At 55.8% G+C, this 239,238-nt stretch overlaps 23 protein-coding genes and 1 long non-coding RNA gene across 45 annotated transcripts; 12 read left to right on the forward strand and 12 right to left on the reverse strand.

The window, feature by feature from the left end:
* Positions 1 to 402: 402 nt before the first annotated feature.
* Positions 403 to 7,891, forward strand: ANGPTL4 (angiopoietin like 4; the record flags this gene model as incomplete). The annotated part of the gene is made up of 7 exons (XM_080634160.1): positions 403 to 909; positions 1,312 to 1,422; positions 1,848 to 1,977; positions 6,323 to 6,436; positions 6,521 to 6,616; positions 6,898 to 7,173; positions 7,710 to 7,891. The coding sequence occupies 7 exons, from the start codon at positions 403 to 405 to the stop codon at positions 7,889 to 7,891; spliced, it is 1,416 nt and encodes a 471-aa protein (XP_080490286.1).
* Positions 7,892 to 12,489: 4,598 nt separating this feature from the next.
* On the forward strand, positions 12,490 to 24,394 carry RAB11B (RAB11B, member RAS oncogene family). Its single transcript, XM_080634189.1, has 5 exons — positions 12,490 to 12,625; positions 17,813 to 18,008; positions 19,530 to 19,723; positions 20,761 to 20,841; positions 23,302 to 24,394. The coding sequence occupies exons 1-5, from the start codon at positions 12,586 to 12,588 to the stop codon at positions 23,445 to 23,447; spliced, it is 657 nt and encodes a 218-aa protein (XP_080490315.1). The 5' UTR covers positions 12,490 to 12,585; the 3' UTR covers positions 23,448 to 24,394.
* On the reverse strand, positions 20,755 to 27,412 carry LOC308229873. 2 transcript variants are annotated; one of them, XR_013958476.1, is made up of 4 exons: positions 27,153 to 27,412; positions 26,512 to 26,711; positions 23,149 to 23,361; positions 20,755 to 20,910 (listed from the first exon to the last, which is right to left on the reverse strand). It is a non-coding gene; the product is annotated as an uncharacterized lncRNA (long non-coding RNA). The 2 variants fall into 2 exon arrangements; XR_013958477.1 differs by lacking the exon at positions 27,153 to 27,412 and having other exon boundaries at positions 26,512 to 27,143.
* A 166-nt stretch (positions 27,413 to 27,578) lies between these two features.
* On the forward strand, positions 27,579 to 45,346 carry MARCHF2 (membrane associated ring-CH-type finger 2). Of its 6 annotated transcripts, none has more exons than XM_080634238.1 (5): positions 27,579 to 27,676; positions 33,935 to 34,152; positions 37,130 to 37,325; positions 41,128 to 41,337; positions 45,084 to 45,346. In XM_080634238.1, the coding sequence occupies exons 2-5, from the start codon at positions 33,977 to 33,979 to the stop codon at positions 45,342 to 45,344; spliced, it is 843 nt and encodes a 280-aa protein (XP_080490364.1). In that variant the 5' UTR covers positions 27,579 to 27,676; positions 33,935 to 33,976; the 3' UTR covers positions 45,345 to 45,346. The 6 variants fall into 6 exon arrangements, with proteins under 6 accessions (XP_080490364.1, XP_080490368.1, XP_080490365.1 ...); XM_080634242.1 differs by lacking the exon at positions 45,084 to 45,346 and adding an exon at positions 43,421 to 43,917; XM_080634239.1 differs by lacking the exon at positions 27,579 to 27,676 and adding an exon at positions 27,863 to 32,971.
* A 13-nt stretch (positions 45,347 to 45,359) lies between these two features.
* On the reverse strand, positions 45,360 to 47,626 carry LOC308229908 (E3 ubiquitin-protein ligase TRIM7-like; the record flags this gene model as incomplete). 2 transcript variants are annotated; one of them, XM_080634244.1, is made up of 3 exons in its annotated part: positions 47,353 to 47,626; positions 47,148 to 47,257; positions 45,360 to 46,547 (listed from the first exon to the last, which is right to left on the reverse strand). In XM_080634244.1, exons 2-3 carry the CDS (start codon positions 47,218 to 47,220, stop codon positions 46,027 to 46,029), a joined length of 594 nt encoding a protein of 197 aa, XP_080490370.1. In that variant the 5' UTR covers positions 47,221 to 47,257; positions 47,353 to 47,626. The 2 variants fall into 2 exon arrangements, with proteins under 2 accessions (XP_080490370.1, XP_080490371.1); XM_080634245.1 differs by having other exon boundaries at positions 46,027 to 46,547; positions 47,148 to 47,222.
* A 135-nt stretch (positions 47,627 to 47,761) lies between these two features.
* On the forward strand, positions 47,762 to 51,427 carry GP1BA (glycoprotein Ib platelet subunit alpha). 3 transcript variants are annotated; one of them, XM_080633989.1, is made up of 2 exons: positions 47,762 to 48,187; positions 48,742 to 51,427. In XM_080633989.1, the coding sequence occupies exons 1-2, from the start codon at positions 47,849 to 47,851 to the stop codon at positions 50,725 to 50,727; spliced, it is 2,325 nt and encodes a 774-aa protein (XP_080490115.1). In that variant the 5' UTR covers positions 47,762 to 47,848; the 3' UTR covers positions 50,728 to 51,427. The 3 variants fall into 3 exon arrangements, with proteins under 3 accessions (XP_080490115.1, XP_080490117.1, XP_080490116.1); XM_080633991.1 differs by having other exon boundaries at positions 47,951 to 48,050; XM_080633990.1 differs by having other exon boundaries at positions 48,051 to 48,459.
* Positions 51,428 to 52,109: 682 nt separating this feature from the next.
* On the reverse strand, positions 52,110 to 57,786 carry KLHL33 (kelch like family member 33). 4 transcript variants are annotated; one of them, XM_080634004.1, is made up of 5 exons: positions 57,454 to 57,786; positions 55,048 to 55,575; positions 53,966 to 54,899; positions 53,446 to 53,616; positions 52,110 to 52,938 (listed from the first exon to the last, which is right to left on the reverse strand). In XM_080634004.1, exons 1-5 carry the CDS (start codon positions 57,521 to 57,523, stop codon positions 52,362 to 52,364), a joined length of 2,280 nt encoding a protein of 759 aa, XP_080490130.1. In that variant the 5' UTR covers positions 57,524 to 57,786; the 3' UTR covers positions 52,110 to 52,361. The 4 variants fall into 4 exon arrangements, with proteins under 4 accessions (XP_080490130.1, XP_080490132.1, XP_080490131.1 ...); XM_080634006.1 differs by lacking the exon at positions 57,454 to 57,786 and adding an exon at positions 56,553 to 57,143; XM_080634005.1 differs by lacking the exon at positions 57,454 to 57,786 and adding an exon at positions 55,825 to 55,889.
* Positions 57,787 to 57,920: 134 nt separating this feature from the next.
* On the reverse strand, positions 57,921 to 59,861 carry NDUFA11 (NADH:ubiquinone oxidoreductase subunit A11). The gene is made up of 4 exons (XM_080634007.1): positions 59,733 to 59,861; positions 59,565 to 59,657; positions 58,936 to 59,058; positions 57,921 to 58,124 (listed from the first exon to the last, which is right to left on the reverse strand). The coding sequence occupies exons 1-4, from the start codon at positions 59,812 to 59,814 to the stop codon at positions 58,012 to 58,014; spliced, it is 411 nt and encodes a 136-aa protein (XP_080490133.1). The 5' UTR covers positions 59,815 to 59,861; the 3' UTR covers positions 57,921 to 58,011.
* A 3,812-nt stretch (positions 59,862 to 63,673) lies between these two features.
* Positions 63,674 to 83,737, reverse strand: RANBP3 (RAN binding protein 3). Of its 4 annotated transcripts, XM_080634039.1 has the most exons (17): positions 83,654 to 83,735; positions 78,770 to 78,825; positions 76,615 to 76,651; positions 76,442 to 76,528; positions 75,024 to 75,095; positions 73,790 to 73,855; positions 73,050 to 73,142; positions 72,314 to 72,417; positions 71,424 to 71,543; positions 70,716 to 70,819; positions 69,593 to 69,671; positions 68,598 to 68,700; positions 67,640 to 67,764; positions 66,899 to 67,019; positions 66,117 to 66,259; positions 65,581 to 65,761; positions 63,674 to 65,091 (listed from the first exon to the last, which is right to left on the reverse strand). In XM_080634039.1, exons 1-17 carry the CDS (start codon positions 83,673 to 83,675, stop codon positions 65,048 to 65,050), a joined length of 1,557 nt encoding a protein of 518 aa, XP_080490165.1. In that variant the 5' UTR covers positions 83,676 to 83,735; the 3' UTR covers positions 63,674 to 65,047. The 4 variants fall into 4 exon arrangements, with proteins under 4 accessions (XP_080490165.1, XP_080490166.1, XP_080490167.1 ...); XM_080634040.1 differs by lacking the exon at positions 73,790 to 73,855 and having other exon boundaries at positions 83,654 to 83,737; XM_080634041.1 differs by lacking the exon at positions 71,424 to 71,543 and having other exon boundaries at positions 83,654 to 83,736.
* Positions 83,738 to 97,546: 13,809 nt separating this feature from the next.
* Positions 97,547 to 108,657, forward strand: SLC1A6 (solute carrier family 1 member 6; the record flags this gene model as incomplete). The annotated part of the gene is made up of 10 exons (XM_080633902.1): positions 97,547 to 97,760; positions 98,472 to 98,609; positions 99,118 to 99,322; positions 99,919 to 99,961; positions 100,493 to 100,833; positions 102,906 to 103,139; positions 104,135 to 104,329; positions 104,692 to 104,826; positions 105,630 to 105,733; positions 108,626 to 108,657. 10 exons carry the CDS (start codon positions 97,547 to 97,549, stop codon positions 108,655 to 108,657), a joined length of 1,641 nt encoding a protein of 546 aa, XP_080490028.1.
* A 2,189-nt stretch (positions 108,658 to 110,846) lies between these two features.
* Positions 110,847 to 124,933, forward strand: LONP1 (lon peptidase 1, mitochondrial). 2 transcript variants are annotated; one of them, XM_080634069.1, is made up of 18 exons: positions 110,847 to 111,248; positions 112,850 to 112,938; positions 113,409 to 113,528; positions 113,982 to 114,207; positions 114,861 to 114,922; positions 115,337 to 115,466; positions 115,843 to 115,926; positions 116,745 to 116,965; positions 117,641 to 117,779; positions 118,535 to 118,713; positions 119,999 to 120,086; positions 121,388 to 121,510; positions 121,732 to 121,848; positions 122,121 to 122,261; positions 122,348 to 122,513; positions 123,346 to 123,554; positions 124,021 to 124,185; positions 124,558 to 124,933. In XM_080634069.1, exons 1-18 carry the CDS (start codon positions 110,877 to 110,879, stop codon positions 124,717 to 124,719), a joined length of 2,793 nt encoding a protein of 930 aa, XP_080490195.1. In that variant the 5' UTR covers positions 110,847 to 110,876; the 3' UTR covers positions 124,720 to 124,933. The 2 variants fall into 2 exon arrangements, with proteins under 2 accessions (XP_080490195.1, XP_080490196.1); XM_080634070.1 differs by lacking the exon at positions 121,388 to 121,510.
* Positions 124,934 to 125,683: 750 nt separating this feature from the next.
* On the reverse strand, positions 125,684 to 127,561 carry RPL36 (ribosomal protein L36). Its single transcript, XM_080634085.1, has 3 exons — positions 127,361 to 127,561; positions 126,411 to 126,545; positions 125,684 to 125,815 (listed from the first exon to the last, which is right to left on the reverse strand). The coding sequence occupies exons 1-3, from the start codon at positions 127,451 to 127,453 to the stop codon at positions 125,726 to 125,728; spliced, it is 318 nt and encodes a 105-aa protein (XP_080490211.1). The 5' UTR covers positions 127,454 to 127,561; the 3' UTR covers positions 125,684 to 125,725.
* Positions 127,562 to 128,166: 605 nt separating this feature from the next.
* YJU2 (YJU2 splicing factor homolog) lies at positions 128,167 to 133,627 on the forward strand. Of its 2 annotated transcripts, XM_080634145.1 has the most exons (8): positions 128,167 to 128,231; positions 128,578 to 128,678; positions 128,966 to 129,110; positions 129,539 to 129,673; positions 130,005 to 130,186; positions 130,543 to 130,663; positions 131,844 to 132,009; positions 132,836 to 133,627. In XM_080634145.1, the coding sequence occupies exons 1-8, from the start codon at positions 128,208 to 128,210 to the stop codon at positions 132,910 to 132,912; spliced, it is 951 nt and encodes a 316-aa protein (XP_080490271.1). In that variant the 5' UTR covers positions 128,167 to 128,207; the 3' UTR covers positions 132,913 to 133,627. The 2 variants fall into 2 exon arrangements, with proteins under 2 accessions (XP_080490271.1, XP_080490270.1); XM_080634144.1 differs by having other exon boundaries at positions 131,844 to 133,627.
* A 615-nt stretch (positions 133,628 to 134,242) lies between these two features.
* On the forward strand, positions 134,243 to 137,441 carry SHD (Src homology 2 domain containing transforming protein D; the record flags this gene model as incomplete). Its single annotated transcript, XM_080634161.1, is given in 6 exon segments — positions 134,243 to 134,428; positions 134,805 to 134,978; positions 134,981 to 135,170; positions 135,680 to 135,812; positions 136,113 to 136,232; positions 137,255 to 137,441. Coding segments are annotated over 6 exon segments (990 nt in total).
* Positions 137,442 to 140,123: 2,682 nt separating this feature from the next.
* On the forward strand, positions 140,124 to 144,247 carry FSD1 (fibronectin type III and SPRY domain containing 1). The gene is made up of 12 exons (XM_080634230.1): positions 140,124 to 140,203; positions 140,282 to 140,413; positions 140,484 to 140,585; positions 141,156 to 141,178; positions 141,330 to 141,451; positions 141,790 to 141,999; positions 142,152 to 142,250; positions 142,349 to 142,508; positions 143,071 to 143,150; positions 143,260 to 143,511; positions 143,852 to 143,940; positions 144,025 to 144,247. Exons 1-12 carry the CDS (start codon positions 140,186 to 140,188, stop codon positions 144,133 to 144,135), a joined length of 1,398 nt encoding a protein of 465 aa, XP_080490356.1. The 5' UTR covers positions 140,124 to 140,185; the 3' UTR covers positions 144,136 to 144,247.
* Positions 144,248 to 146,020: 1,773 nt separating this feature from the next.
* On the forward strand, positions 146,021 to 148,650 carry MPND (MPN domain containing; the record flags this gene model as incomplete). The annotated part of the gene is made up of 12 exons (XM_080634162.1): positions 146,021 to 146,311; positions 146,492 to 146,722; positions 146,802 to 146,964; positions 147,033 to 147,117; positions 147,199 to 147,295; positions 147,514 to 147,586; positions 147,657 to 147,733; positions 147,812 to 147,980; positions 148,063 to 148,133; positions 148,223 to 148,312; positions 148,396 to 148,488; positions 148,564 to 148,650. The coding sequence occupies 12 exons, from the start codon at positions 146,021 to 146,023 to the stop codon at positions 148,648 to 148,650; spliced, it is 1,527 nt and encodes a 508-aa protein (XP_080490288.1).
* Positions 148,651 to 149,036: 386 nt separating this feature from the next.
* Positions 149,037 to 171,733, reverse strand: SH3GL1 (SH3 domain containing GRB2 like 1, endophilin A2). The gene is made up of 10 exons (XM_080634270.1): positions 171,589 to 171,733; positions 157,424 to 157,492; positions 157,238 to 157,310; positions 156,605 to 156,748; positions 156,231 to 156,364; positions 154,924 to 155,082; positions 154,351 to 154,454; positions 152,740 to 152,864; positions 152,243 to 152,296; positions 149,037 to 150,661 (listed from the first exon to the last, which is right to left on the reverse strand). Exons 1-10 carry the CDS (start codon positions 171,631 to 171,633, stop codon positions 150,465 to 150,467), a joined length of 1,104 nt encoding a protein of 367 aa, XP_080490396.1. The 5' UTR covers positions 171,634 to 171,733; the 3' UTR covers positions 149,037 to 150,464.
* CHAF1A (chromatin assembly factor 1 subunit A) lies at positions 171,711 to 186,968 on the forward strand. 2 transcript variants are annotated; one of them, XM_080634263.1, is made up of 15 exons: positions 171,711 to 172,444; positions 172,698 to 172,748; positions 173,050 to 173,852; positions 176,093 to 176,149; positions 178,666 to 178,907; positions 179,493 to 179,553; positions 179,977 to 180,045; positions 180,416 to 180,639; positions 181,002 to 181,170; positions 181,367 to 181,447; positions 181,533 to 181,622; positions 181,818 to 182,079; positions 182,650 to 183,137; positions 184,944 to 185,037; positions 186,830 to 186,968. In XM_080634263.1, the coding sequence occupies exons 1-15, from the start codon at positions 171,811 to 171,813 to the stop codon at positions 186,913 to 186,915; spliced, it is 3,411 nt and encodes a 1,136-aa protein (XP_080490389.1). In that variant the 5' UTR covers positions 171,711 to 171,810; the 3' UTR covers positions 186,916 to 186,968. The 2 variants fall into 2 exon arrangements, with proteins under 2 accessions (XP_080490389.1, XP_080490390.1); XM_080634264.1 differs by having other exon boundaries at positions 171,711 to 172,162.
* Positions 186,649 to 193,094, reverse strand: UBXN6 (UBX domain protein 6). Of its 3 annotated transcripts, none has more exons than XM_080634265.1 (11): positions 192,236 to 193,088; positions 191,965 to 192,122; positions 191,816 to 191,877; positions 191,453 to 191,584; positions 190,884 to 190,981; positions 190,483 to 190,558; positions 190,312 to 190,396; positions 189,920 to 190,139; positions 189,719 to 189,849; positions 188,992 to 189,137; positions 186,649 to 188,326 (listed from the first exon to the last, which is right to left on the reverse strand). In XM_080634265.1, the coding sequence occupies exons 1-11, from the start codon at positions 192,559 to 192,561 to the stop codon at positions 188,198 to 188,200; spliced, it is 1,563 nt and encodes a 520-aa protein (XP_080490391.1). In that variant the 5' UTR covers positions 192,562 to 193,088; the 3' UTR covers positions 186,649 to 188,197. The 3 variants fall into 3 exon arrangements, 2 of the variants coding, with proteins under 2 accessions (XP_080490391.1, XP_080490392.1); XM_080634266.1 differs by having other exon boundaries at positions 192,243 to 193,083; XR_013958484.1 differs by having other exon boundaries at positions 188,188 to 188,326; positions 189,719 to 189,844; positions 192,236 to 193,094.
* Positions 193,095 to 193,391: 297 nt separating this feature from the next.
* On the forward strand, positions 193,392 to 202,495 carry HDGFL2 (HDGF like 2). 2 transcript variants are annotated; one of them, XM_080634086.1, is made up of 16 exons: positions 193,392 to 193,529; positions 195,377 to 195,453; positions 195,533 to 195,671; positions 197,263 to 197,442; positions 197,784 to 197,900; positions 198,020 to 198,091; positions 198,268 to 198,415; positions 198,612 to 198,687; positions 198,784 to 199,069; positions 199,698 to 199,792; positions 200,247 to 200,317; positions 200,634 to 200,704; positions 200,873 to 200,974; positions 201,067 to 201,280; positions 201,866 to 201,989; positions 202,140 to 202,495. In XM_080634086.1, exons 1-16 carry the CDS (start codon positions 193,458 to 193,460, stop codon positions 202,207 to 202,209), a joined length of 1,914 nt encoding a protein of 637 aa, XP_080490212.1. In that variant the 5' UTR covers positions 193,392 to 193,457; the 3' UTR covers positions 202,210 to 202,495. The 2 variants fall into 2 exon arrangements, with proteins under 2 accessions (XP_080490212.1, XP_080490213.1); XM_080634087.1 differs by having other exon boundaries at positions 202,143 to 202,495.
* A 2,048-nt stretch (positions 202,496 to 204,543) lies between these two features.
* LOC308229807 (perilipin-3-like) lies at positions 204,544 to 206,723 on the reverse strand (the record flags this gene model as incomplete). Its single annotated transcript, XM_080634103.1, has 7 exons — positions 204,544 to 204,888; positions 204,969 to 205,091; positions 205,174 to 205,364; positions 205,459 to 205,756; positions 205,833 to 205,915; positions 206,315 to 206,510; positions 206,673 to 206,723. 7 exons carry the CDS (start codon positions 206,721 to 206,723, stop codon positions 204,544 to 204,546), a joined length of 1,287 nt encoding a protein of 428 aa, XP_080490229.1.
* Positions 206,724 to 207,872: 1,149 nt separating this feature from the next.
* Positions 207,873 to 211,889, reverse strand: LOC308229850 (perilipin-3-like; the record flags this gene model as incomplete). The annotated part of the gene is made up of 10 exons (XM_080634163.1): positions 207,873 to 208,292; positions 208,597 to 208,710; positions 208,796 to 208,980; positions 209,513 to 209,720; positions 209,805 to 209,887; positions 210,286 to 210,481; positions 210,559 to 210,617; positions 211,344 to 211,396; positions 211,460 to 211,542; positions 211,596 to 211,889. 10 exons carry the CDS (start codon positions 211,887 to 211,889, stop codon positions 207,873 to 207,875), a joined length of 1,695 nt encoding a protein of 564 aa, XP_080490289.1.
* A 499-nt stretch (positions 211,890 to 212,388) lies between these two features.
* On the reverse strand, positions 212,389 to 213,721 carry LRG1 (leucine rich alpha-2-glycoprotein 1). The gene is made up of 2 exons (XM_080634146.1): positions 213,649 to 213,721; positions 212,389 to 213,506 (listed from the first exon to the last, which is right to left on the reverse strand). The coding sequence occupies exons 1-2, from the start codon at positions 213,658 to 213,660 to the stop codon at positions 212,493 to 212,495; spliced, it is 1,026 nt and encodes a 341-aa protein (XP_080490272.1). The 5' UTR covers positions 213,661 to 213,721; the 3' UTR covers positions 212,389 to 212,492.
* A 1,387-nt stretch (positions 213,722 to 215,108) lies between these two features.
* On the reverse strand, positions 215,109 to 221,577 carry SEMA6B (semaphorin 6B; the record flags this gene model as incomplete). Its single annotated transcript, XM_080634164.1, has 16 exons — positions 215,109 to 216,082; positions 216,180 to 216,238; positions 216,422 to 216,499; positions 216,715 to 216,855; positions 217,533 to 217,727; positions 218,255 to 218,404; positions 218,783 to 218,914; positions 219,020 to 219,237; positions 219,673 to 219,761; positions 219,850 to 219,969; positions 220,044 to 220,134; positions 220,247 to 220,348; positions 220,630 to 220,692; positions 220,791 to 220,851; positions 221,130 to 221,259; positions 221,460 to 221,577. 16 exons carry the CDS (start codon positions 221,575 to 221,577, stop codon positions 215,109 to 215,111), a joined length of 2,721 nt encoding a protein of 906 aa, XP_080490290.1.
* Positions 221,578 to 239,238: the final 17,661 nt, after the last annotated feature.

The raw sequence follows: 239,238 nt of genomic DNA on the forward strand, positions 1-239,238 counted from the left end.
GCTGCTCATGCTTAAATGTGGTTTCTTTGCTGCCAACAGGAGACAACCTGGGATGAGGGGCCTTGCTCCAGGGATAGGGATGGCGATAGAGAAGTGAAAGGGGATGGGAAGGTATGGGGAACGAATGAGGGTGGGGAAAGGATAGGGATGAGGACAGGGATGGGGATGGTGATGGGCGGGGATGGAGACCGAGGGGCGCGGGGGGGGTCTTGGGCCGATCTCTGAGCCCCGGGGCTGCCGCGGACAGGGTTTGAGGAGCGGCCCCTGCCCGGGGGAGGGCGAACAAAGCGGCGGGGCCGGGCGGGCGGGGAGGGGCCGGTGGCGGGTCCCTCCCCATCGCGGTGCGCGGGCGGCGATAAAAGCGGGGCCGCGGCGGCGGAGCGCGCACCGGAGCGGACGGGCATGGAGCGTACCGGGATGTTCGTGCTGCTGCTCTTGCTGCTGGGCGCCGCCGCGGCGCCGACGGGAGCGGGCCCCGGGGCCGAGCGGCGGGCGGCGGGCAAAGAGCGGCGGGCGCAGTTCGCGTCCTGGGACGAGGTGAACGTGATCGCCCACGGGCTGCTGCAGCTCGGGCACGGCCTCAAGGAGCACGTGGACCGCACCAAGGGGCAGATGCGGGAGCTCGGCAGTCGCCTGAGCGCCCATAACAGCTCCCTAGGGCGGCTGCTGCGGCAGGCGCGGGATGCGCAGGAGCAGGGCGAGCGCCTGCGGGACAGCGTGCGGGAGCTGGAGGGCCGCGGCCGGCAGCTCCTCAACCTCTCCGAGGCTTTGCGACAGCGCCTGGAGGAGGTGGCGGCTGATAAAGCCGAGATCCAGGGGCGGCTGGAGCAGATCGAGGGGCGCCTTCGGCTGGCGCTGCAGGCGAGGCCGGCCGGGAATCAGAGCGCCAGGGACCTGGGAGCACTGCAGGTGAGCAGCGCCCACAGAACCGAGGGATCAGCCCCCCGGTATCGGCACCGGAGACCCGACCCGCCCAGGGCAGCGGCAGCGACCTGATGGGCAAGCGGGGAGGGGTCCCTGGCTTCCAGCCGGGAAAGCTGTGCGGAAACGGACCCTTCCCTGGGCGATGGGGGCGGCTGGAAGGAGGCTGCACCCCCGGGACATGGAGGGGACCCGATTCTCCTGGGGCACTGGGAGCTGGGCTTAGGGGTCTGGCTGAGGGGCACTGGGAGACCCACAGACAAGTGGGAGTCCCATCGAGGCGCATCGGGAGACCCCTCCCCACGGGGGTTCCTGCTGAAGGGTCCCTGGGAGCCCCAGGCTCTCCCCAGAGCTGTGGGGTTCACCTGGCTCTTCCCCCACCTCCTGCAGTCCCTGATGGATGCTCAGAACTTGCGGATCGAGGAGCTCCTGCAGAAGATCAAGCAGCAGCAGTACAAGCTGGACAAGCAGAATCTGCAGATTAAGAGCCTGCAGAGCAAGGTGAGCTCCTGGGCTGGTCCCACACGCTGCTGGGATCCCGTGGGAGGAGAGGCGGCTCTGATGCTGCTCCCCAGCTTTGGGGACTTTACAAGGGCCATGGCCCTGGTCCTTGTGCCACAGCAGCAAACAAGCAGCTTCCAGAGCATTTGTGTAGAGGAGATGGGGTGTGGGAACGGAGCCTCCCTGAGCTCTTCCTTTGGGTTTATCTGCAGAACAAATTCCTTAGCATGGGTGTGAAAGCCCACGGTAATTCCCGGCTTTGCCCAGCTGCTGGTATCTCCTATTCCTTGAGGTTTCTGGGCAAGTTCAGCCCCAGCTCTGGTCACAGGGGAGAGGCTGGTGTCTGGGCTGAGGAGCTCCCCTGAGCACCAGTATTGAAAATGAGCTGGGATTGAACTGTCCTGACTTGCGCATTGCTTTCTTAGGTCAATCTCCTGATCCCCTTTCACCTGAAGGACAACAAAACACAGGCTCCAAAGTGGAAGATAAACCTGAAGAGCTTCAGCCTCATGAACCAGAGCCACAACACCAGCAGGGAGCCCGTGCTGCTGCACAGTGAGTATCTGCTCTGCACTGGAGCAAACCTGCTGCTCCAGAACAAAAGGTTCAGTTGTCCTGAGTCAGGATGTGAGATTTGCTCCCAAATCCAGAGCTTGGGAGTTGGGCCAGATGGGGGGGATCTGGAGCATGGGCAGGATCGTAGCCTTCTGGATAGGTATTAGTCCAGCAGGAATTTAAGGATTTAAGAGGAATTTTTCTGCCTGATGTTAAGAATGCAGCAGGGAGAGGACAAACACGGCTGGCAGGTATCTGTTGAAGAGGATTGAGAGGCCGGGAGTGTGGATGCAGGGAGGAAAGGAGGATCTCTGCTCCTTGGAGCTAACTTTGTTCACCTGCACAAACTGTACCAGGCAGGGCCGGCTGCTCAATTTGTCTGCAGATGGAGGGAGCCAAGAGAGGATCATGAGAGGAAAGAGATCACAGAATCCCAACTTGGTCTGGGCTGGAAGGGACATTAAAGCTCATCCAGTTCCAACCGCTGCCATGGTCAGGGACACCTTCCACTATCATAGCTACTGGAATCCTTGTGCGTTGTATTGGCTCATATTTAGGGCCCATCCATGAAAGCTGAGTGCCTCAGCTCACGGTGTCCTTAGCAGAAAGTGCTGAGCCGCAGGGAGGGCTCGGGGCACTCCCGGCACTGAGCAGGCGAGTGGATGCTGCATCTGGAGCATCTCCTGTGCCAGCGAGGGGCTGGAGCGGCTCCCGCAGGGCATCGGAGTGGGTGTCCCCAGCTGTGCCGTGCCCTGCAGCCTCCTCCCAGACAGGAGCCGGTGTCCCCGCAGGGTTTGCTGGCCAGAGCAGCTGCTCTGGTGCTAAGTCAGCTAAATGAGGGTGCTGGCTGCATGTGCAGCTGTCCGGGGATGTCCGGCACAAGCCAAACACAAACCAGGCAGGCTGAGGAGATGCGTGGGGAAATGCTGCCCCAGGCAGGGACAGCGATGGGAAAACACGTGGTTGGTTGTATGAGGAGCTGGGAGCTGTCACTGCTGCGCCTGGGAGCTGGGTGAGCAGAACAAAAGAGCTGCAGAACTGCTGCAGGCAAGGAAAGAGGTGGGACATGGGGCTCCAAACGCCTGGTGCTCAGCTCGGAGGGGTTGGCCAGCCTGTGGTGGGCCCATGTAAAGTCTCCCATGGTGACAGCAGCATCTCAAAACCTCTTTCCCTCTGTGTTTTTCACCCAGCTCTGCTTTCTGGCTTGCCCTCAGTAGTGTGCCAGAGAATCCTGGCATCATTTGGCTTTAAAAGTCCTCTAGTCCAGCCACTTAGTCCAAGCCCCCTGCTCAGCTCTCGGATTAGGCTGAAAGTGGGATGCAGGGAGATGGGTTTGGGTCTTTGTCACTCAATGGTGGCAGATGTAGGCTATGCTGTTGGTGCTGATGGATGCTGGGTGCAGCACGGAGAGGACCCACAGCCCCTGGGGGCGCTATGAGGGCTCAGCACCTCCTTGTGCATGATTCTGATGGGAAGACCCTGAGCATCCCTAGTGCCCAGGCATCCCTCTTCCCTGCCATGAGCGAGCTCACCCTTCTCTTGCCTAATCCCTGATGTTGCTGTTGCTCAGAGCAAACAAATTGGCTCCCTCTCATCAGCAAACCAAGGGGCTTTGCTGGCAAACCCTGAAGCCCTCAGTGTGTGGTGGGCCAGCGTCGTGCCCTCTTCCCAGGCAGGCTTGTGGCTGCTCTGTGCTATGGTGAGGCAAAGCCACGACGCTGGTGAACAGGACTGAGCTCCATCAGCAGCCCTTTGAGAAAGAGCCTTTTATTTACATCCAAGTGAGCTGAAGTTTTTTTTTGAGGCCAGAAATGACTCAGGGCCAAGCATGTGAAAGTTGAAGGCTCGGAGCAGCCTGGAGAGTGAAAGGTTTAATCGCTTGCAGAAAGAGGATCATGTCTTCAGGCAGAGCCTGTGCTGCCTGGCAGCGGGCCCAGTAGGGGAAAGGCAGAGCCCAGCAAAGCCTTCCCCCCGTGGCTCTGGAGCTCCAAAATAAATGGGTTGGGTGAGGGGGAGGCGATGAAAAACCCGCTCCTGCCATCCGCCAGGCAGGGTGTTTATCCCGGGTTGGTGACCTCCTGGCGTGCCTGGAGAGCCTGTTGGGTAATAAGGGTGCTGTGCCTGCGGCAGCTCCGGGAGCCTTGTTGATTCTTGTGTCTTGTTTGGCTAAATAAAAGGGGAGGGAAAGGTAAACGTCCCGAGCAGCCAGGAGGGCTTGTCCTGCTCCTGCCATAGGGATGTGCAACACGAACTGGGGCTAACAAGTGTGTTCCTCAAACAAAGATTGTGCTGAGGCTGGTCAAGCAGCTGCACCTCATTCAGCTGCTTAAAGTCCCTGGTTCTCCAGTGGAAGGGATGGGAGAGTGGCCAAGGCTCAGGAGAAACATCACAGACAGGGATGGGGCTGCTTTGTGGAGCATTCTCCTGGGCACCGTCCCACTGATGCTGGAGATGCAATGGGAGAGGAGGTGAGGAGCTCAGCAGGCTCCAGCACCCCCCTGCTGCCACGCTCCTGGCTGCTGCCATGGGTATGGGGTCGGGTTGTGGGTTTCCTCTGCCCAGGCTTCGTTTGGCTTCCCCTTCCCTACAAAGTGGGGTGGTCGGGGATGCACTTGGCCTCCCCGTGGTGCTGGCTGCTAGGGAGAAAATGAGTCCCGTGGGTGCATGGGTGGGTTCTGTGGCACCGGTCCCACGCTGGCATCGTGCAGGGATGCTGCTGGCTCCGCTGTGCTGGTGGCTGCGGTGGTGGGAGAGGGCCTGGTGCCAAGGAGAGGAAAGTTCACTGGGGTGGTCGGGGGGGAGAAGGGGGGGAAATGGGTGAAAGGTGGTGGCGGGTGTCACATTGCTGTCCCCTGGTACCCCCCGTGCTGACCTTTCCTAGAATCCCGGCCTGGTTTGGGTTGGAAGGGACCTTAAGGGAAGCTCATCCAGATCCAACCCCTGCCACGGGCAGGGACCCCTTCCACTGGAGCAGCTTGCTCCAAGCCCCTGTGTCCAACCTGGCCTTGAACACTGCCAGGGATGGGGCAGCCACAGCTTCTCTGGGCACCCTGTGAAGATCTAAGTGGCTCCACTCTTCACCCCAGCAAAACACTGGGGCCCTGCAGGTGCTCAGTGAAGCCCGGGCAAGGGGCAGTGATCCACAGGGGTGCATCTGGCTCCTGCCCTCCACAGCTCAGAGCCCCCATTTCCTCCCTTCTGCCAATGTGAAGTCCCACAGCAGTGGGGGAGCTCCTCTCCAAGCTGCTGCTCCCCAGTCCTGATGCCAGCCCTGACCCGGGGGCAGACACAGCAAAGGGGGGACCCCATGGTGGGGCTTGAGGGGGCAGCAGCTCCCCAGCACAGCCGGGGCTTGTCCCTGGGTTTCCTCACCCGTCTGTCCTGGGGTCGTAGTGGCAGCAGCTGTGGAGCCACCCAAATCCATTCCACCCTCGCATGGGGAGAACAGGGCCCCTTTGTCTGGGGGTGAGGGGGGCACCTGTCCCGGCTGACAAAGAGCCCCTTGACTGCGCCGCAGCCTCGGGGCTGGAGCTCTGCTCATCCTCCCGTGACCTTTTGACTCCGGTTTTGTAACAGGTTTCACCCCCCCTTCCCCATCCCTTCCCCAATTCCTGGACGGACTTTATCAGCACTGTTGAAACGGTGCTGTGCTGGCGGCTCTGGGCAAAGTCCCGTGGGGCAGGGGCAGGGGGAGAGGTGGGAGCCCGCCTGCTGTGTGCGGATGGAGGGGGACGAGCTCGGGGGGTGGCCTCACCCTCGGCAGTGCACTGGGTGCAATGGGCTGGAGCTCGCCGAGGTCCCCTCAACCCATCTCTGCCCCGGTCGAGGTGCCTTGGACAGCCGAGGGTCAGCCCAGCCTGGCTCCATGCCTGCCGGTGGCAGCTTGCCTGGGGGGACGGCTGCTGGGGCCACCCTGGTCGCTGGGTGCTGCGTGCGCCTGCACCTTCCCGAGCCAGGGCTCAGCTGCTGCTGCCCTTGGGGACAGCTCACCCCGAAGGGGATGCTCCCGCCTGCTGCAGAGGGAGCTGGGAGGTTGCTTGGGTTTCTCCTCAGCTGGAAGCTGCGCTCTCCAGCCTGGGTCACTCCAGCCTGGCCCGGTGCCTGGCTTCTTCCTTGGGCCGCAGCCCGAGGAGCTGTGTTTGGATGAATGAATGGGCAGATGCAGGGTCACGGGGTTGGAAGATGCTGCAGCCGGCGGCGCGTGTCCAGAGCCGCGGCCACCGCTGTGCACAGCTCCCGGGCTGGGGGCCAGGGCTGCAAGTGCCGGGGCCGTGGTAGGAGCAACCTGCTGAGGAAGTGGGACTCGGGGCCACCCTCTCCTCAATGGCTGTTTCCTTCCCTGCAGAGCTCCCCCAGGATTGCCACCAGCTCTTCCTGGCTGGGCAGCAGAGCAGCGGCGTTTTCCAAGTGCAGCCCGCAGGGTCCCAGCCCTTCAAGGTCTACTGTGACATGACCACAGGTAAAGCAGGGCACGTGCCCCGCAGCCCTTCCCGTGGTGGCCTCGTAAAGGTAACCCCCAGTGACCGTGTTTTCCCTGCTGCAGAAGGCGGCTGGACCGTGATCCAGAGGCGCAGAGATGGCTCTGTGGACTTTGACCAGCTTTGGGATGCCTACAAGAATGGCTTTGGAGACCTTCGTGGTAGGTGGATGATGGTGTCTATCTTAGTGTGGGATAAGTGATATCTTGGCATGAATTATCCCCTGGTGATGGCCCCTGAAGATCTCTGTGTGCCAGAACACAGTACTGAAGAAGGGGGGACTCTGCTTGCAGATCAAGAGTCTTTGGTCTTCCTGACTTGTTCTGCAGGGGCCAGACAGTGATTCAAGTGGTGCCTTGTCCCTCTTTGTGTCTGGAGCCTGTTCCCGGGTCTGCATGGCATGTTTGTGTCCCCATACCCACTGCAGCGCGCCTCGTTTTAGGTGACTTCTGGCTGGGCCTGGAGAAGATGCATCGCCTCATCCAAGAGGGAAGATTCAATCTCCTGATTGAGCTGGAAGACTGGGAGGGAAATTCCCAGGTGATTCAGTTTGTGTTCAGCCTCAGCGGCGAGAGCACAGCCTACACGCTCAGCCTGCTGGGACCTCTCTCTGGAGAGCTGGAAAACGCCATCGGGGACTTCAGGCAGCTGCCGTTCTCCACTCGGGATCGGGACCATGACCTCAAGGCTGACACAAACTGCGCCAAGCACCTCTCAGGTCAGTGCGAGCTCTTCCTTCCCCGTGGTGGGCACCTTCCCTTCAACCTTCCACTGCCCAGTGGTGGCCAGGAGAGGGACAGGGCCCAGCAGATCCAGACCCCTTTGGTGTTGACCCTGGGAAAGCTGCATCCTTGGAGCTGTGCAGGGAGCCGGGAGGGAGGCTGAAGCCAGGAGGGGTTCAGGATCCGGTTCCTGGCCCAAGCACCTCTCTCTGTAGCAGTTTTCCTGGTTGTCACCTTGCTTGGAAACCTTTCAAGCAAAGAGGAGCCAGTCCCAGGCCTGAGATGGGGCTGCCAAAGGGCTTGAGGGGGTTCTGCATGTGGGAAAGAGCTGCAGGGGTTTCCAGACGCATCCTGAAGTCCTATGGGACCTGTGCAAAGGTTTCCCAATGCATGGGACTCCTCAAGTGTGGTCTTGTAAGGTCCCAAAGACCTGGAAAACTGTGAAAAATAGGGACAGCAGCTGCCTTGAGCCTGGGTTTGTTCCTGCCTGGAACTGCTGTGGGTTAAACCTGCCTGTGCCTTGCCTTGCTAGGGGGCTGGTGGTTCAGCACATGTGGCCATGCCAACCTCAATGGGAAGTATTTCCGCTCCATCCCGCGCCAGAGGCATGAGCGCAAGCAGGGAATCTTCTGGAAGACGTGGAAGGGCCGGTACTACCCGCTCAAGTCAACCACCATGAAAATCCAACCTGCGGCACTGGAAGCAGAGCCCTGAAGCTGCCACTTGAGACTTTTGACCTTCTCTGCAGAGCAGACCTGAGCTCCATCACTTGGTGTTTACAGCAAACAGCCCCATCCTCCCCAGGGAAGGCCCCTGAGGAGGGTTTCTCTTGGTTAACAGCCCTTCAGTGGCACAACCCAGCTCCTGGCTAGAAGTGAAACAGCTCCATGTGGCTGAAACCCTGGGATGGGAGCTCCCAAACCAGAAGAGGAGGCACCAGCAGGGAGATCGACCTCCAGAGCATGCACAAGGGTCTTCCAACCTGCTGCGGGGAGCTGCCTGGTGCTGTCTGCCCTGTCTGAACACTTCTGTGTGGGTTTCATGAGCTGGGGCTGGGGGGAAAGGGGAGCACATGAAGTGAGTCACTACCCTGGACCCAAGCACTGGGTATGGAGCCTTGCTGTTTCTTGTCATTGTTGCTCCCAAGTGATGTCCTGTGCACCCTCCTGTGAAAGCGCCCAGAGCCTCCATCCCTCTCTGGTCCATGGGGCAGGGAGCCTTGGGCAGCTCCATTTGTGCAGCCCCTGCTCTGGTGACTCCAGCCCCCTGCGAAGGTGGGGTTTGGTGGGAGGGCTGTAGGACACGCTGTGCAGAACGGGACCGCAGGCTTCCCTGGTCCCCACAGCCTGGAAACCCTACAATTCTGGCTGCGCTGGAATTAGCTGGGAGCTGGGAATCTGCTTCCAGCTCCATGAGGGGGCGGGTGGGATCCTACAGTGACCTGCACAAGGGCCTGATCCTGCACGGCTGAGTCTTAAGCTCTGCCTGGAGCCTACCTTATCGCTGGAGGGGGTTAGGACAAGCGCTAGGACAGCACAGGTACGAAGCAGCGATGGTCCCTGGGCAGAACCAGCCTTGCTGTGGGCTGTAACCCCGCTGAAGCCTGGGGAGCTGCCTCCCCGTACTTTGCAGTATCTCACATGCATGCCCCAAAACTTGCTCTAAAAGGCCAGAGGAGAACAGGGTTTCTCTGCAAAAGCTGCACCACCTTGTTGGGTACGTACCCTGCTGGCACCTCTGCCTTTGGGGTGGGTGTCTGGGGACAAGTGGGCAACAAGATGTTGTCTTGGGGCTTCCCAAGCATCTCACCCTATTGAAGTCATATTGACTATGATGCTAGAGCTCCTAGCTGCTAAATATTGTAAATAGGCATTTGTAGGATGTTGGATCTTGTCGATGGTTTTCCTGTTCTCTAATTTGTTTCCATATTTAAATGCAGTGTTAATAGTAACGTGGCGTAATTTATGAGTGTTCATGCTGGAACAACCCAACCGAGTAGTTTGTGTATTTTAAACTTGTTTCTTTTTGTACTTAAAATATCCTTTCTGAAGGTGTCTTTTAATAAAAACAAGCCTGTACCTGTCCTGCCTGCGTTAGTTCCTCCCCATGAGGGTGCTGAGGCGCTGGCCCAGGGTGCCCAGAGAAGCTGTGGCTGCCCCATCCCTGGCAGTGTTCAAGGCCAGGTTGGACACAGGGGCTTGGAGCAAGCTGCTCCAGTGGAAGGGGTCCTGCCTGTGGCAGGGGTTGGAGCTGGAGGAGCTTTGAGGTCCCTCCCAACCCAACCCATTCCACGGTTCTGTTCTGTGATTTACCACTAGCAGATGGGTGGGAGCTGTGTGAGGAAACTCCACTTGCTGGGAGTTCAGCCTGAGCTGTGCTTCCTTCTGGCCTCAGCTTCCAACTGCAGCCTTATGGAACTCCCCAGAGATAAATCCCTGCTGTCGCCCCCAGCAGCAGGTTTCATTCTGGTTGAAATGTGTGGACTTCCCAAGGGAATATAAGTTCAGAAACCAGGCCCTGGGGCAGCAAGTTCACCATGTCAGTGTGCTGCTCTCCCTGAGGACAGACCTTTGCCCCAGGGCTGTTCTTGTAGCTGGCTGGAAAACTGCGAACCCCCTGGACAAGAGCAGAGGCTGCTGTTTAAAGTCAGAGCTGATCAGGACAAGCCCCCAAAAGCAGTGGTCTTGAACCTGTTCATACACATGCACCGTCAGCTCCAAAAGCACTTGCTGCAACTTCTGGAGGATGGTTACAGAGGTAGGAATGAAATGAGCTGGGGATGGAGTAGGAGCCTTGCAGATGATGGAGGTAAGCTCCAGCTGCGCTCATGATCCCAGACATGGTGCTGAAGCTGAAGAAAATAGCAAGGAAGGCAGACAGAAATTGCTTATTGTAGAAAGAAGAGACACGAGGCCGCTCTAGACCCCTACAGCAGCTGTACAAATACCTCAAGGTGGCCTCAGCTCCTGTGCCTCTCTTCCTCCCCTGGGCCCAAACCTGGGGTTAATGATAGCCCCAAGCCCAATTGCACAAACAGCCCATTATACCCAGCCCTGTGCTATCTGTCTCTTTACTCTTGGCTTCAGGAATACATTTTTAATGTTCCATTTGCTTAATTCAAAGCTTGTTTGGTCCCTGGATGCAGGAGCCCATAGGAGAGTACTGTGGTTTAGTCTTAATGCCGAAGTGATGAGACTAACGTGGGGTTTATGCATCAGGTGGAATCTGGGGAGGGAGCTGTGCTGTGTTTATTCATGAGCAGAGGTTTTTGGTGCTCCCCAGGTTTTGGGGAGGAGAAGGCTCAGGGGGATCTTATGACTTTCTACACCGACCTGAAAGGAGGATGGGGCCAGGAGGAGCCTGCTCTCTGCTCCCAAGGACGACAGGAAACCTTAAAGCTCCTCCAGTTCCAACCCCTGCCATGGGCAGGGACCCCTTCCACTGGAGCAGCTTGCTCCAAGCCCCTGTGTCCAACCTGGCCTTGAAGACGCCGGTTCTGGGCCCCTGTTTTCAGCTGGAATCCTCCAGCTCCTCCATCAACTCCAACTGCAGCCTGGATCAAGGAGCTCCATGGAGGATGTGGCAGCGCCCTCCAGTGACAGCGACAGGAACGGCACCGAGCGCTGCCCAAGGCGTTCCCACCCTTCCTTGGGTTACCAAGCGCTGCTGCTCCCCAAAACAGGCTGTGTCTCACAGCACCCGGCCCTAACGGTCCACGCAGGGATCCGAGCCCTCCCTCCTAAACCTCGCCTCAGCCGCTGCTCATTCCAGGGCTGTGTCGATGCCAGCTGAGGGCTCCGGGGTCTGGCCATGCTGGAACAGGGCTTTTTGGGACCTGCAGGACAGCCTGAGGCTGTGCTCTGATGGGGTGATACAGGACTGGTGCCTGCGGAACTCAGACTCATCAGCAGAAGATTCAACTGCAGCTGATTTGGACCTGGGGTTCTCTCTGAGTGTCGTTAAATCAAGATCAAGGTCATTGAGTCAGCATCTCTGCTCCCAAGGAACAAGGGATGGGACAAGAGGAACCGGCCTCAAGCTGCACCAGGGCAGGTTTAGATGGAGCTGAGGAACAATTCCTTCCCCAGAGGGTGCTCAGGTATTGGAACAGGCTGCCCAGGGCAGGGCTGGAGTCATCGTCCCTGCAGGTGTTCACACCGCTTGTAGCCAAGGCCCTCAGTGCCATGGGTTAGTGGTGGCTTTGGCAGTGATGGGTAATGGTTGGCTTGGATGAGCTCAAAGATCTTGTCCAACCTTCTTGATTCCATGATTCAAAGAGGGTATTGCACATCAGGAAACAATGTCCAGACCCAGCTGTGTCTGAGGCCCAGCAAAGCCGGGAGGGCCCTGAGCTGCTGCCTGGAGTCCCCTCCACATCCAGCCTGCATCCAAATGGCGGAAACAAGCACCAGGAGATCCAGCAGTGGGGCCTCCAGCCCTTTCCTATACAGCAGCAGAACCCAAACCCCTCTGGAATCTGAAACATGATGCAAAGCCAAGAAACAGCAAATTAATAACACAAAACAAGCTCTCCACCCACCAATACTTCCCATACCCTGATACCCCCTCCCAGTGACTTCAGCTGTTCTGCAGGAGCTCAGCAGCATGGAGCACACTGTCCTGCCTGTGTTAGCTCTTCCCTGTGAGGGTGCTGAGGCGCTGGCACAGGGTGCCCAGGGAAACTGTGGCTGCCCCATCCCTGGCAGTGTTCAAGGCCAGGTTGGACACAGGGGCTTGGAGCAAGCTGCTCCAGTGGAAGGGGTCCCTGCCCGTGGCAGGGGTTGGACCTGGAGGAGCTGTAAGGTCCCTTCATCCCAAATCATTCCATGATGATTCTGTGATATCTTTCCTTGCACGTCAGAGCAATAATTGCAGCAGCTGCTGTTGCAGGAGGGAGCTGTTGTCTTCCATGCGAGCGTGTGCTGCAACCCCACATCACACCCATTAGACCAGAAGGTTGGGAGGGAGGTCACGGAGCAGCATCCCGGGGACATCCCTCGGGATGCAGGGGCATTCCCGGGCTCTCCCTGGGGCTGGTCCAGCTCGGGGCTGACCCCACCCCCGGCTGTGCACCCGCCGAGGCCCCGCCCCTCCGCCAAGCCACGCCCTCCCCGTTAAACCACGCCTCTCCCAGCCAGGCCCCGCCTCCCCGACCCCGCCTCGGCTCAGGCACCCCAAACCCCGCCCTCCCCCTTTGCTGCCCTTCTGCGATTGGACAGCGCCTCCAGCCACTCAGAGGCTCAGCCGTTGCCTATTGGCCACCGCTGATGGGTCTGGCGCGGCGCCCGCCTCCTGCGGGCTCTGGCGGGCGCTGATAGGCGGTGGCGGGCGCGGTGCCCCGTTCTCCTCCCCCTCCCGGCTGGGCCGCGGTCGGTGCCTGGCAGCAGAGGGTCGGCGCGGCCATCGCCATGGGCACCCGGGACGACGAGTACGACTACCTCTTCAAAGGTACCGCTGCCCCGGCCCGGCCCGGCCCGCCAGGCCCCGCCGCTCCGGGCTCGGGGCGGCCGCCGCGGCCTTTGTGCGCGGGGCGGCCCTGCCCGGCCTCGGCGGGGCCTGCCGGGGCCTGGCGTCGGGCCCACCTCCGAGCTGTGGCGGGGGAGCCCCGCGGGCGTGCCCCGCGGCGGGGCTGCGCGCTGGCAGCGGGCGGTGGGGATCCGAGGGGGCCTGGGGCGGGGCCTGGGCCAGGGGTGCCGCAGCGGGGGTGGCCCCAGGATCGCCCCCGGTGCGAGACGGGCGGGGGAAACTTGGGTTCCGATGGAGAGCTGCTCGCAGGTGTCCGCGGAGCGCCGGTAACGGGCCGGGGAGCGGAACAGCATTGATTGGGCTTTGCATGGGGTTTTGTTGATGCTTCTGTCCCCGTACATGAGAGTTTGGGTTGCCCAGCACCTGCATGCAGCGGCTGGGTGGGGACATGGGTGGCTGCTGGTGCGCTCAGCGCTGCTCTGGCGCTGGCTCAGGTGGGTTTAGTGTCATTGGTGGGTAAGGGCTGACGCAGGTCAGTGTCCTGCGTGTGTGAAGGTGCCTGGGTTCAGCTGTTCCCTGCAGTGTCCCACATCTCTGCCTTTGAGGCCTGAGCAATGGTGTGGATGGGTCTCAAGTATTTGCCTCCATGTTTGCTTCGTGTTCATCTGCTGGAAATCCTGGCTGGATGTGTTTGCCTGTTCTGTGTATTTGCTTCGCAGCCTTCAGGATAGGGTGGAAAACACCTCTGATTTCTTCTCTGTCTGTAAAGCAGAAGATTAACCTCCAAAAATATGCTCAGCTCTCTGGGGCTAAACTAGTTTCCTTCAGAAGTCAATCCACCACCTATTTCCCAAGTGGTTTAAGAGCCAGGAACTTGAAAGGCTAAACATTTTACTGCTTTTCTTTCCTTCTGTGAATAGTAAATGAGACAAAACTGCATTCACCTTGGAAATGCATTTTGAATTCTATCTGGAGTGAAACTTCACCTAAAGCTATTTGCCAGGACCCATCCTGCTGTGTTGCTGCTGCAGAGGAGTTTGTAGCACTTAATGAAAAATGGGGAGTGGCAGAATTGTCCTTTTCTGCATGTCTTTTGGGTAGGGGTTGTGGTGTGGGTTTGTTTTGGGAAATGAACAAACCTTCCTCATCTTTGCCTTCCTTCCTTCTTGGCTTTTTGGGACTAGGCAAGAATTGATGCATATAAATGGGACCAAGTGGGATGACATCTCTGCTGTAGGACTGTCCCCCCCTTCTTTTTGTCCTGCCCCAGCCAGTAATGGAATTAAATATCAAGGGGAATTGATGTCATGAAGAAAAATCATGCCCGGGGGTTTGATTGCCTTCTGGTTTAGCCCCTTCTTAGCAATGTACATGGCTTCTGAACTGTCTTATATCTGGTTTGTGTAGTGTCAGAGGTAGAAATAGCAATGGAGAAGTCTCGGAAAGATTACTTTTATTAAATTTAAGATTTGACTACTTCCCCCTGTTTCCAAAGGAAATCTGGTTGGGACCCTGATTTTTGGCTTTTACAGTTGCATTTGTGTTGGAAGTTTGTATCCTTGTGTTGTGATATTATTTTGGATGCTCCAGTTCAATGCAGTGTTGCTTTAAAGTCACAATTTTTACTTTGATTTTAATATAGTGGGAGATCTGGAATTGCTTGTGCAGGAACTTCTGTGATTTAGCATTGATTGAGCAACGTGCTCTAGTAGAAGGTGTCCTTGCCCATGGCAGGGGCTGAAGCTCAGTGAGCTTTAAGGTCCCTTCAGCCCAAACCATTCCATGATTCTATTAATCAGCTTTATGCAAAGGTTAAAAGGCAAGGGGCCCCATTTATTGTTAGTCTCTTTCATGTGAAATAGTGCCTATAAAACAGTTGGCTAGGGGTGAAAATGGCCAAGGGGTTTGTAGCAACAGTCTCTGTGTGAGCTGGCTCACTGCTACTGGTGTTCCATCATTCATGGTGTCCATCAGCTTCTGCTTCAGGACAAGCCATTTCCACAGGGAGAGCCTAGCATCGGTTGGCTTATTGGGTCTGGCACACAGTAGGCAAAAACTAACTTAAGGTTTGGTGGCCCTCTGGGGATGTGAGTGTGGTCATGGTCAAAGCTGCTCTGCTAAGCTAGGGCATGTTTATCTTTATTTCTAATTTCCCTTTCTTCTGCCTGCATCCCGATAGTCAGAACTGCTCCTTGTATTGATCACCACGAAGTGACTGAGCCAGCCTTTGGGAGAAGAAGCTGGGTTTTGTCTGTGGAGCTGTGAGGATCTTGGGGATGTGTTTTGGTGATGGAGTCCAAGCAAAGCCAGTGACTCCGGGCTCTGCTCCAACTGGGTTTGTAGCTGGGATGGTTAAAAAATGCAGGAACTTCTCCAGATGAGTTTTGAATGGGTTTGATCTGAAACAGAATTCATGACCTTTTAATTGGAGTTAAAATATTGGAAGCCTTGTAGCTACTCAGATGTGATGTGCACATGAATGTCCCTTTCCAGCAGAGGAGCTGTTATCAGGGTTTATTTTCAATCTGATGCTGGCTCATGAGAAAGGAAGGAAAAACACCCAGAGAAAAAGGGAGTTTGCTTTTACCTTTGTGGGATTTTAGAGTGTTCTGATGGGAGCTTAAGCCTAACAAAGCTTGTGCTTATGACAAATGTCAGATCCATCAGATCCTTTAGGCGACCTAAAGGACTTAATGTTTCTGATGAGCTTTTCTACTCTGTCAAGACTTGTGCATTTGAGCAGGCAGTGCTGTCTGGTGGCCTGTTCCCAAATGTAGGAACTTTATCAAGGTCTAATCACTTGGACCAGAATCTGGAAGGTATCTTCTTGCTTGATTCCTGTAGAAAACAAAAGTGTGTGGGTTCTGTCTTCCTGTGCACTTTCTGTCTTTGTCTCTTTCTCCTGACAGTGAAAATGCCTGTTTGATGCTCAAGGTTGAGTATTAAGGATGCGCTACTATAAGGCAGAGGGAACATTACTTACTGAGTTGGGATCTGACTGCCTTCCTTTGCTACTTCTGCATCCAGTAACTCCTCAAAAATGCTCTCACAAGCTCTGCTAGGACCCGGAGCAACCTGGGAAAGGGGGAGCCTGGTGCTTTGCTGCAGCTTTGCCTGGTGATTGCAGCCAAGGCAAGAAACCAGCTAAAGTAGCTCAGGGCCCCCTGAATTTCTTCCTGTGACAGATGGAGTTAATGACCTGAGAGCCATTGGCATGGTTGATGCACAAAGCTGATGGCTCTAAAGTGCCAGAGGATAGGAGGTGGCCAGAACCTGGAGAGGAGACTGTGCTTTCTCCAGCTGCAGATTGATGAGAAGGTAATTCCTTTGGAAACAGCTGAAGCTTCAGGGTTTTTCCAAGCTGGTCTGGCTTGTATGGTGGATGTTCTTACCTTTTCCTCATCATGGTCAGGACTTTGAAGCAGGCTACAGCCTCCCCTGAGGCAGCAGATCACTGTGTAAGATGGGTGAGCTTTAGAACACCCAGAGGAATTAGTGATGAAAAACTGTTGGTCTGGAAAATAAAGCTAACAAATCCTAGAGTTAGAACTCCCAAAATCTTTTTGTAGTGTTCAAGGCCAGGTTGGATGAGGCTTGGAGCAAGCTGCTCTAGTGAAAGGTGTCCCTGCCTGTGGCAGGGGGTTGGGACTGGTGGAGCTTTAAAGTCCATTCCAACACAAACCAGGCTGGGATTCTATGATTTTACCCTATAAACTGGATTCTGCTGTTTGCCAGTGAGACAGAGCAGTGTGAGGAGCTGCTTTAAGCTATCCCAGGTAGGACATTGTCGCTGCCTGTTCTGCCTGTGGCTGTGGGACCCACCAGCTGCCTGTTCCTGCCTCTGTTGTGCTGTGACTGTTCAGCTGTGCCAGTACAATTATCTGTCTGTGCCCTCAGCCAGATGAGGCGAGGGGGGAGTCTGGAGCATTTCAGCCGTCTCCGGGCTACAGCAGGAGTTTGGGAATGTGCTGGCAGTGTGCTGCCAGGGCTGTGTCCTGAAACAACAGCCTGAGCAGCAAAAAAGTTATAACAACACTGACAGATGAGTATGATCCTTAACCCTGGCAGAATGCTGGTGAGCTCATACTGGAAGTGTGGAATGACAAGAGTCATCTGTAATCTGCTGTGGAGGGATCAGGAACGTTTTCTGCCCATGTCTCCTTTTCTGTAGGAAAACCAGATTGTTAAATGAGGAAGATCAACAGATTGGAACTGGAGTAGGACATATTCCCAAGGTTGAAGAAACTTCCTGACAGTAACTGCCTTTGCTCAAACCAGGGTGCTGTTAGTTTGAATCCCAAAGGCATACGTGACACAGGATTTGCTGTGACTAAGGGAGGGTGGCTTAATTGTTTTTAGTCTGTTTCCCTTTTGTTATTTCTTGCTCTGGTCAGTAATACAGGGATTTAAGAAAATGGAGCTAATGCACCTACACAAAGAATGTGGAATGCCAAATCCTGGCTCTGCAGCTGTTGAGGATGAGGTCTCGTGGAGAGCCTGGTACAGTGTGGCTGGGTGTGAAGCAGCAGGATGGCAGAGCTGCAGCCCTGAAGGAGGGGGAAACTCCTACTACAAGATGTACCTTTTATCTTTTCCTTCCAGTAAAGCTGGGGTTTGTGTGCTAAAGATCTCCTTGCAATACCATTCCTCTGTTAACATGGCAACACCTCATGTGGAGGCAGAGATTTTGAGCTCATCTTTTCCTTTTCCTGCAACCTCCGAGAACTTGTTTTCCTGGCGCAGGTTCTGCTTTGCTTTGTATCCTATTTGTAGGATCAAATGTCTCCTATTTTCCCCTTTCTGTGGTGAACATATTTATGAATTATTGAAATAAAACACCCTGTATGGCCCCAAAAAGGTCTGCAAAGAATTGTTTCATTCCACTTACTGTGGCTTTTAATTTTTTTTAACTAGAGTAGGTTTATACTGTACACAGGCTTTTGTCAGCCTGTTGCCGTGTTCTTGCCTTAGTGTTAACATGTGACTTTGGGGGCTTGGGAAGCAAGCTGTGAGTACTAAAAGGTGGCCTCAGTGTAACTTTCTCCTATGTTTATCTAGCTTGCAACTCCTCTGGGTCCTGCATGGCAACATAGTGGCCAAGTACCTTCACTGCAGTGTGTAAATGCTGGGATGAAGAATTACTATGTAAAATACTGTCTTTTCTTTCAGTTGTTTTGATTGGAGACTCTGGAGTTGGGAAGAGTAATCTCCTGTCCCGTTTCACACGCAATGAGTTCAACCTGGAGAGTAAGAGCACCATTGGAGTGGAATTTGCCACCAGGAGCATCCAGGTGGATGGGAAGACGATAAAAGCCCAGATCTGGGATACTGCAGGACAGGAGCGATACCGTGCCATTACTTCAGCGTGAGTACCAGGGCTTTGCTCAGGCTGAGAGCAGAGTTCTAGCAGAGCTGGTGCAGAGAAACTTATGGGTAGAGAATTAATGAAACCCATTTGGGACACATGACAAAATCATTATGACAGACTTTGATGTAGATCCAAGTCATAAGATAGGAAATACTTTTGTGTTCTTTGATTAATATAATGAAAGTAATTTTTAGATTCTAGTGGTATATTATAGAAAAAAATGACTGCTTAAATCAAAAGGGTGGGATGGTCTGTTGTGAGCCTTGTGATGTGAGCTTTTTACCTGACCTGGATGTGTTGTCTTCCATCAGAAATGGCACTCATTCCCCATGCTGAAGCTGGATATTGTTTGGCATCAAGCTGTAGTGTAGGCATGGTGGCTTCTGGTCTCCATTGCCCCCTCGGTCTTGAGACTGAGGGCATTTTTAGAACAGTCTGGAGCCACAAACTCCCCTGAAACCTCAATGACTGAATTAGTTACAGCCCTGAAAATTAGGTCCAAGAGTGCAGGCTGAATAACCAGTAAGAAAGGGAACTGTGGTACTATTGACTGTAGCATTAGGCACATCCCTGTTTAGAACAGTGGTGCTGAAAAGCTTTTATGCACAGCACCTTGTTAATCTAGCCACTGTCTTAAGATGTAACCTCTGGGTATAGCTGTTTTATGCAAGTAGTAGGCAGAAGTATACCTGGGGGAACAGGGGGAGAGAACCCTGTTGGCAAGCCTGGTTATCCAGAGCATGTTCTAATCATTGAATTGATATCTAGTGTTACAGATGTATATTAGTTTTTAAAGGGACTGACTTGTTTCTGAATCATGCACAGACTGAGACATTTGTGTTAACCTCAAGGTAAGTGGAACTTTCTCATTGGGATGAAATAGGGTAATGCAGAATAGATCGGAGAACAATAGAAGAGCATGGAGCCCAAAGGGCTCCACTAGGGAAGGAATGCAAAACAAAGGAATGCAGAAGCAGATGTAAGTGGTGATTTCAAACTGGATCTTGTTAGTGTGTTTTTCAAGTGTATTTTCTGGTTTCTGACCCTAAACCTTTTCTTACTGCTGGAAAGGCACAAAAACTGCTGCCAAGATTGGTTCCATAACAAACTGTGGCTAATGAGAAGCAGTTCATCTTTAGTCCTGTGTTCCTGCCTCTCTTCTATGCTGGCACAAGCTCTTGCTTGACATATGACTGGACCAGTTGAGCTTGCTGAGCCAGCACAACACCAACCAGCAGTAGAAAGGGAATGTTTTCTGCTGACTTGGTGTCCCAGATCGGTTCAGTGACGTGGTAGCCAGATGCTGGTGGAGCAGGGAAGTGGTGGGATTGTGTGGAAGAGAGATGTGGCTGTTAGAGGATTGCTGGTACTGACTGGCTTGTGCTGTCCTGAGTCCTTGGCTTGAGTTGAAATGCACCCAACCTGTCGTCACCAGGATAAAAGCGCCAGAAAACAAACCACCAGGTTTGTTGGTGGAACACAGGCAGAACTCTAAAGTGTTGTACCTTATGGTTTCAGGTATTACCGTGGTGCTGTTGGGGCTCTTCTTGTCTATGACATTGCCAAACATCTCACCTATGAGAATGTGGAGCGCTGGCTAAAGGAGCTTAGAGATCATGCGGACAACAACATTGTCATCATGCTGGTGGGGAACAAGAGTGACCTCCGCCACCTGAGAGCTGTGCCCACCGATGAGGCCCGGGCTTTTGCAGGTTTGTTGACAGTGTTGCTGGGTTTGTGCTTTCTGAAGGTGATGGTGTTGGTGCAAGCTGTTGGCTAGGACTGATCTTTCACCGCAAGTTTATTTTTGACCCTAAAAAAGGCTTTTAAGATTGCCTTTAAAGTGAAAATTTCTTGGTTTACGAAATGGTGGTTGGTTGGGTTTGTGGGTTTGGTTTTTGTTTTGTTTTTCAATCTAGTGGTAGTACATGTGATTGAAACTGTCCTTGAGCTGCCTGATAGCTGAAGATGAAACACTTCCTCTAGCAGGGCTGGACACAGTGAGCAACATTGAGAAGGGAAAATGTCACAACAGAAATACAAATATCACAACCTAAAATGTCCTTCCTTCCTTCCTTCCTAGAGGGCTGGTTCTGCTGAGGTACAGATCAGTGTGGACAGCAGCAAATGAATACTGAACCTTCTTGTAGGTGGTGGAGTTTCTGCTCCAGAGCACTGATGTCATCAGAGCATAGTGTCAACTAGTTTAATTTATCAGACTTGGGACTGGTAATCTTCAAGATTCCAGATTCCCAAGTCTTTCTTGGGAGAAATCAAGTGGGTTTTGTGAGCTGCTGCCACTGCATTACTTTACTCTCTTCTTTACGCTGCAGAGCCTGTACAGGCCATGCATGGGACATTCAGCTTAATTTTGTGTGGCTGTCAAGCTTGGAGGTGGAATTTAAATGTACAGCCTTTAAAATCCTTCTAGGAATATTGCCAGAGTTTGCTTAAACGTGTGTTCTGAGGTTGGAACTAGCTGATCTTAAGGCCCTTTCCAACCCTAACTATACTATAATTCTATGAACAAGGGCTGTGGTGAGAACAATGTTCTCATAAGTGGTCAAAGGGACACTGCTGAAACACCAGCAGCTAAATAATGGGTGCACCAAGTTCCTAATGGAACAGGAAAACAAAAAAGACTGTGCCCCATCTGGTTTGGCCTAAAAATTAAGGTGAAAACCTCAAAGTAAATGTGAAATGAAGTGATAGTACAATTCTTAATTGAACCACTTGTTATCTATTACAGAGAAAAACAACTTATCTTTTATTGAAACTTCTGCTCTGGATTCAACAAATGTAGAAGAAGCCTTCAAGAACATCCTTACAGGTATGGTTTTGATTTTTGGAGGACCTTGTGAGGTAGTGGATCTTCTTCATGGGCATGTTTTGTAGTTACCTAGAATATTTGGGAAGTAAGTGTTAGGAATGATGGTTAGTTTGCAAGCCTTCCAAGCTTTTTGTTCTGCCTCCCACCACACACACTGCTTTCTGCTCAAGAACCTGGAGGTTTCTAGTCTCCTGATAGAGAGCTGTGAAGATGCTGTGAGGGGTGGAGCAGCTCTGCTCTGGAGCCAGACTGAGAGAGCTGGGCTGGGGCAGCCTGCAGAAGAGAAGGCTCCTGAAGGGGAGACCTTAGAGCAGCTCCAGTGTCTAAAGGGGCTACAAGAAACCTGGAGAGGGGCTTCGGACAAGGGCCTGTAGGGACAGGCCAAGGGGAATGGCTTTAACCTGCCAGAGGGGAGACTGAGATGAGCTCTTAGGCAGAAGCTCTTCCCTGTGAGGGTGCTGAGGCACTGGAACAGGGTGCCCAGAGCAGCTGTGGCTGCCCCATCCCTGGCAGTGTTCAAGGCCAGGTTGGACACAGGGGCTTAGAGCAAGCTGCTCTAGTGGAAGGTGTCCCTGCCCATGGCAGGGTGTTGGAACTGGAGGAGATTTAAGGTCCTTTCCAGCCCAAACCAGTCTGGAATTCTGAGAGGGAAAAGTGCTGTGTAATTTGTCAGTATGTTTGTTCTGGTTTTTGAAAAGCTCTTTAAGATCCATACTGTGAACATGAGCAGTTGGCAAGATCCAATTCCTGTCTATTCCTTACCATAGCTGAATTCTAGGCCAGTAAAATAAATGAATAAACTGTCTCTTGGGCTCCCAAAAGTGTTGAGATTGACCAGTTCAGGTACAGTGGGGATGTGGCTAGTGAGACTATGTAGTCCTGAGAAGGCCATTCCTAAAGTGATTACCTGGGGGAGAATCATCCTTCTAACTGAGGAGAAGAAACCTGCGAAAATGTGCTGTGTAAAGCAGTGAGCTGGAAGCAACCATGGAGGGAGTTGGAGGAGGGAAGAGGGTGAGAGCAGCAGGACAGGAGTTTCCTTACGGGCCACCAGTCTGAGGGATCACTAAAGGCTGGGGTGGGAACCCAAACAACCCACCAAAACTAACGAAACCCCAAACCAGGAAAAAAAGCTGCAGGTAGTAGCCAAGGGAATGAGATCAACTTTGGTTAAAGGCTTCTATTTTAAAACTGTAAAAATGTCTACTTCTTAATAAACACATCAGCAAACCCCACAGAGTTCCCCATGATTTTGAATCCTCACTAAAGACTTTGGGTGTTGCTGTTTTGAGGCTGTGGCTGCATGAATGTGACCATAATATTTACCACAGATTTCCAGGGAGGTCCTTGCCCTTTTCCTGTTTCACAATAGAGGGAAGTTGGAGCAAGGACTGTAGTCAGTGAAATACATATATTAAAAAGTTTTCAACTGAAGTTATTTCTACTACATGCACTTGAAATGGTTTGTTTCTGAAGGCCTTGACCCTGGCAGTCTCTCTTTGGTGGTTACAGCTTTGTGCTTTCAGGCATAGATTAATTTGAGTCAAATTCATCTCTCAGGAGAAGCATTTTTGGATCGGTACGGAGCTTTACGGGACCATGTGGCTTTTTACTGTCATAGGTGGGAGAACGGATTTGTTGCAGGGAGGCACTGCTGTCATTTGGTAGTAGCAGCAGCTTGCCAGAAGCTAAAGTGTGAAATGGAGCCCTCTTACCACTGCTGCACAATGACGTTCTGCATCCTGTTGATTGGGGTGTCTTAATTGTGCTGCCTTGTTTTTGAATTAAAAATGATTCCCTGTTTTAGAAATGAGAATTTTCCCTGTAATCCAGAGAACCCCCCCCGTATGCTGAGCTCATCCCCAGAGCTTGAGCAGCAGGTTGAGGGAGGGGATTCTTCCCCTCTGCTGTGCCCTGAGGAGACACAGACACACACACACACCCCCCCCCACACACCCCCGCAGTCCTGATCCAGCTCTGGGGCAACAGCACAAGAGGGACGTGGAGCTGTTGGACTGGGCTTGGAGTAACCTGCTCCAGTGGAAGGTGTTCCTGCCTGTGGAAGGGGTTGGAGCTGGATGAGCTTTAAGGTCCCTTCCAACCCAAAGCATTCCATGATTCTATGATTCCTGCTCCTTTCTCATTTAAAAAGCTTTTTAATAATACCCACGTTCATGGAGTCATTGAACAAGAATATGATACAAAGCACTGTGGTGCAAGGCAGTAAGGAATCTCGTCTTAATAACTTTTCCAGACAGAGCTGATGTGTCCATTACAAAGCTGGAAAGCCAGCCAGATGTTACATACCACAGCTGCTGAGACTAGCTTCCCTTTCACAGCTCTCAAGTTAAAATCTTCCTTGTTCATGGGTTCTTGCATCACCTCTGACAGCTTGCTCTGACGTGTGCTGTGTTGGAGGCCACGTCCTTCTGTGCTCTGAGCAGTGTGTTCTCATTGCAGAGATCTACCGCATTGTTTCACAGAAGCAGATTGCGGACCGCTCTGCACACGACGAGTCTCCTGGCAACAACGTTGTGGACATCAGTGTCCCACCAACCACCGACGGACAGAAATCCAACAAACTCCAGTGCTGTCAGAACCTGTGACCTCCTGTAGATGACTCCTGTGCCCTCCAAATTCGTCTGTGCTTCATTTAGAAACTTGTGTGCACTTCTTATCTCCTGTGATTCAGTGACTCCCTTTTCCCTCCTTTATCCCATTCCCAAGTCCCATCCCCTCCCTTTCGTCTTAGAGCTTTAATTGTAGGGCTAACATCCCCCTGCCTCTGAACTCCCCTTCCATGTGGTGACTTTTGGGCTTGAAAAGTAGGCACTGATCTGATAGACATATTTGTGTTGGAACATCTGCTGCTGGATATTATCCCATGAAACACTCTCCTCAAAGGTTTTTGAGGTTTTCTGGGGAGAGAAACCATGGGGACTTGACTATAACAGTTGAAGAAATAACTACATGTAGGTGACAAGGTTTTTCCCTCCCAGTCTTGTGTTTCTGTAAACATGGGGGAGAAATTAAAAGAAAATAGCTGTCCTACCTACCAAATGCTCTGTTTCTGTCCTGATCAAGTCTCACAGTGAGGTTTTTAGTGGCTGCACACACATAAGAACTCTGAAAATAACATTACTTTATATGTAATTACCCTTAATACAGTTTGTCTGGCTGTGGAGCTTACAGTTTCCTGCTTGGGGAATCTTCCTCTCTTCTTGTTTTATTTGGGAACAATGAAGTATGTCTGCATTGCTTTCTCTGCCACCCTGAATGCCTGTGCTGTGTGTGCAGGCTGCCTGATGTGGCTTAATATTTATTCATGGCTTCTGTTTATCAGTTCACATTATTGTACAGTAAGTGCCAGCATCTTGATTTCAGAAACCTCTTGCAACCTGTACAAGTAGCTTATTTTGTACTGTAGGTCAGTGTTGGAAAGCAGGAGCTTCTGTAGTTCCAGGGTTGTTTTTTGTTTGTTTCTTTTGCATGCTGCTTTTTCTCTAGATCTCTCCTACACTGTTTGAGTGAGTGAAGCAATATGTTCATGTCACCTATAGACCTGCACTTGTAGGGGTTTGGTTGTTGTAGAGGAACACGATAATACGTTTTGTAAAACTTCTGCAGAACCATCTTGAACTTTCTCTTTGTGATCTTTCACTATTGACCTTGCGCATAATATTCTTGACCTCTACTAAAATATGTAATATTAAGACTTCACATAATAACTACTAAGCTGTTGTTTTCCTCTCACTCAGTTTTACTGGCTGTAACTCTCAAATGATTGTACTTCACCTGATGGAAGGGATTTGTCATCAGCAGGGCTAACTACTACAATACTTTGTTTTGCTGAATGGGAAGAATGTTACCACAACTTGGTGTAGTCAGTCTCTTGCTAGCTTGTGAACATCTTCTGTGATGGCTTTTCATCCTTCACTAGCTCTTACACACTTGGCATCCCCTCTGGTACATGCTGAATGTTATGATGAGGCAAATATTGGGTGAAACTATCTAAAGGAAGAGTTGAAGACCATCTGCTGCTCTCTGAAGCAATTTGCAGTGAATTTTTGCTTTGTATTCTGAGACTGTACCTCACTTGATGCCTATTAGTGAGTTGATTTTTGATTTCTGATACAAAGCAAATAGGAAACTGAATTGTTCTTCAAGGGGAAATCTGACATTCCAGTCTCAACTGTTCTGTCTGGTTGTGTAATAAAATTAAGGGCGGTTAACACTGCTGATTTTTCTTTTCTAAGACTTCCAGACCAATGCCTTTAATTTTGTACTGTGTGCATCCAGAGGGCTGTAGCCCATAGCGAAGGGTGCACATGGTGCCTAAGCACTTCCACTTTTCACCTTTGTTCATAGAGGATACATTCAAGCTGAAGGGGTTCCTGCTTGCAGCCTTTTCCCATTGAATGAGGATAAGAATTCCTCTTTAGGCTCTGTCCTAAAAGGGTTCCAGTTCAGGATGCACCTTTTAACACTTTAATAGCCTCCTGCTGAGAGAAGATGCAGCCAGTGGGAACTGGGGCATCTTCTTTTCGGTGGTCCTAGACCAAAATGAGATGTGCAGGGCTGACAGATGAGCACCCCATCAGAGTGGAAAATTCAGAGATACTGAAAATACTTCATTCAAGAGCAGGTGGACACTAATGGAGCTGAGCTCCTTAATTTTTGAACAATACTCTTTATTAAATGAGTTGAAATAGTGTGAGGAAGAATCATGCTGTTAAAGACAACTTATTTGAGGGTGTGTATGAATGGGTTTACTCTGCAAATCCTATTCTTAACATGAAGCTTCTAAATCAACCTGGTGTGCTATAAGAAGCTGAGAAGCTGTTTAGTCACTTCCTTGTCTCATAAGGATTTTCTTTAGTCTTTGGCTTTGTGGAAGACTCTAAACTCTGCCTGAGAGTCCAAGCAAAAGGTCCATGTCTAGGGCTCAAGTGCCATTAAATTATACAGGTGTTGAAGAGCCCTTGTACAACTTTATTGTGCGCTGACCAAACCCCTCTCAGAGCAGGTGGATTTGAGGCCTGTGCTGTTCATGCTAGGGGGGCTGGGTGGTTTTGAGCTCTGCTATGTGTTGTGGAAAGCCTTTTGCTGCAGGGCTGTTTGGGGTACCTGAGGTTTACCAACTGCTAACTACCCTGTTACTTAGGGAAAGGCCAAATTCACCCACAAAGGTGGTTTGGTGCTGAGCACACAAACAGGTAACTGGTAAAATTAAGTTCATTGGGTAGACTTGCCTCAACCTAAATTCTTATTTCCTCTTGAGACAGATGTTTACAGGCTTAAGTGAGTTAAAGTCTCCACCAAGAGTTTGTCTGTAGCCTGTACAGGCCAATAAAGCTTGGTTCATAGGAAGGTTTGGAGCTCTACACTTCCATCAGTGTAGAAATCCTGTTGATGAGTACCTGTTTGCTACTTTTTGTTTGTGCTCTGGAGACCATCAAGGCACTATGATCCCTTCTCAACATCTCTAGCAGGTTAGAAGCACTGCTGCATCCTAAACATCCCCCTTGTTTGGGTTTGTTTACAGGCTGTTGTGTTAGATCACCTGCAATAACCCCACAGTATGTGGAAAGGCTGATAACAGGGTATTTGTGTGTGAACAGGATGCAGCGGGGGGGGAAGGATGTACAGAAGGTATTTTTGTTTACTTACGCTTTGATTCCTGCATGCTGTACTGTTCCAGAAGTTATGGATGTGCTCTGTCTTGTGGACTGACAGTGGATGAGTCTTACCTGTGCTTGGTGAGTGTTTCCTTTCCAAGCATAAAGGAAGACCTTGGTTAGAGGTTCTAGACTCTGTAGCAGAAAGAAGATCCTTATGAAGTGACTCGGTCACTTAGGGAGGCCTTTTTCCTTCAGAAAACAAATAGAACAAACCCCAGTATTAAAGGTAGGTCCTGAAATTGAAGTACGAAGAGAAAAATCAGTCAATTACAGGTGAAGACTGACTGTCCTTAAGGTAAAACACAGTGAATCTGGGCTGAAGCTGCATTCTTTTGACTTGGAGACTGTTGATAATGAATGGTGATTAACGGAGTATTTCCAGGGCTTCACTCTTTGAATAGATAACAGTTAACTTTACACAGGTCAGATACCGAACAGTAGTGTTGTCCATCAGGCTTTGCAGGCTATAACCAGCACTGGGCCTTCATGCAACCCGGAAGAGAAGTTCCTTTCCTTTACTTTTCCCCCCGGTTCCTGTGTTAAGTGCAATTTCACTTTGTAAATACCGCCTCACTCGGTTTTTGTGCATGGTTACGCTGTACTGTGGATATAAAGATTGCCAAATCATACCGTGTGTGCGACGTTCTGTTCCAAACGCCGGTCTAGAACGAGGTGGGGACGGAGCTTTGGGCCTGGTCCCTCGCCGGCTCCGCTCCTGCCTCAGCTGGGGGGGGGGCGCTGGGCTGAGGGGAGCGGCGGGCGGGAGCTCGCTACTGCCGGTACCCAGCACCGGGCGCGGCGGGGAGGGAGCCTGCGGCCGGGTCAGGCCCTCCCGAAGTAGCGACCGCGGCCACCTCAGGAAGCCACGGGGGAAACCGGAGCTGAGGAGACCCGGGGTGGGCGGGGCGCAGTGCGTTGCAGTGCTCCTATTGGCCAGCTGCTGTTGCCAGCGAGGTCGCGTAGCGACGCCGGCCGGGTTCCCTGCAGGCCCATTGGCCACGCCGGAGCGGGCGTCAACGCAGTGAGGTGCGGTGATTGGCGGAGGTCGCGGTTGAGGGGCGGGCGGCCGCGGGTGGGCGGTGCCTGGCGGCTGCGGGAGCCGGTGATGGGGCGGTGCGCGCCGCGCTGAGGGGCCGCGGGCTCCGGGACCGCAGGTACCGGGCGGGGCGGGGCGGGGCGGGGCGGTACCGGCAGCGCCCGGGGGTGGGCCTATGGGCCGGGCCCCGCTCCCGTGCGGGTCCGCGGCGGCTGGGCCGCCGTCCGACCGTGCCGGGGGTGGGGACCTGAGAGCCCTGACAGCCCTCCCTGTCCCCCGGCACCCCTCGAGCGGGGGTTGGATCCTCCCGCGGGGGTGTCCTCAGGCGTCCCGGGGCCTGGCAGCGCCCCGCGGGGTCCCGGGGAGGGCACCCCAGACCCTTGCCAGGCCAGAGGGTGGGTTTAGCGAGGGCAGCGCTGCGGCCCGGGCCTGTGGGTGTTGCGTGGAAACAGAACCTGGAAGAGAAGCGCTGCGGGCCCGGGGCTCTGGGCAGGCGGGTTTGATGTCTGTTCATCAGACTGCATGTCCATGGGTGTACGTGGTTGTTGGAAGAGATTTCATTACAGGTGGACTCCTCTGCCTGGATTTATTTCCTCTTTTGGGGTGTTACTGTCTTTTCTGAGATGATGCTGCAAGGGCTGAAGCAATTCCATGATTGATTCCAATCATGGAATGGTTTGTATTGAAAGGACCTTAAAACTTCCAGCTCCAACCCCTGCCACGGGCAGGGACACCTTCCACTTGAGCAGGGTGCTCCAAGCCCCTGTGTCCAACCTGGCCTTGACACTGCCAGGGATGGGGCAGCCACAGCTTCTCTGGGCACCCTGGGCCAGCGCCTCAGCACCCTCACAGGGAAGAGCTTCTGCCTAAGAGCTCATCTCAGTCTCCCCTCTGGCAGGTTCAAGCCATTCCCCTTGGCCTGTCCCTACAGGCCCTTGTCCCAAGCCCCTCTCCAGGTTTCCTGCAGCCCCTTTAGGCACTGGAGCTGCTCTCAGGTCTCCCCTTCAGGAGCCTTCTCTTCTCCAGGCTGCCCCAGCCCAGCTCTCTCAGCCTGGTTCCAGAGCAGAGCTGCTCCAGCCTTTGGAGCATCTTCGTGGCCTCCTTTGGACCCACTCCATGTCCTTAAGTTTGAGCAGATGCTGCATCTCTTGAAAGAGGAGATTTCTGAAGCAATGTGTGTAGGAAGCAGAAGTATTCTTGCATTGCTGGTGCTGCTACTTTGGTAGAGGACACGGGTGAAAAGAGAAAGAAGAGCACACATGGCTCTGGTGCCTTCAGGAGGCAGCACTGCTGAGCAGGAGCAGGGCAGGGATGTGCTTGCTGGTGGTCGGGGTGGTTGGTTTCATGCTTTGTGAGCATAATAACTGCTTTCTTTCACCTTGGTTCTTTATTTCAATCAAGCTTTCAAGTATTCCTAGTGTAGCTCTTCCCCTGCAGAGAGAGAGTAGTGAAATGATGAGGGAGGTGGCACAGGGTTTCTGTAGTTGCATTATGTTGTGAATTGTGCGGATGTCTTTAGAGGAGCAGCACGTGTTTCTCGTGTCCCAGCTGGTTTTCTGATGTTTCCTTATGAAACTTGTCCTTAAAATGGCTGATTTTGGGGTTGGAGATACTCTTTGCAAAGAATTTTCTCCTAGTGTTGCAATTCGTTTCTCCAGATGTTGGTAATTAAAGGGCAGTAAAACTTCCCTTTCATACGGTCTGGTGGCAGATAAAAGTCTCAGAAAATCAGAGATAACTTTGTTCATTTTGGCATTCCAGATGTAACACGTGGCCTGCTCTGTCCCAGGAGAGGAGCTGCTCTAAGGTCTCCCCTTAAGGAGCCTTCTCTTCTTCAGGCTGAACCTGCCCAGCTCTCTCAGCCTGGCTCCAGTGCATCCTATAGGAAGGGGTCCCCTGCCTGGAGCGCGGGGCTGCCAGGTCTACCTGTTAGACACTGCAGCTGCCTGCAGCAGGCAGAGCTCAAAGACGTGTTGCAGGCCAGGGATTGGACTTGGGCCATGGCAAGATGTGTGTTAGCTGGATGAGACAGGCTGTGTGGGAGCAGGTGCTTTGATGTGGTAAAGGAAGTAATTCTTTGTACTTGTCTCCCTCAAGATGTTTGTGTTCAGGCCCTGGAGCCCCAGGATTTGGGAAATCCTTGAGTTTTTGGTGGTGGAAAGGGAATCATTGATGTTTGGAAATGCCCTTTAGCAACTGAAAACCTTCAGTTCCCCAGTGACGTTTGTAGGATCATATGATCAGAAAACTCCGTGTGTGCATACAAGTGTTGGCTAAAACGGGTTTGGGAACTTCTGTGCAGATGGGTGCATTACGTTGGCTGCAAAACTTGGTTATCTCCTGGTGGCACCATAGTGAAGTTCCAGGTCTTGGTTATGGTAATCAGGGAAGTTCTCAGTGAGAGGAAGAGACTTGGCTCGTGGCACCCTTGCCAAGAGGTTGTTTGTCTTTTCTGGAGATATCCTGGAGAAGCTAATCCATACAGAAGCTGGTGCATACAAAGAGGTGGAGCTGCTTCTGATTTCAATTTGCTCTGGATCCTATCAAAGCCTCAGAATTGCCGAAGGGTTTACGCTGGTTGAGATAGTCATCCTGTAGACAGGCCACCAGCAGTCCAGAGGAGCACCTAACAATTCCCCTTTACCATGCTCATTTGGCCTTAGCTTTTCCTGTTGTCTTTCTCATCTTGACTGTGGTTTTTCTCTTTGTGGCTTTGATCAAGGTGTCCATCTGGCCTGCTATGGTTTCCCTGTCTCAGGGAGTAACTGTCTTATCTGGCTGCAAAGTCTGTGCAGAACAGAACTGGGGAACCCTTTAGCTCCTTGTCTTCTGCTTTTTCCTTCTGGGCATGTCTTCTGGATGAAGAGCACTGGCCCAGCCTGATCTCTGCAGCCTTAAGCTGCTCAGTCATTTGAGGAGATTCTGACCCCCCTGTTGCCCTTTGGATGATACCAGCTGGATCACATACCTCATGGCAATTCCTGAAGACTGACAGGTAGAGGATCTTGGCATACCAGCACTGTGGTCTCTGCCTTGGAGTAGCAAAGCTGCTTTTCAAGGAACCAGCTCATCTTCCTGCATGTGTTTGAGTTTTGGAGTCCTTGTGCATAACTCGCTTTTCTGAGCCAACTTTCCACACAAACACAGTTTGTTTTTCTTCAATTTGGGTAATCTCCACAAACTCAGCCCTTTATATCCTGGATCTGCTCAGAAGCTGAGGATACAACATGTTACTGAGAAGAGACTTCTGATTTATTTGTCCATGTCTAACTGTGTCAGCAGAAGGGATATCAATAATAACCTGAATGTCTTGCAGGCTTTTTCTTTTTAAATGAGGACAAGAAATGTATCCCCAAGGAATGGGCTCAGAAATGACAACTGCCCAGAAGCATGTTGGAACAGCCTGCCCAGAGAAGCTGTGGCTGCCCCATCCCTGGCAGTGTTCAAGGCCAGGTTGGACACAGGGGCTTGGAGCAAGCTGCTCTAGTGGAAGGTGTCCCTGCCTGTGGGTTGGAACTGGGGGAGATTTAAGGTCCCTTCCAGCCCAAACCAGTCTGAGATTCTATGGAAAAAGTGGTTAAAGTTCTTGGTGTTTCTGCTATAAATGAAGCTGGTGAAGGATCTAGAGAACAAGATTTATGAGGAACGGCTGAGGGAACTGGGAGTGTTTAGCCTGGATAAAAGGAGGCTCAGGAGGAGCCTGCAGGTACGTGGAAGGAGGTTGTAGTGAGGTGGTGTTGGTCTCTTCTCCCAAGTAACAAGCGATAGGACAATACGAAAGCAGCCTCAAGCAGCACCAGAGGAGGTTTAGGCTGGAGGTTAGAAATAATTTCTTCACCGAAAGGTGCTCAGGCATTGGAATAGGCTGCCCAGGGCAGTGCTGGAGCCACCGTCCCTGCAGGTGTTTAAGGGATGTGCAGATGTGGTGCTAGGGGACATGGGTTAGTGGTGGCCTTGGCAGTGCTGAAGGAGTGGTTGGACTTGATGATCTTGAAGGTCTTTTCCAACCTCATTGATTCCATGACTCTATGAGCATTGGGTTTGGGTTCCATGAGCTGTTGACAGTTGTGAGGAAAGGCAGCATGTTGATGAGCTGAGCTTTAGGGAGCCAGGAAAGGGACTGGCTTGGCTGAAAACTGTGGTTCATGTTTAGCTGGTATGAAATTGGAACCAGAGCACGCTGCAGATGTTATCTGTGGATTTCAGTTACTTCCTTGCTAAGTGTATCCATGAAAACCTTTACTGCTTTTCCTTTGTGTTTGCTGAATGGCATGAGTCAGATATTAAAGCCCTGGCTTCAGGTTCCACCCTGGGATGGACCCCAACGAGGAAACGCCAAATAACTTGTAAGAGAAAGCCATGTGTTTCCTGATGGATACGGGTGGCCATTCCCTTCCAGCCCCAAATAGGGCTGTGGGGACAAGGCCATGGTGTTGCCTCTGTCTGTCAGATGTGGAGCACAAAGAACCTTAGTCTAAATCCTCCCAAGGACATAGGGAACGAGGGCAGCTTTATTCCAATGCGCAGAATGGACCTTTTTCCTCTGGACTTAAAAACAAACAACATTTTGGCTGAACAAATGGAACTGACCTTTTTTATTAAAAACTTGTATCTTCTGCCTGCTTCAGCAAGAGGCTTTTCAAGCTGAAAAAACTCCTTAACTTCAAACCAATGACTTAAGTCATTCCAACAGCATTTATCATCTTACTTTTTGCCCCTTAAATGTGGAGAGCTCGTAACCTTTATTTTATCAAAGGAGAGCAAGAAGAGAAGTGACTCTAACCCCGTGTGCTCTTTGCACAGGTGGGGAGAGGCTGAGTCAGGGCAGTGCTGAGTCTGCTCAGTTCCTGTCTAAGTTGATAGGAAGGTTCCCATTTGTTTCAATAGGCATTGACCTGCCCACAAGCTCACTCTTATGCCTGTTCAGATCCAGAGGAAGGATTGAAGGTGATGAGACACCAGTGAAGTGCAATCATCTTCTTTTTGCACGTGTGCACCACGACGGGAGCCGTCCTCACAGGTTGTGTAAGAGTTGCTTCATTTCCAGGACATGAAAGAACACTTGTGCTTCCCCAGCTCGGTGTTTTCAGGCCTCCAGCGAGCACGTCCTCATACTGGCTTTTTGTTTTCTTCCCCTGTAGTCTGGCCCAGCTTCCAACCAGGACCAAGCCCTTATTTTCTTTAGCTATTTTAGTTTGATTTAGGCTTAGCTGAACCTGGCGGAACTGCAGCTCCGTGGGAATGTTTGTCTGCTGTCGTGCACAGAGACCTTGAAATAAACCCCCCACGTTTCCTTAGATGGGATGGCAAAGGTTTCTTTGCCTGCCTCTACCTCCAGGAGATGGAGAGTGAAGATTTCCCCCCTCTACTCCCTAATTGAAACAAATGTAATTCTTCTCATATTTCTTCTTTGGTGAGTTTTGGAGTTATTTTTATTTGGTGTTTCGCCTCCCCCAGCTTTTTAGCCTTTTCAGTTTCTTTAGTTATCTTTTATGGGTTTGTTTCAGTCTTGAAACCCAGCCACCGGGATGAGACACCGTTCCAGCTATGATCCCAGAGTCCTGCTGCACAGGGATTACCGTGCGTGCCTTACATAAGGCAGCCCTGTTGACAGACACAAGGATTTTGGTGTTCACTAGCAGTACAGTGTTGTTGGCTTGTGTTCAGCTTGTGACTAATTGTAACCCCAGCTCTTTATTTCTGCACAGCTGCCTCATAGGGACCAGGCTGAAGGAGATGGGAGAAAACAGGATTTTTCTGAATTGCTAAAGCATGCCTGCCTTTGGGATTGTGAGAATCCCTACCAGGGAGAAGCCTGGCTGTTGCTGGCAGCTTGGGAAGGTGCTACCTTCCCTCCGTGTGTGCTTGAGCCCAGAAGCACCCCGCGTGCTGGGCTGCACCCCCAGAGTGTGAGCAGCAGCTCAGGGAAGGGATCCTGCCCCTCTGCTGCGCTCTGGGGAGATCCCCCCTGCAGCCCTGACTGAGCCACGTGAAGTGGTTGAAGTGCTGTGTTCACGTGAGACTTTGCAACTTCCATAGAGGGTATGAGCATCAGTTTTCAGAATGGCTGTAGCCAGCATGACACGGGCTTGTGGTTGCCTTCCCCATCTCTGTGTCATTGGCACCTTCACTTTGAGAGGCTTCATCAGGTTAAAGGTACCAGGAATCCTCTCTGAGAAAGGCAAACGTGCAATTCCAATGCTAAGTTATGTAAGTAGGACACTTGGAGCATTAATTTTATGGTAAGACAGCCTCACAAAGCCTATTATAGGGGACAGAAGGGGAGCAAAACCAGCGGTTGCTGGTGCTGGCAGCCAAGGCTGGTGGTGGAGGGGGTCCCGGTCATTGGCTCTCACCAGGTGCCCTGTTCCCGCAGGTCTCTGTGCCGCCGGTGCCGGTCCCCAGGTCCAGAGCTGCAATGACGACTGGTGACTGCTGCCACCTCCCCGGCTCCCTCTGCGACTGCCCGGGAAGCGCCGCCCTCTCCAAGTCGGTGGAGGACTCGGACATCGGCCGCCCGCAGTACGTCACGCAGGTCACCGCCAAGGATGGCCGGCTCCTCTCCACCGTCATCAAGGCACTGGGTGCACAGAGGTAGGGCTGCTGCAGGGAAGGGGTTTGGCCTGACTCCATCTGGGCTTTTTTGCTCCTGTTCCTGTGGCTCTAGGGGTAGAGGGATGCAACGGAGTCCTGTGGAGTTCTCCAGAGCACTAATGTTGGGAGTGAATCCTCGTTAGCCAGGGGCTTCTCAGGCTTGTGCTGTCTCTGTGGGAGCCCACACCCATTCCATGTCCTGGTGGACTGGGACTTGCACGTTCATCAACCCCCTCCAGGCCTGTGGCTGCTCCAGCTGAGATGGGATAGCCTCTGCCTGTGTGCCTCTGCCAAGTCCTTGCTGAGCAGCAGTGAAGGTGGGATGCTACAGTAGCAAGAGCAGTGTGCTGTCTGTGGAGATGATCTCTCATGAGACCCCCCTGCAGTCCTGCATTCAGCTCTTGGGCAACAACACAGGAGGGATGTGGAGCTGCTGGAGCAAGTCCAGAGGAGGCCACCGAGATGCTGTGAGGGCTGGAGCAGCTCTGCTCTGGAGACAGTGTTCAAGGCCAGGTTGGATGAGGCTTGGAGCAACCTGCTCTAGTGGAAGGTGTCCTTTCCCCCAGCAGGGGGTTGGAACTGGATGAGCTTTAAGGTCCCTTCCAATCCAAACCAGTCTGGGATTCTGTGATTTAAGAGCTGAAAATGAAGCACAGCCCCTGTTCCAGGATGGTCATGCCATAAAAGTGTGGTGTTAATTTGCAGTCCCAGGGAAGGAGGGTGTTTATGTTTCAGGAACCACAGTGCCTATTTATTGCCGGAGGGGACATGTGGCAGCTTCACTTGCTCAGACTCTTCTTGATGTGACTTCTCATCACTTATTTTGAGCAGCTTCCAGAGCAGAGGACCCTTGGCAGCGTGGGGCAGTCCAGCCGCTGAGACCAGGCACATTTTGTCTTCAGATCCTCTTTTAACAGCTGTTATTTTGTTTTCAATGAATTTGGCCAAACGTTGATGAGGTGTGAAAGTGGTGACTGCAAACGTGGGGGAGGAGAGCAGGAACACTAGAGGAGCACGTCATTGCTATATCTAAACCTGGAGCTGGTTGATAAGCACATGAGGGGAGCTGAGCTTCCTCTCTGACACCAGATAGGCTGAGTGAGAAGTTGTGCAACCCCTTAAAGCTTGTGGAGGTGTAATAATTGTGTGGGGAGCCTGCCTGGTTAAAAAAATCCCACCAGGCTTCCTTGTGTCTTGGTGGGACACCAGTTTGTTCATTTTGGTGGGGGTAGGTCTCAGTCTCTTATCCCTTAACAGAATGAAGGCAGAAGCAGTGTGAGTATACTGGAATGTTGAATTACTGATAGTCTCTACAGCCTGCTGGAAAACTGTGTCTGAGGGTGTTGGGATTGTGACCAGAACCTTCCCCCTCTGGATAGGAAGGAAGGAAAATGGAGGCTGATAAGAAATTGTTTCTTGCAAGGTCAGCAAATTTTTTCCTTCTGGATTTGTTTCTTGGTAGCCACGGTTATATTAATGCACTGGAAATATGAAACTTCTCAAACAGGAAGAGAAGGGATGAAATATCTTACAGATGCTTTTCTAGGGAAATAGCAGATGCATGAGAGCACTGGAGGCTTGGGGGCTCTTTTAGTCTGTCCCTGTCACTGGGGCTGTGTGAGAGGGCTGTCATTTTGTCACCGATCCAGCACTGAGCTTTATGGCAGCAGAGGGTACAGAATCATCAAATGACTCCAAGCTGGAAGGGAATTCTGGAGGTCCAACCTCCTGTCAGAGCAAGGCCAACTTCAAAGAAGGGTCAGGCTGCTCAGAGGCTTGGCTGAGGCACTTTTCAGTGTCTCTGAGGATGGGGTTTCCACCTCCTCTCCGGACTCCCATTGCAGGGGTTGTACTGGCTGAAGAAGTCCCCTATATAAAAGGCACATGTCAACAAGGAGAGACCAAGGGCCAGTGGTTCACCAGGGATGTTTGGTAGGGAGAAGGGCATGGTGCCTCACAGCCCTAAATATGATTAACAAGCCCAACTGGAATGAAACCTGCTAAACATTGAATTGAAAGGGTAGAGATCTGCTGTGATGCACATGAGCCCAGTAAAGGAGAAGCAAGATCCCTCTCCTGGGGTATTTTCTTGCTGGCTCTTCTCTTCACTTCATGTCCCAGCAGCATTTTTCCTCAGTCCACTCCTTTTCTTTGCCCTGTTTTTCTGTGTCTGGCTCTTGCTTTGCCTGGTTGTGCAAACTGATGGAGATAGTGCTACTGCTTGCAGATTGCTTGTTCTGACCAGTGTGTTGCAATCCCACAAAGCTCTTTTGCTGTCAGATGTGTTTTTAAAGCCAGTGGAGGATGAACTGTGAGATGTGGGGCTTTTGTACTGTCAGCAGTGTTTAGGAAAAGGTGACAGCAGACATAGCTCACCTGGATTTCAAGAGGACATGCAATAGGGTGTTTGAAATACAGATGTCCCCTTCTCACCCTCCTTCCCACCCTGAATCTGTGCAACTATGGATGTAAAACAATGGTTGTATGAAAGAAATGGCTGGTTGAAAGGTGGGAAGTGAAATAGAATCATAGACTCACAGCCTCGTTTGGGATGGAATGGACCTTAAAGCTCATACAGTCCCAACCCCCTGCCATGAGCAGGGACACCTTCCACTAGACCAGGTGGGCTGGGGCATGCTGTGACCATTGTGGATCACTCAGCTTTGCTTTGGGCTTCTGGATTGCATCAGTGCTCCAGGGTTGGTTTCAGGTCAGTGTCTGTGAGCTGAGCTGGCCAGGCTGATGTGCCAGCTTCTCTTGGGTGCTGTGGTGCTCATCAGCACCATCCAGATTTTACTGACCTAAAATATCTCCATGCTCCCTTGACACGGGTTTCTTGCCTGGCACACTCTGCCATGTGCTGCCTGCTGCGCATGTGCCCTTCTTGGACTTGGTGGGCTCAGACGCATTCTCTGACGTGGCTCTATGGTTCTGCCTGCTCTGACAGTGATATCATTCTCTTTGTCTGCCTCTTTAGTGATGGTCCCATCTGTCGAATCTGTCATGAAGGTGGAAGTGGGGAGGGACTGCTTTCCCCGTGTGACTGCACAGGAACACTGGGCACCGTACACAAGAGCTGCCTGGAAAAATGGTTATCCTCCTCCAACACAAGTTACTGTGAGCTCTGCCACACAGAATTTGTTGTAGAGAGAAGACCGAGACCTTTGACAGAGGTACTGCTTTCTCCCTGCTTCACTTTGAGTTCCTTACCACTTGAGAGAACATGATTTGCCCTGCTGTCCTTGTGGTTCTTGCTGTCTCCTCCTCCTCCTTAGCATTCACTCAGAACAATTTGTGTAGAGACATCAAGAGCTGCCTGTGGACTGGAGGAGACATTTTTGTGGGAGCTGTGGGCAGTGACATGGTTGAGTGCAAATGCTTCTGCAGAGCTGCAGAAAGTTCTTGGAAGTCAGAATTGCCTTAGTTTTTACTTCAGTCCTTTTGTATATCTGCATTACAGTGTGGTCTTTACATGTTCACAGGTTGGGGTGAAAGATGCCCACTGGCTAATGTGGTTTATCATGTGTGGCTGTTGTGTATTCCTGTACCCCTGCTCACAAGACCAAGGTATTCATTTCCCCATGAGCTTTTCTGGGGCACCTCTCACTGTGATATCCTACAGCCTCCTTTAGGGAGGGAAGGCAGCCCCCTTGTTCAGCATGGATTAAAGAGAATTTTTTAGTAGAATTGGATTTTATGTTCTTTAAGCAGCCATTTATTTCTGTTGTGGTTTGTTCAATGTAAAAATAGTAACAGTGTTCTCTGCCAGCATCCTTGATCTCTGAACCAGGAGCTGAGGACTTGTCCGAGCCTGGAGCCAGCTCTGGGCTGGCCTATGCTGTGGGGAGGATCTCTCCTGCAGTTCAGTTGGTTTTTTAGCTCAGAAGCTGGTTGAAAGCTGGAAGAAAAACCCCACAGAAGGCTTTGGTTCCCTGTCAGGCTGCGACGTGGGTTTTTGGGGCATGTTTTGAACCACTGCAGGTGGAGATGGAGAGTGGAACTGCAGCCACCGGTGCCCGGGCAGGGTCTGTAGCCAGCTCACTGTGCTGTGAAAGGACAGAGTGGCTGGCATAGTCTTTTTGACTAACAAATACATTTCTGTGTTACCTGGAAGACTTCAGCAGTAGATATGCAGATGAAATGTTCAAGCCATAAGTTGCAGTGCATTCACAGTGCAGTGGGTTATTATTTTGTGGGAGATGCTGCTGTATACAAGCAATTGGAACTTTGCAGGAAGCAACAGTGGTGATATTGCCATTCCTGCTTATGTTATTAGGAGCAGAAATGTTGCCCCTGGGTGCAGAACTGGGTGCCCCCCCTCCAATTCAGAGAACTGAGCTGTGGTGGCAGCTCTCCCCCACCCTTCCTCCAGCCTTATCTTCTTTCCAGGCAGACTCTTTTCTAGGCTTTCCTTGAACTCTGCTGCTGAACTCCCTGCACCATCCTCTGCCTGGGCTGTGCTCCTCTACCCCATTCCCCAGCTTGGGTCTCTCTTTCATCAGTGCAAGTTTGATTTCTCTGTCCAGTGAAAACCAAATCCCTCTGGGCTCCAGCTGAGTTCCATTCCTCTCGTCTTTTCATAGAACCACAGACTGGTTTGTAGTAGTTTTGTGTAGTCCCTGGCACTGCTCTGCAAATCTGGAACGGCCTCTTTGGAGTCAACACTGGAAATAATTCATCCCTGCACTCTTGGCAGTTGTCAGCACCAGTCTCTTCCTTCCATGCCTATCGTCACCACTCTGTCTGGCCCTGTCTGTGCTCTGAGGATCTAGAAGACCTCCTGCTGGCCAGGTCTCTCTGAGGTGCAGCTCCTGGCAATGCCTTGATCTTATGATCTTACATTTGGGCATGTCATGGCATTTCCTGTGGTGACATCAACCACAGAAGCACTTGCTGCTGTGTAGAAAAGCGTCCTGGTGACCTGCAGCGCTGCTTGTGTCAGTTCCTCTCCTGTCCACCGTTCCTAGCACTCCTGCAGCTCTGCTGTCCTTGGGCAGCAAGCAGCCAGCTCTTTCCCTGTAGTCTCACACATGACTGCAGCATGGAAGCAGTTGTTATGTGGATTTGGCCTGGGAGAAGACCAAGTTGTACTTTTGTTGCTTTTCCATGTTTACTTGATAGTTTTCCCCACACAAATTGTTTAAGCTGACAAACCACTTTATGGATTGTTTGGAAGGTTTGTTTTAATCCTGTATGCAGTGATGTGCTGCTGTGCCAGGAGCCCCGCGCCCTCTGGGTGCCTGATTGTGTTCTGGTTGTTAGTGTCTCAGTGCATACTGACGAAGTAAATCAACTACTTCAAAAGGAAATTAATTTGCTTCCTGCCTTTACATGTTTGGCTCCCATCTTGGGGAGGAAGAAGGAGTTTCAAAGTTCACAAGGAATATAAATAGAATAACATGCAGTGAAATACCTTTCTGCCTTCAGTCCCTGAGATTCTTCCGGAGGAGGCCACGAGGATGTGAAGGGGCCTGGAGATGAAGACAGACTGAGAGAATTTGGTTTGTTCAGCAGAGGGGACTCTTCATCAGGGACTGTAGTGATAGGACAAGGGGTGATGGGTTCAAACTTTAACAGGGGAAGTTCAGGTTAGATATGAGGTAGAAGCTCTTCCCTGTGAGGGTGCTGAGGCGCTGGCCCAGGGTGCCCAGAGAAGCTGTGGCTGCCCCATCCCTGGCAGTGTTCAAGGCCAGTGACCCTGTGTCTCGTACATCCCTCACTTTAGTTTGCTCTAACTTGTGTGCACCCTCCACCCTCCCCTTGGGTCAACACTTTCTGCTTGTCTTTCTGGCCAGCCATGTCCTCAGCTTACCTGTGCTCCATTTTGACCTGTGTGGCCTCACAAATTGCTTACATACCTGCCACCACCCCTTGTGTATTGCTGTTGAAACTCTGGTTTCCCCTGTCGAGAAGGAGCTTTGTGTGCATAGTTCTCAGGTGGGTCCTTTTTCATCCTGCCTGTTCAAAAGTGGGCGCCAGAGCTGGCGGGAAGACGTGCCTGGCTGCCACGGGGATATTCCCTGCCCTGCTCTGACTGTGCCTCTTCAATCATGTTCTCCAATTAGTTTTATTTATTTGATTAGTTTTAAATCTTAATTGAGACCAGTCATCCTTGTGCAGGAAAGAAGGAAGGATTCAGCAGCCCATCCAATGTAAAGAACTCCCACTAAGAATGTGCTGTAACAACCCTGAGTATTGGTAGGAACCACAGAAAGCACTGTTCTAAAAAAAGGAAAGGAAAGGCTAAAAATAGCAGAATCCCAGGAAAACTAGGACAATTTCTGCTATTAAAGTCAAATAGCTAAAATGAATCCACACTGGAAGCAAGTCGGGACTCCTAAAAGTAGTTGAACATTTAGAGGTTGCAGGTTGAGGGAAACCTTCCTGCAACAGAGCTTCCTAAGTTCTGCAGCCTGCTGATTTTTGAGAGCTGCAAAGCTTCTTGGTAGCACGGAGCAAAGTGCTGCAGATCATTTTGTGCCTGGGAGGCAAGAAAGCAAGCCTGAAAATAGGAAGGAATATACCAGAATGGGCTTTCCTACAGCTTGGCCTGGCCACAGACCCCAGTGCCCTGGTTTCCCATAGTCCCTACACCAGTTGCAGAGTCCTGGATGTGTTTCTTTTGAAGCTCAGTCCAAGACCTGTCAGAGGCCAGGTTGGACGGGGCTTGGAGCAAGCTGCTCTCGTGGAAGGTGTCCCTGCCCGTGGCAGTGGGGTGGAGCTGGAGGAGCTTTGAGGTCCTTTCCAACTCAAACCATTCTATAATTCTATGATGTTCTTCAGCTGTCTCTTCCCTTTCCCTCGCTGGTTGTTACAAATACCCTTGATGCTCTCTATTTTTGTTAAGGTTTATATGAGTCCATACAGACTGCAGAGTGCACATCAGAGCTCACCACCATAGCAATCCTCTTCCGCTTGCACGCTACATGCTCCGAGTGCTGCTGCCTAATGCCCTGTTCCCCTTCCCTCCTGCAGTGGCTGAAGGATCCCGGTCCCCGCAATGAGAAGAGGACGCTCTTCTGTGACATGGTGTGTTTCCTGTTCATTACTCCCCTGGCTGCCATCTCAGGCTGGCTGTGTCTGCGTGGAGCCCAGGATCATTTGCAGTTCAACAGCCGGCTGGAGGCCATCGGACTCATAGCACTAACGATAGCACTTTTCACAATCTACGTCCTTTGGACGCTGGTAAGTGACTGCTGCCCAGGGCCTTGTGTCTGTTCAGAAGGGAGATGGAAGTCCTGGCTCACCCCATGTTCCTGCCTCCCCCTGGGAGGAAACCTTGGGCTCTTTCCTTTGAAGGTCCATTTAATTTACTTCAAATGGGAGCTGCTTGCTGAGAATGAGAAACCACTTCCTAATCATCTGCTTTCCAGAGTGACACAGGAACAGTGTTCCCCGGGGTGTCGTGTACCAGGGTGCAGAGTTGGGTGGGAAGGTCTGGCGCTGGGGGCAGGCAGTGCTCCAGTGGTGGTGCCTGTTCATATTTTCAAGAAGAAACACAGAATTGGTACCCATCTGGAAAATGTTTAACCCCCTAAATAATAGATCCCTAAATAGTAGACCCCCTCTACCCTGCTCTTGTGAGACCCCCCCTGCAGTCCTGATCCTGCTCTGGGGCAACAGCACAAGAGGGATGTGGAGCTGTTGGGGCGAATCCAGAGGAGGCCACGGAGATGCTGCGAGGGCTGGAGCAGCTCTGCTCTGGAGCCAGGCTGAGAGAGCTGGGCTGGGGCAGCCTGGAGAAGAGAAGGCTCCTGAAGGGGAGACCTTAGAGCAGCTCCAGTGCCTAAAGGGGCTACAAGAACCCTGTCTAACCCTTTTCCAGCTGCTTACTGGGAAGCATGATTTTGAGAAGGGAAGGGAAGAAGTGCAGCTCCTGGAGGAGGAGGAGTGGGACCCCAAAAAGCTGGCAGGAGAAATGCCACATCCCATTTCCCTGCCATCTCATGCTCTGATTTCTAGGAGTAACACCTTCCCCTGGGGCTGAGATGGTCCTTGGAGCTCTCCTACACAGACTTGGGTGCCAGGAGAGGGTGAGCTGGTGCTGCAGCCTTCACTGGGGGGGTGGTGGTTTCAATGGGTGTCTGAGTGCTGCTGTCAAAACACACAGTAACTGCAGTGCACAGGGAACTGGTAAGGGAAGTCTCACGTATGTGCTGCAGGAGGTTCATTTCTGTGATAGCTAAGCTAAAACTGAAAACCTTCAGAGGAAGTGCTTCTGTATCCCAGGACTGGTCTGGAGGAGCTGGAAATCTGGCTGAAATGGAAAAATTGGAGGGCTTTATAAAAGAGCAAGTCCTGACTAAAACAGCTCTAGTTCTGCTGAGCTTCACATTTCCCTGAACAGAGAAGGACATGAAGTGAAGCCCCTTTATTCACATTTACCACGGACTGCAGCTCTTGCTGTGTGTAATAGGAATACTGACTTTTCCTTGTCAGATACACTTCCTACTTGCTAGGCAAATGTTTCCTGTACTCTTACAAAGGCTGAAAGCTTGGGTTTAACAAGTTGCTGACTAGATTCAGTATTTAATTCTCTTGCTCATAATTTGTAGGGAAATAAATAGGAGGGAAACACATATTCGCTTTGTTCCTTCCTCCAGAAACTCTAGGATTGTTTAATTTCAAAGCTAAGGATTCAGCAGGAGCTGTGAGACAGTCGGCAGTGGTGGTAAGGATGCTGAAGGACAGAGGGAGGAGCCCAGCCTGCTGGGGAAGCATAGCTCGAAGCTCCCCCTTGCAGGGCTGCTCTAAAACTGCAGCCTCTCGTTCAGGTCCCTTGAGTCTTTGCATTCTCTCCTGGCCAAGCGAGTCCAACCGCTGCCCTGTTGTTATGGATCAAGGAGAGACGGTTGCAAAGGGCAGAGAAGATCCAGCAGGATCTGTGAGATGGGAGGCGGCTGTTTGGATGCAGACACGTGAGGCTGGCCCTATTGAGAACCCCTTGTTTTACCCAGAGAAGGTGCTCACTTCAGCCCCTGGCCAGGGTGAAGTTGTGATTCCTCCCTGCCACTCTCACCAGCCTGGTACCCAAACTCTGTCCCTCTGTCCTGGTGCTGCCCAGGGGGTTGGAACTGGATGAGCTGTAAGGGCCCTTCCCACCCGAATTCCACAATTCTATGAAAACCCTTTCAGTGCTGTCTCCCTTGGCGGGGGATGCTGGTGGATTGGCAGGGAATACACAGCGAGTGGATGGGTGACCGTGTCTCTCGAGCTGCAGCCGCGGGGCCGGGGTTTGGTGACCCTCCTGCCGCGTTGTCCCCCCCAGGTCTCGTTCCGGTACCACTGTCAGCTGTACTCGGAGTGGCGGAGGACCAACCAGAAAGTCCGTTTGATGCTCCCACCCTCGCGGAGCCCTCACCCCGTGCCCCACTCCCTCCTCTCCGCCAAGCTCATGAAGAAGAGCGCGGATGAAACCACCGTGTGAGCCCGTCCTGCCTGGCTGCTGGGGCCGGGGCAGCCCTTCAGGGCTGGCACAGGCGAGGAGGGTCAGGTGTCCCCACGTGCACACAGGAAACGTGGCAACTGTGGAGGCCCTCGGGAACAATCATCCCTCCCAAAGGACTTTGCAGTCAGCGTGTACTTTATACTGTGGCAAACAGACAGAGAATTGATCACTGTCATGTGAAATGGCCCAAAAAGAGCCGGATGGTAGAACGTGCCTGTCTGCAGGGACACTTTCCTATAACTCGATACCATACGTGGAAAATATCTCCCTCTCTATATATATCTCTATATATAATATTATTTTTTAATGGCCATGCATATTGTGTTTCAGTCCTTTTGTGTTGATGTTCTAAGCTTCAGTTCTAGAAGCTGGCAGCCTGATCTCATTCAGAGGTTAAATCTATGCCTTTTCTCCAAATGAGCTTACAAAGAACACTTGGAAGAACATTGATGAAAAGTCCCCTTCTCCTTTGCACTAAGTTGGTTTTGATAATCCTGCAGCAGCCTTTCCCCTTCCTCTGGTCTCTGTCGTGCTGTTTCTGCCCTTTCTAGAAAGTTGTGTGTTTTTAAGAGTTATTATAATCCCAGAAGGAGTAAAATGACGCAATTCCGAGCAGAGCCATTTTGTATTGGAAACTATTGGAATTCTGAGGATTTCACAACACGTTTCAAAGTGAGAAAAGCTCTTCCTGTGCAGACGTGATCTCACAGAACACTTTCCTTGCGGACCCTGGCTCATCCCCAGGTCTCGAATGCACTCAGCTCTTGCTGTGTCTGGCAAAGGTAGATGGAGGGTCTGAGGGTGGGAAATGATGGCTTGTACATGTTAAACCCATCATTGCCTTCTGCTTTTAAGATTCCAAAAGGAGCTTTCCTGAGCCCAAAAGGGGCAAGCTGGAGTCTCTGTTTGCTGATGTCTTTTCGCCACCTTGAGGCTGGACCTCTCGTAGTGGTAGAGGTAGAGGTAGTAGTGGTAGAGGTAGTAGGACCTCTCGTAGTACACCCTCCCCTCACAGGACAGGCCCTCGCTCGGCAGGATGCGGGTGGGCTCTGCTGTCTGTGCTTCATTTGCACGTTCCTCAGCAGCAGCTGGAGGAGCTGCTGTCATTGGGATCGTCCCTGGAAGTGCTCTGCCTGTTACGTGTCCTCCAGTGAAACACCCCGAGAGCAGGGAGGAGGCAGGCTCCAAGGTGCCCATGTCCTTCAGTGGGTGGTGGCAGTCACACACTGCGTCCCTCTGCTCCTTTGCTGGACACAAGCAGCCCAGCTGCAGTTGCGGTCCCTGTACAGCAGCAGCATCATGCTTCGAACTGGCTTGTGCAGTGCAGCTCTCACCTCCACACGCACCACTCTTTGGCAGTGGAGCTGCACCACTGCTCTGTGCCTTGTCCTGGCTGCTCCTTCCTTCAGCAACTCCCCAACAACCCCATGGCACCAGGACATTCCCAGTGAAGAGGGATGTGAGGGTTTCGTTTCCTCCCCAGCCCCGCTGTTCCCAGGAGCTTGGTCTTGCACCGTGTCTGGTTCTGGCAGACGATGAAGGATGCGCAGTCCCAGAGCACGTTCCCTTCGTAAGGACTCTCCGAAGCCAGTGTTTCTCCCTGTGGATCACTGTGATCCAGTCACTGTGGATCCAGGTATGCAACTGTGAAAGGCAGAAGTCCATGGCTGGGGGCAGCAGGGGCCTGGCCCAGTGCTGCTGCATGGCCATGGCTTCACTCGCAGCTTCGTCCTCTTTCTCGTAGTTGCCAGTAACTGGAGTTGTTGCTTGTGCCCCTGCAGAACTCAACAGTGGCTCCTGGGGACTTCTCCTCCTTCCCAGAGGAGATGCTCAGCTCCTGGGTGTGGGAATGCCATGGTCCAGTGTCATGGGGAAACGGGCTGTGCAATTGAGTCAATAAAAGTGAGACAGAGCTTGGGCTCTTGTGTTGTTACTGGGGATGGAGGGGCCTTTACCAGCGTTCTGCTGTGAGGAACGTGCCTATTGCATGTGTTCGAACTGGAAGTAAGGAGAGGCTCTGGATGTACGGAGGAGATAACGGTTATCAGCAGCTCGAGCGCCAGCTGGGTTTGGGCTCTTTTAATTTAATGATTAAGCTGAGTTGGAAAGGGCCAGAGGCAGAGCCCAACACCTGCAGGGGAGCCTGGACCTGCTCATGGCCTTGTACAGACCCCTCGATGCCACTTCTCTGTCCTGGGCTGCCTGGCACCAAGCTCAGCCTTCATCGAGTCGTGGTGCTCCGGGTTGGCTCTGCAGTCCCAGCTGTGGGCTGGAAGGGGGATTGGTGCCCATGTCCAGGACCTGCCCGTCCTCCCGGAGGAGCCACGTGAGGAGGAGCTGGCAGGACATGGGGGGCTCCAGTGCCCAGCACCAAGCCGCAGATGATGGGGTTCTCCTCTCCAGGCCTCCACGTGCGCTCGTCTGCATCAGGGCCACAGCTGGAGCCACGAGTCCCTCCCCACCCAGAGCCAGGGGCGCAGCCTCTCCCCAGGACACGAATCCAGGCAGAAAGCAAAGATCGGGGCCTTGTTCTCGGCATTGGCAAACGCCACCTGCCCGTCCGTGAAGTCCAGGCAGACCTGGATGGCCCGGGGCAGGCAGGGGAGGTGCAGGGGGGTCCAGTCAGGTTCAGTGAAAGCAAAGTATTGTCCGAACCACTGCCCCACGGCCCAGATCCCCTCCTGCGGGGTAAAGCTGAGGACCCCTTTCCTCCTGACGGACTCCTGCGCCACCCCCAGGGCCCACCACTGGCCGCCCTCGGCCACCTCCACGGCCCAGCAGTGCCTCCCCGTAGCGAAGCCCTGGGTGCCCAGCACGCACGGCTCCGTGTCGAACCGCTCGGCCGTGTCGGGCACAGAGCTCCACTCGTCCCCGCGGCCCACGCCCCGGCCGTCGGCAGCCAGGAGGAGGAAGGGGTTGGCGCTGTCCGGGTCCAGGGTCACGGTGCCTGGGGGCAGAGGAGGAGAAGATGCTCAGGAGCGGCAGCCCCGGGGGCTGCATCCACCCCAGCAGGAGCAGGGACGCGGCGATTTCCTCTCTCCCTGCCAGGGGTGTCCAGCGTGGGGTGGGAAGCTCACAAATGCCGGCCTGCCCCAGCCCCAGTGGTGCCCTGAGCCTGATCCAGGAGCTTCCAGGCAATCCCTGGCCAAGGAGACCTCGGTGTCCTGGAGTGGGGTGCACGTGGGTGGATGGGTGCACATCTGCCCTGTGGATACCTGCACCTGAGCTTGGGTGTCTCTAGGGCTGTGCACCTGGGCACAAACCAGTGCAGGTTGTGGACAGCGTTACCCCAAACCCCACAGCCCCACATTCCCATTTCTTCCCGTAGGACATGGAGAGAGCCAAAGGTGCAGCTCAGGTGTCTTTGGTGCTGGTGGTGGGTCTTAAGCATGAGGGATTCAGCTGGGGTTTATTGCCCCAGGGCAAACCCAGGCTGGGACAAGCCCCGGCTGCTCTGATCCTAAACAGCTCTTCCAAGGAAAAGCAGGATGTGTTTTTCTCCTCAACAGAGGACAGTTCCCCCTCCTTTTCCCTTCTGAAAACTCACCTCTCCCGCTCATCTCCTCCACCTCACCGGGCAGGGGCTCACTGTCTTCTCTCTCCATCCCAGCTTCAAGCATGTCTGTAGAAAAGCACCAGGAGGGGAGGCAGGATTCCCTGTTGCCAGTGGGAATTGCAGGACTCAGAGACTGCTTAAAGGTGATAACGAAGCAGAAGGAATGATGGGGAAACCACAGCATCCAGGCACTTACCTGTAGGCAGACACCAGGAAAGGAGGGTTTGGATGCGTCTGAAGGCTTCAGTCTGCTCTGCACAGCCCCGATCCCCTCATGGCTGGGCTGGGCGCACCCGGCTTGTTCGATGGAGCTGCTCTGAGCCCAGAGGGGCCGGGGCCTGGGGAGCGCCGCTGGGGGCTGGCGCCTTCTCCTCTCCGGGGGGGGCAGAGCTTCCACCTCCCCTCCTCTTGGTGACCTCTTCCCATGCCCTGAGGCCGCCGGTGGCGCTGGACCTCATCCGGCTTTTGGGTGCGGGAGTCCCGGCAAGGCCCGGACCTGTTTGCATCACGGGAGCTGCTGCAGCCCCCCCTCGGCAGCTGCTGCCGGGTGATAAGAGCTGGGAAGAAGCCGCATCTCCCTGCAGCAGGGAGCTCAATGGCACCACGTGCACCTCCAGCCCCTGGGATGTCCCGTGGGGACACCAGGCGCAGAGCAGGGGCCATGCTCTGGGGTCCGGATGTGATGAGGGAGGATGCTCTGCAGTGACCTCCGGGCCAGGGCAGTGGAGTCGAGCTGCAGGAACAGCAAAACCGAGCTCCTTCCGCTGCCTTTAATCTCCGTGCCTGGCCTGTGCTGTGGCTTCCCCGCAAGTGTCCAAGCTGCCTCTGAGCCACCCCTGCTCCTCCTGGCAAGCCCGGCGGGTCCCTCACCTACACCTCAGGCGAGCAGCGGAGGTAACGGGCAGGAGCAGTTTCCCAAGGGTGAACCAGCGAGGCCGTGTCCCCAGGCTGAGCTGCCTCAAGAACCAAAGCCCAGAGCGTGCCGAGGAAGAGCTGCCTCGAAGCAGGGGAAGGGGACACGTTCCCTGGAGGTCAGAAGGGAGCGGGTGAGGTGCAGGGGCTCCTCCTGGGGCGCAACCTCCCCCTTCACTGCGCGCAAGCAAGAAACGAGGGAGCTGGTTATGGCGGAGACTTCTCCCAGCAGACAGGGATGGCAGGAGATGGGCTGTGCTGCTCAGGAAGCCGCAGGTTCCTGCCCAAGGCTGTGCGTGCTGATAGAGGCCAGGGCAGCCCCTGCCACCAGAGCAGAGCCTGACCCTCGGGAGGCAAAGCAGCAGCAGCACAAGTGCTGGAGGGTCCGTGGGTGAGTGCTGGGGCAGGCACTTGGCGTAGCCACGTCTGTGTCAGGGCCAGGGGAAGCTGCTGCCTTGGGGGCCCGGATCTAGCAAGGGGCTCAGCCAGAGCTGGGGAAAAGGAGCTCGAGGGAGGCTCCTCCGGCACAGAGCTCTCTGGGATGGGCTGGGTGCGGGGATGCGGGGATGTGAACACCACAGAGCCACTGGCCCTGCAGCGATGCTTGTGCGGGAAGAGGGGTGGCACAGGGCAGGTTCCTGCTGTGCCCATGCCTCGCGGCTCTCCCCTCCAGGCCATGCAGCTCCCTGCCCTGCTCCTGCTCCTGCTCCCAGCCCTGCTGTCCCCAGCCGGCACCTCCGACCCGGGCCAGCCCTGCCCGGTGGAGATGAACAAGGTCAAGGACCTGCTGGAGGTGAACTGCACCGGGCAGGCTCTCAGCGCGGTGCCCCCGGGGCTGCCTGCGGACACGGGCATCCTGCTCCTCAGCGCCAACCGCCTGGCGGCCGTCTCCATCGCCTCCTTCCTGCCGCTGCCGCAGCTGCAGGACCTCGACCTGTCCGACAACGGGCTGGTGGCTCTGCGCCCCGGGCCCCCGCTGCCGGCCCTCAGGGAGCTCCTCCTGTCCCGCAACGCGCTGGAGGCGCTGCCCGCGCTGCAGGGGCTGCCCGCGCTCTCCCGCCTGGCCCTGGCTCACAACCGCGTGGCCGCGCTGCCGCCGGGGGCTTTCCGGGCCGTGCCGCGCCTGCAGGACCTGGACCTGCGCGGGAACCGGCTGCGGACCCTGCCCCCGGACGCCTTCGCGGGGCTGAGGGAGCTCAAGGACTTGGACATCTCAGACAATGCCCTGGAGGAGCTCCCCAGGGAGCTGCTGCAGGACCTGCAGGGCCTGGAGACCCTCTGGCTCTCGGGGAACCGCCTGCGGAGCCTCCCCAGCGGCTTCTTCCCCGAGGGGCAGGTCTTCATGTACGTCTTCCTCACCGAGAACCCCTGGCGCTGCGACTGCGACCTGCACTACCTGCGGGGCTGGATCCGGCGCAACGAGGGCAGCGTCTACCAGCCCGAGCGGGGCCTGGAGAAGACAAAGGTGGAGGTGGCCCCCGAGCGGGTGCTGTGCCACAGCCCCCCCGCGCAGCAGGGGAAGCCCATCATCCACTTCAAGCCCAGCTGCGGCAACGTGGGGGACGAAGAGGAGGAGGAGGAGGATTACGGTGATGGGGAAGAAACGGCAGAGAAAGCTGCCAAGGCCGCCGTGTCCCCCCCGCACCCACCCATCCCCAGAGAGCGCAGCACCGTGCCCCGTGCTGTTACCTGGCCTCCCCCCAGCACCCCGAGCACTGCACCCACAGACCCCAGCGCTCCCAGCACCACCAGTCCTGCCCCAGCCAGCACCACTCTCACCCCCACGCCGGCCCCCAGCACCGCCACCACTGCCCCCACTGCTCCTGCCAGCACCTCGCATAGAGCCACCACCTCACCACCAACCCCCATGGCGGCCACTGGAACATTTCCCACCACCTCCATGGCTCTGCCTTCTCCTGCCGTGCCAGAGGCCTCTGCCATTGCCGGATCTCCATCTCCTCCTCTGGTGTCAACCACACCGGTGGTCACCACCACTCACGCCCCGGACACCACAGGCTTCACGCAGCCTGCACCTTCCCCTCCGGCTGCCCCCCTGCCCCTGTGTCCCTGCCCCACACCCGGGCTGGAGGCACCGGTGCTGCGCTCGTGGGCAGCTGGGGATGCTCTGCAGGGCGGGCACTGGGTGCTGGATCACTGCTGTCTCTTGCACTGGGTGCTCTACCTCGCCTGCTTGGCTCTGCTGGTGCTGACCGTGCTGGCCCTGGCAGCCTGGCTGGTGTGGATGTGCCTGGTGGGGTGGCCCTCCTGGCACAAGTCCCTGCAGAGCCGAGAGGTTCCATATCTGCTGCTGAGGTGGAGGGAGTCAGCAGGAGGCCCCGTGATGCAGCTCAGCAGCTCCAAAAGCCCCCTGCAGCGCACCAGGTTCTGCACCATCAAAGAAGTAGAGTTGTACCCCCAGGTCACCTACTGCACGATCAAAGACCTGGGCACACAGGGCGGTCCTGCGGCAAGTTCTTTCTGCACCACGAAGGAGCTCTGGATCCACCAGAGTCCTCTGAACGCTTCATTCAAGTCTCTCTCCAGGAAGCTGATGGCCACAAACCTCGGCTCCCTGAGGACCCCTTCTGCTTACAGCCTGGACAGGGGCCTGAAGGCCACTGGTGATGTGAGAGTCAAATACGTTGGCAACACCTTGTAAACGCTTCCGTCCGCTCAGCACAAGAGATAGAGGGTCACGGCTCTGCTTCATGTGCCCCTCTTCACAAGGGCAAGCTCTGCCTGCCCCGGGGGAAGGCATCCAGCTCTTCCCGCCAGTGTCACTCTCACACCCCCGAGGTTTGTAGAGCTCAAACCATCACTTAGGTACTTGCCCTGGGGAGGAGATGTCCTGAACGGGTCAGGGATTGTCTGGGGCTGCCTCTGCCTGGGGAGTGTGGGAAAGCAGAGCTTCCTTTGTCCTCTGCGTCCCCGCTGCTCCTGCTCAACCAGGGCACGTGAAAGCTGCGGGATGCTTCCGACTTGGTGCCAGGCTGTTGATCACAGAATAAATATTCCCTCTGCCTCCGTTTCACACGGATGCTGGCTCCGTTTGTCACAGTCCTGCCAGGGCCCAGGGAATGACAAAATTGGCTTCAATAGCAAAGATAGAGGAAAAGTTCACTTACACCCAGCTTCCTACAAGGGCCAACAAGAAACCTGGAGAGGGGCTTTGGACAAGGGGAAATGGCTTTAACCTGCCACGGATGAGCTCTCCTGCTCCAAAGGGCTGGAGAACAGGACAGGTATAAAGTGGTGTGAAGGTCAGGTTGTCAATGGATCATAACTCTTCTTGGATGGTGTTAACATGGAACACAACACATGGGGCCGTGCTGGAAACTCTTCTATTTAAAGTCCTTATCAGTGCCATGGAGGAGGTGACTGAGTGTGTTTTTCTGGCGCTGGCGGATGACAGCAGGTTGGGAGGGATCTGAGCGTGCTTCCAACGGGAATGCCCTTAAGGGAGCACCACTCACCCTGGAGAAAGGGGCTGCGGGGAACCTGGGGAAAGCCAGCAGGGACAAAGTCCTGCACCCTGGAAGGAAGAGCACAGCGGGGCAGTGGAGGACAGGCTGCGTGGGGAGCAGAGCCAGGGACAAAGAGCTCCAGGTCTTGGTTGGCAGGAAGGTGGAGAAGATCCAGGAGTGCGCCCTGGCCCCAACGAGGGAGGAACAGGAGCCTGGGCTGAGGGAACAGCGGCACGGGCAGGGGCCTGAGGAAAGTGATCGTCCCCCTCTGCTCGGCGCTCACTTTAGACCACATCTAAAACACTGTTCTGGGGAGCCGTGAGCTCAGGACCCCCCACGCATCCCAAGGTGCCTCTCACTGCCAAGACACATGCACGGAACAGTGAACACAGGCACCCCAGGGCCCTCACCCCCCTCCCGGTCCCCACCTGCACCCATCCAGGGCACTCAGGGCTCCTGTGCTCCTCCTGTTCCTTGTGAGAAGCACCCGGATGTGGGGGTTCCCAGCAGAAACAAGACCCAGAGGGGCGGTTCCAGAGCCACTTTTATTCCACCCAAGTATGGGGGGGAACTGGGGGATCCCCATCTCCCAGTGAAGGGCTCAGAGCAGAGTGAGTATCCCCGCAGGCACAGGGTTGCGGGGGGGGTCCTTCTGTCCCATGGGGTCCCCGCAGTCTACGGCACCTACCCTGGGGTGCGGCATTGCTGGAAACCACAGGAAGAACCCATTGTGAAGGAGGGATCTGGGGGTGACTTTGTCCCACAGAGGTGCCCATGGATGCTGCCTGGGGATGCCAGGATACCTGGGCTGCAGAGCTTTGAAGACCTCCTAAGTACTATTGGGGGTTTCAGGTGATCTCGAGGGGTCCTCAAGGCAGCTGGGGCCACGCAAGGCAGGGGGGACAGTGAGGACACAGGCCTGGAGCTCAGTGTAGGCATGGGGCAAGGTGCCCCGGGTGATCCAGCGCCGGGCACCGGGCTGGTAGGCATGGATCAGGTGGGTGTCCTGGTAGGTCTCATGGCTGTACCCGCCCAGGACGAGCAGCTCCCCCCCCACCACAGCCGCACCCCCAACTACGTGGGCACGGGGCAGGGGGCTGAGCAGGACCCAGGCATCCACCTTGGGGCTGTAGACCTCAAAGGCCAGCTGGTCCCTGTAGCCCGTCTGCCCCGCGCGCTGGCACAGCCCCCCGGCCACATAGAGCTGCCCGCCCGCCTCCTCCATGATGTGCCCGGCCCGGGGGCCATTCATGGGGGCCAGGAGCTTGGCAGCAGCACCCGGGACGTAGCGCAGGAGGGACGCCTGGCACTGGGACGCCTCGTCACAGCCCCCTGACACGTAGAGGGCACCATCCAGGGCACAGGCCGCGTGCCCACACAGAGCCATCGGCAGGGGCTGGCACCGCCTGGGCGAGGAGAGAGGGAGGGGGTGAAGGGAGGTCAGGCAGGGCTGCCCCATGGTGAGAACCTGCCAGGAGCTCACCGCACGCTCCGCGGCGTGCCCAGCAGGCAGCCTGGCCAGCACCAAGGAGCCCAGCGGGCAGCATCAGCTCTCACACAATGGATCCCCAAGGGACATCACTTCAACACTTCATAGACTCCAGAACACACCATTGGTCAACCCACAGTGGGCTCCCTCAATGGACAGTATTGGCCAACACCCAATGAACACAGCTCGAAATGATTTGTCTTGGCCAAAACTCATTCATCACCCAATAGGTGACACGGGCCAAGACCCAATGACCCCCAAGGGACATGAGTGCCCAACAGCCAGGAGACCTCTCCCAAAGGCCACTGTGGGCCATTTCTCCATTGAGGGCTCAGTGGCCCAAAGACCACTCAATGGCCACCACTGCCAATGCAAGGGGTTCCTAGGGCCGAGAAAAGCAAGTGCCTGCGTGGAGCGGTCTCACCTCCAGGTGTCGTTGGCCAGGTCATAGCACTCCACCGTGTCCGTGCAGTAGAGCTCTCCCGAGCTGCCCCCCAGCGCGTAGATGAAATCCCCAAGGGCCACGGCAGGGAAGTAGCTCCGGCCGCAGCTCATGCTGGCCAAGCGCTCCCAGGAGTCGTCCATGGGCTGGTACCTGAGGGGGCAAGAGGTGACCCGTTACCTGCAATGCCAGGAGGGGATGCTGGCACCGCCGAGGGCAACAGCCCGCCTACAACCAGCCAATTCCATCATGCCCTGGAGCCACGCGGGCACCTTGCATGGGAACATCCCCTCCTCTTGAGCAACACCAAACCCATTGCATGCCCTGGGGCATCTCCAGATAGGATCCTCCCTGCCCTACCCCAGAAAGCTACAACATCCACTCGACCAACTGCAGTGCCACAACGCTGGGGCCATGGGGCAGCTCCAGCTCCACCGACGCCTCCTCTGCTCCCACAGCACACGGTGCCACACAGCACCTTGCGGCCCTCAGCGGCTCTCACCTGTAGACACTGGCCAGGGTGTCATGGACCCCGTAGTAGTGCTTCCCGCCCAGGATGTAGAGCGTGTTGCCCACCACCGCTATGGCATGGCGGAAGCGCGGGCCATCAGGGAAGTGTCCCAGCGCCCTCCACTCCACCTTCTTCACCAGCCCCACGGCGCTCAGGTAGCGGTGGGCGAACCAGAGGTGTCTGCTGGGCTTGCGGGCGGCCAGGTTGGACGCCAGCTTTTCCCCACCGCAAACCACCACCACCTCCTGCAGGGATCGCACCCGACACGGCAGCTGGGCTGCGGGGGCCAAGCTCGCCACTATGAGCTCCCGGATGACCTTCGGGTCCGCTACCCCTGCCGTCACCGACGGCACCTTCTTCAGCTCCCAGGTGGACATGAGGGCGAAGCGAACAGAGGACAGGACTTCCTTGGCCACATCCTCTTGGCCATCTCCATTGGCCGTAAGCCACCGGGATGCTGCTTCCAAAGCCTCCAGCTCATGGAGGACGTTGAGACCGTCGGAACGGAGCAGGCGGATGAGGACGTGCGCAGGAAGATCCAGGAAGGCTGGCGTGGCCACCACGCTGGGGAAGGTGGCCAAGATGTAGTCCTCTGCTACGCGGCTCAGCTGGGCCAGCCCGTAATCCACCGCGAAGGCCAGGACATCAGGGCCAGTGTCTGGGGTCAGGCCACGGGTGAAGACATCCATGCAGAGCGTGAGGAGCCCCCAGGCCTGGTAGCGCAGGGAGGTCTCAGCTGCCTCCAGCACCGCGGCCCACGGCCCGGCCACAGCCCCGGTGTAGGCAAAGGCGAGGAGCAGGCGCAGCTCGGCGGGGGCCAGCCCCGTGGCCAGCGGGGCGGCGGGGTCATGGGTGGCCTCTCGCATGGGGCAAGTGAAGAGGGCGCGGAAGAAGTCGCAGGAGCAGCTCAGGGCCAGGCGCTGAACTGGGGGAAGAGGAACAGCGGGGGGGGGAGCAGAGGACACCCCCCCAGCCCCACCAAGAGCGGAGCAGCCGCGTGGGCTCCTCGCCCCTGCCAGGGACCCGCCTGTCCCCGGCCCCCTCCTCAGCCCCTCCTGGGGGCCCCAGCTCACCTGCGATGACCTCGTCCCCTGCCTGGAGCTGGAGGTCGCAGCCCAGGCCCCTGGCATGGAGCTGCCCCATGGCTCTGAGCGTCTCCCACTGCTCCTCCAGGGGCTCGGGACCCCCCTCCTGGGAGTCCCCATCCAGGCACAGGGCGCAGGCAGCCACCACCCGTGGGGCCCCCAGCACCCGGGCAGCCTCCTCCACCTCCTTCCTGTGGCCACGGGGCACGGTTCCCCCATAGGCGAAGGCGAGCAGGGCCCTCCAGCCCCACAGCGTGGCCCCGGGGGGCAGGGGGACGTGGGGCGGGGGGCCTTGGAGCTGCTCCCTGGTCCTGCCCTCCAGGAAGCGAAGGAAGAAGGAGCTGACGGAGGCCAGGACCACAGCGTGGGCCATGTCACCCTCTGGGCCCACGCACACGTCCACGAGCTGCCCTGTGGCGCGGAGGTCGTCAGCCGTGGCCAGGACGTGTCGGGCATGGGCCCTGTCCCGCAGGTTCCACTGGGCCGGGGCTGGCCCCTCTGCAACCCACATCTTGCCTGCGGGAACACATGGAGCGGGGTCAGTGCTGAACCCATCTCATAGCCAGAGCCTCTGGCTGGGGACATGGCACCGCCCTGTAGTGAGAGCCACTGGGTCCATTGCCAGCGCCTCCACCCCATAGCTCAGGCCACCAGGCTTTGCTACTGCCCCACAACTGAAGTTGATGCCTCTTGGCAAAACCGCAGCCCCATAGGCGAGAGCAGAGGCCACGCTGCTGCCTTGTACCTGAGACTGATGGTGCTCACCTGCCTCACGGCTGAACCCTTGGGACGAAGCCACCGACCCAAAGGGCACCCTGCAGCACCACATCCCCATCACGCACCCCGCTGCCCCCATCGAACCCTGCAGCACCACATCCCCATCACGCACCCCGCTGCCCCCATCGAACCCTGCAGCACCACATCCCCGTCACGCACCCCGCTGCCCCCATCGAACCCTGCAGCACCACATCCCCGTCACGCACCCCGCTGCCCCCATCGAACCCTGCAGCACCACATCCCCATCACGCACCCCGCTGCCCCCATCGAACCCTGCAGCACCACATCCCCATCACGCACCCTGCTGCCCCCATCGAACCCTGCAGCACCACATCCCCATCACGCACCCCGCTGCCCCCATTGAACCCTGCAGCACCACATCCCCATCACGCACCCCGCTGCCCCCATCGAACCCTGCAGCACCACATCCCCATCACGCACCCCGCTGCCCCCATTGAACCCTGCAGCACCACATCCCCATCACGCACCCCGCTGCCCCCATCGAACCCTGCAGCACCACATCCCCATCACGCACCCCGCTGCCCCCATCGAACCCTGCAGCACCACATCCCCATCACGCACCCCGCTGCCCCCATCGAACCCTGCAGCAGAAGCCGCCAACCCCTTCTCCAGCCCTTGCCCAAGCACCGGTGCCCCAGGAGCAGCGGAGCCACCGGCCCCGGCCCAGCTCCCGCCGCCCCCCGCCCGGGCGCCACCTCACGTGTCACGTGTCACGTGTCACTTGCTGGGTGTGGGCGCTGCCGCCGCGTGTCCTTGCCCGCGCCTCGGCGGGCGCCGCGCTCGCTCCGTGCCTCGTCCTCACCCGCCCGGCAGCGCCGCGGGAAGCGCCCGTGACCCCCCGGGAATGCGGCCGGGTATTTATAGCGCGGGCAGGACACGTGGGCGCGGCAGGAGCCGGGACCGGCTCGGCAGAGGGAGGGCCCCGGGTCCCGGCCGGGGCGGACACGCGGTGCCCTGAGGACAGGGGTGGGAGCTGCGGAGGCCTCCCCCGTCCCGGCAGCGGGAAGGTGGTGGCAGAGCTGCAGACCCCGGCTCCCCCCGGGCAGCCTCATCAGAGCCCCCCGGGCCTTGCTCACGTCCAGGTTGGGGCTCAGAAGCCCTTGGCTGGGAGCGAAGCAGCCCCGGCTCCCCCAGCCCCGCGGAGGGCGATGCCTCCACCGCCACTTGTGCTCCTGCGCCGGGCACACTTCATCCCGGGGAGCTGCCGGGCTCCAGGCCCGGTGCCAGGCAGCCCCTTTGCCCGGCCCCCAAGCACTCCCAGGACCATCCTGCACCCACCCGGGCACCCCCACCCCCGACCAGAGCAGCCCAGCCTTCCATGGCAACTGCGTCCCCCTGGGACACCCCGGGCCCTCCTCTGCTGTCCTTGGCTGTCTCCTGTCCCCTCCCCTCACACCTCTGTGTTCCCCTGCCCCACACCCCTGCTTCCCCTAGGGCACATATTCCCTATTAGCGCACATCCCCACCCCCAGATCTCCCATCCCTGTACCGTTGTATTCCCACGTGTCTGGCTGCATCCTGTGTGCCCAGGGATGATTTCCCAGCCTCCCCGAGTCCATTTTCCAGCACTTTCTACCCTGTGAGATCTTTTATTACCTTTCTGTAACTTGTATCTGTTATTTCTCATCCTCTGCTGTGCTCCTGAGCCTGCCTCTTCTGTAACCATGAAGATGTTTCCCTCATTGTGTCCCTCAAGCCTGTGTGTGCAACGTGGACACAGAGGCAAGGGGACTTGTGCACAGAAATCACAGAACCACAGAATCCCAGCCTGGTTTGGGTTGAAGGGACCTTAAAGCTCATCCAGCTCCACACCCCTGCCACAGGCCCTTGTCCAAAGCCCCTCTCCAGGTTTCCTGCAGCCCCTTTAGGCACTGGAGCTGCTCTCAGGCCTCCCCTTCAGGAGCCTTCTCTTCTCCAGGCTGCCCCAGCCCAGCTCTCTCAGCCTGGCTCCAGAGCAGAGCTGCTCCAGCCCTCGCAGCAGCTCCATGGCCTCCTCTGGCCTGGCTCAGCAGCAGCAGCAGATGAAGCTTCCTCTCCAGCAGCTGGACAGCACCAGATTTCGGTGATTTCAGCTGTTGATTTGCCAGCATCTTTATTCCACAGAGCCTCATTCCACAGAGCATTCCCAGGACAGCCTGCAGGGCAAGGCTACAGTCACAGCTTGGGAGGTCCCGTCAGCCTCCAGCCCTCCTTGCTACCGATCTTCATGAGGGCAGCAGTGATCCCAAACCCCAAACAGGACATGGTACCGGTGAAGTAATTGTGAGCTGGAAACAACACAGCAGAGCAGAAAAGACCTCTTAGTGCACAAGTTCCATACAGGAGATTGTGACAGACTCATTCTTCTATCAGCTACTCACAGCCCCTTGACCCTCAGGAACGTCATTTGCCAAGAGAAACCAGCAAAGTGACTTGGATTTATGTTTTCTCATGCTTTTAGCTTCCAATTGGAAATACCAATTCCTCCAATCCACCACCCCATCTCCTTCCACAGCAACCTCACATCGTGCACCTCAGTGACGCAACCAACAATGGCTGCTTCCATCTCCCATCAGCTCAGCAACCAGGAAAAGTAAGGATCAATTTCATCCCAGTGAATGCCTCCCACCTTTAACACAGTCTGAACGCTAGAGAAAGCAGAGCTGGTCAAGCACTGCAGGGGCTGATCTAGCCTGACAGCAGCAAGACACAGCTTGTCCCTCAGAGCAGGGGAAGGATTCACAAGGCAGATGTCAGAACGTATCTTCCAGGTAAAATAAAGCACGTTTGTTCCCAAGAACACATGGGTTTCCACAGCTCCTTCTTCCATACCCTGCAGTTTCAAGGTAGAGCTGACAGTTACAACCAGCAGGACTGGGCCAGCTCTGGTCTCATTCTGTAAACCAGTTTGATGTTACCTGTGGTGCCACTCGCAGCAGTATTTACTTTAGCTGATGTGTACAATGCAGCATCAACCAAACTGGCACGGAATGAACCCAGAGGAGGAGGTGACATCAGGAAAATGGACATTTTTCCCCTCTAGAACTGCTTCTAAAACCAGAGAGGGCCCATTTCATCACAGGCATTACCCACACTTACTTCTTGCCCCGATGATAGCTCCTGAGGCACAGCCTCCTATGAAGTAGTTCAGGGGATCCTCCGGCTTCTCCCGGATCTCGGCACTGAGGCAGGTCGTCACACCAAACACCGCCCCGAGCGTGGCTGCGAACGAGACGTAAAACCCCACGACTGAAGCCAACAAAAGCCCTCAAGGAACCGAGAGCACACGAACACCTCTGTGATGGGCACGGTGCGGCACAAGGGGAGAAAAGAGGGAAACAAAGCAAGATCTGCTTTCGGTTACCCGCGGGCATCATATTCTGGCTGCTATGGTGAGACTGAGCATCAGACAAGGCCCCTCTGGTCCCTCAGCTGGATCATGGAATGGTTTGGGTTGGGAGGGACCTTAAAGCTCCTCCAGCTCCAACCCCTGCCACAGGCAGGGACCCCTTCCGCTGGAGCAGCTTGCTCCAAGCCCCTGTGTCCAACCTGGCCTTGAACACTGCCAGGGATGGGGCAGCCACAGCTTCTCTGGGCACCCTGGGCCAGCGCCTCAGCACCCTCACAGGGAAGAGCTTCTGCCTAAGAGCTCATCTCAGTCTCCCCTCAGGCAGGTTAAAGCCATTCCCTTTGCCCTGTCCCTGCAGGCCGTTGTCAGAGGCCCTCACCCATGGTGACCGTGTCCACCGCCGCCATCTGCACGGCGGCCAGAGCCGTGCCGGGCTGCAGCAGGATGATGCGGTACGCGGCGCCGACCAAGCCTGCAACACAGGACGGGGTCAGTGAGCGCGGCGCGGCCCCGCCCGCACCCCCCGGTCCCGGCCCGCGGCGCTCACCGGCGGCGGCGCCCACCCTCGTGGTGAGCCAGGTGCGGCGCGGGCACTGCTCGCCCTCGGGCCCATCCCAGTACCCCGCCATGGCGCCGCAAGGGCACGGCAGCGGCGCCGCGAGCTCTCGCGAGAGGAGAGGACGTGCCCGCCCCGCCCCGCCAGCACCGCCCGCCGAGCCGAGCCGAGCCGAGCCGAGCCGAGCCGAGCCGAGCCGAGCCGAGCCGAGCCGGGCGCTGCCCGCGGCTCTCGGGGGCTGAGGTTCGAATCCCGGCGGCTCTGACCGGGGTTCCGCCACCCGAGCGCTCCCCTGGAACTGCTGTAGGGAGCTATCCGCGGCCGGCAGCGGACCCGCGGGTCCCCGGTGCTCTCGGGTGTGTGAGCTCCGTGTCTGACCCGAAGGAACGCCCCGATGTGCGGGCTCTGGGCCCCGCGGTGAGTGATGCGGGGTGCGTTTGACTGTGGAGAGCGCTGGGGTTGTTCAGCCCGAAGAGGAGGCTCCGGAGAGACCTGGGGGTGGTCATGGAATGGTTTGGGTTGTGAGAGACCTTAAAGCCCATCCAGCTCCAACCCCTACCACAGGCAGGGACCCCTTCCACTGGAGCAGCTTGCTCCAAGCCCCTGTGTCCAACCTGGCCTTGAACACTGCCAGGGATGGGGCAGCCACAGCTTCTCTGGGCACCCTGTGCCAGCGCCTCAGCACCCTCACAGGGAAGAGCTTCTGCCTAAGAGCTCAGCTCAGTCTCCCCTCGGGCAGGTTCAAGCCATTCCCCTTGGCCTGTCCCTACAGGCCCTTGTCCAAAGCCCCTCTCCAGGTGTCCTGGAGCCCCTTTGGGCACTGGAGCTGCTCTGAAGTCTCCATGGACAGTTCTCAGGCAACTCCTGCCCATTAGAGAATTGCTCCAGACTCTTCAGAAGATGAATTTTATGTTGTCTGCGCAATGGAATACAACCAGGGAGCTGCAACCAGTGTCAAAAGCACTTCCCATGTGTACAGCTGGCTGGAAGCACAGGGACTTGCAGCCATTGGCCTCCAGCTGGGGCCTGACCAGTCCCTTGACCATCAAATACAACATCACTACTTCACCTTTCCATGGTCCCATTAGAAGCTGAAGGGAAGCTATCAGAATTTCATCAGGAATTACACATTTAACATATCCCCCCCTTCAATTCATAGATAGAAGGCAGATAGGAATTAAGACTGCCTTCAAGGCTCAACCTGAGCAAGACTCTAGAGGTCAGTTTCAGCAAGTCAGTGCACAGCAAACCCAAAGAACAAGGGGAGCAAAGCACCCAGTGAAAAGTCAGTTTAACGCAATCTTGCTTGACAAATGGTGGCAAGTACCGGAACTGGAATTCCTGAAGCTAGGCAGGTTACAGGGAATCATGATCCCTTTTTAAACGTGTAACAGGGCTGTAGGGAGGAAATAAACCATTGCCTACACTCACTGGGAGAACAAGAGGCCACTCAGCCTGCAGGATGGCAGCAGTACCAGGCAATGGAATCCATACCTCAGCGGCTGGGAATGGGGGAGTGAGGACAAAGTTGGGGGGGGGGGGTGTTATTCCTGCAGGCTTCTAACAGCTTGGACCTCTGTTTCCAGCCAAGGAGAGCTGAGGACTATTTATGTGGCTCATTCCCTGCCCTCCTCTGACTCGGTGCATCACGCACTAGGAACAGGGCTAGAGAAAGATGCTGCAACTGCACATTTTGCACCTTAACGTCTGCATTTCCTGTAGGTGCAATTTAATTGTATGGGTAAGTTTTTCTGTGCTGTTCTACCACCACCCTTCTTGCACCATTTTCCCTATCAGGTGATGTGCTCACTTGTATTACACTCTTCACTATTCCCCCTTGCCCCCAGGAAATGGGGAAGGCTGTGCTCACATCAGACAGCAGCCAGAACATACAACACAGTAACTGCTGACAACAGACCTAAGAGCAGAGATGGAGCAGGAGGGTGCTGCAGGCTGTTGTCAGGAGGCAAAACAGCTCATGCCCAACCTCCCTTCCAAGCCTCTGTCCTGGGTTCAGTAGCAGTAGTCAGTTTTTCTCCTTCTTAGTAGCTTTTGCAGCACTGTGTTTTTGACTTTCGGCCTGGGAATGGAGCTGATAACAGTGATGTTTATCCTGACCAAGGACTTTGTGAGTCTCATGCTCTGCCAGGGAGGAGGAGAAGCTGGGAGGAAGCAGGGACAGGACACCTGACCCAAACTAGCCAAAGAGGTATTCCATACCATAGCACGTCATGCCCAGGATGTAGAAGGGAGAGTCCCTGGAAGGGCTGGATCATGGCAGGGTGGGGGTGAGGTACCGGTTGGTGAGCGGTTGTATTCTCTTGCTTGTTATTTCCTTTATAATTATTACTATTAGTGGTAGCAGCAGTGGTTTGTGTTATACCTTAGTTATTAAACTGTTCTTATCTCAACCCGGGGGAGCTGCATTCTTTTGATTCTCCTCCCCGTCCCTCCAGGAGTGAGGGGAAGAAAGGTGGGGGGGGAAGTAGACTGCGTGGCTCTGATTTACGGCCTGGGCTTAAACCACGACAGCCTCCCACTCCCCCAGCACAGGGAATACAGCACCAGGCTTGGGGTGGTTTGTTTGCTCAATCTCTGATCCATGTTTTAATGCAGTTTGATAGGGCAGGGTTACATCAACCTCTTAAAACACAGGGGCAGGATCTGGTTTTACCTGTAACCAGTTTACTGAGAGCCTTAAGGTAGAGATTGAAAGAAGAGTTTTGTTTTGGCCTGACTCCATCTTGAACAAAATCCATGGCCGGTTCTGGCTGTGGTTCACAGTACTATTTCCCTCTTCACTATATGCATAGCATAAACACGCTGTAAGTGACTGTGTACCACCGCCAAACCCCAGCAGGCAGGTGGGCTTACTGCCGCCTTCTGAGTCTTCATGCACCATCACTTTTGGTTTACGTAGAGCACCTCAAAGTGAGACTCTGCATAGACCCCACGGGGTTTGAGATCAGGAAATAACACCCATTCCTCCACAAACAGGCTCTGCTAACCAAAACCCCTTCTCATTTTCTTTATGCTGCCACCAAGCAGCTGTATGGTGTCAGGTTGTTTAAAGAGAGTAGTTTAAAGCTGAGTACCAGAGTGGAAAAAGATCCAAGATCCAATGTGCAGATCTCTTACCTGAAAATACAGAAGTTCCCCAGCTCTTGTGATACAGACACAATTGTGTGGGTATTAAAAACCATGCTCTGCTTCTGGTGTGAGCTGCAGGAGATGGGCGCATCAACGGCTTTGTGCATGGTTAACAAACCCCATCACTCGAAGGAGGGAACAAACTAATTACACCAAAAGGCATGAGCAGACAATGCAGAGAACCCCAATGCTGTGACACAGCTCCTCATTAGCCCTTTTCACAGTAATCCAAGATGTTCCTTCAATCAGGAAGGACAAAGTACTCCCCTGCCCCAACAGCTTAAGTCTCCAGCAATGGTTAACAACAGGTAACAGGCAGAAACATGATCTTGACTCCCAGTGAACAAAAAGGTGTTGCATTAAGACAGAGGCAGTAAGGACTGCCTTCCTTGCTGGAGAATTTCAGTTGCTTTTCTGCTACAACCTGGGCCTTCTCTTTCAAGGCATGCTACATTAAATGCTCCTTCCTCTTTCATGTTCTTCAAACTGGTGCATTTTAGATCTCCTCAGCCTATGGGAGAAGGAGCAAGCGAGAAATTATCTCCCAGTAAACTATTTATAATGGAAATAACCTATAAATTGCCCAAATTGGTCTAAGTGACCTGGTCACTGGGTTTAGTGAGGCCCAAGTTCCAACTTTGCTGGATAAGAATATACCTTATGTTTTAATAACAAAATAACTTTCACTTTCAACTTTCGCACAAAAGGCCCAACTGATGAGAAAACATCCAAAGCAAAAAGCTACGGTTACAGTAGGAGTACTTCACAGTTACACACAGGAAAACACATTCTTGCTTTTATTTTGGTGGAACAGAATACAATATCCTTCAGCCCAAACTATTCAAAGCTGGCAATATTACCTTTTTCTTCATGCTGCAAGACTTCAGGAAACAGAACAGGGGACAGGAAGGGTTAGAAGTTTCTATTTAAGGCCGTTAATCCAGCAAGGTATTGAAAAATGTACTCAACTTTAAGCGTGAATAGTTGCATTGACTTCAGGAAGATTATTCACATGTAGGTAAATCAGGCAAGTGCTTCCATGGCTTGTTGAATCAAGCCACTAAATGAGAGCTGCTTCAGAGTACAGGTTTACTTGAATGGCTGGCAGAGCTCATTACATGAGCCTGGTTGATTCTTCCAAGGGCTAAACTGCTGTTTCCTCCTCAGCCTTCCTGAAGGTGTAATCTGTTTGCCTCCTCCACTTCACTGTAGCCACAGAAACATATTATTTCCTAAGAAAAAACTGTATGCAACATCTATTATATATAGTGGCTTAGCTCTCCCTTAAATAGGAACAGAAAAGAACAGTACAAAACAATAGTTTCACTTTCTCAACACACAAGAGCATCTTATTGAAAAAACTAAAATAAAAAAAAAAAGGTATCACCACAATATAAACCCCCAAATAATAATAATAATGAAATGGGAAGAAAGAAAAGGAATTAGCAGAATCCTGCAGACTCTGAAGTCTCTTGTTGCTGCATTGAAAAACAACCTTTCTTGGTGAAGCACAATGTTTTGTTTCTCTCTGTTTACCAACCCACTAGACAGGGAACAACAGTGCCCACAACCTACGCTGGAATTAAAAGGGAAAACACCATCATCTGCCTCATCTGCAGTCCAAAAAGAGAATGAACCCAAAAGGGCAGTCAGTGAACTGGTGAGGACACAGTTTCCCTGCAGGTGGCAGAAACTTCTAAGGGGAAGGAGGGGCTCCAAAAGCAGAATTCGAGTTGGAACCGCGTCGGAAAGTTCTATCTCGGAGGCCTGCAAGACATGAACTACTGAAGAAACAGTCAAAAGGTCCCACTGAAAAGCTGTGACAAGCTGTAATGTGCCATTTCAATTACAAGGAAGAGGGGAAATGGTTGGGGTTTTGTTGGGTTTTGTGTTTTTTATTTTGCGTTTTCTTTTTGGCTCATCAATATGATGAGCTTTCACATCCCAAACCACATTCAGGTAGTTTCCAAGTCTGCTTTTTTCTGTGTGGAATCTACTGATCCAGACCAAAAAACCAAACAAACAGAACAGGGATGCACAGTTCTTAAGTCCTGGAGCCTTCAACACTGCCTGAAAGAACAGCTGGCCTGGGGGATCCAGAGGTGCCTGCAAGATGGTGTTCATAGCAGCCTTGCAAGCAGAGGGGCTCACGTCTGCTATGTGCTGCCAACATTCTGCCCATCACCTTCATCATTAGGACCTGAAACAAAGAAAGTTCTTTGTCATAAGAAATATCTTTTGTTTTTTGCTTTACAACAAGAGACCCTACCTGAGAAGCCCACAGTAGTCTCAGATTTAGGATTTCAAGGACAGATAAGAACTGCAGAGGTCCCCTTCTGCCTGCCTTACATCTTCCTTCTCCAGATCGAGTTCTGTCCACTACAGAATTCTGTGTTCTTGACTAATCCGATTTATCTCATTTGGGGCTCCCAGTAGCACCCCAGAGCCTAAAAGCTCAAGTTTCCAGCCTCTTTAATCCACCCACTGCTTTTGTTTATATTCATTCCTTCTTTTTTCCCCCCCCGCAGCGAATCAGGATGGAGGACTGGTCTCTGTCAAAGGCTGGATGTTCTAAGCCATAGGAAAGCAAAGCACAGTAACAAGCCAGAAGCACATCTCTAATACAGTTACGGAGAGGGCAGAAAAAAAAGTATGGAAACCAGGAAGCTCGGTTATCTTTCCTGCTTACCACTTCCAACTGATCCTGAAGGTGCAATGACATCATCATCACTGTCTTCCTCGTTTGATTGCGTGACCTCTGGCTCAGGTGCTACATTCTTCACTTCTTGCTCTTGTTCCACTCTACTCCGCAAGGCCAAGATCCGATGGTGCAATGCAGCATACAGCTGCCCTGTGTCTTTAGAGCTTGCCTACATGGGTTTAGAAGCAAGGAAAAGGTGCAAGGAATTATAAAAGAATAAACCATTGCTTATGGAATCCACACCTGTTGTGCCCAATTTCACCATCTACTCAGTTTTCTAATGGAGGGTTTCCCACACTAGGTCAGAATGGGTTGTGGTAGACATAGGAAGGTGCTTGATGGACTGAACTGTGATGGTGAGGGTCTACTCCTCTCTGCTCAGCACCAGATCTGGCTCACATATGCAGCTGACTGCAGAGAAGCTCTTTACCAGGAGTCACACAGCTTTTCTGACACCTCCAAAGCTTATGCTAACGAGTTCTTGAATTACAAAGTTTGTCTTGTAAAGAAAAAACAATACTCACTGATATAAGAAAAACTTTAACTCCCTGGTCCTCTGTATCCATGGCAGTGATCCGGATGCTCTTCTCGCTGGCTTTATCGATCTGCATCTGAGCCCAGAGCTTGGTATTTAAGATTAACCTGAGACTCCCCTGAGTCCTCATCACTAAAGCCAATGAACAAGATCAGTTAGGTGGAAAAAGACACAACATGAAGCTCAGAACAGCCAAGATGGCTTTTTATTGTGGGACCATTTAAGTGTCTTTGCAAAGAATATCAAGGGAAAGCCCTTAAAACACGAATCTTGTCACAACTGTTAATCAGAAGAACATAGGCTATTAAAAATTAGCAGTCATGTCTAAAGATACTGAGCCCAAAGCCTTACATGTTAATACAATGTTCAGTGGTTGAATCTGAGCTGATCTCAGGCTAATGCACATTCCTGCCAGTCTGAACCGTAGTGCTCTATTCAAAGAGACTTCCCCTACCACAAGCACCCCATCCCAAAGGGCAGAGAGCCCAGATCTGAAGAACATTACCATAAATTTCTAGGCAAATATTGTAGTTGCTAAATGGAGCTTGCTTTTATAGAGGAAAAAAAAGCAACTGGCACATTTGCTACATTAGGAGAAATACTCCCTTTGGAAGAAAGTGTCAAATTGAAACAAGAGAAAAGGTCCAAACTGCTTCTGAGTTTCAGTAGCTAAGACATAACTAAAGTAGATGCTGCAGCACGCCATGGAAACATCCTATGAAAACAGCAGTGACTGTCATCCAGTACCTCATTTCCCCTGGTTCCTCTTACCCAGCCGAGACTGTAATGTTCCATCATCTGTTGAGGCCATATCATTGAGTCTCAGAAGTCCTCGACCTCTTTCCACCCAAGACTGAGAGTTTTTATCAAACACAAACAGCTTGCATTGAATCTGTAACAGGAAATCTCTCTGTAGCATAGTGGTCAATTGAAATAATACAATTCCTATTTAGTCACCTACAGCTGGTTAAAAAGATTCAGGTTTCATATTGGAATTTTAGCTGTCTATAAGCTGTGTAAAGCAAGGCAGTCATCCTCTCTCTTGCAATCAATTCCTCAAAAAAGGCTGACTGGTTTCATAAATTTTTATTAACAGAAGCTATAGACTCTTAAAGAATACCTGCATTCAAGAGCAAGCAACAAGAACAATTTCAGGTAAGGAACAAACTTTCACAGAGGAAACTTATTGTGATATGAGACTGGTGAAGGTCAGTAGGCTTACATCAGTCAGTTGTTTTCTAACCCAAAGTATTCTATGATAGAAGTTATGATGGATTCAGGAGAGTATGCTTAAGATTTGGATAGCCCAAACACTAACATTTCTTCAGAAAGAGGAAACCAAGAAACAACAAAGTAAGGCTCTGATTAATAAAAATCAAAAGGTTGCATTTTAACCCAAGAAAATCCATTAGACATATAGGGGGTGGCTGAGCTGCAGGGAATCAGGTGGTGTGCATCCATCCAGATGAATCCCCCTAAACTCAAAGCTCCACAACCTTACCATTTGCTTACCTGTAACACATTGCTTTCAGCTTCCTCCCCGGTGATCACTTCGACCTTTGCTAACAAACACTTCCTTGCTGTTGCTTTAGTGTAGGCTGCTGCAGACTCTGCCAGGGACTCGGAAATATTATTTGCTGAACAACATTTGAAAGTTGGAGAAGGATTAGCACGTTTGTGAGGTGGGTAAAGATCTCACACAAGTACACCAGAATTTGAAGCAATAAAGCACAGAAGACACACATGAACAAAATAATAGAGACAGGACTGAAATTTACAGCAGAAATTAAAGCTTGGCTTTTAAGCACAAGGCACAAGGGACAGGAGAGGAAAGTTAGTGACAGATCTTGTCCCTGCAGACAGTGTTTCAAAACCTTTCCTATCACACAGATATCTGTAGGTGCTCCAGCAGTCCCAACATTGCCACCAGCTCTGCAGCTGGGCCCACCCATGTCCAGCACCATTCATTCTCCACTTTCAGTCTGGCTTGGAAGCAGTTTCCTGGAGAAAACCCAAGCTTTCCAGAAAATCTTGCCAATCTGAACAGTTCGAACAGTCTGAAATCCAGCAAACAGCTCTTGGTTTAAGCAACCCATTTGGTGCACCAAATCAGTCTAATGTACATTGAACTCAGACGTTCAGACACTGGAAGCTGGAAAGAAGTTTGCCACATTTCTTCCACACTCTGTAGGTCCAAGTACCTGCTCTGTAACTCCCTCTACTTTCATTCTGCTGAAGTTAGTCCCAGTACTGCAGAACAACCATGAAAGAGACAGTGCAGCCTGTACATGTTTAACATTAAAACCAAAAGGACAAGAGAATCTGTAGCATCCAGCACATCACCTCCCACCCTGAGGATATGTCTTTGCTTACAGGACACAGTAAAGGCAACATAAAAATGTTTTATAAACTAACAGGACATTTAAACAAGGATTAACTACCATTCCTAAAATCATATTCCGTTTTTCACCTTTCTCTGGTGTGGCTTCCTGAGAAGAGGATTCAGACCCAGACTCTGTAGCAGCATTCTCCTTATTACTCTCTGTACTACCTTCATTTGATTTTGGTGGACTCTGTTGCAAAAAGAGAAGGGGGTAAACAGCAGGTAGAAAGCACACACTGATTCTGCAGAACAAAGCTAGTGATCAGTCACTGAGGGAAGCCCTAGTGTTCATCACCCATATGGCACAAGAACCACCCCACAGATGACATGCTCCCACAGTAACAGCTATCCCGCTTCCCCAGCCAAGGAACTGAATGGAGCCTGACCTGAACACAGTTCAGATTATTCTTCCTTGAACTGAAACCAAATTTCAACCCTCATTGTGAAGTTATGTTCAATAAAGCAAACAAATTTCAGCTATAGTTCAACCTGGTGCATCCCTGACTGAACTCCCTGCTCCGGGATTAGGTGGGGATGAGTACACAGCATTCAATGTTTCCCTTTTAGACCAGCATAGCAATAAAACCAACAGTAGGAAACAGTGAGGCACTGGAAGCTGTACCTTTGGATAGTACACCATGAACAGTTTTCTGAATCACACCTCAGTACTGAGGCTGCTGGCCTTGGAATCCCATCACTGAGGGATCACGGAACTGAACTTTTCTCAATTTGGAGGACAGAAAACATAGAACACTCAAACAGTTATGCTGAAGAAGCCATTTAAAGCAAACTGTGCCATAAAGTGCTTGAGAACCTCATGGACTACTAGAAGGCACTCAAGCTCCTTACACCAGTAGAGGTCAGCAGGGAAATCCCGGAGAACACTGCTGCTACAGCCAGTACTCATAATGAAATCCCCACACTGCAATCAGAAAAGGCAATTACCTACAAGCGAAACCCACTGAAAGAAAAGCCATGCTCCAGTGACAAGTATAATTAAAGGTTCTCAAAATCCCTGAGTGAGAATCCAGAACACAGACTCCTCACAGAGCTAGAGCACTCCATTCACTTTGGATACTCACTAGGACTCGCTCACTCATGTTCTGGCCAAAGACAAACTTGTTGCTAGATGCATCTGCACTGTTTGTAGAGTTCTCTACACTGGAGGAAAACAAAAAAACAACAGCAAACAAACCCACCCCCCCAACAAAATAGGTTTTAGAAGTCAGGAAAATATCCATTTATCTTCTGATAGAATTTGTCAGTAAGTGAGAGACTGTCGTTGGTTTTAAGTACTGGTTGGCACAGAAACAGCAGCAAAAATGAATTCCAACTTAGTAACACAAGACCATGTCCTGGTTTTACAGAATGAGAATCCTCTCAGAATGATGGCAAATGGTTTTGTCACTGTAAATATCTTCCCTTTAGATATCTAGCTCCACATTAAGACGCTCAATGCTAAGTGAGGGCTTACTGTTTGATCATACAACGTACTTTTAAACAGTATTTACATGCACAAATGTGAATTACTACAGGGTTTTAGGTCAATTGTCTCAGAAAGAAAAAGAATTAAAACTTAAAGAGAGGCTAACAAGAGGCATTATTTATCCCTCCTATCTCCAATACTATGCTCACCTAGAAGTTTCACAACCATATCTCAGCCCTCACATCTTCCTTATAGAATAAGCATCCTCCTCCAGTTTGGCATTTTTATGAACAGAGTTTAAATCCCATTTAGGAAGGACAACAGTGTTTTTTTTATTTTACAGACTGAGAAAACTTAAGTTACTGTTCACAGAATCACGGAATGGTTTGGGTTGGAAGGGACCTCAAAGCTCACCCAGTTCAACCCCCCTGGCACGGGCAGGGACACCTTCCACTACAGCAGGTTGAAGTACAGATCTGTACAGGATTCTACTGGTAGCTTCAATTAATTCCATCACTGTTTCTTTCTATTCATTCATGAGAAAACTTATCTTATCTTATGCTTGTTAGTTTTCTGAAGAGGCTCTGGTGAGGCTGTGGTCAAGCAAGCAGTGTCACATGCATCTCCCTTGAGGGTTCCCTCACATCTGAAGTTTGCCACCTCATTCTCCAGAATCCTGGGATCCCACTGACCCAGTATAAGCCCTGCATCCTAACAGCACAATCACAAATCATCCTGAACACAGAAAAGGTGTCCTCCAGCTTTCCCTGGAATCTTACCTGGAACTGATGTACTGTAGAAAATAATTTGTTGCAGAAGGTGTGTCTGTCGCGTGCAGGCCGGCATTGGGCACATCAGCAGCTTCATCGCTTTCATCTCCCAGCTAGGAACAGAAGGAGGAGACACTGACAGTCTGAACTGACCACAAACTTCCCAGCTTGTACTTCCCCAAGACAAAGTTCCAGCCACAAGCACTGTCTACAATAAAGCAATATAAGCCTATGACCTGGCATAGCTCTTGTTATGCCAGGAAACCTGTGCAACCCTGTCTTCAACAAGAGGTGCTAAAAATACAACTCCATGCACAGGTTTGAGCCCAGGCTGCCCTGTTTTTCTTTTCTCACCTTTAATGTGAACTCTTTAGTTCCATGGGAGCAACTTAGGAACACACTTCAACTTAATTCTGACCCAAAAGGTAAGAGAAAACAATAGATTGCACAGAGCTTGTTACCTATGAGCTTCTTATGCTAATAAACATTATTAATTCGTTTATTACATGCCTGGAAAGCCAGTTTTACTGAACAGCCAAACCAAACTGTGTTCACAGCTTCTCATTTTGTTTAAATACATGGAGGTTTTAACCCTTCTATATAGGGTGGCTGCAAAGTACTTCAGAACAGCTCATGCCATCAAATGATCCGTTCCACTGCTGCTCATCCTCGCTCAAAGACATCAACTCTTAGTCAAGATAACAAACACACATGTACCTTAACTCTATCTCTTAAGTTTTGCCCAAATACAAACGCTTGCTGTGCATTTAGTTCTGCCTTCTCACAGCTGTCATCATCTGAAGTGTTGTTAGACTCTTTTTTCTGACATTCTCCTGCCTAAAGAAAAGAAATGCAAAGCTTTAGCCTCGAGTTTCTTCCAACAAAAGCCACACTATGACATTGTGAGTCACACAGTCATTTCCCATGACAAACCTCTCCAGAGCTACAAGGCGATTTTTGCTTTCAAAATCCTGTTGTTTAAAATCATCTTCCTTAATGAACCACAGGATAGCTGAAGTTCCAGGGGATCTCTAACAATCCCTTGGTCCAAACTGTGCTCAAAGCAGCATCGGTGCTAGGCTACCTGAGACCTCCTACAGTCAAGTCTTAAAAAAAAATCCAAGGATATTACCAAGCTTTCCAGTTTGGTAGCCTGGTTCAATGCTCGACTGCAGTAAATGACAGAATGGTTTGGGCTGGAAGCAACCTTAAGGCTCCTCCAGTTCCAACCTCCTGCCAGAGGCAGCAACACCTTCCACTAGAGTAGATTGCTCTCAAGCAGCAGTAACATCATACAGCAAGATTAGACAAAGTTAGGACTACAAGGAAACAATGACAACAGAAGCAGAAATGGGCAAAAATAGGTATGAAAAAACATCCTAGACTGGATTCAGTAAATCTCTGTTGCATTTAGTAAAGATAAAAATAGTATACTATTAGTACAAAATCTAATACTACACCTAGAATGCACTCCCATGGTAAGGATAGAGAAGGAGGCTATCACTGCTGTAACTGCACTCATATTCCTAAGCAAATAGACTTTGTTCAGAGAATACTATTTTGAAGCCTGTCATCTTGAGTGTCCTTCCTGTGCTCCTGCAACTCACCTTGTCTTCAGAGTCAGAACTCTTCAGTGTGGCATTACTTAGCGATTCTGATGTGGCTGCGGAATCTGGTGGGATATTCACACCATTGGTGCCACTGCTGAGAACTGGAATAAGGAATGGGAAAATTCTGTTAAGTTCCCTACATACTTACATTGTCCTACAAGTTTTCTGTAGCCAACAGCATGCTGTTTTCTTAAGGCCATGAAACACTGCAATGTAAAATACAGAGTTCCCATAGTATTTACAAGGACCATGATTCAGTAATTCTTATCTGAATCAGAAGTCCACATGCAGAAACCCAGGTCAGCAAGAAGTCACTTCATCTTGAGAGCCCACTCTTCCAGCCTGTCCAGGTCACCTTGCGGCATGCCTCTACCTTCCAAAGTGTCCGCTTCCCCACTCAGTTTGGCATCATTGGTGAACTTCATCAGGGTACATTTGATCCCATCATCCAGATCGCTTATGAAGACATTGAACAGCATTGGGCCCAATATCAGTCCCTGGGGGACCCCACTGGTGACACATTCTCAGTTGAAGAAGCTGTTCACCACCACCCACTGGGTGCAGCCTGTCAGCCATTACCCCACCTACCTTACATCTAGGATGTTGCTCTTCTGAAAGGAGAAACCCAGCACAACAGAGACAGATGCTGAGTAAAACAAACTGCTGCACTAAGGAGATTTGAGGGTTTTTGTTCTCTCTTTGAGGTATTTTAGAAAGCAAAAGTGTTATTTACCCATCTGTGAGAAAGCTTTTGGCTGTGGTGCCTGTAATACTGCTGGACGTAGCACACTGCGCTGCTGCTCCTTCGGCTTGTGGCTGGGGAGACCTGCAAGTACAAAGGTTTTTCAAGAGCTATAAAGCTTTAAAGTTGAAAAACTCAGCTTCAGCTCATCTCTTCTGTAACTGCTTCCAACAGAGCATACAGTGGAAAAGCAGACATTTAAGAAGCTTCCACCTCCTCCTTTCCCATCTCTCACTCAGAATTAGTCCCAAGTAGAGAAGACAACTTCCTAGCCTTAAAAAACCCACTTCAATATATATTCTCTACCTTATCCAGGAAAGCACAGAAGAGAGTTTATGACTAACTCAGAAATACAAGCCAAAATGTAAGACAAATGAACAGCACACAAGCAATCCTATTTATGCACTGACACATTATTCAACTACACATTCCAAGTCTCCTTCTCTCTTCCTAATGAAGAGATTTCCAGGTACTCGTGCAGGGAGCCCAGCACTACTCTAAGGATTGAATCAAAGCACACTAAGCTCTGACACGTTTCAGAAGCGCAGTCCTGACTCAAGCCAAAGTCTGGCTGTGTCTGTGCACATTACACAGTGGATATGGGCATAACCACTGTGGAGAACGGAAAACTTTTCTGCCTTCCACTTACAGCAGCAGTCTGAGGAAACTCCTAAATACACGAAATGCTTGAACTGGTTTCTTTGTACTGCTGCAGAACAGACTGAACTCACCTGCACTGGGGGCCTGACCATGGATAAGGATTGGGGGCTTCAGTCGGAATCCACTGCTCTTTTCCTCTGGAAGCAAAATACAAACCCAAGAGGCCATAGCTGTAACACACTATGTACACTACAAGTCACAATTCTGCATGTTTTCCCCACTCTAATAACCTACAAGTTTTATAAATACTCAAAGTCATTAGGAGACTTCCAAAGAACAAATTCCTGTCTTCCAAAAAAAGTCTGGATTTCCAGGAATCATCACAGCAAATGCTCAAAGACAGAAACATAAGCTGCTGCAACAAAACCCCCTCCAAACTGGTTTTTCAGTAGAAACCTGAAACAGATCCTTTTCCCAAGAGAAATGGAGCTCTTTGTGTGAAGGCACTAATGGAGGTAATAGAGGTTCTAGGTGAGAATCAAACTGAAGAAAGAACCAACACTATGACTGAACATGACAGCTGCTAATAAGCACCCAACTGCTAATTATCATCAATTCAGTTACACTTTATTGGTAATATTAATTTCTCATCATCCCATTCGATTTTACAGTAGGAAGGGAAATGAAATTCCTTTGTTTGCATTCACTACACTTGAAGCTTTTAGGTAAAAAACCCAAAATCTCAAGAAATAATATTCATAAACCCACAGCTATTACAAAATGAGTTCCCAAGAATTTACAAGGTGTAATTATAAATGTTTTCTCTTATGGGCATAATGGCTGTGCTCAGCACCTTCCCATCTTACTTATTCTCCTGCCATTTAAGCATAAGATAACAATGTGCTAAACAGGACAACAAGAAGCCTAGGGAGGAGCTTTAGACAAGGGCCTGTAGGGACAGGCCAAGGGGAATGGCTTTAACCTGCCTGAGGGGAGACTGAGATGAGCTCTTAGGCAGAAGCTCTTCCCTGTGAGGGTGCTGAGGCGCTGGCACAGAGAAGCTGTGGCTGCCCCATCCCTGGCAGTGTTCAAGGCCAGGTCGGACACAGGGGCTTGGAGCAAACTGCTCTAGTGGAAGGGGTCCCTGCCCATGGCAGGGGCTGGAGCTGGAGGAGCTTTAAGGTCCCTTCCAACCCAAACCAGGCTGGGATTCTATACAGCAAAACCAAGTTACAGAACAGGAGGGATTAACAAAAGAAGCGGTTCACAAATCACGGCTGAACATCACCACAGATTATGGTACTTTGGCTCGTGACAGACTGACAGCAGTTTGCTGAGCAGAAGCAGAGAAATGGGGAAGCTCACCTGGTTCCGAGTCAGAGTTGCCTGTAGAGGGTTCACAGAAGCTTGATGGCATAAAAACGTTGTTCTTTGTTACTGCAGTCAAGGAAAAAGAAAGAGGAGTTGTGTATTTTATCTGAATTTTTACTCTGGTCCCAGACACATCAAAACTGGAAACTGAGAACAGTTTTTCTAGTCATTTGTCTTGTTCACTTTGGTTTTTTCTTTCTTCTGAACTAAACCAGCATTACAGGCACATTATTCTTCCCCACTCATGTCAGCAGTCTTATCACTGCTGTGGCTTAAGCCCCCAGCAGCCATCCATGTACTCTGACTTCTGTGGTCTGTGTTACCAAATTCAGGAAAGCCCAAAGGAGTTGACAGATATGTTTTATAAAATAATTCCTATCTGTAAGGTTTCAGATTTTTGTAGTTTCAGCTTTTAATCTTCTGCTGTGAAATTGAAGAATTCAACAGAAGTCTTTTAGATTTGCTGTCATCAGGTCACTTCCCAACAACTTCATGTGAAAAAAGCTACCTTTTTCTTAGTTCCTCTGCTGCCAGGGCAAAATCTCAGGTCATGTGTAAGTTGTTTTAGTCTTTTCCTTTTCTCCCGTTCCTTTTAAAGGAGAGAGGATTCAATACATTTCCTACCTGGCAGATGCAAGAGAGAATGATCACTGCCTGTGGTGTGTACAGGCAGCAGCACAATTGCTGGGAAGGCCAGGGGTGAATTCTTGCAGTTCACACACTGGGAATGGGAATGGTAATGCTTGACATTTGTATTCACTCACAGGAATGCTCTCTAGAATTTATGCTTCTCTCTTCACAGACACTTCCAGCTTTGGGCAAGAATTGTTTTAGCTAAGAGATGTCAGTGCTAGGGGCACATCTGGAGAATTCACTACTTTGTTTCCATCATCTTAGTTGAAATCATGGGTTGGAAAGGACTTTAAAGTTCATCCAGTTCCAACTCCTTGCCACAGGCAGGGACATCTTTCCACAAAACTTCCGTAAAGGTTCCTTTGAATATTGCTGTCAGCATTCAATGGCCATTGTTTGCAGAAAATCTTTCACTGTCCAAACCTCTTCAATTTTTGGTGGGGGTTAATAGTTCTCACAAGGGTAGGGAAATTTTTCTTACGTGAACCTGCATTATGTTTGAGGTTAAGGCAGACCATAATGAAAAGAGGGAAGATGGAATTAAAGGGAGAAGCAAATAAGAAAAAATAATCTAGAACTAAATACAAAAGGCAAGTGCTGCATCTTCTGGTATAACAGCGTTCAGAGATGACTTTCCTTTCTCATCTCATCATGCTTAAGCTTCTTCCACAGCCTCATAAAAATCAAAAGAGCTGATAAATCCTGTCATACTTCATGCAAGATGATCTGTTGGAGACAAAACCCCCCAGTGATATATATGGGAAGGAAGCAACATTTACCTGACTGAGAAGGAGGGAACTGAGTTAAGGACGACGTTCTCTCCCGCTTTACAGGTGGACAGTAGCTCCCATCCTCTCGATCAGATTCTGCAGGATAAGGGCAATTAGAGGAAAATGCACAAAATCCTGGAGAATCATTTTGTGAGATATAATCTTACAAACAAGTCTCTTACCATCCCCATCTTCTGGACTTGATCCATCTGCTGATCTCTGAAACCAGACGACAGTGACAAAACAAAATCACATACTGAACATCTCAATCTCTTTGGATCCATCTGAATGTTTTAATCATCACTTTGAAGGGGTTTTCATTCCTGGCAATGCATTGTTTCCAACTTACACAGAAGCATCTTGAGTTTCAGCCAAAAGACTATTAAATAAGATTCCACTTATTTCATTTACAAATAAGATACCTGAAAATCTATACCCAAGCACTACCATCTCCAGGGACTATTGCAACCATTATTACAGTCACAGCTTCCAGATATTGAAAACCTCAAAGTAACAATGCCCGAATTCAGGTCAAGTTTAAAAACATCACAGAAGTCCCAAGCTCCTCATGAACGTGCCTTTTAGTTGGAAGTGCATTCCAAAGCACTTTCTGATCAATGTAACTGGCTTGCGTCCCTTCACACAAAGGAAGAAGCTCTTTCCCAGTGCACTCTATAAACCAACACTATGGCAGTTTTACAGGAAGGAGTCTCCCAGCACATTCCACAGTGCCAGAAACAAACCAAGAACCATCACCAACTATCACAACATTCAACAAGTCTTTGAGTACAGGTTTCACATCTTTTCTGATGGCCCTGATCTTTTCTGCTTCCCCTGATACAATTTCCCTTGTTCCCACAACATATAATCCCCTGATGGATTCCTTTCACTATGGGAAGTGACCAGGGCACCATCAGCACCTTCATCTCGTTGTGAAACCTCCTGACCCAACTGGGCCCTCTCCCTAGTCCAACACTACCCCATTACTCCAACACGACACGTGCTAGTAGAATAGAAGAGTACAGAGAACTCACCAGCATCCTACCTTTGAAACTTAGCACAGGGAATGAAAAGCTCTGGAACAGGGAATGACAGTTCTGGAACACAGCCCCCTCCACACATATCTATGAGCCCAATCCCATTAATACTGTATTTGATGTTCCAGGCTCTATCCTGATCACTGTACTGTCCCATACATTTAAGTGAATGGAGTGAACTTGAAGGACGCTCTTGTGTAGCCAGGAATCCCTGTATGTATTCTCCAACAGCATTTCTGGTTCTTACATTTCTTTCAGTCCTGGGTTAACTGCTTTGAAAGGGCTTCTGCTCTTTAGGAACAAGTCTAAGATAATGCCCACATGTGACAGGCTCCTGAAATCCTCACAAACACAGTTCTCTTGGCCAGCCCTCGTAACAGACAAGGACAGAAAACTGACCTAAGCGCATGGCTACCTTCACCAGCTGTATTTTAAACACATTAACCTTTGCAAACTTTAACCTTCAAAACAAAAAAGGGGAAATAGGAAAATGTCTGCAGCAGGTCACTGAGCGAGAGTCGGGCACCTTCAGCTGTTTGTACCTTGTGAGGATGATCCATTCGCCACTGGGTTTAGTTGAAATAGCCCATTTCTGGTGGGGGGAGAGGGGGAAGCTAGTGCAAAAAAACAGTGCAGGGATTGTGCAGAACAGCCCTAGCAACCAAAGAGAACATGCCATGTATAGATGTCACAATCACAGTTCCAACCCCCTGCTATGGGCAGGGACCCCTTCCACCACCAACCAGGCCTTGAACACTGCCAGGGATGGGGCAGCCACAGCTGCTCTGGGCACCCTGTGCCAGCACCTCAGCACCCTCACAGGGAAGAGCTTCTGCCTAAGAGCTCATCTCAGTCTCCCCTCTGGCAGGTTAAAGCCATTCCCCTTGGCCTGTCCCTATAGGCTCTTGTGGGAAACCCCTCTCCAGCATCCTGCTATACACCCACTTCCTCACTCAGAGGAGCTCTTAACCTCAGTGAACACACAGCTTACCCCTAAAGTTTAAAATTACACTTGCTGTGTCTCCTGCCATGACATCCCCTGGGGAGTCACAAACAAACTGCATTTCTACTAACTGGAATGACAGCTACCTTAACAGCAGACCCAAAGGTGGGAGACAGGAATCCATCACACATCTTCCCACTTCTAGCTCTCCTTTACCTCTTCACCTTAAGACCATTTAAACTGTGAATGATTTATTATCCATGTTCAGCTTCAAAACAAGACAAACGGCTGCTCACCACGGAAAATGTCAGGGCTACAGAACAAATCAAAGAGAAATCCGTATCAACATCTCCTTACCTTCTGTGCTTTATCCTTCTGAAATACAAAGACAGGTGGAGCAATGGCAGGTTTTTCTGTAAAAAGAGAAATCAATGGTTTTTTTCCAACCACATTCATTACTGACCAACATGAAAACATTCTGTTCCAAGATGTTTTTACCAGCAATGAATCCCTCAAGCAGTTACATCTCAGTTACCCAAATTGTTTCCACCAGTCCCTGGTAACATATAATTAAAGGACTTGTTCTTCAAACGCTCCTTTTTCCTTCTGAAGATCAATACAAGTGATACCCAAAAGCTCTTTGTCTTTTGCCTCCAGATTTCTGTTTCAAACCAGTACACTTTTACCAAACTAGGCCACACTGGGAGGAAAAGCCCTTTGCAGCATTAATTACCGAGCACATGTCAACTTTGTAGGCAAAGGTTTTCTCCTTCCCTGCCACAAAGCATTAATGCAAAGGGAGTTTTGCTGTACACACCCACATAACCCTTTCTTAAAGGTCACCTAAATCTGACACTTGATTCCATTTGCATTTTATTACCATTGAAACCTTTAGAAAAGTCCTAAATCTTCAACATTTGCACATCTAAAATTTAAACCAAATATCCCATGCATATTATTACAGAAGAACCAGTCTTTTCTACATCATTTAAGTTCATGTCTGCTTCCCCCTTGAAGTATCAATTCAAACGTTGGCAGGACACTAAGTAAACACACCAACATTTAGTCTTCAAGAACAGAAAGAATTTCTAGAATCACAGAATCAACCAGTTTGGAAAAGACCTTCAAGATCATCCCCAGCACTGCCAAGGCCACCCCTAACCCAGGGCACTGAGGGCATGGTCTACACAGTGTGTGAACACTTGCAGGGACGGTGACTCCAGCCCTTCCCTGGGCAGCCTGTTCCAATGCTTAAGCACCCTTTGGAGAAGGAATTGTTCCTCTTCTCCATCTAAACCTCCCCTGGCACAGCTTGAGGCCATTTCTTCTTGTCCTATCACTTGTTCCTTGGAAGAAACCAACCCCACATCACTACAAACAACAAGTTTTTGTTTTCTGTTTCCGACCTCAGAACAAGACAAGCTTCTTTACAGAAGTTCCACTTTTGCAGCGATTCAGTCTTACAAACTGGGAATTTCAGAAAATTAACATTTTAAAAGCTTTCAGAACTTGAAAAGCCACCAGAAAAAGGAAAGCATCAAGTTTTAGCCCTGAGGAAAAACCTGTACCTTTTCAATGCCTGAACAGTGACATACTAACTCATTCTCACACAAGGAGATTCTACCATCTAAGGCAGCTTCAGCAGCACGATCTATATGAACAAGTTGTGTATTAACAGCAAGTGAGTGAACAAAGCATTCGGGTTTATGTGATGGAAGCTGTCTGGTTCTCCATGGTATTCCATACACGAAGTGGCAGTTTTAACACATGATGAGCAGGAATACCAAAGAACATCCCACCAAAGACTTCAGAGCCAGTTTCTGATACAGTTCAGTAACTGCTTTATAAAATAGCAACAACAACTGTGCCTAACATTAACAAAACCCTGGATTTCAATAATCAGACTTCTCACAACGCCTTTATCACCCTGTCGTGAAGTCTTTGTGACAAAGCCAATCAAGCTTCACACAGCTGGGGAGAAGGCACTGTCTCCTCCTCATTAGCTCCACACTTACCAGCCCATCTCTCATGATTAGGGGCAAGGTCAAGAGCAGGACCAGAAACTTCACAGTACAAACTTCTTTGGAAAGTGGTATTTGGACCATCTTATCCTTCACCCCCCTTCTCTGGGATCCCCTTACTCCAACAACCTTCTTCTGCCAAGGTACAGTTTGCCATCAACCCACTACAAAGAGGCACACGTACAGTTTCACCAACTCACTGGAGAAAAAGACAGGCAAGTGAATTGGAAAAGTATCAAGGCATGATCAGCATGAAGAAAATTAAGCAGTTATGGGAATATCAGAGGGAATGCTGGTAGCTTTGAAGAAATGCATCACAAAAAAGATCATCCATTAAAATAGCTGGAGGCTTAAAGGATACTACAGACTGGTTACTTGGAGGCAGTACTGACATCTCAGACCTTTAAGGCAGACAATAGACTAAGAGAGGTATCATAATTTAAAAGGTAAAGATAACATACTGTTGGAAAAGGAAAGAACAATGAAAGAATTGAAACAAAAGGGTGCCATGGTAAAAATGACAGGTTCCAAGAGCTTTGCATTAGTAAGGTGAAAGGACACAGGCCAAACAAACCCAGTTTCCAAGGCCAGGTTTGTTGCAGTAATCAGACAGGTAAGAGCCTAAGCAAGTCTCACTTGCATGAGCAAACCATAAGAGCCAATGTTGAAATGTGCTCAGCAAAACCAACCTGCACAAATTACTGAAACCTCTTTCTAGATACTCGTGCCAAAGAATAATGAGCTTCACACCTCACAACAAAATAGGACTGAGGCAGCACTGGTGTACAAAGCAATCAAGATTAAGGAATACCAAGAGCTTCAACCAGGCTTGGTTTGTGAATATGCCCATTTAGCTATCAAACACTTCAAACAAAAGATCAGTATGAAGTAGAAGATCAAAGAATCACCAGTACCAGAACAGTCACTTCACAGATCTGAATGAAAATACCTGGGCACAAGGACATAAAACATTCACCTCAGTACTGGAAAAATAGGTTGATGTGTTTAAGAATGAGGAGAAAACAATCCAAGTCACCTGAGAATATCACTGCTTCAGAGAGGTGAGGAGAAAAACTATGGAGTCCACTGACTTTTAGGGGAGTGATGCCAGGAAATACGTGTACCTGCACCGGTATACAAAGAACAGACACCTCCAAAATTGAACTGGAGGAAAGAAACTCAACACAAGACACGACAGCCAGTACTATCAGGATGGGCAGAAGAGGCAATAGTTCAGAAGCAAGCTGATCTTGCTTGATCCTACGAAAGCTTGTATCACCTTATTGGAAGAAGGAAGGGAACAGTGAAGGATGAAGATGACAACTGGAAGGAGATGTGAGCACAAACTAAAGAGATTAGCAGGTGAGGGAAGTCATTGGGGTCAGAAAAGGATCTGAACAGAAAAAAAGAAAGAGAAAAAGGAAGATTAGCTGAAAGAGTAAAGTTCCCCCCTGCAGCCTACGCAAGGCTGCAGCAGTACAGAGACACGGGAAGGAACACACAACAAGTCAGCAGCAAAAGATGCAATAAACATTGCTAACTTGGAATTCACTGATGAGCTTAATGTTTCCCACTAGAACGGGGAGGTTAAGCAAGAGGCTTGCACAACTTAAGACAGCCATTCCCAAACTTGTGGATCTGAAAGAACACAGTAAACCCTGAAAGCTTACTGTAAGATTATAACAACAGTACGGAAATACTGCCCTTAAGTTTCTCACAAGCAGTCATTACACATTTGACTATTTACTACCATTCCTGACACCACTTATCATGCCTCTTTGGGCACTGTCAGCTCATCTTGAGTTTGGGAGCCCAAGACATGCTGCAGCACAGGATTTGTGAAGTAACTTCAGTCTAATTATGTGCCAGCTGCTCATAGACATCATAGAGTCACAGAATAGTTAGGGTTGGAAAGGACCTTGAGATCATCTAGTTCCAACCCCCCTGCCATGGGCAGGGACACCCCACACTAAACCATACCACCCAAGGCCTCATCCAACCTGGCCTTGAACACCACCAGGGATGGAGCATTCACAACCTCCCTGGGCAACCCATTCCAGTGCCTCACCACCCTCTCAGTAAAGAATTTCTTCCTTATATCCAATCTAAACTTCCCCTGTTTCAGTTTGAACCCGTTACCCCTTGTCCTGGCACTACAGTCCCTGATGAAGAGTCCATCCCCAGCATCCTTGTAGGCCTCCTTCAGATACTGGAAGGCTGCTATGAGGTCTCCACGCAGCCTTCTCATCTTCAAACGCTACACCTATAACAGACACTTGCTTCCTGCTGTTTAATGTTAATATCAGAACTGCAATTGCTACTGTTATAGAGCTCAAATGGAAGAAGCAGTCTTAAAGAAGGGGCCTCACACACTTGCATTCGCCTCCTTCCAGCATTTCCTCTCCTCTTTCAGTAGCTGAGAAAAGGGATGAGAAACAGACAGCTGCAGACTTGGTTTTGCAGAGACTTTGAAGGAAGTTCATTCTCAAAGGCAAACTGTTGATGCCTACTGTCACCTACACAACATTCTATACACCTAGGAGAACACCCAAGCCTTACAACAGCACAGCCCATGTGTTCCTAACCCTCTTCAGAGAGAGGTTAAACCATTATTTCTTTACTTCGGAGATTTTCAGCTTAAACACATATATATATAAATATACCTCACTTAGTTTTATGTAACCACCTCTATTATCCCCTTAGCCAAAAGGAGGATTAACACGAGTGGAAGTTAAGGAAATAGTTACAACAGGCCTAAAACCGTGGCAATGATCCCAAAACGCAAGTGGACGAACCGGGACACAAAGCGGCTCGGGACTGCCCCAGGGCCAGAAGCGAGGCGCTCGCTGCCCCGCTCCGCGGCGTCCGGGGCACGCTCGGTGCGCGCAGGGACCCGCCGCCAGCTGCCGCCCCCGGGAGCCGCCACTAGGCGGGAGGCACCCGCAGCGCGGCCCCGGGCCGCCGCCACCCCTGACCCCCGCAGCGCGGCCCGGCCGGGAGCGCGTCGGCCCGGCCGGCAACTCCCTTTGTCCGGCCGCTCGCCCCACAGGGGCCGGGGCACGAAGAGGCCGCAGGGAGGGAACGCTTCCGAGGGCGGGCGCACGCCCGGCCGCGCCTCACAGAGCGGGTCGCAGGGTCGGGCTGCAGCGGGGAGCGGCGGCAGAGCCGGGCCGGAGCGACCCCACGGCGGCCCCGCTGCGCAGCACCAGTGCCCGCCTACCTTCGTTCGCCAGGTCCGCCATTTTACTTCCTCAATCCCGCCCACAATGCACCGCGCGGCCGGACGCTTCCACTCACCGCGGGCCGGGCCGCGCCGCGCAGGCGTCGATTTGTGGCCGCTCTGAGGGGGCGTCGCGCATGCGCGGGGGCCCTGCCTGGCCTCTGGGTGGGACAAGGAGAGCGGGGCTGGCCCAGCCCGGAGGCGGGGAGGCTCCTCAAGCACCAGAGAAGCGTGAGCAGCGGTGCCGTTGTCCCCTATGGCTCCTGCTGCCCTTTCCTGGCTCAAACAAACTTGCCGCTATTCATCATGGGGCATGGTCCGAGCAAGTCATGCCCAGGGTCTCTGAGGGCAGGGTCTGCCCACGGTGCACAGATGCCTGGCATACTGTACACATACACATACATACAGGACACATAGCAAGGCTTCAGAAATGGTTGGGTTAGGTGTGAGCAGGAACCTGCCTTGTCTGAAGCGAAGAATGGGAAAGGGGTTTGGAAAGTTGTTGTTTGTCTAAAACAAGTGCCAACTCCTCCAGGCTGCTGAACACATTGACTTCCATGGAGATAAGGCATCTACAGTTTGGAGTGGATCCAAGACTTAAAGGGACACAGCAGAGAAAAACACGCAAGGCAATTAATAATGATTAATATTAATTGGTGTTTGGTGCAGAGTCTGAATACAGAGTACTTGCAGGCAGAGGCAGACACATCATCTGTGAGGAGGCTGGGCACGAGCTCTTTGGTGAGCACCACTGCATCCTGAAGAGGATTCTGGTCTCTGGTTTCTGTCTGCCAAACACCCATTCACAAGGCAGCCCTTGCCCTGCAGTGGTGAGCAGTGATCCGCTCTGCAGGAGCAGGGGGTATCGTGGTGGGAAAGCCAGAGCTGCGCCCGGAGACCAAATACAGCTTTGCAGAGACTACCTACAACTTCTGACACCACCACCAAGAACACACCCAGCGAGCACCTAAGAGAGGAGGAGCTCTGGGGTCTCAGCAGAGGTACTGGAGGCTGAGAGCAGGCAGGGCAGAAGGTGAGGAGGAAGGAGCTGGTGGACGCAGTGAGCTGATGGAGAGCACCAACGCTGCTCCGTCAGAAGTAGCCCCAGGCAGCACTGCTGGAGCTGGGGTCATTGGGCTGCAGCATCGCTGCTTTTATCCCAGCTGACTTCAAGCTGATTTTATCGTCTCCTCCAGTCATGGCCAATTGAGCGGCTCTGTCAGATGTTTTCACTTTGAGCATGGCCACCGGTGCTCACAGCGCTGGGCACCAGTGCTGGCAGCTGGGTGCTGTCCAGATGGCAGCCTGAGTCCATGTGTGGGTTTGGACCTTGTCAGTGCCTCTTCCCTGGAGACCTGGGTCACATTTGGTGCAGAGAATTGCACGGCAAACATTGTCCCTAGTCACAGGAGAACCATCATTTGCGGGCATAGACATCGTGGCTGACTTAGCTCCAGTTCTGATGGAATTAAGTTCCTGTCCTGAAGTAGCCATGTCCTACAAACCGAGCCAAACACTGCTGTTGAAAAGGTGTGAGAGTAATTACCCATTATGTGAGTACCTAAAAAACAATAATTACATTTTTAATTGAAGCCCTTGTTCTGCTGCGGATATCCACTATGGAAAATTTCCCTTCTGAGCATTAAAGCCTGTTAAACCTCTGAGAAACTGTGAACATGCTTTTGTCATGGGAATGGTAGGCAACATAGGAATTCCTGGACTGTGCTTCTCCCATGAATACGTGGTCCTGCCGTGGTGGCGGAGTGACCAAGGGAAGGGATTTAGCAAGGGCATACCTGAGCAAGTTGCACTCATTAGACCTGCAGAGCCAGCAGGTCACAGTGTGTTCTCTATTCATGTTCTAATTAGAGCCCATTCTTCTCCAGGATCATTAACATAAGAGAGAAAAATGAACAGCTTTGGAGGCCACATTCTGGTTTCATTTACCTTCAAGTAAGTCTGTAACAATGCCAGGGTAAATGTGATTCATCACTTTATTATTACAAGAAAAAGTAAACTCCACCCACACCAACTTTACAGTTCCTGTGACTTCCAGCAATTAATTAACAAGAGTTTTCTGTACCCTGTGAGCTTGTCAACTTGCTGATATAACGAGAATCTATTTTGGGCATGTGCCATTAAGATACTATAAATGCCATACTTTCTGATTAGTACTATTGTTAGGTCAGCATTTCTAAAGGGACATGGCCTAAAAGTCTCCGTGACTTTGACAAATTCAGTATTTTTTCCATGGCTGAGCTCTTAGAACCACACAAAAACCCCACCCGTTGGAACGCTTCCTGCTCTGGAGACCTTGCAGTTCGGATGAGCTCGGACCGTGATGGATTTACGCAGTGTCGTGGTCCAGAACGTGGCAGTGGTAACGTCACCTGACATTTTGACCCCTAGCTGGGAGCATTCATCAGCAGGGTAACAAACAGAGGCTCTAGAGCGAGGACAGCACCACAGGTAATGGATCTCATTTCCAACGCTATCACGTTGATGTAACAAGCTGCCCAGCTGAGAAACTCTGGAATTTGAATGACTTCCTGCTGGCAAACGGCCCTGCTTGTCCAGGGAGCGCTTATGGGTCAGCGCAGAAGAGCAGCTCCTGCGTAGCCGCCGCTGGCAGCTGCGGTGTGGTCACCAGCACCCACTAGATGGGGGTCTAGGATCACAAGAAAGAGCACAAGAAAGAGGCTGCCGAGGTCCGGGTATTGCTTTCCGTGGGGGGCCGAAGGCCTGTGCTAAAACACAGGACCTGAGGCACAGTCCTAAACGTGCTGGGGTGGGGATCGCTGAAGCTGCTTTCCTTGTGACCTGCCAGAGGGGAGATGGAGATGAGCTCTTAGGCAGTGTTTTCTTCTGCTGGGTGCCACCTTGGATTAAAGCAAGGTCAGTGACTACCACGCACTCACACTAGTGCCAGGGGGGATGACACGAGTTTTCAGTTCATGTGGAGAAGGCAACTTTCTCTGTACAACAAAAAGAGTTTCCTGAAAGATGGAAGCATGGACTTTGATGGAAACAAACCCAAAGAGAACACACTTTTGCTGTTCTTTTTTAAACAAACCCAAACCCAAACCCAAAACCAAAACCAAACAACTTTAAGAGCTTTTAAAACTCAATATAAACCTGGTCAAAGCTTTGCGAGTCACTGGGTTTCACAGCAATACTCTACAAATCCAGTATCAGTCTCCAGCAGTCACACATTTCCTGTTTTAAATAAAGTGAGCATCTTTCACAAAGGGCATTTTGGTCGTTGTTGCCATCCTGCTGATGGGAACAGTGAGTGGGGCTTTCACCCCACAGGTCTGTGGAAACTGGTTGCTGCGAATGAGCTGTGATTCTGTGATCTATAAGCACCACACAATGTAGCATCGCCCGAGTGGTCTGAGAGTGCATCTGTAGGGTGCCATCCAGCACCCTGCAAGAGCAGGCCCATGCTGAGCAGCTCTGCAGCTGGATCAGCTTGGGCCAGCAGACACAGCAGCAAGCACATATCCTCACCATCCCTGTGCTGCAGGTCACAACTGTAGTGATCAGTGCTCGGCTGCTGAGCCTTTCCCAGGAGCCCCAGTGCATGACTTTGTGCTCTGAGAGCGTCCTCCTGTATTTTGACTTTGCAGCCGGTTCATTATGAATAGCAGACACTATTACTCTCAGTTAGAGTCATTTTTATCCCCAGGACAAGCTCTGTCTCCCTCAGCTCTCGCCATTGCAATATCTGGCTCCATTCAGCTTCTCCCCGCCATCAGCCTGCCATTCATAGAGCCACAGACTGGGTTGGGTTGGAAGGATCTTAAAGATTACCCAGTTCCAATCCCCTGCCATTGCCCAACATCTCCCAGCAGGCAGTGAGCGGGGCTGAGCCCTGCCAGCCTCTGAATCCTGCTCTGCTGCTATCTGTGCAGCAGAGATACCCACGCAGCACCACAGCTTGTCCTGGCCCTGGCTTGTGGCTGACTGCTCCTCTCCAAGGATTTCTTTTCCTTCTTCCTAAGCTTGGTGCTTGGCTTTCCTCTGCAGTTGAGGGAGTTTGCAGATGCTGGTGTTCCACCTGAGCAGGCAGAGGTTGGTTCCTGAACCAGCCTGGGCTTCCCCTGCCTCCAGAACCCTCCACAGGCTTTGCTCCACGTCTACAGTGTGAAGGTACGGAGAGAACCCTGTAAAGGTAATACTCAGATTGCTGCTCAGTTTTGCATGAAGACTTGATTATTCACACAGAAGATCCCAAATGCAGGCAGAACTCCTGATCTGGAGGAGCATTAAAGCTGCTGAGGGACTTGCAAAGACCAGGAAATGCTCTTTCTTATTTCTGGTTTTCAGAGATTTTGTGCCATTTCCCACTGCTGATGTTGGAATAGGTGATGAGGGCATGGGGTAGATCTAATGTAATTTGTTCTTACAAAGTTGGTACAAATACAGGGTTTGTGAGCAGAAGCTCCCACAGTCGTGACCTTCAAGAAGCAGTTTTGCCTTTGGGTTTCATGTAAATGAAGGCAGGATCTGGACTGTGTCCCGTCACTCCATGCAGTCCCTCACATTTCGTACACAGCTCTCAAGATACCCATTTTAACCACAACTCAGGAGCTCATTTTTGTGCTGGACGCCTGGAAACGTTGGTGAGACTGAGCAAGATTCATTTCTTGAAGTATCAGTGTCTCTTCTGTGGTTTAGATGATCTGACCTGGAAAGTGCAAACACACCTCCCCTAGCAGCTCTTTTCTGAGGTTTAAATATGTGGATGAAACTGATGGATGCATCTAAAAACCTGTCTGAGGGGAAGCACATCATGGAATTGAAGCCTTATTAAATAGGCTGTTTACTGAATTCCTAAGGAAAACCCTTCAGAGAGTGCCTGTTGTCAGCACCAAGAGCATGTTACTGCTGCCAGGTGAACGTTTGGTCCCTTGGCTGATTGCGGAGCTGCTCACTTTGCATTTCCATGTACCTTCCATGCCAAGGAGAAGCAGGATGCCTTGTGGCCATGAGCAAGTGAGACACTCCACGTTTCAAGAGTGTTAGGGGGAAAGGTCTGAATGATGATCTTTTTGCTGCTTAAATCCAACGTTTTCTGCATTATTTCATTGCAAGGAAACCAGCAATAGAACATCCCAAGTGTGAAGCTGAGTTTCCAGGGTTTACAGCTGTGTAATTCCCATGGGATTTACACACACAGTTGTCTGCTGGTGACCCGAGTGACATTGCAGCAGGAGCCTTTCTGCCCATGCAGACACCCAGCAGCTTTCCTCGCCCCCTAACAGGGGATTAAACAAACCCCCAGTGAGCACTGCCGCAAAGTCAGAAGCAAAGAGCATGTGCATGGGTGGGAATGAGGAACAAATGTGCAAAGATAAAGCAGAGGGAGAGCTGGGGGCTGGGATCAAAGCTTTCAGCTCCTCAGCCAGTGGGAATTCCATCAGTACTGAAATACCATTATTTCAGTGTTACCTTATCATTCGTGCTTTGATAGTCTTGAAGTAACAGAGGACACATTCCTGTGTGACCTTACCTAGGTGTTCCTGCTCTGGCAGGGGGATTGGACTAGATGATCTTTTGAGGTCCCTTCCAATCTCTAACATACTGTGATACTGTGTGTGATACTGTGAGCTCTAAGTTGTGGGACCAATTTCACACAAGCGAGCACGTTTGGAGCTAATCTGGGGTAAGGAGAGGATCTGTAGAGCTGATCACTTAACAGTGACAGCACCAGAGGAACAGGTTTCTTGTGTTGTCTTGGCCAGAACTGGGGGAGAGACCAATTCTGCTGGTCCCCATTGTGGACCCTCGCCCTTCGGTTCACTCTACTGCCTGCCAGCAGCCCTAAAATAACCATGGAGCAGAGCAGAGGAGGCCGGATGCTGTTCCAGAGCTGCGCCTTATCGCAGTGCTAAAAGGGGGCTGAGCAGATAGTGCAGCTTTCCTGGCAAACGTGCCCCAATTCACAGAGCAGCAGCGTGGCGAGCAGATGAACTCCCCTCTGACAAGGTTCGCTTCCCGAGTGCTTCAGCAGAGTCCGCGGCGAGGAAGAGGAGTGGAATTTTCCAGCTGCTGAAGTCAGACTGTGGGAGCCGCGCTCCCGCCTGCCCGCCCCGGCTGCTTGTGGATGCCCGCGTAGCTGCAGGCTATGAACTGTGTGAGATTTCTCAGGGGCTTCTCCTAGGTCAGGAACAATCACTGCAAAAGTAGATCAGAGCTCACAGAGGAGGTGGCCTGATAAGCTGGGAACGTGCCTTCCCTTCGGCTCAGTTTCTGTAATGAGCTGTGAGACAGTTTGCGTTGCCTCTGTTGACAGCACACAGCCAGCACCACTCCAAGCTGCTCTGTGCAAGGACTTGGGCCCCATGTGCCTGTGTGAGCTCAGCTCAACACCCACAGGCATCTGGGGCCACGGCTTCAGCTGCCTGCTGTATGATCCATGGTAGGGGATGGGGAGAAGTCTCCCTGTCCAGGACCTCAGCAAGGGGCAGAAGGGATCCTGCGCAGTGTGACTGCCCTTCCCTGGCCGTGCTGGCAGGTGACACTGAGCTCGAAGCACCCTCCACACATCAAATCCCAGCCTGGTTTGGGTTGGAAGGGACCTTAAAGCTCCTCCAGCTCCAACCCCTGCCACAGGCAGGGACCCCTTCCACTGGAGCAGCTTGCTCCAAGCCCCTGTGTCCAACCTGGCCTTGAACACTGCCAGGGATGGGGCAGCCACAGCTTCTCTGGGCACCCTGGGCCAGCGCCTCAGCACCCTCACAGGGAAGAGCTTCTGCCTAAGAGCTCATCTCAGTCTCACCTCTGGCAGTGATTTGAGAGGACATCTGGAAGAAACATGGAGGTGCTGCTGTCCCAGTGACTGCTGCAGGATCTCATCGGCATTTTTAGCCTTTAAGGCAGTGTCTGCAGGTGCTGCATGCATGAGTGTTTGCATATTTGTCAGTTATTGCCATTAACATCAATCAGTTCAGTCCGGCTCCTCTAGAGCAGAAGCTGACTGCTGCTTCCTAATCATCATGCAGAATTGCCAGGGTCAGGTAGAGCCAGGCTTATATAATTTGCCTGGAATGGTGGTGAATTCATCACCATCAGAAGAGAGTGATGCAGGTCCAAAGAGTTTTCTAAATAGTATATTCTACTTTAAAGAGAATTAATTAACACAGGACTATTCCTGTCCTGGAAAAGGAGGTCAATCTAGATGATCACAATTGGTCCCTTTTGTCCTTGTAATACATATACACATATACATTGTTGGGACCTGCTGGAGAAGAGCACAATGCTGATGGTAACACCATGTGGAGAACGCCAAAGGAAATGGGCCGAGTTAAATTTGGAAAAATATATCATGAGAGCAGCAGAAGTAAAGCATTCCCGTCATGTTTTCCCAGCGCAGAGAAGGCAGACTTAGCCCACAGGAGTATCAGAGCAAGCTACTTGAAACAATAAGGCTTTTGGCAGTGTCCAGTTTGGACCACACACTAATCCAGAGTGCCCAAAGGGAGGCCACATGCTGTTGTTGGGAAACTGTGCAAGCCGTTCCCCTGGGTAACGAGCTCATACATTTCAGGTTATGAATATGGTACCTTCAGGTACCTTTGGGGTGTACCTGCAGGTCCTCTACCACAGAAACAAACCACACTCAGAACAAGTAATCATTTGTTCTCCACATATCGAACCCAGACTGGTTTGTGTTGAGGAGACCTTAAAGAAGGCAGAATTGCTCTGGCCTAAGAGCTCATCTCAGTCTCCCCTCTGGCAGGTTAAAGCTATTCCCCTTGTCTAAATGTCCAAATGTCCAAATACAATAAGGCAAGTAAAAAAAAAGGGCCTTTAGAAAGAACTTGGTTATGGCATAAAACCTAAATTAAGCTTCTTTCAAATACATCAGACGGAAGAATTGCCAGTAGGAAAGCATGGGACTGGAAGGAAGAGTCAGAGGTACAGGAAAGGAAAGCTAAATGACTCCTTGCACCCCTTGTCATGCTGGAGGAATGGCGGGGGGGGCGTGTTCCACCAGAAAACCTTTCAGGAGGGTGTAGGGGATTCATTCTCCAGTGGAAGTTCAATAGAGTTTGACAAAATGAGACTTGAGCATCAGCAGAGCAAACCCTTGGGGCATCTTCAGCTCACACAGGCTGGGCCTGTAGAGTGGTGTACAGAGATTTCTGCTTGAAAAATAGCACAAAACAAATCACACAAGCTCCTGAAGCAGAAGTCCCCATAGATATGTGCAGCACAAGGTCCCTGTGCACCTGGGGGAAGCAGGGAGCATGAGCTGGGATTCAAAATAGCCAAAACGTCTCAATCACGCACACTCTCAGCAGAACCAAGGAGAAAACCAGGGCACTTCTGAATGATGGAACCTTCAGGAGCTCAAAGTTTGTCTCACCCATCGGTTGAAACTGCCCAGTCAAAACCTTGAGATAACATTATTTGCCATGGGATGTATGTGCTGAGATACATGGGCTATACAGGCTGAGAGCTGGGCTGGGGCAGGCTGGAGAAGAGAAGGCTCCTTAAGGGGAGACCTTAGAGCAGCTCCAGTGCCTCTTTGTAGCCCCTTGGCTACAAGAAACCTGGAGAGGGGCTTTGGACAAGGGCCTGTAGGGACAGGCCAAGGGGAATGGCTTTAACCTGCCAGAGGGGAGATTGGCAGGGGTTGGAACTGGATGAGCTTTAAGGTCCCTTCAACACAAACCAGGCTGTGAGTCCGTGATTCTAAAACAAACCATTTCTTTATATTTCTGATTTTTCCTGAACTTCGTGTGTTGCAAGAGTTGAAATTTTGACTTTTTGTTCCAAAATAGGGCAAAAATAAATGTTGAAATATTGGCATTTCCCATAGGAAGGAAATTCCATTATTTGAGCAGCTCTGTGAAATACAAAGGAGATTCATTTGCAGAAACTCTGCTAACTTGGAATGAAGGTCACAGCTGCATAATTGGAATCTGCTCCCTGAGCCATGTGAGCAGTGCAGGATACAAAATTAATCCCAACCCCCAAATTAAGGTTACTATAACAAGGAGAACAAGACTCAGAATTGCAAAATCCAGGGAAGGAAGGGCTGAAGGATTGCTTCACACCAGAAACCACATCTTTCACCATGACAATTAGCAACTGGGAATATCTCAGTGGCTTTCTGCATGCCAGTAGAAAGCATCCATGTCCCTATGGCATGTCAAGATGAGCATGGTTCATGTGCCTCTCAGTCATGTTCAAGTGATGGGGCTGTCCACACTCACACCTTTGGTTCATTGCAGCATCCTCCACAATGGGATTTGGTTTTACCGAGTCAGACCAATTGAGCCCTTTAAAGGCTGATGCAGTAGGTGCTTACTGGGACAGTGGACACAGCCATCCGCTTGGGTTCTTCTCACCCAGCCCTGCAGCACCAGTGTCTCATTCTGCGTGTGCATAGCAACCTGGATTTGCCATAACTGCTTGCTAACAGAGATTCACACGCCTGGTTTTTCCTTATCACTGAATTATGAACCGACACTCAGCCCATCTAGAGGGGTTCTGCTTTTTAACCGAGCCGACAGTCGGTCAATATATTTCTTTAAAAATAAAGAGATGATAAAGAAGTAGCTTTTCTACTGAACCTGCAAACCTCTATCGGTTGAAGGCATTTGTTACTGTGAGTTTATGGCTAAAAAAGGCCCAGGGATTAACCTGGGGATTAAAACAATGGCTAAGAACTAGCACAGATTCTAGGAGCCAAACTGAACTCGAAGCACAGGAAGTGGGAAAGGACAATCATCATCCAGGCGTTATGCCTGGGGTAGATTCAGGGATGGCCACGTGCGTGGCAGCTCTGCCCCTCTCTGGGGAGCGTCAGAAATGCACTTGTCCAGGCGGGGAACGGGCAGCAGGGAGCAGGTCAGCAGCCTCCAGCAGTGAATTGGGTACCTTCTGTAAGGACAGCGGCTGCTGAGGCCCTGGGGCTTCCAGATCCCTGGGCAGAAGAGGCTGAGCTTTGTCTGCCCACGGAGTCTGTTGGGGACATAGTTCTCAGGGGGGGATTTCAGTCCCAGGAGTCTCTGTCAGATGAGCCTCACACTTTGGCTTTGACCTGCCCCTTGCTGGACAAGTTCAGACTCTGGGGCAAGTTGTAGGTGCAGACACAACGCATCACAGCAGGAGTCAATGCGTGAGAGATCAGTGAGTAAAGACAGTGGAAGTTCTCTGGGCTTCCTTGGCAGCAGGGTCTGGCTGCCTGACAGACTGCGCTGCCGACTTCGCACGCCCAGTGAATGGGCTCCTCCTTGACGCATGTCCATGCCCTCAGTGTGCCTGGATCTCGGAGGTCCAGCCTACAACAGAGTGGGCCGGTGAAGACCTGCCTGTCCAGGGTACCCGGCTGCTGTGGATGGATGGATTTCTGCACACAGCCACCCACATGGCAGCAGGAGAGGGGCAGGAAAGGGATGGGATGGGATCAGGGTCTGATTTAGCGGCTCGCCCTGCTCTCTGTTGCTGCTAACCCTCTTTGCAGCTGGTGTGAGGAGGCAGAGGCGAGTGCAGGACCACTGCTGGTGGTGAAGGAGCACGGGCAGTGTGTCACATCCTGGTGACAGGTACCTTCTGTCCTCTGGGCTCCTGCAATCATCAAAGGTTTTTACAGTCTCCTCCTCCATGCCACTCCCCCACCCCCTGCTGCCATGTATCCTGAGCATATTACAGTCTTCCTTTCCTCTCTCAGGAGGTACAGCTCCGAGCTGCCTGCTAACACCGCACCTTTCCGAGGAGAAAATCCTGCATCCTGCCTTCCAGCTTAAAGACTCCAAGAGCGAACACTCAGAGTAACCCCCCAAGATACAAGAGACCTTCGTGCTCTACAAGCAGCACTTCTTCCAGGTGAGTGGTTCTGTCAGCAAACCTGAATGCATGAATGAGAGCGGGGCCGGGGTCAGGGCCAGGGGATGAAGCAGGAAGGAGGATGGCAGGAGATTGCCTTGGGTATGTGCCTGAGAGAGCAGCAGGGGCAGCTCTCACCCTGCTTAGGACAGGGAACTGCCCAGAGGCGAGTGATTGCAAAGTGGGACTGTGTTTTGGGCTGGGGGCCCAGAACAGAAGAGCCTGATGGGCAGTTAGAGGGAGACAACCTTACCACAGGACCTGAGCATGAGTGGGGAGCGATGGGGAGAGCTGTGCTTGTCCTCCCAGCATCACACTTAGGCCCCAGGGTAGCGGCTCTGCTGACGATCACTTTGTTGCTGTAGAGCTTACCTGGGCTGGAATTCCTGCCCATTGCGGGTTCCTCTCTCCTAAGCTTGTCTCTGTCACAGAGGTGGGTCAGTGCCTGGACATGGGGCAGATCTGTTCTCCTCCTGGGGCCATTGTCATGGTGGGAGTTGGCTGGGAGGAAGCTGGCTGCCAGGTACCGAGCGGGAAATGGAGGTGCCCTCGCACTTCACTGAGCAGGAAGCCCTGCCAGGGGCTGCTATAGCAACACAAAGATGGCTGAGTTCACCCCATTTGGGCTTGTGAATGGAAATGTTCAGCACAGGCACATTGGCTTTGTTGCTTTCAGCTCGTATTCCGCTTCCCAAGAGCAAGCAATGGGCCGGGCTGCAAAGGATCCAACAGCATGAGGGATGAGGATGCCTCCAGCCAGGGGGTCTGTGGGCCTTCTCTATCCTGGTCCTCAGGACTGAACAAACCCAGCTGATAGCACAGTTATGGATTCAATGCTCCTGACAGGCACTGATGGGGGAAACGGAGGCAAGAGCGGAGACATCCACTGCTCCTTTGCCATCCTTGCAAAGACAGTCCCTGGAAAGCACCTATTCTGTTCAGCTGGTAGTGGAGGGACTGTAGCTTCCTACTGTGCCGTGCCAGTGATCCTCCCTAAAGCAGGCAGGACTTGAGAGCTGTCCAGAAGCTGCTTTGGAAGGAGTAATGCAGCTTTCTCAGTGACCCCTTGCCTCCTCCTCACTTGTGCAAAGCTTCTCCCCTGCAGAGATTCCTCCCTCTCCTCCCCTTTAGGGTGCTTCCCTGCTGCTACCTGTGGAGAATTCCCTCCTTGAAAAGCCTCCCGGCTTTGATGTTGAACACAACAGCAGAGTTTCCTTGGAGACAAGAGAGGCAGTGGGCTCCGACTGCTGATTATTTCACAGTCTCTGGCTGGCTTTCAGCAACGAATAAATAAAAACCAGAGAGAATTGTGTTGCAGGGGCCTGGGGCAGCTGCTGTTATGGGGAAGGACTTGACTCTCCTGTGCTTGTCCAGTGTCTTTCCTTTAGCAGCAATGGGCAGGACAGGCTGTACTGATTGCATTGCCATTCTTCCCTCAGTCCCTGGAGGCTGGTGAACCTGGGAGAGACTTTGCAATGGACATTTCTAATTTGGCTGAATCCTGTCAGTCCCAGGAGGAATCCTGACTAATTAGATTAACCCCTCCTGTGCTGCCCTGCACAGACACCAGCGATAGTGGGACAAGCATGGAAAGCACCAGCATTTCTATCGTTGTCTCTCATCCATTTGCTCTGAGCAGTGACAACTGGGTTTGTCCCAGCGGGGAGCCTGAACCCGCTGGGGACCAGAGCTCTCCTCTGCTGGGTTGGCCACGCAGCTTCTTGGCTTCCTTGGGGCTGGTGCTGTGCCCATCAGCTGCTATCTCTTGGACATGGTAACGACCAGAAAGCCGTGTCAGTGCAGAGGGCGCAGGGCACGGGCTGGCTGCTGATGCTCTGTCCATCAGAGAGTGAAGTGCAGGGCAAGGAGCAGATCAGGGCTTCACCTGAACATTTCATTTTGTTTCTGCTGCCCCACACACCCTGCAGTGCCATTCCCTGCCATGGCCAGGACATCTTCTCCCAGGGTAGATGAGAAGATCACCCCACAGAAATCTGCAAAGAGCAGGGCAACAAGAAATTGTAGTGCAAGAGCCTTCCTTCCCCATCTTTTACATTCACCATGATGTCCCTGAAATAGCCCAAATTCCACTGTTCCTATGAAACCTCATTGCCCGGAACTAGGCATTAGTTTTGCAACACTCAACTTTCTTGCCAAATATCCTGTGCTTCCTGGTCCAGCCTTGCTGTTACCTCCACAAGTGCTCTCTCAAGTATCACAGCGCTGCTGGCAGGCTGGAGCCCGGCGAAGTGGCCATGAATAAGAGAAAAAAACACCTTCTTCCTCTCAAAAAGGGAAATACAAGCCATTGCCAGAGCATTCATCTGCAGGAGTACTTCTGATAACGCTGCAGCAGACTGGGAACTTCCAGCTGATGCAATAGGGAACACTTACACAATTTCAGGCCAGAGATGCAGAGGGAATGTGCTTTGGAGGGGGCCACTGCATTGCAAAATATGCAGATGAGAAAGGGAGCAAGTCAGCAAGAGGGTGGGGAGAGCACAGGAGCTGCTGCTGAGTTCCTTCTGTGGGCTAAGTTTTGTTCTGAGAAGGCTGCCGAGCATTCGGTGGAACATGGGATCCAATGCCTCATCCTGAGCTCTTCCATCTCCAAAGAGAAATTTCCTCTTGTTTGCACAAAAATACATTTTCCAGTGCACGTGGATGGAGAAACATCTGGAATAAAGAGCAGGTGAGTCCCTTTGTGTGGGTTCTGCCCCTACCTGCCCTGTGAAGGGATTTGTGCCTTTGCTGGGCTGCCCAGGCCACCACAAACCCCTTCTCAGTACAGGCTGGGTGCTACAGAGGCCAGAGCTTCTCCAGAGACACCAGAGCAGCCATGACAAGACCCTGGAGCCCTTCAGATGCCTTGCCCCAGGGTCTGCTCCTTGCAGAGGGGCAGAGGAGACCTAAATAAACCCGCTCAGGGTGCCAGGGGAATGACCCCCAGAGGAGGCAAGCTGGGTGCTGCACCCTACGCTTTCCCAACTGTGCTGCTTCTGCCCCGCATAGGCAGAGCCGTGCCGTGGGGACGGAGCAGCCGCGCGGACCATGAGCGAGCAGAGTCACGTCAACAGCCTCTTCCTCAACGAGGATGCAGCCAAGCGGCTCAGCGCCGAGAGCCGGGTGCAGCGCCTGCGGCAGGCGGTGCAGAAGCGCGCGGCGCGGGCCAAGAAGCGGATGCACAGCATCACTGCGGACAGTGCCAAGAGCTTCCTCAGGAGAAACGCCTTCGTCCTCTTCACCATTGCTGCGGTCCTGCTGGGTATGGAGCTGGTGGGGAAGGAAGGAACGGTCACTATTGGGCTGCTGAGGCGCTGGCACAGGGTGCCCAGAGAAGCTGTGGCTGCCCCATCGCTGGCAGTGTTCAAGGCCAGGTTGGACACAGGGGCTTGGAGCAAGCTGCTCCAGTGGAAGGACTTCTTGTGAGCACAGCTACAGGCACAAGGGCTCTGCAGGTTCATCCCAATAGCTTCAGCCTGACAGGACCAGAAGGGGGAACTGATGCAAAGGGCTGTGATTCAATACAAACTAAATCTGCCCAGCAGATTGCCCCTAGCTTTTAATCCAGGCTGTATGTCTCCAACTCACTGGCTGAACTCAGCTTTAAGAGGTGAGTGGACAAAGTCTCTAAACTGTGCAGTGACACTTAGGTTAGGTTGGGAGATCATACCTCTGGTCACAGCATCTTTGTGTTCATGAGCTTCCTGGGAACAGAACCCAGAGGAAAGCAGACAGAGCAACAAGGAGACCTTTAGCATGAGGCTCCTGTACATGTAAGCATGGCACAGGGAGAGAGTGAGCATACGGTAAAAACTGGATCACAGCCTTTTAGACAAAGAAAGAGCATTTACTTCTTTGGGAAGAGGAGGAGCTGAAAGGAGACAAGAAAGAGCAGAGCCATGCTGTAGGACTGAGAGACAGACCACTGGATCACACTGTCCCATTTCCATTCTCATCCTGTGTTGATCCACAGGGATCATCCTGGCGTTTTCTCTCCGGCCTTACCAGCTGACCTATCGCCAGATCAAGTACTTCTCCTTCCCCGGCGAGCTGCTGATGCGCATGCTCCAGATGCTGGTTCTTCCTCTCATTGTCTCCAGCTTGATCACAGGTGAGCATTGGCTTCTGCTCCTTTCAGCCAAGGCAGTGAGCAGCAAAGAGGGGGGTGCTTGCTGGTGTTGGAGTACCCCAGCTGGTGGTGCCTGGATTGGCTTGGCTGACCAAGCCTGAACCCACAGCTGTAGTGAACATTGTTCACACTCACACCCTGCTGGCTCAGTAGTGGGGAGGAGAAGCAGAAGGCCTTGTGCTTTCTCAGAAGATGGGGGAGGACACAATGCTGTGCTTCTAACACCCAACACTTGAGCATTAACAAGGATTTCATCCTATGTAACCTCAAAAATCAACAAGTTTGTTGCCCAAAGTCAGCCTCAGGTTTCCTCCAGCTTAGGAAAGGTTCATTTGTGTCAGTCCAAAAGAGCTGGAGTTGATCACTGGCTGGAGACCCCAGCTCCCTGTTCTGCTCATGCATGTGCCCTGCACGCTTTGGATCTTCCTTGGGCTTCCCTCTTCCCTCTAAGACCACAGACCTCACCTTGTGTCTCTGTGTGACTCCCCAGGAATGGCCTCACTGGATGGCAGAGCTTCAGGGAAGATGGGGATGCGGGCTGTGGTTTACTACATGGTGACCACGATCATAGCAGTCTTCATTGGCATCCTCATGGTGATCATCATCCACCCAGGGAAAGGATCCAAGGACAAGCTTCACCGAGAAGGCAGGATTGAGCAGGTGCAGACCACAGATGCCTTCATGGACTTGGTGAGGTAGGTGAACAAGATGGCCTCGTGTTGAGACCATACCACTGAGATTACATTGCTGCATGGAATATCCTTTTGAAGTGTCACAGCTTTAGGCATTCTCTCGTAGGGAAAGAGGTTTACTGCTGAGTCTTGCCCAGCCTGCTACTTCTAGCTCAGTCTGGTTAACTGGCTTTGCCACTCTGAGGTTGAATGCTTGGCCTAGAGCCCTTCTGTTAGGGGTATTAATGCAAAAGGTCAAAGCGTGCCCAGCAGAAGTGATGAAAGCTATCAATGACTGCATGTCCTTCCGAAGTTCACCCAGCAAAGGCTACTCTGAATATCCATCTTCACTGACCCAAGGAAATTGAGGACGTGATGATTCCCAGGACAGAATTCTTTGGAATTCTCCCAGGATTCTGGAGTCTGCAAAGATGCAGGAGGGTGCCTGGCTCCAGACTGGCATAGTCCCATCTTCTGTCAGACAAAAAGGGCCCATCTGAGCTGGCACCATGGGAGCTGTGACCTGAGACTGCTCCAGGCCAGAGGCATTGCCCAGGAAGCCCCTGTTTTCTTGCTAATCAAACAGGACAATAACTCTTCCCTTGTCTTATCTCCTGCAGGAACATGTTCCCACCCAACCTGGTAGAAGCCTGCTTCAAACAGGTATGAAATCCCACCTGGCCTCTCACTTCCCTTTGAGCCCTGTGCCCTAGACCACAGCCCAGCTTTGTTCTCTGAGGGATGGAGTAGCAACTCCCTCATACTACCTTCACACTTCCCAAAGTGTGACTGCTCTAGAAGCAGCCATTAGGCTGTATTACAGCATCCCCACACAAGCTTTTCAAGCTTCTGTGATCCCATGTAGCAGTCTTGGACTGGCAGTGAAATGGGAGCAGATTCTCCATGGATTTGTCTGTAGTGCTAGTGCCCTTGGAAGCAGCCCAAAGGGTTATCAGAGAAGCCAGAATAGAAGTCAGTCCTAGCGACTTGAGATGCTCCAATGGTCTCTTTTGACCTTCAGGTCTGTGAACCTGACAAAAGCCATATGGGGAGCTTGAGAACAGAGCAGGGAAGTTCCCCACACAGGTCAGCAGGAACTTGCAGTGCTCTCTTTAGGAAGAGATGCAAGACCCTGTTGTCCTGAGCTCCTGAACCAGGACCTGTGAGCCCAGCTGATAACCTGTGTCTTTGCAGTACAAGACGCAGTACAGCACCAGGGTGTTCACCAGAACCGTCCTCCACAGCAGCAATGTCACCGCAGGGGTGACAAGCACTCCGATCCCTGCACCTGAGAACTTCACTGGCATCCTGGAGAACGTCACTCATGCCCTGGGGACCATCTCCGAGGTGCTGACCTTTGAAGAAGTCATTCCCATCCCGGGCTCAGCCAATGGGGTGAACGCTCTGGGGCTGGTAGTGTTCTCCATGTGCTTCGGTTTGGTGATCGGCAGCATGAAGCAGAAGGGACGGGCCCTGCGGGAGTTCTTTAACTGCCTCAACGAAGCCATCATGAGGCTGGTGGCCATTATCATCTGGTGAGGAGCACGGCCGGTTGGAGCAGGAGGTCTGCAGGTGCAGTTTCCACTGACCTGATGAGAAGTGGGGTTGCTTTAAGGATGCCATGCACAGGGAAAGCAGATGGGCACAGCTCTCCTTTGGCTCCATCAGGCTGGAGGGAAAAGTCTGGATGGGATATTTGTTCACATTTCATTTCCTGTTTTGTTTTGGTTTTACCTTAGAAATAGCAGGTTTACCAGGACTTGCTTTCCTTGAGGCTGCTGGAAACATCCTTGGAAGAGCAGAGAGCTGGAGTGGAAGATCTCTTAGCCTTACCAACATGGATAGGGTGTGAGGATTTCCCACCAAAAGCTTTCATTCCAGCTGTGTTCCAGGAGCCTTAGCTGTGAATCACAAGAACCTCTTGCCACTTTCCTGCTACTCAGGGTGCCTCCTGCTTGCATCAGCACTGAGAGCAGAGCTGCGTTGACAGAGTCAGCTCCAAGTTCCTGCCCTTCAATCTGAGGTCTCCCAGATTCTGACTCCTCTAGAGCTCAGCTGCTTGCTGCTCTCTGTGTAAGGCTGCACATGCTACGTGGTGCTGAGCTGAGTCTTCTCTAGAAGGCAGCATTTTACCAAATCTTGTTATTATAAGTTCTTTACCTACCTGGGGCTCAAGGTCTAGATAGGAGTTTGTGGTAGGTACTACCATTAGATAGGAGAGATGTGGAGCTGGCAGAATACATGCAAATGTCTGACAGGGGAGGGATCTGTCACCTGGCACCCTCTCCCATTGCAGATCACTCCAGCTTCCTTTCCATAGTCTTCTAGTCACAGTCCCAGAGCAACATCCTGAGCATGTGGGGCCAGGCCTTACATGGGAAGACACAAGGGGGAAGAACAACCCTGAGCTTATAGCAGAGCACTGGGGACCTTTTCCTCCATGGATGAGCCAGAACTTGGGGTCTGGCTTTCCTAGGAAGAGATAAGAGATAGAAGGGAGAACACGAGCGCGCTGAAACCTGCACACTGCTCCCAGACATGATTTCAAGGTGCCTTCAACACCCCCTCCTTTAGCACCCTCTTCCAGTGAGGAAAGGCAGGTTGTGGATGTATAGAACCTTGGTTACACTCAGGAGGCTGCCTGTGCCACACAGCAGGTGGTGCCTGGAGAGATTCCTGCTGGTACAGGAGGCAGGCTCCTTCCTGAAGCCCCAGCCTGCAGACTGGCTCCCTGGTTTGCCTGGGCAGAGCTGGTCTGCACCTGCAGCCGAGGAGGAGGAAGGTCAGAGGAAATGAAATCTTTGTGAAATCCTGTCGTGAGACTTTTCCAAAGGCTAAGGTGGAGTTTGGCATGTGGGCCTCTGAGCCTTGTGCATGAACTGCATGTGAGCTCCTGAGCTGTAGAGGCCCAGCCCTCAGAGGTGAGGCCGTGGAGCTGGGATTTTCTTCGGTCCAGTGATTTGCCCATGTTTAGTGTAGTGCCCATGACATTCTCCATGCCTGTTATGGCTTCCCTTCGGTGAAGCCTCACTGCTGCTCATGAGATGCATTGTTACAGAAGGGGGAAAAAAGCCATAAGGAATGGGAAGGATGGCTGCTTTCACAGGGGTTGGTGTGCCCAGTCCCTGCTGCACCCGATATGGATTCTCTATATGTTCCTATTCCCTAAATGTGATTACCGAGAGCCTATAGGACAGTATCACATTTATCCCCCAATTCCCTGTTTCTCCTGTACTTCCCTGTGCTCTGTTTCAACATTCTCATCCCAAGCTCAGTTAGGAAAGGAAAGGACTGAACACTCCTCTACATAACTTCCCTTATCAATTCCACAAGGAGTGTTGTGGAAGAAGGAGGAGGAAACCTCCTCCTGTGCCCAAGCTGTGCTCACAACAGAGTATGGGGTCCCTGCCAGTGCAACAGGAGCTGGGGTTGGGTTTGACCATGTGGTGACCAAGTCCCAGCTCTCTCCAGGTTTCCAGAAAGCAGCAGTATCATCCAGTGATGAGGCTCAGAGAGCACTTGTGGTGTGCTGGCTTATTGGGATATGAAAGCTGGTGTGGAAGGGTGGGTGCCAGTTCTGAGCATCGGCCCTGTTTCTGTGCCACAGGTATGCTCCGGTTGGGATCATGTTTTTAATCGCTGGCAAAATTCTGGAGATGGATGACCTGGCAGTGATGGGCGGCCAGCTGGGGATGTACACGCTCACCGTCATCGTCGGACTTCTCATTCACGCCCTCTGCATCCTGCCACTGCTCTACTTCATCGTCACTCACAGGAACCCCTGGGTATTCATTGCAGGGCTGCTGCAGGCCCTCATCACAGCCCTGGGCACCTCCTCCAGGTATGACGGCTACAGAGGAGCAGGGTTGGGGCTGGTGGGGATACTGTGGGGCTGCCCTCAGTCCAGCACAATTGTGGTCTCACAGTTTCTAGCGCTAGCAGCTTTTTGCGCTGCTCCAGCCAAGCTGATGTGAGAGTGGAAAGATTCCCAGTTCCCAGCTCAGGGTTAGCCACCTCTAACCATTAATGCATGGCCCATATTCCTCCTTCCCAAACATGATGGCACTGAAATGCTGAGCTCAGCATTTCAAATCTCAAATCCCACTGACGTGCAGCATTATTCCACACACACATACACATATCTCACACATGCATTCACATACAGGAGCACATTTCTCTCTCCCAGGCTCACATACTGTATGCAGCTGCATTAAACTCATCAGAGGCCCTGGCAAAGGCACAAACACCAATATATTCAGTGACACAGTGCCATGCAATACAAGAGCAAGGGATTGCAGGTAGCTGCTGTGTCACTAAGTCTGTGTTTCTTGCTGTATTCACTTCCTGGCAAGTAACAGTCTCTCCCATGTCTTCTCCCGCTGAAACACACAGCATTTTTCCCGCTCATGTTCTCTTTCAGAGACAATTACCTGCTTTCTCTGCAAGATGTATTCGCACACACGGGTCATTCTTGTTTTATGCACTGAGGGGGGTGAGAAGGGGCTCAAAGGAGTTTTGGTCTTGAGGCTCTGTTCCACGTACCATGTACTCGAGCATCACCTTCTTTTGGTGTGATCCCAGCACCACTAGCCTCAGGGTCACACAGCCCCTGTCCCAGCCCCCTGAGGAAAGCCATGTCTGAACGTGCAACTGCAGCGTGCACCCTATCTGAGGAAGCCTTGCTTAGACTGTTCTTTCTCCTAGCAGCTTCTGGCCTCTGGCTCACATGGCAGGGTGAAAACACAGGTGGGTAAGGTCTTAAACCAGGCAGAGGCTTAGTCCCTCCTCTGAAGTCAGCATATACCCAATTCATGCTGTTGTGTAAATTCCTTTCAGCTCAGCGACTCTGCCCATCACCTTCAGGTGCCTGGAAGAAAACAACGGTGTGGACAGGCGCATCACGAGGTTTGTCCTGCCTGTGGGAGCTACAATTAACATGGATGGCACTGCTCTCTACGAGGCCCTTGCAGCCATCTTCATTGCACAAGTCAACAACTATGAACTTGACTTCGGGCAGATCATCACAATAAGGTGACTTTAAAAAGAGTCTGGGAAGTGCTTCAGTTTTGTTGCCTTATCTGAGGTATGGTTGGGTTCCTCTTGTGCTCAGAAGATACAATGAGGTACTACACCTCCTCTTGAGCCCTTATTGTATTCGCAGGTCTGGGCCATCCCTTAGCTAGAGCTGCAGCATGCAGTCTGTTATGGATGGGTGCCTGGCAGGAGGAGCTTGGCTGCTGTGTTCATGTCCCATGTGTCACCATCCTGCTCGGTGACACAGAAAGGCTGCCAAAGCGTTTTGTAGATGATGACTTTGAGCTAGTTCTTGACACTTTTGCAACTGTGACCACCTCTTCCCTTTGCTGATAGCTGTACTCTCCTGTTCCCTCCAGCATCACTGCTACAGCAGCCAGCATTGGAGCCGCAGGTATTCCCCAGGCAGGACTGGTGACAATGGTGATAGTGTTGACATCAGTGGGGCTGCCTACTGAAGACATTACGCTGATCATCGCTGTGGACTGGTTTCTGTAAGTTCTCTGCTCAGCACCACACGCTGCTATGTGCCCCCTGCCAGTGCTTATGGAGTCCCTCCGTATTCCCAGGGTCTCTGCTAAAAGCAGGTTCAATAACTGGTATCATTAAGCTTAAACCACACTTGTGTACATGGGACCCTTGCTGGAGTCTTCACCATGTATTTCAGTGACCCAAGGCATCAGCCTGGTCACCCAGTACGATGTCCTTAGTTTGCTTTAGCCTTAAAAGCCACCCAGAAACTGTCCAGACAGCAGGAACAGATCGTGCCAATAATAAGGAAATTCACACTGCGGAGTGGTGGTTCTGTGGCATCAAACATGGGAAGTGTGACGAGACAAAGCTGAGGAGTGCTTAGATGGGCGCAGCTCCTCAGCTACTCTGCTCCATCCCAGCTTCCTTGCCCATTTAAACCTTGGGACAATGCTTTCAAAGGACTGCCCTTAGATCGAGATTGAAGAAGCCATTTGTGCAGTCCTCGCTGTCTCAAACACAAAACCCTGACTCTGGGGTACACTGTCAGTGTTTCCTCTGTTCTCTACCTTGTATTGCTGGTTTGTAGCCAATAGAGCAGGAAGGAATATTGCATTGGGAATGCAATAGAGCAGGAAGGAATGTGCAGCCTGTGCTCAGGGCTGTCAATCAGGGAAGGCTCTTTGGGAGTCAGTTTCCTGTCCATGTTGAAGTGTCAGGTGTTAGAGTGACTTGAGAGTCTCACTGAAGGTGGTTCTTGGACCAGGCCTCACCCCCGTGGCTCTTCCTCAGCAGCTCTGTTGTGTTTTTCTCTCTGGTTTCTCAGGGACCGCCTCAGAACCACCACCAACGTCCTGGGGGACTCCCTGGGGGCCGGCATCGTGGAGCACCTCTCCCGGCATGAGCTGGATGCGCAGGACTGCGAACTTGGTAATTGTGAGCCAGGGAAAGAGCAGCTCTTCCACCTGGTCTGTCCACAGCACAACACCCACAGGCACCCCAGGAGGGAGACTGTGCTGTGAAGCTGGGCAGCAGGGTGCAGATTAGTGCTCTAGAAAGCCAAGACTTGAAAGGGGGGCCCATAGTGGAGGACAGAGAAAGATCCAAGATGCACACTTTTCTGCCACACGCAGTCTTCCCTGATCCTGTTTCTCCCCCATCTCTTTCTGACTGGCATTAAAGGGGAGAAAATTAAACTGCAAAGAAAATTTTATTCCACAAAAGCCTGATTCAGTCATTCTTATGCGGTCCAAGAGTTAGCCCTGAGTCAAGAAGACCCAGTGAATGAGTTGGACTGGGAGCTCCTTTATTTTCTGAGCTAAAGCCTGAGCACAGCAAACTGGCAAGGTGGGTTGGGGACACCACCACATGTGGACTGGCACCAAAACATTGCCATGATGACTCCATCTTTCAGGATACAGTGGCAAAGCCTTCACTTGGTCAGTGCCTTCTCCCAAGCACATTAGAGCATTTAGCATTGACCATCAGGAGGTGTCTGCAGAGCCCCAGCACTTCTGTTCAGCTCTTCACTGGCAAGAGTGTTTATGGGAAACACGGTGTTCTCCTTGCTCACAGGCCTGATGTTTGCACAGATTATGCTTCCTGAGAGCTTCTCACTCCTCTGGCAACCCTTCTGGCTGCAGATCCTAGCCACCCAGCTGCTGAAGGAATATACAGCAGGGACAGGGCTTCCTGTGTTGGCTGGTAGGCAAAAATAGAGGTCCATAGGCTTTTCAGTAGTGGAAGCTGCTGAAGGCCTGTGAAAGCAGCAAACCATTAAAGAATTCATTATACCCATTATCCAGCCTCTGAAACAGCTCTCCCTTCTCCCAAACACCAGTTAACTTCATTTCTCTTTAGGAAGCTGCTCTCCTCTTGGTGAAACTGGAAGGAGAAATGCAAAGTTTAGGAAGAGTTTGCCCACCTGAGTGGCTGGGTGGTACCTCCATGCCTGCCAGCTCCAGATTTGCTCAGCAGTTTCACTCCTCATCGTAAGACTCTTGAGGAAACTGTTCGTTTGCTCATCTTTGGCTATTGCCAGAAGTGAATTCCCTTCAGTCACATTGCTCCAGAATGTGCTTCCAAATCCCTCTTTCTACAGCTCCTCATCTTTAATAGGCAGGACCCAGCCACTTCTCAGCACCTGTACAAGTTTGCCAGACCCAAAATATATAAATTCAGGATAAATTTCTCATTTCCTACCAAATGGAGCTCAGCTTCAGTTTAACCCACTTGGAAATAACCCCACAATACGACTGAAACATCTCAGAGGCTCAAGCAAGAAGTAGGGACCTGCTTCATCCATGCTCTGTCCCCCTTGCCTGGCGTGGCCAGGATCACAGCCTGGATGTCTCACTCCAGTGAACAGGACCAGCAGGGCTTGCTCCATGAACATCCAGAAGATGCATGTCTAGGCACAACCACGAAGATGTAAAAGAGCCAGTTTTGGGGTTACTACAGTGTAGCTGTCCTGCTTTAGAAATGGCTGAGCTCACAAACAGCAGCGAGCAGCCTCCTGCTGCACAGCTGAACTATCTGAACTGGGCAGCTTTTACTTGAGCTTTTTACTTGAGCTTTTACTGCTCATTATTCCAAAGCCAGCATCTCGCTTAAACCCCTCTACCCTGACTTTCCACACTGATCCTTTTCATCCAGAAGACCTATCCATACCCTCAGAGGAGCACCTAAGTGGGCCTCACCTAGGAAGGAAGACCTGAGAGGTAAGAGCTGGAGTCAACTTTGCCAACCACAACCACACAAAATGGCACCAACAAAACTTCCTAAAACACATTTCTTGAGATGTCCAAAGCCAGATCCTGAGGCTCTTTCTGGTCCTTCAGGATTCTATATTGGTGCTGCCACATTCCCCATCTATTTTGATGGGCAGGATGACTGCTGTGAGGTAAATGCACAAGTGCATCTCTTTCACGTGAATGTCAAGCAAAGAGAAGTGTGTTGTAGCTCCGTGTAGCAGGAGTTGGCCTAAGGTAGGAGGCTGCTTCCTGACTGTGGGAGGTAGGTTGCTTGTTCTGACAGGAGCTCTGCTCTAGCAGGGGGCAAGTGTGCAGGATAACGAATCATTACCCTCCTCTGTGCAGCATTTTTTATCTTGTATGAATACTATTATAATGTCTGCTCTTCTCCTTTCTAGACTAAACAGAGCCCATATACCCTCACAGGTAATAACATTCCTCTCCTTTGGACTTTTTCCTTGCTGTTCCACATCTTTTTTAAAGTGGAGTAACCAAACTTTGACACAAGAATCCAACTAAAGATTTCTTAGTGCTGAGAATATTTCATGTACCTGTAGATTTAGCTCTTAGACTCAAGTTCCCATAGTTCAATAGCATGCTATGCATCAGCTGCTCAGGATAACTGTCCGTGATGCATACTTACAGCAAATCCAAGTCTGTTCATCTTGCCTTAAACCTTAGTGAGGTTAGACTCTTCCTTTGATGAGATAGCTGTATCTAAAGACTGGATCTTAATCAAAGAGATTGAAGATACATTGCACTAGCTTGTATCTGCAGTGGGCTCAGACAGCACTAGCTTATCATTAACACAGCTCAGCTGACGTGAGTCTAAACCTTCTTAACGAACAGACTTGCTTATGAAACCCAACAAAGTGCTTTCCTTTTCCACAACAGCATGATGACATTGACTGCACTCCAGTGGTAATACATGACGATCCCTACATCATTTTAAGCAGAACTGCTGCCTAGCCAGCAACTTCCCAGCCTGTGCTTGTGCAGTTGGTTACTGTTAGGAATCCAGATTGATCCACATTGAACCGCATTTTGGTTTTCTTTTCTTTCTTTCCAGACTATTTGTCCAACTTTTCAAGGAAGCATTGAATTCTGATCCCGAAGAGACTTCCTGTGTGTAAAGGGCAAACTGATGAATCGGAAGAAAAGATTGTTGGATTGGACTCTAGCTCAAATGGAATGGACTCTGGGAAGTCCTATGGCTTGGGTTACACAGACAGCTGAACCATAAGGGTCCCTTCTGGCTTTATAATATATGCACGTGCTTTCTGGTTTAGAGATATTGCAAAGGGTCCTTCCACCAGATCATGTTTAGGAGCTACCTGGAAGGATCCTAATGATACTTTAAGAAAACTCAGCAGGAGTCTAAGCTGTGTTCAGTTGCTGTTAGCAGACATGTAAGCATATGACAAAAGGGGCTCTCCATCCCATGCTGCATCACCGTGTTCCCACAAAGTAGCACCCTCCCAGCCTTGCCATTGGTGATTTCCTGCTTTCAGCACAAGATTAGGGGAGCACAACCAAGTAGAGGCCTCATTTTCAAGTACTGCAAACCACTGTCCCACGGGGAATTTCAGAACTCAGCCAATAGTTTTTAGCTCTGGTGCTTGCCCATGTTGTTAACCCCTTTCTGACTGGGATTGTCTACCTGTTTACAGTACCCCAACAGTAAAGTGTTGACAGGAATTTGCATATATATATATACACCCCTCTTTATATATATATATAAAAGGGACACGTGCACAGACATATGTACACACAGAGCTAATTGTTTTGTGGCTAATCCAAGAAGGAAAGGCAATAGTGAACTCTCAGGCTGTAAAGCTGCATATTTCACTTCAATGCCCACCTTGGTTCACCCAATTAATCCCCTCCTTAAAGCAACAGAGGCAATTTTACTGCATCCCAGTAATGAGTCTTCCAAAGCTGACAGCGCATGCTGGTTTTCAGTTGTATTTGCTGCTGACACAAGGACTTCTCCATGTACAGAGAAATGTCTCCGCTTTGACTTCTGTGTATGTATTCCAAGGACCTTCATGCTCCCTGTATCAGACTTGGCACGGAGGCAGGCTTGCAGAGCTCTATACGAGTACGTTTGTGCTCCTTCCAAACCCGGTGCTGGCCTTGTTCTAACTCAGCCTTCAAAACTGGGTAACTGAAAGTATTAAATCATTTTATTAACCTTTTACATGATCAGATAGGTGAGAGTTCATGCATCTTTCCTGCTGTTTCCACTTGTAGAAACTTTCTGAGTTTGCAAATGGATTTATCCCTAATGATTAGATGGGCAACACTTGGGATGAAACACCTGACTCAGTGCATACATACATGAGGAGCTCTTGGATTAGGACCCATCTCTTCCAAATCAGCTTTGAGAGAGACAGCCCATGGAGAAGATGGGTTTCCATGTGATGGGCTGTGTGTCCCCTTACAGCTTGGGGTGTGCACATTGCTTGGGGAGGCAGATTTGCCCCTGAAAACTGCCCTGAAATGGGATGTCCCCTCCTGCCCTGCCCAAGGAAGGCAGTGGGGATGGAGATGGGCGCCGCAGTGTTCACAGCTCCCGGGCACTTGGCTGTGTAATTCCCGAGGGCTTTTTCTGTCTGCTCCGAGTGTCGGTGTTCATAAAGATCATTTGTGTATTTGAACAATAAAGGGAATTCTTTTCCACAGTGCTTTTCCATGCTGTTTTTTTCCTATTGCTTTCCCTGGAGACCATGACCTTACACAGTGAGGAATGGCACTTGCAGCATGATGTATGGCGCTTCCTTATCTCCATGGGCTGTGCCATGGGGTAGACACTAAATTCTGATTCTTACAAGGCCCTTCCCTAAAGCTTTTATCTGCTGTCATCTTCGCGTAAGTCAATAACCAGAGGCCATGGCACCGACTGCACCACAGGAGGCTTCCCCTGATCACAAGGAAACGCTCTTGGTGAACGTGACCGAGCCGGCTGCCAAGGGCGGGAGTGGAGCTCCCGTTCATGGAGATGACCCAACGCTGCCCGGTCGCAGCCCTTTGCAGCCACCCCCAGGTGACCGCCGGGGCCTCGCTGTGCTGAGGCTGCGGCAGCGGCCAAGGACGGAACCGCGGGATCCCCTCAGCGGGGCCAACCCCGTTCTCCGGACGCAGCCGCTTCCCCCGCCCCAGCCGGGCCCAGCTCCGCGCTGAGGGGCGGGGCCTGAGGACAGCGCCCCTCAGCGGCCGCCCCGCGGGGTCCGGGACGTGCGCGCAGCCACGCACCCCCCCCGCCCTGCGCCTGCGCGCTGCAGCGGGACGGAAGTGGCGGCGGGGCGCGGGACGGCAGCATGGCGGCCGCCCGCTGCTTGCGGCTGTGCGGGCGCTGGCGGCCGGCGCTGCTCGGCCCCGAGCGGCGCCGTCTCTTGACGGCTGCTGCCTCCGCCGCGCCCGCGCCGGCCCCGCTGGGCCCCGCGCCGCCTGCCCGTGCCGCCTTCAGCACCGCTCCGCCATGGCAGCAGCGCAGCCCCGGCGGACTGGCGGGGGGGGACGCGATGGAAGGAGGCGGCGGGGAGGAGGGCGGCGGCGGGGGGGAGGCTGGCGGCACCGGGCCGGTCATGACGGCGCTGACGCCCTTGATGGTCCCGGAGCACTTCCCCAACGTTCCGCTGATCGCCGTGACGCGCAACCCCGTGTTCCCGCGCTTCATCAAGATCATTGAGGTGAGGGCCCGGGGCTCCCGCCGGCTCCGCGGCCTCCAGTCGCCGCTGGTGGCCGAAGGAGGCTTTGCCTGGCCTCGGCCGGGAGCCTCTGAAGGGGGGGAGCCGATCGGTGAAGAGCGGTGGGACTGTCCTTGAGGATGAAGCGCAGGGCAGGAGCTGTGTCCCGGCTCTGGGCTTTGCGGGGTGCGCTGCTCCCCACAGCCCTGCCCTTTGTAGGCTTCTCGTAATCGCAGAGCACTGGGGAGGGGCTGGAACGCCCTGCGGCCCTTTGCTGCTTCGCGTTCGTGTCTCTGTAGCCCGACCACGGCGGGGTAGCGGGTGCTCTGGGCTCCAGGTTTCACGAGTGTTGCATCAGAGCCCGTAACGCCGCTTCCGGCGGGGAAGGTCAGCAGCGCTTCACACACACGGTCAGGGTCTGCAGCCTTCTCGTGCTGAAGGCTGAGCAGATGTGTCCTTGGTTTAGCCTCGAGGGCTTGGGTCACGGCTCCGGCAATGACATTTGTGAACGGAGAGAGCCTGACGTTGGTGTGGAGCAGCACTGCCGCGTGGGCGGTGGGGATGGAGATCTCGGAGCGTGATCTTCCCCCTGCACCACGCTGTGGCTTTTTAAGAGCCACACATTTATGTTCTCTGTCAATTACCTTTGCTGAGTGACCTGAACTCCCAGGCCCCAGACACCTTCTCCTCCTGCAATGCAGCTGTTTAGCAACAGGTACTTGTTTTACACCTCAGTTGCATTCCACCGAGCTGATTTGGAGTCGATGGGACAAGAACTGAAGCAGGATTTTCCCAGTCCTGCACTGTTATTTATCGTGATGTTACTTCTCCTGACGGTATTTTTCTGCATGTCCAGATCTAATTTGTGCAACTTTTAGTGTCTTTATAGATATGTTGGGGGAAGGAGAATATTATATATATGATTATATATTATGATGATCTTCAGGCACATCCTCATATGACACTTTCGTGCATAAGTCATTGATTTTAAATGTGTCTTACATTGAGATAATTGTTAAGTGTTTTCTCCTACCCTGCAAATTCACTGTGCTGCCATTTAATACTTTATTTCCTGAAAATATGAAGTCTCTCCAGTGAACGTGGAATTCTTTTCTCCTTTCTCTTAGCGCCTCTGACACGCACAAGCACAGTGCTTTTAGACGTTATGCAGAATTAAGGCAGGTGTGCCAAGATGAGGACAGGCCAACAGCAGTGGTACCGCTCCTGCTGCTCTGTCAGGATCATCCTGTTCATTGTCAAAAGATGCTGCGAGGGCTGGAGCAGCTCTGCTCTGGAGCCAGGCTGAGAGAGCTGGGCTGGGGCAGCCTGGAGAAGAGAAGGCTCCTTAAGGGGAGACCTTAGAGCAGCTCCAGTGCCTAAAGGGGCTGCAGGAAACCTGGAGAGGGGCTTTGGACAAGGGCCAGTAGGGACAGGACAAGGGGAATGGCTTGAACCTGTCAGGGGGCAGACTGAGATGAGCTCTTAGGCAGAAGCTTTTCCCTGTGATTCATTCGGTCAGGGCTTCCCCATGCCAGGCCTTACACACTGAGGGCACAAAGCTTAAGGAAAATGGATCCCTGATTTCATACCTGTTGTTGTCCCAGGTGAAAAATAAGAAGCTGGTTGAGCTGCTGAGGAGGAAGGTTCGTCTCGCCCAGCCGTATGCTGGTGTTTTTCTTAAAAAGGATGACAAGTAAGTAGTTCCTCTTGATCTTGTTAAAAAAGGAGCTGTTTCCATGGCTAGGCTGCATTTACACAAAAAGCCATGATCTGAATTTCCCTGCCTTGGGTAGGATTACAGGAATTGTGGTGGGCTTGGACCAGCCCATCTCTTACTATGACAGTTTTCATTGCCACCACCAGCACTGCAGGAGCGTGAGTCTTGCTTTAGAAAAGGCTGTTTTCTGGGGGGGGAATTGAACCTGTGGCAGGGGAGGTTGGAACTTGGTGATCTTTAAGGTTCCTTCCAACCCAACCCAGTTGTGATTCTGTGGCTGTCCAGGCTGGTGGGTGGTTTGGAAAGAGGCCGCATGGTGGTGACAGTGAGGATAAAGCACAGTGTCCATGTTCCTGGGGCCACCTTAGAATTCTCCAACCAGTGAATGTTTCTTACCTGCTTACTCAGGATTCTGAATATCTCCTCCAATTTCTTTTCCTCAATAGTAATGAATCTGACGTGGTTGAGGATCTGAACGAAATCTACCAGATGGGAACATTTGTACAGATTCATGAAATGCAGGACCTTGGCGACAAGCTGCGTATGATAGTCATGGGACACCGAAGGTAAGTGCTTGTTCTGCCACTGCATCTCACCAGCCTCCCAGTACCTAAAGGTGTATTCTTTTAATCATTAGAAATCTGGTTTTGTGGTTCTGCACCTGGTTTAAGCCAGCAGCTTATGATAAAGGTGCAGTCAGGTGCCCTTGGCCTCTCATTCACCCCCCAACAGGCTAAATCAGTGCTCAGTTAACTTTTCTTGTATGGCAACTTACTCACTGTAAATTCTCTTTGTAAATCCTATCAGGATCTACCACTTGATTACTACTTGTTTACTAAATCAAGCCTTATTTTGAATAAAAGACCAGCAGCTCCATCTTGTCCAAAACTGGACAGTGTCACCTTTGTCAAAAGTTGAAATTTGACTTCAAATACAACTTAGGCTCTTTTCATGCTGAAGAGCTGAAATCGCACATAACAGAGGGGAATTCATTGTACCTGGTTTCTTTTGGGTTTCAGGATTCGTATAAACAAGCAGCTAGAGGTTGAGCCTGAGGAGCCTGAGAACAAACAAAAAAGAAGGAAACAGAAGCGCTCCAAGAAAGAGGCTGAAGAGGAGCCTGGAGCAAAGGACCAAGCTGTGGAATTGGTACTAGATCCTGTAGCTGTTCCCTCGCAGGAAGTTCTCATGGTAGAAGTAGAGAATGTGGTTCATGAAGATTTTCAGATCACAGAAGAGGTTAAAGTGAGTGAATTAATCCTACAAGCCTGAGCTTGGCCTGTACAGCTGCACCTACATTTCTTGCTTAAAAGGAAAAGTTCTAAAATCAGGCTCTAATTTCACACTTCAGAAACCTTTCCTTTCTCTTAGGGTCACTGCCTGAGGGGCTTACGTGAAAATAATGATTTTTTCATGACAACAACTCAGTTGCTTAGAGCTGATCACATCCAAAAGTTGCTGGATGAAGAGGCTGGGCTGGGCTTTAGGCTGTGTCATCTCCTTTGTCAAACTGAGTCTTTGCTCCAAGGTGACCTGAGTGGTCAACCTGAACATATCTTCTGGCTAGGAACCAGTTGAGTTTTGTGCATGCAGAAAATCACCTTCTAGGATCATAGAATCAGCTGGGTTGGAAAAGACCTTTGAGATCATCAAGGCCAACCATTACCCTAGAACTGCCAACACCACCACTAAACCCTTATATAGCCCTTCTTGCCTTTCCTTGCCTCCCAGGAGGAATAACTGCCCCCATACCAGGTACCATCACAGCACACATTGCAGGGGCTGTATTTCTGTGCTGCTGCACTGGCGAGTTTGGGGAATGTCAGTCATATTTGCACTGAGGCATTGTTTGTCCTTTTCCAGGCTTTTTGCTGATGAAATTTGTGTTGTGTTTACAGGCTCTTACCGCAGAAATTGTCAAAACCATCCGGGACATCATTGCCCTGAACCCCCTGTACAGGTACGTGTTTCCTCTGCTGCCTACTTTGGGTACGGCACAGGATAGGTCCTATGGCAGGTGACTGGGATCCAAGTGAAGCTCACTGCAACAAGTATCATGGCCTGATCCATGTAATAGGGGCATAGGAAGAGTCTTGGCATGCTGGAACCCAGAATTTTTACATGACTCTCATAAGAGCATTTCTTATGTTTGGGTTTATGTATCAGAGATCATTCCTTTTATCGAGTGATTTATGCATGTGTTACTGAGTTTGTTACTGAGTGCTGGCTTAGCCAAGTTTTTAAGGAAACAGTTCTTTGCTATGAAACTGAGCTGTGTTTCGTTTCTTTACCCTGTCATAAGAAGTAAATAACTCTGTAAAGATACTCCCTTATGAGTTTAACAGCACTTTGGGGTTTATTACCGTTTTTTCAGAGAGTCTGTACTTCAGATGATGCAGGCTGGACAGCGTGTGGTAGATAACCCTATCTATCTGAGTGACATGGGTGCAGCACTGACAGGAGCAGAGTCACAAGAACTTCAAGACATCCTGGAAGAAACGAGTGTAAGATGAAGCTTTTAACTAAAGCTGTGCTAGCTGAATCGGAAGTGTGGCTGTTATATGTTATGGTTTCTTTACCAGGCCTCTGTACAGAGGAGACTCCAGTGCTATGTTTGATGATTTGTTAATATCAGTGACTAGGTTTGTGTTGAAGGCTATAGTAAGTCATCAATAAGTTGCCTTTAGGGAAAGGTAGTTCTGCATCGTTGATGGCATTGCTTGCATGGTGTGTAACTGCTGCATGCTTCATCTTTCCTCATCTGCAGGTGCTGGAGATTTCTTCCAGGAAACCTGTTGGAGCTTTTTATTCTCTGTTTCTCCCTGGGAGTTGACAGCAGTTTTGTGTCTGAATGCTCATTTTGTGTTTTATCTTGCCCAGATTCCCAAAAGGCTTTACAAAGCCCTTTCCCTCCTGAAGAAGGAATATGAGCTGAGCAAACTTCAGCAGCGTCTTGGAAGGGAGGTAAGGTTTTCAAGTAACATACGCCTTGTATGTGTTTCTATCATATCCACCACTGATGCTTAGTGCAGCCAGTAAAGAATTTTAAAGCAAAGCAATGGTCCATCCTAAATAGCAATGACCATTTTATACTGACATTAGCAAGGTCTTTATTATGGGCAGCCATAGTATTCTTGTGACCAAATTGAGATGTTACAGGCTGGAAGGATGCAGTACAAGGTGGGTGAAAAAACATTAGCTAGTTTACTGGGCAGAAAAGGTTGTGCTCAACACTGTAAAGCCTAATTGCATGTAGCTGCTAGTGGTGTCCCTTAGGGAGTCAGTAAGAACCTCCTCAAGTTTGCAAAGAGAAACTGATAGTCCCACAGCTGGGTTGGAATAATCCTGTGCCACAGGACAGGCTGGGTACCACTGGGTAGGAAATAGCTTTGCTGGAAAGAACTTTGAGGAAGCTGGCCATTAGCTTCTGGGGCAAGAAAGGTCAAGTGCATACTGGGCTCTGTTTGCAGTTGTATAGACGACAAGTTGAGAGAAGTGGTCATTCCCTTTTATTTGGCACTAAGGAGATCACATCTGGCTTACTCTGCCCAGGTTTTTGTCTCCCCAGCATAAACAAACTCAAAGTACTGAATCATAGCCAGTGGAGGGAGCTGGAGTATGTCATAGAGTCACTTTTTGTATTAAAAAGTGCTGCAAATGATCTCCAAGTAGTATTTTCAGTTGCTGCAAAGGTTGTAACAGAAGTATTTGGAAGCATTTGATTGACGTTTGATGGGTTGTACGAGGAACAGAACAGTTACTGTGGTTGTTGCTTTGTCCAGGTTGAGGAGAAGATCAAGCAAACCCATCGCAAATACCTTCTCCAAGAACAACTGAAGATCATTAAGAAAGAGCTGGGTCTGGAAAAGGAGGACAAGGATGCTATAGAAGAGAAATTCCGAGAGCGACTAAAGGATTTGGTAGTGCCGAAACACGTCATGGATGTGATTGATGAAGAGTTGAACAAGTTGGGTTTGCTGGATAATCACTCTTCAGAATTCAAGTGAGTGCATGGCTGTGTCCTCTCCTGTCGGGGTGTTTGGGAGAATGAGAGAAAACAATACTATTCTGGGAAGCTCATACCTTCAGAGTTCCTATTGTTTTTTTGTCATAGTTGTTATCCCTGAATTTAGCACATGATCCCATCCGAGCTATGGGATTGTTCCCCACATCTCCTTTGTTTCAGTGTAGTTTATCTGTTGATCATTTTAGGTCTTCTGTGGCAGCTTAATGCTGTGGATAAGAACTGTGCTGTTTGTTCCCCTTCCTGAAACATGTCGTGATTCCTTCAGCCCTTCATTCTGGCTCCTTTCTCTTGTAGTTAGGTGTTTTCATTAGATGGGAGAGAAGAGAAACCTCAGACAGGAATCAGCCCCACACCACAAAATCCTGCAGGGAATGTGTGTTTGGAAGTCTTGGTCTTTGGATTTATGTTGGAGGTTCTTTGTCTCAGGAAAGCAAAAGCTTCCTGAAAAAAAAGCTTTGATTTTGGGGAAGGGAGTGAAGACCAGAATGAAAGGTTAGCAATGACTGCCGAGATATTGATGTTCTTTTCCTAGGCTCCCTTCCATGAGTAGCTTATATCCCACTTGTTCTGGCTGAGGTTATCTTGGAAGGCAGAGGAGGAAAGCATGAGCTGATTGTTGTCAAATCACTGTCACTTGTGTGTTTCCATCAGTGTTACACGGAACTACTTGGATTGGCTGACTTCCATTCCATGGGGAAAGTGTAGTGAGGAGAACCTGGAGCTGACCAGAGCCCGAGCAGTTCTGGAGGAGGATCATTATGGAATGGATGACGTCAAGAAGCGAATTCTGGTAAGGCAGGAATAGGCAGTGTGGCCCATTTGACACTCTGCTTAGCACCAGGCAGTTTGGATGTGTTTCAGGTTACAGCTTTCCTTTGAATTTGTGTTAAATCATGGATCAAACAAGGCTGTGTGCAAGAATACAGTGTTCTGTAAGCAGTTCATGGGTTTAATTGTTCATAGCAGTAAAGGTCATATTCTGATTTCAAACTGCAATATACTCCCAGTTTATTTGCTTTGCTGCTGAGTGCTGAGCAAGTGGGTGAATGTCCAAGAGAAGCAGTCTCTGTTTTAATCCATTTGTTCAATGAGTATTGCAGTGGTTCTGCTTGCCTGGCAAAGCTGCTGCCTTTCAAAACACACAGGACTGCAAGATGAAGAGGGTAGAAGTTAGCAAAGGACACGTTTGCCTCCCAGCCTTTACCTATCCCTAGAGTTGTGTTGGATGCTGAAGGGTTTATAGTCTGAAATACAGCCCTCACAAGAACAAGATAGGCTGGGTTTCAGGGTTGCCTTGTTCCCCAGTTTCTGTCACTTTTTGCTTGCTGTGGTTAGAGAAGCTGAGACATCTAAACTGTGTAAATAACCAGAGGGAGAAGAGGTGCACCAGCATCCTTACTTAGCTTCTCCCCTTGCCTTCCCCAACTCCTTTGAGGACCAGTTTTGTGTGATGCTCATTCTGTAATCTGTGCTTGGCCTGGTAAGTGTGTTTTAGTGTTGGGGCAGTTGCCTTCTGTTCACTCTGGTTCTTCATCTGCTCTGCAGGAGTTCATAGCAGTCAGCCAGCTGCGAGGGTCCACCCAGGGGAAGATCCTGTGTTTCTATGGCCCTCCTGGTGTTGGCAAAACCAGCATTGCCCGTTCCATTGCCAGAGCCCTGAACAGAGAGTATTTCCGCTTCAGTGTTGGAGGGATGACGGATGTAGCAGAAATAAAAGGACACAGGTCAGTATAACTTGAGCAGTTTCTCTGTCCAGCACTTGTTACTAATGTGGTCAGCATAGGAACCCAGCTGAAGCTGATGTAATTTGCATCTCTGTTCTGCCAACCCTTGCTGACGGGAGTTGGGATATAGGAAAAAAAGGAGAGCTAAACGTGGAATTTGGAATATAAATCCTATTTGTGTCTCTTAAGTACAGTTGCTCGCTGTTTCTTGTGTATGCTTATGGAAGACCCTTGAAAAGCTGTGTGAGCTACCTAAAAGTGTTGGACTAATGTCAAATGCTAATTCACGTCTGTCTATAGATGCCAGCACTGGATAATAGTGACAGATTGAACAAGATCATTCACGTGTTCAGATGTGATTGACTCTTGGTTTCTGCATAATCAGGTGGGAGGTGGTGCATGAGGAAAACTTGGGAAGAAGAACATTCATGGGGAGAATAAGAAGAAATGAATACAAACTTGACAGACCCGACCCTGCCTGGGTGGTTTTTAACTTCCACATACACCTGAAAACAAAATTAGCAGTGCCTTCAACTGGGAAGAGTAGCTGTTCCTCAGTGTGAATTGAACCTGTGAGGTTCTGCCTTATATGGTAGAGAAGCAGAGATTAATGTTTACAAGGGCCTGTAGGGACAGGCCAAGGGGAATGGCTTTAACCTGCCAGAGAGGAGACTGAGATGAGCTCTTAGGCAGAAGCTCTTCTCTGTGAGGGTGCTGAGGCGCTGGCACAGGGTGCCCAGAGAAGCTGTGGCTGCCCCATCCCTGGCAGTGTTCAAGGCCAGGTTGGACACAGGGGCTTGGAGCAAGCTGCTCCAGTGGAAGGGGTCCCTGCCTGTGGCAGGGGGTTGGAACTGGAGGAGCTTTAAGCTCCCTTCCAACACAAACCAAGCTGAGAACCAGCATGTTCTCTGCTCTGCGCCTCTTGGCATCTACTCTGTTATTACCCTCTTGCTTTGCTTCTGCACGTTCCTGGATGCCAGTTCCATCTAGCAGAATGATTTACATTTCTTTACCCACAAAACCAAGAAGTCACTGTTCAAACAGCTGTATTCTCAGCATTGCCTCTTTTCTTCCCTCTAATTTAAAAGTGGTTAAAACTAAAGATAAAAACTGCCAAAATTCATGTCTGATCTCTACTAGAAACAGACTCGATGGGCCTTGGTGCTTAGTATGGTGATGGGTAGACTTGTTTCCCAGCAGGATATACCTGTTCCATCAGCTGCATTCTGTGTTGTGTGATGTGTACTCTACAATGGTTCCCTAAATACAGTCTCTGATAAAACAGGAGAACATATGTTGGAGCTATGCCTGGAAAAATCATCCAGTGTCTGAAGAAGACCAAGACAGAGAATCCACTTATCCTGATCGATGAGGTAATATATCTGATCTTTCTGCTAGTTTTCTCTCATGTATCAACTCTTGACCTAAATAGGAAAAGTGAAGCAGCAACTCTCCCCAGAATCCCGGCTCTAGGGCTGTAATTTACATGTTGCTGGGCTCTCATGTTCTTTGGGTGACAGTGACACAAAGACCCTTTGTTTTCTCTTCCCTGCCTCGGTGTGGGTACATCAGTGTGCACAAAACTGAAGATTATCAGAGAGAGTCATTCTCTCAGCAGGTCTAAAGCAAGACTCTAAGGAATAAGATGCTTACAGACAGCTGTGGTCTGATTTGAGAATAAATGAGTTAGGGCTACCAGCCTGTGGAAAATCAAATCAGGACAGGACATAATAGCAGGTGTTTGGGATAGACTAAAGTTATCTTCCTTGTGTGCCATGGTTGGAAAAGACCAACAGCAAATGGGAATGGTATGGGGGGACCAAGACATTGGGTAATGAGTTGCAGTGTAATGTAACCAATGAGTATCCTAATTTGAAAGGCAATGAAACCTTTAGGTCATGGCACTTTTAAGGTGGTGGTGGTGAAGAGCCTTGTGTTGGCTGCAGTAGCAAACTGTGTTACATCCATTTAGTTAATACTTCAGGAGAAAAAGCAAGGGACAGCAGCCCTGGTTTGGCCTCTCCTTCTGAGGACATGAAGAATCCTGAAAGAGGCAACAACCTTGGACATGGTCCTGGGCAGCTGCCTCTGGGTGCTCACATCCAGAGCAGTGGGGTTGGACAAGATCATGGAACCACAGCGTGGTTTGGGTTGGAAGGGACCTTAAAGCTCCTCCAGATCCAACCTGGCCTTGAACACTGCCAGGGATGGGGCAGCCACAGCTCCTCTGGGCACCCTGTGCCAGCGCCTCAGCACCCTCACACAGCTTCTCTGGGCAGATAACTTTGAGAAGTCCCTACCAGCCTCTGTAGTTCTGTGAAAGCAGCAAAGTCACTACCAGAGCTGTATTAAGTGCCTGTGTGTGGGCACTTTGCACCTTGGCAGAGTAAGAAGGGTTTCTGGGCTCACATATTAGGGAACTGATACAAGCCAGCACCTTGTAGTCCTCATAGTGCTTCTCTACAACACTTAAAGTCTGTCTCCTCAGGTGTGTTGTGCTCACACAGTGGCCTACTGGGGACTTGGGTGAATTCCCCAAAAATGGCAGACTGATAGTGGCTGTTTCTGAACAAGCACATGAAGGTTTTCAGATGGAGCCATGAAAAAGAATCTTTGCATGAGAATTTATTGTGGTCTAAAACTTCCTGGAGCTTTTAAGGTTTTTCTCCCATAGGTGGATAAAATAGGAAGAGGGTATCAGGGGGATCCATCCTCAGCCCTCCTAGAGCTCTTGGACCCAGAACAGAACTCGAACTTCCTGGATCATTATCTTGATGTTCCTGTGGATTTATCCAAGGTATTTCTCTCTTGTGCAAAGGTTGTGGAGCTGGAATGTATGAATGTGAATCGCTGCAGAGCTCTCCTGTCCATGAAAAGATGCTGATGGTTTAGTTACATGGGATTGAGACATGAGTGCTCCAGCCTTTCAGCCAGAAAAACACACAACTGAAGGACTGCTGCTTGGAGTAAAGCAGCAGGTTAATGAAAATGCTTAATAGGATCTTGTAATCCTTCCAGGTACTTTTCATTTGTACTGCCAATGTAACAGAAACCATTCCAGAGCCCCTGCGGGATAGAATGGAAGTGATCAACGTATCAGGATACGTAGCAGAAGAGAAACTTGCAATTGCAGAGGTAAGAAGCCACTGATGCACTGTTTAATCACATCTGATAATTCAGATTCAGGCTTCAACAGGTACATCCAGCTTTGTCCAGAAAAGCCCAGACATGCGGCATTTTGGACAGGGTTCCTCTGATTTGAACACCCAGTTAAAGGAACTCCAGTGTTCCATGTGTTCCATGTGGATTCCAGCAAATGGCATAGAGCATAATGAAGTGGTGAATTGGAACCATCAGCCTTTTGTCAGAACAACTAAAGGAAGGATGCGGGGGATTATTTCTTTCAGAGGTACTTGGTCCCTCAAGCACGAGTTCTGTGTGGCTTGGATGAAAACAAAGCCAAAATCACATCCGATGTCCTGACTCTCCTCATCAAGCAGTACTGCAGAGAGAGCGGGGTGAGGAATCTGCAGAAACAAGTGGAAAAGGTGAGGGGGAAGTTGTGTGTCACCGTGACCATTGTGCTTCAGCCTCCTCAGCTCCTCCTACAGAAAGAAATCACTGTCTCACCCAGGTATTGAGGAAATCTGCCTATAAGATTGTGAGTGGAGAAGCAGAGACCGTGCAAGTGACACCTGAGAACCTGCAGGACTTTGTAGGAAAGCCCATCTTCACCGTGGATCGCATGTATGAAACCACTCCTCCAGGAGTGGTGATGGGTCTGGCCTGGACAGCGATGGGTGAGACTAAGTGACTTGGGGGTTAATGTCTACATTTGTGATCTTCCAAATGGAATGTGGTAGTCAAACTGAAGCCACTGAACTTCTACCAGCACCAGTAACATTAACTCATGTGGCCTTTTAGATCCTGACTACTTCTTCCCTGAACAAGGGGCCTGCCTTTATTCCCTTTCCCCAGGCTCATTTTAGCCTCAGGCCAGCCCATTTTCACTTTATGCTCCATATCCCATATGAAGCACACACATTAGGAACAGCAGTGACTAAAGGCATAAGCCTGTTCAGAGAGGACAAGACCTTGTCTGCTCCCTTAAAAGCAGGAGGTGCCATTCTGACTTATGGCAGGGCTGAGGCTTCCCTGAGTTACTTCCCTAGTAACTTGGGGAAATACAGCAGAGGATATGACTCCTGCATCCTCTAATTGACATTGGGTGGAATTGAAGAGGAAAATGATCAGTGTGGTGAAGTTAGATGTCTGACCCTGGAAAGCTGAGCTGCCCAGAAGTGTGTTATGGGATGAGCTCATCCTACTTCCTGGCTATGAAGAGCCTGAAACCATTCTAGAATTGATTATTTGCACTAAATAGGGGTTGTATTGTATTGGTGGAGTGCAAAGGCCAGATGGAAACTGTCATTGTGATGCTGTGGAGGTTTCTGGCTAGCCTTCCTGAAGGGATTTGGAGAGCAGGTTTCAGCTGCTCTTTACCCAAGAGCTGCTGTCTCAGCTGAGAGCCCCAGTTCCAAACTCCTGCCATTGCTTCTGCATCACTAAAGCCTTCTGATTTCTCCTTTTAACTTCTCCTCAGGATGTTGGTTTTGTCTTTTCTTTCTTTAGGAGGCTCCACTCTGTTTGTTGAAACATCCCTGAGGCGACCCAAAGACAAGGAAAACAAGGATGGGTCCCTTGAAGTAACAGGGCAATTGGGAGACGTAATGAAAGAGAGTGCCAAAATAGCTTACACATTTGCAAGAGCCTTTCTGATGCAGAAGGACCCCAACAATGACTTCCTCATGTCTTCCCATATCCACTTGCATGTGCCAGAGGTAAACTGATGCAGAGTACACAGAGCATGCATAGCAGCCGGGCTGGCTTGCTCCCCTAGACGTGAAGCTGGGAAGCACTGCATTTGTGTGCAGGATACCCTCTTTTAGCAGTAAAACCTGGGGTGGGAGGGAGCCATTTTCCTCTGGATCCCATGAAAGCATTCCTGTCAGCCGAGTTTGATCTCAGATAAATCCTGACTGGCACTAGTTTAGACCTGGATTTTGTTGGGCTTTCTAAAGTGAATGTTCTCTTCTGCCTTGAGTGATTTTCAGGTTTGTTCTGCACTGGTTTGCATCTCTTGATGCTCTCTCCCTTTTGTGCTGCTCACCTCTGGTACTTTGTTTTCACGGTTGGCTTAGGCCTACAAAAAGCTTCAAAGGATTCATGCTGTGGTTTTTGCTGGTGTTGCTAAACACGCATGAGCTAAAGGCAGGAGGTTGTGATGATTTGCTCTCTTTTATCCAGGGAGCAACACCAAAGGATGGACCAAGTGCAGGGTGTACCATAGTAACAGCTTTGCTATCACTGGCCATGAATTGTCCAGTGAGGCAGAATGTGGCCATGACTGGAGAGGTGTCATTAACTGGAAAAATTCTTCCTGTTGGTGGAATCAAGGAGAAAACTATTGCGGTGAGAGCTCTCCTCTTGTCTCTGTGCACCGGGCTCTGCAGTGACTGTCACAACCACAGTGGTCACTGCTGTACTAGGAGAAACCTGCTGGGGGGATGTGGGGATCTTGGGGTGTCTCTGGCTGTGAGGACGGAGATGGGACCCCAGCCCTGCAAGAGCATCTGTGGTGATCCAGTTACTGGACTGGTGGAACTAAGGGAGATGTAGAACATGATCCATCCTTAGTGGCATCTGTAAGGAATCCCCTTGCAGAATAAGGGCAGATCATGATCCTGAACAACCGTTTGTGTTCTTGCTGCCTAAAATAACTGGTTCTAGGAGGTGGATTGATTCCTAGGACTCAACAGTCTCCATCCCGTTGTTCTCCCGCAGGCGAAGAGGGCGGGTGTCACCTGCATCATTCTGCCATCAGAGAATAAAAAGGATTATTATGACCTTGCTGGATTCATTACAGAAGGACTGGAAGTGCATTTTGTTGAGCACTACAATGAGGTATTTGATATAGCATTTTCTAAGCTGGATTCTGGTGGATGATGTTCAACAATCCCATGGCTGGAAGGTGGTTTGTCCCCAGATGCTCAGCCCCCAAAGAGAACTGGGGTGACTTGAAGTGGGACATGGAGCTATTGCTGCTGGGCAGCTGCTGAAATGAATTATTGGCTTTACTAGAGTAAAATATTTCTCACTCTTTACTATGGAATGATGATCCAGTTACGTGTTTCCAATAAAACTGTGACATTTTACGTAAGGAATGCGCATGTTTTCAGCCACCAGCCCTGAAGCCTTCTTACCACTGCTCTGGTCTCTTTTTAATTACAGATTTTTCAGTCATTTATCTGCAATTAATTAATGCTGATGGGGAAAAAACATTTAACTACAAGCAGAGCTTGGGGGTGTGATGCACAGAGATCACATTCCTGGGGTGCTGGTAGTGGAGTGCCTTGCAGAAACCTCTCACTGTCTTGGCTTATAAGGGGAAACTGAAATTCCACGAGCCAATTCAGCAGTGTTCATGCATTCATGGTGCTCAGGCAGCCAAGAAGCCACCAGCATCCTGGCCTGTATCAGCACCAGTGTGGCAGCAGGGCCAGGGCAGTTGTTGTGCCCCTGCACTGGGCACTGGTGAGGCTGCACCTGGAATCCTGTGCTCAGCTCTGGGCCCCTCATTACAAGAGAGACATTGAGATGCTGGAGCGGGGCCAGAAAAGGGCACCGGAGCTGGTGCAGGGCCTGGAGCACAGTGTGATGGGGAAGGGCTGAGGGACCTGGGGGGTTCAGTCTGGAGAAGGCTCACGGGGGAACTGATTGCTCCCTACAACTGCCTGAAAGCAGGACCTGATCTCATTTCCAGCCTAGCTGAGTCTGTGATTGAGCTGCTGAGGGACTTGTTTCTCCCCACTAAATCATGGGTCATAACCACCAGAAACAACTCCAGGCTTAAAGCCAGGGCAGACCTGGACAGGCTGAAGCAGAAGCACCATTGTCAGTCACTGCACTCCTCTTGTAAGAAAGGACTTTATTGAATTAGAGACTGTGGATCTCAGTCCTTCTTTGCAGCAGCTTTCCTCATGGCTGCCAGGACATTGCTGAGCTCTTCCCGCTTCCGCTTAGCCCGGATGTGAGTGCCAACCTGAGGGCAGAGTAGAGCAGTCAGCATCATTGTAGCAGGAACAGACACAGCTGCTTGGCTGCCCAAGACATCCACTGGAGATGAATGCCCTTCATTCCTTCTCTCCAAAGGGTAAAGTCCTGGTAAGCTCAGCCCCCGTTCACCCAGACTGGCCAGTCAGGAACTACTCACCGCTGCATCTCAGTAGCAGTTGTACTCAGTTATTTGGGACAGGGTAAAAGCTGCCCTCAGTGAACCCCAACCTGGTGAATGCTTCCCAGCCTCTATCCCAGGATTTTTCTTCCTCTTCCCAACACCAGATTTGGAAATTATGTAGAAAGAGCAAACGCAAAGTGGGGACCCCTGGGCCTTGGGGCCTTTGTGTCTATCTCCCACCCAACCCAAGGAGCACTCCCACCACTCCTCTCAGCCCAGAGAAGCTGTGGCTGCCCCATCCGTGGCAGTGTCCAAGGCCAGGTTGGACACAGGGGCTTGGAGCAAGCTGCTCCAGTGGAAGGTGTCCCTGCCCGTGGCAGGGGTTGGAGCTGGAGGAGCTTTAAGGTCCCTTCTGACTCAAACCAGTCTGGGATCCTCTGACAATGGCAGCTGGACCTACCCGTTTCTTGATGAACTTCAGAGCACGTTTATCCTTGGAAACTTTCAGCAATTCCATGGCACGTCTCTCGTAGGGTGCAAAGCCGCAGACTTCCCTGATCATGTCTCGCACAAACTTGGTGTGTTTGGTCAGGCGCTGCAGGAGAAATCCATGAATCCAAGAACATCAGTGGTGACTGACTCAGACTGGACAGCAAAGCACACTGGCAAACACTGGGCTGAGGCTCCGATGTGTTCAAGGCCAGGTTGGATGGGGCCTGGAGCAAGCTGCTCTAGTGGAAGGTGTCCCTGCCCATGGCAGGGGTTGGGGCTGGATGAGCTTTAAGGTCCCTTCCGATCCAAAGCAGCCTGGGATTGTGTGATTCAACCACCCTATCTAAACACAGTGTTTCATCAAAGCAGGTAAAAGCTGCCAACTGCAGTTCCCTCTTTGCGAGCACATTCCCTGAACCTGGATAACTTGATATTGGTCATTATCAGGCTGGCTTGGGGGGTACCTGCTCTTACTGACAGGAGCAGCTTGTTTGCTGAGTGCATTCCGACTGTGCTTGACATGCATCTGCCTTATTCCTCCACCACAGGCTGCTCCACCGCCGCTCCGCCTGTACCGGCTCCTTCACACCCATCCTCACGGGTTTAACGCCCCTGTGACTTAACCCCTGTTTAATGCTCAAACCCCATCCCTCCTGCGGCTGCTGCTGGCCCCGGTCCCTGCAGCTCAGGGGCTCCGCGCCCCACACCAGACCGCACCTCGCGGGGGGTTCGGGGTCCGACGGTCCCGAACCAGCAGCTCGCGAGTGCCTCCCCCTTCCCGGCAGCCACAACCGCGGCAGCCGCGCTCCGGTACCACGGGTGTCCGGTACCACGGACCTGGGCTCGTCCCTCCCGCCAGCCCCGGGGCACGGGAACAGCCCCGCACCGGACACAGGCCCGGGCCCGGCTCATACTCACCCCGCGGCGGCGGCACTGCCGGGGCTTGGACACGTTCTTGGTCACCTTGTAGCCCTTGTTGAGGCCCACGGCCATGGGGTACCGGATCGCCATGGCTGCGGGACGGAGCGGTCAGCGCCGCCGCCGATGGACCCGGATCTCGAACCCTACCCCGACGCTCGCCGCCCGCTCCGCAGATGGCGCCGCACCGGAAAGACGGAGCCCCCGCGGAACGCTGGGACAGCGCCTCCAGCGGAGGGACGCTCCATGTCCATAGAGGCGAGATGGGAGGGCGACCCCTGGCGGTGGGTGGTTCCCCCCCGTGCAGTCCTGATCCCGCTCTGGGGCAGCAGCACCGGGGGACGTGGAGCTGTTGGAGCGAGGCCAGAGGAGGCCACGGAGCTGCTGCGAGGGCTGGAGCAGCTCTGCTCTGGAGCCAGGCTGAGAGAGCTGGGCTGGGGCAGCCTGAAGAAGAGAAGGCTCCTGAAGGGGAGACCTTAGAGCAGCTCCAGTGCCTAAAGGGGCTGCAGGAAACCTGGAGAGGGGCTTGGGACAAGGGCCTGTAGGGACAGGCCAAGGGGAATGGCTTGAACCTGCCAGAGGGGAGACTGAGATGAGCTCTTAGGCAGAAGGGGATGAACCCCAAGGAACAGGGGCAGCCCCGGCGGAACCTCTGAGCCTGCCGCGGCGCCGCGGCGGACTCCGCTGTTTGCGGCACCACGCCAGGCAGCGGCGCCAGCCAATAATGGACGAGGATTAGCGAGCCCGCGGTTCGCTGCACCAATGAGAGGCGGAGGGAGGCGGGGCTTCTCCGCGGAAGTGGCGATCAGTGCGAGAGGCGGCTGCGGCTGCACCGGGTACCGTAGCCATGTCGGAGCGGAAGGTGTTGAACGTGAGTTGGGGGGGGGATGGCCCCGTTAGAGGGTGCTGTGGGTCCGGGGGCTGTCTGTGGGTGAGGCTGGCCCTCAGAACGGGGGTGCTCGGGGGTCCCGGGTGGGTTGGGGAGCCCTGAGGGGGATCTCAGGCCGGGAGCGGGGTGTTTGGGGTGAGGATCCCTCCGCTGGGGCAAGAGGGGCAGGTCCTAAAACCATGGAAGGGTCGGGGGCTGAGGACGTGCACACAGCACAGTGCTGGCTCCTCAGGGGGTGCATTCAGCAACCGGGAGCCCGGCTGCTGCAGCTTACGCTCCTCTGGGTGGCTGTGCCCAGCACGCACACGTCTCTGCTCTGTCTCTGTAGAAATACTACCCCCCGGACTTCGATCCTGCTAAGATCCCGAAGCTCAGACTCCCGAAGGACAGGCAGTATGTGGTGCGGCTCATGGCCCCCTTCAACATGCGGTAAGAGCAGCTGTACCAGGCAGCAGGAAGTGGCTGTGGGAGGGAAGCTGGCTTAGGGATGGTTTCCCCTTCATGCAGTGCAGAGGAGCTGCTGCCAGCAGCTGTGGGGTGACACAGAGCAGGAGAAAGGGGATAAAAGAGAGGGAGGAGATGCTGGGGGGTGGGGGGGTTGTTTGAAGTGTAGGTGCTCCATTTCCAAAGGGTGAAAGCCCCAAAATAGATTGGTCTTTTCTTGGTCTGTTCCCCTTTCTGATATGTGTTATGAGCCTTTCTTTTTCCTTTCCCAGCTGCAAGACCTGTGGGGAATACATCTATAAGGGGAAAAAGTTTAATGCCCGTAAGGAGACTGTTCAGAATGAGGCGTACCTGGGGCTGCCCATCTTCCGCTTCTACATCAAGTGCACGCGGTGCCTGGCAGAGATCACTTTCAAGGTGAGATATGTCCTGGGTTTTCTGCGCTCTCCCTCCTGGGGAGGTTGTGCAGGCTGTGGCCATTTCTGGGTGCTGACCCTGTAGGGAAGGGGTGTTTGTTGGGGTTTATCTGCAACATGGGTGTGCTATCGGTGTTAGACTAAAGCCAAAGCACAGCGCTGCACTGCTAGCAAGGAAATAAACTCTGTCCCAGCAAAGACTGGGTCTGAGCATGTGCTCTTTAGTTTATCTCCTCTTATCGTGGCTGTTTGTGGTTCTGCAGTATCTCTCCCATCGGTGGCTGGGCTGCAGCAGCGCGAGTCGGGGAAACAGGGGGGCTGTGGGTGATTGTCTGCCCCTGTGGTGAGGCCGACATTGGGAACTGTGTGCGTGTGGCTCCACAAGTGGCCACAGGATGGCCTCGGTGATTTTCCTGGCTTGTTCCTTAGACAGATCCCGAGAACACGGACTACACCATGGAGCATGGGGCCACGCGCAACTTCCAAGCGGAGAAGCTCTTGGAGGAAGAGGAGAAAAGAATGCAGAAGGAGAGGGAAGAGGAAGAGCTCAACAATCCCATGAAGGTAGGAGAACGTGACAAACCTCTGCTCTGGCTGAGGGCACCTGAGCAAAGCAGGTGGCTTTGTAGCCATTGCCTTCGTTCTTCAGGCTCCCAAGGTACTGGTGTGCCCTGGACAGGCAGGACACAACTCTCTGCTCTCAGGAGGTTTCCTCCTGTGCTGGCACTTTTGACAGGCCACATCTTGCCCCAGTTTTTCCTGTCCTGTTAAGATCCCAAGATGAGGATGAGGACGATGATGATCCCCTTAGGGTTTCCTGCCCTGTACTGGATGAGGAGGTGGTGCTGGCAGGTTCTTCTAGCTCTGATAATCCCATTCATCTCTGGTCACCCAGGTCCTGGAGAACCGAACCAAGGACTCGAAGCTGGAGATGGAGGTTTTGGAGAACCTGCAGGAGCTGAAGGAACTCAACCAGCGCCAGGCAAACGTGGACTTCGAGGCCATGCTGAAGCAGTACCAGGAGCTCGAGGCAGAACAGAAGCGCAGGGAGCAAGAGGAGGATGAGCAAGAGATCAGGTGAGTGGGCTGGGAGTGCACCCCAAGAGCACCTCAGAGAGGGCCCTGCCTGAGGGGCTGGAGGTCACAGGAGCTGTCTGTGCCCCTGAGCGGGCTGTGAGGAGAATGGGGACAGTTTGTCATGGCAGTGTTTGGGGGGGGCCTGGCTCCCCCTGAGAGGTGTCATCACTTGGAGACTGAGTTCCTGCACCGACTGAGGCTGCCCATCTCAGTGCTCCCAACGTCAGGCACTGCTCGAACATGACTTCTTAGGTGGACCCCATTGCAGTGCTGCTGGCTGCCAGCTGCAATCACCGCAGGGAGCAGGGTGGTGGCTCAGACCCAGCTCTCAGCCCTGGGTGGCTCTGTCCCTGCAGAGAGATGCTGGAGCAGGCGCAGAACCGCCGGCTCCTGGTGGACTCCGACTCTGACGAGGAACCTGTGAAGCCACACGTGAAGCCTGAGGGCAAAATGAACCCCACAGACATCCTGCAGGAGGTGAGTGGGGGCAGAGGCTCTTCCCCCAGCCCAAACCTGCTGTCCCGGGCTCCGTGTTGCCTGTTTTGTCCCTGCTCTGTGCAGTGCTGGAGCCTGATGCCACGCTTGAGCAGCTCCAAAAGCCTGTATCCCCGTGCACTGGGCTGGAAGGGGACAGGGATCAGTTGGTGATTTTAGACCACGTCCGCTGACAAAGGCTGGGATGGAGCTGCCCCCACCTCGCTCAGGACATGGCTCCCTTTCAGCTCCAGCAAATTATAACATTCCCGACAGAGAATTCAATCAGCAGCAAAGTTTTCATTAGCTTAATTGGTGAAAATACTGAAGCCCTTTCATTTCTTGAGGGGAAAATACACACAGAATCGTAGAACCAGAGAATCAGCTAGGCTGGGAAAGACCTTTCAGATCACCAAGTGCAAGCAGCTTGCAAAGGACGGGCTCGCCTTTGCCTTGGTTGTACTCGAGGCTCCATTTCAGTGCTCTGAAAATCACAGCAGTGAAACAGCCACCCCTCCATTGGGACAGCCCCTTCTTTGCTTCTGTTTTGTCCGTGCTGGTGCCATGCAGAACAAAAGAGCTTTCAGTGCCTGGCTCACAGGGGAGGGATTATCCCCACAGACAGGCCCCTGCAATGCTGCTCTGTGGTGTGGATCCGTGTCTGGGACCTCTTGGGTTGGGGGAATCAAAGCTGCTGTGACCCTGAGCTGGGCTGGGTTAATCTGAGCCATGTCCCCTGGCCCAGCCCTGATCCTTGGGCCTGGGGGACTTTGATTAAGTGGCAGGACCACCTGCAGGTCCATGGTGCTGCTGGGGGGGGGAGCCCTGGGGTTCGATGGGGCTTGGAGCAAGCTGCTCCAGTGGAAGGTGTCCCTGCCTGTGGCAGGGGTTAGAGCTGGAGGAGCTTTAAGGTCCCTGCCAGCTCAGACTGTTCCATGGTTCTATGCTCTTGTCTCCTCAGCATCCCATGGCCACACAAGGCTGGATTCAGCTCTCCCAGGCAGTGGGACCTTTGTCTCCAAGGGCTGTTCTGCAGCCACTTGGATTCATATCTGTGGTGCTTGTAGCAGAACATCCCCCTTGGCTGCTTGAGCAGCTGTCCCATGGCTCTTGCTGTTTGTGCTGCTGGTTTTACCACTCCTTCCCTTCCAAGACCCCCTGACACCCCTGCTCCACTCTGCAGGACCCCCAGCCCCAGAGTAAGAAGCTGAAGACTGAGAGCTGGGAGCGGAGCGTGGGCAAATTGAACACCAAGTCCCAGCTGGCCGGGCTGGTCACTGTGAGGAAGCAGAAGCCAAGTCCTGCCCTGACAAATGGCACAGGGAGCCAAGAGACCACGGCCAGCGCTGGTAACTGCCCCTGCAGATGGGATGCCCTGAACCGGGCCATCAGGGAGGGACCTGGCAGCACGCACATGGTGTTCAGCTCTGTCTTCAGAGCATCAGTGCTCTCAGGTCGAGCTGTGGGACAGATGGGGCCACAATGGTGTGAGAACAGGGGGGTGTCCCTGTCTCCAGATGTCCTGATGGAGGAGAGGCTCCTTTCTGGTCCTTGGCTGTCAGCCAGGGCCTTAGAGACAAAGCCTCAGGGCCAGAAGCTGCAAACAAGCATCCTGGTGTGCCCGTGGGGTGCTGAGCACAGTCACAACAGTGAGATAGGGATGCAAAAGCGAGAAAATGGCTTTGTTTTGAGGCCTGAATATAAAACCTACCAAAGTGTTGGAGTTTGGAAGCTTTAAAGAAGCAAGCGGAAAGGCTTTCCAGCACCTCACCATGATCTGCGTGTCCTGGGAAGACAGAGGATCCATGGATGTAGGGAAAGAGTCAATGAATTGGTCAGTTCTGGGCTGGTTGGCCCCAAGCCTTTGGCTCGCCAAGTCCCTCTGGGGAACTCCTAGGAAGGGCAGTGCTTGGAGTTGCCCTCCCTGGGGTTTCCCAGCCTCTGCTCAGGCAGAAGAGGGTTCAGTTAAACCGTGAGGCACCCTTGCTGCTTCCTCCCCTGCAGGAGGCTCCAGCTCAGGGGCCCGGGGTCTCTGTCAGCCCAGTTCAACCGTGTCCTGGTTGGATTCCAGCCGTGGGGATGAGGCCCCGCTGAGAGCAGCCGGAGCGGGGCGGGAGGTTCGTGCTGTTTGTGCCCTGGGAGGGCTGCCCCCGATGGTCTCTGCTCTGCTTCCAGGCTCGGCTCCCACCACCGCCTCCTCCCTCAGCTTGTTGGGGGTGTACTCGGACAGCGAGGACAGCGCAGGGGACTGATGAGGGGCACGCGTGGCGGCTGTTCCTGCTTCCAGAGCCCCAGGAGGAGCTGGCACCGCAGAGAGGGGCCCATCGGGGCTCCCGGACCATCGGCACCCCCAGCACCTTCCCTGCCTAGCCCAGGGTCTGTGTCCATCCTCCAGCAGGGAGCAGAGCCTGGACGATGGCTTCGTCGTAGGAGGACGTTGCTGCTGTGCCCCAGTCTGGTTGTGCCCAGATGCAGCCTCCAGCCAGCCCTGGCAGCGCCGTGTGGGCCAGCCCTGCACCACAATGTGTGGGGAAGCACCAGGGCCAGCCCAGGACTGTGTTTGTCCCTTCTGGTGGCACCCACTGCCCTCACCCCCTGCTCCAGTTCGTGATGCACCAAGCTGCCCACAGCAGTAAAGGGACCTCAGGGCCTTTCTTCCCTCCTCACCTGCACCCTGTGGGGAGCAGAGGGAAGGTTGGTTGCTTCTTTTCCTGCGGGAGGATGCCCCTCACTGTCTCAGACCCTGGGTGGTTCCTGCCCCTCCCCGTGGGGCTCAGGACCTGTGATTGCAGGGTGAGCCCGCGTCCCTCGTTGTGCTGTTGGGGGGGGACACATTGTGTGCGCTCAGGGCTGTCCCCCCTTCCCTGAGCCCTCCCATGCCCCAGCAGCTCCCTGCTGGACCTTCCCCGTGGCTGGGGGGGTTTCCTCTGCTCAGCAGCAGCCTGGTAATAAATTGGATCCATCTGAGCCAGTTCCTTCTTCATCTTTGGCTGTGGTGCTGCCTGGGGGGGACCTTGATTCAGTGGCAGGACCACCTGCAGGCCCATGGGACCCCACCGCGGTGAGAGCAGCTCCAGCACCCATCCGAAGGGCTGGAGCACCCCGGGGTGCCCCCATGGAGCCAGCGCCAGGTCAGGATCCTGGAGAGGGGCCTTTGCTGGGGGAAGACAATGGAGGGGGGAGCCCTTCTGCCTCCCAGTGTGGCCCATGGGGCTCCCTCAAACCCCGGGGGGGGGTCAGGGCCCCCCATCTGAGTCCCTGGGGCTGGGTCACCCTGGGGGGGAGGTGTCTGAGTTCCCCCTTTTCCCCGTGCCCCGACCCCCAGGAGCAGCCGGGGGGGGTTCCTGTGGCCGGGGTGCACCCGCTCGTGTCCGGGGGGGTCGGGGACACCCCTCCCCTGTGGGGGGTCCCGATGAGCTCTCCCCGTCTCCCCCCTCCAATCCCCCCCGTGGGTTCCCCCCCCCCCAGCGAGGCGGGGTTGGGGGCTGGGGGGGGGGGCCGGGGGGCTCCGGTCCGCGCGGCGCACGGCGGCGACACAAAGCGGCTCCGGGCGGCGGCGGCGGCGGCGGGGGGGGTCCCGCCATGGCCAAGTGGCTGCGGGAGTACCTGGGGCGGGGGGCGCGGCGCTCCCCCCCGCGCCCGCCTCAACCCGACTACAGCGGCCCCGGCCCCGCGCCCCCCGGCGCTGCCCTCCGCGGCCCCGCGTCCTCCCCTCGGCACCGGCTCGTGCGGGTGGCGGGCGCGGGGCCCCCCCGCCGCACGGAGCAGGTAGGAGAGGGGGCAGCGGGGATGCGGGGGGGGCGCGAAGGGAGCGGGGGTGCAGGGGGGGAGCTGGGGACAGGAACCGGGAGCACCGCGGGGAGGGGAGCACGGACCGGGGGCAGGGAAGGATGGGGGGGAGATGGGGAACGGGGAGAGGGAGACCCCCCCCCAGGGGGTCAGGGGGGGACCCGGGAAGAGGGAACTGGGGATGGCGGGGGGGGAAGCGGGAGAGGGGCCGGGGGACAAAGGGAGCGCGAGGGAGGCAGCGGGGAAGGGGCTGGGAACAGCGGGATCAGGACTGGGGGAGCCCGCAGGGACCCGAGGGGGTGCCGGGGCCCCGGGGGGGGTTCGTGGGTTCCGTCCCACCGCGGGCACCGCGCAGGGCCCCGGCGAGAGCGAATACTCGGAGCCGTGCGAGGGGGAGCAGGAGCCGGCGCCCGAGGGCGGCTGCGAGGAGCCCGTGGAGGCCGCAGGTGAGTGCCCCCCCCCGACCCTTCCCAGGACCTCCCCCCCCAGGTGTCCCCCCCCATGTCCCAGCGCCGCCTGTCCCCAGGGAGCCGGCGGGGGCGGCCGCGGCGGGGCCCGCAGCTCTACGACACCCCCAGTGAGGAGTGGGAAGAGACCGGGGACAGCCCCGGCGCGGGCGGGAGCCGCGAGAGCCGCCTGCCCCGCGACGACGAGCGCCCGGCGGATGAGTACGACCAGCCCTGGGAGTGGAAGAAGGATCACATCTCCCGGGCGTTCGCAGGTGACGGCACCGCGGCACCCACGGGTGCCACCACTGGGGTTCCCCTGCTCCCATGGGTACCACTCTGACATCTCCCAGCATCAATGGATACCACCCTGGCATCCCCCTGCTCCCCTGGGTACCATCTCAGGGTCCCCCAGCATCCGTGGGTACCACTCTGACATCTCCCAGCATCAATGGATACCTCCCTGGCATCCCCTGCCTGCATGGGTACCACCCCTTGGGTCCTACAGCACCCATGGGTACCATATTGGCATCCCCCTGCACCCATGGGTACCGCCCTGGTATCCCCCTGCTCCCATGGGTACCATCCCAGGGTCCCTCAGCATCCATAGGTACCACTCTGATATCCCCCAGCACCCGTGGGTCCCACCCCTTGGAGACAACAGGAGGCCATGGCAAGGCAAAGCCATAGTGGGGCCATCTGGAACATTCCTTTGTGGTCTGACAGCAAGCGGTGCCCGCAGCAGCAGCACCCATAGGTGCTGACACCCTCCTTGTCCCCCCAGTGCAGTTTGAGAGCCCCGAGCGCTCCCCCAGCCTGCCCCGGCAGCTGCCACGGCCCCCCCGGCCCTCCCCGGGCACCGGCTGCCCCCCCAGCCCCCGGCACGTGGACACCTCGCTCCCTCTGGAGAAGCAAGTGTGAGTCTGGGTCCCTCCTCCATGGGGCACTGCAATGTGCAGGCAGCCCCCTGGGGTGCGGGGACCCCATGGATAGGTGGGTGCCCCATGGGGTGGATGGGTGCCCATGGTGTGAAGGGTGCCCCATGGTGTGCGTGGTCCCGTTGGCTCGGTTGGCTGTGCCACGCCATAGCCAGTCTCCATGGTGCAGAAGGTGCTCGCGAGGGGCAGCTGATGCTGATGGCTCCATGCGGTGGGGCTGGTTCCCCACGGCACGGGGGGTGCCCCATGGCGCAGGGGGGTGATGCCGTGGCCGTGCAGGTGGTACCATGGCCCCATCGGGCGGGCGGGCGCCGAGACGCTGCTGGCGCTGTGCCGGGAGGGCAGCTTCCTGGTGCGGGACTGTGAGACCAGCCCCGAGGACTACTCCCTGTCCCTCAGGTGAGCGCGGGGCCGGGGGGCACCGGGGATGGCCCCAGAGGGGTTCCTGTGTGGAGGAGCCATGAGCGCAGCGCGGCACCTGTGTCATTGCATGTCATTGAGTGTTATTGCATGTCATTGCATATTGTGTGTCATTGCATGTCGTTGCATGTCAATGCATGTCATTGTGTCAATGCATGTCATTGTGTCATTGCATGTCGTGTGTCATTTCATGTAATTGTGTCATTGCATGTTGTGTGTCATTGCATGTCATTGTGTCATTGCATGTCGTGTGTCATTGCATGTCATTGTGTCATTGCATGTCGTGTGTCATTGCATGTTGTTGTGTGTCATTGCATGTCGTTGCATGTCAATGCATGTCATGTGTCATTGCATGTCGTGTGTCATTGCATGTCATTGTGTCATTGCATGTCGTGTGTCATTGCATGTCATTGTGTCATTGCATGTCATTGTGTCATTGCATGTTGTGTGTCATTGCACGTTGTTGTGTGTCATTGCATGTCATTGTGTCATTGCATGTCGTGTGTCATTGCATGTCATTGCATGTCAATGCATGTCATGTGTCATTGCATGTTGTGTGTCATTGCATGTCATTGTGTCATTGCATGTCGTGTGTCATTGCATGTCATTGTGTCATTGCATGTTGTGTGTCATTGCATGTTGTGTCATTGCATGTTGTGTGTCATTGCATGTTGTTGTGTGTCATTGCATGTCGTGTGTCACTGCATGTCGTGTGTCATTGCATGTTGTGTGTCATTGCATGTTGTTGTGTGTCATTGCATGTCGTGTGTCATTGCATGTCGTGTGTCATTGCATGTTGTTGTGTGTCATTGCATGTTGTTGTGTGTCACTGCATGTTGTGTGTCATTGCATGTTGTTGTGTGTCACTGCATGTTGTCGTGTGTCATTGCATGTCGTGTGTCATTGCATGTCGTGTGTCATTGCATGTCGTGTGTCATTGCATGTTGTTGTGTGTCACTGCGTGTCGCTCACCACATCCCCGCCCCCATCCCGTCCCGCAGGAGCAGCCACGGCTTCGTGCACGTGAAGCTGACGCGGACACGGGAGCACCACTTCACGCTGGGCCGTGCCGGCGCCGCCTTCCCCTCGGTGCCCGCGGCCGTGCGGCACTACACAGCGCGAGCCCTGCCCGTGCGCGGCGCCCGCCACCTCTCCCTGCTCTACCCGGTGGCGGTGCAGCCCCTGTGAGCAGCAGAGACCCCCCCATAGGGACCCCCCCAGCCACCCCCATTAAAACCAGTGCACACCCAGCCCTTGCCCTGTGGTTTGTAGGCACAGCGACGCTCTGGGCCCTCTTGGTGCTCAACTCGATGGTGCCTTGGGACCCCGCAGGTGGTGGCTCTGTCACCGGTCCTGGTCCCACCATGTGGACTCCTACCCTCGTCCTAACTCCCTCCTGGTGTCCAGAGGAGCCCCCCCATCACCACCATAGCCCTTGTGGGGTGCTGCTGGGGACACCCCCATCAAAGCCAAAGCACAGGGGTGGCTGCTGGGCCCATGCTGGGGGGAGCGGGTGCTTCCTGCATGGTCACCATCACCGCTCAGGCATGAAATGAGGCCCCGGGGCCGCAGAGCAGGTTCCTTGAAACGGCCCCCCCGACACAACCTGTCCACGTGGGACAGACCAGGCTGGGTCACTGGGGACAGCGGATGCTGCGGGGTGACCACACACAAGACGTGGCGCGGGGCGATGGGTGCTGCAGAGCTCCTTTCTTGGGTGCAGAAAGGCAGAGATGGGGGGGAAACCCAGCCCATGGGGACATGGAGCCCCTCAGGGCTCCCATCAGGGACCCCATCCCCGGTGCATCCCTGCCTGGTACTTGCAGTTCTCCACCTCCTTGGGGGTTGGCAGCAGCTTCATGGGGGCCGGGGGCACCACGTTCACGTAGATCCTCGTGTCTGGGGGAGCAATGGGTGTGGGGGGGGCAGCTCTGTCCCCAGAGATGGGGCGCAGAGACTGGCTCAGCTGGGGGACCCTCAGGGGACCCAATGGGAGGTGCCTGCAGGTGGGCAGGGGGTGCAGGCACAGGGGGATTTGGGCATGGGGGTACATGGGGCAGGGGGGGACCTGCCCTCCTCTGTCCCCCCTCCCTCTGTCCCCATCCTGTCCCACGCACGCTCTCACCCCATCCTGTGCCCCCATCCATCCCCATCTCTTCCATCCTGGCACCCTCCCCTTCTGTCCCCTCACGCACCCATCACCCTCCTATCCCCATGGTTGTCCCCTTCCTCTGTGTCCCCAGTGCTTCCGCAGTCCCCCTTCAGGACAGACAGCCCCAGGACCGCCCCCCCCGCCCCAGCCATCACACAGGGGCCAGCCTGACCCGTGCCCCCCAGAATCCCTGTCCCCAGCCCCACGGCCCAGCCACCATCACCTCCGTCCCCTCGAGCCAGCGCTGTCCCCGCACTCACCACCAAGGAGGAGGATGAGGACCCCGAGCCCCCACATCCTGCGCACCAGCGACAGCCCAGAGCCCCGCTCCGAAGGGCTGCGTCCCCGGGGGGATCCCTGCCCTCGGGTGGTCCCTGTCCCCGCGGGGGTCCCTGCCCCCAGGGGGTCCCTGTCCCCAAGCTCTCCTTGTCCCCAAAGCGCTGCTGTCCCCGAAGCCTCCCGGCCCCTGTCACCAGCGCTGCGGGCTGAGACGCCACCGCTTCCTGCCCCTGCTGCGCGGACCAGAGGAGGGGGACGGGGACCGGGATCGGGATGGGGACGGGCACAGGGACCGGGACGGGGACCCGGAGGGGGCTGGGACTGGGATGGGGCAAGGATGGGGGACACCGTCCTGAGCAGGGGCACCGGATGGAGCCTCCTCGGGGGCGAGGGATCCCGGCTCGGCTCCATCCCAGCCCCGCAGGCAGGGACGAGACCCCCCGGGGGGACACGCACGTCCTGACCCCAGAGCGGGCCGGGGACCAGTGCGGCCTCACGGGCAGAGCTGGGGGGGATGCGCCCTATGCTGGCAGCCGCCCCCCCGCACCCCTGTGCCGCGTCCCGGGGCACCCACTGGGACCCTGCCCCGGGCCACGGGGTCCGCAGGCGGGAAGCTCCGGTCCCCCCACACCCAGGGCGCTGCTGGGGGTGCCTCTCCTCGGGCCCTCCTCGTGTCCCCCCCCTTGATGGGGATGGAACCCACCGGGGATCCCAGCACCGCTCCCCCATGGACTACATCTCCCAGCATGCAGCGGGGCGGTCCCAGAGCCAGGACTACATCTCCCGTCGTGCCCTGCGGCAGGGGCAGACCGGGGCGGGGCGGGGGGCGCCGCTCCCCCTTTGTTGGTGGCGGCGGGGCCGAGCGGCGGGGACGGCCCGGGATGGGCGAGCAGGTGGGGATGGGAGCGGGAATGGGAATGAGGATGGGGAAGGGATGGGGACATGGAGGGGGGGAGAGATGGAGGAAGTGGGGAGGGAGGGAGGGAGGGAAGAAGGGAGGGGGATGGAGGGATTGAGGGAGGGGGGTGCAGGGATGAGGGAAGGATGGAGGAAGAGGGGATGGAGGAAGAGGGGATGGAGGAAAAGGGGATGGAGGAAGCAACACGGGTGAGGAAAGGAACGGGTGGAGAAGGAGGGAGGGAGGACGAGGGGATGGAGAAAGGAGGAACAGGGATGGAGAAGGAGGAAGAGTGGACAGAGGGGATGAAGGCCTGGAGGAAGGAGGGGTGGGAGCTCGGAGGGAGGAGGCCGCGGGGTGCAGGTTGGCGATGGAGGCAGGAGGAGGCGCGGAGGGCGCAGCGCTGTCCCTCGCTCTGCCTCGCACACCCACACTGCCAAGTCATCCCCATCCCGCCATGTCCTGGTGCCCGGGGACACGGGGGGGGGACCCTGCCCCCTGACCGCCTGTGGCGGGGCCGGGCAGGAATCCATACGCAAGATCATCACCACCCTGGCCGTGAAGAATGAGGAGATCCAGAACTTCATCTACTCCCTCAAGCAGATGATGCAGAATGTGCAGGTACCAGAGACCCCCCTGCCCTCCCCGTCCCCAGTGCAGGGTGGTAGCCGGTGACCACCCCCCCCCCGCTGTGCCCAGGACAACTCGACGCGGGCACAGGAGGACCTGGACGCGGAGTTCCAGTCGCTGTTTGTGCTGCTGGAAGAGCTGAAGGAGGAGATGGTGACCAAGATCAAGCAGGAACGCGCCCAGCGCACCTATGAGCTGCAGGTGAGCACCCCCCGCCTGCCCCCACCCCTAGCCCTCACCCATCACTTCCCTCTCCCCCCCCCCATGCCAGGCCCAGCTTGCGGCGTGTACCAAGGCCCTGGAGAGCTCGGAGGAGCTGCTGGAAGCCGCCAACCAGACCCTGGGGATGGCCAATGACCACGAGTTCCACCAGGTACATCCCCACCGGCACAGGGGGATGTCCCCATCCGGTGGCCTCCACGCTGGGGGTGTCTTGGACCCCCCTTTACCTGCTGGTTGATGCTGCGCTCACCCCGGGCAGGCGCCCTCCTTTTCTTTCTGTGCTGGGCACTGGGTGACACTGGCATGACTGTGCCTGCTGTGGGGCTGGGGGTGCATGGAGACCCCCCGGAGTGGTCCCAGAGCTGCCTGATGCTCCCTTCCTCCTGATGCAGGGGTGCAGTGGGGATGCAGGGGTGCCGTGGGGATGCAGGGATGCTGTGGGGAGGCAGGAGTGCTGTGGGGCGGCAGGGATGCAGTGAGGATGCGGGGGTGCAGTGGGGATGCAGTGGTGCTGTGGGGATGCAGGGATGCTGTGAGGATGCAGGGGTGCAGTGGGGATGCAGTGGTGCTGTGGGGATGCAGGGATGCTGTGCTGCTGGGTACCACAGTGGGACCACGAGCACGCTCAGCTGCAGGGTCCGTGCCTGCTGCCCTCACTGCCCCCTGGCTCTGCTCTCTCATCTGCTTTGTTTCTCCCTCCTCTTTCCCCTGCGCTCGCCAGGCTGCCAAGCAGATCAAGGATAGGTACGGCCCCCCCATGCCCCAGCAACCGCCCCCCTCCTCCCAGCCAGGACCCGCAGCGGGTGCCCCACGGGTGCTGGGGGGGGAGCGGTCAGGGCGGGCGGGTGCCCGGCTCCCGGCCCCGCTCACCCTGCTCCCTGTTGTCCCGGTGCAGCGTGACGATGGCGCCCGCCTTCCGCCTCTCGCTCAAGGCCAAGGCCAGCGATAACATGAGCCACTTGATGGTGGATTTCGCCCAGGAACGCCGCATCCTCCAGGCCATCGCCTTCCTGCCAGGTACTGCCGCAGGCAGGGACACGGGGAGGGGAGCGGGCACAGCGGGGGCAAGGGGACGCATTGGGGCTGTGCCAGCCCGGGGTGGGACAGCGCGAGGATGGGGTCCAGGGTTTAAGGGGGGATGCTAAGGGATGGGGTGAAGAGCTGGAGGGGGGAGCAAGGCCTGGGGCAGCCCATCCCGAGGGGCTACACAGGGTGGGAGGGATGGGATCCTGTGCCTGGGGGGTGCCCGTGTGGGCTCCCTGGGGTTCTGTGCCATGGAGTTACCAAGCCCATGGGATGCAGGGGTGCCCCAGGGTGCAGGGGGGCCCCACTGGCATGGCTGTTCCTGCGGGCAGTGCCCAGCACCCCCGAGATCGACCTGGCTGAGTCTCTGGTGGCCGATAACTGCGTGACGCTGAGCTGGAGGATGCCCGAGGAGGACACCAAGATCGACCACTACGTGCTGGAGTACCGCAGGACCAACTTCGAGGGGCCGCCCCGCGCCAAGGAGGACCAGCCCTGGATGGTGGTCGAGGGCATCCGAAGCACTGAGTACACCCTCCCCAGTGAGGGCACGGGGGCAGCACCCAAAGGGTGCCAGGATGGGAGCAGGCAGGGCGGGTGGCAGGGGACTGGAGTGCCATGGGGCTGGGGGCAGTGCCAGGGGACACGGGTTGGTTCCCCCGTGCCCCACGGTGTGGCCCTGCTGTCCCCGCAGGGATGAAGTTCGAGATGAGGTACATGAACTTCCGCGTGCGGGCGTGCAACAAGGCTGTGGCCGGCGAGTTCTCGGAGCCGGTCACTTTAGAGACAAGAGGTGGGTCTGGGGTGGGGGGGCACAGAGCGCTGCCCCCCCCGGCTGCCTGGGGTCGGGGGCCCCGCGGGGCCGTGCGCGCTGACGGTGCCTGTCGGCAGCGTTCACGTTCCGGCTGGACGCCAGCACCTGCCACCAGAACCTGCGCGTGGAGGAGCTCAGCGCCGAGTGGGACGCAACGGGCGGGAAGCTGCAGGACGTGAAAGCGCGCGAGAAAGATGGCAAAGGCCGAACGGCTTCACCGGCCAACTCCCCCGCCAGGTAATGCCCCCCCGGACCCAGCTCCTCCAGCTCCAACCCCTGCCACGGGCAGGGACCCCTTCCACTGGAGCAGCTTGCTCCAAGCCCCTGTGTCCAACCTGGCCTTGAACACTGCCAGGGATGGGGCAGCCACAGCTTCTCTGGGCACCCTGGGCCAGCGCCTCAGCACCCTCACAGGAAGAGCTTCTGCCTTATCTCCAACCTGAACTTCCCCTGTTTCAGTTTGAACCCATCACCCCCTGTCCTATCACTACAGTCCCTGATGAAAAGCCCCTCTCCAGCATCCTTGTAGCCCCCTTCAGACACTGGAAGCTGCTCTGAGGTCTCCGCTCAGTTTCTCTTCTCCAGGCTGAACAGCTCCAATGTTCTCAGCCTGGCTCCATACAGGAGCTGCTCCAGCCCCTGCTCATCCTCGTGGTCTCCTCTGCACTTGCTCCAGCAGCTCCATGTCCTGATGCTGGGACGCCAGCACTGCACACAGTGCTGCGGGGGGGTCCCACCAGAGCCGAGCTGAGGGGCAGGATCCCACAGGACCTGCTGCTCACAGCCTCGTCTGTCCTAGGGCAGTGCAGTCACCCAAGAGGACGTCCCTGGGACGTGGGGGCCGGGATCGCTTCACCGCCGAGTCCTACACGGTCCTGGGTGAGAGCTGCAGGCACCCACTGGGTGCTGGGGGGACCCTGAGGGCACAAGGGGGTGCTGGAGGTGGGCAGGGGGCACCCATGGGTACACTCATGAGCTGTGCCCGCAGGGGACACCCCGATCGATGCTGACGACCACTACTGGGAGGTGCAGTTCGACCGGGACAGCAAAGCCTTCGGGGTGGGGGTCGCCTATCGCAGCCTGGGCAAGTTCGACCAACTCGGCAAGACCTCGGCCTCCTGGTGCCTCCACCTCAACAACTGGCTCCAGGTCAGCTTCAGCGCCAAGCACGCCAACAAGGCCAAGGTGCTGGACGTGCCCGTGCCCGACTGCATCGGCGTCCACTGCAACTTCCCCGAAGGTGGGTGCGGGGCCGGGATGGTGAAGCTGGAGCAGGGGAGGGCCGGGTGCAAGGAAGAAGCTCTTCCCTGTGAGGGTGCTGAGGCGCTGGCCCAGGGTGCCCAGAGAAGCTGTGGCTGCCCCATCCCTGGCAGTGTTCAAGGCCAGGTTGGACACAGAGGCTTGGAGCAAGCTGCTCCAGTGGAAGGGGTCCCTGCCCGTGGCTTTGGATGAGCTTCAAGGTCCCTTCCAACCCAAACCATTCCATGGTTCTATGGGACATGGGCACCACCACGGCCACTGTGCGGGGGGGGGTCTGCGAGCCCTGTGCCACCCCCTGCACCCCGCGCTTGTGTCTGCAGGGATCCTGTCCTTCTACAACGCCCGCACCAAGCAGCTGCTCCACACGTTCAGGACCAAGTTCACGCAGCCCGTGCTGCCCGCCTTCATGGTAAGGGGCAGGACGGGCAGCGCCCGCAGGGCTCCGGTGGTGGGGGGCAGCCCCCCCCAGCCCCGCGCCCTCCTGTGCCCATAGGTTTGGTGCGGCAGCTTCCAGGTGAGCTCGGGGCTGCAGGTGCCCAGCGCCGTGAGGTGCCTGCAGAAGCGCAGCAGCACCGCCAGCAGCTCCAACGCCAGCCTGCCCTAGAGCCGTGCCCCCAGGCAAGAGCACTGAATGTACCCCCCCTCACCCCCCCCACCGCTGCCCTGTGCCAGCGCCCAGAGCTGGGGTGCACCAGCGCCTATGGCCCCGCCGGCTGAGCCCCCCCGCCAGCTCTGTGCCCCCCCCCGGCCCTGGGCACGTCCCCCCTCACCAGCGAGAGCTGCTTCTGGCCTGAAGAATAAAGCAGGATGTTTATGGTGTGACACGGCCCTGGGGGGCACCGGCACAATGGGTGGGGAAGGGGGTTCTTGGGGTGATGGGATGGGATGAGGCTGCTCAGAGCAGGGGGTAATGCCCCCCAAAACCATGGGTTTGGGGTCCAGCCCCCCCACCCCCGAGCCACCCCAGCCTCATGGCATCCCCCTGGTTCCTGGCACAAAGTGGGGAGCAGCCGGGCCCCCCCATGCTGGTGCCCATCAATCCTCGATGGAGCTTGGCAGGTTCCGGGCAGGCCCCTCCACCGTGCCTGTGCCATGGGGGGGTCATGGCCTGCAAGAGGACCCCAGTGTGGCCCCCCCCCGTGTGTGTCCTCCCCGCTCTCACCACCCATCTCCACTGAGGCTGGAGCGGAGCAGGGGGGGCACCATGGACCCTGCCCCCCCAAACCCGCCCCACAGCCCCCCAGTGCCAGCCCCCCCGGACCGCCCTGCAGCAGCCCTCCCACGGGGACGCGCACCCTGAGGCCAGCGCCTGCCTGGGGCCACCGGTCACAGCGGGGACCAGCACACGGTGCCACCGGTCCCTGCCTCCTGCTACCCGGTCCCTCTCCACGGTGGCGCAGATCCCCCCGGTGCAGCACCGGGGCTGCTGAGGACCCTGGGGCCAGCGCTGCCCCGGCACCCCCCGGCGGTGTCACCCATGGGGGGGAGGATGGACCCCCCCCGAACGGCCCCAACGCACCCGGCTCATGGGGCAGGGGTGGCCGGGGGGGGCTGCGGGGACTCCGTGGTGCTGGGGGCGTCCGTGAGCGGGAAGCAGCGCCGGGTGGGGGGGCCTCGCAAGAGGACAATGGCTCAAGGGGTGAGCGGTCACCGGGACCCCTCCGCCGTGGTCAGGATGAGGCCCGGCCGCATCTCCTGCTCCTGCTCCCATCCCGGGGCCCCCCCGCGCTCCGGGGACCCCCCCATAGGCGGCGAGCGTGAGCCCGGCCCGGCCCCTCCGGTCGCACCGAGGCGGCGGCGGGGCCTGTCCCGGGGGCGGTGTTACCGGTCGCGCCTGCTCCGCCCGCCGGAGCCGCAGGTGCCGCCGGTCCGGGGGGGGTGAGGCCGCGGTTCCGGGGCTCTGTACCCGTGTGCGCCCCCCCCCCATTCCCTGTGTCCCGGTCCCGGTGTCGCCCCCCTCCCGGGGCGGGGCTCGCGGGGCCGCCCAGTCACGTGCCGCCGCCGCCGCGCGCACCGGGAGCGGAGCGGAGCATGGCAGGTACGGGCGCGCGCACCGGGCACGCACCTGCGCGAGAGCGCGCACACGCGCGCACCCTCACACGTGCGTGACCCGCGCACGCTCACACGCGCGGGCACGCGGGACACACACACACCCCCCCCGTGCGCGCTGCGCGGGGCCGCGCACACCCCGGGGGGGGGAACCCAAACCCACACGGACGAACCGCGGCCGCGTCCCTAAATCCCCATGGCCCCGCATCCCGGTGTCCCCGTGCCCCCACGTCCCCCGGCCACATCCCCGTGTTCCCATGTGCGCTCTGACCATGCCCCTGTGTCCTCAGACCCCCTCATCTCCTGTGCCCGCTCCAGTGTCCCCTGTCCCTGTGTCCATCCCTGCCCCGTGTCTTTGTGTCCCCTCTTCCTGCATCCCTGCGTGCTTCTGTGCCCATGGCCCTGTGCATCCCGGGCCCTGTGTCCCTGTCCGGAGGGAGATGGAGGGGGGCTCCCGGGGGTGCTCTCGGCAGGGACCCCAGGCGCTGTTGTCCCCTCCCGCAGCGCTGGCGGCCGCGTCCCCCGGCGGGGATGAGGGTCTGGAGGAGGACGAGGATGAGCTGGAGCCGGGGCTGGACGAGGCGGAGGCCGAGGCGGAGGCCGGGAGCGGGGCGAGGCCGGCGGGGGGGTCCCGGGGGGCCGTGCTCACCCGGCGCGGCATCACCCTGCGCGTCCTGCTCCGCGATGGGCTCCTGGAGCCGGCCCGCGGCGTCCTCTCCATCTACTACCTGGTGACACGGGACGGGAGAGGGGACATGGGATGGGGAGAGGCATGGGGACGGGGATGGGGGACATGAGGTGGGGACAGGGATGAGGGTTAGGGATGGGGAGAGGCAGAGGGACAGGGATGGGGACACGGCTGGGGACAGGGCGCTGTTTGGTCGCTCCCTGTCTCACCCCACACTCCCCAGGGCAAGAAGTTCGTGGGGGACCTGGGTGCCGACGGGACCATCACGTGGCAGGAGACCGGGCAGGTCTTCAACTCGCCCAGCGCCTGGGCCACGCACTGCAAGCGCCTGGTGAACCCTGCCAAGAAGTCCGGCTGCGGCTGGGCCTCCGTGCGCTACAAGGGCCAGAAGCTGGACCAGTACAAAGCCGCGTGGCTGCGGCAGCACCAGCCCAACGCGCCGCCCGCCGATGAGGTGCGTTGGGTGGGAGCCCCTTTGGGTGCCCCCCCCGGGGTGCGGGGGCGCGGTAGGGCCAGCCCGGTGCTGCCCGCAGAGCCTGGCCAGCGAGGGCGAGGATGAGGAGGTGCCGGAGGAGGAAGAGGAGGAAGCGGCGCGTGAGGGCCGGGCACCGGTGCCGGAGCCGGCGGCTGCCAAGAAGCCGGAGGAGAGGAGCAAGAAGCAGCAGAGCAAGAGCGCGGCGGAGCCGGCGGGGACGGGTGAGGTGATGGGGGGGGAGCGGGGGCCCCGCGCCGCCGGCAGCGGTGATGGGAGTTGTGCTTCGCAGAGCACGGAGCCCCGGCCAAGAGGAGCGAGAGCAAAGCCCGTGCGCCCGTGCGGTACTGCAGCCTGGGCACCCGCGACTCCGCCAGGTACGGGGGCACCGGCGCCTGCGGGTGCCACCGCAGGGCCGTGGGGCTGTGCGGGGACAAGAGTGGCTGCGGCTCTTGCAGGAACCCGCAGACCCTGGTGGAGGTGACGTCCTTCGCCGCCATCAACAAGTTCCAACCCTTCAACGTGGCCATTTCTAGCAACGTCCTCCTGCTCCTGGTGCGTCCCTTCCGCGGGGGACACGGGGTGGGACGCGTCCTCTGCAGGGACCGGAGCAATGGGACGAGGGGTCCCTGCCCATGGGAGGGGTTGGAACTGGAGGAGCTTTAAGGTCCTTTGCAACCCAGCCCCTTCCATGGATCTGTGACTCTGATGTCCCTGGTGTGTCCCCGGTGTCATTTTGGGTCCAAACTCTTCATTTTAACCTTTTCCCGTAGGATTTCCACAGCCACCTGACGCGAAGCGAAGTCGTGGGCTACCTGGGCGGGCGCTGGGACACCAACACTCAATGTAGGTGCACGTGTGAATGGGTGCCCCCACCCTGCCCGCTCCATCCCCACCCACCCCGTGTCCCCCCCAGTGCTGACGGTGCTGAGAGCCTTCCCCTGCCGGACCCGCCTGGGCGATGCCGAGGCCGCCGGTGCCGTGGAAGAGGAGGTAAAACCACCCCGACCCCATCCACACACCCCAGGGCTGTCAATGGGTCCAGCCCCACATCATCTCCCTGCCCCATAGATCTGCCAGAGCCTGTTCCTGCGGGGGCTGTCGCTGGTGGGGTGGTACCACAGCCACCCCTTTGGCCCCGCGCTGCCCTCGCTGCACGACATCGATGCGCAGATGGATTATCAGCTCAAGCTGCAGGGCAGCGGCAACGGCTTCCAGCCCTGCCTGGCCCTCATCTGCGGTGAGAACCCAGCCCCTTGGCCCTGGGGGGGGCTGCTGCTGCCGTCACCCCCCTGCCAGCCCCATCTGTGCCCCCCCCATAGGACCCTATTACCACGGGAACCCCGGCGTGGAGTCCAAAATCGCGCCCTTCTGGGTGATGCCACCACCCGAGGTAAAGGGGTGCTGGCCCCACGGGGGGTTGGGATGGGGTTGGCTCCAGTGCTGTGGGGTGACCCCCCCCCAACTTGCCCCATCCTCCAGCAACGGCCCAATGACTACGGCATCCCCATGGATGTGGAGGTAGCCTATATCCAGGATGGCTTCCTCACCAACGATGTCCTGCAGGAGATGGTGAGGAGGTGACGATCTCTTCCCCATCCCCACCGTGGTCCTGAGCTCGCGGCACCTCAGCCCCTTCTCTCCCCGCATCCCAGACGCTTCTCGTGGACTTTTATAAGGGGGCCCCCGACCTGGTGAAGTTCCAGGAGCCCTGGAGCCAGGATCAGACCTACCTGGACAAGCTGAAGGTGAGGAGGGGGCTTTAACCAGGGCATCACCTCCAGCCCCCCCCCGTTTAACTGGGCTGTGCCCCCCCGTGCCAGGGCTCGCTGGCCTCCCGCAGCCCCAAGGACCAGAGCTTCAGCCACGTCCTGGAGCAGATCTTCAGCCTCCTCAAGCTCAGCGGCTGAGGGCCCAGGAGCCCCCTCGACTCGGAGCAGGCGCCGGGCGCAGCTCGGCTCAGCAGCCCCCAGCCCATGGGGTGCATCCAGACCCGGTGTGGGGCAGCGCCCACCCTGGGGGGCTCAGCGGGGGGGTCCCAGCACCCCGCTGGCTCCTGCCCTGCCCTGGAGGTGCTGTGGTGGTGGTGGGAGCCTTGGCTGCCGTTGTGTGTGGAAGTGGTAGTTGATTAAAGAGCAGTTCCTGAGAGCTGCCTTGGTCTGGGGGCACCTTACCCACGGGGAGGGAGCTCACGGGCGGCCGCCACCATCCATGGGGATGCTCATCGGGGGTGAGCCTTCATCCTCCATCGCACCGTGGTCCCCAGCTCACACTCACTCACACAGGACGCAGGCAGTAGAAAGAAGAGGACATTTAATACTTCCATTCCGATACAAGTCGAGCTTTGGGGGGGTCTTTTCTTTCCCCTGGAAACCAGGAGAAACCATTACAAAAATCCACAGAAGTGCAGCAGTTGTCCCAAAGCGCAGCTCAATGCACCCGAGCAGGACCCGCAGCGGGGGGCAGGACCCCCAGGACACCGGGCCCTGTTCTCCCTGTGCCCCCTGCTCCTGGCATGGGCTCAGTGCTCAGCCCAGCAGGGCGGGAGCACACGGACACGGACATGGACATGCAGGGTTCACACCGGGAACAGGGCCTGGTGCGGAGCTTGGTCCCCGGCCAAGCAGGGATGGTGTCAGCCAAGGAGAGGGGCCGGAGCCCGGCCGAGAGGAAGGGGGAACAGACCACTTGTAGCAAGGAAAAGCAGGAGTTGGGATGGGGGGAGCGCTGCCAGGCCCCATCCTGACCCCCACAACACGGAACCCGGGGCTATGGGGTGGCAGGAGCAGCACCGGGATGCACGGTCCCTCCTCCCGCCAAGCCAGTGGCCAAGGGGCTCATTGCCCCCCCCATAAGGAGGGTTCCTGTGGGGTAGAGGATGGGGGGGCTCAGGAAAGGCACGTGAGGATCAGCTGAGCTCTGGTCCTGCAGCACCCATGGGTGCTGATGGCTCCCGGGGGCAGAAGTGCCTGCGAGGGACAGGAGCCATGACCTGCCCCAAAGCTCCCTCCCCACAGCATCCCAGGGGGAAAAGCCCAAGATCCAGAAGCAATTTGGCTTAAAATCCTTAAAACCAAGGGCAGAAGGGAGCAGGCACCTGCTTGGGAGCCAAGCACCGCGGGGAGGGGGCAGAGCAATCCCTACCATGTCCCTTTGGGGTGGGCAGGGATGGCGCAGAGCCCCGTGGGGCTGGTTTAGTGTTTGATGGGTGCTGTAGTGTTGCTGTGCCCCAGCATCCCTCCCCTGAGCCCCAGGGAGAGCCGGGGTCCTACGTGGGTGCTGGGCATCCATGGGGAGAGGGGTAGTGTTCAATGGGGAGGGTGAAGGTCTTGCCCCTTGCTGAGGCGGGGGGGGTGCTTTGCTCCCCAGCACTGGGCTACGCGTCTCTCGGTGCTGATGCTCAATGAGATGGATGCATCCCGGCTCTCCCACCCGGCTCATCCGGATGCATGACCCAAGGGAAAGACAAGAAGAGGGCAGGGAGAGGCCTGTGCCAATCCTACAGCCGGGGGGGGATGTGGCAGGAGGCGCAAAGTACCGACGTTCAAGCACCAGAAGGACAATAAAACCAGAGCGAAGATAACCACATCCATGGAGGGGCGAGGGGAGGGGGCTGACCCTTCTGCCTTGTTCCCTGGTGCCAATCTCCCCCCGCGGTGCCGCCGCAGCCGGGATGGAGCTGGAATGGAGGCTCCGTGGAGCGGGACGGGAGCGACGGCGCCTTTCACTGAGGTAGCGGCACCAGCACCTCCACGTAGTTGAGGGGGAAGAAGCCGGACTGGCCGCTGATCATGCCCTCGTACCAGTTCTCGTCGATCTGGTTGGTCAGGGTGATGATGTCTCCCTCCTTGAAGCCCAGCTCGCCGTCGTTCTCGGGCTCGAAGTCGTACAGAGCCTTGCAGCAGGGCTGGTCCAGGGGTGCTGCGGGGAGGGACGGGGGCTGTGGTGAGCTGGAGCCCTGGAATTCCGGCTGCTCCAGCAGCAGTGGGAGCAGGGCTCCTGCACCACCGGATCCAGCACCCGGCTCTGCCCTGCCCTGAGCTGCCCCCGCCATGGCAAAGCTCGGTTTAACTGGGGCCAACTCCTCGCCCTCAGCTCTCCAGCTCCTTCCTGACCTTGTCCCAGCGCAGAGCCCTGCCTCCAGCACCCAAATCCACCTCCTCACTGGAAACCAGGTGGTGAAACTCCACGTGACTGCTCCGGAGACGGGAGAACCCCAGCCTGGTTTCGGATGAAGGGACCTTAAAGCTCCTCCAGCTCCAACCCCTGCCATGGGCAGGGACCCCTTCCACTGGAGCAGCTTGCTCCAAGCCCCTGTGTCCAACCTGGCCTTGAACACTGCCAGGGATGGGGCAGCCACAGCTTCTCTGGGCACCCTGTGCCAGCGCCTCAGCACCCTCACAGGGAAGAGCTTCTGCCTAAGAGCTCAGCTCAGTCTCCCCTCGGGCAGGTTCAAGCCCACTGCGCAGTCCAACAGTTGAAGATGGGGTTATCAGACATCGGTGGAGCAGGACCCTGGGGGTCCCTCTGAGACTGCCCCCCTGCGCACAGGGTTTCAGATCCGGCTCAGTCCTGAGACTCCCAGGAGTGGGGAGCAAACCCCAGGCTCTTTCCCCATCTCAGCCCCACGATTTAAGCAGCCTGCAAAGGGAAAGCTGCTGCTTGCTCTGCCCTGCACAACCCTTCTGGGATGGGCTCTGTGGGTGTCGGGGTCCTCCTGAGACGGGACTGAGCTAACAGAGAGCACCCAGATCTGCAGGGCCCCCATTCCCCTCCCCATTGCCCTGGGGCTCAGTGCACACACCAGGGCGAGGGGAACAGCCCCAAGGCAGCCAGCACATCTCTGCTGAACAGCCCCAGCACTGGAAGAGGACTCAAAACACCACAAGCAGCAGCCAAGCAAGTGGCTTTGAGACAGCTTCCACAGTACCAGCCCAGTCCCACCACCACAGCGCTTCCCTGCACCAGGCTCCACCAGGCCTCCTGCCCCCGTGCTCCTCCAGCACAAGCTTTCCCCACCACGATGGCTCTGCCCTACAGACCCCACATCACCCCACAACCCTCCGAGGCTCCTTGCTGGGACCACAGAGCACAGAATGTGCTCAGTGTGCCGAGGCTCTACCTGCTCCCTCCAGCCTTCCGCAGTGGGGTACGGATGGGGCATGAGCAGGAGTGGGAGAGATGCAGGCTGGGTGCTCGTAACCACAACAGAGCAACCCTCTGACACCTCATGGAAGAGGATCTGCTCCCTGTGGGCTCAGGCAGGACATGCCTGGGTGATGAGAGCTGCTCTAACTCCTCCAGGTGAGCAGAGCCCCCAGCTTTGGGGTGCCCAATCCCAATCTAACGTGGCTTTTTTCATGTGGGGCTCAGCTTTGCTGTTGTGCTGGCCAGGCTCAGCACGGAGGTAGCAGCAGCTCTAAGCAGCAGCATGGCAGAAGGAGCGAGGAGGGATGGGGAAGAGATGGTCACACACATGCAGTGCACAGGGAGGAAACTCACGGATACTCCTGACGGAGGCCCGGGACGGCTTGTCGGATCGGAAAGAGGAGGAAGCTGCTTCCAAACAAAAAGAGACGTGCTTAAACCAACGTGAACAGGAGAGAGGGAAAGGCAGGGCCCGGAGGGAGGAGCTGTTAGGACAAACAGTGGCCCACATGCTGTGTTAGGAACCCGCCTGTCTCACTGGGACCAGGGAGGGATGAATGCAGCGATGGAAGACAGGGAGGGAGCAAGAGATGCTTCAGTTTTCCTGGCTGCCACTTGACTGGGCACCACAGGCAAGGCTGGAGACCCCACTGGGACATCCCCAAAGCCAACATAACAGAGGCTGCTGGGCCCCAGGAGAAAACAGCCCCAGTCTAGAGGCACTGCTGACAGAGCCTTCAGCCTGTTCAGGTACAGTCAGAAACCTCATTTCCAGGCACCGTGGTTCCCCTCCATCCCCAGGAGGCTGCTCCAGAGGCACTTGGGTGTGCACACACAGGGGACAACTTTACCTGAGACTTTGGGGGTAGGATTGCAAGAGAAGCCCCCGTTAGATTGGTCAGTGTCTGTGAAGTCGTATGTCTCCCTGGGTTTGGGCTTGTATTCCCGCTTGGGACGCGAGGAGGCCTCCCTCATCCTGCAGGAAGAAATGGGGATAACCTGAGACACGGAACAGTGTGATGAGATCAGCGTGGTTTCTGTTCTCCCTGGGGGCCACATGGGTTTGTGGACAAGAATCTGCACAACCCTCTTGTGCTCAAGGTGAATCCTGCCCAGGGCTTGGGAGCTTGCCCTTAGAGAGGGCCACAAGGGCCAGGCTTTGCTCTGGAGCTGTCTCAGGCATGCAGGCCAGCAGAGGCCACTCGTGCTGCACTTGGAAAGCTCCCCCTCGGCAGGATCCTCCCAGCTCTTCATTCAAAGCAGACACAGGATCCACTCAGCAGCTTCTTCTGCAGCACCAAAGCACCCTGAGGAGCAGAGAGGCTGCCCTGGCCCTGGCCACCCTGCAGCAGGCTCCACAGGGAAGCCTCAGTGAAGCCACCTCTCCTTCCCTGGCAGGGTGCAGGGAGATGCTTGCTCAGGGAGGCAGAGCAGTGAGAACACCACTGCTGCAAGTCCTGGTTTCTGTTAGAAGGGAGAGTGGGGCTTGCTGGCAATGGGCAGATGCCTGCCTTTAAGGACATGGTGTTGGTGCTCTTCCACCAGCCTGTGGCCACCACATCATCCCCACCAAGCTGCATTCAGCTCCTCGTCTTCAGAGCAACTGGGAGCTCTTGACATGGACACTCCTGAGCCACAACGATGGCCAATGTCCAGGAACCCTCCCTAACCACAACGAAACTAATGGCAGAAAGGCTGTAGGCGAGCCAGTTCCAGGTGACAGCAGGTGACAGGTATGTCCAGCTTGTGACATCTGAGCCATCTGCTCAACGGCATGATGGAACCTCTGACTCCAGCTAGGCTTGGCCAAAAGGCTCAACGCCCACAGTGCAAGGAGACGAGCCCTGGCACGAAGGGGATTCACCCTTCTCCACCCCTGCCACATTCCACTCCAGTCTCCTTGGGAGCAGCACAACCTGGTTCAGGCAGGGCTCAGCCCAGCGCCCATGGCACAAGCACTGAGGGTTTGTTTCAGATGTCACAGTGTTCCTGGCATTGAAAGCAGGTTGTGCAGCCTGGAGGAGGTCTGGATTGAAGCTCTAGTGGCTGCAAGAAGTGGCTTTAACATCAGGGGACAGAGCCCTTAGAGAAGCTTCAGTGCCTAAAGGGGCTACAGGAAACCTGGAGAGGGGCTTGGGACAAGGGCCTGTAGGGACAGGCCAAGGGGAATGGCTTGAACCTGCCAGAGGGGAGACTGAGATGAGCTCTTAGGCAGAAGCTCTTCCCTGTGAGGGTGCTGAGGCACTGGCCCAGGGTGCCCAGAGAAGCTGTGGCTGCCCCATCCCTGGCAGTGTTCAAGGCCAGGTTGGACCCAGGGGCTTGGAGCAAGCTGCTCCAGTGGAAGGGGTCCCTGCCCGTGGCAGGGGTTGGAGCTGGAAGAGCTTTAAGGTCCTTTCAACCCCTGTGATTCAGAGGAAAGGTCAGGGATCCACAGACAGGGCTTTGGTGCCTCCAGCACTCACCTGCGCTTGAGCTTCTCGGCGAGCTCATCCAGGATCTGCACTGCCTGGCGGTGATAATCCAGCTGAGCATCCACCAGGGCCGAGAGCTGGCTCACCTGCTCGATCTGAGGAAGCACAGAAGGGCGTCAGTGGCTCTGGGTGACAGGAGCCTCCCGCACTGCACATGGGGGCTGAGACCTCACTGAGCAACCCGGCAACAGGAGGAGAAGGTTGTGACTCCACACAGCAGAGCTCAGGCATGGCCAAGCCTCAGCCTGGGCACCTCCTGCCACTCTCAGCTCAAATCCTTCCCAAGTAACCTGCTTTACCTGCCCAACCCCACTGCCACCAGCACTCTGAGAAGACACAAGCCACAGCCTCTCCCCTGGCCAACAGCTGGATCAGAGAGAGTGGCTTCCAAAGGGACAAGAGGCCAGCGAAGCCATGTGCTGAGCACTCAGATCTGGCTTCTCAGAGAACAAACCCACACCTGCACGAATGAGAGTGGAAATGAGTGTCCCTTTAACTTGCGTGTCCCTTGAGAGATCCCATCCTCATGTACACAGGAACATGCAGCTCCCCCCGTGCACTCACATCAGTTTCTAGGAGATTGTGCATGCTGGTCTCTGCTACTTCCTTGGACTCCTCAAACTTCTCCATGGCCTGCCGAAGTTCCTCGTCGGGGATTTTGCCCTGTCGCTTCTTCTTGTAGTCAAAGTCCAAGCGTCTGCCTTCCAGCTTCTTGAGATGGTGCTGGGGAGAAGGTGGTGAGGAACAGTAAAGGCAAAGAAGGCAGAGGCAGAGGCTGGGAGCAGCCGAGCTCTGCTGCTGTGCAGGCAGCTCTCGTTACAGGCCAGGTTCTTGCCTTCCAGAAACCTGACCTCAGAGCACAGCTTCTGTGGCTCCCACCTTTGTTCAGAGTGTGCAGAGGCTCCAGGAGGGCTGCAAGGCAGGGAGGAGTGGTCCCAACCCAGCCTGGCAGCGGATTTACTGCTGTGGCTGCAGGGGCTTTGCACTAAGGAACAGCCCTCAACAAATCGAGATGATTTCACCCCCTTCCAGCTGAGAGCTGGAGGAGACCAGTGCAGGGTGTGCTCACCATGCAAGCCCCTCTGCATGGCGAGGAGCTGGAGTGCCACTTGCACTTCCCCAGAGCTGTGGGGATGTCTGGAGGTGAGGAATTGGGAGGCAGGTTCTGGGCACTGCATCCCCTGAGTGCTCAGGGCAGGGCTGTTTCAACCCTGTGGAACTCAAGTACAAGTAAGTCCTGCAACAGGAGCCGGCAGCTCTTTCATCTGGGGCAGCACTAAGTGAAAATTCACCTGAGAGAGCTGCCTGGTGATGCACAGGTTGGGATGAATCCTATTGCAAAGCCTGGCTGCGCTTTGCACACGCTTGTCTCTGAGGTAGCACACGGCAGCTCCGCATCTCCCCAGTGAGACACCTTCTTGCAATGCTGCATGAGAGACCTACAAGGGCTTCCCTGGTCCTAGCTTGGAAGTTGTGTTACAGCATCCAGGCTACTGACAGAACAGAGCCAAGAGCTGTAAAGAACACTGTGAAGGATAATGCCAGGCAGCCCAATACAACAGGGCCGGGAGTTCCCAGCACAAAGAACCAGATTCAGCAAGGCCAGAGCACACGTTGGGATGTACCCTCCATAAAACATAGTGAATGAAGAACCACTCAAATCCAGCCTTAGGAGCTGCTCAGGAGCAGCAGCAGTGCTGAGCAGGGAGGGAATACTGGTGAGTGTGGAGAGAGAAAGCACATGGTGCAGAGAACCTGCTGCTTGTGTGAGTCCTTGGCTCTCACCATGACAGAGCCACTGTTACCTGTTACTAACAGCCAGAAGAGGCCAGAAACAGAGAGATGAGGAGAGCAACCTGTGGCGGTGTTACCTGGATCTCCTTCAGGTCTTTGTCACACAGGTTCTGGAGGGGATCAATGAAATTCTGTTTGACTTCAATATCCAGTGAGTCCTTCACCTCAGCCAAGCGCTTCATGGATTCACCAGCATCCAGCAGCGCATCGCCTGCCAGCAGGGAGAGGAAGGGAGGAGGAAGGGAAGAAGAAGAGGAAGGGAAGAGGCAGGGAAGAGGAAGGGAGAAGGGGCCAGCCAGTTAAAGAGAGCCCACTGGGTGCTGGCTGCATACAGAGCCATTCCATCCCCCATCCAGTGCCCCCCATTCCTCCCTGGAGCAAACCTCTGAGCCTGGCACAGAGCAAGGCGCCTGCTGAGGCTCCCACCCTCCCGTGCGCATCGGGCACTCACCGAAGTTGGAGTCCTCGCCCAGCTCCTTGCCGTACCGGATCATGCTCTCCCCCAGCAGCCCCTCCGACTGCGGGTAGCCAGGGTTCTTCACCTGCCCGCGGATCTTGGACATGGTGTTCAGCATGGTCAGCTTGGCCCTGGAAGCTGGCACACAAACAGCCACGGCCGTGTTTGCAGCTCCCCTGTGCTTGCCAGAAGCTGCTGGCTGCTTCCAGCAGTTTTTGGTTTCAAGCTACACCCAAAGCCAAGAAGCGCCATTGCCTGCAGCTCCCAGAGACATCGTTCGGGATGGAAAAGAGAAGGTTCTTTTCCAAGAGAGCAAAAATAGCTCCCCAGAGCTCAGCATCGAGGGCCAAAGGAGTTTCCCCAGCACTGCCATAGTCCCCAGGCTGCTCTGAAGGAGCTGGCTGGAAGCACACAGGGCGGCAGGCTCCAGCGGTGATGCCTACAGAGCCAGCCAGCCCTTCCCAGCCCGGAGATGCCAACTTTCCTGGATACCCCAGGGAAAGCAGGTTCCCTCCAGCACCTCTCCAGGTCTAAGGTGAAAAGGTTCTCCCTGGTGCCTCTCTCCCCCCTCTGCCTCTTTCCCTGGGATCCTGTGGCAGAGGGGACAGGAGCAGTGCAGGCACTCACCTGGGTTTGGCTGGAGGTACTCTATTGTTCTGGTCAATACTTCTGTAACTGCCTTGCTGGTCAGGTCCACTTTCTGCAGGGAAGACAAGGAGACCCAGCAGCAGTGAAGAGCAGCTCGGGGCTTTGGCAGCGTCACAGAGGAGTTATCTGGGTGATTTCAGAAGCTCTCTCTTATTCCCTACTCACCTTTTCCATTTCCTTGAAGTCATCGTCGAGCTTGGTCCCTTCAGCCCCTCCAACCTTCTCACTGACCAGCTGCAGAGAAAAAACAAGGGAGAAGGGATCAGGCATGGTACTAACTCCTTACAGCTCCTTGCAGCTCATGGAGTAAGTCTCTGGGACAGACAGGGTCCAGACAGCATCTGCAAGAGAAAGGAGGTGGCAGGAACAGCTCAAAACACATCAGAAAGATGTGGCTCTTTGCTAACTCTGCCCCACTCCAACTCCAAGCATCCCCTCCCCTCCCAAAGCATGGCTGAGTCAGGGCATTCCTCACCCACCAGAAGCTGCAACAGCTCCTTCAGTCCCAGCTCCAGCGCTGGCTGGAAAACCCAAGCAGCAGAATTGTCTCTCGACTCCATTGTGAGCCAAGGCTCTGGTTTCACACATGGCAAGATGCAAGTAAACAGGGAATGAACACAGTGCTCAGAGCAGCCGGCACAGGAGCAGAGCCTGGGGAGAGCAGGGGCCTCCCAAAGCCCTGAACCATCGCTCCGAGGGGAACGCAGGAGCTCGGCATCTGGGCAGGGGGGGCTGGAATTCTTCGGAAGTGGAGGATACCGAGATGTGCAGAAGGCTTTGAATCCATTGATCAAAGCGTCTCTGAGGCCTGCTCTAAAACCAGGGTTAAGGGGAGATGCCACCTGGTCCAAGCAAAGCCCGATGCTCCCTGAACCTCACCATTCACCTGCCCAAGCCCAAACAGGACAAGGGCTTTATTAAACCCACCTCAACGTCTCCTTCCCAGCCCCACGCTGCTGTGGCAAGGCACTGCCTGGGCCTGCAGCACACACCAGCCAAAAGGAGAGCTTATTCTGCCTCAAACTGGTCCAACTGGACATCAAGTTGCCCACAGAGGGATCAGAAGAGGTGTAGGAAGCAAGCGCTGGCTCCCAAGTGCTCGGTGCCAGGATTTCTGGTGTTTGCAGTCAAACCTCCAGCCGGGATGAACAATGCAGGTCTGTTTACTGCAACATCAAACACTTGATTTTATCACAGCTTTTTTCCTCTGGAATCCTGCTCCCACGGGGATATCATGGTTCCTGGTTTCTTTTGAGGAAAGTGGGGGGAGGAAACCTTTTAGGTAATCATGGAATGGTTTGGGTGGAAGGGACCTTAAAGCTCCTCCAGTTCCAACCCCTGCCACAGGCAGGGACCCCTTCCACTGGAGCAGCTTGCTCCAAACCCCTGTCTCCAACCTGGCCTCGAGGCACTGAGCACCGCAGTGATTTGGGAGGCCAAAACACCCTCCTCTCTGGAGCAGAGGGATGGGAAGGGGGTAACAACCCCCTCACTTTCAGCCTGATTTAATCCTCCTTTTGACGCCCAAGGACCGCTGCTGGTGCCCTGCTGGGAAGGAATAATGAGATGGAGGTTCTCTGCCTGCTGGCTCTAATTAAAGTGGAAGGTTTCATCACAGGAGGGAAGGAGGAGGGACCGTGCCATCCGCAGCAGCTCCATCCCTATCACCGCATTCCCAACTCAGTCAGGCAGGAACACAAAGTAACGCAGCTTCCCCCCCCAGTGCAAGTCGAGGCACGAGCCAGGAGAAGCCCTTGTTGAGCCTAGAGCTTCCCAACGTGACTGGAAGGCAAGCTTCCAAGTGCCACATCGCGCCCTGCCGCCTGCAGGGAGCCTGGCAAGGCTGGCAAGTAGGCGGCTGCCTTTCCCAGGGAAGCATGAAGTTCACCAGGAAGCTCGGAAGCCCTTTTGCTTGCAGGAGGGGGGAGGGAGGAAGCATCCACACGTTGCTGGGGGTGTCCAGCCTGGCTTCGGTGAGCTGTGGGATGGCTGGTGCCACGCTGGTGGCGCACAGCTTCCTCCAGGGAGCAGCAAGAGAAGATGCGGGATTTGTCCGTCTTTATCCAGCTGGGGACACAGCCTCTTGTAACCGAGCCAGATGTGAAGGGATGGTGCAAGGCAAGACAGGCAAACCAATCATTAACCCAGGTCAGTGACTCAAGCACCGGTGCTGAAGTGGTGTGAAAGGTGAGAACAAGGCTCTGCTGCCCTGCTGGGAGGGGACACCCTGAAAGGTTGAAGCCCCTGAAGCAGGGCTGTGGCAGAGCAAAGCCCTCGGCTGCAAGGCTTTGGGAGCAGCTTCTGAGAGCAAATATTAGCACAAGGTGATAGCGTTGGGCGTCAGGGCCCAGCGAGGCTCAGAACTGCTCCACAGTGGGTGGCTGTTACCTGGCACCCCAACAGAGCACAGCAGGGGCAGGGAACAGGGCTAAGGCACACGTGAGCGCCAATGGAGAAGGCAGGAATCAATCCCTCGCTTCCCATCCCTGGTTAATTAAAAGGATGCTGGCAGTTCCCATGTGCCCTAGATAGCTCCGAGCTGAGATCAGGGAGGGGGGGGTGCATTGAATCCATGGGCTCTGGTGCTGTGCCAGGATGTGGCAGCTCCCATCACAGAGAGCATCACCCAGAGCACCCCATCCAGCCTGCTCCAGCCACAGGAGAGCTAATCCCAACGGATGAGATCCACACACACCAAAGGGCTGCTCCCAAACCACGCTTTGCACTTTCTGCTGCTTCACTTCCCAGAGCATGGACTCACAGGGGCTTCCTGCTTCCTTCCGATTGCTCCTTCCCAATAAGCCCGACTTGCCCTCGCTGCTCGGAGCCCACCGGAGGGCTGCGGGTGCTGGAAGCTCTTTGAGAATGAAAGGCCTATTGTGTACAGCAGGCAGTGCAGCAGGAGGGCGAGCAGTGGGGAGAGGCAGCACTGGTATGTGTACACAGAGCAGGAAGAAAGGCGCGATGAAGAGGGCTTCTCTTTTCCAGCTGGGAGTGGGAGAGGGACAGGGGAGGGCTGTGGAGCCACTCCCAGATCCACACGTCCCTCCTCAAACCCCACCATTCCTTCACCCCATCCGCTCAGCTCCAGGCTAACTTGCAGCAAATGGGGAAATCGGAGTGTCCCTCCCTTGCCAGACCACACTGGGGATCCGTACACGAACCTGATGGGTACCAGTCTGCCCAAACACATCACTTGCTGCTAAACAGCAGCTTTCCCATAGGACTTTACAGCCCTGACTTTTACATTCTGCTCTTCAGCCTTTACATCCTTCCAAATGGGGAATTATCCCAAAGTCCTGCAGCCTCCACCCCACAAAACACCCTGAGACAAACACAAAACCCAGTGAGGCTCTTTACAACTTGCTTTCTTTTTCCACAGCAAAGAGTCAGCTCTATTTAGAACACCTCAAACATGCCACAGCCCTGCATTCATAAGAGGAGAAGGCAAACTTTATCCCTCTTCCTCCCTGCCACCCTTGGCCTCTCCAGGGAAAGCTCCCTTGGCAAAACAAATCCCTATGGATGAGCAAAGCCACCAAGAGCTCTGCACGGCTCCTGCAGCAGGAAAGAGCAAGTCCAGTGGAAAAAACCAGCCCACAAAGTAATGAAAGAAGATGCTGGAACTCATTTAACCTGCAGACAAAGAGGGGAACACAAGAGTCCAGTAGAGACATGTACAAGAAGCAGCTGAGGAAAGCCAGGGCTCACTGGGGTCACTCATGCCCAGTTTCATAGAACCAAGGAATGGTTTGGGTTGAAGGGACCTTAAAGCTCCTCCAGCTCCAACCCCTGCCACGGGCAGGGACCCCTTCCACTGGAGCAGCTTGCTCCAAGCCCCTGTGTCCAACCTGGCCTTGAACACTGCCAGGGATGGGGCGGCCACAACGGAGCGCATTGGGAGGTGGCTTTGGGCTCTGCACTGAGTGACAAAACCCATTTACCACCCATCTGTTAAAGCTGAAATACACATGTCAATTGTCACGTTGGCTCCGTGGAGCTGCCTCTTGCACTGCGATGATGAAGCCACCAAGTGAAAACGGCAGTGTTCAAGGCCAGGTTGGACACAGGGGCTTGGAGCAAGCTGCTCCAGCGGAAGGTGTCCCTGTCTGTGGCAGGGGTTGGAGCTGGAGGAGCTTTAAGGGCCCTTCCAACCCAAACCATGCTGGGATTCCATGATTCCATGGCTGGCAGAGGCAGGAGCTCAGCAGCGCTGAGTCCAGCTTCAGCGATGGAGAACACCCCAAGCACTCCGCAGGTCCCCAGCACAGAGGCTCCTTGCAGAACCAGCTTGTGCTGGGAGGTGTCTCCATGCCTGAGCTCTGAGGTGCTCCCTGTCCATACCAAAGTGTCTCATTACAAGTTAATTGTCACCTTCCTGGCGTAACACTTGGAAAGCTGGCAAGCTGGAAGTGCTGCAGCCACCAGCTGGGATCCAGAGCACGTGGCCTCCTCAGAGGCTTCTTTTCCCTTTTCCAATGGCAAATGGGAGACATCGTTGTGCAGGGAGGAGGGAGCAGGGAGGCAGCAGACACCCCTGTTGGAGAGCTCAGCACAGCCACATGCTATTGTGAGCATCTTCTGACCTACTTGAAGGAGAAGGAAACAAATCGGAGTGTTTATGCTGCAGAAAAGGGGATGGATGATTCCCACCAGCCTTGGGATGAAGAGGAAGACACATTCCCAGCACATCCCTGTGCTGCAAACAGGCACTGGGGACACCCAGCAGCTCCAGGGTCAGGCTCAGCCCTGCTGCATGGAATGGGCTTTCTGCCCCCAAAGCTGCCACCCTAAGGAGCGAAGACAACAAGAGCTAGAAGAGGAAAGAGTCCAGGAGTGATTTGCTCACTGGGCAGCAGAGCACAAACCAGCAGCAGGATGGGACTCAGCTTCTCACAGCGCCACTGGGCCATGGGGCCGACCAGAGGCAGAGGAAGAGCACAGGAACGTCAACCCCCCCACTGACCCAACCTGCTTTGGGCACCTGACAGCTCCAGCAGACAGCTGAGCCGCTTCATTTCCCTGCTAAACAGCCCATGGGAGGGTTTTTACCCTGGGATCCAACTTGCCACCTTCTCAACTTTCTTTCCCTTATTTCCGTATATTACTTTTCTTGTTTTCCCTGAGCTGCCAGAGGGGAGATTGAGATGAGCTCTGCAGCCATGACCAGACGCTGAGGAGCTCCTTCCCCTCCCTCCTGACCAGGCAGAAAGCCTTCACAGTGACCTCAGGCTGGAATGGTATCACATAGAACCCGCACAGAAAGAGCTGCTGCATGCTAGGGAGCCGCTTGTCAAACCACCATCTCCAGTGCTATCAAATGACTCATCTCCCTCCAGCAGATGGGATCAGAGGAATGAGGACAGCATGAATTAAAGCAGTAACTTAAGCAGCAGGCAGCAGGTAACAGTGGCAGAGCTGGGGCCAGCAAAGGGCACACATCTGCACTGTAGGACTGAAACAGGGGAAGAAGTTCAGGTTGGAGATAAGGCAGAAGCTCTTCCCTGTGAGGGTGCTGAGGCGCTGGCACAGGGTGCCCAGAGAAGCTGTGGCTGCCCCATCCCTGGCAGTGTTCAAGGCCAGGTTGGACACAGGGGCTTGGAGCAAGCTGCTCCAGTGGAAGGGGTCCCTGCCCATGGCAGGGGTTGGAAGCAGATGAGCTTTAAGGTCCCTTCCAACCCAAACCAGGCTGGGATTCTACGAACAGTCAGCTCTCACCGCAGGGAGACACGGGAAATGTTCTTGCTACAGGGAACGGAGCACCTCCCAACAGGCACCAACAGCCATTTGCATCCTGTTTTCTCCTATTCTCAGCTCCTCCTCGCTCTACTCCCAATGAGACACAATTTCTATTGAGCTGGATAAAAACAAATAAAAGGAATTGGGTCCAGTAAGAGGGAAAACAAAACCAGGTAAGGAAAAGCAGCAGCTCCTCTCCCCCAGCAGCGCCTTCTCCTCACCCACTCGCAGTGATGCAGCAATGCAGAGGAAGTCCATGAAACTGAGGGGAAATGTGGAATATTTGCCTTGCATCCAGATTTCCTGCCCAACCTCCCTACGTCCTATCTCAGAAGAGCCCCACTGAATCACGGCCTGGCTGGTGCCGAGCTGCTGAGCCAGCATTCCTGAGCAACTCCACCCGACCTCTGCAGACCCACGGGAACAGACAAGCAGCTCCTCGGGCTGGAGACTTGGAGCTGCTCATTAGGTCATAAAACAGGGAATGGTTTGGGTTGAAGGGACCTTAAAGCTCCTCCAGCTCCAACCCCTGCCATGGACAGGGACCCCTTCCACTGGAGCAGCTTGCTCCAAGCCCCTGTGTCCAACCTGGCCTTGAGCACTGCCAGGGATGGGGCAGCCGAGCTAGGGACACCAGAACTGCACCCAGTGCTGCAGGTGAGGTCTCATAAGAGCAGAGGGGCAGAATCACCTCCTTCAACCTTTCCTATGAAGGAACTGGGAAGGAGTCAGAAAAACCTCTGGCTGTGCAGCATGGTGAGGCCAAGCCAGGCTGATGGGACACGTGGAGCTGTCACCTCAGCAGTTGAGCCACGGCTGCAGCGGGGTTTGGGTGGCAGAGAGCATTAATGGGTTCAGGAAAGAGTCAAGCTGAGTTCCAGGCACATTAACACACAGAAGGGACATCAAAACAGCTGCTGAGCTCAGGCAGGAGCTCAACTGCATCAAACGGAAGGCAAAACCCTCCTCTTGGCTTGGAGTGGGCAGAGAGCCCCATGCAGAGCACGTTTAACACAGACAGTGTTGGCCAAGCAAAGGCAGCGCTATCTCAGTGTACACAAACATCAAAGAGGGAAAGGAATCATTGGGAACACTATAAACACGTTTTCCTTGTTAATTTGAATACTAGGAAAAGCTTTGTGCCTATCGGAGCAGAGCACAGCATCCTAAGGAAAAGGAGAGTGGGAATCGGCGCAGACATCCCTAAGCGCTGGGAGCAGCCCTTGCACCGGATCACCCCCCCCCTCCTCCATCAGTTCAGGGGCCTTCCCCACATCCAGGTACTCCGTCACGCTTCCAGCCCATGCAAGATGCTGCTGAGCCCATTCTTCTCTCCCTGCACCTCACTCACACTTGTTAATACCCATTTCCAAATGGTTTAATTGGGAAAGAATCCTTCCCAGCACTTTGCAGGCTGCTTTTCCCCTGCAGGCGATGCTGTCAACGCATCGCTCTTGTCTCTCCCTGCAGCCGGAGCAATACGCGGAGCAGGAATTTGTTTGGATCACGTTATCCCCACCCAACACAACCAGGAGGAGCTTTCCTATGGAAATAGCTGCAGCAACATCTGGCACCCCAGCTTTGTGCCTGCCCAGTGCCCCTTAAGGCCACGCAGCAGCATCTGCACAGACACACGTCAGCAGCAAACAAGATGTGTTCTAAATGCTCCAGCACAGAGGAGGAACAGTACCTCTGACCCAGGGGATCTGCTGCAGATGTAGGTCGCTGCTCACCATCCTCCTGCCTGTTTCCTTATGAATTAACAAGGTTAGGTTCAAATGTCACTGCTCCTCTAAAGCCAGAGCAGACTGGTCACAAAGTGGTTAATAAATGCTCACTGACGAATCAAGTCTGAGCCAATGTGAAGATAGAGCCTGGTTTTCAAGCACTGGAGGGAATTAGGAAGCATTTTCCTCATTAGAAAAAGGCCTTTAAAGCTTGAATCATGCAAATTTTATCTGCTGCCTGAAAGACAGACTTTCATTATGGAGATGCCTTTAACTTGCCCTTTTTTGCTGAGCAGAAAAGCAATCTCATCAGTCACAGTACCATTAACTTTATTAATAGCCAGGTAGGAGGAGATAGGAAGAGCCTAAAGCTCCCACTGGCTTTAAAAGAAGGACAAAAAGACTAATTCTATCAATAAGACATGGCCAACAAAGCGCATGGCACATGCCATGGGCTAGGAGGCTTCTTGTGGAAGCAACAGCATCTCCTGATGGACTCTCCATCTGCTGCAAGAGGCAGGTCCAGGACCGTGGGGGGACCCTGTGTGTCCCCCAGGAGATGGGGACACTCCATGGAAGAGCTCCCCAGCACACCTGGCACTAGCAGGTACATCCATGTGGCTGCTGGATCTCTGTTTATCCCTGCAGCTCAGTCCAACCACAGCCCTTTCCTGTCAACAGGAACCTGCAGGCCCTGGGCTCGTTGCTGCAGCCGTGGGGGTGATGGGAAGAGGAAGAGGAAACTGGGTTAAAAATAAGATATTAATTATGGCTTTTGGAGCAACAGGGAGAGGCCACGAGGAGGCAGATCCTGCCCTGGGTCACGGCACACTGCAGCCGGCGAGAGGAGAAGCTTGGGATGCTCTGGGGCTTTTCCAGCCCCACAAGTGTGGATCCTTCCCTTCCACATCAGCTGCTCTGCTCTGGTGGGACCCCCTTGCAGCACTGTGTGCAGTGCTGGCGTCCCCAGCATCAGGACATGGAGCTGCTGGAGCAAGTGCAGAGGAGACCACGAGGATGAGCAGGGGCTGGAGCAGCTCCTGTATGGAGCCAGGCTGAGAACATTGGAGCTGTTCAACCTGGAGAAGAGAAACTGAGCAGAGACCTCAGAGCAGCTTCCAGTGTCTGAAGGGGGCTACAAGGATGCTGGAGAGGGGCTTTTCATCAGGGACTGTAGTGATAGGACAGGGGGTGATGGGTTCAAACTGAAACAGGGGAAGTTCAGGTTAGATATGAGGGAGAAGTCCTACCTGCAGCAGCTCTGGGCACTGACTTCCCAGCTCAGGTTGATGGTTTAATCATTCAAGAGATTAAACCATTGCAATTAAAGAGATGGGAAGGACCAACAGAGCCCTCTGCAAGCAGTAACCTCTCACGCCCCACTGCACACAAATCCCCTTCCCAGGGGGCACCAAGACAGCTGCAGTTTGGCTTTTTCCCAGTGGAATTCTCCAGTCTCTCAGGAGGAGCTGCCCTGCTCCCAGCACAGGCATTCCCATTTTACCACCTAGGGCTTGGATGAGGCTCCGAGCCCTGGCAAAGGCACTGGCATATGTAGGGATGGGGAAGAGAAGGAAGGAGGAAAAAATGTGCTAAAGAAATGAATCAGCTTTACAAGCCAGCCTGATCTCATCCCTGATTTGCTCCTTCCCAGGAGGAAAGCATTGGCAGGGAGCAGGGAGAGCAAGGATTTCCTTCCATCCCATCCAGAAACCATCCCCTTGGCTTCACCCAGGACCTGTGCAAAGAGGGATCAACAGATCATGTTGGACAGCAAGCCCCAAGGCAGAGGGACAGGCAGGAGCAGCACTGCACAGTCCCCTCCAGCCCCCAGTCAAGCATCCTTCCTGCATCCCAGATCCTGCCAGCTGGGTAACTCTCCCTGTTGGACGTCAGAGAGAAGAAAGGGAGCAAGCAGAGCAGCACATGGAGAGATGGAGTTTTCCACCTCTGTTTTCTGCCTTTGCCTTCCAAGAATCTGAGTTCTTGTTGCTCTTTGAGCCCAGTGGCTGGGAAAACAATCTGAGAAGGTGGAAACAAGCCGAGTTAAAGGAACTGATGCAGAACCAGGAGCCATCCCCTGCCTGCAGCTCCAACCAGGCTGAATCGTGCTGAGAACTGCTCCAGCAGTGACTGAGCCATTCACCCATGAGGCAGCACCCGGGCCCTCAGTCACTGCCTGGGCCGCAGCAGGGACATGCTCAAGTGCAGCCCCTCCACCAAGGGTTTTGCTGACACAGGGTCACAGAACCACAGGATCAACCACGTCGGACAAGACCTTCAAGCTCATCGAGTCCAACCCTTCCCCAGCACTGCCAAGGCCACCACCGCTAACCCATGGCACCCTCTCCCACCATCTCCTCCTGCTCCACAACCCCTGCCGCTGACTCGGTTACTGGTGGCACCGTTCGGGCGTGCAGAATGCACCAGAACAGCTCAAGAAGAACAAGAGAGCCCAAAATAGCACCTAAACCCCACCCTCGGGTGCCTGGTTCCTCCTTTGGCAGCTCTGCCTATGCTGCTGGATGACGGCTCAGCCCCAGGGCACCAGCAAGGGCTCTCCCAGGGCTTCACACACTTCTCACCTTGGCTCTGGGAAAGCACACGGAGCAGGTTAGGTCCACTCCCACCTTGAATCCTGGAGGATTCAAGACAAGATCAGCCTCAAGTTGTGATGCCACTGCAGAGAGGGATGTCCTGCCCCTTGTGTGTGAAGCTGGAGCTGGAGGGCACAATGGAAACCATCTGCAGCGAGACAAGGCACTGATAGGCAAGCTCTGGCCTCGTGGGTTTGGATTTCCACGTGGAAGGTTATCCCACATGCTGCACTTTCTTTTCCAATGGGAGATCCTGTGCTGCACGGTACGTCCTTGACATGCCCACAAACCCACTGCAAAGCAAAGGCAGGGAGAGGAAGGGCAGCTCATGCCTGCAAGAGAAAGCCCAAGAGAGCCTGATGCGAGAAGGACTGAGTGAACCTCAGGAAAAGGGAAAACAGGAGCTGTCAAAAGGCATCATCTGGGAAAGGGAAGATAAAAACCTCACTGGAAAGAGAAATAAAGGAAATAAGGAGCAAATGACCACAAAGGCCAAAATACCAGAGGACAAACGGCACACTGCTGCCTGCATCCCTGTCATTCCTGCTCCCTGTGCAGCACGGCTGGGAGCAGATCCCGCTGCCTCAGCCTGGGAGCAGATGCCAGGGCATGGCAGCGGCTGGGAGCCAGGCAGCTGGAAGGGAGCTCTTAGGATGCATTACCAACTGCCTGGAAAGCACAGGAGTTTGGGAATTGCATGGTCCTGAAGCGGCTCTCAGAGGCTGCAGAGCACGTCCCAGGCTCTTGGGACAGGCAGAAAGCAAAGGGTTATTGATGGTGGTTATTGACGGCCAAAAGCATCTCCAGAAGCCTCGAGAGCAGCCACCAAAGCCAGGAACAAGCGTGTGTGTGCTGAGGGTTTGGAGTTTCTACCAGCAACCCCTCTCCTCCCCTTGGCAAACGGCTTCTGGACCATGGAGGTTGGTCTGCGTCTCGGGCCAGGAGCCACCACTCACTCTCCCAGTCCCTAAGCCCCCGCAGGCCTAGCACAGGGTTTAGCTTGGATCACGCAGGCTTTGGGAGCATGTTAATCCTGTTTGGGATGGCAGCAGCACCCAGGGCTCAACACCAGCCTGGTTGAAAGCAGCAATGGTGCCTTCCCTCGCTCAGCACGCCAAAACACGTCCTGTGTCCCCAGAGGGGCCTGGCACCCCTGAGGTGACACTGTTCAGCAAGCTCGTTCTTGCTGAGCTTCAACTGCTCAGAGCACACAGGGACGGTCCCGGCTCCTGCATCCATGGGGCAGCACCCAAAGCAGCCACACTGGGATCATGGTGATTCCACACTGCTGGAGGCTATGGATAAGGGCACCACACACCACTGCTTGCTTGCGTCAGACCAAACAGGCTCTGCTGCTTCTGCCCTGGCGCTGTCAAGCAGTGCCTGACCCCAGTCCTGCTGTCACAGAGGGAGGGGACAAGGTCACCATCCCCATATCACAAGAGCACGGCCTCCACCCTAAGGGTTGTCCCTTCAAGCCAGAGCTGATAAACACGAAGGGCTGGTACAAACCCACTGAGACTCAGTTCAGAGCAGGCTCAGCCACAGCAGCTCAGGCACCACATCCAGAGCTTAACAGGGAGGTTTCATAGAACCACAGCCTGCTCTGGGCTGCAGGGACCTTAAAGCTCCTCCAGCTCCAACCCCTGCCATGGGCAGGGACCCCTTCCACTGGAGCAGCTTGCTCCAAGCCCCTGTGTCCAACCTGGCCTTGAACACTGCCAGGGATGGGGCAGCCACAGCTTCTCTGGGCACCCTGGGCCAGCGCCTCAGCACCCTCCCAGGGAAGAGCTTCTGCCTAAGAGCTCAGCTCAGTCTCCCCTCTGGCAGGTTAAAGCCATTCCCCTTGGCCTGTCCCTACAGGCCCTTGTCCAAAGCCCCTCTCCAGCTTTCCTGCAGCCCCTTTAGGCACTGGAGCTGCTCTCAGGTCTCCCCTTCAGGAGCCTTCTCTTCTCCAGGCTGCCCCAGCCCAGCTCTCTCAGCCTGGCTCCAGAGCAGAGCTGCTCCAGCCCTCGCAGCAGCTCCGTGGCCTCCTCTGGCCTCGCTCCAACAGCTCCGCGTCCCTCTTGTGCTGCTGCCCCAGAGCTGGATCAGGACTGCAGGGCGGTCTCCCCAAAGCCATTCCTACCCCAAACCCCTGTGTGTTTGAGTGGCTGCTGCCGGCTCAAGGCTGGATGGAGCCTGGTACCAGGCACTTCAATACCTGCAGACAGGGCTCTCCCTCCCTGCTCAGTACACTGGGGCTGTTTCTGCTCCTGTTTCTCCTCCTTCCTTGGGTGAGCTTGCTTGCCACAGCAGCGCAGTTTGCTGTGAACCAGCAGAACCTGTTGGGACACACGCAGCCACTGCTCCATTTGCCAGCGGGACTCTGTTGTGTGGGTGCCTCTCCCAGGCAGCACAGAGCCAAATCCTGCTCCTTCCTCTCCCAAGGAGACTGGACCGGTCCCTTTGTCACGTAGGGAGATGGGGGGGATCCCAAACCTGCTGCTCCAGCAGGACCCTGCTCCATGCAGACCTTGCTCCTGGCTCTCTTTGCCTTCAATTAACAACAGCCGTGGAAGCAAACACAACGTTTTAGGAAAGATCTTCCACATGTTTGGTCTTGGCAGCGTCTGAGAGTGTTAAAAGAGCCAAAACTTAACTAAGCCTCAACTCTCTGAGCCAAGGGGAGGCTGAGGAGTGGGACCGGTGGAGGGAAAAGGGAAGGAGGGTGGAAAGGGAAGGAAAAGAGAGGAGAAAAATGGCCCAAGTGGAACCAGTGACTCCCAGCTTCAAGTTAAAGCATCTCTAAGGAGTCGATACCCACGTGCCCATCACTGAAAGTGGGTGGCAGCACCTCCAAAAGCAGCCCCTGTCCCTCCCAGCCCTGCAGAGCCAGGCACTTCCTGGGTACTGGTGGAAAACCCCACAGCAAACCCGGCTCCTTTGGGTTCAATCAGCTCCCAAAGCCCTGTGGCAACAAGAGCCATGAAAGAACAACTGATGCAGTCCCAATGCAAAGGCAAAGACACCTTCTCGCCCACTTTAATGCAACAAACACGCTCTGAGTGCTCAGTGGAGGCGAGTGGGCCACTTGAGCAAGTGACTTCAAGTGACTTCTCCTTGGACTGGGTTTCATTTCCCCCACAAGCAACCCAAAAAGGTTCCTTTTAAGATCAAAAAGGACACCTTTAACAAAGGAAACCATTGACCTAAGCCCATCTCTTTGTCACCCTTTGTGACAAACCCTCCCAGTAGAGGCTCCATAGGGTGCTCAGATGCTTTTAGCCCTTGGAAACGCGCTGCTCCTGACTCATCCATCAGCTTTCACCTCTAATTGCCCCTGCTCCAGCAGCACAGTGCATCCACGCCAGCAACATCCTCCCACAGCCACCTTCCAGCACAGCTTTTCCCTATGGAAGCGGTGGGAAAGCCCACTTGGAGCGCACGGATCCGAGGGAAGGGGGTGGGGGAATGGCTTCAGGAATGTGTTCTGTTGCTTCGGTGGGAAGCAAAATGCGTGTTCCCAACCAGGGCCAAGAGAAGGAGGCGATGCACGCAGCGGGGCTGAGCCTGAAGGGGTTGGAGCTGGAACAAACCGAGTTTTCCCCCAGTTTAGAAAAAGGGATTCCGGAATGGTTCCCGAAATACCGGGAAAGGAAGCTCCAACCGGTAATCCCGGTGTTCATTGCTGGGAATGGAGCTTTAGGACCACGTTCGAAGCAGATTCCCACATCCCGAGCTGCGAGGAGCCGCGTTTCCCCGTCCTCCCTTTAGAATGACACCAAGTCCCCGTTTCCAGATCGATTCGTGTTCGCTTTCCCGATGTCGCTTCCCATCGGGGCTTCCATTCCCGGCGCTGCTCTCCAGGAAGCGGGAGCTTCCCGAGGCCGGGCTGCGGCCACCCGACGTTAACGGGGCCGCAAACGCTGCCCGGCCGCCTCCTCCCGGGGCTTTCCTCCCGAAATCCCGCTCTCCTTCCACATTCCAAAGGGAATCTCGGCCCTGCCACCATCGGGGGGATTTGGACCCCGCTACTTGGGGTCCCCCCTCCGCACGACACCCCCCTGGGCCTGGGGCACCGCCGCCATCGAAACCCCGGGACGCTCCCGCTTCCCTCCGAGCCCCGGGATGGCACCGGGAAGCCGGGGAGCACCGCGAAGAGCGGGGGCTGGAACATCGGTCAGCGGGAGGGGGACAAGCACCGCACCGGGATGCTGGGAGGGGATAACAGGGGTATAGCGCGGGTGTTACCAGGCTCCCCCTGGTCGCGGTCCCCGGTCCTCACCTGGCTCGCTTTGTAGAACTGCTTCTTCAGCCCCGCCACCGACATGCTGCCGCTGCCGCCCGCGCCGGGGAGGCCTGTGGCGGCACCACGGAGCCCGGCGCAACCGAGCCCAGCCCGGCCCCGCCGCTGCCGCTTCCGCCGCCACGCCCCCTGCCGGCCCGGCGGAGCGCTGCCAACCGGCACCGCCTGCTGGCGGGGCGGTGCTAACACCTCACGGTGCGAATGAGCGGCCGCAGAGTGAGAGCGCGGGGCTCTGTCGCGACAGCGCCAGGGGAGGGCGGTGCTGCCACTGGTGTCGCTCTATCGCAGCGGCCTCCTTCTCTTCCGGGGGGACGCGCCGCCGGAGAACTACAACTCCCAGAATCCCTCGCGGCAGCCGCATCACCTCTGCGCCTGCGTGCCCCAGCGCCCATCGCTCATTGGCTCTCGGCGCCGCCGCCATTTCGCGCCCTGCCTCCGGCCCCTCCGTGTCGCAGCAGGGAGGTGTTGGGTGAGGGCGGCCCCGGTCTCACCGGAGCCGTCCCGGGAGCCGAACCGCCGCTGTCCCGGCTGTGGCCTGGCCTCGAGCACAGGCGTAAGGACCCAACGGCGCCCCTCACCCAGCCTTCCAATCAGCGCCTGCAGCGCTCCAAACTGACAGCCGCTGCCTCCAATCAGCACCGGCTACCTCACAGGGGGCGGTGCGGGCGGAAGCGCGGGTCACGTGGGGCGCGCTCCTCCTATCAGCTCAGCGAGGCGCGGGGGCGCCCCGGCTCCCGCCAAATACGAGCGGGAGCCGCCGGGACGGGACCGGACCGGGCCGGGCGGGCCTGGCCGGGCCGCGGCGGGTCAGGGTCGGGCGCCGCCGCCGGAGCAGGTACCGCAGAGCAGGGGGGCGCGGGGTCGCCTCGGCGCTGCTGGACTTCCGGCGGCGGCCGGGGTGCGCGGGACCTCCCCGGGGTAACAAAGGAGGCCCGGAGCCGCCGCCGCGCCTCGGAGCCAGGCCCCGCCGCCTCCGTCCTGCTCGGCCTCGTCCCCCTTGGCCTGTGAGGATCCCCGCGGCCTCGGGGAGTCTTTGTGTCCCCGGGGAGGTGTGGAGGGGGTTTAACTGTGCCGGTTCTCTCCCGCAGACATGGAGTGCAGGGACAAAGCGGCTGGGCCTCCGCGGAAGCTCGTACAAGGTAAGGCTGCAGGGCAGTGGTGTCCCCCAGCGTGGCTGTAGCGCGCTGAGGAGGTGTCAGGCCTCGTTCTGTGCGATAGCGTGGCAGTAAAGTGACCCCAGCTGGGTGCCCAGAGAAGCTGTGGCTGCCCCATCCCTGGCAGTGTTCAAGGCCAGGTTGGACACAGGGGCTTGGAGCAAGCTGCTCCAGTGGAAGGGGTCCCTGCCCGTGGCAGGGGTTGAAGCTGGATGGGCTTTAAGGTCCCTTCCCACCCAAGCCACTGTGTGCCTATGACTGAGCTAACGCACAGCTCTTGTTCCAGCTCGGCTGCCATTCAAGCGCTTGAACCCCGTGCCGAAGGACGATGCAGCTTCAGAAGTCAAGAAAGTGAAGAGCTCCCCGGGGGGGTTTGCTCCCAGTAAGGATCCCTCCCTCGACGTGTTGGCTGCATCCCTGGACAATGTGGAGAATGACTGCCAGCTGGGGCCAGGGCTGGATTTTGCTCCCAAACTTGTTAATGGAAAGGGACCATTAGACCATTTTATCCAGAAGAACCCAAAAGATAACCCAAATGAACCTGTAACTGTTACTGACCTGACAAAGGGCTCCAGCCATAGACTGAGTGGTGACACAGACCATGTGGATTCAAAAGCATCTTCATCCTTAGCTGTAACTAATGGCACATTAGGAAAAGAGAGAAACCCCTTGAGTTGCCTGGATTCCACTCAGAGAAGCCAAATGGATGAGTCCATGGAGGCTGATGCTCCTTGTGGGAATCAAGATGAAGGTTTGGTAGGTGGAATCCAGTCACATTCCAGGTTAACGGAGTATAACAACATGGGAAGCACAAAGGTAAACCCGGTTGAACTGAAGGATGTCATTTTCGGGGGGAAGATGCCCGTGGTGCTCCTGGAGGACATTATGAGCGCAAAGCCTCTCCCAGTCGCTTCTCTGGATGGGAGCATCACGTCGGGAAACGAGACCATGGAATCATCCCGGGAAGGGGACTCGGGACTCACCAACTCCTCGCTCAGCTCTGGCTCTGGGGGCTCACCCGGGGTGCAGCCTGCAGCAGAGACAAAGAGAACCTCCAGCCCTCTGGCTGCCTCCACACCTGCAAGGAAGGTTGGTCCCTTGTGCTCTTTGGTGGGTGGCTTCCTGTGCTTGGAGTGAGAAGGATCTATGGGATGTATGTGTGTGGAAGGTGATGGTGATTTATTAGAGATGTAATGGAGTTATTGCCCTTTTATATCTTAGCTATAGCAGAAGGATTTGAGTTGTGCATGGTTTGGAGCTGCATCATGGGGATGCGACTTTAAACTCTGCCACAGGTTCATTTCATTTCTTTGACTGGAGTGCTCCTCAAGTGCACACCCTGGGACTTGATGCTTTGGTCACTGGGATAAGGACAGTGTCCAAAAGCAGGTTTGTCCATTAGCTGATGTTTTACAACCTCTATTCTCTTGCTGAAGCTGCTGCAGTTCCTAGGAGCGGACATGGTCCAGGTCAGTGCAGAAACTTTTCCAGTTCTGAATGGCTGTGGCATAGAAAAAGCTTTCAGTTGAAGCCAGAGAACATCAGTAGCACTGCAGATCCCTCTGTGAGCATGGGGGACGAGGCAGATGAGCCTCTGAACTGAGCACACACAGCTTGTGCTCTCGTCCACCTTGTTCCAGTCACACCAGGGAATGCTCACTGCATGGATGCTGCTCCCAGGGAGCAGGATGCTGGAGCACAGGAGGGAACTCCTCGACATTAGCTCTGAGTGAGCTGGTTTCTTATCATCGTAGTTGCAGTTTGGGAGCTCTGTGATTCGTGGTGAAGTGAAGGGGAAGCTGCTGATCACAACAGTGGCTGCAGAGGTGATGGGGACCTTCATATGGCCCCAGTGCCTGTTCATTGCTCAGTCACTTTGGGAAGAGGTCTGTGGGGTGCAGAGGCACCCACAGTGGGGCCTGTGCAGCAGGGGGATCGTTCCAAACCCACATTCCAAGCTGGGAAATGTGCTTGGGCAGCCGCATGTCTGTGCTGCTCAGCTACAGCTGAGGGAGGAAAATGAGGCAGGTTTTGAGGGGTGGGTTATGTGCTGCCAGGCAGTGGAGCATGTGGCTGGGGTAAATCCCAGAATCCCAGCCTGGTTTGGGTTGGAAGGGACCATAAAGCTCATCCAGTTCCAACCCCAGTTTTTCCTTACCTGGGGGTGAGGAAAACCTGGAGGAGCTATGGATGAGGCAGCTGGGGCTTGGAGCTCAGGAGGTGTCCTCCAGTTCCTCTGTCTCCTTATCAAGGAAAGTGATCCATTCTTAATACAGTTGAAACTCCCAATCTTTCCTTCAAGGTTTTCCAGCCTAGCAGAGCAAGTAAAACACTGCTGGAAGACAGGAACGCAACCAAGTTGTTGGCTTCCTGTGGTGTGAGGTGAGGCTGGAACAGCTCCAGGGCTGTTCCCAAAGTGAGAAGCTGTGCATTGACCTGTCCTGGTCTGTTTGTTCTCCTCAGTGGAAACAGCTCTGATTAAAGTAAAGCTCTCGGGTGAAAGAGCTATTATTTTACCCATAGAGTGTCCTGCTGCAGCTTGGCACTGTGTCACCTGGGGTGTCTGTGAGCACAGAACATAAAGCACTTGGTCAGTGTTGAACTATTAACCACAGAACTCAAACAGCCCACCTTCTGCTGAGACTGGAAGAAGAGCGGATGGGGGAATACGAGAAACAAGCCCCAGGGTGCTGAAACATTGGCAGATGAAGCCTTTGACCATTCCATGCATAATGCTCTTTAACATCAAATACCTTTTTTTATCCCCCTATATAAATAACGGCATTAACTAATATGAGGAGCATGAGCTGTTGGGAGCTTCAGGTTGATGTGCTGGTGGAAAAGCAAGAAGAAACAGTGTTAAAATATGGATAACAGCCCTTGAATTCAGGCAGTTATAGCTGAATGTCCTACCCAGAGTGAGTGGTAGGATGGAAAAACCCCAACCAACCAGTTTTAACCCAAAGGAAGTGACTTTGCTGTGATTAAACATCCTCTGTTGTGCTCCTGTGATTTGGAGCAGCTCTGATCTCTGTTTGGTTTTCTGCACATGATATTCCCTTGCAAATGCTACTTTAGAGCTGAGGAGACTGAAGGGATTTGGTTATGCAAAGCTGAGTAAACTGAAGCATTTGGATGGCTTCAGGCTCCAATGTAAATCAGAGCTGCTTGCAGTGTGTTCTGATAGAATAGGTATAAGTTGCTGGATACACAAACCTGCAAAGAACAAGGTTAACCCAGTTCAGATGGAGCCTGCTGCTCTCCTCATGAGAGTTCCCATGCCTCATGGAGTGATGTAGATCGCTAAAACTTGTGTTTTGTCATTCCAGGTATCTCAGAAATGCCACAAAAGCTCTGCAGAGAAGGAGAAGCTGAGATTGCAAAGAGTAAGGCATTTTCACTGACATAAAGCTAAGCTGCTGTGCTTTTACAGTGAATAGTAAGCAAAGCCCTTTGTGTTTCATCTTAGTCCACTTAGAACATCTCTTACCCCACTTTTCCTCGCTTGATGCCTATGGAACCAGCTTCATGCATGCAGTTAAAGTGCTTGGCTCGTTCCATAGTTGCTTAATGCATATGGAATGAAGTGTGGGTGGCCTGCAGTGCATTCCTGTGCACTTTGGTAAGATATTAAGAACCTGTCAATGCTGCTGACTGCTTGTCAAAATGCACTTGAGGAGTTTTGGCCTAAACCCTTCCTGAGAGGGTAGGTGCACCCTGCAAAGTGATCAGATGCAAATAAGAGCTTCCAGAGCTGTTTAGGGCTGGTTCCCTTCCCCCTTTTAAGCCACAAAACACAGGGTCTGTTCCTCATTAATAAGTGAGGCAAATGGGCTGCTGAGTTCAAGGTTTGCTGGAGAAGCTCTTGGATGTCACATGGAAACATTCAAGCTCTGCTCTTGGTTTGCTTGAATGCAGCTTGTGAGGAAACTGTTCCATACCCAAACAGGGGCATGGTGATGCTGCTCGTTCTGCTGGATCGCAGGGAGTTCTTGACCAAGGAGTGCTGTAGGAGTGGGCTTTGCCTGTTGGAAAAGTGGGTGTTGAGGGAGGCCTGTGCTTAGGAATTTACTGTGTTTCTTAGGAGCTACTTCATAAAATTGGTAGGGGCCTGTTTTGTGGTTTCTATATGTGGCTGAGCCTGCTCTCGAGATGCTTTGCTTGTTACAGTGCCCCATATAGAAGTCCAATCTGTTGTTTGCTTCTTCCATTCTATACATGTGTTAAAAATAGCAGTAATGTGAGGGAGAGATGAGAATGGAAACTGCTGAGAACCAACCAGCCCCACCAGTCCTGCTGTTAACTTCCCACCGCTTCCAAAGCAGCCAGGAGCCCTTCACCAAGGACTCCGTTCTGACAGGACTGGGTCAGGGTTTAGCCACTGGCACTGCTTTGTGTGTTGGTTGCAGCTATCTGTACGTTGTGACACTGATCACTTCAGCCTGGTGTTGCCGAGAAGAGATGGGAAATAAATAAAGCAAAGCTGCAAATGCACAGGGAGGATGTTTGTGTGTCTGAGCACAGACGCACCCTTGATTCCTGATGAAGTCCCCAATGCCTAAAGCTGTCTTTCTGCATTCTCCTTTGTGTCAATAGACCTGTAATGAGAATTTCAGTTGCTTTGGGAGGAAATACAGTGAAAGGCAATGCTTCCAATGTAATCTTCCCACCCGCAATAGTGCCTCTTGAATATGCTGAGGGTGCCTCATGTTGTCTGTTACCTAAGATGGATTAGCACCAGTGACAGTTCTGGTGAGCTCCAGGTCTTCTAAAGCAGGTTCACAATCTGGAGTTTGGACTGAAACACATTGTCAGGAAATCCTGATGGCTTTATAAAGCAAAATCACATCAAACTGTCTAAATTTAATCCTGTGGTAGCCCTACCATTGACAGCAAAGCATGAAAGCTCAGCTCCTGAGGGATGTGTTTGCAAAGAAAACATCACATCCCCAGATAAGTTTCCATAATGCTACAAAGGTAATGAGGATGACTCAAATATAAAGCAAGTAGAACACAAAGCTTTCCTTGATGCTTAGAAAATGGAAATGCCTCCATTTGTTAGAGGAAAAGAACAGTTAATGACTTCAGAGAGGCAGCACAAGGCAGCTCGGCAGCGCGTAGCTGTGGTTAATAACCTCCTATCCTGTGAGAGCTGGAAATGGCACCGCAGGGGAAGCACTGGATGGGTACAAGAATTTCATAGACTGGTTTGTGTTGGAAGGGACTTTAAAGCCCATCCAGCTCCAACCCCTGCCATGGGCAGGGACCCCTTCCACTGGAGCAGCTTGCTCCAAGCCCCTGTGTCCAACCTGGCCTTGAACACTGCCAGGGATGGGGCAGCCACAGCTTCTCTGGGCACCCTGGGCCAGCGCCTCAGCACCCTCACAGGGAAGAGCTTCTGCCTAAGAGCTCATCTCAGTCTCCCCTCTGGCAGGTTCAAGCCATTCCCCTTGGCCTGTCCCTACAGGCCCTTGTCCAAAGCCCCTCTCCAGGTTTCCTGCAGCCCCTTCAGGCACTGGAGCTGCTCTAAGGGCTCCCCTTCAGGAGCCTTCTCTTGTCCAGGCTGCCCCAGCCCAGCTCTCTCAGCCTGGCTTCAGAGCAGAGCTGCTCCAGCCCTCGCAGCCTCTCCATGGCCTCGCTCCGACAGCTCCACACCACTCTGGTACTGCTGCCCCAGAGCTGGGTCAGGGCTGCAGGGGGTTCTCCTTGGAGTCCAGCAGAGGGGCAGGATCCCTTCCCTGCCCTGCTGCTCGCCCTCAGTGTGCTACCAGCACACGGGGGGGGTCTGGTTGGGATTTAACATCTCAGCTGAAGAAAGTCCTTATTTGCCTCCAGTTTTCGTGCCAGCAGCCCTTGCTGTGTGCTAAATGACAACTTGCTGAATGGCTTCTTTCCGACCCAGGACCAGGAGCGTGCAGACAAGCTGCAGAAGTTGCAAGCAGAAAGGGAGGAAAAGGGAAGGCTGAAAGAAGAAGCAAAAGCCGCGAAAGAGCGAGCCAAGGAGGAGGCCAAGAAGAAGAAAGAGGAGGAGAAAGAGTTGAAAGAGAAAGAAAGGAGGGAAAAGAAAGAGAAAGAAGAAAAGGAAAAAGCCGAGAAGCTGAGAGTGAAGGAGGAGAAACGCAAGGAGAGGCAGGAAGCTTTAGAGTAAGTGCCTTGGTTTCTGCATGCCCTGGGGAATAACATGTCATGATGTGAGGACCTCACCATCCCTACCTTAACCACCCCTCCTGGGGCCTATACTGGTCGAACAGCACGTGCCTTTGTTACAGGGTAGGTTTTAAAGGTCTGAAAGGCTGCGTGCACCAGAGCCTGGTCTCAGCAGTGCTTTCTGCTTGCAGGGTGACCTGGGCTTCTGCTTTGAAATGGCTGAAAAGTGCTGTTATGCTCCACTGAGTTTTCCCTTCATGACCAGTCTTGCTTGTACTTTGCAGTTTGCTGGCACGGGTGCCCAGGCTGGTGAGGAAGTTGCTTGTAACTTGGTAATATCCCAAATACCCTTCCCTGGGACTGAGGAAGCTACTTTGTGGCTAAACCAGGGCAATATTTGCTCTAGAAGGAATCGAGAGTCTTGTGTGCACTTAACCAAGTCTGCTCCTTGTCTGAATTAACAGCTTTTCTTCTTGCCTTGCATGATGGGGTCTTAGGCAAGGTCTGGGGCTTCTCCCCTCTTCCCCAGTGCAAGTAAACACTTGATGATTCCTGCCAATTCAAATGAACTTTGTATTAAAGGGCAAAACTCGAGGAGAAGAGAAAGAAAGAAGAGGAGAAACGGTTGAGAGAGGAGGAAAAGGTAAATGCTTTCTCTAGCTTGTAAACCCTGGTCTGGGGAAATGACGTTCATGGCTCCCTGGCACCCTGCCCTGGGTGCAGCTGGGCCAGGCCGCTGTGGCGGGGCTGCTCCACCAGTTCTATCATGCAGGTTTCTTGTCTGTGACTTCTCTATGTGGTGGTGTCTTTGCTGTTACTCCTTAAAGTACGTTTGTTTTTCCAATGGCCCTGGGTGAACTCAATCCTTTGCCTTAGCAATGATACTGGAATCCCCAGAGCATTCTTAGGGAGGCCAATTGGGGTTTGTGTTGAGTCACAGGAGCTGGTAAATGGCTGAAAGTTTGCTTTACACCTCAGTGAGTCTGAAGTTGAGTCATGCATGAGCTCTCCTGCAATTAGAAACCTTGGCCTACCTCTGCATTCACAATGTGCTCTTTGATTGCAGCGTATCAATGCCCAGAAAGCAGAAATCACGAGGTTCTTCCAGAAACCAAAGACTCCCCAAGCCCCAAAGGTGAGGTGTTGCTATTCCTGTCCTTCAGTAGTTGTCTTCTAACAAGTACAGATTTCCTTCTCATCTGCCCCTTCGAGCTGCTTAGGTGGACAAAGCATTAGCTCTTTTTCTCGCTTCCCAATCTCAGAAGTGTAAAGGGCTTTAAAACAAGCCTGTGACCAGTTTGTAGTTGCTTTGGGAGCAACCTCACCTCTGCCTTCTCCTGCACTGGCTAAGTCTCTTGAAAAGATCTCTTGGAGTCTCACATGTGAAGGGCTTAACCTAACCCTTCCTTCAGGCCTGGTGCTCGGGTCTGTTGCAGATGGTGGCTGTGTTGGTACCGCGGTTTCTTGGGTGTTGAGACCTTACGAATCCTCACTTGACATTTCAGATTCTTGCTGGCTCTTGTGGAAAGTTTGCTCCTTTTGAAATCAAGGAGAACATGGTCTTAGCTCCCCTGTGTCGTATCGCCCTGGATCCAGACCTCTTGGAGCAGTTGGATAAGCTCCTGCATGCACAGAACAGCGAAGTTTCCTTCTTGAGGGACCTAAAGTGTCGTAAACCGCGTAAAACTGGACCTACTTTTGTCAAGAGCAGCACTGACATAGTGAACAGGTTAGTTTGTGGCTTCGCTTGCATGTAACGAGCTGCAGAATGGTTTTGACTTCGTCTTAGTCTAATATTGGAGGTGATGGGAAGAGGGAGCTTTGCTTTGAATACTCATATTGGATGAGAATTGCTTCCTCAGGGAGCAGTGTGTTATGATGGGGATTTCCTTCATTCCATGCAGTGCTCTCAAACCCTTTCCTGCAGGAATTCTTGTGCTTCAGGCAGCTGCCCTGCAGCACTGGCCGCGGCTGGCCTTTCATGGTGTTCATCCTTGATTGTTTCCAAAAGGAAAAGCTGTCTCTAAGCTGTTTTCGGGAGCAGCAGGGGAGCATTGTGCAAAGACTGAAGCTGCTCTCTTGTTCTAACAGTGACGTGGTGGTAGTGGATAACTGCAAAACAGACGCTGTTCCTGAAAGGGGGAAATTTGGGAGGATGAAACTCCTGCAGTTCTGTGAGAATCACCGTCCTGCATACTGGGGCACATGGAACAAGAAAACCACTATGATCCGTCCCCGGAATCCTTGGTCAAAGGACAGTGTAAGCACCTTGCAGGCTTGTTGGATTCTTTCCTTCTTCCTGCTCTTAAGATGTATTCAGCCAAGTTCACTTGTTCCCTGGGATTCCTGATTCACTTCCATGTTCCCTTTTGCTACCGAATTGTCAACCCCTGACTGGGGTCTCACCTCGAGCTCTCAAGTTCATTACACAAATGGCATGTTGGCATTTGTTCTAGAAACTACTGGACTATGAAGTAGATAGTGATGAAGAATGGGAAGAGGAGGAACCTGGAGAAAGTCTCTCCCATAGTGAAGGGGTAAGGATTCTGCCTGCTGGAAAACAGCTTTCTGAACCAGTCACACTTGCCAGTGTGCTTTCTAACAAGCAGAGTTTGCTTTTAGGATGATGAAGAGGAGGGAGAGGATGAAGACGATGACGATGGGTTTTTTGTACCCCATGGGTACCTATCTGAAGATGAAGGAGTGACAGAGGTAAGTGAACTGTGGGGGTCACTGGATTTCCAGCTGTTCCCAATGAATCTTGTAGTGTTGGCAGTGATGTAACTGGGTCTGCATGGTCCAGGAGCAACTTATGCAGCTCAGGGAACACAGGGAAAAGCGGGCTCAAAAAAAGCTTTTGGTTGTTCCTGGTCCATCTCTGAAGTTCTGTCTCCCCTGTGGCTTTAGGAGTGTGATCCAGAGAATCAGAAGTTTCGTCAAAAGCTGAAAGCAAAGGAGTGGGATGAGCTGATGGCCAAGGGGAAGAGGTTCCATGTGCTGCAGCCTGTGAAAATTGGCTGTGTCTGGGAAGGAGCAGAACACGACAGCAGCACAAATGCAGACCTGAAGGTTCTGCAGCAGTTCACAGCCTGCGTCCTGGATTCACCCCTTGCAGAGGAAGAACAGCACGTCCAGAAATGTAGCAAGAAAAGAGCAAAAGATCAGCAAAGTAAGACTTGAAGTGCTAAATACTTGTGTTTGTGCAGTGTTGCACTCTGCTGGGGAGAGCACAGCTTTTTATATTGAGTGTCAAGTTCAGAACAACCTGTTTCTGATGAGTCTGAAATCCAAGGGATCTCTGAGAGCTCTTGGAAAAGAGTTTTCCAGCGTTGCAGCTGGTGTGGCCTTGGTTGCACTCCCCCAAAAACTCCTGCTCTGGATAATGTAGGAAATGAAGGCAGCAGCACTTCAGTAGATGCAGATTTAGGACTGGAAGTGCTTGGGCCCATTGACCTGGTTATTGCTAAGGGGGGAGAGGGTTTAGTTCATGTGACAGGTTTTGGTACTGAGTAACACCAGGCCGTGGATAATGAACATAAAGGCTGGAACGGGGGTCAAGGCTTTCACTCGAGGGCGCCTTTTCTCCATCCAGTTTAGCTCCTGTTACAATCCTGGATCTAAAATTAACCTCAGCCTCTTTGTCCTCCTTCTGGAGCGTTGTCCACATGGCTTTTCCCAGCCCATCAAGAGTTCTTTATCCCCCCCAACCCAACCTTTGTGCCCCCTTGCTTCTCTGCAGTCCTTGGCCACCTCCTGCCGCTGCTGCACGGCAACGTGAACGGGAGCAAAGTGATCATCCAGGAATTCCAGGAGTGCTGCCGACAGGGAATGTTCAGTGACGTGACGGCGGCCGCCGACTGCAGCGACGCCAGCCCCACCAGCCCCATGGCCTCCCGCCCGCAGACGCCCGTCGGGGAGGACAGCGGGGTCCCCTCCAAAGCCAGGCTAAAGAGAATCATCTCAGAGAACTCTGTGTATGAGAAGAGACCCGAGTACCGGATGTGCTGGTACGTCCACTCCGAGGTGCTCAAGAGCTTTGCGCAAGAGCATCTCCCCGTCCCGTGCCAGTGGAACTACGTCACCCAGGTGCCCTCCTCGGGGAAGGAGGAGGGAGGCAGCGTGGCCGGCCTGGCTGTGCTGCAGCCCACCCCCGTGGCAGTGAAGAGGAAGCCCACGGGCAGCATGTCCATCACCAAGTTCATGAAGAGACCGCGGGACGCTGAGCAGGTGAGTTCCTGTCGGGATGTTCTGCCCCAGGAGAGCATGATGGGGATGGAGCTGTGTCCCCTGGCACACCCCAGACTTGGCCCAGATGAGCAGAGTGCAAATATAAAGCTACAGACACTTTCCTTCACACAAACCCCCCCTTTTCCATGGGGAAAGGAGTGAAATGATGTGACTGAAGAGATGGGTTTCTTTTGTGCCCCTCCAGCTTGGCCTGTGGGTTCCATTGAAGAATGTTGCTTTCCTGCTGTTCTTCCATTCTCTGGTATTTGGCAGTGATTTTCATCCAAGCTGTGAATAGTTTCTGCTTGGCCTTGGTTTTACAGCTGTGGGTGATTTGTATGCAGGTTTTTATGTGTGTGTATGGCTGCCAGATGCATAGCCCGAGCTGGGGACTTACATCAGTTGCGTGTGCACTGATTCAATGTGGTTCCTAAGTGCTGCAACTCAACCTATAATAAGTCTGCAAAGTCTCCAGCTTATCCTGTCATCCATAAAGCTGAATTTCAAGAGCTACTTTAAAAACATCCTCATTCATAGGAACAAAATGAGATGGATTTGAAGGAGTTGCTACTCCAGCTCTAAGCTTTGTTGTGGTCTTCCTGTTGTTGGCTTCTGCTTTCCAGGGTAACCACGGGTACTATGAACAGCTTAATCACCCCAAATGATGACTGAAAAGTATGCGTTGGGTGATGCTTCATTGTGCATTTAAGACATGAAGGTCTTATATAGGTCCTGAAGTTTGGTGTTACCAACCATCTGCTTCCAAACCTATGGGTAGGGCAGGGCTTGAACTGCTGGGGGGTTTATCCCTCATCCTCTGTGGACAAGGGGGTTAGGAAAGAAGCCACAGACAAGGCTTTTGATGCTTTTCCTTCCCACCTTATTCTTGGCTTGTCTTCTGGAGCAGCTCCGCATGCAAGTAGTGATGGGGATCAGAGGCTTGCGCGAAGCTGTTCAGCCCCCGAACTCCATCTGCTTGGGTTTATTCCTCATCCACTAAATAAAGGCAGAGATAAAAATCCCTGCTTGGCACCCACTGGAAGCTCTGCTGAGGAGTGAGTGCTTGAGCAGGAAGAGCCAAAGAGAGGCTTTTAGTAGGATCCCATCACCAGCTCCCCAAAGCAGCTTCAAGCTGTGCCTGTGGGGTGTAGAGGCCCAAAAGCCTTTCATGCCTTAGGACCTCTAAAGGGAGGTCCTTGATCCCATCCTTCCTGCTGAGTGTGGCGGGAGCATGGGGACAGCAGGAATGGTGGGAGTCAAGGCTGCCAGGTTCTCCCCCCCAGCACATGTTGTTCTCCTGTAAGTAAAGGTGCTTTTACATAAGCTGTGGGGAGAGGAGGCCTGGGTCTGGAAGTGGGCAGTACCTGCATGTGTGGGAGGGGAACAGCTTCATCTGAGAGCTGTGGCTTTAATGGGAGATGCAAATCTGAAGTTTCTTCTCTTGGAACAGCTTGGAGGGGGTGGTGGGGACCAGATCCTAGATTCCCCTTCCGAAACAACAGAACCCAGTCAGGTTCAGCCCAGGTTTGAGCTGTGTTTTGCTCTGGAGCCTGTCGAGTGCGTTGTGCAAGAGTGAAACCTCCTGGAGGAGCAGCTTGGCGTGCTTCCCGCTCCCTGGGCCACTGCACGTGAGGCCTTTTATCTCAGATCCCGGCCTGTTGGAGCCGGGACTTGCTGCTTTCTCTTCCCTCCCAGCTGGTCAGAGGGTGCTGGGAGCCCCAGTGGTGGGGAGCACCCACTGCTGCCTCCACAGCACTGCCATGGCACCCTCAGCTTCCTGTTAAAGGCTCCTCTGTTTCCCTTCAGGCTGAAGCTGCAGAGATGGATGGATTTCAGGCAGACACCGAGGAAGATGAGGAGGATGACGACTGCATGATTGTGGATATACAGCCAGGCAGAGGTGGGGAAGGAAAGCGATAGCAGCCTCTTGGCTCTCCCATGAGGGAGAGGACGGGGTGTGGGCCTGAACCTCTTGAGTACTTGTGCCCCTTTCTCACCAAGCCTCGTGCTCTCCTCTCTGGGTATTTTATTCTAGGTACTTCCGTGCTTTTTGTTTTATTCTAGATGCTGCTTTGCTATTTACAGTCTTTAATGTGCTCTTGCCTCTTCCCTCCTTCCTCCCATTGATTAAACAGTGCAAATAGCATTTGGCTGCTAGTGTTACCTTTGGTTTTTACTTCTTTTCTGGTAAGAAAAGGGAATGTTGGGGTCAGGCTCAGCAGGTCCAGGAACTGTTGCTGAATGTTGCTGAGCAGGGCAGCTCTCTGGGGTAGGCACAGCCCAGAGCCCTGCCAGGACTGACAGGGTCTGGACCACGACTTTCCCCCTGCTGCCTTCTTGAAGCCATAGGTGCAGGCTGAGTTGTCTGAAAGGGCTGGAGCAGCTCTGCTCTGGAGCCAGGCTGAAAGAGCTGGGCTGGGGCAGCCTGGAGAAGAGAAGGCTCCTGAAGGGGAGACCTTAGAGCAGCTCCAGTGCCTGAAGGGGCTGCAGGAAAGCTGGAGAGGGGCTTTGGACAAGGGCCTGTAGGGACAGGCCAAGGGGAATGGCTTTAACCTGCCAGAACAGGGGAGACTGAGATGAGCTCTTAGGCAGAAGCTCTTCCCTGTGAGGGTGCTGCGGCGCTGGCACAGGGTGCCCAGAGAAGCTGTGGCTGCCCCATCCCTGGCAGTGTTCAAGGCCAGGTTGGACACAGGGGCTTGGAGCAAGCTGCTCCAGTGGAAGGGGTCCCTGCCCATGGCAGGGGTTGGAGCTGGAGGAGCTTTAAGGTCCCTTCCAACCCAAACCATTCTAGGACAGTGGCCAAGCTCTGGGCTGACAGGTGAGGGCTCTGGTCAATGCTGTGCAGCTCTGCTCTAGAATCAAAGCAGTTGCTTGTATTTGTGTCCCAGTTATCCCTTAGGAAGTGGCTTTCAAAGCTCCAACACTTATAGCTTGTGCTTTCAGGCTCCGTATCCAGCCGCGGTGGGATGAGGATGTGGAGCAACTCCTTTCATCTCAGCCAGGTTTAACTATAAATACTTGCTCATACACATCAATAACTTAATGCCAAGCACATGATGTGCATTCAGCTCCTCTAAACCACTTTCAAACCCTCCCAGCCCTTTCTTACAATAGAGCTTTCACAATGCCACTGCCACAACCTGAATTAAGTGGGGTTTTGTGGAGAGCAGCTCCTCAAGCTGATAGAGAAAGAAGGGCTTGTGCATATTCCTGAAGCCCTACATCCTAAAGCTGAATGTCTGACCCATTCTAGACATATCTGGTGCCGCGTTCCTCCTCTCCTTCCCAAGCAGACAATGGAACTGCTTGACAAGAAGCTTTCCATTTAATCTTAAGCTGCTTTTTGCTTATTACAAGACTGGAGGGAGATGAAAGCCTTGTCCTGAGGATGGGGCTGCTATTCAGCAGCTTCCCTGCCTCAGGCTTTGTTGACACACAGGCAACTGCCTTTGTTTGCTTCTGCCTGAGTCTAAAGCACTGCAAAGATGAGGAAGATCTCTTTTTATGGTTGAAGTGATTTTATTCCGGATTGGTGTTAACCCAATATTAAACCCAGGTTTTAAATAGCATTGAAAAGGAGGCTCACAAGGGAAGACAGCAAGCAGAGCGCAGTCCAATCCTACTCCAGTGAGGAGGGTAGTTAAACCCCCCCAACCAAACCCCCCCAAACCAACCCATTTTCTCCTTTGCAGATTCGACAGTGGCAGCTTTGGACTCGAGTGGTGCAGGAGCTGCTCCCCAGGACACCAGCATGCTCAGCCCATCTAATACAGTTTGAGCCTTAACCACTTACTAACTTCTGGATGTATGTAGAATGAGTTAGAGAACCTTAAACCCAGCGTATCTTTGAAGGAGATACTTGAAAGTGTTCCATATTTCTTGTAAAGAGAAGACAGCACTTTGTTCTGCTTCAGCCCCGATGGAAGCGTACGTTTTTAGTCCTAGTTTTTAGCTTAAAAGAAGAAAATCCTGCATCTTACTCTGTCCTTAATAAAGCATTATTGACATTTTGATACTTTGTAATGGAAGGTATCTAAATTATCTCTAAACCTAGCAGAGGGCTCCTGGAATAAGCTTGTTGTGATGCCACTGGGGGAATGACTGTTCATAATGTTGTATAGCATGGCTTTGGGTATAAATGATGTACAATTATATGTGAATTTATGCTATCTCCAGCCTCCTGTTTGTGGTCTTCCTTGCTCCAGAGAACAGCAGCAGGGCTTTACCTTGGGGAAAGAGAAGAAGCCACACCTTGTGTCCCCTCGGTTTAGGCTGGTGTTGATTGCTTATCAGGGTTGATTGTTGGTTTCTTGTACCCGCTGCTGCAGCAGAAGCTGTAGAGTGCAAAGCCATCACGACTGCCATATAAAAGACTGAACTAGCATAAAACTTGCTGGGAGTTTTAACCTTCTATGGCTTGTGAGGTGATGGATTAGTTCCCTAAACCCCTGGCTGCAGTTTGAGGCATCATCTCCCACCATAAGTAGGTGTTGTCGTCCCCTTGGGCTGGCTGTGGGTGCACGGAGTGAAGAGGTGGGTGATGCCACAGTGACACCAGTAACACCAGTGCCAGCCCCTGCATTTCAAACCTACAGAGCAGTGCAATTCCAACAGCTTTGAACAGAACCGAGTCTTTAACCATTCCACTGAACAGACTATGCATCACTTCATCTAAATATGTTCTCTCCAATAGGAGTTCCAGTGCACACAGAAGTGAAAGGAAAAGCCCAGCCCTAGATCCAGGCTCACTAGAGTGGGAATCCAGCCTAATAGTAGCACTGAGTCCCCCTCTACAAGGGAGGAGATGCTTCAGCTTGGGCTTGGAAACACCTCGAGCAGTCCCTGCTAAACATGGTTCTTAAAGCCCTTCAGAGCAGCCCCAGAAGGGTCCAACTGGGCAGGACTCAGTGCGAGGAGGGGACCACGAGGTTGGTGTGACACAGCCGAGCCAAGGCTCCTGCTCTGCAGAGCTTAACCCCAAGCCATTGCTGAGCTCAGTCCGCATGGGAAAAGGAGGGAAGAGTCTGAAGGCCCCAGCCCTGCCTCCAGTGCCCTTTATTTCATGACAGTGTCTGCACTCTGGCGAGAAGCTCTGGTTTCAGGGGGCTTCGCAGCTGCTCCTCTCCTGCCGCCTGGATGTCTGCCATGACCGCTGCGTCCCAGGCCAGGGTCAGCAGGGCTGAGGGTACCTGCACAGGAAAGGCATTGAGCTGGAGCAGGGTGATGCTGGGACCTCAGAACCTGGGGTATGTGCACACCCTGGGAAGAGCAACAAGTGTGGGGTGCTATGAGGAGCTCTTTCTAGGGGATGCTGATTTGGGCTTGTGCTAGAGCTGCTGCCTGCTGCCGAGCCTGTTTGCCATGGATGCAGGTCACTGCAGTTCATAGAGTCAGCCAGGCTGCAAAAGAGCATCCAGTCCAACCGCTCCCCAGCACTGCCAAGGCCACCACTGCCCCATGGCACTGAGGCCTCATCTCCACGGGGTGTGAACCCTTGCAGGGACGGTGCCTGCAGCCCTGCCCTGGGCAGCCTGTTCCAATGCCTGAGCACCCTTTGGGGAAGGAATTGTTCCTCAGCTCCATCTAAACCTGCCCTGGTGAAGCTTGAGGCCATTTCCTCTTGTTCCTTGGGAGAAGGGCCTGACCCCACCTCACTACACCCTCCTGTCAGGTGCTTCCTTCCAGACCTCTGCCTTGAGCCAGAAGCCTTCAATCAGTGCTTAAAGAGAAGGGGCCAGAGCAGCACTCAGGGCACTGGACGCAGCAGACACAAACCTCTCTCTATGTTACGAGCTGCAGGTGACTCTGACAACCTGAGGACCCCCCTGGAAGGTACCAGCTCTTTTTCACTCACCAGCCCACATTCATTGAAGGCCAAGTTCTCATCTGTGAGTTTGAGACCTCCAGGTCCCAGGAGCTCAAAGGGCAGCCAGTCATCTCTGAGTGCTTCTCTCACAAAGGCGTAGAGCGCAGAGACTGGTTCTCGTGCATAAAACGTCCCTGCCATGAGCAAACAAGGGGAGATACTGAGAGAGAGTCCAGCATTTCCCCATCTAACCTTTTGGGGTAGGTTCCGTGGGGCTCCCGCACTCATCCTCACTTCACGAACCACTTCAGTGCCACAGAAACAGCCCAATTTGACTGCGAAGTAGAAAAGCAGAATCCCCAAAGCCAAAATCTGCCTTAATTTGTCCCAAGCCCCTGCCAGCCTCTAACAAAGAGCTGGGAAAGCCTGAAATACTTCCCAGAGTTCTGCTGCAAGACTTGAAGCGGAATTCATCCCGTTGTATAGCACAGGCAGCCTCATGCTGGCTGCTGTAACAACCTCATCTAAGGAGTCCAGCTTGCTCCTGGCAGCCTGGGAAGAGCAGGATTTAATTAACAGAGCCTTGGGATTCTTCCCTCTCCACTCAAGCCTGGCCAGGCAAAGGGCTTGGAGATGAGGAGTTAGAGAAGCCTTACCCCACTCTGGGCTCTTTATTGCTTGTGTTTTGCTCAGCACACCTCCAGCCCACTTAATGGGCAAGCTCTTTGGCTACAAGTGTTCTCAGAAGCTTCTAAAGGCTAAGAAGGCTTTTTACCTTGGAGGAGATATCCATCGGGAAAGCGGACCCGGAGCAGGGTGTAGTTGTACTTCCGCATTTCCCTTTGCTCTTCCTTCTCTCGCATGGCTTTTGTCCTCAGCATGGAAGCCTTCTCCACTGCTTCTGTCCTTTAGGGAAAGGCATTGTGAGCAGGAAGCCGGGGGCTGGCAGTCCCAGCCTCCTCCTAAAGGAACCCACCGGAGCCGCTGCTCGCGCCTGAGCTCCTCCACAGTGAGGTTGTAGAAGTCGGGGGGCAGCTCGAAGCGAGCGGCGGCAGGGGATGGTTTGAACACGCAGCGCTGCCGGTCCAACCGCGCTCGCACGGGCTCCGAGCTCAGCAGCTGCTCCTTGTGGTGCCTGAGCTCCTCCAGCCTGGCCAGCGCGTCCTCCCGCAGCACGTAGTACTCCTCTGTGCCCTCTGCAACGCAAGGCCAGGATGCGAGGCTCTTTACACAAGTAATGGATGAAATTCCAGGCTCTCCAGGAAATGGGATGTGTGAACAGGGAAAGTGCCATTTCCATTGCAGCCTCCCCCAGGATGTACCCCCCTCCACAACCCCCCTTCCAGTTTAACACATCCCATGCCTTGCCTTGTCCTGGAATAGGCAGGGTTTTTGTCTCAAACCCGACAGCCTGGAAAAACCTGTGTATCCCTTCCAAGCAGTTTATCCTTTCCTGGAAGAAAAGGCAAGAAGTTGGATTTATCCTGCTCCAGACAAGGACTTTCCTGGGCAGAGCACCCTGGGGAGCCTTCAGCTCACCTGAAACACTTTGTTCTGCAGTTTGATTTTCCGGTACTTCTCCTCCTCTGGATGGAGACAGATGTTATCCAGATACCTGCAGAGAGAGGAAGGCATGGCCTGGATCAGAGCAGGATGTGCTCTTCCACCGTGCAGCGACTGAGAGACCTCAGCGTTTCTTGCTGAAAGCAGGATCATTTCCTCCCCAAGCCAGGCAGAAGCTGGATCCCAACCAGCAGCTCCCAAATCTGGATGAGTGCACTGGCCATTAAACCCTCTTGGAGATGCTGCCCTTACTCCAGCTGACACTGACAATGGTTTAAGCCTTTGGATTTGGCATCCTACAGACTCTGCCCCGGAGCACAGCAAGAGAATGACTTGCCAAGGCCCCTGGGTGCCCCTTGACCACCAGCCCCACGTACTTGGCCATGGTCTCCAGCCCCACGCGCACTCTCTCCCGGTCCTTATTGAAGGTGTGAATCTCCATGATGGAAGCAGCCACTGGATCTACGGAGAAATACTGGGAGAGAAGGAGGGAAGCTGGTCAGGGGGAGCTGCTGCTGCTCCACACCAAGGGACTGGTGTGGTTTAACCCAGCACCAGGCTGGTTCTGCCCGTGCTGGGATGGCAGAAGAGCAACAGGGTCAAAGTGGGGCAAAACCAACCCAAATGAGGGTTGGGCTGAAGACGTTTAATAGGTAAAGGATGAAGCAAAGGGATTTATTCCCTCCTCCCTTGTTTGGCCATTTCCAGTGTGTAATCAAGACTTAGTCACAAACCCAAGACACAGCAGAGCTGCTATGAGGATAATGAACCCCCTCCCAGCCCAAACCAGTAAACAGGGCTGGAATTCCCAGTCCCAGCAATGCCGAGGGAGGGGCTGGGACAGGAATTTGGATGGCTCCTTCGGGAGATGCATGGAGAAGGTGGCGGATTGGAGAGGGGACCCACGCCACAGAGTGGGAAGAAGGGAAGGCCGGGAAGTACTTACGGACTGGATGGCTTCCCTGAGGTGCTGCTCCTTCCTGTCCCTCCGGACAAGCTCCCCTGTCAGGGGGCAGCTGAAGTAGACCCCTGAAACGGAGAGAGCAGCGGCCCCGTCCTCCGCGGGGGAGACCGTGTCCTGAAGGAGACAAAGCCAGGCACGGGGTGAGCCCAGGGACGGCTTGGCTTTAAACACCCAAGCAAGGCACAGGAGGAGCAGGGGTTTCAGTGCCCAAGGCCAGGCTGGACACAGGCGCTCGGAGCAACCTGCTCCAGTGGAAGGGCCCCTGCCCGCGGCAGGGTTGGAGCTGGGTTCAGAGCCATCAACCCAACCCAACCCAACCTATGCTGGGGAAGCAGCGGCTCTCACCCCTTCCTCTGCATCGGGCCCTCTCTCAGCGGCGGCCGCCTCAGCCCTCAGCTCCTTCCTCACTGCAAGAGACAAACCCCGGTTAGAGCAGGGCACGGGCAGCGCTTGGCGGCCCGTTCCCGTGCCCCAGCACCCGAAGCCGGCCCTACCCTGGCTCCTGATGGCCTCCTGCGACGAGGGCAGCTTGGCCTTGGGCCTCCCCTCCATGCGGGCCAGCGCCGCCGCCGCCGCCATCTGCGCCTCATCCGTGGGGCCCTGCCGGGGCCTCGGGGCCGCCGCCGCCGCCTTCGGGCTCTCCCTGGGGGCGCTGCGCAGGAGCGAGGGCTCGGGTCAGAGCGACCGGATCCGGGCTCCCCACGGACCGGGAATGGCGCCCGCCCCCCCCGCCCCGCCGTTACCGGGGGGTCCCTGCTGCCCTACCCCGTACCGGGACGGCTCCGACAGCTTCTGCCCGGGCCCCGCGGTCTTGAACTTGAGGTCGGCCTTGATCTCCTGGAAGAACTTGCGCATGGCGGGGCCGGGATGAGACCGGGCTGGAACCGGGACGGGACCCGGACACCGACCGGGGCCGCCGCGCCCGCGCACGTCACTGGCAGCGGAAGGGGCGTGTCCGCGGCACCGCTCTGCGCCGCCGCCGCTCTATGACCCCCGCGGTCCTCCGGCGCTGAGGACCCCCGGGCCGGTACCCGTGTACACCGTAGGGTGCACATGGACATGGCACAGCCTGGGGCATGGCGTGGAGTCATGGGATGGGATGGGTTGGAAGGGGCCTTAAAGGAAATTCCCTCCTGGCGCTGCCGGGCACTGCCCGCCGCCCATCACCGCCCGCTGCCCCTCGGGGCCGCAGTCACCCTGCGGAGGCTTCGTCCTGGCCGTGGTTTGGGATTGGCGCCCGCCCGGCTCCTGCCGGGACCTGCCCCAAAGCACACGGAGAGGAACCGGGTCCCATTAAAACCAGGTTTAGGAATCGAGCTTCCGGGCAGACTGACCCATAGCCTATAGCCTGACCCATAGTCTACAGCCTGACCTGCACCCTATAGCCTGACCCATAACCTATAGCCTGACCCGCACCCTATAGCCTGACCTGCACCCTATAGCCCCTGGCCTACATCCTCCAGTCCTGACCCATAACCTGTAGCCTTACCCATAGCTTGTGGTCCTGATCCTCACACTATAGCCCTGGCCCCTTCCCTGTGGCCCTGGCTCATATCTATAGCTTGACCCATACCCTATAGCCCTAGCTCTTAGCCTATAGCCCTGGTCCTCTCTCTATAGCTCTGGCCCATAACCTATAGCCTGACCTACACCCTATAGCCCTATTCTATAGCCCTGACCCACCGCCTATACCCTGCCCCATAGGCCCAGCCCTGTCCCCACCCCACACCCTCGCCCCCCCACCGCCCCCTCTGGCCACGCCCCTCAGCGCCCCCTCTCCTCGGCGCCTCTGGCTGCGCGGCCCAATCCCGTTATCCCGCCGTGCCTTCTCCTCGCTCCTATTGGATCAGAGCGCTGAGCGGCGCTGCTCAGAGCCAATGGGAGCTGGCGCCGCGGGCGGGGGCGGGACATCCTGCGGGCCGGGCTGCCGCCGCGCCGCTGCCCGGTGGTGCCCGCGGCCTGCGCCGCCCGCCCGCCCGCGGCCGCCATGCCGCACAGCTTCAAGCCCGGGGACCTCGTCTTCGCCAAGATGAAGGGGTACCCGCACTGGCCGGCACGGGTGAGACCTCGGAGCCGCGCCGGGGGCACGGGGGGCCGGGACCGGGGTGCGGGCGTGCAGCGGCTCGGGCCCGCTCCGCAATGGAGGTGCCATAACGGGACCTGTGCCGGGATGGGGGAGCTGTTGCCAGCGCCTGTACCGGGATGGGGCCGGTACCGGGATGGGGCTCGGTACCGGGGCGGGACGCGCTGTCCCGGGGTGGGTCTCGGTAGCAGCATGAGGGGCTTGTACCAGCACCCGGTCTGGGATGGACGTCCCATAACGGTGCTTGTCCCGGGATGAGGACGTGGTGCTGGGCCGGAGCATCCCGTACCGGGATGGGAGGTGGCATAACGGGATGTGTGGGGACCCGGTATGGGGTGTCCCATAGCGGGGTGGGGACCCGGATCGGGATCTGTTCTGGGATGGAACCTGGTGCTGGCATGGGTGACTTGTCCCAGCACCCACACTGGGATGGGGGCCCGGTGTGGGAATGGGGTGTTCTGACCGGAATGGGGGATCCCATTCTCTGTACTGGGAGGAGGGCTCAGTGCTGGCACTGCTGGGATGGGTCCATGCACCAGGGGGTTCCCAGCCCAGCACCCGCACAGGATGGGGGGTACCAGGATGGAGAAGCCCCCAGCCTGTGCCAGGGGTCCCGGACTGGACCTGGGGATCCCGTGTGGGCACCTGTGCTGGGAGGGGTCCAGCGCCGGGCTGGGGGTCCCACACTGGTGCCTCTGTGTGCTGAGGGGGGGCGACCTGGGGGACCCCTGCCCAGGAGGTGTTTGACAGCCCTGAGCCCTCCCGTTCCACCCGCACCCAGGGGAGACCCTGACTCCCTTGGGGTGACCGCACGGGACCTCAGCCCTGGTTCGCCCCCAGCACCGCTGCCCTGGGGAGGGACCAAAGACCCCCCTCTCCTGGTGCTCCAGCACCCCAGCCCCATAGGGGTGTCCCTCACATCCCTTCACCCTCCATCCTCATCCTCCCACTGCCCCTCCGGAGACCCCCATTCACCTTCCCAGCTCCCTGCCTGGACATCACCCACCCTCCGTCTGTGGGGGGGCACAGAGCAGGGGTCTGGGGCTCTGTCCCTGGTCAGGGATGGGGGGGCACATGCAGGTGGCTGCCGCCGGGCCCCCGCAAGGGACAGGCTCTGTGGGTGCTGGTGCAGTTCGGGGGTGATGGAGCGCGTGTGACCGGTGACAGCGTTGTCGTGCCTGGAGGAGATGCCATGGAGCAGGGCAGGACGTGCTCACCGGGGGGCTCGGATGGGGTCCGTGGTGGTGCCTGGTGAGGCAGGTTCATGCACTGGAGGTATCTGATGGGAAGACGCTGGCAGGTACCGGGGAGGCTCAGGGTGCTGGAGACGACGCTGCTTGGCTGCACCGCGCCGTGACTGGGATTCCATCCCCGCCATGCCCGTGCTCTGCTGTCGTAGCTGGTGCCGAGAGGACTCGGTCCCTCCACGCTGCGGCCCCTCCTGCTTTAGCTGCTTGCTCTTTTGGGGAAGGCTCCCCCCTGAAGACCTCCCCAGCACCCGGAGGCTCCCGACCGGGTGGAGCGGACGAACGGGCGCTGAATGAAGACGGGGCGGCCCCGGGGCCTCTCCTGCTGCCGGTCTCCAGCCAGGAAGGACCCTCTGGAGCTGGAGGGGGCTTCCCTTGGGCGATGGATCTCTGGGGAGTAGCACAAGGCTTCCCTGGGCGCTGAGCCCGGCGGTGGAGCGACGACCTCGCGCCGAGCTCATCCACGAGGATCCCTTCTGTTACTCTTGTAGAGATCCCGCGTGTCCGTGCTTGCCTGCGAGGGGACGAGCTCCGGCTGCTCTCTCTGACCACCCCCTGCTTTGGGTTTCCTTTCAGATCGATGACATCGTGGACGGCGCCGTGAAACCCCCCCCGAACAAGTACCCCATCTTCTTCTTCGGCACCCACGAGACGTAAGCGCTGCCTCGCTCCCCGCTCTGGGCTGCGCCCCCGCTGCCGCCCCAGCCTCACCTCTGCTTTGTTTCTCTCCAGCGCCTTCTTGGGCCCTAAAGATCTCTTCCCTTATGAGAAATACAAAGACAAATATGGGAAACCAAACAAGAGGAAAGGCTTCAACGAGGGGCTGTGGGAAATCCAGAACAACCCCCACGCCAGTTACAGTGCCCCCCCGGTGAGTGCGGCGCCTGCCTCCCTCCTCTCTCTGCTTCTCATTGCTGCCGTGCCGATGTGCTTCCAGCTCCCAGACTGGCTTCCTCAGGGCTGCTTCCCTTCCCTGCCCTCTCCCTTCCTCCTCCTCCTCTGGAGGAAGACGCCTTTGCCCCAGCTTTGAGGTGGATCTGGGCTTGTGCTTTGTGCTGCTTGCCCAAGCCGTGGAGGAGTTCATTGTCACAGAGAGAACTTGAGGCTTGCTCAGCTCGAGGCTCCTGCGTGTGAACTGCTGGGCACTCCCTGCTCTTCATCCGTCTCTGAGGTCCTGAGCCAAAAGCCACTGGGCTGCTCCTTCGGTGAGCTTCAGAGCAGGCCAGGAGGTGGCTCTTGGCCGTCAATTGCTTGCGTGGGCATTTCATACCCGTATTTGTGTGGTGCAATCTCTTGTATAGCGATCTTCAGAGGAGGCATCCAAAGCAGCTTCATAGGCAGCTGGTCGGAGGAGGCAGAGGGAGGTTAAGGTGTGCTGCAAGGACAAGGGGGTTTGGAGGCAGCCGGGCTCTGGGGCTGAGCCCCTTGGCTGTGCTGCTGCCAGGGCAGGACACAGGATGTGGTTTGAGCTGCAGGAGATGCTCAGGCCCAAGGCTGCAGATGTAGGGGAAGGTGTGGCCATGGAGATGCCTGAAGAGCTGGAGAACAGCTCCAGTTGGGAGGTTGGTTGGCAGCACTTGCATTGTGCAGGGGCTCCACAAGAAACCTGTTGGTGAGGGTCCTGCTGTGATGAGGGGACCGTGGTGACACCAGTGGCCCCCCCAGGGCTCACCAACACCAACTGCATCTTGAGGCCAAACTGCCTGGAGAAGCAGAAGAAGACACCGAAGGAAAGGTCTTTGTTGGGTTTGGGACCTGAATGAAGTGAGGTGCCGGGAACAGTCAAGGACAAGGAAGCAGGAAGGCTCCAGTGCTGGAAGAATCCTGGCTTAGGGAACACCAGTCCTGCCATGCACAAAGACAGTGAATCAGTCTGGAAGATGGGAGCTTGGATGCGATGTCGTTGTGCGAGGAACCTCCTGATGGGCTGCTGAGAAGCCAGGAGACCTTTCCTACATGGGATTGGTGGAACTGCACGTGGGAGATGTCAACCTGGCTGAACGTTGGTCGCCATGCTGGACTTCTTATGGGCACCTTTCCAGAGGGGAAGGTGTGTGAAGTGCTGTGGGGTGAAGCCATTCGAGGAGGAAGAGGCCTGGTGGCCACCGGAGGGGAACACTGGAGGCCCCATGAGGGCTGTGGAGGGCTGGGGTCTGCGTGCCCAGGAGGGGTTGTCAGGATGAGGTTTCTGCAGGCTCTTTGCCAGTGGGGGGAGGCTGAGCAGGGCAGGTGTTGCTGGTGGTCTCAGGGTGCTGTGTGAGGGGTTTGCTGAGGGTCTCATTGAAGGGCTCCTAGTGCTGCCCTGAGCCATGCTGAAGGGTTCTGTGCCACACCCCTCTGCTCACACCCCTCTGCTCCATGCTGCCATCCATCGCTCACCACCCTCCTGTGCCCCTTCTGCTCTCCCCCTCCGTGTGCAGCCCCTCCAGGCCCTAACCCACCTCTTGTCCCTGTGTCTGTAGCCTGCGAGCTCCTCCGACAGCGACGTGCCCGAGAACGACCCGATGGGGGGAAGCGATGCTGGGGATGATGAGGAAGATGCTGCCATGGCCGGAGTCACCACGGAGAAGATGGAAAGCGAGGAGGACTCGGACGGAGGCAGCGACCACAGCGGGCTCAAGCGGAAACCGCTGCCTATGAAGGTGAGTGCGGGCTGAGGTGGTGCCACGCAGTGGGGACAGGAGCTGTCCTGGTCCTTGGGTCCATCCACTGCACAGCATGGCAGGAGGTGGTGATGAAACCAGCTCCCTCTGGATTCTCCCATGGGAAATGGGGTTCAGTGCCTGTCTCCTGTTGTCTGTGGGGTGGTGCCATGGCCGAGCCCTGGTGCAGTTTGCATCCTAGAGAAGCCAGATCTCTCCTGAGTGCATGTGGCTGCTCTTGTGGGGCCGGTTGGGAAGAGCTGGGCCATCCCCTTCACTGCCTTTGTGCTGTGGGTGGAGGGGAATGAGCTTCTCTCACGTTGTCACTCCTCACATACCAGATGCCAGTGACAAAACGGCCTCGGAAGTCCTCCAGTGACCTGGATCAGGGCAGCCCCTCCGGGACGGAAGAGGAGAACTCGGAATCATCCTCTGAGTCGGAAAAGAACAGTGACCAGGTGAGAGGAGTTTGGGATGTGCTGACGGGGAAGGGGCTGGAGCATGGCTTGAAGGAGCCTCACTGGCTTCTGAAAGCATCGTGAGGCTCTTCCCTGGTTTTTCCTGTGTTTTCCTGCAGGACTTCACTCCCGAAAAGAAGCCGGTGGCCAGGGCTCCACGGAGGATGCCAGCGGTGGGGAGGAAGAAGAAGGTAAAAGACCCTGAGTCTGTGGTGCTGCATGAGAGGGGTCTTCGGGGTCTGCACTGCCTGGAGCAGGAGTGCAGGGCTCTGGATGGAGGCTCAGTGCTGGGAGGGACCTGGTGGGTGCCTCAGTGGCCTGGTTGCACCCCGTGCTGCTGTGCTCCAGCCCCACTCTGTGCCTGCAGAAAGTGGAGTCCAGCTCCGACTCGGACTCCAAAGCGGGCTCGGATTCAGAGCTGGGGAACGCGACTGTGAACATGCCCAAGTCAGACTCCAACTCGGATTCGGACTCGGATGTGTCTGTGAAGAAGGCTCCACGGGGCAGGAAGCCAGGTAACACTGAGGAGGTTGCTTCTGCCAGTGCTGGGTCCCTGGGGGACTGGAGAGATGCGAGGCTCTGGGGGCTCCTTCTGCCGCAGACACCTTCCAGCCCATCTCAACAGCCCTCTGCCCCCTCAGTCTGGGGCTGTTTGTTATTAACAGAGGGACAGCCAGGGCTCCTGCTGAGCATCTCCCCGTTGTCTTGCAGCTGAGAAACCCCCTCCCAAGCCCCGTGGCAGGAAGCCGAAGCCTGAGCGTGTCCCGACCAGCTCCAGCAGCGAGAGGTGAGACCAACGGGGACCCATCACCCTCGGGGCTGGGCTGGAGCCTCACCCCGTCCCCTTTGCGCAAGGGGTCCAAGCGAGCTCCATCCCCTGCAGTGACAGCGACAGCGACGTGGACCGCATCAGCGAGTGGAAGAGGAGGGATGAAGAACGACGGCGGGAGCTGGAGGAGAAGAGGAAGAGGGAGCAGGAGGAAGAGATCCGTCGGCTCCGGGAGCAGGAGAAGGAGGAGAAAGAGAAGAGGAAGGAGAAAGCAGAGAAGAGCGAGGAGGTGCACTCGGACTCGGACAGCAGCGCAGAGGATGAAGTGGCCAAAAAGGGCCGGAAAGGCCGGGCCAAGGCCCCGTCCTCCTCAGACTCTGAGCTGGAGCTGGAGAAAGAGGTGAGTGCAGAGCTGGGGACAAGCAGGCAGCCCATCAGCAACCTGGCAGGGACCACAGGCAGTGGCAGGGACCTTCCATTACACTGGGGTTGTCCATGCAGCACTGGGAAGGGTTGTATCCATAGGGACATCCATGCCTTGCACATGGGAGCTCTTCCCCTGGCCCAGGACACCCATCCAGCTGTGGGTGCTGCATCTCCACGATGCTCTCCCTCCCACCACATTGTATTTTCTCTGCTGTCCTCCCGGGGGCCTGGGTGGGCATCAGCTGGATGGGAAGCACAGGAAGGGTTGTGGAGAGCTCTCGGGAGCCACACTGCCCATGGGCAGAGGTGAGGTCGAGTTCCTCCCCATGGGAGCGGGACTGGGGAAGCAGCCCAAAGATCCCGATGTGCAGAAGCACTCATGGGTCAGCCGTTTGGGTGCTGCAGGCTGTGAGAGGCTCCAGGTACCAGGACATTCCCTTTTGAAGCAGCACTCATTGTGCTGCAAGCTGAGTCCTTTCTGCCCCTGCACCCAAACTGGCAGCAGTGGGGTGGCTGCTGTCACTGCTGGCCATGGCTGTGGCATCTCTCCCCCTGCAGCAGGGAGGGCTCAGCCTCTCGCCTGCATTGTTCTCTCCTCCAAGGTAAAGAAGCCAGCGAAGAAGCAGCCCTCGGAGTTGTCAAGGAAACCAAATCAGAAGGAGAAGAGGGGCCGAGCAGAGGAGAAGCCACGGAACAAGTCAGCACCTCCTCCTGCAGCTTTGTCCTTGGGGACTGCACTGTCGCTCTGCTGCTGCCCAGCCCATCCCTTGGGTGCGGATAGGGCTCCCATGGAGCTGCCTCGTGCCAGCAGCACCCATGGAGGGGCCAGGTCCCTTCCCTGCTGTCTCCTAGAGCTGGAGGGGCTGGAGGAGGTGTTGGGGGACCAGGCTGAGGAGCTTCCCTGCTGGTTTCCATCTCCCAGAGGAAGATGTTTGGGGCATCACTGGGGCTTTGCCTTGCTGCAGTCCCGGGGAGCTGGGCCACGGGGGAGCTGCTGTCTGAGGGCTCTGCTGCCTGGCAGCTGGGATGTGTGTGTGGCATCGTGGCAGGGTTCTGGGGTGCACCCCCAAAGTGCCATCACCCTCCCTGTGAGCCCAGCAGTGAGCAGGGGCTTCCCATGAGCAATCCTCCCTCTTCCTTTGCCTCCACAGACCCTTGAAAGTGGAACGAGGCCGGAAGAAATCCGACCTGATCCCTGAAAGGAGGATGGAGAAGAAAAAGGGTGAGGGCCTCATTGCTCACCATCACAGAGGGAGAGAAGGGATCCAGGGCTGGTTTCCCCCATCCCAGGGAAGAGGAGGGATCTTTCCCACAGGGATCCGTGTGGTGGTGCTGGGGCCCTGGCCTCGTGTTGGGAAGTGCAGGGTGTGCAGAGGCAACAGGGAGCTTCCTACAAACATCCCCAACCCCTCCTCCTCAGAGAGGCCCCTGGGGTTGTGTTTGACCTTGGAGATGGAGGAGGAAACCAAGCGCTTGCTGGGGGAGAGGTCCCGTGCTCTCCCCTGGTGGCCACTGAGGTCTCTTTCTTGCTGCTCCAGAGCCCACAGTGGAAGAGAAACTTCAGAAGCTTCACAGTGAGATCAAGTTTGCGCTGAAGGTGGATAACCCGGTGCGTTACCTGCTGCGGCCTCGGCCACTGGGGGGGCTCAGCCTGGCTCCCACCCCTGCCTGGCTGCGCCTCCTCTTGCCTTGCTGGCTGGCAGGAGGGGACGCTGCTACCCCAGGTGCCCACGGGGAGACTTCCAGGCACCTTCTGATCTTGGTATCGCCCTCGCAGGACATCAAGCGGTGTCTAAATGCACTAGAAGAGCTGGGCACGCTCCAGGTCACCTCTCACATCCTCCAGAAGCACACTGATGTGGTGGCTACGCTAAAGAAGGTAGGACAGGGGGTTCCTCCTCTCTGCAGGGAGCCAGGAGCCTGCTTGGGCCACCCCAGCCCTGAGGCCATCCCTTCTCCTTCCTGGTGCAGATCCGTCGCTATAAAGCAAACAAGGACGTGATGGAGAAAGCTGCTGAGGTCTACACCCGCTTGAAGTCGCGTGTGCTCGGACCAAAGATGGAGGCGATCCAGAAAGCCAACAAAGCCGGGCCTGAGAAGGACAAGGGGGAGGCGGAGAAGGGGCAGGAGAAGCTGGCAGGAGGGGAGCCACACAATGAGAAGGGTGACGAGGAGCCGAGTGCTGGTAACGCTGCTGCGCGGCTCGGGGCGTCCCCTGCTCTGTGCGGGCACGGAGCCATCCAGGGCATCTCCCATCCCCTGGGGACACGGGCAGGGCTGGCTCTTAGTGCTGCAGGGGCTGGCAGCCACGTGGGGCAGCTCCAGGCCCTTGGTGCTGGAGTGGGACGGCACTGACCAGGCAGCGCTGGAGGCACTGAGAGCAGAGGGCAAAGCTCAGAGCCTTGGGGTGCCTCTGGGCTGGGGTTGGCTCTGGGTGGCTCCTCGCAGGCACCAGGGAGCTGCAGGAGCGGAGACGCCCTTGGCCACTGGCTCCATGACCGGGAACTTCCAGCCCCTGCCTGGGGCCGTCCCGGGGATGCTGCAACAGCATTCCCAGAGGAGCTGCTGGGGAAAATCCGCCCTGGCGCCTGCTTTGGGCCGGGGGGATGGAGGCTTCGGGGCCCTTCTTGTAGGTGTTGGGGTCAGGCCAGACCTGCGGTCCCCTCGTGGGTGCCCCATGCCTGGATGGGGACAACCTGTGGTCATAGGTCCTTGGGATGGACAAGGTTCACCGTGAGGACCTGTGTGTCTGAGCTTCTCCTCCCTTTAGACTTGTCAGGTCCCGTGAATGGTGAATCCCTGTCCCAGAAAGCTGAGGGCACAGAGGAGAAGGACAAAAGCCAAGGGCCAGGAGCCGGAGAGCTGGAGGCATCCACGGAGGAGCCCCACAACAAGTGAGCGTGAGGGGGGACCCCTGCATCTGGAGCACGGCGAGGCTGGGCTCGCACAGGGATGATGGGGGGGCCTCAAGGATTTCCCAGCTTGGGAATGAGCCCGGGATGCAGGGGCAGGGGCGCACGGGCTGAGGGCTCTGCTCTGGCCAGCAGCGTGCAGGACTATCCCAAGGCCGAGCGAGCCGGGCTGGAGGCTGTGGAGGACGTGGAGGAGAGCTGAGGAGGAGGAGGAGGCAGAGGGGCTGCGAGGGGAAACCTTCCTCTGCTCGGCCCCTGCTCGAGTCACTTCCCGTCACGCAGTAGCCGATGTCCTTCGGTCTTGTCTTGTGCCCCGGCCCTGGCAGGGCTCTGCTGGTTTGTCTGTGTTTGTCCCCTCTCTTGGGTCCTGTTCTGTTCCCTTGGTTTTGGTTCATTTTGTTTGTTTTGGGGTGTTTTTTTTTTCCTCCTCCCTGATTTCTCGTGATTTCAACCCACATGAAATGAATATAAAGGGGTTTTTTAATGAAGCCCAAGTGTGTGGTTCTTGAGGCTCCGCTGCCCGGGGCTGCCACTGGGACCCCTCCACCGCCACCCCTGCACCCCAGGCCCCTGCCTGCTGGGCAGCAGCAGCTCTGCCCCTCTGCTCTTTTGCCACGATCCAAGGCTTTTGTCCATGGAAAACGAGGCTGTTCCAGCTCTGAGTCCTCTTTGTGGCCATGCCCCGGCCCCGCTCCGAGGCTGCTCTTGCTGTAACCCTGCCCTGGGGAGAGGTTGGTTCCCTTTTGCTTTTCCAGGGCTGATTTCATGCTCCATAAACAAAACCCAAATAAAACCTTTTGCCTCTTGCCCAATAGGGCAGGGGCAGACGGGGGGGGACACGGGGGTGCTGTGCTGTGCTCAGCCCCATCGTCACGCTATGGAGATGGGGAGGGACATGGGGGAACCCATGATGCTGGGCATGGCAGATGGGGACAGAGGGCTGCGTCCCTGTGCCCCAGGAGGGGCTGGTTAAGCCCCACACGGCCCCATCAAGGTGTGACCCCCCCTTGGGCCAGCACCCAGGGGTATTTGGATGAGCTTTAAGATCTCTTCCAGCCTGAACCATGCCCTGATTCCATGATTTAAAGGCAGATCCAAGGTCATTCTGTTGGTGTCCCCCCACCTCCCCCATTGCCTTTGGCTGTTGCAGCCCCCATCATTGCAGAGGGAGCATAGAACAGCACCAAGATCCAGACGTGAGCTTGAGCAGAGCCTTGTTGTTGGGTCAAGGAGGGTTTCAGCCCTCACCCGGAGCTGGAGCTGGTTCCCATTGGAGCACGCTTCCATCTACCGCAGCAGTGGGTGCTGGAGCAGGTACGCCACCAGGTCCGCCCAGACTTGGGCCGCTATCTCCCGGCCTCGGGCCACCATGGTCCCCAGCAGCTCCTGCACGGACCGTGCCTGCCTGAAGGTGTTCTGGACCGCGCTGATGCTGTGCTGGGCCCGGCGCAGGGCCTGCTGCACCGTGCCCTGCAGCCGCTGCGCCAGCGGCACCGCGGGCTCTTGCTGCAGCTCCTCTGTGTTCTCTGGGGAGGGAGGGAAATGGCACTTTGGGCATGGGGGGCACGCACATGGGGCGGGTCCCCCCCCAGATGGTGGCTGCAACCAAGGGGATGCCGGTGTTGGTTTGGATGCATGGGGGTCCCAAGCAAGGTGGGAACTTCAGCTGCAGCATCCCAAGAGGGGCACAGGAGCCTCAGTGTGATCTTGGGATCCAGCTCTGCCAGGGGTGGGGGGGGACAAGATGGGGCCTTGGTGCTCACCTCCTTTGAGGGGTGCATAGGGGGACCCTGGGATCACAGCTCCTGCATCCCAAGGCAGTGCCCTGTGGCTGGTGGCACTGGAGGGGGTAGAGCAGGGTGCTCCTGCTGCTGCATGGGATGGGGGCATGGGGGGGCCTGCTTGCTCCCAGCATATGATGGGAGCATCATCAATACAATGAGCAGGTCCTGCCCTTAAGCTGGGGGGGGGGGGGGGGGGCCCTGGTCCCACACAAGGGCAGGGACAGGCCAGGTGGCCTGGGGGGAGGTGGGGGGGGCCCTGTTCACTCACCCTCAGCCATGGTGGAGGGAGGCCAAGGCCAGTGTCCTGTGGGGTCCTGGGGGCTCAGCCCCCTCCTGCCTCTCTGTTCAAAGGCCCAGGCGCTGTGAGGTCACACAGGGCTATGACATCATCGCCTTCCTCAGCCCCGTTTGGGGTCGATGGAACCATGGGGACTCCGATGCCTCTCCCCCCCCCCCCCCCAAAACACAACTCGGGCTCATGCAAAACTAACCAGAGTTTATTGCGTCAGGAGCCGTCCCCGAGCGCACAGACCAGGGAGGGTTGAAGGCACCGAGGATGAGGGGGCAAGGGGGGGGCTCCAACCAGGGGCTGGAGGTCACCCCAAAGGCACTTGGACGCACCAAGGCACTGCGGCCCCAGCACAGGCAGGCACTAAGGTTATGGGCAATGTGGGCCAGGCAGGGGTTAGTAGATGCTCTACTGCAGCTGGGCAGCGTTGGACCAAGCACCCCGGCGGATGATGCAGGCGAGGCTACTTCATCTCCAGCTCCACCACGTTCTGGCCCGAGGGGGCGAAGGGTCCCACCAGCCAGGTCAATGGGGGGTTGCGAGCCACGTGCTCCACCAGCTCGTCCATCAGCTGCCGCGCTCTGGTGGCGTTGGCACGAGCCTGGGCCAGCACCGTGCCCGTCACGTCCTGCAGGGAGGCGGCGGAGCCCAGCGCCGCCCGCAGCCCCTCCACGCTGTGCCGGACCTGCCCCACTGTGTCCTGGAGGCTGCCGGGGAGCCCCTGCAGGCTGGAGACCAGGGGCTGGCAGGAGCTCTGGAGCTGCTGGGTCAAACCCTGCAGCAGGGCCAGCGCACGCGACTCCATCGCCTGCGGGGGACGACGGCACCGTGAGGGGATGATGGAGACTGATGGAGACCCCCCGGGGACCCCCCCCATCCTCCACCTACCTCTGGTGGCACCAGCTCCTTGCCACTGCCCGGCTGCTTCTTGCTCCACTCCAGCCACAGCTGCTGCAGCTTCTCCTGCCCCCCCTGCAGCTTCTGGTCCATGCCCTGCTTGAGGTGCTCCACCTGCGGGGAGAGCAGAGCCTGGGGTGGATGCGCTGCTGCGGGCACAAAGCAGGGGGGTGGCACACATGGGAATGGGTCCTACCAGGTCGAGGGTGTCCTGGAGCTGGGCCAGCACCTCCTGGCTGCTGCTGCGGGCACTCTGCAGCTTGCCCAGGGAGTGCTGCAGCGCCCGGTGCCGCAGCTTGGTCGAGAGCGAGCCCAAGCGCACAAAGTAGCTCTGCTGCTGCTTCTGCTGCTCCGGCTCGAAGCCCTCCACGGCTGTGGCCAGCTTGGCTGCGGGAGAGAAGCCGCATCCCCATGTAGAGCCAATGGCCCTGCTCAGTCCCTACCCCCTGGGCATCCTCAAGGGGTTTGAGCAGCTCCTTACCCAGCTCCTCATCTGTCATGGGCAGATAATGGTCCACCAGCTCCTCCGACTTCTCCAGCACAGAGCCCATCCCGCTCACCACCATCTGGCCCACAGCAGAGCCCATGACGGTGCTGACGCCGCTGCTCACCGCGGACTTGGTGAGCTCCACGCTGCCCTGCACAGCCCCTTTGGTCATGTCCATCACACCCGTCACCCGGCTGGTCACCGCGTCCTTGGCCCCGGCCACGGTGCTGGTCAGGACATCCTTGGCCCCTGTCACCGTGGAGGTCACCAGCTGCTTGGTGTCCGAGATGAGCTGGGGGCACGCACACAACCCTCTGTTAAGCAGTTCGGGGAGGGGGCACACACACTGAGCCCACCCAGCACGGTACCTTCTCCGGGGGCTGCTGCAGGATGGGCAGCTTCTCCTCCAGCTTGTCCAGCCCTTTGCAGGCGTATTCGTTGGCGGTGGACACTGGAGACAGGAGCACAGACGGGTTTAACACCCTGCTGAGCGCCAGAGCGCTGATAGCGACAGGCTTTGGGGTACCCCAAAGCTCATGGGGTGCCCCTGTATCCTCCCCCCAGCCTTCTCCAGCCTTTTGCAAGCATATTCATTAGAGGTGGAAATTACAGATGAGAAACCAGCTTTTCCCTGCCCTGCTGCCCCTCCAGAATGCTGCTATGGGGATAGTTTCCAGGGCACCCCAAAACTTGCGGGGTGCTGCCCCACCTCTCCCCCCAGCTTCTCCTCTACCTTCTCCAGCCCTTTACATCCATGTTCATGGCAATCTAGAGACATGGAACCAGATTATTCCCCCCCTGCTGCCTTTCCAGGGCCAGTTTTGGGGTGTCCCCCCCCAGCCCCACTCACGCTGCGGCTCCAGCTTGGTGAGGATGGGCTGTGCCCCACTGACCGCCGCCGCCGTCAGCGTCTTCACCCCCTTCTCGGCAGCATCGCAGACGGAGCGCACGTAGGGGTGGCTCTCCTTGGTGGAGCTGTAGGCCGTGGACACCATCCCGTAGGCCGAGCTCACCAGCGGCAGGCTGGCCACCCGCGACCCGATGCTCTGCGGGCACCAGAAGGACCGGGGGCGTAACGATAAAGCCCCAAATCGCATAGGGAATAAGGGACCCCCAACGCCCCGAAGATGGCTTTGGGGTACTCAGGTGCCCCAGAGTCCTGTCCCCAGGCAGGGACCCCCCCCGGACCCTTCCTTCTCCGCACCGACCTGCGCCTCCTCAGCCTTGGGCTGCGCCGTCCCGGGCTCGCTGGCGGCCATGGCGGGGCTGGGGAGGGGGGAAATCATGAGCGGGGGAGCCCCGCGTTACCCCCCCAGGACGGGGCAGCCCCCGCGGGCCCGGACCGCACTCACCACAAGAGACTCGACTCTGCTCCAGCTCGCCCCCCGCCAGCCCCTCCGACCTTTATAGAGCGGGGCCCGGCCCCGAGCGCATGTGACCGGGACCCGCCCCGCGGGGCCGGCCCGGGGCGGTCCGGGAGCCCCGATCCGCAGGCAGCGGCGGGACCCGGGGCTGCAGCGACCCCGACCGCAGCGGCCGCCGCGGGATCCGGTTCCCCGGTCCGGGATGCACCGAAACCCTCTGGACCGGGATGCGCTGATCCCCCCCTTCCAAGGGCCGGATCGCCCCCGACCGCATCCCTCCGGGACCGGATGCCAGGGACGGGGCTGCGATGACCCCCCCCAAGGACCGGATCTCCCCAGCGCGGCAGCACCGACGGCCCCTGACACCGACCCCCGGGTCAGATCAGGCACCGAACCCTCCAAACCCCCCTCCCAGTGCCCCCCCCGACCTGTCCCAGTTGAGACGGTCCCGGTGGGTGCCGGTAGCAGGAGGACAAGCAGCCCCGGGGGGCCCTGGTGCCACCCCTATGGGTCCTGTGGCCACGCTGCTCCCCGATGTGAGGGAGACCCAGAGCCCAGCCCCACCGCGGTGACAGCGGGACAAAGTTCGGTGCCACACGGCCGCGGGTCACAGTCCAGCAGCACCAGCCCCGCGCCGGCACCCTCCATCCCAGCACCCACCAGCACCCATCCGGCTCTCCCCATCCAAGCACCCACTGTGCACTCGCCATCCCACAGCCCCATCTCTGCCGCCCGCGCTGAGCTCCCCGGCGCGGCGCTGGTGTCACCACAAGGGGCTGTGAATCACTTTAAGGCCTAAAAAGTTGTTTTACTTCCTTAAAGTGCATTGAAGCTGCTAAGAGAAGACATCCGGATGCTCTCTGTGCTCCGGGACACCCGCACGCGCTGCTTCCTCCGTGTGCCACCATCCCCTCACTCCCCTCGCAAGTCCCCCATGTGCGGCATCACAGGTCCCACACCGGCCACCGCGTCCATGCCACCTCATCCCCAGCGGGGAGGGGGTTCGCTGCTGTGGGTGCTGCCCCAGTTTGACGTTGCAGGGGCTCAGCGCTGGTTGAGCCGTGGGGCGGTGTGGATGTGGTGCGTGCCCTCCACCGTGTCACAGCCCTCCCACTTGGCCATCTCCAAGGGGGCATCCTCCGGGTACTCGACCAGGGCTGGGGCAAAGGGCCCCACGAGCCAGGGCAGGGGCGCATGCTCCCCCACGTGCTCCAGCATCTCGTCGATGCTCAGCTGCGCCCGCAGCACCCTCTCCCTGCTCTGCGCCACCACCAGCTCCGACAGGTCATGGAGGGAGCGGGCGTGGGACAGGGATGCTTGGACGCCCTCCACGCTGTGCCGGACGTGCCCCGCCGTCTCCTGCACGCTGCTGGGCAGGCCCCGGATGCCGGTGGCCAGGCGGGTGCAGGCGGCGTGGAGCTGGTGCAGGAGTCCCCGTAGCATGGCCAGGGTCCGCGCCTCCACCTGCGGGCAGCGGGGGGGCCCCTGGGCCATGGTGTCCTCCACAGGCATGGACCCCAATCCCGTATCTCATTGCCTTCCATACACACAGGCCTCAACCCCATATCTCACTGCCTTCCAGGCCATGGCCCACCACCACGCACCTCTGTGTGTTTTATGGTACCCCGAACTCATCCATGGTCTCCACCACGGCCACAGGCCCTCACACCTCAATGTCATCTATGGATACCCCAGCTCTATGCTGTTTTCCTCCCCATGGGCACGGTCCCCACCCCTCAGTGTCCTCCATGGGTACCCAGCCCCGTACCTCGCTTTCCTCCATGGGCACAGCCTCCTGCTGGCTCCACTCCAGCCACATGCGGTGGAGCCGCTGCCGGGTGCCGTACAGGGGCCCATCCATGCCCTGCCGCATCTGCTCGATCTGCGGGACAGGGCAGCGAGATGGGAGCACCCCAGGGGGGTACCAGCACCCCCTGATGCTGGCGCGGTCCCCACCGCATCCTTACCAGCTCGAAGGCGCGGTGGAGCTGGGCCAGGACGTGCTGGGCTTTGTGCCATGCCCACTGCAGCTCCCCCAGTGAGCGCCGCAGCGCCCGGTGCCGCAGCTTGGCCGAGAGCAAGCCCACACGGACAAAGTAGCTCTGCCACCGCCTCTGCTGCCCCAGCGCTGCCACCTCCGCGCCCGCCACCGCTGCAGGGACAGGGGGTGAGACCCACAGGGAGCCACAGCATAAACGGGGTTGGAAAAGAGCTTTAAGAGGATCAGGTCCAACCGCTCCCCAAGCGCTGCCTGGACCAGAGTGCCCGACACCGGAGCATCCCTGGAGCTCTGCGCCCCATGGAGGTGCCACCCCCAAGGTCCTTGGCCACTGGGTCCATGTGGAGGTGCCACCAAGAGCCAGGCGGTGTCTCCGGTCACCTCTGCCATGACACGGGGCCAGCTCTGCCCACCCCTGCCCCATGCCTAGCTATAAATACCCGGCCTGGGGCTATATTTGCTTTCTGGTTTCCAGGTGAGAGGTCACCCTGTGCAGTGTTGTCTACCCGCCTTAGCACTCCCGATGGTGGGAATCATCCCCTGCATAGTGGCCCCGGGCATCCCATGGGGCTCAACACTGCAGAGGGACCACTGGGTGCAAGCGATGCTGGGGTGGTGCTGAGCAATGAGGGGGCTCCAGCACCCCTGGATTGAGGAGATGGGTCAGAGCCCTGTTAACACTCACCCAGCTCCTCGTCCGTCCCGGGCAGGTATCGCTCCACCAGCTCCTCCGACTTGCCCAGCATCGTGTCCACCCCCGTGGCCAGGATCTGGCCCACGCGGGACCCCGCCACGGTGCTGAGCGCCGAGCACGTCCTGGCCACGCCGCCCTGCACTGCGCCCCGCGCCAGCCCCATGGTGCCGGACACCAGCGCCCGCGTCCCTGCCACCACCTGGGAGGGGACAGCACACGGACGCCATGCGCCAGCCCCGAGCCCAGCGCCGGCCCCCCCCGCCTCACCCGGGGCAGACGTTACCCGCTGCGGGGGCTGCTGCAGGATGGGCAGCTTCTCCTCCAGCTTGTCCAGCCCTTTGCAGGCGTATTCGTTGGCGGTGGACACTGGAGACGGGAGCACAGACGGGTTTAACACCCTGCTGAGCGCCAGAGCGCTGATAGCGACAGGCTTTGAGGTACCCCAAAGCTCATGGGGTGCCCCTGTATCCCCCCCCAGCCTTCTCCAGCCTTTTGCAAACATATTCATTAGAGGTGGAAATTACAGATGAGAAACCAGCTTTTCCCTGCCCTGCTGCCCCTCCAGAATGCTGCTATGGGGATAGTTTCCAGGGCACCCCAAAACTTGCGGAGTGCTGCCCCACCTCTCCCCCCAGCTTCTCCTCTACCTTCTACAGCCCTTTACATCCATGTTCATGGCAATCTAGAGACATGGAACCAGATTATTCCCCCCCTGCTGCCTTTCCAGGGCCAGTTTTGGGGTGTCCCCCCCCAGCCCCACTCACGCTGCGGCTCCAGCTTGGTGAGGATGGGCTGTGCCCCACTGACCGCCGCCGCCGTCAGCGTCTTCACCCCCTTCTCGGCAGCATCGCAGACGGAGCGCACGTAGGGGTGGCTCTCCTTGGTGGAGCTGTAGGCCGTGGACACGGCTCCGCAGGCACAGCTCACCAGGGCCAGGCTGGCCACCCGGCTCACCACGCTCTGCCGGGGGTGCTGGTGGTGAGCTGGGGGCACTGGTGGTACCCGCAGCCCCCCCTCAGCGCTCCTTGCACCCCTACCTTCAGCTCCTGCCCATCCTCGCGTGGCACGGAGCTGTCGGATGACATGGCAGCAGCGGCTGCAGTGGGAGGAAGAGCAAGATCATGGGGTGCCAATGGCAGGGGCTGAGCCCAGTGGGGAACCCCAGCCCCAGAGCCACCCCTCTTCATGCGAAAGGAAGCAGCACACGGTGGGGCTGAGTCCCTCCATGGCCCTCCAGCCAACCGTTACTCCTCAGAGGGCTGAGAGCCATCGACTCATTACATGAGCGAGAGGCCTCAGAGCTACTCAAGGAGGTGCATGGGGGAGTCTGGAATAGGGGATGAGGCTGGTCCTTGCCCTATCAGGAGGGGTTTCCCCAGCACCTCCTGGGTCCCCCCACCCGGATTTCGGGCCGGGGAGGGTTTTTGGGTGACTCAGCCGGAAGCCGGGGCTGAGTCCTCCTTTCGCAAGCCCCGAGTGTGGACGTGCCTCCGGTCACCGCCGCCTCGGCCGGGGCAGCCCCGGGACTTGCCGCAGGGAACGGAGCAACCGGTGGCTCCCCCCAGCCCCAGCGTCCCCCCCCCCCCCCGCAGCATCTCTGAGCTTTGCGGTGTCCTCCTGCTGCTCCCCGGGTCCCATCACTGAGGGGGGCACCGGGGACCCCCCTTCCCCAGCCCCTGCGGCCGCAGAGGTTCTGCCCCCTCCAGCCCCCACAGATCCCAGGGCCCGGAAACACCCGAACCCCCCCCGGCACCCCCGGAGCTCCCCCCCCCAGCCCCGCTTCCCCCCTCCGAGTACCCCCGAGTCCCGGAGCGCTCCTCACCCTGGGGGGAGCGGGTCCGGTCGCGATCCCCGGTCGCGATCCCCGACTCCCGCCTAGGGTCGGATTCCCGGTCAGCGGCGGGAGCCAATCAGAGAAGGGGAGGGACTCGTCTCCACCAATTAGGATGGAGGGGCGGGACCAGGGGGCGGGAGTTGGGGGGTGGTCGCCACGTGCGCGGGGCACGATCCGGGCCCAGGCCCTAAGGGGGGAGAAACGGGGTGGGGGGGGGTGGGAGAGAAAAGGGGGACACACCGGGGAGGAGCAGGGGGAAGCATGGGGAGGACACGGGGAGGACACGGGCGGGGACATGGGTGGGCACGGGGGAGTCACAGTGGGGGAGACGGGGCCATGGCGGGGACAGGGGGGTGCGGTAGGGAACACGGGGGGGGACACGACGGGGTCACCCTGTCCCGGGGAGGTGGCCAGGGGCACCGAGCCACGGCCCAGTGTCTCCGTGCCAGGCGTCCCCGTGCCAAACACCCCCATGCCATGCGTCCCCTTGAAGTGCGTCCCCACGCCAGCTGTCTCCTTGCCAAGCATCTCCATGCCAAGTGTCTCCACACACCCCCCAGGTGTCCCCACACCAAGTGACCCAGCGCCGGTGTCCCCATGCCAAACATCTCCATGCCGATGTTCCCAAGCCAGGTGTTCCCATGCCAAGCAGAGCCGTTCAGAGACCCAGGTCTGCCTTGGCCCCTGTGGGTGCTCAGGACAGGGGACAGCAGTGCCAGGGCGTGCTGGGTGATCCCCGGGGCGGAGAACAGGGCCTGGGTGGGGACAGGCACAGGCAGGGGACACAGAGAGAACGGGAGAGGCACGGCTGGGGGATGTGGTGCCTGTCACTGGGGGTTGGGAGGATGAAAGACAGGAGAAAGCGTGGTGGCTCCAAGTGATGGCATTTAATGTGCTTTTGTGCGGTGGGGACACGGGCCGTGACCCACGCAGGATGCGAACAGGGACGTGGAACAGCCGGAGCCGCGGTGGGGCTGGGGAGCACTGGGACAGGCACCGCAGCCCGGGGACAGGGGAGAGCTGCAGCCCGGCGCTCCCTGCCTCAGTTTCCCCAGGAGAGCTCCTATGGGCTGGGGACAAAGCAGCAGCGAGGGAGGTGGCACCCCCGACCCCCTGCGGTGGCACCAAACCCCTCACCTATGGGCCCGGCGGCTGCTGCCCGTCCCCCTTGTGCTCGCAGCCCGCGTTCCCGGCCCCGCTCAGCGCAGCCACCTCCTGCCCCCTGCGATGCTCGGGGCTGGCGCAGCGGGTGTCAGCGGCGGAGGTGAGCAGCGGGGCCGCGCTCCGCAGCAGCTCCCGCAGCGCGCACCCGCAGTGCCAGGGGTTGCCCGAAAGGTCCAGCTCCAGCGCGGGGCCGGGGCCGCGGGGGGGCAGCTCCAGCGCCCGCAGCTGGTTCCGCGCCACGTCGAGGACACGGAGGTGGCGCAAGGGGAGGAAGATGCGGGGGGGCAGCTCCCGCAGTTCGTTCTCCTGCAGGAACAGGAGGCGCAGGGCGGGCGCGGGCGCGAAGGCTGCGGGGGGCAGCGTGAGCAGCCGGTTCCCCTCCAGGTCGAGCCGCTCCAGCGCCCCCAGCCCGGCCAGCGCGCCCGGCGGCAGCGCTGCGAGGAGGTTGCGGGACAGATCCAGGCTCCGTAGGGAGCTCAGCGGGTGGAAAGCCTCCGGCGGCACCTCCGCCAGCGCGTTGGCGCCCAGGTCGAGCCAGAGCAAGCGGGGAAGATGCTGGAACCATGCGGGGCGCAGCGCCCGCAGCCGGTTCCCGCGCAGCACCAGGTGCTGGAGGTGCTGGCTGCTGCTGAAGGTGTCGGTGGGGAGGTCGAGCAGGAGGTTGTTGGTCAGGTCGAGGACGCGCAGGGCGGGCACGGGGCGCAGCAGGGCCGCGGGGAGCGTGGCCAGGCGGTTGGAGGAGAGGTGCAGCTCCTGCAGGCGCGGCACCGGCACCAGCGCGGCGGGCGGGAGGGCAGCGAGGGCCGTGAACTCCACCGAGATGGAAAGCGTGGTGCGGGGCAGCCCCGCGGGGAAGGAGCGCAGCGTGGGCTCCGTGCAGACGAACCGGGTGGCGTTGGGCTGCGGGGAGCAGGGCGCGGCGGGGCCCGGCGGCAGCAGAGCCAGCACCAGCAGCAGGATCCGTCCCGGTGGCTTCATGGTGCCGCGCTGCGGGCAGCGGCCAACGTCAGCCGGGGATTGTGCAAGCGCTGCTGCTGTCAGCTCACCCCACAGCGCGGGCAGGAAGGTGCCCTGAGCCCCATGTCCCCCACCCTGGACCCCACACCGAGACCCCCAGCCCTACCCTCACCTTCCCAACCATCCGATGGAGCTCCTTGGGGACCGTCCCTTCTCCTCGGTGGCTGTGATCCGGGGGTGCTGCTGGTGCCGGTTGGGAAATCGCTGCCTTCGCTGCCAGCCCTCAGGATGCTGGCATCCGGGGCAGGGCCAGGGTGGTGGCATCCCCATGTCCCCACTGAGCCCCATGGCTCTTGCAGCACTGTCACCCCCTTCTTATACCCTCAGGCCTCCCAGGGACCCCAGCACCCATCCCACCATGGTGCTGCACACCCACATGGGTGAAACTGAGGCACAGTGTGGGATGGGTGCTGGGGAGCCCCATGGCAAAGCCCCATGAGTGGGTCTGTGGCACGGTCCATGGCTGGTGGCTGCTGCAGGCTGAGCACTGAGGAACTCGTTGCGTGGGAGAGGGGCTGGGGGTGGGTTTGGGGGTTCAGGTGGGTGTTAGCACGTCAGTGGGGTGCGTGGCTTGGAAGGGGGTAAGTGTGGTTCAGGGGCTTTGTCCTCCATGTCCCCCTCCAACCCCTTCCCCCATCCCACAGGCAGCCCCCCCCCAAGACCGGTGCTGACCCCGAAGCCGGGGGGAGCTCCTCGGGGGGATCAGACGGTTCCGAGGCAGCGGCGGGGGGGAGTTGCCTCAGGTAAACGGGCGTTTATTGGGGCCGCGGGGTACAGACCGCGGGCGGCCGCATGCATGGCCGCGGGGGGGGGCGCCCGCCGCTCCCCACCCTATTTACAGCCTGCCACCCCCCCCAGGGACCCGCCAACCCAGTGTGGCACCAAAAGGGCCCCTTTGCCAGCAGAGAGTGGGTTCGGTGAGGACCCCCCAGCCCCAGCGGTGCCCCCACCCCCGACTGTGCTCTCCAGGAGGGGCTGATGAATGAGGTCCCCCCAAACTGGCTCTGGGCTGGGGCTGACCCCAGGTTAGGGGTGTGAGTGTGCCCCATCTGCAGATATCACACATTTGGGGCTCCCCCGCCCCACCGCAGCTCACAAGTTCACCATGTCCCATCACCACAACCAACGCACCCTTGCAGCACCCCCGGGCGGGGTGTCCCTAGGGTGCTGGCAGCACCCATAAGCCCCCTTCTTGGGGTGCCTGAGTGCAGCTGATGGAGCCGAGGGGCTGCAGGGTGAGGGGCACAGCCCCGCTCTTCCTCGGCTGTGTCCATGTGTCCATCCTGCTGCCTCCCAGGGATCCCCTTCCCAGGGTGCCGCATCCCTGGGTCCAGCCTGGGGAGGGGACGGGATGGACGGACCCCCCCGGGACCCAGGGCAAAGCAGCCGGAGCGTGGGGCACTGCCCCACTGCCAGCCGGGGACACCCCCAAACCCTACCCAGGGGGTGCCTGTGTCCCCCCCCACCCATGCAGCATCTCACCCCATGCCCGCAGCTCTGCCCTGGCCACCCCTCCTTGTCCCCAGGGACCGCTGCGGGACACTCACACACACACACACACACGGTGGGACCCTATTTCCCCGAGGGAGTCCGCTCCACGCCGTAGCGCAGGAGGTGCTGCAGGTCCGTCAGCGCTCGCGGGGGCCCGGTGCTGGGTGCCCGTGCCCCTGTGCCGTGTCTCCCGTAAGCACCCTCGCCGCTGTTGAACGTGTGGTTCCTCTTGAGGTGGGCGCCGGTGCGGCCCGTGCCGTTGTTGGCATTGAAGTTCAGCTGGTCAGGGTGCCACGGCGGCCCCTTGGTAAAGTCACCCCCTTCCCCACCGGGTGCCGAAACCACCCTGCGGCGCTCGGGGCTGGGGTGCGGTGTGCCGGAGAAGTCACCGTACGAGCTGCGGGGGGCACGGCGGGTGCCGGCGGGGGGGTGCTGCCGGCTGCGGGGACCCTCTTGGGGCTCCCGACCCCAATGTCCATCCCCCGAGGAGTCGCTGAGTTCAGCCTCCAGCTCCTGATCCACCAGGATGGCGTGGCAGGAGAGGGGGATGCCCCGGGGCGGGCGGGCGGAGCCGGCGTGGAGCCGACCGGCGCCGGTGGTACCGGACCCACCGGGGTCCCGCAGCGCGGCGTTGATGATGTTGTGACTCTGCTCCCAGGTGCAGTTCTGGAGCGCTCCGGGGCAGCGTTTCTGCTGCAGCGGGGTCTGCTCCGGCGTGGGCAGCACCCCCGAGTCCAGGTCGTGCTGGGCGACCTTCCCCAAGTCCTTGGGCCACCCGTTGGGCATAAGCGGGGCCAGCAGGGCTCCGGGTTGGCCGCTGCGAGCCCGGCGCTCGCCCAGGCGGCTGACGCTCACCACGGACTCGCTGTGTGCCAGGATGGTCTCCTTGTCCTTGCGCCGCGCCAGCTCCTTGCGGTCCCGGTGCCCGATGAACCAGCACACGCTGAAGCCGGAGATGACGGCGCCGATAACGAAGGCGGCCACGGAGGAGATCACCAACAGGTTCACCGACACCAGCCCGTCCGGCTCGTCCACGAAGCTCTCTGTCACCAGTCCTGCGGGGTGGCAATGGGGGAGGACAATAAGAGGATGGTCATCGTGGGGATCTGGTGGTGTCACCACGTTCCTGTGCCCCGTCCCTCATGCACTCACCCTCGCACTCGCCCAGATGGGATGTGCTGCCGCCGGTGATGTCCTGCTCAAAGGCCACCCTGGGGGGGTAAAAATTGAGGGGGAGGGGTGTCAGCTGGCCCCTAAGAGGTGAGGGGGTCCCAGCTTGCTTCAGCCAGTGATGAGTTGGCTGGGTCTCAGCAGTAGAGGGGTGCAGGCGCTCCTGTTGTCCCCCCAAACCTCTTCCTCCAGTGTCCCCTCCGCCATGGGCCTGGCAGCGTTACCTGGGGCTGGGCTCCAGGAAGACACAGGAGCCCTCCGGTGTCCATCCACAGTAGGGATCCTGGCTCCCGAGGCAGTTCCTGGCAGGAAGCAGGGAAGTCAGGATCAGCCCTGGCATGAAGGGGACAAGCCCCCGGCCCCCACGAGGGACCCTGGCCCCGCACCGTGCCTCAGTTTCCCCTGTTCCTGCTCCCAGCCATGCTGAGCCTTTCCCAGGCAGATCCCAGCACAGGAATGTGATCCCCGGCTCCTCCCATGCCCCCCTCCATGGATCCCTGCCCACCAGGACACTCACTTCATGCAGCCCGAGTGCTGCTGGCAGCGCGCCACCGGCACCCTGGCCACGCAGGGTGGGAAGGCCAAGAGCAGGGACCCTGCTGCCTTGTCCAGCTCCAGCCCCAGCAGCCGCCGCTCGTCTGCCGTGTCCCGGCCACACCTGGGGACAGAGCTCAGCGTGGCCCTGGTCCTGCTTGCGCCCCAGAGGCTGGGCCAGAGGTGGGCATCTCACACACCCCTGCTTTGACACACACACCCCTTGTATCCCTCTGACCCATCTCTTCCTTCCTTCCATCCATCATCCATCATCCATCCATCCAGCCATCCATCCCTCCATCCATACTTCCACTCGTCCGTCCATCCATCCATCCATCCATCCACCCGTCCACTCATCCATCCATCCATCCATCTATCCATCCATCCATCCATCCCTCTCTCCCTCCCTCCATCCATCCCTCTCTCCCTCCATCCATCCATCCATCCATCCATCCATCCATCCATCCATCCATCCATCTATCCATCCATCCATCCATCCATCCATCCATCCATCCATCCATCCCTCTCTCCATCCATCCATCCATCCATCCATCCATCCATCCATCCATCTATCCATCCATCCATCCCTCTCTCCCTCCCTCCCTCCCTCCTTCCATCCATCCATCCATCCATCCATCCATCCATCCATCCATCCATCCATCCATCTATCCATCCATCCATCCATCCATCCATCCCTCTCTCCATCCATCCATCCATCCATCCATCCATCCATCCATCCATCCATCCATCCATCCTTCCATCCCTGCATCCATCCCCCCTGTGTCTGTCTCCAGCACCCACTTCCCAGGCTGGTAGGTCTCAAACTCCTCCAGGAAGATGCTCTGGCTGCCAGGAATGGTGGGCGCGGGGCTGGAGCTGGCGTTGGGCTGGATGAGGAACTTGAGGACGGTGCCGGTGCTGGCACCCAGGAACACCACGGTGTGGTTGCCCCATGGCCCCGCCGCGGTGTCCACCACGATCTTGCGGAGCTGGTACCTGCATGGTGTGAATGGAGCTGGTGTTGGGGCGGGGAGGGGAAACTGAGGCAGGGAGGCCTCAAGGAGCGGGATAGGGTATGCAGATCCCAAATGGAAACTACTCCAGATCCCAGCCAGGAGCCAGTCAGAGTCATCCTGGATCCCACCCATGACTCACCCCAAATCCCACTCAGGATGCTGACCACATCCTGCCTGCATCCACCCAGATTCCAACTGGGATCCTGCTCAGATCCCACTAAGGGACCAGCCCAGATGCCCCTGATTCATCAGCAGGACCCCAACTGGTCCACAGCCTGAGTCCTATGTCCCTGTTCTCATTCCCACATCCTTGTCCTCAGCCCATATCCTTGTCTGAGCCCTTGCTGGAGGCAGTAACTGGATCCATTCCCATCAGCAGGAATTAAGGCAGGTTTCATTAGGATGAGACAATCTCAACTGTATGGGATTTATCTGGTCTCCTGGTGCTGGCATGTGCGAGGCTCCAGCAGCACCCACCAGCATCCCTTAGCACCCACCAGCACCCACCGGCTCATGGTGCGCAGGATCCAGGGTGCATTGCCCAGCGCCGGCACCGCCTCGTCCATCAGCGGATGCGTCTTGACGAAGTTGAGGATCTCATCCGGGAAGGAGCTGGAGGAGTTGTAGCGCATCCCGGGGGACGCACAGCACCCGGGGCTGCGGCAGGGCAGGGCTCAGTGTCCCCAGTGCCATGATGGGGCTTTGTCCCCATCATCATCCCTGTCCTCATCATCATGCCCATGCCCATCCCCATCCCCTAATCACTCCTGTCCCCATCCCTGCCCCTGTCCCCATCAACATCCCTATCCCAATTATCTTAGAATCATGCCCATCCCCATCCTCACCACCCTCCCTGTGGGTACCAGCCCTGATCACTCCTGTCCCCATCTCTGTCACTGTCCCCACCTGATCTTACGCTCACTCCCATCACTCTCCCTGTGGGTACCAACCCTGGCTGTCCCTGTCTGTACCCCTGTTCCCATGCCCCTTCCTGCCCATCCCAGCCTTGCTGCCCCCATCCCTGTCCTTGCTCACCGGGGTTTCGGCACCATGTCCTCGGGCACAGGCGTCCAGATGGACTCGGGTGACTTCTGCTCCCGGAAACGTCCCTCGAAGACAGCGGCCACTTGGGTCATGTCAAAGGCACAAACGGCCGAACCGGGAATGCTGCAGGGACACGGGCATGGGGTGAGCACCTCAACCTGTCCCCATGTCCCCCCCTGCGTCCCAGTCCAGTGCTGGGGGTCTCGGCAGGGTACAAGGGTGTCCAACCTGTTGGCAGGCGTGGAGAAGACAGCGAGCACCACGGGGCGCCCGTCCAGCTCCAGGATGTCGGTCACAGCTTGGATGACGTTGAAGTAGAAATGGGAGTCTCCCGGCACAGAGCAGTTGAGCCGGGCCTTGAGGAAGGACGTCCACTGCTTCTCCAGCACCCGCTGCGAGCCCCCCATGTCATTCTTGCACACCCGGGCCACCCGGGCCACCACCACCTATGGGGTGCACATCATCATCACCCAGAACCCAGCCCTGATGATTGCCCCTTTATCCCTGTTCCCAGCACGGCTGTCTCAGGCCACCGTGGGGATATAGAATAATGGAATCATAGAATGGTTGGGGTTGGAAAGGATCTTAAGATCATCCAGCTCCAACCCCTGCCACAGGCAGGGACCCCTTCCACTAGAGCAGCTTGCTCCAAGCCCCTGTGTCCAACCTGGCCTTGAACACTGCCAGGGATGGGGCAGCCACAGCTTCTCTGGGCACCCTGTGCCAGCGCCTCAGCACCCTCGCAGGAAAAGCTTCTGCCTTATCTCCAGTCTGAACTTCCCCTATTTCAGTTTGAACCCATCACCCCTTGTCCTATCGCTACAGCCCCCAGTGAAGAGCCCCTCTCCATCATGCACCAGGACGGATGCCACTTCTCCCACCTTCTCCAGGTAGTTGAACTCCATGGCGATCTCCCGGAAGAAGAAGTAGACGTGGCTCCTCCATTCCACGGCGTGCACAAAGTAGGGCTCTGTGGGGACAGTGGCATGGTCAGGGATGTCCTGGGATGGCGTGAAGGGACCATGAGCCACGTCTTGGCATGGCATTCGGGGAGGCACCTTTGAACCATTTGGAGTCATGTTTGACGGTGCGGAGGGTCGGGCTGTCCCCAAGGCTGCGGTAGATGACGGCGTCGATGGCCAGGAAATCGGTGACGGTGGCAGTGAAGAGCATCCCCCCTGCACGGAGAGGGGTGTTAGGGGGTGTGGGCAGGGAGCAGAGCACACAGCACCCACAGGGTGCCAGCACTGACCTGTGAAGAGGGCCACGTTGGCGTGCTTGGGGTCATAGGGACACCGCGCCATGCCGCTGATGTTGTCCCCGATGGGCTCCAGCGTGTCCATCTATAGTGGGTGAGACAGGGCCATGAGCGGCGCAGGCAGGAGCATCCCTGCGCACCCAGACACGGGGGGGGGTCACACGGGGGGGCCCTCCTGGTGGCCACCATCTACTCACGCTGTAGTTGGCGCAGACGGGGTTGAAGGCGTTGGTGCCGCAGACGAAGAGCAGGTTCTTGCTCCGCACCAGCAGCACCTTGATGAAGTTGCGGCACTCTGCCTGCGCCAGCGAGAGGGGACCGTCACCCCCAGCGCCCAGAGACACCCCTGGGGGCCCCCCCCATGGGCTGGCTGGGGGTGGTGTTTTCACCCCAAAATGCTGTTTAGGGGACCTAGCTTTGGATTCGTTGCCAATAAATTACAGCCACTGGCAGGGAGCAGGGAGGTGACACCGGGGGACATGCATAGGGGGTGGCCTTGTCTGTGTGATGTGGGGCATGGAGGGTGCTAGGTCCCCAGCCAGGGGGTGTCTTATGGGGTGCAGACCCCCTCACCCCATACCTCGTGTTTCCCCTTCATCCTGCAAATGCTGATGTCGTGCTGGTTTGAGTGCCATGTCAGCTTCTGGGGGGAGGCAGAGAACACAGTGTGGGGCTGGGGAGAAGCTGGGAGCCTCCCCTCCAAACAGCCCAGTGTCTCCCCATGTCCCCAGGGTCACTTACCCGGTGGTAGCGCATCTCAGTGGCTCCAGTGGGCTCCAGGCTGACGCGGTAGATGTTGTCCCTGGGGAGGGGGACACGGGTGTCACCGCCCTGCTGTGATGCTGATGTGCCCCCCAGCCAGGCATATGGGAGGGGTGCAGGATTTGGGGTGCTGGGGTGGGCACTGAGCATCACCAGGGCATGGACAACCCCAGCAACACCCCCCAGGGTGCCCCAGAGCAGATACTGGGGAGCCCCAAGGCTCCATTTTGGGTCCCTCCCCAGCAAAGAGTGTTGGGTGGGTGCTGGGTGCCCCCCCCCCCCCGGGTGGGGAGAGGCTTTGGGGTGCTGTGGTCAGACCTGTCCCCGATGAAGAGGGTCCTGTTGACCTTGAGGATGCGCTGGATGTTGAGGCGCGGGGGGCCCCCTGCCTCGGGGCCGGGCGAGCGGCTCGTGCCGTGACCCACGAACACGGGGTAGTGCTTCACGTCTGGGGGGGCACAGGGGGGCACACGCTGCAGAGGCACCCACACAGGTGGCCCCTGCACCCAGCTCTGCCCATGGGTGCCCCCTGCACCCAGCCCTTCCCATGGGTGCCCCCTCCTGTCCTCACCCCAAACCACCCCAAGCCCCCATCCCCTCTCCGTGCCCCCCCTTGCGCCCTGACCCGCGCCCCGGGTGTGCACTCACAGTCCTGGGGGGCCACGGCGATGGGACCGGGCTCCTCGGGGAAGGTGCCTCGGGCCGCCCCCTGCACCCAGAGCAGCAGCAGCAGCACCAGGGGGGCGCGGGGGGGCGGTGGCCTCATGGTGTCCCCCGGCGCGGGCGGGCACCCACGGCTGCTGTGGGAATGGGCAGAGGTGGGAGGGGGCAGCACCCACGCCCCAAGCCCATCACCGCTGTCCCAGTGCTGGGTGCTGGGCTGGGGCCGGCGCAGAGGGGCCGGCGCAGGATGGGGCTGGGGTTGGCCATAGGGAAGCGGAGCCTTTCCCGAAGGAGGAATTTCAAATACGCTGGGAAAAGTGGGCGCTGTGTCCCGGCACCGGGGTGTCCCCCCCGCCCTCACCTGCACCCCAGGCTGATCTCAGCTCCCCGCATTTGCATGGCACCCCCGAGTGCATCCATGCCAGCCCAGCCACAGAACATAAACCCATTAGAAAGGCACCGGGAAAGAGGGGGGACACTGGGAAATGGGGGACATTGACAAGGGGTCACCCACTGGGAAATGGAGGGGACACCAGCCCTGAAATCCCTAAAAGTACAACTCCTTTGGGAACAGCAGCAGCGGGGGCTCAGCACAACCAGTCCTAGCCCCTGATGAATCAGGGTTCCTTAGGAGGGCGGATTATTCGCCCCCCCCATATGATAACATCTTATATCCAAATTCCATCCCTTTCCATAGGGCTCATTTCCTTTAGAACATACTCAGTGCCGATAAGCATGGTGGGGCTGGGGACATGGGGACACAGGGATTCAGGGACATGGGGACACGGATGACAGCCCCAGTGCCACCGTCACTGCCCACCCCCCCGCCACCCCCCTGCCACCCATCCCTGTGGGAATAGGACTCAGCAATGAGCAGCCAGGCAGGAATTCCATTGATCGCCAGGTCCATGAGAGCGGGTGCGATCGAACCGTCGCCCTCCCGCCACCACGTCCCTGTGGGGACCGAGGACGGTGACATTGTGTGGGGCTGGGGGGTCACAGTGCCCGGTGGGGAGGCTCAGCCCCAGCCCCAGCGCGGTGCCACCAGCCCCGGTGACAGCCAGCACTGACCCAGCCTCCGGGGATGTCTGACCCCGACACGGCTGTGTCACAGCCCCCAGGGACAACGGACCCTATCCCATGGTGGCCTCCCAGGTACTACGCTGGGCTGGGATAACCAGCATGGAACGGGATAACCAGCGTGGAACGGGATAACCAGCGTGGAACGGAGTAACCAGCGTGGAACGGAGTAACGAGCGTGGAACGGGTCCATAGAAAAGCAACCCGAGCCTCAAACCCGGCACGGCTGAGCAAAACCGTGGCACAACCGCATCAACCAACTCAGAGGTTTGGTGCTGCTGCTGACTCCGTGCCAAGGAGTGGGATACGGGAGGGATTTGTCCCCCCAAAAGAGGGAAAGGAGCTGTTTCTGGCACACGGAGCTCCCGGTTCGGCACCCAAAGGGATGATGGTGCTGTCCTGCGGGGACCAAATCAGCAGGAGTACAATCCCCTGGGCGCCAGGATGGGATTTTCTGGGTTTTAGCGCATTTGTTGTGCCTGAGCTGCTCCAGGAAAGCCATTAAGAAGTGAACTGCGGTCATTAAAGCCTCGGGGGCTTTTACCACCTGAGCTGAACTCGGGGCACCCCCAGAGTGTGTGTTCTCCCCCCAGCTTCCCCTTGTGGGTGCTCCCCACTCCGCCCCGTTACCCAAACAAGCCACCCCCCTCCTTGGTACCAATGTCCCTATCCCAAACCCATCAGATTTAAGCATCCTGTGGAAATCCCAGGTGCCGGAGTGAGGGGGGACACGGACGGACACCCCCTAAAGCAGCCTTGAGGGAAGGGCTCGGCTTATATCAGCCACTTGAGACTCCACCACTATTTGGGGTGCAGGGAGGTCTTGTGCCTCCGGTGCCTGTAAGCCCAAGGTGGGGGGGGTCCGGTGTCACTGTGTCTCCCCAGCAAGCCCGTATGGTGACAGGGAGCGGGCGCGGGGTAACCGGAGCCTCCGGCACCATAAATGCCGCCGATTGTGCGGGCGAAGAAAAGGCAGCGGGAAAAAGGGGGGGGCTGGAGGGAAGGGGGACACGGCGGGGGGACGGGTGACACACAGGGACCCATTCATGGTGGTGGCGGAGGGCAGGGGACGGTCCCCGTGCGTGTCCCCAGCGCGGTGCGGGGAAACTGAGGCAGGGGTGAGGACGGGGCAGGGTGCGGGCATGGGAAGGGTGCGCCGGGGGTGATGGCGGGGGTCCGGCCTGGGTGCCTCTGCACAGCCTCCGGCGTGTCCCTTGTCCTTGTCCCCACTGCAGCGCCCTGCTCCGTGCCTCAGTTTCCCAGCGTCTCCCCCCCTTTCCCAGTGTCTCCCTCGCCTTATTTCCCAGTGTCTTCCTTCTTTCCCGATGCCTTTCTAACAGGTTTATGGAAGCACACGCAGCCCCCCCATGCACACAAAGCTTTGGGGCTGGAGTGGGGGTGAAGCCTTGTCCTCCCCCTGCACAGCATCTCCCCGACCCCCCCAACAAAGGGATGGGGGGGAAAACCCCTCAATTCCTCCCCCCTTCGTGCTGCAATTCCAGAGGGAGCTATGAGCCCCCCGCTACTTGTGGGGGGACGCTGTCCCCTTCCCTGGACGGGAGCCCTTCCCAGTGGCATCAGAGCACGGCTCCTGCCCACCGCCCGCCTCCCCAGCACCCCACTCTGCCCACCTGAGCTCCTCCGGCCACCTCCTGCTGTCCCCACTGCAGGGTGTCCCCATTGTCCCCCCCCGGCTTGGAGAGGGGGTCCCGGATGCCTCAGTCCCATCCTGGGGGTGCCCCGACGGCACTGGGGGCTCCGGTGTCCCACGAGTGGCTCAGCTGTCACGGACTCCCCCATGGCCCCCCCCATGGGAAGGTAGAGCTGATGTCACCGTAACCGGAGCCACCACCGACACCCCCCCCCCCAGCAGCTGTCACCGCAGCCGGGGAGCTGGGGGGGCACCCATGGGACCTCCCGAATGGCACCGCCGCGATGTCCCCTCCCACCATGGAGCCATGAATCCACCACGGAGATCCCCCCATGGCCACGGGGGGGACACAGGCACCGGGGTGTCCCCCCTCCCAACTGCACCCCAGGCTGATCCCAGCTCCCCGCATTCCCGGATTCCAGCAGTGCCGGGCCAGCCAGAACAGGAGCCCATTAGAAAGGCACCGGGAAAGCGGGGGGACAATGGGAATGGGGGGGCATTGACAAGGGGACACTCACTGGGAAATGAAGGGGACACGAGCCCCAGAATTCCCTAAGAACACAACTGCTTTGGGAATAAGAGCAGCGCGATCAATCCCGGCCCTTAATGAATCAAGGCTCGTTAAGAGGGTGCATTATTTGCCCCCTCCCATATGATATTATCTCCTATCCAAATCCCACCCCTCTCCACAGGGATCATGCTGGATTTTACCCCTTGTTTGGGCTCATTTCCTTTAGAAAACCCCAGCACCAATAATCAAACAAATATGCTAATGAGGCCCTTATAAGCAGCATTAATTAATTAATTAGAAAGCCCCCCCATCCCCTCACCAGTGTGTCCCCTCCCAATGTGTCACCCTGTCCCCAGAGCATCCCAATGCGAGAGACCACAGAGGGGGGTTGGGGGTCACCAGAATTGTATCCCCCCCCCAACTTGGCATGGGGACCCCCCCATCCCAGCTGCCACCACCTCCAGGGCTTGGGGGGCTCAGCCCCCCCCCCGGTTTCCGTTGTGGGGCCGGTTCAGATGGCAGAGCCAGGAAGCAGCTGTCCCCATGGCGGGGACAGAGCAAATGTCACCCTTGCCACCTGGCCCCTGCCATGGGTGCCCCCCCCCGCACCACCACACAGCACCCCCAAGGAGGGGGTACGGGGGCAGCACCCCCAGAGCTGGGCCAAGAGGACTGGGAGGACCGCGGGGCGGTGAGGTCCCCATGCGGGTGACAGCGAGGAGGTGCCAGCAGCGTGGAGGGGGGGGACACAACACAGCACCCCCATTTACCTTGGTGCTTCAGGGCCCGACAGCGGCTCAAATGTCCCCCCCGGGCCTCCCACTCCGGTTACCGGCTCCGCTTACAGCTGCCGTTTATAGCGCCCGTCCCCTCCCCACCACCGTAACACCCCCCCCGCAGGCGTCCGGGTCCCCCAGCACACAAACGGGGTCAGACCCCCGATGTGGGGATGGTGGGGACCCCCCCGCGGCCATCTGGGGCGGGTTTGTCCCCCACAGTGGGTGTCCAGGGGTGACTCGAGGCATGGGGACAGCGCCCGCCGGGTGGCACCCGTGGGTGCTGGTCCCTTCCTCCAGGCCAGGGCGGTGCTGCATGTGATTTGCGTGTTAAATACATGTCACCTGCATGTTAGATACACGCCATCTGCAAAGGTTTCCTATGGAGATATCACTTCCTGCCCTGGAGGGGATAGGGGGGTGCTGTCCCCCCAATTCACAGCCATTATCCCTTGTCCCCCCCAGTTCACAGCCCTTGTCCCTTGTCCCCCCCTCTGTCCTGCTGGTCCCCCCAAAGCACTTGTCCCTCCACACGTCCCCCCCTGTCCCTCTTGTCCCCCAAAGACTGTCACCCTCCTTGTCCCCAATGGGACACATCCCCCTGTGTCCCTCCTGTCCCTGCAGCACAGCCTTGTCCCCTTTGTCCCCAAAGTCACACATCCCCCGTGTCCCCAGGGACCCCATGTCCCCGGGGTGCCCTGTCCCGGAGCGGGCAGAGGGATGCAGCTCCTCCTTCAATCCCAAGAGTCAAACCCAGCCCCACACGAGCAACCCTACAATAACAAACCAGAACACGGAGCCCCAGCATGAACCGCACGCACGTGGATGAGCGCTCAGCCCCTCACCCTAGTTTAAGACTTATTTAAGTTCAGGTGGTGGGGTTGGGAGGTCATTGCCTGCGGTCCCCGCTGTGTCACTGTCCCCAGCATCTCCCTGTCTCCTGGGTGACGCTGGCCTGGAGCTGCCATCCAGCTCCTGGGGACAGCAGGGACAGGGCTCCAGTGTGCCAGGAGGTGGGAAGTGATGCTGAAGCGTGGGGCACAGCACGTGAGCTTCACCCGCCTGCTTCCTCCTCCTCCTCCTCCCAGTGGGGTCACCGGTGCGATCCGGCTCCATGCCGTGGTTTTCCAGCCACCAGGAGCCACCAGCATCCTGAGCCCAGCTGAGCTGCTGGGTGCGCTAGGGCCAGGTTGGTGCTGCTGGATGTGGGATGGGATGCAGGCTGCAAGGTGGGATGTGAGATGCAGGCTGTGGGTTGGGATGCTATGTGGGATGCAGCATAGGATACAGGAGGCGGGATGTAAGGTAGGATATGGGATACAGGCTGGGATGCAGGATGGGATACAGGATGCAGGATGGGATACGGGACGCGGGATGCAGGATGCAGGATGCCGGCTGGGATGAGGGATGCAGGATGTGGGATGTATGCTGGGATGCAGGCTGGGATGCAGGATGCAGGCTGGGATGCAGAATGCAGGATGCAGGCTGGGATGCGGGATGCCAGTGGCGGTATGGAACAAAGGGCCATTGTTCCCGGCGCTTCCAACGCCGCCTCCTGCTCTCCGAAGGTCAGGTGCTTCCTCGCTGCCCTCCAAACAGCTCCTTGTTCTCCCGCCAGCGCCGGCACAGCCCGAGCGGCCGCTGTGCCACCAGGCCACACCGCCATCGCCACCGGCACCAGCACTGCCACCAGCACCAGCACTGCCGTCACCACCAGCACCGCCACCACCACAGGCACCAGCACTGCCATCGCCACCGGCACCAGCACTGCCACCGGCGGCACCACCGCCACCACCACTGGCACCGGTACCAGCACTGCCACCAGCACTGTCACCATCCACCACTGCCACCGGCACTGCCACCGCATGCTCCCGGCCACCAGCACCACAAAGCTCCTGCAGGATGGGTGACGATGTCCCCATTCCCTGGGAGGCCCCACCAGACGTGTCAGGTGTCATGCGTGTGCAGGCACATGTGAACCATGTGTTACGTGTGTGGGCACCAGGTGTCACGTGTGTGCTGGTGCCTGTGCATGGGGTGCCGTGTGTGTGGGTATGTGTGCACCATGTGTCATGTGTGTGTAGCTGTTGTGTGTGTGTGCACCACGTCACGTGTGTGCAGGTGTCAGTGTGCACCGTGTCCTGTGTGCACAGGACATCACACGTGTGCAGGTGTCTGTGCACATGGGGTGTGTGTGCTGTGCACACATGTGAGTACACACACGCCTGCGCACGGGGTTGGTGCACGTGTGCACACGTGTGCACGAGGCTGCCTAGTACACGTGTGGTGCATGTGAGCGAGGCTGTGCCATGCACCCCCACCTCACCGGGCAGAATCCGACCCTGCAAAGGGCAAGGATGGATCCCGGATGGATCCCATCGCCCAGCCTCCCATATCAGCTGCTAAACGCTTCCCAATTTCCTGGCGCTTTATGTCGATGTCCCCGGCGGGAGATGATGGATGGGGCTGGCCACAAAAGCCACTTCTGTTCCCACCGCCCAACCCGGGGCCAGATCCCATCTCTCCAGGGGACACGTGGGTGCTGCCAGTGCTGCCTCTTCCCATCGCACCCAGTTCCATCACCCTGGATTTGGGCACAGGAATGAGGGTGGCTGCCATTCCCCTGCCCCAGTCCCCAGCTGCTGCAAAGCCACAGGCTCTGTGCCTCAGTTTCTCCACTCGATGCCCAAGCACATCCACAACCACATTCCCCCCTTTGGATCCATCCAGCACCAAACCCGGCGCTGAGCTCAGCGGTGGCACTGCCAGGTTTGATGGGATTATCCCAGCAGGCAGGATTACACAGGGAAGAGCCGGGGATTAGCCACGGCGCATCGGCACGGCACTGCCACAGCCACAGCCTGGCTGCCAGCAGGCTGAACTGGGCTGAACTGGGAAGGACTGGACCAGAGGTGTGAAACTGAGCCCTGGGGCTGGGGTCCCCTGGGACCTCCTCTGGGGAGCGGTGGCTTCGCCAAGCGCTGTTTAATCCCCCGGCACAAGGAGACGAGAGGGAGCTTTCCCCTCTCTTTATTTTTGTTTTAATTTAACAAAATTGTAATTAAATAGGGAGGAAAATCCTGTTAGCACAAGGCGGCCCCACTGGGAGCTCCCCCGCGCCAGACGACTGCTCCTCCGCTCCCTCCCGCCTTCCAAAGGGAATCGAAACCTCCAGCACCCCTTTCATGGGACACAACCGAAGCCCAAAGGTCCCTTGGGATGAGCTGGGGGGTCCCCAGGGCCATAGGGTCCCCTCTGTGTTGGAGCTGAGCACTGCTGGGGATACAGCAGCATCCTTTTGGGTACCACGCTCCAGCAGCCACCTCCATCACCACGCTGGGGATGGAGGGATGGGAAGAAGGGATCTCAGATCCCTCCAGGATGCAGCGCTCAGGATGCTGATGGTGATCGGGTGCCAAGGGGTTAAGAGGGTGCCACGGCACGGCCCAGATGGAGTTGGGCTCACTCTTGGGTTTCTTTACTACTGTTTATGCTGCCGAATACACGCTGGATGCCACCACACCGGCACCACCACGGAACCATCCCACCCGGGCCTGTGGCAACACGCTTGCCTGGCACAGCCAGAGATGCCAGCACAGGGAAAGCCACCCTGGTCAACACCACGCTCCGTGCTGGGTAGGAAAACCTTGCCAAAGGCAATGCCAGGGAATGGATGCGGCGCGGGAGATGCTCCGAGGGGCCGGCGCAGCTCAGCCCACTGCAAAATCCAATCACATCCAAACTGGCAGGTTTAATTAAAACTATTTGAGCTGGTCTAAGGATACAAACTGCATCCGGCACTGCAGCAGGGATCCGCATCCAGCTCCGGTACCCGGCGAGCAGCGCGGTGGCGCTGGGCCTTGTGGCCAGGCTGAGCCCCACAGCACCAGCACGGCAGAGCCGATGGGAAGAGCCCTCCAAGGAGCCACCGGTTTAACTGGGAGCCAAAGCATCGCGGGAGCATGTGCGGAGCAAGCAAGGGAAGCCGAGGGGGACGGTGACACCGAGCCTGGCATCACCACCCTGCCCCATGGCTTCATGCTCCTGGAGGGTTGCAAAGGTGCCAAAGGCCTGGATTGGGGAATTTGGGGTCCCCAAAGCCATCCAATTTCAGAAGCTGGGGGCAGCAGTGTCACAGTGAGCGACGCAGCCACACACATGGACACACATGGACACACATGGACAGCCATGCACACGCGTGCACGGCCACAACCTCCTGCCCGGAGCCGGGGTTGGGATTGGTGATTTCTCTTTGTTTATGGGAATGGCAGCGGGAAGCGGCTCGGGGGAGGGGGGAGCTGCCCCCCCAGCACCCCCCGAGCCTGAACCTGCCCCCCCATGCACAAACCCCCACCACCACAGCCACGTGCCCCGGTGACAGCGGTGACCCAGTTCCGTGTCCCCCGGGGATGCTGCAAAAGGGGCATCGCTGCTCATCACCCCCCTGGCTCTGCCCCCCCATCCAGCACCCCGCGGGGACACGCACCTCCGATCAGCACCCATGGGCGGACACATGGACACGGCGCCTCCAGGGCCCTGGAATCCAGGGACAGATCCTGCACCCTCCGGCGGGGCGGGGAGCCGGGAGCTGTCCTCTGCTGTCACCAGATCAGGCCCTAAAGCGTGTCTAAAATCGCCGGGGAGGGACACACAGAGGGGGCCCCCCAAGCCAATGCCCCCCTTCCCCATTGCAGTGGGACAGGATGGGGGGGGTCTCAGCCATATTCCACCTCAGCCCCCACCTTCCCAGTGCAGCCCTGGGGCAGGATCTGGCCTCATTGGGGCCAAGCTGGTACCTGAAGGGATTGGGATGGGGGGATCCGGGGGGGAGACAGCGATGCCACATGTGTCACCATTGCCCCCACCTTTCGCAGGCACTGGGGACAGGCAGACCTGGGTGTCCCCACAGGGGGGTCACTCACAGCGGGCTGTGTGTCCCCATTTCCCCCTCACCAGCGCTCCCCAGGGTGGGTGCAGCACCCAAAACCGGGGGGGAGGCTCTCATTTGCACATCCCCCCCCCGGCTCACGGCCTCATCCAGCAGAGGGGAAACTGAGGCACGGCGGGAGGCAGCGCTCACCCAAGGTCACCCCGAGCCGATGGCACAGCCCTGTGCCCTCTCCCCCCCTTCTGGGGGTGCTGGGCTCCCCTAAAGCCCCATGCACAGGGATGGGTCTCCCCACTCCCTCCTGCCCCGTGGGGGGGGTCCAGCACCCCGACTGCTCTGCGTTATATGGGAGCAATGGAGACCAAGCCTGGGGGGGGGGCCGAGTGAGGGTGACAGGGCAGGATGTGGATCAGGCTCAGCACCCCCCCCGCGTTATTTGAGGGTTACCCCCCCAAGTCTGCAGACGGCGCAATGGTGCTGAGCCCCAAAAGGGAGGACGGGGCTCCCCTACCCCATAGATGCTGCCTGTACGGAGCTCCCCAGCTCTGTCCTGACGTGGGGGCTGCCAGCCAGCACCTCCCCAAGCGTGGGGGATGCCCCACTTCTGCCAGATGCCCCCCCAATACCTTGTCCCCACAAGTTTCAGCTCCAGCGAGACAGAGCCAGGCACCCCCGTGATGCGGGGGGCTCTTTGTCCGTCCCCCCCCAGCTCTACAGGGTTATTTGGGGGGAGGCCCTACCACCAGTGATCCCAAACTGAGCCCTCGCTGCTCTCCACTGCCGTTTTTGGGGTTGTATTGGCCGGGTCCCCCGTTTCAACCCATCCGGCCCCCCCATCCCAGCAGACGCTGCTGTGGCCGGGGGGGGGCACACACCAGCTCCCCCCTTTTCCTGCTCCTTCCCCCCCCACCAAACAACAAGCTCTGGCTGCTTCCCGAAGGAGCAGTGGAAGCAAAACGGAGCTCAACGAAGCAGGGCCCCCCCCTTTCCATCTCCATCTTCCCAGCTCGAAGGGGCCCCCCCGGCCCCTCAAGACCCAGCGCCCATCACCGTGTTCCGGGGCTGGGGGGGGTGTCAGGGTGCCGGCCCGGGATGCTGATGGATGGGATGGGGGTGTGAAGGGAATGGGGAGGGGGCGAGTGCGGGATTGAGGTGATAAGGGGGGGTTGAAAGGTGCTGGAGGGGGTGTCGGGGTGCTGGGGTGGGGAGAAGGGCTCGGGATCGGCGTCCTGGGGGGAAGATGGGGGTGCGGGATCAGGGATGGGGTGCGGGATCAGGATGCTGGGAAGGACCAGGGTGTTGTGGGGGACATCAGGGTGCTGGGGGGAGACCAGAGTGCAGGATGAGGGTGATGGGGTGGGCCGGGTGTGGGGGGGGTGCCGGAGGAGGCTGGGGGGGGAGGATTGTGGTATCGGGGGGGGGCCCCCAGGAGTGGTGGGGTGGGGATGGGGATGCAGGACGGAGGTGCTGGGGGGGGAGCGGTGCAGGGAAACCGCAGGGTGCAGGGATGGGGGGCAGAGGGGTGCGGGCTGGGGGTGCTGCGGGTGCCGGAGGGGTGGGGGGGGCCCCTACAGCCCGTGACCCTTCAAGGTTCCGCCCGCTCCGCCCGGAGAGCCGCTAACAAAAGCGCCGTTCCCAATGCAGCAGCCGCCGGCGGCGGGAGGGGGGAGGGCTGGGGGGGGGCACCCCCTTTTCCTCCCATTTCCCCCTCCTCCATCGCTGCCCCCCCCCGGGGAGGGAACAACCGATGGGGATGGGAAGGGGACACCGGGGGGGACGGGACCGCACCGCATGGTTCGGAGTGGGGGGGGCTGACACCCGCCGCGTTCTTACCTCGCCGTCCTGGGGGGATCCGGGGGGGGCCCGGGGCACCTGCGCCCACCGGCAGCACGGCCCGGCCCGGCCCGGCCCCGCTCCGCTCCGCGCCGCCGCGGCGGGAGGCGCCGGGGCACCGGAGCCCGGGCGGGGCGGGGCCGCGGGGGGGGGAGCCGGAGCCGGAGCCGGGCCCGCCCGGTGGCTGCGGCTGCACCGGGGCCGCTCCGGTACGAGCGGCGCTGAAGGAGCCGCCGCTGCCGCCGCTCCCGGAGCGGCTGCGCCCCCCGCCCTGCCCCCGCCCCGGGGAGGCGGCTCGGCCCGGCCCGGCCTCGCGAGGAGGGAGAGGCGGGGGAGCCGTCCCCGCCCGCCTTGGCTACCCCCCCCCCCGCAAACGGGCATCCCCCCTATCCCCCGCCTTAACGGGAACGGGGGTAACGGGACCGACCCCCTCCGGCCCTGCCTCAGTTTCCGTTTCCCGGCATGGGGAGGCAGAAGGGCCCCAGCCCCCGAATCCCTCTGCAAGGGGAACCCCCCCCTTGGCACTTCCCCCCTTGGCATTTCCCCCCCTTGGCACCCCCCTTCCACAGTTCCCTCTCGCACAAGGGGCTCCCTCCCTGCGCTGCCATCCCCCCCTGCCTCAGTTTCCCCTCGCACCAAGGGCTCAGAGCTGCTCTATGCCCCCTGCAGCGGGGGGAGGCCAGTCCTGCCCACCGTTGGGTGCAGGGGGGGGCAGGGTGGCTTTGCTACCATCCTGTCTTTCCCCATCTGCCTCCCCAGCCTGGTGCAGCTGAATTGGTACAGGAAATCTCAGCTCACCCCCCAAGGTGTTGGGGTGCACCATGGGCGATGCCACTGGCCTCTGGCGTTGGAATCATGGCTCCGGAGCTGCTTGGATTCCCAGATCCCACAGAGCTGCCAGTGCTGGAGCAGCACATCCCCTACCTGCATCAGTGTCATCAGTGTACCGAGCTTTGCCCAGTGCTCAGCCCGCCCTGGCAAGCTGCAGGTTTCTATTGCCACCAGTGATTCACCCCTTCCTGCCTCTTGTCCGGTCCCTCCCGTCCCAGGGGCAGGGATGGGGACAGCCACCCCCGGGGGGGGACATTGGGCTGCCCGTGCCGGAAGGGGGGGGGTCTCAGGGGAAGGAAACCACGGCTGTGACTCAGCGCCTGAGTCACCTTCCCCAAGGGGAACACTGAGGGGACCCTGCGGAGCCCCTTGACCTGTTCACACAGCCCTGGCCTTGCTGGCCAAGCTGGGGCTAATTAAGGCCAATCAAAGCTCCTCTCAGTTAATTCCTCCCCAGTTCCCACGTGTCCTCCTACATGGCATGAGCATCACCAACATCCCACAGCACCCCGATATCCCACAGCACCCCAGCATCCCACAGCACCCGGATATCCCACAGCACCCGGATATCCCACAGCACCCTGACACAGGAATCCTCCCGGGTGGGAATTTTGGCCAGCAGTCTGGAAAACGGCAGCTCGGGAAGGGTTATTCTTGTCCTCAGCCTCCATGCTGAGATTTATTCCCGGGCTTTGGGGTTTATTTGACCTTTTGGGAATTGAGCGAGGCGCAGAGGAGTGAATCAGTTTGCCATAAATCTTGCTGCCACCCGTGTGATGAGCGGTGCCGTTCTCTGCCACGGGGTGCAGGGGGTCCGTGTGCGTGTGTCCCACAGGCCTCATGCATGCTGAGCATGTGGGGTGTGATCCACAGCCCCCCCAGGCCTGTCCCAGCACGTCCAGCATGGCATTCCATGGCATTCCCCTCTCCCGGCCCGCCCCGGCCCCCCAGCCCTGCTGGGGCCCAAGCAGGGGTTTTGGGGAGTGGTGCCTTTGCAGCAGCCCCCCAGGACAGGGACCCATAGGGGGGGTTTCATGGCATGGGACACGGTGGCCCCTGGGGACAGGGACTGCAGCTGGGATGGGTAGGGATACCATGGGTGGGGATCACCCTCAGCATTGGTTCTTTAGGGACACCCCTTCACCCTCCCCGGGGGGGACACACCAGACAGGGCACCCGCCTCTGGTCAGAGCAGTGAGCTTAGCCCCAGCTGATTGCCTTGCTCCCAGTCAGCTGCTGCTCCTACGGGAAGGCCCTGCAGGAGCCTGGAGTCATGGGATGAACTGGGAATCCTGCAGCATCTTCTCAGGCTGAGCCCGTCTCCGCCTCGGTGGGTGTCAGCAGCACCCAGCATTGGGTGGGGGGTGCTCATGGTGGTGTATGTGTGCATCCCTGTGTATGTGTGTGCGTGTGCCTCTTCATGTGCATGTGCGCATGTGTGTGTGCATACACCCATGTCCCTCCGATGCTGGGTGCCGGGTGCCCTTGGTCTCTTTGGTGCTGGGCGCTGGGTGCCCTTGGTCTCTGTGGCACTGGGTGCCCCTGATCCCTGCGGCGCTGGGTGCTATTGGCAAGGCCACGCTGGCAGTACTGGGTGGGCAACACATCCAACAGCACCGGCCCTGCCAACAGCACCCACTTGGGCCCTCACCACAGAGCCGCCGTCGTGCTGCCAGCCGAGGTGGCACGGATACATGTACACACGTGTACATACATGTACGTGTGTGCACACGCGTGTCCCTGCATGCGCTGGGCTGCGAGCGCTGCCGTCACCCCCCCCCCATCCATCCCCAGCTGGCTCCGGCCCCCCCAGAAGACGCCGCGGGGTCCCCGGCACCTGCCGCCGGCCGTGGCTGCGCCGTGGCGCTGGGGGAGGATGAGCGGTAATTAAGTTAATTTGCACATGCAAATCATCCGCGGTTGGAATCTGTTAATTTTATAATTCGATGTTTAATGCTCATCGCCGCTCTGTTTTCCCCGCCAGAAACCCAACATTTTCTGGGTGCTAATGACGGGGGCCGTGCTCCGGGGCTGGGGGACGCGCACCCCTCGGGCACCCGGATGCTGCTGATGGCAGCAGCCACCGGTTAATCCCCAGCGGTGATGAGTGCTCCCTGCGATGTGGGTGCTGGGAGAGGCCGGGGGAAGGGGCTCACCCCGCAGCCCCGCAGCCCCGCAGCTTTGCCCTGGCTCGGCCGAGCCGCAACCCAGCGATTTGGGTCGGGTTTAGATGTGCACAAATCCCTGCCTGCCGCCGAGGCTGTGCTGGCAGGGGGAAGGTGCGGAGCTGCCGGGCACGGTGCGAGGGAGGGAGCCGGGCGGGGATGTGCCCGTTCCGGAGGCAGCGCGGGCTCTTCCCATCCCTCCTGCCAGGGAGGTGTTTTGGGGATGCGAGTGGTGGTGAGCTGAGACCTGGCAGCTCGTGTCAACAGCCAGGGGACGGAGGGAGGCTCCGGCCACTGGGGTGTCCCTGCGCTGTGGGGCTATGGTGCATTCACTGCAGCTCCCTGGGGAGTCCAGCACCAGCTGTCAGCACCTCTAATGGAGGATACAGAGGGGACACGGGGTCCTCACCCCCTCCCGGTGCATCTCTGAGAGCTGCTGAAAGTCCTGCCCGAAGAGGGTGGACTGCAAAAGCTGGGGCCGTGTGCCGAGGCTGAGCATCACCCCAAGGTCAAGTATTGCCCCGAGGCTAAGCATCACCCTGGTGCTGAGCATCACCCCAGGGCTGAGCATTACCCTGGGGCTGATCATCACCCCAAGACTGAACATAAATTTGGTGCTGAACATCATCCTAGGGCTGAGCATCACCGGGGGCTGAGCATCACCCCGGGGCCGGGCACTACCGGTGCCGCAGGAGCTGGCACGTCCCTGTTTATCTGCGGAGCCGGCCAGGCTTTTGCATACGCCGGATTTGCAGGTTCCTTTGAAGCTCCAGCAGCTGCCGGGCTCTCGCCTCTGCCTCGGCGGAGATAACGCGGTTCCCCGCAGCCACCGCGCTCGGAAGAACGTCGTCCCCGATTCTGCCCGGGGCTGGATCCGGCCGGATGATCCCAACAGGGCAGGGAGTGGCCCCTGGGGAGCCAAGGGAGGGGGATGCCACCTTTCTCATGAGAACTAATTGCAATTAATCCCGTCTCATTGTTTACTCGGGGCTGATTTAAGCACATTTCAGGCTAGACTGAGCAGCTGAACATTTCTAATGTATTTTTCTTTCTGCTTTCATGACCTCGTTCCTGTCGCCCCGCTCCCATCTCTCCGCTCTGGGAGATGAGCAGTAACTTCATCAAGTTCATCTAGGAATAGAAAACCTCTCCATGGCTGTGCTGCGGGTGGCTGGGAAGGAGCCGTCTCCCCTGAGCCCCATGGACAGCCCCTTGTCCCCCATGAATGTCACCCTGCCATGGCCACCACCAGCGCTGGGCTCTCTCATCCAGCTGTTCCCATTGCACAGCCCCTCTGGCTGCTCTCCCCAGGATCCCATGGCTCTCCCATCCAGATGTGCCCCCATGACCCCATTCCAGCTGTTCCCCCCAGCCTGTCCCCGTGTCACCACCAGTTTCCTCTTCATCTCTCTCCTGCTCCTTTTCATCAGGAGGCACCGACTTTTGCAACCTCCTTTTTCCAACCTGGAGACTTCCTATTCTCTTCCCTTCCTCTGGTGGTGTAACAATGGCGAGGGGGCCTGAGGACGTGCCTGTCCCCTCAGATCCCTGCTGGGGGGCTTTGCCACACTCACCTTTCCCTTGGAAGAGCTCCCGCCTGTTCTCGCTCTCTCTCAGCTTTTCCCCTTTCTCCTTTGGGTTTCCATCTCCTGGTGAGGAAGAGGAGCAAAGCAAAGTCTTTTGGGGTAGGCATGGTGGGACTTGCCCACTGGGCTCACAGCGCGGTGATGGGGTGATGAATCACATCCTCATATCCACCCCCCAACACCACTGCACCCTACTGCTCCTTCCCCATGGCCCCTTGTGCCTCAGTTTCCCCAGTGGCCCAATGCAATATGCACAACAGACCCCCCCCCCAAACCCAAGCACCGGCACCAGGCTGTCCCCATGGCAGGCAGCCGTGGGGATGCCACCAGCCTCCCATACGATTCCCTTTGGGAGGGGGGCTCTTGCAGGGAAGAGCAGGGGCCGGCTCCTGGCTCGGGGCCCCGGCAGCGATTGTGGTTTTCCCCTCAAGCGTGGCTAACACCGCGCTCGCCTGCGGCACAGCCGAAGCCAGAAGCATTTTTCCCCACCCCGGGGTAGCTCAGGCAACACCCGCTGCAGAGACAAGACCTGGAGCGGGGATCGCCTCCTACAGCCAGGAGAGAATGGAAGCCACAGAGAATTTCACCCCATAGGACGGGGGCAGGCTGCTGGTCCCGTTCTGAGGTTTATTTGCCGGGTTCCCCCCACCCCGCATCAGTATTTTCCACCTTCCAGCCCAATTCTGAAGCTCTGACGCCCCCTCTCCAAGAGGATAAACCCCACGACACACACAGGGCTCTGCTCCCTAACGACCAAACACACTAAATTCAAGGACAAGCAGAGTTGAAGAAGCTGGTTTTCAAAAAGCATGATTTATTTATTCGATTCTTCCAGCGAGCTGGTAAAAAATTATGCGTTCCCAGCATCAAAACCGGTTAAAAACCTCCAATTAAATGGTGAGAATCCTGTCCTTCCTCCCTGGGTAAGCACCGCAGTTAAGGTCAGCTCTTTCCTTGCCTTAATTTGTGATTTTTTACCTTGATAGCAATTTTCCCTGTGCTGCAGCCAATTGGTAACCGGCCTCTTTTGTCTTTAGCCCTTCCTTTCTCCTCAGGAAAATCGAATCTCACTCTTTTTTATCCGTGTGTTATTCACACCCCGATGGGGCGATGCCCAACGCCAGGAGCTGGGCGTGATGCTCCGGGGATGCTCCGGTACCCACCACATCCCAGGGTGGGAGATGAAGCCCCACCACGGGAGCAGCGGGGCCGGTTGCGCTGGGCATCAGGCCGTGGTGTGTTTAACGTCGCCGTCTGCCACCGCGAGCACCGGGACGCGGTCCAGAGAGAGGTTTGTGGCAGGGAAGTGCCAAGCCGGCACGCAGCGGGCGCCTGGCAGGCGCCGAGCGCTTCCAGCGGCGTTTCCCATGTCCCCATCCCCAGCACGCTTTGTCCCCAAAGGGGTGGCTGTGCCAGGGTGGGGGTGGGGGGGTTTCCAGCGCTGCACCGGGAATATTCCACCCCTCCCCGCTTTTGGCTTCCAGATCCTGCATCCCGCTTCCCAGAGAAGCCTTCGGCCTCGCTGCCGCCCAGGGCTTTGCTCCAATCGATGCTCCAGCCTCTCTTAACACCTCGCAGGGATCGATGGACAAGGCAGGGAATTGCCTGCACTGGAGGGATATGGCTAATCCCCCTGGCAGGGCTCTGCTTGCGGCCACTCGCTTTAACCCTGCCCGTGCCGTGGCTCTTTGTCAGCGCCACCAGCCTGTTGCCCATCACCGTGGCCTCCTGGTACCACCGCAGCGCCGCATCCCCAGGGCTCTCCCTACTTTAGCTGCTTGCTCCCTCCTCTGCCTCTTCTCTCCCTGGGCTGCAAAGAATTCCAACAGCCATCGACAGGGCACCAAAACCCGCCAAGTTCTCCCCAAATCCTGAGCTTGCTGGTGCCTTCAGGGCCATTTCCCTGGGTGCAGGGACACCACCACCTGCCGCTGACCAGATCCCTGCCGGATCCTCACACCCCACTTCCACAGAGCAGTTTAATCACTAAAAGGCAATTTGGCACCTTAAAACCACGCTTTGCAAACGGATGCTGGGGTGTCCATACTCCCACGGGGCTCCCGGATGGGTGCATCTCCCCGATGAGGATAGGGAAAGGGCTCCCAGGCTGCAGGGATACTGCACTTCCCATGTGGCTGAAGCACTGGAGCATCCTTAAACCGGAGCAAGAACCAGCTCAGCTGATGCCAGAGCCCTGCAGAGCCCTGTCACAGCTCAGCACATGCCTGAGTTCATCCCGAGCGGGATCCACATCTCTGAGGGGTGTCACGACACAGGGATGCTGGGGATGGCGACAGCCCGGCGAGGAGCTGGATCCCGTCCTGGGAAATCGGCTTTCGAGGAAAAGCGGCGCGGGGAGAGGGAAGAGGAGGCTGGAAAAGCTCCAAGATCAGCGGCACTGATACGAAACCATAAATTATCCTCGAGGCTGAGGCGGCTGCGG

Source organism: Psittacula echo (genome assembly GCF_963264785.1).
Source record: "Psittacula echo genome assembly, chromosome: 24".
NCBI lineage: Eukaryota > Metazoa > Chordata > Aves > Psittaciformes > Psittacidae > Psittacula > Psittacula echo.

What these genes read in the sequence shown, in the direction of transcription:
- RAB11B (XM_080634189.1), top strand. Translation starts at nt 12,586, where the DNA reads ATGGGCACCCGGGACGACGAGTACGACTACCTCTTCAAAG. An exon ending in GTACGACTACCTCTTCAAAG is followed by an intron (nt 12,626 to 17,812) that starts GTACCGCTGCCC and finishes CTTTTCTTTCAG; the next exon opens with TTGTTTTGATTGGAGACTCT. An exon ending in TACCGTGCCATTACTTCAGC is followed by an intron (nt 18,009 to 19,529) that starts GTGAGTACCAGG and finishes TTATGGTTTCAG; the next exon opens with GTATTACCGTGGTGCTGTTG.
- MARCHF2 (XM_080634238.1), top strand. Translation starts at nt 33,977, where the DNA reads ATGACGACTGGTGACTGCTGCCACCTCCCCGGCTCCCTCTGCGACTGC. An exon ending in AAGGCACTGGGTGCACAGAG is followed by an intron (nt 34,153 to 37,129) that starts GTAGGGCTGCTG and finishes CTGCCTCTTTAG; the next exon opens with TGATGGTCCCATCTGTCGAA. An exon ending in TCTACGTCCTTTGGACGCTG is followed by an intron (nt 41,338 to 45,083) that starts GTAAGTGACTGC and finishes TTTCCTCCCCAG; the next exon opens with CCCCGCTGTTCCCAGGAGCT.
- GP1BA (XM_080633989.1), top strand. Translation starts at nt 47,849, where the DNA reads ATGCTCTGCAGTGACCTCCGGGCCAGGGCAGTGGAGTCGAGCTGCAGG. An exon ending in AGGGGACACGTTCCCTGGAG is followed by an intron (nt 48,188 to 48,741) that starts GTCAGAAGGGAG and finishes TCTCCCCTCCAG; the next exon opens with GCCATGCAGCTCCCTGCCCT.
- KLHL33 (XM_080634003.1), bottom strand. Translation starts at nt 55,515, where the DNA reads ATGCCCGACACGTCCTGGCCACGGCTGACGACCTCCGCGCCACAGGGC. An exon ending in ACCCTGGCCAGTGTCTACAG is followed by an intron (nt 53,617 to 53,965) that starts GTGAGAGCCGCT and finishes TTGCCCCCTCAG; the next exon opens with GTACCAGCCCATGGACGACT. An exon ending in CTGGCCAACGACACCTGGAG is followed by an intron (nt 52,939 to 53,445) that starts GTGAGACCGCTC and finishes CTCCTCGCCCAG; the next exon opens with GCGGTGCCAGCCCCTGCCGA.
- NDUFA11 (XM_080634007.1), bottom strand. Translation starts at nt 59,814, where the DNA reads ATGGCGGGGTACTGGGATGGGCCCGAGGGCGAGCAGTGCCCGCGCCGC. An exon ending in GGTGGACACGGTCACCATGG is followed by an intron (nt 59,059 to 59,564) that starts GTGAGGGCCTCT and finishes TCTCGTTCGCAG; the next exon opens with CCACGCTCGGGGCGGTGTTT. An exon ending in AGCTATCATCGGGGCAAGAA is followed by an intron (nt 58,125 to 58,935) that starts GTAAGTGTGGGT and finishes TGTTGTTTCCAG; the next exon opens with CTCACAATTACTTCACCGGT.
- RANBP3 (XM_080634039.1), bottom strand. Translation starts at nt 83,675, where the DNA reads ATGGCGGACCTGGCGAACGAAG. An exon ending in AAAAGCTTTCTCACAGATGG is followed by an intron (nt 72,418 to 73,049) that starts GTAAATAACACT and finishes TCCTTATTCCAG; the next exon opens with TTCTCAGCAGTGGCACCAAT. An exon ending in CTGAAAGCAATGTGTTACAG is followed by an intron (nt 67,020 to 67,639) that starts GTAAGCAAATGG and finishes TTCCTGTTACAG; the next exon opens with ATTCAATGCAAGCTGTTTGT.
- LONP1 (XM_080634069.1), top strand. Translation starts at nt 110,877, where the DNA reads ATGGCGGCCGCCCGCTGCTTGCGGCTGTGCGGGCGCTGGCGGCCGGCG. An exon ending in TTTCTTAAAAAGGATGACAA is followed by an intron (nt 112,939 to 113,408) that starts GTAAGTAGTTCC and finishes TTTCCTCAATAG; the next exon opens with TAATGAATCTGACGTGGTTG. An exon ending in TCAAGGAGAAAACTATTGCG is followed by an intron (nt 124,186 to 124,557) that starts GTGAGAGCTCTC and finishes GTTCTCCCGCAG; the next exon opens with GCGAAGAGGGCGGGTGTCAC.
- RPL36 (XM_080634085.1), bottom strand. Translation starts at nt 127,453, where the DNA reads ATGGCGATCCGGTACCCCATGGCCGTGGGCCTCAACAAGGGCTACAAG. An exon ending in GGCAGTGCCGCCGCCGCGGG is followed by an intron (nt 126,546 to 127,360) that starts GTGAGTATGAGC and finishes TTTCTCCTGCAG; the next exon opens with CGCCTGACCAAACACACCAA. An exon ending in TGAAGTTCATCAAGAAACGG is followed by an intron (nt 125,816 to 126,410) that starts GTAGGTCCAGCT and finishes CTCTGCCCTCAG; the next exon opens with GTTGGCACTCACATCCGGGC.
- YJU2 (XM_080634144.1), top strand. Translation starts at nt 128,208, where the DNA reads ATGTCGGAGCGGAAGGTGTTGAAC. An exon ending in ATGGCCCCCTTCAACATGCG is followed by an intron (nt 128,679 to 128,965) that starts GTAAGAGCAGCT and finishes TTCCTTTCCCAG; the next exon opens with CTGCAAGACCTGTGGGGAAT. An exon ending in CCACAGACATCCTGCAGGAG is followed by an intron (nt 130,664 to 131,843) that starts GTGAGTGGGGGC and finishes TCCACTCTGCAG; the next exon opens with GACCCCCAGCCCCAGAGTAA.
- FSD1 (XM_080634230.1), top strand. An exon ending in CCGGCCAACTCCCCCGCCAG is followed by an intron (nt 142,509 to 143,070) that starts GTAATGCCCCCC and finishes CGTCTGTCCTAG; the next exon opens with GGCAGTGCAGTCACCCAAGA. An exon ending in CCACTGCAACTTCCCCGAAG is followed by an intron (nt 143,512 to 143,851) that starts GTGGGTGCGGGG and finishes TTGTGTCTGCAG; the next exon opens with GGATCCTGTCCTTCTACAAC.
- SH3GL1 (XM_080634270.1), bottom strand. Translation starts at nt 171,633, where the DNA reads ATGTCGGTGGCGGGGCTGAAGAAGCAGTTCTACAAAGCGAGCCAG. An exon ending in ACTTCAAGGAAATGGAAAAG is followed by an intron (nt 157,311 to 157,423) that starts GTGAGTAGGGAA and finishes TCTTCCCTGCAG; the next exon opens with AAAGTGGACCTGACCAGCAA. An exon ending in ACAATCTCCTAGAAACTGAT is followed by an intron (nt 154,455 to 154,923) that starts GTGAGTGCACGG and finishes GTGCTTCCTCAG; the next exon opens with ATCGAGCAGGTGAGCCAGCT.
- CHAF1A (XM_080634263.1), top strand. Translation starts at nt 171,811, where the DNA reads ATGAGCGGCCGCAGAGTGAGAGCGCGGGGCTCTGTCGCGACAGCGCCA. An exon ending in CCTCCACACCTGCAAGGAAG is followed by an intron (nt 173,853 to 176,092) that starts GTTGGTCCCTTG and finishes TTGTCATTCCAG; the next exon opens with GTATCTCAGAAATGCCACAA. An exon ending in AAGATGAAGGAGTGACAGAG is followed by an intron (nt 181,623 to 181,817) that starts GTAAGTGAACTG and finishes CTGTGGCTTTAG; the next exon opens with GAGTGTGATCCAGAGAATCA.
- UBXN6 (XM_080634265.1), bottom strand. Translation starts at nt 192,561, where the DNA reads ATGACTCCACGCCATGCCCCAGGCTGTGCCATGTCCATGTGCACCCTA. An exon ending in CCTGCCTATTCCAGGACAAG is followed by an intron (nt 190,140 to 190,311) that starts GCAAGGCATGGG and finishes CTTGCGTTGCAG; the next exon opens with AGGGCACAGAGGAGTACTAC. An exon ending in CGATGGATATCTCCTCCAAG is followed by an intron (nt 189,138 to 189,718) that starts GTAAAAAGCCTT and finishes TGCTCATGGCAG; the next exon opens with GGACGTTTTATGCACGAGAA.
- HDGFL2 (XM_080634086.1), top strand. Translation starts at nt 193,458, where the DNA reads ATGCCGCACAGCTTCAAGCCCGGGGACCTCGTCTTCGCCAAGATGAAG. An exon ending in CGGAAAAGAACAGTGACCAG is followed by an intron (nt 197,901 to 198,019) that starts GTGAGAGGAGTT and finishes GTTTTCCTGCAG; the next exon opens with GACTTCACTCCCGAAAAGAA. An exon ending in GAGGAGAAGCCACGGAACAA is followed by an intron (nt 199,793 to 200,246) that starts GTCAGCACCTCC and finishes TTGCCTCCACAG; the next exon opens with ACCCTTGAAAGTGGAACGAG.